This window comes from Bos javanicus, chromosome 13, assembly GCF_032452875.1.
Source record: "Bos javanicus breed banteng chromosome 13, ARS-OSU_banteng_1.0, whole genome shotgun sequence".
Lineage (NCBI taxonomy): Eukaryota > Metazoa > Chordata > Mammalia > Artiodactyla > Bovidae > Bos > Bos javanicus.
Genome location: NC_083880.1, coordinates 61,821,744 through 62,106,734, shown reverse-complemented (window position 1 = coordinate 62,106,734; position 284,991 = coordinate 61,821,744). Strand labels below are relative to the sequence as shown.

At 51.1% G+C, this 284,991-nt stretch overlaps 2 protein-coding genes and 3 long non-coding RNA genes across 12 annotated transcripts in view; 4 read left to right on the top strand and 1 right to left on the bottom strand.

Annotated features, from left to right (window-relative positions):
- LOC133259584 (uncharacterized) overlaps nt 1-4,674 on the top strand; it is a 15,805-nt gene extending 11,131 nt beyond the window's left edge. The window contains exons 2-3 of the long non-coding RNA XR_009740456.1: nt 601-739; nt 1,254-4,674. This is a non-coding gene — a long non-coding RNA (uncharacterized LOC133259584). The remainder of the gene's footprint in view (nt 1-600; nt 740-1,253) is intronic.
- Nucleotides 4,675-11,327: 6,653 nt separating this feature from the next.
- On the top strand, nt 11,328-28,361 carry LOC133259582 (uncharacterized). The gene is made up of 2 exons (XR_009740455.1): nt 11,328-13,205; nt 14,517-28,361. It is a non-coding gene; the product is annotated as an uncharacterized LOC133259582 (long non-coding RNA).
- A 39,199-nt stretch (nt 28,362-67,560) lies between these two features.
- Nucleotides 67,561-198,834, top strand: NOL4L (nucleolar protein 4 like). 6 transcript variants are annotated; one of them, XM_061437244.1, is made up of 12 exons: nt 67,561-67,980; nt 117,748-117,903; nt 124,568-124,679; nt 133,448-133,557; nt 171,013-171,154; nt 186,913-187,190; nt 189,533-189,718; nt 189,793-189,984; nt 190,156-190,278; nt 190,694-190,892; nt 191,359-191,460; nt 194,198-198,834. In XM_061437244.1, the coding sequence occupies exons 1-12, from the start codon at nt 67,660-67,662 to the stop codon at nt 194,416-194,418; spliced, it is 2,142 nt and encodes a 713-aa protein (XP_061293228.1). In that variant the 5' UTR covers nt 67,561-67,659; the 3' UTR covers nt 194,419-198,834. The 6 variants fall into 6 exon arrangements, with proteins under 6 accessions (XP_061293228.1, XP_061293229.1, XP_061293232.1 ...); XM_061437245.1 differs by lacking the exon at nt 191,359-191,460; XM_061437248.1 differs by lacking the exons at nt 67,561-67,980; nt 117,748-117,903; nt 124,568-124,679; nt 133,448-133,557 and adding an exon at nt 162,493-162,731.
- Nucleotides 198,835-201,913: 3,079 nt separating this feature from the next.
- On the bottom strand, nt 201,914-265,941 carry ASXL1 (ASXL transcriptional regulator 1). Of its 3 annotated transcripts, none has more exons than XM_061437240.1 (12): nt 265,785-265,941; nt 259,891-259,973; nt 257,273-257,381; nt 212,678-212,798; nt 212,502-212,599; nt 211,847-211,940; nt 211,231-211,383; nt 209,841-210,004; nt 209,634-209,730; nt 208,180-208,285; nt 207,250-207,880; nt 201,914-206,764 (listed from the first exon to the last, which is right to left on the bottom strand). In XM_061437240.1, exons 1-12 carry the CDS (start codon nt 265,839-265,841, stop codon nt 203,873-203,875), a joined length of 4,605 nt encoding a protein of 1,534 aa, XP_061293224.1. In that variant the 5' UTR covers nt 265,842-265,941; the 3' UTR covers nt 201,914-203,872. The 3 variants fall into 3 exon arrangements, with proteins under 3 accessions (XP_061293224.1, XP_061293225.1, XP_061293226.1); XM_061437241.1 differs by lacking the exon at nt 265,785-265,941 and adding an exon at nt 263,999-264,826; XM_061437242.1 differs by lacking the exon at nt 211,231-211,383.
- A 408-nt stretch (nt 265,942-266,349) lies between these two features.
- Nucleotides 266,350-271,863, top strand: LOC133259581 (uncharacterized). The gene is made up of 2 exons (XR_009740454.1): nt 266,350-267,393; nt 271,367-271,863. It is a non-coding gene; the product is annotated as an uncharacterized LOC133259581 (long non-coding RNA).
- The last annotated feature ends 13,128 nt before the right edge of the window (nt 271,864-284,991 follow it).

The following is a 284,991-nucleotide window of genomic DNA, read 5'->3' as shown; positions in this document are numbered from 1 at the left end:
ACACATGAATATATTAGTGTGTGTTTTAATTGTGGCCGTACTCTATAGCTGATTCCCCCTCCTCCCCCCACCCCACATTACATTATATTGTGAACACTTTTTCACAGCATTCATATTTCCTTTAAAGTTATTTAATGGCTGTATAATATTCTATTAATAATTTAGCCATTCTCCTCCTTTTTAATTCTTCTCTTTTGATGCTCTTTCTCTTTTTTTTAACCAAGGGAATTGGGCAGTTTTAAAACTTCCACTTAAAAATATAAACCCAGCTTTTCGGTCACCGAGATGGAAGGACCCTCAGCCATGCTGTCTGCCAGTCACACTGAGAAAGACCCTTGGTTTAACATCTCTGAGCAACAACAAAGGATGAGCTTTTGGAAAAAATGAACAATAAAACCTAGCAGCACCACTGGGGAGGGTGAGGAAGAGGGCTTCCCTCTGTGCCCGGAGCCAGCGTGGGTGTGCCCGTCCTCTGGGCAGCGTCCCAGGATGCCAGCTGGAGGAAAGGGTTGGGCCGTTCGCTGCTCACCCTCTGCTTGTGATGAGCTGACGTGTGGACTTGGGCAAGTCCTCTTACGGCTCCGTATCTCCTCTCCCTAGGCTGTAGCGTGGAACTGACCCTGGAGTGGCTGGAATCAAACCCCATGATGGCGCCTCTGACCCAGCACTGCCTCACTAGGGACGAAAGGAACCAGGGCTTGGTGGGGCCTGGGTGGCCTCAGCAAGGAACCTTTGCCCTGTAAGAGCCATGGACCCTCTCCCGGCTCCGATTCTCTGCCCTGTCCCCGGCCCCAGGAGTCTGTGGCTTTCCTCCAAATGGCTGGCCCTTGGCATTCCGGTTGTCCAGACTGGATGACTCCAGACCCCTTGGAATAGCTCAGGCCTCCCCACGGCCCTGATGTAGTCCCTAGCAAGGCACTTATCAGGCTTCCCTGCCTTTTCCAGATCCCTGCTCACCAGCCCAGAACCAGGCCTCGGTATGACCCATGGAGACCCATGAGGTCTGCTGCCTCCCCCAGCCCTTCCCAAGAAATCTCCTGTTGTAGTTGGAGCTCAGGAGTCACGCAAGCAGGGCATTTTTGGGATTCAAAGCTGGACATTCTGGAATGTATGCTTCAGGAGGGCAGGAGCCCTGTACCGTCAGAGCCCAGCACTAGGCCTGGCCTGCAGTAGACCCTCAGGAACTACTAGTGAATCGAGGCCAGCAGGGGCCTCAGGCTGCTTCACTTCCCCTTTCCCTCCTGCCCTGCCAGGCCATGAGCTCTGGGAGAGCGGAGATCAGCCAGGTTTACCTGTGTCCTCAGTGCCCAGCAAAGACCCTGGCATGTGAAGAGGGTCCACGGATGTGCAGAGGAACCAAGACTGGGTGGATGGATGAGTAAGTTATGTCCCACGAGAGTCAGAGCTCACGATGCCAGCCCTGCCTTCTCCCCACCTCTTCCATATGGCTCCCTTCCCTCCCACTGAAGGGTGCCTTCCTCTGTCCCTCCTTGGTTAAAACTGAAGCTTGCCGGCTGTGTCACTCAACCTCTCTGAACCTCCATTGCCTTTTCTGTAAAATGAGGCTGATATTGAAAGCATGGGGAGGCTTCGGTGGCTAGCACAGTCAGTGCCTGGCTGGCGGCCGTCACTCAGGGAGAAGGGGCCCCTCTCCTGGGTGGCGGTCTGGCCTCTCTAGTGATGTGAGCCCCATGACACCAGCTGGCTGGCTGCTGACCGATGAAGTGTACAAGATGCTCTCGGGCAGAGGTCGTGGAGGGTTCTGGATCCCATGAGACCTGGCAGCTGTCCCTGGCACTTTGCCCTTGGGTGTCCTCTCTCCTACTGGGAGTGTAGGTGTTGGGGGTGCTCAGCCAGGAGGGGGGCCTGCTCCTTTGGAGAGCAGCGGGAAGCAGACTGGCCGCACCCCTCTCCAGGATTTGGCGCCTGTCATCCCCGGGGCAGGCCAGGGACAGCAGCTGCGTGATGGAGGCTCCAGGTCCTCTTGGCCCCCTCACTCAACTGTCTGGGCTTCCAGGCTTTAAAATGGGGGGAAATACAGCCAGACTGAAGATTTATAAGCCTGTTGAAAGCAGCAAATGAGAGGGTGTCCATGAAAGTGGCCACTGTCACACATGCTCCCGAGATTATAATACAATCACTAGCTCGACTAGGAGCTGGTCCGCAGAGGTGGGCACATGGCCACCCCCTCAAGGCTGCAAGAGGCTGCCATCCTTCTCGCACAGGTGCTGTAAGGGGTGGGCAGCTGACTTCTTCCCTCAGCTTCTGTGTCCTCATCTGCAAAGTGAGGGCAGCCACCCTCCAGGGATCCTGTGAGGAGTCGCTGAAGCTGTATACACGAGGGGCCTGGCTAAGTCCAGACTCAAGGATAGTGACTGCTCCGGGGGCCTCCCCGGCCACGCACTTGAAGGATCTTCCCCGACCAGGGATTGAACCCAGGCCACCACAGCAAAAACCCAGAATCCTAACCATTAGGTCACAAGGGAAGTCCTCCCTGGCCTTCACTTTGGCCACCTGTAATATGAAGATGACAATCCCACCCACCCTTTAGGTCATCTGCTGATGGTCGTAGTAGCTAAGTCGTTTCTGACTCTTGCAACCCCATGGACTGTAGCCTCCCAGGCTCCTCTGTCCATGGGATTTCCAAGCAAGAATACTGGAGTGGGTTGCCATTTCTTTCTCCAGGGGATCTTCCCGACCCAGGGATCGAACCCATGTCTCCTGCATTGTAGGCTGATTCTTTATCATCTGAGCCACGAGGGAAGCCCCAGGTCATTTGGAGTTCTCAATAAAATGAACCACAAGACTCCCTTCCCCCAGCTCCAACCAGCATGAGTGCCTAGCATGCAGAAAGTACTCATTTATCTTTTTCCATGGGAATTTTGCTGCTGGTAGCAAAGCCAGGCAGGGTGAGCACCTGCCCCACACCTCTCCCGCCCCCACCCTCTGCCTGCAGCTCTCCTCCTTGGCCCACGATAGGAGACTTGGACAGATGGGAGCGGTGTGACATCCATCCAGCTCGCCAGGCCAAACTGCGTTCCCAGCATCTTTGGAGAAGGAAGCCAGCATGATGGCCCGGCAGCAGCTGCCACCTGCAACCTGAAGGTGGCCGAGTGTCCAGGCTGGGCCTTGGGGTTGTGGCTAGGCCTGGTCTTCTCCTGCCCAGCCCCTGGGCCGTCTGCCAGCTGCTTCAGGGCCATCCCAATCTCCCATTCTGCTCACACAGTGCCAGAGCTCCAGGGAAATATCCAAGACACAGCAAAAAGCTTTATTCTTTTTTTTTTTTTTCTGGCTGTAAAAGTAATTTCTGTTCATTGCAGGAAAAAAAATAGAAAAATATAAAAAAAAGAGCACCCCAAATTTCAAACTTCTGTTTTTCTGCATATCCACAATAGGGGTAGAGAGTTTTTACAAGAATGGAATCCTATGATACTCAATTTTTAAAAATTGGAATGAGTATATTTTTAATTAAAAAATTGAATAATTAAATACTTTTAAAAAGTATGTAATTATTTACTTAATTCTGGCTGTGCTGGGTCTTCACTGCTGCTTGGGCTTTTCTCTAGTTCCGGAGAGCGGGCGCTTCTGTCGAGTTGCGTCGCACACGCTTCTCACTGTGGCGGCTTCTCTTGCCGCAGAGCATGCGCTGTAGGGCGCACGGGCTTCAGTAGTTTTGACGTACAAGCTCAGTAATCCTGGCGCACGGGCTTTGTTGCTCTGGCATGTGGGATCTTTCCGGACCAGGGACCAAACCTATGTCTCCTGCATTGGCAGGCAGATTCTTTACCACTGAGACAGCAGGGAAGCCCTACTTTCCTTTTTAAATCTTTTTTTTTTTTTAATTATTTATTTATCTGACCGCATCAGATTTTAGTTACGGCACGCGGGACCTTTCGTCGTGGCTCTCCGCTTCTCTGGTTGTGGTGCTTGGGCTTAGTTGCCCTGCAGCCTGTGGGATCTGAGCTCTCCAATCAGGGATCAAACCTTCGTCCCCTGCACTGGACCACCAGAGAAGTCCCTTTTAAATCTTTTTATTGTAAAATATAACACATAGAAAGACTACATAAAATGCTTGCTCAGCTCGGCATATTATAAGGCAAACACCTTGGAACCTCTGCCCGGGTGAAGAACTCTTCCCTGCCCCGAGAAGTCCTCAGTGTGCCCCATCTCAGTCATGCTCCCTACCTCCCCCCAAAAAAGTTTCCACTATCCAGATTTTTAAGACGATCACTTTCTTGCTTGTTATCACTCAAGTGTGCATCCCTAGATGCTGTGCTGTGCTTAGTCGCTCAAGCGTGTCCGACTCTTTGTAACCCCATGGACTGTAGCCCGCCACGCTCCTCTGTCTATTGAATTCTCCAGTTAAGAATATTAGAGTGGGTAGTGATTCCCTTCTCCAAGAGATCTTCCTGACCCAGGAGTCAAACTGGGGTCTCCTGCATTGCAGGTGGATTCTTTACCAGCTGAGCTACGAGGAAAACCCTAGATGCTATAATTTTGCTTTTAAAAAAATCTTGTATTTTAAATCCCTTTCTTGTTTCTTATTGTTTAAAACACTTGTTTATTCATGGCAGCTCGAAGTCTGTGCTGCTGGGCCTGTGCCCTCTCTAGTTGTGGCGAGAGGGGCCACTCTTGGATGTGGCATGTGGGCTTCTCACTGCCGTGACTTCTCTTGTTGCAGAGCACAGGCTCCAGGGCGTGTGGACTTCAGCAGTTGTGGTGCACGGGCTTAGTTGCTCTGAGGCATGTGGAATCTTCCTGGACCAGGGATCGAACCCCTATCCCCCACATTGGTAGATGGATTCTTTATCACCGAGCTACCAAGAAGCCCCAAGTCCCTTTAAGCTACAGGTTTATTTTTGTAACTTGTTTTTAAAAAATTAAAAAATCTTGCAGTGTATCCTGGGCCTTGTCCTTGTGATTCTCATTTTTAATGAATCCATTGTTCCATCCTAGGAATGAACATAACCCACTCATTTCCTTACTGAGGGACACTTAGGTTATTCTCACAATTTTGCCGTTACATACAACACTGTGATGGAAAGCTTTTGGCATGTTTTTGTGAACAATTCCCTAGGAGTTTCTAGAAGTCTTATCGTGGGTCCAAAGCACAGGCTCTTTTTTCAGATATGAGGCTCATGACATATGTGTGTGTGCGCACTCTGTCGTGTCTGACTCTGTGCGACCCCATGGACTGTAGTCCACCAGGCTCCTCCATTCCTGGGATTCTCCAGGCCAGAACACTGGAGTGGGTTGCCATTTCCTTCTCCAACATACATAATTCACCCATTTAAAGCATATGATTTAGTGTTTTTTAGCACACGCTGAGCTGTGAGACCATCACCACCGTCAATTTTAGAACATTTTCATCATCCCATGAAGGACCCCACTCCCATTTCCCCCAGTCCTCTCCACTGGTCTAAGGCAGCCATTCCCATAAAACACAATCTTCTTGGAACTCCCCTGGCAGTCTAGTGTTGAGACTCCATGCTTGCAATGCAGGGGGGCACAGATTTGATTGGGAAACTAGAATCCCACATGCCATGTGCCTCCCCTAAAAAGACAATCTTCTTTGGACCTCTGTGGATTTGCCTGTTCTGGACATTTTCTATGAATGAAATCATACGATGTGTGACCCTTGTAACTGACTTTCAGTTAGCTTAATGTTTTCAAGGTTTATCCATGTCATACATGCATCAGACTTAATTCCTTTTTATTGGTGAACAGTATTCCATTGCATGGTCACCACAATTTATTTTATTCATTCATCAGTCTATGGACATTTGGGTTGTTTCTGCTTTTAGCTTTTATGAATGTGAACATTCATGTAAGTTTTTGTGTGAATGTATGTTTTCATTTCTCTTGGATATATATCTCCTAGGTGTGGAATTGTTGGGTCATATGCTAATTCTTTGTGCCAATACTTTGGCCACCTGATGCAAAGAACTGACTCATTGGAAAAGACCCTGATGCTGGGAAAGATCGAAGGCAGGAGAAGAAAGGGACGACAGAGGATGAGATGGTTGGATGGCATCACTGACTGGATGGACATGAGTTTTAGCAAGCTCCAGGAGTTGGTGATGGACAAGGAGGTCTGGCGTGCTGTAGTCCATGGGGTTGAAAAGAGCTGGACACGACTGAGCTACTGAACTGTCAACTGATGCTAATTCCATTTAACCTTTTGAAGAACTGCTAGATGATTTTCCAAAGTGGCTGCATCCTTTTAAATTCCTCCCAGTAGTATGTGAGGGTTCTGAGTTCTCCGCATCCTTGCCAACACTTGTTATTATCTGTTTTTTTTTTAATAGGCAACCAAGTGGTCATGATGTAGTATCTTATGGGTTTAATTTGCATTTCCCTGATGGCTAATGATATTTAGCACCTTTTATGAACTTTTTTGAACTTTTATGAACCTTTTATGAACTTAAGGGCCATTTATATATCTTCTTTGGATCAATGTGTGGCCATCATTTGTCCATTTTTAAATTAGCTTATTTGTCTTTTATTATTGAGCTGTAAGAGTTCTTTATATAGTCTGGTTGTGATTCCTTATCAAATACATGATTTGCAAATATTTTCTCCCATTCTATAGGTTGTCTTTTACTTTCTTAATGATATCCTTTGCAGCATAAAAATTTTATTTTGATGATGTCCAGATTTTCTATTTTTTTTCCTTTTGTTGCTATGCTTTTGATGTCATATTTAAGGAACTCTTGCCTAATACTAGGTCATGAAGATTTATGGCTATGTTTTCTTCAAAGAGTTTTACAGTTTTAACTTTTCCATTTGGGTCTAGATTCATTTTGAGTAAATTTTTGTGTAGGGTGTGAGGAAGGGGGCTTCCCTGGTGGCTCAATGGTTAAGAATCCGCCTATCAATGCAGGAGACACAAAAGATACAGGTTCAATTTCTGCATTGGGAAGATCCCCTGGAGCAGGAAATGGCAATTCACCCCAGTATTATTGCCTGGGAAACCTCATGGGTAGAGGAGCCTGGTCGGCTACAGTCCCTGGGGTTGCAGAAGAGTTTAGTTGTTTAGCAACTAAACAGCAGCAAATGACAGCCAGTTGTCCCAGCGCCATTTGCTGGAAAGACTGTGCTTTCCCCCACTGAGTTGTCTTGGTACTTTTGCTGAAAACCAATTAACTGAAAACGTGCAGCCTTATTTTTGAACTCTCAATTCTATTCCGTTCATCTCATGTGTCTGTCCTGATGCCAGGACCACTCTGTTTTGATCGCTGTGGCTTTGCAGGAAGTTTTGAAATCACAAGTGTGAGTCCTCCAACATTGTTCTTCCTTCAATATTGTTTTGGCTATTTGGGGGGTCACAAATTTTCATATGAGTTTTAAGATCAGCTTGTCAATTTCTGCAAAGGTGCAAATTGACATTTTGATGGGGATTTGGGGAGTCTTGCCATCTTAATGATATTAGATCTTCAGATCCATGAACATGGGATGTTTTTCCATTTATTTAGGTCTTCTTTAACTTCTTTTTAATACTATTTTATAGGTTTTATAGTATGAGTTTCATACTGCCTTCGTTTAGTCCTTTACATATTATTCTCTTTGATGCTAGTGTAAATGGAATTATTTTCTTAATTACATTCTTGAAGTGTTCATTGCAAATGCATAGAGATGCAATTGATTTTTGTATATTCCACTTCTATCCTTCAACCTTGCTGAAGTTGTTAATTAATTCTAGTCTTTTTGGGTGGATTCTTCAGGATTTTCTATATACGTTAGTTACCTGAAAATAGAGATAGTCTTATTTCTTCCTTTGCAATCTTAATGACTTTCTTTTCTTGCCTGAGTGCCCTGGCTGGAACTTCCAGTACAGTGCTGGACAGAAATGGTGACAGTGGATATTCTTGCCTTGTTCTTGATCTCAGGGGGAAAGCACCCAGTCTTTCACCATTAAATGCAGTACTCGCTGTAGGAAGGCTCATTTTAAGATTTCCTGGGAGGTTGGCTGGATAGAGTCTTACCACTAGTGTGTATGAGAAGGATCTCAGTCCCCTTGCCCCTTGCCAACATGGTAGCCCCAGGTTTTAAAGGTGAGGACCCCAAGGCCAGGGAGGGGAAGTGTTGCATGCCCCATGACACAATTGCTCAGCCACCTTCCGTCCAGCTGTCCACAGTCACTGGAGAGTCAAGCCTGCTGGACACTTAGCCTTCCTTCCCCTAGTAGAGATGCCTTGAGACCCACCAAGGGCAGCCACTGGTACAGAGGGAAGCCTGGGTTCTGTTCTTGGCTTGACCGCTATATTTCTATATGATCTTGGGCAAGTCGCTCCATCCTTCCTTCCCTGGGTCTCGGTGTTTCCATCTGTGCAGAGGAACAAGTGAGCCACTCAAGTCCTTCTGTTTCTGACCGCTGCTGCTGCTGCTAAGTCACTTCAGTTGTGTCCAACTCTGTGCAACCCCAGAGATGGCAGCCCACCAGACTCCTCTGTACCTGGGATTCTCTAGGCAAGAATACTGGAGTGGGTTGCCATTTCCTTCTCCAATGCATGCAGTCATGCTGAGTCGCTTCAGTTGTGTCCGACTCTGTGTGACCCCATGGATCTCAGCCCACCAGGCTCCTCTGTCCAAGAGATTCTCTAGGCAAGAATACTGGAGTAGGGTGCCATTGCCTCCTCCCCTGTTTCTGACTGCTACTGCTACTGCTAAGTCACTTCAGTCGTGTCCAACTCTGTGCGACCCCACAGACGGCAGCCCACCAGGCTCCCCCGTCCCTGGGATTCTCCAGGCAAGAACACTGGAGTGGGTTGCCATTTCCTTCTCCAATGCATGGAAGTGAAAAGTGAAAGTGAAGTCGCTCAGTCGTGTCCGACTCTTCGAGACCCCATGGACTGCAGCCTACCAGACTCCTCCATCAATGGGATTTTCCAGGCAAGAGTACTGGAGTGGGGTGCCATTACACATCCCTAAACCCACTGCTGCTTCTGCTGCTCCCCAGGAAGACCACCAGAGGGAGCCCCAGACCAGCATTTGGCCCGGCTCCGGTGCAGGTGGCCCCAGGGAGGCTGAGAGGCAGGACGTGTTTTCCTGGAGCCACTAGTGGTTATGCATCGCTCTGGCTTAGCACGGATCTCTGAGGAGGGAGGATGGAGACATTACGGCCAAAGCCAGCAACCTTGCCCTCATCTCTGTCTGCTTTGGGTTGGCCTCATTAGGCCATGTCCCATTGACAGCGCCAATAGCCTTGAGTTTCTCAACCTCAAAAGGTTTCCACTGTCTCTAGGCCTCTTATGGGTAATGCACCCTTCCCCCACCGCATTACCCAGCAGTAGGGAGCCCCTATCCTGGGGAGTGCCTGGCCACCTGGAAGGGACACCTCACAGCCCGTTTTGCATATGGATGGATTCTCAATGGGGGCCCTGGACAGTGTAATCTCAGAAACCACAGTATCTGGACCCCTGGATACCTCACATGGCAGACCCCGGAACTGTAGAAATTGGGACTATGGACCTTAGGGATCACCTGGCACTTCCGAGAGCAGAGTGTCTGACCCTGTTTGTGAAGGATTCTCCTGAGAAGGCCAGAGGGGCTCCATCAGGCCCCTTCCAGACTCTCCTAATGCTGACCGGACCCTCAAACAGAAGCAGAACCTTTGCTTTGCCACCAAGCTCCAGAGCAGCCTCTCTCAGCCCATGGCACGGAGGGACGCCACAGCCCCTCGCCTGGATGCCTGCAGCTCGCCTTGGTTCCGTTACTTCTGTGTGTGCCGGTGTTTGTTTATCGCTGGGTCTTCGTTGCCACGCATGGGTTTTTCTTTAGTTGCCGCACGTGGGGGCGCTACTCTCCGCTGCAGTGCATGGGCTCCTCATTGCGGTGGGTTCTCTTGTTGCCGAGCACGGGCTGTCAGGCATGTGGGCTTCAGTCGTTGCGGCTTTGGGGCTCTCGAGCACAGACTCAGAAGCTGTGGCACCTGGGTTTAGTTGCCCCGTGGTATGTGGGATCTCCCCGGAGCGGGGATTGAACCCATGTCCCCTGCTTTGGCAGGCAGATTCTTTACCTCTGGGCCGCCAGGGAAGCCCATTACTTGTATTTTTCTCTCCCCTTGCAGACCGGCCCCCTCGAAGGGCAAGAGTGGCTCTCTCCTTCCCCTCAGCTCCCTCCGTGGTGGCTGGTTCATGACTCGGGGTCCCCCCCAAAGGTGGGGGCTGCCCTTGCTCCTCAGCCACAGGACTCTGGGCCACTTGCTGAGCCTCCCTGAGCTTTGCTGCTCTGCTTTCCTCAGAAGGTTGTCGGGGTCAGGGAGGATGTGAGAGCCCTGTGTGAAGAGCGACACGCTCTCCCTGTGTCAAGTGTGATGGTCCTCAGAGCACGGGGCTGCCCGCGGAGGTCACGTGGAGGCGAGACGGGGGTCAGGCCACACCCGCCCGCCTGCCCCAGTTTTCCGATAACAATGGCGGGCACTTCCTGGGTCTGTTCCATGGACCGGACACCGTGCAGAGCATCTCACCCAGACTCTCTCTCTCTCTGTCTCTCTCTTTGATCCCCTCTGGGAGCCTTCGCGTAGGCAGCATGACCTCCCCCAGCTGAGGACGGGGCCACCGAGGCACATGGCAGCTAAGCTGTGTTGCCTGAGGTCACACACTTGACCGATGGTGGGGCTGGAACCTGGACCCTGGCGTCTGGCCTCCAAAGCCCAGGCTCTTAGGTACTGAGCCTCCTGGCTAAGCCAACGCAGGGCAGAGAGAGGCAGCCCTGGGGTCCTCGTATCCACTCTCTAGGAACCTTCAGGGGTCAGAGAGCATTTGCTCTGATAGGCCTTTTTCGGCACTGAAGCACTGAGGCCCAAAGAGCTTCCCTCCATCTCTTTCACGCCCACCAGGCATCTGAGGCAAAGCAGGAGCCTGGCAACATCTGCCGGAAACCTGGGTGATGCCTAAGCCTGTGAGTCTCAGCGTCTACGACTCTAAAAACTGTCCTGGGGCCTCGTTTTCAGCAGCCAGCTGCTGTCAGGGTTGGACTCCTCTGCCCAACTCTGGGGTCTTGGAGGGAGGGAGTGATAGGAGATTCAAGGGCTCAAAATGATGCCCACCCACCAGGCTCCTCCTCCCCAACGCCCAGGCCCTTATCAGGAAAGCAATTTGGGTTGGTGGGGAGGGGAAGTCCGAGGCCCCGGTCAAGGTGGGGAGGAGAGATAGGGAAGTGGGGAGGGGGTCACGGGGCTCCTGCTGAGAGGCCCAGAGCCAGCACCGTCCTTGCTGGCCTGGCCCCACGACACGGTTCCACCCTTGCCAGGCAAGACGCCCGCACCTTTAATTAGCAAGCAGCAGCCTCTCCCCGATTCATCACAGTCACTGTTTAATTAGCCGCACACAAGGCACCCCTACCCCCGGCCCTGGGCTGGCGGCCTGCCTGTCTCATGGAGGCCGCCACCACCTCACGGTGCCCCCTGTCACCCCCCACCCCCACCACCCTGTCCTTATTCAGCTCCCAGACTGGGGGATGGGGCGGGCATGCCTGGCTGAAGCCTCAAGGAGATTCTGGGCATTGACACTTGTGTTGAAGGCATCCAGCAAACATTATTAGGGCCTCGGGTCTGTGCTGGGCTGGCGCTGGGCGGAACCCAGGCTGGACTGGGGTGACTGTCCCGGCTCTGTGTGACAGCTGTGGACAGCTTTTCCCTTTGTGTTGCTCCCACCCCACATCCGGAAAGGGACGGTCACCCGTTTTCCTGTTCTCGCTGTCCCAGAGCCCAGCAGGCTCCCCAGAGAAGGCTGACCCTCCGGGATGGAGGGGGTGTCCATCCTCCCACCTACAGCAGATCCCAGAGGCCCAGGGCAGAGGCGGGTGCTGGAGGGTCTCGCCCCACTCCACATCTGCAGGGCCCTGGGCATCAGGCGCACATGAGTGAGCCCACAGTGTGTGACTGAAGCAGGCACTCTGTTTCCCGGGAGTGGGGCGGGGCTGGTGGCCCTGGCAGCGACACCCCACACCCTTCCTGAGGAGCCAGGGCAGCTGCCGCCGGGGGGCACCAGCTGGAACGTGGAGGCTCAGGTTCCAGCCCAACCCTGTGCTCCGGTCCATCTGCGGCTTCAGGCAAATCAGCCATCCTGGGGCCTCAGCATCCTGGGTGCCAACAGAAGGGTGCCAACCCCCCAGCTCTGATGCGGATGGACTAAGGGCGGGGAGGATCCACGTTTATTCTGGTTCCGGGAGGAGGTGCCCAAGCCCGCCTGCCCTGGGCTGACCATCTGTGTGGCCTCAGCCTCCACTGAACTGTGCTGGCCTCAGTTTCCCCACAAGTAGCTGCTGCCTCATGGGTTATCATGGGATGAAGGGATTTACAGCGTTTAGTGCACTTGGAACAAGAGTGAGTCCTCAGGCATCGTGGCTGTTTTTTTGTGTTTTTTTTTTTTTTACCATTATTTCCCCTCCTTTTATCAATCAGTATTAATTGCCAGGTGAGGAAATGGCAAGCCACTCCATTATTCTTGCCTGGGAAATCCTACGGACAGAGGAGCCTAGCAGGCTACAGTCCGTGGGTCGCAAAGAGTCAGGCATGACTGAGCGACTGAGCACCGTGGTGAGGGTGTTGGTGGAGAGTGAGGCAATCTCCCTGCTTTCAGTTTTCCTTCCAGTGGGGGAGGCAGCTGAAAACAAGTAGTCAATAAAGGGAAAGTAGAATTTCATCTGAATTAAATCTGCAGTTTAGTTAATGGTAATACACTGGTGTTAATTTCTTCGTTTTGACAGAGGTACCGCCATTAGGTAATGAGCTGACATTAGGAAAACTGGGTGAAGGATACACAGGAACCCTCTGTACTGTCTTTGCAACTTTCATGTGAATTTAAAACTAGTCCCTAAAAAGAACTTATTCAAAAATACAATTTGGGGGCTTCCCTGGTGTCTCGGTGATAAAGAATCCGCCTGACAATGCAGGAGACACGGGTTTGATGCCTGATCTGGGAAGATCCCACATGCCGTGGAGCAACTAAGCCTATATGCCACAACTATTGAGCCTGTGTTCTAGAGCCCAGGAACTGCAGCTACTGAGCCTGTGTGCTTCAACTGCCGAAGCCCACACCTCCAAGAGCCCAAGCTCCACAAGAGAAGACACTGCAATGAGAAGCCTGTGCACCGCAACTGGAGAGCAGCCTCCTCTTGCAGCAACTAGAGAAAAGCCCAAGCTGCCACGAAGACCCAGCACAACCAAAATTAAAAAAAGAAACAAACATTGTGGGGCAATGGTAAGTACCATGAGGAAAATAAACAGGGGCAAGAGATAGAGGAGGGGGTGGGGCCATTTCAGACACGGGGCTTCTCTCAGAGGAGGCCAGCAGTTGGGAGTAATTGCGTGATGAGAAGATCAGGGGAGGGCTGGCCAGGAGGGATGAGCAGGGGCAAAGGGCTGGAGGCAGGAATTGGCCTCGGAGGCTTGAGGTCCGCCTGCAGGTGGGAGGGGGCTTGGTGGCTAGAGATGAGCTCCAGGATCTCCGTGGCTTTCCTTCACATTTTTCCCTTCCAGAAGACAAGGAGTGGAACTCTGGGCTGGGAACTGTATCTGACCCTTTCCACGAATTAGCACCTCATTAGAGCTTCCCTGGTGTCTCAGACGGTAAAGAATCTGCCTGCAGTGCAGGAGACAGGGGTTCAACCCCTGGGTCAGGATGATCCCTTGGAGGAGGGCATTGCAATGGCACTCCAGTATTCTTGCCTGGAGAATCCTATGAACAGAGGAGCCTGGCAGGCTACAGTCATGGGGTCGCAAAGAGTCCGACACCACTAAGGGATTAACACACACTGTGATAATTATTTAGGCTTTCCTGGTGGCTCAGATGGTTAAGAATCTGCCTGCACTGCAGGAGACCCAGGTTCAATCCTTGGGTCAGGAAGATCCCCTGGAGGTGGGTATGGTAACCCACTCCAGTATCGTTGCCTGGAGAATCCCACGGACAGAGGAACCTAGAGAGCTACAGTCACACAGAGTCAGACATGTCTGAGTGACTAACACTTTCACTTTCACGCTTTAGTTCTTACAGTTAGCCCAGGAGATACCAGCATCTCACTTACAGGTGAGAACAGAGGCTCAGCCTACATCCCATGGTAAAAGGGACAAGCCTGTCTTGGAAGGAGAGACCTTATGGCCCTTGAGGCTGTGCTGGGGACTTGCTGGGAGACTGGAGTGAGCTAAAAGGCAGGGCCTGGAAGAGGCCGGGCTGTGGCTACCGAGGGGTGGGCAAAGCAGAAAGGGGGCACCGGAAGGATGGAGTCTCTGGCCTGCACAAGGCTGTGTGTCAGGGCAGGGAGCATCTTTGTACAATAGCTTTGTAATCAACTTTAGAAATAGTAATACTCCACAGTTGTACTGGCTTTGCCAAAAATTTTATTCTGATTTTCTGTACCATCTTACAGAAAAACCAGAGCAAAGTTTTTGGCCAACCCGATAATACAAAATTCTAAAGGCACAAAACAACATACAGAGAAAGTTAAGGCTCCCCCCGCCCACCTTCCCTGGCCAGAGATGCCCTCTGAGATATGTTCCTTGTGCTTCTTTGCAGAGCAGCACCTTGACCGAAACCCTAGCAAACCATCAGCAGGCCCCACGGATCTGCCAGGCACCACCTGCCAGAAAGCCCTAGATAGATGTACAGTTGTCACATTTAATCTTTATACCAACCACTGTTGTGTGTGTATCAATCGCTCTGTTTAAATTGGAGTAAACCGAGGCACAGACAGGTGAAGTCACTCACCCACACAGCTCACTCAGGCTTTGGACTCAGGGACTCTGATGGCATTGATGAAGAATCTGAGGCACAGAGAGGTCGAGTAACCAGCCCCAGGTGACCCAGCAAGGAGGTGGAGGAGCCAGAACTCTAGCCCAGCAGTCTTGATCCTGAATCTGCATCCCTGAGCCCTGCACTGTAGTAGGAGAGGGGACCCCCAACTCCAGAGTCAGCCAACCCTGGGAGAGATGCCTGGCACTGCCTGGCTGATGGCCTGGCACAAGTCCCTGTCTTCTCCGTGAACTGGCTCCCCACTCAGGATGGAGATAAGGAAGCCTGCTATCAGATGGCTTGAGGATGAGCTCGGGTGAAGGATAGGCTCTGGCACACAGTGGCACTTGGGAGGTTGCTCTCCCACAGTGTCCAATGGGCACTTCCTGTAAAGGGCAGATGGAAAGGTGTGGCCAGGTGAGGGTGGGCAGGGAACTCCAGGTGGGATGTCCCTTCCCTGCAGCTGTGCAGACAGAGCAGGTGAGGGCCCCCCCGGAGACAGATAGGTGGAGCATCCACCCTCTCCCCAGCCCACAGCCCCACTGCCGAAGGAATTCTGGGGAGTCGGGGAGGAGAGAGGGGTTTCCCAAGGTCTGTGCACAGGGCCTAACCCCCTAGGCTGTGTGCCAGGACTCTGAGAGGTGGGCGAGGCAGGAGGCAGGAAAGGAGGCTGCAGCCAAGAGCCATAGGAATGGCAAAGAGAAAAGGGGCCCAGCCCTGGTTGCCAGCTCCGGCTGGGTTCCCAGGGGGGTGGTCTTTGGGTTGGCAGGGTTACCTCCTCAGGCCGGTGGGCTGGCCTTCAGCTTAGCAGACTCAGAATACTGATTTTTTTTTTACATCTCCCAGTCCGCATACCAAGGATGATCAGGGGACTGGGGCCCAGCCAGCCAGTTCTCCAGGACATGGGCTGTGAAGTGAAATGTTAATCTCTCAGTCGTGTCCAACTCTTTGCTACCCCATGGCCTACAGTCCACCAGGCTCCTCTGTCCATGGGATTTTACAAGCAAGAATACTGGAGTGAATTGCCATTTCCTTCTCCAGGAATCTTCCAGACCCAGGAATCGAACCCAGGTCTCTTGTATTGCAAGCAGATTCTTTACCATCTGAGCCACCAGGGAAGCCCAGGACAGGGATTAACAAACCCAAATGCCAGTTTCTTCATGGGCCAGAGCATTAGGGGCCAGACTGTTTTTCTCCCCCTGATTCCCATCCTCATACCCCAGCCTGGGGAGCCTGGGTTAATAATGAGTGGGGCCTAGGGGGCGAGGTCAGAAACACAGTATGTAGCAGCTGTCAGTGGTCTCAGCCAGGCTGCCCAGAAACAGCACGATGGGGTGCAGGGTGGGGGGTGGGCATGTGCAAAATTAGGGAGTCGAAACCAGGTTTGGGTTTGAATCCAAGCTCTGCTTTGTCCCTGGTCATGTTAACTCACCACCGTGAGCCTCAGTTTCCCTGTCTGTAAAATGGGGTTATTGTCAGAATTGAGATTTCATCATAATGGCAGAGCTTCTTACACAAAGCACCCAGAATGTGGTAGGTGCTCAATAAATGGAACTCTCCTCCACTGACTCACTGATTCAGCTCATTTTTCCAAACCCCACAGGCCTGGAGATGAATTTTGGCACTTGTCCTGTGCTCACGCGGCCAGTGGGGAGATGTACTCTTGTCGCCAAATATTAGAACTGCAGAAACACTTACAGGGAGACAGGGGAGGTGACTGTATTAGGAAGTGGTGCTGACCCTCCTGATGGAGGCTGGCGGCCCCAGGGCCTCCTAAGGCATCTCCCCTGCCTGAGGCTGGGCTGGCTCAACCCACAGCCGCTCGTTTTTGGCAACTGCTTCTCTAGAAGGCTCCCAGAAGACACCGCCTACTGTCCTGACAGTGTTCTGGGCGTGCCGTCTGGTCTGGAGCCGGAGGCGGCTGCAGGGGGTGGAAGGGAGCTGGGCCAGTCCTAGGGGCTTCCTTGAGGGGGCCTTCTCCACCTGGTCCTCTCTGCCCCAGGGAGCAGGGCTGAGGGTGTATCGCGGGCGTGCAGAGCTTTTCTGTGGGCGAGTGTCAAAGTGCTGGAAAAACTGGCAGGGGCTTCTCCAATGCAGGGATGAAAAATCTTTAGAAAACCTCCTGTCTCTTCTGTGAGGCAGAAACTACAAGCTAGAAATGACCTTGACCATCAGTGTTTTTCCAGGAGGATGTTAAATTGGTATTGGGCAGAAAAGGGTGTTTATGGTCTAATAAATTCGGGAAAACACTGACTTAACCACCCGACATGGTTTCTCCTCTGCGGGGTTTCTCAGAGCCTTTCATGTGCACTGGTGAAGTTCTAGAGGCAGCGGCTCTGTCTACACAGCAGCCAGACCTCTCTGAGGGTCCTTTTCAATTATCCTGGACCACCTCGCAGGCTTAGCGGGCTCTGAAACCTACTTTGGGAGGTAACAGCATAGTAAAGGGGCTTCCCTTGTGGCTCAGCTGGTAAAGAATCCGCCTGCAATGCAGGAGACCTGGCTTCCATCCCCGGGTTGGGAAGATCCCCTGGAGAAGGAAAAAAGGCTACCCACTCCGGTATTCTGGCCTGGAGAATTCCATGGACTGTATAGTCCATGGGGTCGAAAAGAGTTGGACAAGACTGAGCCACTTTCACTTTCAACATAGTAAAGAAGTTTGTGCCACTCTACATATCAGAGCTGAAGGAATCTTAGGACTCTGGAAGAATCTTGAGGAGTGTGGGGTTCGGAGAAAAAAAATTCAGAAGATGCTCTCACCTTTATTTGTGTGCTTATTTATTTTATTTGGCCATGCTGGGTCTTTGCTACAGCACATGGGCTCTTCTTGGGGGCATGTGGACTTGCTCTAGCCATGGCCTGTGAGCCTATTGGATGCCCAGCAGCACATAGGGTTTTAGTTCCCTGACCAGAGATCAGACCTACATACCCTGCGTTGGAAGGCAGCTTCTAAACCGCTGAACTACCAGGGAAGTCCCACTCTCGGCTTTATTTTAAAGTAAGACTTTATCCGTGTGTGTGTGTGTGTGTGTGTGTGCGCACAGTCGCTCAGTCGTGAGTGACTCTTTGCGACCCCATGGACTGCAGCCCTCCAGGCTCCTCCATCCATGGGATTTTCTGGCAAGAATACTGCAGTGGGTTGCCATTTCCTTCCCCAGGGGATCTTCCCAACCCAGGGATTGAACCAGTGTCTTCCTGCATCCAGTGCCTTGGCAGACAGATTCTTCCTCACTGAGCCACCTGGGAAGACTTTATCCCTATTTTCCCTATTAACACATTTAATCTTCGTACCACCCTAGAAGATAAGGACTGTTGTCGTCTTCACTGGCTTCCTCGAGGGTAAACCAAGGCACAGAGAGACAAGTCCTGGTCCAGGTTCACAGCTGGTAAGTGGTGGTGCTGGGATCTGAAGCCAGGCTGCCTGAGTGAGGGGCTGCTCTCATAGCCACTGCACGGTCCACCTTCTGGGGTCCACAGGGCCCCAAAAGCTGCCCGGCCCTTGTAGCCCTGCATGAAGCTCCTGCCTGAGGGAGCAGCTCCCGGCAAGTGGCTGGTCTCTAAAGTTCTCAGGAGAGTCTGTGCCTGCTGTTTCCCAGGGTGAGAGTCTTCTGGTTCTGAGTGCAGGGGGTGGGGATGCCCCATGGGTGAGCTGTGCTGTCCACAGCCTGGCTCCACCAGAGGCCAAGTTAAGGCCCCGTGATGCTCTCATTTCATCCTCACCCTGATGAGCTTTGTTCCAAGCTTCATTCCACAGGAGAATCTCAGAGGGGATCCAAGGCTCAGAGAGGGAAAGTATCGTGCCCAGTTACACAGCAAGGAGGTTGTGGGATTGACATTTGAACTCAGGCAGCTGGACTCCAAAGCTGGGTGTTCAAGATACGGGTGCCCTTGGTGACAAAGCAGTGGGTCCTTGTGGCCAGGGCAGAGGCACAGCTGTGGGGTCATGCCCCCTCAGGCTCTGCTCTCCCCTGACTGGCTGCTGCCCCTGCACACCCACTACAGCCTGCTCTGGACAGACGTCATCTACAGTTCCCTGCTAATCTCCTGGGCCTCCCCTTCCCGGTCTCACGTGGGCCAACAGTCAGTAGCGTGAAAATTGGCAGAGAGGTCATCACCACCAAAGACATGAGGAGTTGTCATGGTGGCCTCTAGGCACTCAGGGCTTTATCTCTGCCTCCTGGAGCAAGACCTCGGGAGGGTCTTCCTTCTTGGGTGCAGACTTTTTGTCCTGAGTGTTTTTTCTCTCCCTTCAGCTCACCAGTTCCTGGAGATAGAGTTGTTCTTCTCTCTGTCCACCCGTGGACCTGGGCATCTGCTGTGCACCTGGCCCCCCTCCAGGCTGGGTGGCTGTGTTGGCCTTCACTTGTCCCAAGGGTGGGCAAGCCTCCAGCGTGTATCCAGAGCTCCTTGGAGGCAGAGGTGCACGCCTGCAAGTGCAGGATCTATCGGTCCAGCGGTGTGTGTACTCAGTCGCTTCAGTCGTGTCCGACTCTTTGCGACCCCATGGGCTGTAGCCTCCCAGGCTCCTCTGTCCAGGGATTCTCCAGGCGAGATTATTGGAATGGGTTGCCATGCCCTCCTCCAGGGGATCTTCCCGACCCAGAGATAGAACACACGTCTCTTACATCTCCTGCGTTGGCAGGCCAGTTCTTTACCACTAGAGCCACCTGGGAAGCCCTGGTACAGCAGGACCTGGCTCCAAATCCTACTTCCAATATCTTAATAATAAAGATACAAATAACCAAATTTTTTAAATGAGTCAAGGATCCGAGTAGAGATTTCTCCAAGGAAGACATATAAAGAGCCCACAAATTCATGAAAGACACTCAACACCATGAACCATCAGTTCAGTCACGTCCGACTCTTTGTGACCCCATGGCCTACAGCACGCCAGGCTTTCCTGTCCTTCACCATCTCCAGGAGCTTGCTCAAACTCATGTCCATTGAACCGGTAAAGCCATCCAACCATCTCATCCACTGTCGTCCCCTTCTCCTTCTGCCTTCAATCTTTCCCAGCATCAGTGTCTTTTCCAATGAGTCAGTTCTTCACATTAGGTGGACATAGATTGGAGCTTCAGCATCAGTCTTTCCAATGAATATTTAGAACTGATTTCCTTTGGGATTGACTGGTTTGATCTTGCTGTCCAAGGGACTCTCAAGAGTCTTCTCCAACACCACAGTTCAAAAGCATCAATTCTTTGGTGCTCAGCCTTCTTAATGGTACAATTCTCACATCCATACATGACTACTGGAAAACCATAGCTTTGACTAGACAGACCTTTGTCTGCAAAGTAATATCTCTGCTTTTTAGTATGCTGTCTAGGTTGGTCATAACTTTTCTTCCAAGGAGCAAGTGTCTTTTAATTTCATGGCTGCAGTCACCATCTGCAGTGATTTTGGAGCCCAAGAAGATAAAGTCTCTCACTGTTTCTACTGTTTCCGCATTTATTTGCCATGAAGTGATGGGACCGGATGCTATGATCTTCATTTTTTGAATGTTGAGTTTTAAGCCAGCTTTTTCACTCTCCTCTTTCACTTTCATCAAGAGGTTCTTTAGTTCTCCTTCGCTTTCTGCATAAGGGTGGTGTCATCTGCGTATGTAAGGTTATTGATATTTCTCCCAGCAATCTTGATTCCAGCTTGTGCTTCATCCACCCTGCCATTTTGCATGATGTACTCTGCTTATAAGTTAAATAAGCAGGGCGGCAATATACAGCCTTGACATACTCCTTTCCCAATTTGGAACCAGTGCATTGTTCCATGTCCGGTTTTAACTGTTACTTCTTGACCTGCATACAGATTTCTCAGGAGGCAGGTCAGGTGGTCTGGTATTCCCATCTCTTGAAGAATTCTCCACAGTTTGTTGTGATCCACACAGTCAAAAGCTTTGGCATAGTCAATAAAGCAGAAGTAGACATTTTTCTGGAACTCTCTTGCTTTTTCTATGATCCAACGGATGTTGGCAATTCGATCTCTGGTTCCTCTGCCTTTTCTAAATCCAGCTTGAACATCAGAGACATGCAAATCCAAACCTCATGAGATACCACCTCACACCCACTAGACGGCTAGAATCAGAAAGATAGATAACAACATATGTTGGCAAGGATGTAGTGAAACCGTGCCCTTATCTGGTGGGGATGTAAAATGGTGCAGTCTTATTGGAGAACAGTCTGAAAGTTCTTCAAAAGCTTGAACTTGAAGTTACCTATGACTCAGCAATTGCGCTCTGAGATATCTATCCAAGAGAATTAAAAACACCTGTCCACCCCCAAAAATGACACAAATGTTAATAGCAGCATTATTCACAATAGCCAAAAGGTAGAAATAATGTAAATGCCTTTGCACAAATGAATTGATAAATATAATATGGAATAGTATTTGGCCATAAAAACAAATGACTTTCTGATACACACTACCACATGGGTTGTAGACATTATACTGAGTGAAAGAAACCAGTCATGATGACCGCGTGCATTAATCTTTTTGTGTGAGTTGTCTAGAACAGGCAAATCTATGGGGAGTTTGGGGAAGTGGGGAGTGGCTGCTAACGGGTAGGGGTTTTGAGGAGAGGGATGATGCTAATATTTGAAAACAGTGTTGTGCCTTCCCTGGTGGCCCAGTGGCCAAGACTCTACACTTAATACAGGGGGCCTGGGTTCAAACCCTGGTCAGGGAACCAGATCCCACCTGCTACAACCGAGAGTCCACGTGCCACAGCTACAGATCCGGTGTACTGCAACTAAGACCACGAGTGCCCAACTAAGACCCAGCGCAGTCAAAGACATAAATACATACTTAAAAAAGAGAACCGTGGTGATGGTTGCACGACTCTAAATAAACTAAAAAGCCATTGAATGGGACACTAAATGGGTGAATTGTATGCTGTGTGAATTATAACTCCAGAAAGCTGCTATAAAAAATTAGGAAATACACATAAGCAGAAGAAAAAAGAAAAAAAGGTAGGTCCATAATCCTCTCACCTAGAGACAACCACTGTTAACATTTTAACGATGCTCTTTCAAATTATACTCTGTTGCCCTATATGCTGCTTTTTCATTTAATAATAGATTGTAAACATTTTTCCATGTCAATAAACATACCTCTACGTGAAAACAGATCCTACTTCCGCCGCCCACTGGCTGTGGGCTGTGGGAAGCAACCTCGTGGCTCAGAGCCTTGGTCTTCCCCAGTGTAAGGTGGGGTAAATGAAGGACGCCCTGCGGAGGAAGCTGTGAGGAGGAAAGGAGACTCCTTTGGGGAGTCCCACTCCCCTGGGACCTGGTGCAGCCCCCGGCCTGAGGAAGACACTGCGGAAGCAGAGGCCCTGTCACGGCGGCGGTTGTGGGCTCACGGACACCGGCGGGGAGGGGAGGCGATGGTGAGACGGATGGCGAGAGCAGCATGGAAGCATGTACACCATTACGAGTGAAAGAGGTAGCCAGTGGGAATTCACTGTATAACTCAGGGAGCTCAAACCTGGGTTCCATAACAACCTAGAGGGGCAGGAAGGGGTGGGAGGGGGGAGGAAGGTTAGAGAGGGACGGGACACGTGTATACCTGTGGCTGACTCCTACGGATGTGTGGCAGAGGCCAACACAATATTATGAAGCAATTTTCCTTCGACTAAAAGTAAATAAGTTTGGGGGGAGGGAAAGAGAGTTGTGCCAGCCTGGAGTGCTCCAACCAGGGTCAGCTCATTTCTGTGTATTCTGTAAGCTTCACATGTACCGTGATTCCAAACATCCATAGTTTGGGGGCTTTCCTGGTGGTCCAGTGGCTAAGACTCCAATGTGAGGGGCCCGGATTCTATCCCTGATCAGGGAACTAGATCCCACATGCCACAGCTGAAGATCCCACACGCTGTAACTTAATAAAAAGAAAGATCTCATGTGCCACAACTAAGACCTGGTGCAGTCAAATAAATAAATCTTTCTTTATTTAAAAAGAAAAAACTCATAGTTTAAAAGTAGGTCCAGGGCCAGGTTCGGACCCTGGGAGGGCCCTGGGGGTTGTTGTGACCCTCAGTGGAAAGCACCACTTTTCGGAGCTCCTACTGTGTGCCCAGCCCTTTCTCGTGGTGTCTCCTTAAGTCCTCACAATGACTGTTGTCCACCTCCTGTGAACAGAACAGGAAACCAAGCCTCGGGAGGTGCAGTCACTTGACCTTTTCCAACATGTGAGGGTGGACCTAGGGGTCATTTCCAGGTTTACTGGTTGAAAGCCTGTGCTCTTGCTGCTTCTCTGCCCTCCAAAGAAGGAATTTTTAAAATTTTATTTATTTTTAATTGAAAGATAATTGCTTTACAATATTGCTTTCTGCCAATACAGTAGGCTTTCTGCTTTCTGCCAATACAGCAGGCTTTCCTGGTAGCCCAGCTGGTGAAGAATCCACCTGCAATGCAGGAGACCCCGGTTCAAGATTCCTGGGTCGGGAAGATCCCCTGGAGTTGGTATAATCTCCAGCATTCTTGCCTGGAGAATCCCATGGATAGCGGAGCCTGGCAGGGTACAGTCCATGGGATCGAAAAGAGTCGGACATGACTGAGTAACCAAGCACAGCAGAGCACTGCCATACGTCAACATGAATCAGCCATCGGTATACGTATGTCCCCTCCCTCTTGAACCTCCCTCCTACCTCCCACCCGTGATGCGATGATTTTGAAAAGGCCTGCATTCTGTCCAAATGAGGGAGTGTTACTTTTCCCCAGACCTGGAGCAGGGCATCCAAATGGGGAAATGACTGCTGTATGATTTAATCACAGGCTGTGCTGGTGTGTGCCTTGTACACTGAGTCCTCTGTGGGGTCACAGTAGAGCCTTGAATGCAGTGTCTGCTGGGATGCACAGGCTGGCAGGGTGGGAGCCAGGGTAAGCTGGGGCCCCACGTATGGGCAGGTGTTAGGGGCACACAGGAGCCAGACAGTTGAAGTTGGAAACCCTACTCTGCTGGTGTCTTGGGCAGTTTCTTCTCTGTGTGAACTGGGTTTCTCTGTCTATATTAGGAGAGTGTAAGATACTAGATAGGGACATCCCTGTTGGCTCAGTGGTAAAGAATCTGCCTGCAATGCAGGAGACATAGGAGATGCGGGTTCGATCCCTGGGTTGGGAAGAGCCCCTGGAGAAGGAAATGGCAATCCACTCCAGTATATTCTTGCCTGGAGAATCCCATGGATAGCAACCCTGGCAGGCTACAGTCCATGGGGTCGCAAAGTGTCGGACACGATTGAAGTGACTGAGCACACACACACGCAAGAATTAGGTAACTTAGAGTGCCCTGAGGCACTCAGCCACCTTCTGACACAGAATAAGCTTTGGTGCCACCAAGAATAAGTTTTGGTATCACCATGGTGATGGGGGCCCAGGAGGAGTGGCAGGGAGAGGGGCTACTGCCCAGCCCGGCCTTATCACACTGCTGTGCAGGCCCACGTGAGGGCTGGGAGACGGTCGCTCATGGCTTCCATACCCACTTCCGAGAGAGGAAGAGAGGACACCTCCACTAAGAAGTCTGCCCCCATCTCCCCAGCCAAGCCTGATCCCTCTAGTCCCCGCATCCTGGGCAGCTGCTCTGCACTTCTGGCACATGGATCCCAGCCCGCCCGGTCCAGGGTCTCTGTCCTCCTCCCCTGCCTCCTGCCCGCCTCCTCTTGGTCACCCTTGGCACCACCCCAGGCCAGCCACCTAGTGGGACTCCACCTCTCTGAGCCTCCTTCCTTCTCAAGGGCACCGAGGTCAGCAGTGGGCTCTAGAGTCTGATTCTGACTCCCCACTTACTAGCTGCGGCCCCCTGAGAAAGGTGCTCAGCTTCCCCAGCCTCAGTCTCCTCATCTGCAAATTAGGGGCAACAGCACCTCTCAGAGATTTGAGAATCAAGTGAGAAAACAAAACACACATAAAAAGCCCAGAACTCTGCTTGAGCCATCATGAGTATTTAGCATATGTTGGCCTTGGTTTCTGTGATCCTGGCCTTTTAGGACTGTTGCAAAGTGCAGGGCGTCCTGCCCCAGAGACCCCATCCCCAAATGCTGGGCCTTCGGCTTCATGTACATCTGGGTGTGAGGGCTTTTGAGGCTCTTCTCCTGGCCTCTGCCCCTCCTCCACCAGGCCATCAGATGGGGCACTCTCCTTCCTGCAACCCCCTCCCCACCCATTGACACCATGCATGCTGATGTCTGTGGAGCAAGTTGCCCTGAAGACCAAATGTGTGAGAGGAAGGCCAAGAGGCTCCACCTTTTGCAGGAAAATGCAGATTCATTCATTCATTCATTCATTCATACCTGCTGACCACCTACTGTTCTAGGCACTGGGGATATGACAGTAAACGAGGCTGACGAAACTCCTGTCCTGGTAGAGCTAACACTCTAGTGGGAGAGACAGACCCCAGACAAAATGAACAGTGACATATGGGGAATGTCGCCTGGTGGTCGACACCGAGGAAGCTGGGACAGCAGGAAGTGGGGGTGGTCCTGGGGAGAGGACTTGTCATGTGAGACAGTGTGACCAGGGAAGGCCCCACAGAGAAGGTGACATTTGAGCAAAGATTCAAAGGAGAGAGTGTTATTGTTTGCTCACCTGTCCATCTATTCATTCATAGGCATTCATTCATTCGTTCCTTGAGGCGGTCAACCAGCATCAGCAAACCTTGCCTTGGGCCTGTTCGGTGGCTTTGGCGGGGCGTAGGGAAGCGGGCTCACCCCGAGTGGCTCACAGACAGTTACTCCCAGCAACGGGGTCTGATCCACCCTGTAAGAGCCACTGAGGTCTGCCAGGGGCTAAGGGGTTTTTAGGACGCGTGACTTTCAGTGCTCAACAGTAAATTCCTGGGCAAACCAGCATGAGGGATCCCCCTATAGAGGCCGAGGAAAGCCTCTGCTTCTCTGAGGACGTGGAAGGCGAGGCTGTGCGTCCACGCCAGGTAAGCAAGAAGGGCAGATGCTCCAAGACCCAAATGCCACAGAGTGTGGGGAGCGGGCTGGCGTGGAGGCAAGGCTGCCTCCCAGGGTCAGTGATGAGGAGGCCAGGAGGGACAGAGGGGCCTTGGGTGTCCAAGAAGCGTCTGCATTGACTGTGGACAGCAGGCCTCCAATCAGGTAAGTGACTCCGCTGTGTCCGCCTTTTATAAAGAGCAGTGTTTCGCCTTGCAGGGCTCTTCGCTGGGGCAGAGGGCTGAGAGCGGAGCAACACTGTATCCTTGTTCCTTCTTTGCTTCCTTCCAGTGGGTGCCGAGCACCTTCCAAGCCCCAGCCCTGGCCTGAGATATCTGCCCTGGGTCAGCAAGACCAGGTGAGGGATGGAAGAAGTGACTAGTGAAGAATCTAGTGAAGGGCATGTGGGTGTTTGTCTTACTGTGTCTCAGAGGCCTAGACATTTTCAAAATAAAGTATTAGGGGGAATAAATGCAATAAATCTGGTCCCCAGTTGAAGTGTTTGGGGGAGAAAAGGCAGGTCCTTCTCTCCAGCAACTTAGGGTCTGCTGCAGGAGCTGGGTGGGTAAACCCAGCCTTCATGGCGTGGGTGCTCCACATACACCAGATCCTCGGAGGAAGGAGACGGAGGCAGTGGGAGGCCAGGGATGTTTCACCAGAGAGGGAGGGAAAGGGGAGGGCTGGCAGAGGTATAGCCGAGGAAACGCACAGGGATGCTGGGGAATAGGTGGGTCTGTGTGGGTCAGTGGAGGGCTCTTTTGTAAAAATTACTTTTTATTTATTTGGCTGCTTTGGCTCTTAGTTGTAGCACCCAGGATCGTCCTTGCACTTTCTTTGTGGTGAACGAACTCTCTAGTGGCAGCGTGAGGGCTTACTTGCTCCATGGCATGTGGGATCTTAGTTCTCCAATCAGGGATGGAACCCGTTGTCCCTGCATTGCCAGGGAACTCCCAGTGGAGATTTCTTGGTAGGCCAGGAGGTAGAGTTCAGAGGAGGCTGGAAAAGGAAGTCCTGGCCTCACAGAGCTTGTCTCCTAGAATCAGACTCCAAAAACAAAAGTGAGACTGGTTCACTGTTGCAAAATCAGAGAACACAGGAAATTATTTGTAAAAAGGAAATACAACCTCTAGGTTAGCCCATCACCAGAGATAACCACTGTGAAGCATTGGATACATTTCTTCCTGATACGCCTGTGTATATAGATACATCCTGAGAATAATATAATAGTGTGCATCTTGCTATTTTTTTTTCTCTTAAAATCACATCAGATGCATTTTCTGGTAGCACGAAATAATCTCTGAAAACCTGACTTCTAAGCCCTTCAGAGGACTCCAGCCAGCAGTGAACTCCTGGCTAGGAGAACATTTCTCAGCGCTCGGCACTGAGGCTGTTTCCATTTGTTTGCTTTAACAAAGAACACCGTGATAAACAGCCTCCACACATACATAATTCCATGTCCACATCGCTGATTATTGTGTTTTTTTCCTGATTAATTCTTAGACATGAGATTCTTGGAAGCCCTGCTGGGTGCAGAGCTGGCTGGGCAACCAGGAGAGGAGGTGGGTTTCCCAGGGCCACGTGTCCCCGCCCGAGGATAGCCTGGCCCCAGCTGGAAGGAACACCTTGCCCTTTCTGGATACTGCACGCTCTCTGCTACGTCCCAGCTGCTTTGTCCGAGCTGTTCCAGGCCCCCACCCCCAGCTCTCTCTCCCTGATTCCCTGTCTGGCTACCTCTTCCTCGTCTTTGCAGATGCCCGACAAAACCTTCTAAAGAAAGCTTTCCCAGAGCCCCAGGGTGGGGAGCCCCCACGCCCACCCGCCTCTGCTGCTGTGCCCAGGCCACCTTCCTCAGAGCTGCTGTCTCACTGGGTTGCGAGCGCTATGTCTTTGTCTGGTTTTCTTTGTCCCCTGAGGACAAGGCCCAGGCTAGTTTCATCTTTGAATTTCCAGCACCAGGGATTGAGCTGGCTCATTTCAGTTTCAGTAAATGTTTGTTGAGCAAAGGAATGAAGAGCCAGACGAATGAATGAACCAATGAAACAAAGTCCATGGGGCAAGGCTGAAACTCAGACTCTGGGTTCCAGACAAGCCTCCAGTCCAGGGGGACAGAGGGAGGTGTGGACTGGGGAGCTGGAGGCAAGACTCCTGTGAAAGGAGGCTGGGACCAGGGGCCCGGGCAGTGCAGTGCCGTGAAAGGAAGGGGAAGTTAGTGGCAGTGATGGCCAGGGTGGGCGGGTCAGTCTGAGGAGTTGGAGGTCGGGGCACCAACAGGTAATGTGGGCAAGAACATTCCAGAAGAGGGCAAAGTTACACGGGTTCTGGAGCCTGCTGCTGCTAAGTCGCTTCAGTCGTGTCCGACTCTGTGCGACCCATAGACGGCAGCCCACCAGGCTCACCATCCCTGGGATTCTCCAGGCAAGAACACTGGAGTGGGCTGCCATTTCCTTCTCCAATGCATGAAAGTGAAAAGTGAAAGCGAAGTCGCTCAGTTGTGTCCGACTCCAGCGACCCCATAGACTGCAGCCCACCAGGCTCCTCTGTCCATGGGATTTTCTAGGCAAAAGTACTGGAGTGGGGTGCCATTACTTGGGTTCAAATCCTGACCCTGCTGCTTTGAGCTGTGTGACTTCAAGCCAGTGACTTAACTTCTCTGTGCCTCAGTTTTTCCATCTATAAAACGAGAATAATAAATGTTAGTGCTTCATTTATTCATTCGCCTTTTTTGTTCTGGGTCCAGGGCTGGAGGCTGAGAGGGAGATGACCCTGCAGCTGGACGCAGACTGGGTTTGCCGCCCACGGGTCCTGTGCAAAGTGCCCTGCCGTCTAGCTCTCGGGGCCGTTGTGAGGACCGGGTGAAGCACTGGCACTGGGGAATCACTTACTAAGCACGCGCTGCTGTCATGGCCTTCCTATGGTGTCATCGATGCCAAGGGGACAGTTGCAATGTCAGGCCTGCACTGACCACTCACAAAGTCTTTCCTCCCCTTCCCAGCCTCGCTTTCCTTTAGGGCAACTAACCACCCTAGTTTGCCTGGGAATGAGGGTTTTCCTGGGAGGCGGGACTCTCAGAACTAAAACCGGGACAGTCCCCAGGCAAACGAGGTGGTCACCCTTGCTTCTTCATCTCTAACATGGGGAACTCTACGCCTCCCGGGAGTGTTGTGCAGAACAGAAGTTAGTACGGGGCAGGCACAAAACCATGAGGCCAGAATTCCAGATCTGATTACAGGTGAAGGCTGGAGTGGTTGAGAATTCACCTTCCAATGCAGGGGATGTGGATTTGATCCTTGGTGGGGGAACTAAGATCCCACACACCGTGGGACAACTAAGCCTGCGCACCACAACCACTGAGCCTGTGAGCTCTGCAGCCCGTGTGCCACTTAAAGAGGACCTCGCTCACCACAACGAAAGATGCTGCGTGCTGCAACTAAGCCAGACTAATGAATTAGTTTTTTGTTTTTTTTTTTTTAATTCTGTATGTCATGGAAGTCCAGGCATGAAAAAGAATGAGTTGGCTCAGATGGACTGCTATGAAAAAGCTCTAAAACAATGCATATTTTTGGTGAAAAAGGCAAAGGACAAAACAGTTTTTGCAGTGTGCTTCTGCTAGTATGGGAAGGGCGGGTTCTGAACACACCCACCTGCTTCTGCATCCAGTGGATCCTCCTAGAAAGGAACTGATGGGCTGGGAGCAAAGTAGGGGCATGACTTGTCACTGTATAACCTTTGCATTATTTGAATTATTTTAACCCTTTGTTTTCATTATCTGACCGAAAAAACTCCCCAACTCTGCCAAAAAAACCAAAAACTTAAACCACCTCCCCCTGCTCCCAAACGAAATTACAAGGTCACAGTTAGAGAGTAAGGAAAGTGCCTAGCTCAGGGCTCAGAACCAGGAATTGTTCCACCATCGGCCTTCTCCCCGCTCCCACCCCTGGAGCGCATCCACCCCGGGGCCAGGTGCCCAGGGGCACAGGTGGGCCACTGGCTCCTCTGGTGCTGTGTTTCCCAGGTTCAGCAGCGAGCGCCATCTGGGAAGACAGCCTCAGGGTCCACACAGCACCCTACATGTGGGTCTGGGGGCTAGTGGCGTCCCCCGTGCACTGCTCTGCCCTCCTGTCTGAGGTCACCCCCTCTGCCAGGTTGTGGGGGCCGCCCAGCCTCACAGGGCAAAAGTAGGCCCATCTGGCAGAGAAAGTGGGCCGAATTCCTCTACCTCCAGACCAGGGAGTCTGCTATGCTGCCGCTGCCAAAGCCAGTTCTTTCTGCCTCTGGAAGGAGCCACAGCTGGTTTAGGAAGAGGCTCCAGGTGCGGCCTCAGGAACCCAGCAGGCCTGACCCTACAGACTTGCCCCCCACGAGCCCCTGGCCCAGCCCTCACTCAGGCTCCCAGCCACATGGCCAGGCTCCTTCTAAAATTTAGCATCACATACATATTTTAGGAAAATATTCTCATTGTAATATCTCAAACGTTAATAAAAATGTAGCCAATAAAAACGCAAGTAAGAACTTCCCTGCCCGTCCAATGGGTAAGACTGTGCTCCCAACGCAGGGGGGCCGTGGTCAGGGGACTAGATCCCACATGCTAAGAATTCACACACCATAGCTGAAAGATCCCTCATGTCACAAGTAAGAACCGGTGCAGCCAAGCCAATGATTATTCTTAAAAAGGCCTGAATGATTTCCCTGAGCTTCTCGAATTCCATTTCTGTCAGTCAGTTGGCATCCTTTCGAAAGTTTTACTCTTTGTATATATCTATACCTTTATATCTATATCTCAATTTTTATCTATACCTATATCTATGGGGCTTCCCTGGTGACTCAGTGGTCAAGAATCTGCCTGCCAATGCAGGAGACTGCCAGGAGATAGGGGTTCGATCCCTGGGTCGGGAAGATCCCCTGGAGAAGGAAATGGTAACCCACTCCAGTCTCCTTGTCCACGGGAAATCCCATGGACCAGGGGAGCCTGGTGAGCTCCAGTCCATGGGGTTGCAAGAGCCAGACACGACTAAACAATTAAACAATAACATGCCTGTGTCTATATCCATATCTGTATCATCTGTAACTACAGATTTTGGTGTGTCTGTAGAGATGGTGTGCTTCTCACATAAATGGTAAATGGTAACAGTCTGTGTGTCTTCTTCTGCAGGATGCATTATTTTCACGGAACGTGTTATGGACAGTTTTTGTGCCTGTACAGGTATAATCACCTCTGTCTTTTTAACAGGTACCCATGTGGTATTCTGTGATGTGAGTTGGCCCATCATTTCTTTGTAGTCCCCACTTGGTGGACACTGACATTGTTTCCGTTGCTTTCTTTCCACAAACAGCCCCGGCCTCATTGTGCACTCGAGCAATTTCTCAGGGAGAGGTACCTGGCTAGCCCCTGGAAGCGCTGAAGGGCTGGGGAGAACGTGGGCTAGCTACTCACAAACCACGCTCCAGGAAGCCTTAGTCATGCTCCCACCCAAGGGTGTAGACCGCCTGCGTCTGTCCATGCTCATCACCAGCACTGAGCTGTCTCGCCGGTCACACCTTTGCATCAGGCCTCCTTTCCTGGCATAATCCTTCCTCATTGAGCCTCCAATCACTCCCCTGGCTTGGCTTTGAAGCCTGGGTCACGGGGAACTTCCCCGCCATCATGGCTTGCCCTTCTGGTGAGTAGCCTGCTGCCTGTGGTGATTTCAGAGAGAAGGCAGAAATCCCACATCCCCAGACTTCTCCCTCTTCTGAAGGCCACCCCTCCTGAAATTCCTCCATGAAGGTGAGAGGTTTGGTGAAGGCCCTACCCCCTTCAGGATACCTTTTACCTGAGGCTTCCGGCTACATGGGCAGCGTGGGGCAAAGAAGGGTGGAAAGGTGGAACACGCAGGGGCACCAAAGAAACAGAACCATCCTAAGGGCCTCTTCCTTATAAAGTGCCTCCTGCACGCCTGGAGCCACCCCAGCCTGAAGCACTCACTCTGCGGTGGGTTCTATAATCCTGCAAGTGAGGAGGCAGAGGACGGCGAAGGAGCCAGGGATTGAGCTCAGGCCTCCGTAGCCCCAGAACCTGGGCCCTGCACCCATAGGATCTCAGACGTGTGTAGGAGGTGGTGCTGGCTCCCCGGAACACCCGAGATCAATGAACGATAGAAAAGTGTGTCTGTGCATGCGTGCATGCGGGTATATGTGCATGTGTGTATACATGCATGCGTGCGCGCCCGTGTGTGTGTTGTAAGGAGGGAGCATCTGGAGAGACGGGTAGGATTTGGGGACAAAGGGAAGGGCCTTCCAGGTGAGTGGAAGAGCCTGAACAAAAGCCTGAGTTGGGAATGAACCTGGAATGTTTTCTGTTTGTTTGGTTTTTGTTTCTAGTTTCATTTTATAATTTTTATTTTGACCACACCACAGGGCTTGCAGGATCTTAGTGCCCTAACCCGGGATCAAACCGGAGCCTTGGGCAGTGAGAGTGCTAAGTCCTAACTACTGAACCACCAGAGAATTCCCTACCTGGCGTGTTCATGGTGGAAAAGCCTGGTCTGGGTCATGGTGCCGAGGGCAGAGCTGGAAGCTGTGGGAGACCAGGCCTGCCCTGTGGGCCATGGAGGCTGGGGATTGGCTGGCAGTTCATTACTACCCTCGTTTTCACCTGTAGCCAATGACACCTGCCTTACTAATACTGATGCCCGTGCTCTGGCCTTCCATACATGCAAACTCACTCTCCCAACAGCTCCAGGAGATGGACACCGTAATGTCCATTTAACAGATTAGAAAATTGTCTAGACTGGAAGCCCCATGAAGGCAGGGTCAAAGCCACTGACTCACCCCTGTATGCCTGTACCCAGCACTGGGTCTCTGCTATAGGATGAATGGATTGGACTGGATGGATGGATGGCTAATGGGTGGATGGATGGATGGGTGGGTGGGTGGGTAGATGGATATCTTTGAGCCTCCATTTCTAGTCTCTAAAATGCAGATAACACTAGTGCCTCCCTTTAGAGTCACACTGAGGATGAAGTGAGAAAAGCCAGGGCAGAGACCTGGTGAGGAGGGGCAGGGATAATGATAACAATCGTGGCAGGCGCGTCCTGTAGCCTCGTCGGGGGCCAGGTGCTCTTTCAAGGGCCTTGCTTTCATTTTCTCACTCACGGCATCGGAAGACACGCACCGTCACTGTTGCTTGCACTGATGGGATTCCTGCAGGTGGCTGGGGCTGGCCCTCCTCAGCCCTCCTGCTCCAAGTCATTTTGACCCAGTGACCTGTGAGTCCCCAGGGCTGACATGAGCTGCAGGGCTGGCTCGGGACCCTCTTTCCTGAAGCCGCATCTGGAGTTCTTTCTCCCACGTTCCAAGTGAAAACCCCACGTGTCCCGTGGACAGCTGGACCCAAGAGGACTCTGGGGATAATTGGCTACTCCAAGATCTGGAAAAGAGCAGGTTCTTTGGGTCTGGGCCTGGCAGAACCTCAGTTTCTCCATCAGTAAGATAGACATGGTCGTGTGTGCTGTGCTTATTCGCTCAGTCATGTCCAACTCTTTGTGACCCCATGAACTGTAGCCCACCAGGCTCCTCAGTCCATGGGGATTCTCTAGACAAGAATACTGAAGTGGATTTCCATGCCCTTCTCCATGGGATCTTCCTAACCCAGGGATCAAACCCAGGTCTCCCACATTGCAGGCAGATTCTTTACCATCTGAGCCACCAGGGAAGCCCAGACATGGTCATATTCAGATTGAATGATTTCTAAGGGCGTTTTTGTCTGTCTTGGACTCCTGCTTTTTGACCACTAGTCTCAGGAAATGTGCTGCTAGAGGTAGTAGATCCTGGCCTGGCCTCTGACTCCTGCCAGCCTGTCTCAGGAGGCTACTGAGGGGACCTCTGGACCAGGGCATCAGCTGTGAGTTCAGGTTCTGTTCCCAGCACCTTCTAGCTGCCGATCGATGTGTGCTAGGATCCCACCACCTAGTAGGTGCTGGACGTCATGACCCCTCTCTCCCTTTCCCTGCTATTTCTCTGAGTTTCAGTCTCCTCGTGTGTACGATGCTGATCCTCATTGCAGCCAAGCACCAGGACTGTTAGAAGATAGTGTAAGAGGCTGGATGGGAAAGAGCTTCCCATATGAAAAAGTTTGATCCATTGGGAAGATTTACTGACAATCTTTATTGATGGCTCATGTGACGTTAAGTGTGAGGTCCAGAAGCCGTCAGGACCGGGTGGTCCTCACCCCGAAGGCTTTGAGGAAATCTGGGCTGCTCTCCTTCCATCAGCGACGGAAGGACAAACCGCCTTCTCCCCAGGGCTCTGCTGTCTGGGGGCATGTCAGGGCTGGGATCTCTGTCAGCAAACATTTTCCCTTTTATTTTTGCATGTTCATGCCATGCAGAGCCCTGGTCGGCATTTAAGTGACCAGGGTCTGGGGCGGTGGGCCGAGGCAGCCGGAAGGGCAGCCCACGCCTTCCCTGCCTCTCAGCCCCACATCCTATCACTTCTTCCCTTTCCCCTGTGACCCATTACCCCAGGGGCCTTGCCTCACCCATGGCCCTTGCCCCTGCCATCTTCTCCTCCCTCCCTCATGCCCCTGCCATTTCCACCTTGGCCCCCAGGGATCTTTGGAAAACAAGGACCCTAGCAGGGATCTTGGCTGAATGCCTTTCAGATGGCCTCAGCCAAGGCCTGTGCAGAGCCCCAAGGAGCGACAGGGGCCAAAGGAGAGGAAAGGATGTCCCTGTGGCCTGTGGCCTGCTGACCCCTGGCCTGCAGCGTCCCACTGCTCCTGGCCCCATGTCTTGTGGAGGGCGGGGGTGCACCCCACACTCCTACCCACAGGAGGCTGTCCCGGGCCTGCTCCCTCTCCCCTCTGCTGGGCCCGCTTCTCCCCTTAGGCCCGCGATTTCCTCACCGACATCACCCACCCCTTCCCATGTCCCCCCGTGGAGTGAGCGCCTCGTGTCACTGCTGTGCGTCTCTCTAAGGGGATCCTGAGCCCCAGAAGGTGGAGGTAGGCCTGCTTCATGGCTGGGGCTCTGGACCCTACGTGGTGTCCAGTGAAGGCCCCTGAGAATGCTTGTCAGACACCCGGACAAGTGGAAGCTACTCACTGGCCCCGGTGCAGCCACCCCAGCCAGTTGGGAGCATGTGTGACCTCGAGCTCAGCCAGGCTGAGCTATATTTAGACACTGGGGCCAGAATGATCTCCTGGGGCTGAGGAGGTGGTGGGGCCCACAGTAGGGCCCCAGGGGGACCTTCTTGTCCCGGGCGACAGTTCCCGTGTGGCAGGCCCAAGCCCAGACCAGGCCCCCACTGTCCCACAAGGGCTGAGGGAAGACTCTGAACAAAGGAGCTGCTCTGGTGGGGTTTTGTGTGTGTGTGTGTATGTTGATAACTAGAAAAAATAAGTTCCGGCCTGGCTGGTCAGCTCCAAGAGTGAACCGTGGGGGGGCGGGGGGCGGGTGGAAGTGGGGTTGGGGGCCCGTAGGAGCTGCCTGCCCGCCGCCTTAGCTGCCTGAATGGCTCTCCTCCGCCCTGCACCTCGGGTGGGCATCGTGCCAGGCCAGGGTGCGGCCACCCGCCGGCAGGCGAGGAGGGGCTGCCCTGGCCCTGGCTGTTCACTACCCCGCTCTTCGGGGCAGGCAGGAGGCAGGATGGATGTTCGCAATAATTACCCAGCTGCAGCTTCCCCAGAGCTGCCGCCATAGCAACGGTGCCGGGCGCCCCAGCCAAGCGGCCAAGTGGCAGGAGGGGGTGCGGGCGCTCTGGGCAGGTCGGGGAGGGGTGGCACGAGCCCCGGGCGCAGCCCCACCGGCTCCCTTTGTCAGCTCCCCAACTCGGCTGCCCCCTCCCCAGAGGCTAGAGGGAAAGGGGCTTTGTCTGGGCACCAGGAGGCTGGCACGGCCCAGGGGAGGCCCCAGCAGACGCCTGTTCCGGCTGCTGGGCCCGTGGGGCGAGGGGGAGCAGGTGTCAGGAGGGCTAGGGGTGCTCGGGGTCCCTGTGGCTCAGGGCTCAACTCAGGACTGGTGTTGCCACCTGGGTGCCCATGGCACACCCCAGGATCCCTAGGTCTCACCACCCACAATGGCATCTCTGGGCCTTCTCAGGAAGGGTGTTTATGACCCACTCACCTGTCTGCCCTGCCCGGGTCCTGGTGGAGCCAGGTGGGGAGCAAGGCTGGCTTTGTGGGGAGTTGGCTGTGGGAGAGGCCTTGGGCCTGGAGAAGTGTTTGGGGACTCCCAGAATTCTGCCTTCATAGCACCCATTCCCCTGGGGGCCTCCCTTCTGTGAACATCATCTTATGAAGGGGACTGTGCTTATTTCCATTTTACAGATGAGGAAACTGAGGCCAGAGAGGTTATGTGACCTGGCTAAGGTCACACACTAAAAAGGTGTCGCCTCAACCCACTTCAGTCTGTCGTTGTCCTGCCATTGCTGCGGTGTTCACTATGGCTGTTCCCTGTCCCCCTGTCATCTGGAAGTGTGGCCCGGGGGTTAGCTAAGAGTAAGTAGAGGTTCTGTGGGCTGGGGATGTGAGTCCCCCTCTCTCAGCCTCAGTTTTCTCCTCTGTAAAATGGGGATATACTGGAAACGCCCCTGGTGGGCTGTTGTTCAGATTATGGGAAACAGTGGGTAGAAAAGAACAGAGCCTAGCACGTGGGCAGTGTTAGCTGTTGTTATTGTTGGAAATATGATTATTTTTATTATTGTTGTTATAACATGAGGAGGCGGACTTACATGCTACCAAGGCCCCTTTTGGCTCCAGCCTCCCCAGGCTCCCCAGGCAGCTCTCCAAAGGCGTGGCCTCTCTGGAAGGCACCAGTCAGGATCGTGAGCTGGGACGTGGGGAGTTCACAGCCTGGCGAGGAGGCGGTGTTAATTGTTTAATCCCACAAGTGTGTCTGGGGTGTGGGCTGTGAGGGTGAGAAAGGAGACAGACCTGGGCTGAGAAGGAGCCGGTGCCAGGCGGACTGAGCCTCCATTTACACAGAAGTGTTTGGGGAAGGCCTCTCCAGAGGGCCGGCCTGGAAAGGTCAGGAGAAGGACATTCTAGAATGTGGCTTTGCCTGAGGAACCAAAGGGAGTCAGTTATCTCAGGAGCACAGAGGGACAGGGAGACTGAGGTGGTCTGGGGTTGGATCTCAGGGCCTTGTGGGCCATGGAGGGGAGTTTGGGGATGTGATTCTAAAAGCTGTGGAAAGTTAGCAAGTGACTTTAGGTAGAAAAGGAGGGCAAAGACATTTGTTGGATGAATGAATGAATGATTGAAAGAATGGAAGTTTTGTTTTGCACTGGCCAACCACAGAGCCCTGCCCCCCAACCTTTCCCTCCTTCCTCTCTAGAACCCCCTCCCCCATCACTCTAGCCTTCCCCGGCTGGTTTGGTTCAGTCATTTGTCAGCTGCTGCCTTGGGAACCCCCAGTCATATAGTGGAGGATCAAGTAAATAGAAAAATTCCGTATCAGCCGTTTGTCCAGTACGGGGGAGTGTTCTGAGGAAAGAGAGCTGATATAGGTCAGGGCACTGCCTGAGAGGGGTACTGAAGGATCAATAGGAGTTCACCAAGCTGTCAAAGCTGAGGACATAGCAAAGTCTCAGAGACAGGAAACAGAATGCAATGGCGGGGAATTATTTTTTGTTTGTTTGTTTCTTAGGGCCAGTGGATAAATAAAGATAGCTCCCTTTATTGAGCTCTGACAGTATGCCCAGCCCAGCGCTGCAGGCATGAGCTCACTGAAATCACACAATTTAAACTCTGCTCTCTTTGCAGCAAGGGCCTAGTTCACTTTTATGAATGAGGAATTGAGATTCAGATAAATTAAGTCACTTGCCCAAGGTCACACGGCAACCACAGAGCCCGTGCTCTCAAATACCCAGAGGTGGCATTAGACAAACAGTGCGACTTGGGCCACAAAAGCCCCTGAAGTCCAAGCTAAGGCGTCAGGACCCACTCCTGGGGTTTCTGGAAAACCGTAGTAGGGTTCTGAGTGGGGGAGGAGTGGGTCAGAGCTGCGTTTGAGAGAGATGTTTCCATGGCCTCTGAGGAGGGTAAACAGAGTGGCTGTGATCAGTGGCAAGGCTACTGCAACAGTCTGCGAGAGGGGTGAGGAGGGACGGACTCTGCAGGAGTGCCTGGAGAAGCAGAGGAAGCGATGCCTTTGAGGGGGACCCAGAGAGGATATGAGGCCGGAGGAGCAGAGAGGCCTCTGGTGTGAAGGCGTGGGTCACAGCTTGAGTTCAAGTACGATGAGTCTAACAGAAATTCGTTGCTCTCTCCTCCTTGCAAGCCGGCTTTATTTATTTTTAATTTTTCTTGATCACGCCGCACAACTTGTGGGAACTTCGTTCCCCAATCAGCGTTCGAATCTGGGCCCTTGGCAATGAAAGCACGGAATCTTAACCACTGGACCGTGGGAATTCCCTATTTCACTGATTTGTTAAAGACTTATCATTGTCTCCCTCATGAGATTATAGGCATTTTCTTTCTTTTTTTTAAGATGTTTTGAGGTGGACCATTTTTAAAGTCTTCTGCATTGGAGGGTGAAGTCTTAACCACTAGACCACCAGGCCTCCACCTGGGCCTGGAGGCCCCCGCCATCGCCCATCCCGATGCAGTCCGGGCTCTGGCTCTGGAGACTGGCCTCCTGTGCTCCATACTGGCCTCCCCGTAGTAAAAAATTTTTTAAGGAAAAAATTTGTAAAAAGCAATTCTTAACCCAAAATGATGCTGGCTGAGGGTGGATTTCAGGATGGCGGCACCTCGGTGAGTTTTCCCTGGAATCTCCAAAGCCCCTCACAAGCCAAGGGCAGAAAGCATCATCCTTGGTGATAATGTGTGTCCATGTGGGAGCTGGCACTTGTGAGAGGATCTGGGCCGGGGTCAGGCTGCCAGGGATCCACTGGGGTCATTGGGGGTCCAACAAGAATTTGGGGTCCATTCCAGAAGTGGCTAGGGCTGCCGAAATTGAAGAAGCTTCTGGAAGCCTGGCAGCAGCATTCCTGACCTCCCTTTTTGGGCTTCCCCAGGCCGGGCCAGTGGACAGAGGCCCGCAGCCTGCCTGCCCGCTGCCCCGGGGTGTTGTAGCTGGCCGGCCAGGCAGGTGGTGACTCAAACTGCAGGCGCTGTGTCACCTGTGCCCGGGGCACAGCTGCCCCACGGGGAGGAGGGAGCCGTGTTCACACAGCCCGCTGGCCGGCTCGCCTCCTCACGGTTATGGAGGAACCGTGGCCTTCCCTTGAACCTGGGAATGAAGATGTTGCGCTGTCATCCCCAACCCCCACCCCACCCCGCCTGCTGGCAGCGGGAATTGGGATTTGGTAGAAAGTGATGATTTAAATCCTGGCTTGGTTTTTAAACACTTGGCTGCCATTTTCTCTGAGCCTCAGTTTATACACCTGTAAATGGTGGGGAGGCGGGGGGTGGGTCGTGGGTGTCGGTCAAGGCCCACACGGCTCCTGCATGGAGGAGGAGACAGGCAGTGGGAGCTCTGTCTGCCCCTGCTTTCCCTATCAGCTCAACAGGGAGAGGAGATGGGCCGAAAAACAAAACCAGACCCCTGGAAGCCTGATGAACCTGTGGCTGATCACTGGGAGATGCCCTGCTTGAGCCGGATGTGCTGTCAGCTTGGTGTCCAGATGGGCACCCCAGAGTCGGGCACGCCTGGCCAGCCGTGATGCACAGATGGTGGAAGCACAGGAGGCCAGTCTCCAGAGCCAGAGCCCGGACTGCAGCGGGACGGGCGATGGCAGGGGCCTCCAAGCTCAAGTCAGTCTCTATCAGGCACTGCTGATATTCGCGAGTAGAGTGTGGCCAGCCTTGGGGAGCTCTTCTCCATCTGTGACCCTGTCCCCCTGTGACAGTGGGAAAGGACATCAGCTTCTGTCTACATGGCCAGATCCTCTTCAGCACACCTCAGGAGGCTCAGAGGATGGGACAGTCCTTTCTGGCCTCCCCACTCTGGGGTTTTCTGCCTGGCTGCCTCCCCCTCCAGCGCTCAGCTCCACCCTGTGCACTTACTGTTCCCTCTGCCTGCCAGGCTCTCCCTCGGAGCCCCACAGGGCAAACTCCTGCACTTCCTCGAAGCCTCTGCTCTAACGCCCCCTCCTCAGAGCAGCCCTTGCTGATCATCTAAAGGCACCTCCCCTCTCGCTTGTTACATCTCTGCTTTGCTTTTTCTTCCTGGTGCTGATATTAGATATATTTGAGGTCTAATTGTCTGCAGCTCCACATCCTCCCCCGACCCCACCCTGGGAATGTGAGCTCCAGGAAGGAAGGGGGGCTTTGTTTTGTTCATGGTTGAATCCTGGGGCCTGGCCCAGAGAAGGTACCCAATACCACCACTGAATGAATGAATGGGTGAACAAATTCATCACTCAGCAAATATTTATGAGCGCTTTCTGAGGGCAAGATCTGCTGTTGGTACAGGGCCTGGGAACCAAACCCCTCACATCGGGGCCTGGGGGGAGGACACCTCCAGGATCCAAGGACGCAGAGCAGAGAATGGAAGGAATGGAGGAACCTAACAGACCTGCCTTCCCCACCAAGCCCGTCCTCCACGTCCAAGCTGTGTGGTTTGGAGTTTGGCACTTGCCCTCTCTGAGTCCCACAGTCCTCACCTGTAAAGTGGTGCTGAATATACCGACCAAGGGGCCTTAGCATTCCCCCCCATCTCCCTCCTTGCTGCCACCCTGGCACATCTATAATCCATTATCCACACGGTAGCCAGAGAGGCCTTTTTTTCCCCCTTTCTTCCTTTTGCTTCCAAAAATGTATTTATTTATTTTTTGAATAGGTAACAAATTTGCATGACTCAACATTCAAAAGGTGCAAGAGAGAATAAAGAAAATATCCCTCCCACCCAGTCCCAGCCCGGCAGAACTCCCCAGAGGCAAACACTGTTTCCTCCTATTTTCATCTATCATGCCAGAGATAATTTTATGCATATACAAATCAGTGCATACCTTTATCTCCTTTTTTTTTTTTTTTTTAAAAAAAAGGCAGACAGTAGCATACAAGCACGTGGTTTTATCCCGTGCTTTTTTCACTTGGCACAAAAGAATTTTGGGGGGCTGTTTTATTTTTTAATTTTTATTTATTGACTGATTTTTGGCTACACTGAGACATGAGAGATCTTAGATCCCTGATCAAGGATCAAACCTGTGCCCCCTGCAGTGTAAGCTCAGAATCCTAACCACTGGACCACTGGAGAGAATTCCCCAGGGGGTCATTTTAAAACATACACTATAACTGGTCCTTCTCCTGCAAACCAGCCCTCTGGTGGGTCCCCAGAATTCTCAGAATGACCCCCAAATTTCTGTGGGGTCCTCTGTGATCTGGCCCCTGCCGGCATCTCTGACCTTACCTCCCTCCTCTCTTCAGCTGACTCCCTCCACTCCAGCTGCGATGGCCCTCTCTCTGCTCCTCTAGTACAGCCCCAAAGCCACCCACCCCAGGGCCTTTGCACTTGCTGTCCCCTCTGTCTTGTTCTTACAGAAATCCTCTCAGTTCCCTCTTTTTCAGGTCTCTCTCCAACTATCATCTGATCCTAACTCAGGTGTCTACCCTCCCACCCAGCCTGTCCCTTTACTCGCCTTTATTTTTCTTGAGAATATTGATTACCACTTGTGATGGGCTGTATTTGTTCATCGCCTGACTTCCATCAGACAGAGCCCCATGGAAGCGAGCACCGGATCTGTCTTGCTCACACTCCATCCCAATACCTAGATTTTAACAAGTACCCCATAAATACTTGTTGTTGAAGCAAATAAACAGATCTCCTGTTTACAGATGAGAAACTGAACCACAGAGGAGGGGAATCCATGGCTCAAAGTCAGGGTGAGGTTGTTGCCATTCAACCACCAAAACCTGGTTTCTCATCTCAACCCCGCCCGCCGTTTCCTAGCTGTGTGGTCTGGAGCTGTGCTCTTGCCCTCCCTGAGTCCCACAGTCCCTACCTTCCATCCTGGGGACTGCGAGGAGAATGGGATGCATGTCTGTGGTCCTCTTCTGGTCCTTCACTCACACGCCACAGTGGGTCACTGCGTCACTGTCCTTTGCCTTCCACCAGAAGCCCCACCCATGGCTGGCATTACTGCCATCTAATGTGATGAGAAGGTGCCCACCATTAACAGTATTTTTAAACAACAATCCCAAGGAAATATTTTTAAAATCCCATGTCATGCTGGGGAACAGCTCTGAATTATTAACTATCCGGCAGCCCTGCTATATTTCTTGACAGAGTTTATTCCGACACATACAATTTTCCTCCTGGTAATTTATGAAAAGCGTATTCTCTTCTTCAGGAAATCATACCCCTTTCTCCTGAGCACCGCCTCTCCCGACCCCAGCTGAAAGGTTTACTGGGTAAATTCACTGAACTTTTATCTTAAAGAGCGTCTGCTTGCTTGCCTGATATCGAAGCACATTTCCTGGGGAGACGCTGCAATCGTGTTTTTCGAAATGCCCAACCCGAGTCTTTTAAAAATTCAATAAAACCCTGTTCATTAGTATGGATTAATCATTGGGAGACTTTTGCTCACATCCCCCAGGGATACCCCCTCTCCCTCAGCCCCACACTGTGACCAGCATGTATCTGCTTCACATTCAGGTGGTCGTGGGTTTGAGCCCCAGTGGAATCCTGTTTCCTGGACTCTGGCTACTCTGTATTGCCCACCCCATCCCAGGCCTTGGCTGTTGAGGGCACAGATGGAGTTAACTGAACCCAGATGGATTGATTTACTTTTAAATATTTATTTTTATTTATTTATTTGGTTGCACTGGGTCCTAGGTGCGGCACGTGAGATCTTCGATCTTGGTTGCGGCATGTGGGATCTTTCAGTAGGATCTAGTTCCCTGACCAGGGATGGAACCCGGGCCCCCTGCATTGGGAGAGCAGAGTCTTAGCCACTGAACCACCAGGGAAGTCCCTATATGAACCCAGATTTAGAGTCAGAGGCCCTGGTTCTAGTCTTACTGGTGTCATAGACTCAGCTGGGTGACCTTGGGTAAGTCACCAAACCTCTCTGATCTAGTTTTGTCCTCTCCCGATCGAGTTTTCTCATCCATAAAACAGGGAGTCATGACCCACATTCAGGCATCCACTCATCACGCACAGAGTGCCCTGTGCTGGGCACTGGGGATCCAAGCTGGTGCCCACCCTCATGGAATTCATGGCAAGTGGGGAATCAGACCAGCTAAACACACAAAGGAACTGCAGAAATGTCAGATGCTGCTAAGATCTATGGCAGAAATTAAGCTGGGGCAGGCTGGGGGGCTATTTTCAGCAGGAGGTCCAGGACAGAGGTGGGATGGGGGGACAGCACAGATCTGGTAGGGCAGTGGTTTTTACTCCCCCCCTCTGCCCCTCCCTGCCAGGGAAGATTTTGTCCCCAGAGACAGACATTTGGCAGTGTCCCCAGAGTTCTGTCTGTCACAGCTGAGGGGTGGGATGCTACTGGTGTGTAGCAGGTGGAGCCCAGGTTGGCTGCAGCCACCATCCTGCGGTGCTCGGGACCGCCTGGAGAAGACCTGCTGAGGGGCCCGAAGGCTGGCGCTTTTACTCCAAGTGATCTGGAAGCCACGGGAGGGTCCTCCCACCGGACGCACCAGAGAGAGGATGGCAGACGTTCCCTCGGATCCCTGTGCAAGGACCACTCAGCTACCTTCCTGAAACCGTACTTACTACTGTGATTCAACCGGATGGAGCAGAGTCTGCCCTCGCTGAGCGAATATTCCGCCCCCGGGGGAGAAAGGGACGCAGCTAGGGGGAGAAAGGGACGCAGCTACTGCTCTTTTGTTCAGAGTCCTCAAAAGGCTCCCTGCACTGCCCCGCTCCGCCACCGCCCACCTCCCTTTGGACTAGCTCCAGGGTTCACAGGCCTGCCAGACGCCCTCTGCCTTCTCTGACTCCACTCTCTCCCGTGTCCTTGGGACATGCATGCTGGCCTCCGGGGGGGCCTTTGCAGTGCTCTTTCCTCTGCCTAGATGCCCCCCACCTGCCCCCCACCATCTCCGTGACTCTTCCCAAAAGTTACCTCTTTATCGAGACTTCAGGTCCCCAACCCCCCAGTCTAAACAGTCATCACCTTAACCTTTACCCTCTACTCTGCTTCCTTCTGTCTGCCCATCTCCTTTCCATCCACCCTTCCTTCCATCTGTTCATTTGTTTATTCATTCACTCAACAAATACTTGGTAAGTCCTGACTGTGTGCCAGACCCTGTCCTGGGTGCAGGGGACCCAGTGAGGAAGGACTCGTGAAGGTCCACATCGCTAGGAAAAGGGATGCTATTAGTTAGATAAGCACACATTTCCAGTGACAAGAAGAGCTAGAAATGAAAAGGTCTGGGAGTGGCTGGTACAAGCTGGGAGTCAAGGGGGGCTTCCTGGAGGAAGTGACCACTGAACTGAGATCTGAAGGGGAGGGAAGGTGAGTGAGTACAGGGTGCGTGTACTGGTTATGAGGTGTCGGGGTGGTCGTTCCCAGCCTATGAGGCAGGCACGAGCAGGGTGCACCTGAGGAGACCAGTCATTGTGAAGGAGCACAGACAGATGGGATGGGGTGGGGCTGTGAGTGGCAGGAGATGAGGCCCAGTGGTAACTGGGGGTGCAGTTATGTGAGGCCTGTGGACCAGGGTAAGGAGGGTGGGAGTGGGGCAGAGTTGAGGCAGGAGGAAGTAGTGGCTAATCTCCACTCTCACTCCTCCAGTTCTTAGAGAATAATCTGAGGTGGGGTGAGGGTGTCCAGTGAGAATGGTGCTACAGTCGTCCAGGCTTAAGAGGGCAGTGGCCTCAGCCAGAAGGTACCAGAATGGAGAGGAAATTAGAGGTTAAATCGATGGCCCTGACGGGGCTGTGGATGTGAGGCTAAGAGCTGGGAGGAATCCAGGACTCCTTCACCCACTGGTCGTCCCTTACCCAAGCAGAGCCAGGCAGTCCCCTCACTGGGCACTGAGGAGTCCACTGGCTCAGAGGTCTCGCTCTCTCTCCATCCATCCATAGATCCATTTTCCCAACCAATCTCCTATCATCCAGCCAGCCAGCCAGCCATCAGCACTGTGTATCAGGCTGAATGTTGTGACCTCGGGACACGAAAGCCCAGGCAGGATTCAGCTGATGTCATTGGAAATCTGGAAGTTTGGTTTCAGTTTGAGAATCTCAGGAAGACTGGATGGGGCCAGAGAGGTCACAGACGTCAGATGCCATTGCTTAGGGATACTGAGGCCTGGAGAAGCTCAGGTCCCCACGCAAGTTTACATGGCCAGGAAGCAGGAGAGCCAGGCTTGGTACCAGGGTCCCCCGCGCCTGGCCCCCACGCCTCTCACGAAGACCCTCTCTGCAGGTCTCCTGGAAGCCCTGGCTGGGGCCTGTCAGACTCCAAGGAGGCCCTGCAGCCGGGAGGGGAGCAGCCTTCTGGGCCCACAGGCCCCTCCTAGCAGACCTCCTTGCCATCCCCTTCCCCGCCCCACCCCAATGGCTGCAAGAGGGGCCTGGCTGGGAAAGTGCTTCTGGTGTTGCCCAGAAGGCTGCTGATTCATGCCTCGCAGGAGTTGCCTGTTAAATAGGAGCTTGACTGTGGCCTGCGCCTGTCTCTTTAAGGCCGGCTTGGGCCTCCCTGCTCGGCCTGTGTGCCCTGAGGAACAGGAACTAGGCAGGCCTGGTGTCTCCCAAGACAGAATTACTGACTCTAACCTGTTACAGTAGCCTGGGGCGGGGCCCACAGGTCCGAGCAGGGCAGGGAGGACCCGGCCCAGAAGGGCCCTCCCCTTTCCAGGACCACACCCTCAGGAAGAGAGGGAGCTTGGAGCTCAGATGGGGCAGCCTGACTCTGAATCTTGGGCCTGCGGCACCTGGGCTGGGGTCTGTGAAGGTCCTGTCCAGGTTGCCTGGGTTTGGGGGATGCAAACCAGGACCTGCTGGTAGCTCTACTGTGAGCACTCCAAGACCAAGGCCACCCCACCCTGACAGCTCCCTGGGGTGCAACATTCTGGGTCCCAGGGGCTGCCTCACTTGGGACATAGCTGTGTTCCTTGGGCAGGGCACCTAGTCTCCGTGAACTTCTTTTAACAGAGAAAGCCAGTGGCAGCATCCAGACTGCCAGAGTGACTCCGAGCCTTCATTTGAATCCACCTGTGTGCACTGGGGTCAGTTGTCTTCAGAGACCTCCGGATCCGCAGATCATTGCTCCATCCAGGCCAGGGCCTGGTCCGTAAAGTGTGGTCCGCGCTTGATGAATTGAACAGAAAGTTAACTGCGTGTCTGCTCCTCCTGTGTGGTCAGGACTGATGACAAAGAACTGGACCCTCCTCTTCTGACACCAAAGAGGTCATCCTCAGAGGGAAGGGAGACAGAAGAGGAATTGGTGCCTAGAGTGGCCCCTGTTTTTTGTATGTTTGGCCGAATCATGTGGCCTGTGGGACCTTAGTCCCCCCGACCAGGGATCAAACCTGTACCCCCTGCAATGGAAGGTGAAGACTTAACCACTGGACCACCAGGGAAGAGCTCTTTAGAAACTTCAAGAGTGGAGCTGAAGGACTGGGAGTGGGCTCTGCTTGAGCTTCGGGGTGATGCTACCTACCAGGGTAATTTGGGATGATCTCCTTACTGCTCTGTGCCTTGATATTCCTCATCTGAAAACAGCATTAGAAACATCTTAACCATAGATTGTTGACAGAAGTAAATAAGCTGATACATGCGGTGCTGGGCACCTGCATGATATCAGTTATTATTATTGCAATTCTTATATGAGGGAAGCAGATGGGGGGACAGAAGAGAAGTTGCCGGAGGAGGGGGTTGTGGTGTGGGGAGAACCAGGAACCTGTAAGGGTTGCCCTGGGTAGGGGTGCCAGCCTTCATCTCCTGCCCTCTGCCTGCCATGCCAGAGGGAGTCTCAGGCCTTAAGGTCTGCCTGTGGGTCTGCTTGGGAGTCTGTACAGAGCTTTCTGGAAACTGAGAGGGGAGGGTGGGGTGGGGATTGACCCTCCCCAATGCCCACAGCTCAGCGGGCAGTGGTTGGATCCAAAGACGAACTGTGTGGTTGGCTGCAGCGCTGAGCCGCCTCCAGCCCTTCCAGGGGACCTCACTTCACGGGTTAGAATTCATATCCGTGGCTGCTTGAGTGAGGTTCACAAGTGGCCTGGTGAGCCAGAGCGGGGCAGCCACCTTTGTCCTGCCCCAGTCCCAGTGCTTCAGCTCCACCACCACGAGCAGATGAGGGCCCTGAGGCTCAGGGGGCTGGTGGGCCGCCTGCGTTGCCCAGAGAGTGTGCAGAGCAGAGAGGCCTGGGCCGAGGCAGCCAGTCCCCACCTGCCACCTCCTGGGCTCCATGGGACCTGCAGAGAAGGGACAGATGACAGGGCATCTCCCCTAGAGGGAGGACACAGAGGCACTGGGACACGATCAGAGCCCACCCCCTGTCCCAGCCAGCCCACTGCCCTCAGGTTCCAGTGCCAAGGCTGCCAGTGAGTGTTCTGCTCCCGGCTTCCCAGGAGCCCCGTGGCCAGGCCCATTCATTGTGCAAAGGTCAAGATGGCTCTGGCTGACCCCCCTCCACCTGGCCTGGGAGCCAAAGGCTGCAGACAGGGCCTACAGTGAACCGGCCAGGCAAGGGGCTTGTGCCCTCCACTGCACTGGGCGGGCAGGGGTCCTGAGCCGCTTCTGGGCACCCGCTCACTTGCTCAGCAGCATTTGCCATAATTATCCAGCCATCCCCTTCAAGTGTACGGCAACCATAGCAACAGACAGATGTTCTGTCCCAGCCACGGTCCACAGCGAGCCAGGAGCCAAGCACAAAATTTAACCCCTTCCAGCTCAGGAAGCAAGGGCAAGACTGGCCTGGGGCCCCGGGCCAGGTGCCCAACCTCGCTGGGCCTGGTCAGGTGGGACGAGGTGACTCCTGAGGACCCATTTGTCTCTGACACTCAGTCTCCCTTGTTTGCTGTCTTCTGGGTTTTCTACCCACTGCTTCCTTCTTCCCAGAGCTAAGACACCGTGGTGAGGGTAGAGGTCCTATAAGGGAGACTGGAGTGGGCCTGGCTGAGCCCTCAGCGCTAGTTACGATGCAGGTGGAAGAGAACGGACACAGAGTCAGGTGAGCTGAGCTGGGCCCTTGTTTTGGATCTGCTTCTGGTTTGCTGTGTGACCTTGGGCAAGTGACTCACCTTCTCTGAGCCTCAATTACTGCCTCTGTACAACGAGGAGGGTAGGCTCTCCTGCCCTCATCCCACAAACGTTTATCGATCATCTAACGTGCGCCAGGCGCTGGGATAGGCCCTAAGGAGACTCCTGAGGAAAGCTATCACACCCCAGGCTGGGAATGAGGACATTGACAATAACACGTAGGATGACTGTCATTTCTGTTGTGTCCTGAAAGGCCTCGGGGTGCCCTCTGATGGAGAGTAAGAGGGGGTGGGGGCTGACCTGCTTTGGACAGGTGGTCAGGGAAGGCCTCTGAGAAGGGGATGTTTGGGCAGAGGCTGAGCAGGAACCAGCCAGGCAGCACCGGGTGAGGAGAGTCCCTGGCAGAGGGAAGGACAGGGGCAGAAGCATGGCCGCCACAGCTTGGGAGCAGTGGGGAAGCCCAGCAGCCGTAGGGCAGGAGCCCAGGGCTGCGGAGAGGGCGCAGTTTCGAGTCCCAGGTGCAGGCAGCCCGCGGCTCATCTCAGGTCCGCCTGCGCCGGGAAGGTTCTGGGTGGGGGCCACCTGGCCTGACTTTCGCGTAGTTTCTATGCACTAGCACTTGGCTGTGATGTCTCCTGCCCTAGCCAGTCAGCTTCGACTCTAGCAAACTGAGCCTCCCCTGAGTGGCGATGGCTCGGCAGTGGGGTGGGGTGGGGCAGGGGACAACAGCTCCTGCCCAGCAGGCCCCTTGCTCATTCGCTCATGCCCCGAGTTTTGCCCCAGAGGCTGCTGGGCGGAGCCAATACCTGGAGGCTCCTGAGCCAGCGGGGTCGGGTTAGTTATTACTGAGCAGAGCCTGGGTGAGCCCCAGAGAGCCACGGGGAGGGGCCCCCACTGGGGAGGGGGACCCCAGATCCCACCAGCAGGCCCACCTCTGCCCCTTCCTTGTTTTGTGGCCTCGGACAAGTCACTTAGTTTCCCTGGGCCTCAGTGGACCCTCCTGGAAAAGAGCTCAGGAAGCCTCCCCCTGCCCGCCAGCCCTCCTCTGGTTCACTCAACTCCAGCCTCCCTTGCTGCTCTGTAACACCCTATCTCTGTGCTGTGCTTAGTCGCTCAATCGGGTCTGACTCTGTGACCCCATAATCCCAGGCTCCCCTGGTGTCCATGGGGATTCTCCAGGCAAGAATACTGGAGTGGATTGCCATGCCATGCTCCAGGGGATCTTCCCAATCCAGGGATCGAACCCAGGTCTCCTGCATTGCAGGCGGATTCTTTACCATCTGAGCCACCAGGGAAGCCTATCTCGGGGCCCTGCAATTTACTGCTTCCTCAGGCTCAGGATTCACAGCCTTGAGTCTCTCTGCTCAATGCCATCGCCTGGGAGAGGCCTCCTGGACCAATCTCAATCAGAACAGAGCCATCTCACTCCCCCATACCCCTGTCCTGGGCTTTACGTGTTCATGGACTTTCTAGACTGCATTCTTTTACTCACCACATGGCTCCCCTGTGCCTGGCACTGTCCTAGGTGCTGGGGATGAGCAGAGAACAGAGCAGACATCCCCTCCTGGCTTTTCCCAGGGGGCACATTCTAGCATGCGAGTCGCACTAAGACAAAGAAAGCAGGAGAGGGCTGGGGGCTGCTCACAAAGACAGTCACAGTAGAGCAGGAGGCTCTGATGAAGCAGAGGCAGAGCCCAGGGCTCTGCGGGGAAGGTGTCGGGGCCAGAGGCCCTGAGGGGGCACTTTTGCTCTCCTCTCTAGAATGTGTCTCCAGCAGGTGAGGACAAGGCGCATCTTCACTACTGCTGCGTTCTTGGCACCCTGCACGTAGTAAGTGCTTAGCAAAAGCTGGCACAGCTGGCACGGTGGGTGGTTGGAGGGTTATAGGCTATGCAGGGCCTCTGGCCTAGGGCTGTGCACCGAGGCACTCAGGAAGCATGTCCACAGTCACCAGGGGCCAGTGGTGGGAGGCAGCCTGCTGGGGGATGCTCCGTGGAAGGAACCTTCCAAGGGCACAGCAGGGGAGGAGGAGGTGGCTCCAGGGGGCTGGGCTGACCCTCAGGGCCCTCCTATGTCAGGTAGGGAATTGGGTCATTAGCCTTGGGGCCAAGGGCAGCCATCCAAGAGCTTGGGAAAGCGGATGACATGATTAGATCCAAGCTTTTAACAACCCTTCTGGCGTCCATTGTGGAGAAGGGAGTGGATCTCAGTGGGCCCAGGGATGGATGGGAGGCAGATGCAGTGGAAGACGGAAAGGCCCTGGGAGACCAAGACACCTGGTAGACCTGCGTGGCTGGGGGTGGGAGGGGGCCGCGCTCATCCCAGGCTCAGGGAGCACTCACCCAGCATCCCTACAGCGCTGCCCCCAGGAGTCCCCACTGCCCACCAGACCCTGTTCTAGGCGGGGAGACGACAGGCACACAGGTCGCAGGGCAGAAAATTCCTGCCCTCCTGGAAGAGCCCCATGCTAAACAAGATAAGTAAGTGAAGCATATGGTGCGTGGTAAAGCTACCCCAGTAGCTCAGTGGTAAAAAGATCTGCCTGCAGGGCAGGAGCCACAGGAGGCATGGGTTCCATCCCTGGGTCAGGAAGATCCCCTGGAGGAGGGCATGGCAACCCACTCCAGTATTCTTGCCTGGAGAATCCCATGGACAGAAGAGCCTGGCGGGCTACAGTTCATAGGGTCGCAAAGAGTGGGACACGACTGAAGCGACTTAGCACACATGATGCGTGAGATCTGTGAAAGTGCTACCGGGAAAGAAAGAAGTGGGGAGCAGGCCGAGGGGGTGGCAGTGGCAGGTTGAAATGGTGGAGAGGGCACCGGAAAGGCCATCCCAGGAGGAGCCTTCTGCCCACATGCTGCTGGTGGAACATTCCGGGCAGCCAGCACCCTGCGGCAGAAGCTGGGGTGGGGGTGGACCGGGGGAGGGGCAGGAGGGCAGAGGGAGCCGTAGGATGGGGAACAGGCAGGGCTTTGGGGGACTTCGTAAGGACTGGGGCTTCTCCGAGTGAGGGGCCACTGGAGGGTGGAGCCCTGCAGGCTGCGTCTGACTCTGCCCAGAGCAGGGTCCCTCTGGCTGCTGTATGGAGGACAGAGCAGAGGGCGCAGGAAGCAGGACAGGAGGCAGCTGTGCTGAAGGTTCGAGAGCGAGATGATGGGGGCTGACCTGCGGAGGCTGTGGAATGCTGGAAACTGAGATGGATTTAGGAGTTCGAGCAGCGGGACTCACAGATGCATCTCATGTGGGATGTGAGAGACAGAGTCAGAGAGAGGAATCTCAGGATGGCAGCCAGGGTGTTGGCCTGGACCATGGGGCGAATGGAGTTTCCCTTCACTGGAACGATGAAGGTTGTGGGTGAAACAGGTCGACGTGCAAGTATCGGGAGAGGAGACTGAAACAGGGTGAAGCGGGAAAGCAAGAGGTGCTGCAGAGGAGCAGGGTGGGTGCTGAGCTTGGAGCTCAGGGCAGAGTCCAGGTTGGCCACGTCCGGGTGGGGAACTCACAGAGAAACCGTCTTGAAAGTCGGCCAAGGAGGAAGGCAGATGGAGAGAACCAGAGAACCAGGGACTGAGCCCGACTTTAAGAGGTGGGGGTGAAATGGAGGAAGAAGCAGAAAAGGGGCTGAGAAGGGCAGGCGGGAAGTTGGAGGAAACCAGAGCATTCTGACAGCCAGCAAGGAAGGCATCAAAGAGGCAGGGAGGGTTGGTGTATCCATGCTGTGTGGGGCCAGAAGGACAAGGTGATGGTGCTGTGATGGTGCTGGTTTAGCCCCTCCGCAGTCCTTGTTGTCCTGGGAGGAGGCAGATGGAAACCCGAGGGCAGAGGATTCAAGGCAGGAGTGGGTGGGAACTGTGACAACAGACTCCCTTTCAGGGAGCTCCCATGTGGGGCAGAGGAGAAGTGAGGCAGCAGGGGTGGGGTGTGGGCTCAGAGAAACGCATCAGCCATTTGTACGTTGCTCAGGTTGATTCAGTCGAGAGGGAAAGGCTGAGGACCTCTCAGCGAAGGGGATAGTTGCTGGAGCAATGTCTCAGGAGGATGGAGGGAAGGAGCCCCTGAATCATCCCTAAGACCCCAGGAGTAGGCCATGTTATCATTTCCACTTCATTTATATGGAAGCTGCGGCTCAGAGAGGTTGGTCCTCCAGCCACAGGTCACCCAGCTGGGCAGAGATGGCCCATCTCCGCGACTCTGCCATGCCTTTCACAGGCCTGGGCTGTTATCCTGCTTGACAGATAAGACCCAGAGAGCTTCAGCTCCTTGGCTCAGTTCCAGTGCCCAGCTAAGGAGGTTGACTTGATGGGATATTGCGGGGAGAGGCAGCATGGGGATCAGCAGTGATGCCTGTTCTCAGCGTGGTTCCTGGGGGCTTCAGAAGCCACTTCCTGGGCTGGGAACTGGGAGAGGAGCAGCTTTGCAGATGCTGAGCGCAGTCTGGGAGGTGCATGAGTTTTCCTCTGTGTAAAATGGGGCCAGTCGTGGAGTTGACCTCACTGAGTTCTGAGACTCAAGCAAGTTGATGCAGTAAAACCCTTAGAATGGGGCACCCAGGAAATGCCATGTGGGCCTCATTGCTCTGAGTCTGCCTGGTGGGGTGCATAGTGGCAACTCCCAAACATGCACTGTAGCTGACCCAGAGGTGAACCTGGCAGGACAAGAGGGCTGATGGGAAACTCGGCCACACAGACCCTTCGAGGTCCTTCCTGGTGGAGCCTCAGTTCTACATTCAGTCCCTGGGTTTCGAGATCCAGCCCTCAAGGGACCCCCAAGAGCTCTTTAGAAACTTCAAGAGTGGAGCCTCTGGGTGGTGGTCCTGGGAAAGACCCTTCCCCTCTCAAAGTCTGAGGTCTTCATCTGTAGAATGGGTGTCTTGAGCCTTACTCTGTGGAGAGGTGCCGAGTGAGCCCCAGGACTGAGTCTTATGAAGGCTGGACACCCTACTTTCTGTGCCCTAATTTGCTGTGTCATCTTGAACAAGTAACCTGACCTCTCTGGGCTTTATCTGTAAAACCTGGGTGATGTGAGGGCCTCTACAGACTGTTGACTCTGTTGTCATTTAGAGCCTCCTGATTTCACTAGGTGGCGAGTCCTCAGTTATACCTGGGGTGTTGTTCAGCTTCAAAGTCCTGCTTCTCACCAGAGTAGGATGGAGGCAGGAGCAAGCAGCTTGCAGGGTCCCTTGGGTCTGAATGGTCTTCCCTTCCCCCAGGGTAGCCCTGTCCCAGGCCCATTCTGAGGTGCCTGTGGTGGCATCTTGGGTGACCCACGTTTCACTCTGATTCAGGACAAAGAAACCATGACTCCTCTTTTCCAATTGTCCCCATTTTACAAGATGAGCACACTGAGACTCAGAGGAATCCTAACTCATCTACTTACCTCCTGCCTCCACTCCAGGCCAGCCAGAGCTAGCTTTCAGGACACAGACACCAGAGCCCTGAGGGCACACATCAGCATCTGCCCTTGGTTCCCCCATTCAGCCCCACTGTGTGGCATCTCCCATCGCTCCTGTCCCGGGCACAGGAGACACGGAGAGGACTCAGATGAGGGCCTGGCCTCCTCTAGTGGAAAAGACACATATGAACAGAAGCAAATAGAAGTTAGGAGGGGCTGGGACACCAGGGAGAAGAGATTCGTTTATTCATTCTGACCAAAGGACCTGGGGAGGCTTCCTGGAGGAGGATGCACCAGAGACGGATCTGGAATACCAGTAGTGACTGTTACCACCTCTTGAGCAACAGCCTCAGGTTTCAGGGTGTGGTCTCATCACACTTTCCCAGTCCCCAGTGAGGTGGGTACTTTCCTTAGTCCCATTTTACAGATGAAAAAACTGAGGGTCAGAAAATGAGAATGACACTTCCAGAGTCACCTGGCTTGTGAGAGGGGCCTGAACCCAAGTCCTAAGACCCAACCCCCAGGCAGAGGAGGGAGGGGAAGACCCCCGACCCCAGCCTGACAACTTCAACCCAGGAGGCCTGGGTCTTCCTCTAGCCAAGTGTCCCCAGCACCGGTTTCACTTCCCAAAACACAGACCTATTTTGGATCCTGCTGACTTCCTTTCTCAGCCATGGCCGTTCAGGCTCTGAGGCATGGGCAACCGTAGAATGGACCGGGGCCTTTCCCAATGCCCCTCTTACACCACCGCCCTGGATCCTTCTCCCTGCTTGGCTGCTGGCTGCTGTGGCCCTCTTGGGGAGGGCACTGACCGCAGGGGGCTGGCAGGAGCCACTGCCCTGTGGCCGCCTCCCCAAGAGCCAGTTCAGCAGCTCTGCTCCAGGCCCACACTCGGCCTGCACTGGCCGGGATGGGGTTGGGGGAGGCTTGGCCAGGGTCCAGATCCCAGCCCCACTGTGTCCTGGCTTGGTGACCCCCAAGAAATGGTTTCCCTCCCTGGACCTCCGTTGCCTTGTCTGTGATCGGAGGCTAAGGTGGCCTTCCACCCTGAGTTTGAACCACGCAAGAGTGAATCAAATGTAACAGCTGTGCACAGATGCCGTTCTCAGTACTGGTGAGCCAAAGAGTCTTGCCCTCAGGAAGCAGAAATCCTACAGTGGGGTGAGAGGAGTACCAAGGGAACCAAGAAAACACAATACAAACAGATTGATTAAGCAGTATGTTAGAAAATGATGGAGAAAATAAAGCTGACAAACGACGTTATGTGTGTGTGTGATGGGATGAGGGGTCTGCCGTTTTAAGCTGGTGGTCACAGGAGGCCTCCTGGAAAAGTGACCTCTGATGACATGAAGGAGGTGAGAGAGCCCCAGTGCAGACATCGGGGAAGGGCACTGCAGGCAGAGGGCACAGCAGGTACAAATGCCTGGAGGTCAGGAGAGGAACACGGAGTTGCTGCCGCAGAGACTGGGGCTGAGGGACTGGGGAGAGAGGGCCAGACAGGGACAGGGAGGCTGGAGCTTGAGAGCCGTGAGGGCCAAGGTCAAGACTTCACTCTGAGAGAGGTGAGGCTCCACAGGGCGCTTTGGAGCAGCGAAGGGACGTGATCCGACTTGTGTTGGAGCCGAGGGATCTGGCAGCCTGATGGAAGGGGTACCGCGGGGCTGGGAGAAGCTGGCGCTTTCATCCTGCTGATGAGCAGGGGCAGCAGCACGGTGGTGAGAAGTGGTCAGATTCTGGTCATATTGTGAAGGTGGAGCCAAAGGGATTTGCTGACGGATCAGGTGGAGGGGGCGAGAGCATGGCGGGGTGGGGCTGACTCCAGGGGTTTTGGCCTGAGCAACAGGAAGAACAGAGTTTGTGTTCACCGAGATGGGAAGGCGGCGGAGCGGCCGATCTGGGGTGGAACTCAGGAACTTGGGCTTGGACACGTGCTGCTAGGATGCCCTCAGTCCTCTGAGTGTGAGGCCGAGTTGGCAGCCCCACAGGCGGGTCTAGAGGGTAAGGGAGAACAGCGGGCTGGGATCAGTGTCAGCTCGGTTCCCGGGTCTCCTGTTCCCATCCCGCCCTCCTGCAGGCCCGTCAGTCCCCGGCCGCCAGCTGGGTCTCTTAAGCACCAAACCAGGTGGTGGACAGACCTTTCCAATTCAATGACTTCCCACTGTTCTGCCCTGGAGACCAGACTTCTTGCCTGGCCTGGTCCCAGCACACCTCCGCTCACCTCTCTTCAGCCTGCCAGCCTTAGTTCTCACTTTGTGCCAACTTCAGGGCCTTTTGGAATTGCCCTGCTGGGCTCTGGTCAGTTCCTCAGCTGCTTGATGGCCCTGAATGTGGCTCATCCTTTTTTCTGAACCTCAGGTTCTCCAACTGTAAAAGGGGAAGCTTGGACTCTTTGAGCCCTAAAGACGGTCTTTACTTTTCCATGTTTTGGGGATTTGGGAAGGCATGGAGAAGCTGCCCTTCTCTACTCTCCCACCTGCTGAGACCTTAGAGAGATGCTTCATGCTCCCCACCCCTTCAGGATTACCTGCTTTCCAGGGTCTGTTGCAGGCTCTAACTGCTGGAGGCAGGGAGACGTGGTCCCTGGGCTCACGTCCCCTAGGAGAGTGAAGATTTAGACAGACCTGTGTGACCCAGGGCATGCCCCTTTCCCACTCTGAGCCTCAGTTTCCTCACCTGGATAAAGGGGCTGGTGATGGTCAAGAGGCTTGGCCTCAGTGGATAGGGTGTCTGCTGTACTGCTAACCTAACAAGCACTCACGGTATCTGGGCAGGGCTGGGCTGGGGGCCCTGATGGTGGGGGTAAGAGGCTTAGCCCTGCCCTTACAGAGCTTGGCCAGGGTGGGGGCTCGACATGCTGTGATTCCCAAGCAAGGCTCACCCACAATCCTTCCCCAGGGGAGATGGGGGCTCTAGCTGCATCTTCTGTCGGTGCCACCACTGGCCAGGCTTCCTCAGTTTTCGAGGTCCAGGACTCTGCTCCCCTGGCCAACACATCTCTCTTCTTCCTTTGTCCTCTGGACCCTTCATCCTTGGAACTCTGGGCATGAGTCTTGTTTCTGCCCATCACCAACTGTGAGACTTGAGCAGGTGACGGGCCTGGGCCTTGGTTTTCACATCTGTAAAATGGGATAATGACAGATCCTGTTTCCCCGGGTGGCTTTGAGGATTCAGTGGGTTGTAAAGTACCAGAGGGCTCAGAAAACTTTGCTGCAATCATTGAAGCCCTTCTTGTGTATCCTCTCCAGCGGACCTAGGGGTGAGAAGCAGGTGGCTGATACTTCTTGGCCCCAGTTCCCCGGCGCACAGAGAATGAATCACTTCCTCTTGCTTCTGGCCAGGTCAGCTCTGCCGTTCACATGTGTTAGCAGTCGTCCCAGACCACTTCCTGCTCTCAGTGCTTCATTTTGTTTACATGTTAAACCCAGGTCTCCTCCATTTTACAGATGAGGAAACTGAGGCACGGAGAGGTAAAGTGACCCAAACAAGCTCACATGGTTGTTGAGTGGCAGAGCTGGCATTCAAACCCAGGCAGCCTGGTTCTGTGCAGACACCCAAACCCTTAGGGTGCTTCTCCTCAGTGGTGTCCACTCCCAGAGGCCACAGGGTGGTGTAATCAGTTATCTGAAGCCTTCTGGTCATCCTGGGGTCAAGCCCATGGATCCTTCTCCTCAGCCCAGCAGGAGAAAGGCCTCTGAGTTCAAGAACCACAGATTCCTCTCCCCACCTTGCCATTGCCTGGCCAGGAAAACCTTGATCCCATCCCTTCCCCTTTCGTGCCTCAGTTTCCACCTCTGTCAAATGGAGGCTGGAAACCCTTCCAGCTTCGTCACCCCTGGGATCCCACCCCAAGCCTGTCATGCGTTTGTTATGTGACCTTGCTCCAGCCAGCATGCCTTTGAGGCTGCTTTCCTTATCTGAAAAAACGGAGCCGATACTTCATATCTGCCTGTCCTGAGGTCTCAGGACTGCTGGGAGAGCCTCACAGGACAGTCCGGGTGTGGGTGTGAGGGGCTTTCGGTATACCCCCAGCCCATCTTCTGCAGGTAGGGCCTGTCAGCCGCTCAGCCCCTGACCAAGAATGGAGGAGGTCACCCATCCATTCATTCAGTTCCATTCATACTTCGAGCATCTATTCGGTGCTGAGGCACCCAGACACGGTGGTGACTGAGACCCAGCCAGTTCCTGTCTTCATAGAATTCACAGTCTTGGGCGGGGGGAACAGATACCAATAAAGAAACCGCATAAACGTGAGAGGTACAGGCGGTTAAGTGTTATAAAGAAGGGGTGCAGAGGGGTCCCCCAGGAGAGTGAGTCATGGAGGAGAATCTTAGGGACAGCAGGGTCATCAGGACATGATGATTGAGCTGAGAGCTGTAAGGATGAGTTGGAGGTGAATTTGTGGCAAGAGAGGAAGGGTTTGGGCAGAGACCCTTGGGTGAAACATCCAGAGTCACAGAACTTGTGAGAGGGGCCTAAGGCTGTTCCCAAGGTCCTGACAAATTCAAGGAAGCAAAGGAACGTCAGTGCATCCGAACCCCCGAGGGATGGCTGGTGGGGAAGATGAGGGGGCAGGAGTCAGACCTCCCTGGGTCAGTCATGAGTTTCATGGTTTCAGGAGAGAAGGGGTCTTGGAAACCATCCGAAGTCCTCCTGGTACAAATGGGGAGATGGAGAGTCAGTTGGGTAAGGGACATGGCCAAGGTCAAAGCAACCAGGGTTAGAATTTGGGCTTCCTGACATCTCCCCAGGGCTCTTTCTGTATCTGGAGACCGGCCCATGACAAGTGAGAGAAAACCAAACGTTTACTCAGCACCTACTACGTGACCGAGAGTCCTGTTCATGTGTGTGTGCGCGCGTGCACACACACACACACACACACACTTCACCACCTGGTCCCTGGGCCTAAGGCCAGGGCCGCAGCCTTGGGAATTCCTTCCCAAAAAGAAAGGAAAAGGAACCTATGGAGGTCATTTGATCCAACCCCCTGCCACTGCCCTCAAGGCCTCATTCCACTGTCTCATTAGAAGACGTGGAGGCAGGGTGAACAGAAATTCTAATCCCCATTCTATCGATGAGCAAACCAAGGGAAGGAGAAATTTAGGCACTGACCTAAAGTTCCACAGTAACAAAGCTGTCTTGCCTTCTAATTAAGTGCTCTTTCCAAGGTCGTGCATAGCTCAAGTTTGAGCCATCTGGCAGGGAGGAAGTCCTTCTTGCTGTCTAACTGAAATCTCTCCTGCTTTACTGTGTCAGTCGCCCCTTGTTTGGTGGCTGAAGATATGTAGAAACACTGTGACTTGGAGAAACACTTGACTGTCAACTTGGGAGACCTGATCTGGGGTAGGACACTCGGGGACAGCCCCTGGCCACCATAAATCTGAATCCAGGCGGTACAGGCTGGCTGGAGGACAAAGGGAGCCAGCTCCCTATGCCAGAGGGGCCTTTCCTCTAAGGGCAGTTTGTGGGAAACCTCTGGAAAGAATTCCCTGGGGAAGAAGTCCTTCTGGATCTCCCCCAAGGACACACACACCCTCCCCAGGATGCAGCTGCCCAGGGCCTGAGCTCGTGGCCAGCGAGCAGCCGAACTCAAGGCCTTGGATCCACCCCCGTGGCCAGAAGCAACCTTGCATTTCCTCCGTTCACGTGCCTGGTCGACTTGCTTGTCAGAAACTACCCAACAAAATCCAGCTTATAGAGCCAATATGAAATGGGGGGCGGGGGGCGGAATTCCTCTAAATAAAAAGCGCCTCTTTTCAAATCAGGGAGGAGGAAGGCCTGACACCTGGGCATCCAGATGAGCAGACCCCGTGCTGAGACCCAGATTTGAACCCTGTGGAGGTGAGCCCAGCCGAGACCTAGCATTGTGTTGGCATCTTTCTCTAGAGAGACCCACAACTCCCCAAAGATGTCAGGGCTCGGGGTACCCAGTATTTCCTGAGGAAGCTGAAGCCACTGAGGTGCTGGTCGCAATTTACTGAGGGCCTACTATGCGCTGTGCTAAGTGTTCCTGAGTGGACTTGAACCTTCACAGGAACCTCATGAGGTAGGCACTTTCTCACTGATGGATGAGAAAACTGAAACTCAGAGAGGTTAAGTCATTTGGCCAAGGCCACACAACTGGCAAGAGGAGGAGCCCTTGCTCCTGACATTCCACTATAGAGGTGACTTGTTTCTAGAAGGGGCCTGAGGTGTAGACGGGAGAATACTGGGTCGGGGTGGGGGCAGGGGCCGGGACCCTGGGCTCGGTTCTGCTGTCAACTGCCTGAATGAGTCCTTGTCCTTCTCTGGGTCTCAGTTTCCTCACTCCTGAAATGGAGCAAGCTGGCGTATAGGCTCATAGTGCCCAATAGCAAATAAAAGGGTCTGAGAAGTCTTGCATGCTCAGTTGCTCAACTGTGTCCAACTCTTTGCGATCCTATGGACTTGCCAGGATCCTCTGTTCATGGGATTCTCCATGCAAGAATACTGGAGTGGGTTGCCATTTCCTTCTTCAGGAGTTCTTTCCAACCCAGGGATTGAACCCTGGGTTCACTCTGACAAGGATCTTTGGCTGGTTGCAATCCAGCCCAAAGAGACCTAAGTGAAAAATACAAAGGGCCTTCAGGCATGACTGAATCAAGGGGCTCAAATAAGATCAGAAACCTGGCCACCATCACAGTGGTCAAGGTGAGGGGATGTTTTTGATGGCCAGGGTTCAGGCCTGTCCTGCTCTAGCTACTGCTCTAAAGAAGGGGAAGGGGCAGTTTCTCAAAGGCATTTCGGATTACCAGGGGAAGAATGATGCTAGGCAGATGAAGGCACCAGCCGAGCACTATGGTTGGTGACTGTTTATGGCTTTTAGCAGAGGATGGGCCCTTGCCCAGCCCAGGTCTCTGTGGCTGAGGCATATCACCAAGGGTTGGTGTGGTCAGGGCAGGCTTCCTGGAGGAAGCAGACGTAGGTGTGAGGCCTGACCAGTGGGTAGGATGCGGGAGTTGGGATCTGGGAGAACACAGGTATGGAGGTGAGAGCTAACAAGATGTGTTCTGGAGTCGGTGAGTGTGCCGGACCCAAGGGCTGGTACGGGGGGAAGGCAAGTGAGGCTGAACCAGGTGTTACAGGTCCTTGAAGGCCAGGCCTCTTAGCATACACAGGTCAACAGGAAATGGTGGCTTTATCACTGTACAACTCCCAGGTTCTGCGTGGCCCACCGAGGGAGGCCAGAGGCGGCCAGGCATTCAAAGCACTGCACACCCACTGCCCCTAATAGGCCCTCTGCTCTCACAAGTGGGCCTGCCCACCACACACACTCCAAACCCGTCAGTCCCTTTTCCACCTTCAAACTTTTGCTCTGACTGTCTCCCTACCCTAAGATACATCCTCCTCTGGTATTTTCACTCAGCTTCTAAAGGGCTTCCCTTGTGGCTCAGCTGGTAAAGAAACCACCTGCAGTGAAGGAGACCTGGGTTCAATCCCTGGTTTGGGAAGATCCCCTGGAGAAGGGAAAGGCTACCCACTCCAGTGTTCCGGCCTGGAGAATTCCATGAACTGTATGGTACATGAGGTTACAAACAGTTGGGCTGGACTGAGTGACTTTCACTTTCACTTTTCACTTTCTGAAGGCCAGTTAAAAGAAGGGATCTCCAGGGAGCTTAGTGGGATGGACCTTTGCTCACCTTGACCTCCTAGAGCTCCTTATTTAGGGTTTTTGTTTATATGCCTCTTAGTCCAGCCAGCCCGAGGTGGGCAGAATGGTGGTAACATATGTGTGGGCTTTGGAGCCAATCATATCTGGGTTCAGACTGCCACCACTAGCTAGCCATGTGAGCTTGAGTTCATCATCCTACCTCCCCTTGGTGACATTTTCTGACCTGTAGAATCTGTTCAAGGTCTATTCATATGAGGCTTAAATGTGCTCATGTGTATAAAGTTCCTGGCATATGGTAGGCCCTCATCAGCTGTCACTATTTTTGTAGGTGTTCAAATTATGAATTATGTCTCTCTTGCCCTCTATCAAGGTGAGGACCCTAATGCTGGGAAAGATTGAAGGGAAAAGAAGAGGGTGGCAGAGGATGATATGGTTAGATAGCATCATCAACTCAATGGACATGAACTTGAACAAACTCTGGGAGACAGGGGACAGAGAAGCCTGGCGTGCTGCCATCCATGGGATCGCAAAGAGTCGGATACGACTTAGTGACTGAACAACAACAACACCCTCTATCAGCTCTGGTCAGGCAGGGAACACACTTGGGTTTTTTCCCTAGTCCCCCAGTGCCTAGCACATAGTAAGGGATTTATAAGGACTGAGCTATCAGTTTTCCTGGGCAGATGCACTCTTCCCACCCTGCTGTTCCTGGGTGAGGCTGAGTGTAGGTCCTGATGTCTCCACACCTGCTCCCTGAGGCTGACCCGGCAAGCTGCTAGGTGCCAGCATCCAGCATCAATAAATTACCGACGAGTTCAGGTGACGGGACAGATCCAGTGTCAGCTTCTTCTGCGTCCTATGGGAAGGCTCAGGCCTTGGGGATCCCCCTTCAGGAGCCTCCTCCACTAAGGGCTCCATCAGAATAACAGACGCCCTACGGGCACGTACTGTGTGCCTGGTCCCATCTGGGGACTTGGCACCACATTTGATTGACATCCCACAATGATGTTGTGAAGTAGGTACTAGCTCCATTTCATGGATGAGAAGACTGAGGCTCAATGAAGGAAGGTAACTTGCAATAGACAAAATTAGCAACAGAAAGAAAAGCCTCCTTCCTTTTCAATTCAACATAACTCTTCCTGGCTCTCATTATGCATTTTATTTATGATGCATGTGAATACAAATACACACACACACATTTAGGGTTTCTTCATTCACTCATTTATTCAATAAACATGTGTTGAACACCTACTATCTGCCAGGCTGTTCTGAGAATTAGAGATACTACGGTCACAAGACAAAATTCCCGCCTTTTTGATACATACATTGCAGTGTACGAGAAACAGATAAACACACGTTATAATAAATACACATTATAATAGAAGAAACAGATTAATACACATTATAATAGAAGATGGTGCCAAGGCTATGAAGTTGAATAAAGCAGCGCAGGGGATAGAGAGACACTGGAAACTATTTTTGAAAGGGTGGTCAAGGAGGGCTCTACTGAGGCAGTGGCATTTGAATGAAATCCTTATCTCTTTATGCTTTATTTTGCAGAATAGGAGATGCTGGGCTCAAGGGTTCCTTACCTCTGCGAGGTGAGTCAATGTTTCCCACTCGGGTGTGGTTCCACAGCCAAGGCCACTGTAGGCGTGGAGACATTTTCCTCCTTCCCCCGTCTTTGCTCTGAGCACCTCCATCCAAGGAACCCTTAGGCAGGGTTTCTCAGAAGATGCTCATCTGAGCCCCCTTCATGTGTTACGGCAGCTTTTTGTTCTCTAGTTCTCAACCCATTTGTCCTGATCTTTTCAAAGGCAGCTGGTCCCTGAACATCATGAGGGCTGGGGCCAGGTCCATCTTGTTTACGGCTGTGATCCCGAGGCCAGGCATGGCATCTGACACACAGAGGCCACTCAAACAAACATCCGAATGAAGGACAGATGGACGTGGTGATAAATGGAGCTAACATTCACTGAGGGCTTATTCTCACAACAGCCCCGTGAGTTAGGTATGATCATTATCCCCACTTTACTGGTTTTGCAAACCAAGGCTTAGAGAAATCAAGGCACCTACATCAGGTCACTCAACAAAAGAGCCTTCTAGGAGGAGCACACTAAATGCTAATAGACTGATTGATTATAGGGGAGGCAGAGTAGAGTGGTGGGAAATGCTGTAGTTGTCCATCTGAGATGCACATTTCGAGAACTAACCCACTCATTCATTTCTTCATTCTCTCATTTATTTCATCATTATTAAACTTTGGCCCCCATGCTGGGCACTGGTGGGTACAGGTACCCAGGCTTTCATGATCAAAGCCAGGATGGAGAAAGCCCAGGGGTTTATAAGCAGACATGGAAGCCCCTGAACCAAACTGAGGGGTCAGGAAGCCTTTCTGGGTGGAGTAGACCTGAGGCAGCAGGTCACCGTGGCCAAGCAGACCACAGGGGGAGACGCTTGGGAGTCGGGGTTTGAGTGGCGGCATAGTCCTTGATGCAAGTGGCACCAGGGCCTGACAGTGGAAGCCACCCCACACCACATGCCAAGGACCCAGGACCTCCTGCTCCTCCTAGCCTCTGGTGGTCAGGCCTCTGTGGGGGCCTGAGTCATTCTGCCCTACCCAGGCCTGGAACTCTGCCCTACTCCTGGCTGGGTGGGGGCCACCTCACCTCTGAGTTACAGGCATTCCCATTCATCTGGGCCCAGAGTCAGAGCTCAGTGAAAAGTAGGTGATCTGGGCCAAACCAGGCAAAAGCCAGATGCCCTGCTCTGCCGGTAGCCCTGAACCTCTTCCCTTCTGCGGGACTCAGTTTACCCATCTGTAAAAGGCAGGGTTGAGACTGTATACTCTCTGCAGACCCTTTCTCACTTAACCTCCTGTGACCCAGTACATTACTGTCAGTATTGGAAGTGGACATGAACCCTGGGGGTCTGGACTCCTTCAGTCCTACCCTCCACTGGACATCTGGATTAAGGGTTTAAAAAAAAAAAAAAACCCAGGGATCCAATAACCTACAAATAATGGGGCAGCCTACTTTGTCCTTTTGGCAGCTATCTGGAATGGGAAGAAAGGAGGAACAGTTTTCCCCCTAGGACCATGACTGCCCATTCACTGCCCTGTTCTTCCCCAAGAGAAACTTACCTTCCACCCAGTATGCTATGGGGCAGGATCCCTGCTAACAGATGCTACTGACACGATCAGGGACCTACTTCTGCACAAGTGGGGATGGGCTGCAGGAGGCCATTCTCATCCTTGGCTCAGCCATCTCCAATCTTTTCCCAGCACCCTTTGGGGCAAGAGGCTGAGAAGTGCTTGCTGTAAAGTGAGCTGACACATGGGAGGAGAAACCAAGGCCTCTGACCTCCAAGCTCCCAGAAAACAGATCCCTGGGTCCCCATAGCGGCCCTCCACTCCGCTCGAGTACTCCTCAGTCTCTCTCCTGTTTAAAACTCACCAGTGACTTCCCATCACATCTAGACTGCAATCCAATGTTTATCCCATGGTCTCCTGCCTTCCAGCCCCTCCTCACTCACTTCACGGTACCACACTGGCCTCCTTTCAACTTCTGGAAAAGAGCAATCTCTTTCCCACCTCAGGCCCTTTGCATATGCTGTTCCCTCTCCCTGGAATGTTCTTCCCTCGGAACATAACATAGCTGGCTCCTTGCCATTTATGTCACTGCTCAAATCTACCTTCCCAAAGGAGACTTTCCTGGCCCCCAAGAATAGCAGTCCCTCTTGTCTCTTATTTGCTATCACGACTTGCTATTTCCATCATGGCCCTTAAGCTACATATGTGCTAGGTTGCTTCAGTCGTGCCCAACTCTTTGCAACCTTATGGACTATAGCCCACCAGGGATTCTCCAGGGCAAGAATACTGGAGTGGGCCATGCCCTCCTCCAGGGGATCTTCCCAACCCAGGGATTAAACCTGCATCTCCTGTGACTCCTGCATTGCAGGCAGATTCTTTATCACTGAGCCACAGAGGAAGGCCCGGCCCTTACCCTAAGCTATAATAATTGATAGTTCAGTGACCCTCCTCCCCGCCCATCAGTAAGCTCTGAGAGGACAAGGACCTTGGAGATCCCTTGGCTACATCCCCAGCATCTGGTTTATAGTGGCTGCTCAAGAAAAGTTTGTTGACTGAATGAAACACAAAATGTATTAACAAAGTTTGCCTTCCTCTTTGAATACTTCACAACCTCCATGGAGGTGAAAACGGCATTTATTGGGCACCTGTTATATATATCAGGCTCTCTCATATACTTTATTCTGCTGAACCTTTACAGTCTATTATACAGATGATGAAGTTGGGGTTCAGTGACCTGCCAGAGGTCACCCAGCAAAGGGTCAACTGATGGGCTAATTCAGGTGGGAAGCAGTCAACTGGGATCTGTGGGCACGAAGAATGCCACAGCAAATGGCAGTCAGGATTCAACCTCAAGTCTGTTTGACTCCCTGAAACCTATATTCTTTTCATCATACTACACTGCCACCCTAGAATGCAGCCCAAGGTTAACAATCAGGTTTTCAGGTTCTGGAAGGCAGGCAGACCCAGGCTGCATAGAGAGGTGGTCTGGCTTACTGGTTATTGGTGTGTCTTGGAATAGACACAGACAAGGCGCAAACAGGGCGCCCCACTACCTCGGCACCAGGGCACCACTGCTGAAAGTGAGCATTGGCGTAGCTAGGCTAAAGCACCATTGTTCTTAGGAAGGGAGTCAACGGTGGGGGTATGCGCCAAGGGATGTACTGGAAAAGTCAGGGCATGGGCTTCCAAATCATGCAGAAGCCCCTCCCCACTGAGGGGGGAGGGGGCTGCATGGCTTTTGCCTGGTGTGTTGCCCTCTCTGAGCCCCAGTGGTCATCTCTGAAAAATGGGCATGCCAGTATGGAACCAAATAGAGTTCTTAGGAAGATAAAGAGGAAAAATGAGTGGAGTTGTTGGTATATATAAAGTAACACAGAAATGTAAATTATCTAAAAATACATCTATGTGAAATACTGAGAGAGGTTGGGACTAGGAAGACCTCTTGGGTTCTTTCAGCAGTTATTGGCACCTACTGTGTGCCAGGGGCTGTGCTAAGGCCTGGGGTCTACCGATGAGACAGACATGAACCCTGAGCACCTGGAGCTCCCAGTCTACTGGGGAGCAAGAGGCAGCCACATACAGTGTGGGGATCCCTCCCAGGGGGACGTCAGGAGGAGACTTCATGTGTCATGTGGCAGCAGGAGCCACACAGACCTGAGTCAGAACCCTCCTCTCCTCCCTGCATGACCTTGACCAGGTCAGGCCACCTCTCCAAGTCCCAGGCCTTCATCTGTGAAATGAGCCAGTCGCCTTTGCCTCTCAGAGTTGCCTGGACCTGGCAATCTGTAGATACCAGGGCAGGGAACCTTGGGATGAGGGTAGCCAGTAGTTCCTAGGCAGAAAATGGTCCTGCACTGGGTAAAATTGGGGACTCAGGCTTGGTGGTGACTTGCCTGCAGGAGTGGCCTGGGGACACGGGAGGTGGACCCCAGGAAGAACAGGAAAAGAAGCTCAGTAATTTCTCATGCCTGTTAAGAAAGGAGGGCTGAAAGCCCAGGAGTTGACCTGTGCCTTTATTTATGTTATTATCTCGTGAAGGGGGAGGGGGCTGGCCCTACCCAAGGTCAGTCCTGCCCAGGGAGGAGGCGGCTGGCAGATCCACCTGAGTTTACTCAGCCAGTGATTCTAGGCCACTGTGCTCCCGGGAAGGCCGGGTGTCTCGAGATGAATTTGTGGGTGTGTTGAGCGTTGCCCCAACCTTGGTGAGAGGCCAGCCTAAGTGAGGCCACTGGTCAATGTTGATGACTTCTCTGGGGCCTAAGGCAGTCCCAGAGCGGTGGGGTTAGCAGGAGCAAGGCTGGCCAAACTTCGGGGAATTCGGGTGAGGCGAGAGGGGAGGAAGTTTGGGGGCCCCCTGAAGGCTGGCGGTTTGGGGTTCCCCAGGGGAACACTGATCCTCTGGCGCCGAGCTCGCACCGGAGAGGTCAGGCCAGTTGCTGGGAGAAGGGATAGGGGCCCTGCCCGGTCCCACCCGCGCCGGGCTAAAATCGGGCAGGGCCGACTGGAGAGGCAGGGACGCCGGTGGCCGGGCGGGGTCTGCGCCCTTCTCCCCGCCGGGCGGAGCGCGGCCTGCGAGGCTCGGGGCCAGGCCCGACAGGAGGGAACTCGGTCCTTGGGCTGGGCACTGTGCGCCTGCGGCTCCTGCCCTCCCGGCGGCTGCGGGCGCGCCGGCCCCCGCGCCCCCAGGGGCCGGGCCGGGGCGGGGGCTGGGCCCCGCGGGCGGGCGGGCGGGCGCGCGGGGGGTGGGGGGCGGCGGCGAAGGCTGCGCCGCTCTAACAGGTGGGATCCCGCGGCGTGGTGGAGGCGGGCGCGGGAGGAAGAGGAGGAGGAGGAAGAGCAGCGGCAGCGGGAGCCCGAGCAGGAGCAGGATGAGCCGCGCGAGCTGACAGCCGCCGCCGCCGCCGCCCGCGCCCGAGCTCGGTCTCGCTCCCCGCGCCCGGGGCCGCTCCCCGCCTCCCGCCTCCCCCGGCCGCCCGCGGGGCGGCCCGCCCCCTCTGCACCTCCGGGCCCGGAGCTGCCTCCATCGCTCCTGCATCCCGGCCGGGGGGGAGGAGGAGGCGGAGCAGGAGGCGAGCCGGAGCCGCCGCCGCCAACGCCGCCGCCGCCGCCGCCCGAGCAGGACAGAGCGCGCCGCAGCCCCGCGCGTCCGGCCGCCGCCCGTGCCCATCAAGCCTCCGCGCCGGAGCCACACCGCGGGACAGCCGGGGCCGCGGCGCGCCCCGGCTCGGCTCGGCCCAGCCCAGCCCAGTCCCGGCACCGGGCGGCCCGGCGGCCGGCCCGCCCCCGAGGGCGCCGGGCGCGGCGGGAGGATGCCGAAGCCGACGCTGCTGCTGCGCGGGGGCTGGGAGCGCGAGCGCAGCCCCGGGGACTCGGAGCTGGGCCGCCAGTTCCGGGACTGGTGCCTGCGCACCTACGGCGACTCGGCCAAAACCAAGACGGTGACACGCAGTAAATACCAGCGGATCGCCGAGGTCCTGCAGGGCGGCGGCGGGACCGCCGCGGGTAGCGGCCCGGCAGCCGGCGAGAAAGGCAAGTTCCAGTTCTGGGTGCGCTCCAAGGGCTTCCGCCTGGGCAGCGGCCGGGAACCCAAGATGGGCCAAGTGGTGTATGTGCCGGTCAAGACGGGCTCGGTGAGTGCGCGCGAGGCGGCCGCGGGCCGGTCCCGCCGCGGGGCTCGGGGCGGGCGGGCGGGGGCGGGGTGGGGGTGTGGATGTGTGTCCGAACGTGTATCCCCGAGGTGGTCCGCGGGTCTGGCCCGCCCGGGGCGCCCGCGTCCCTGCTCGCCCGCTCGCCCCAGCCCGCCCGGGGCAGCGCTCCGGGTTCGGGGCGTCCCTGCCCCCTCTGCGCTGCTGCCCGGGCCGTGGCCGTGCCGAGCGGGCTGTCCCGGGCTGCTCACCCCAGCATGTTCCGTCCTCCCGTCCCCTCCCCCCGCCAGCAGGCGGCTGCTCCGAAGCCCAAGCCTCCCCCCGCCCGCCCCGGGGCTGCCTGTCCCGGGCGCCCCGCGCTCCCGCCCCCGGGCCGGCTGGGTGGTGTGGGGGGTGTGTGTGTGTGTGTGTCTCTGTGTGTGTGTGTGTGTGTGGAGGGTGGTGCCGCGGGAGAGGGGGGCAGGGGAGCCACGGGACGGGGAGTCCGCTCGGCTTCCCAGCGCCAGGGGAGGGGGCCCGCCCGGGCACCGTCTCCCCGACCCCACCCGGGGCTGGCCCGGGGAGGGGCAGCCCGAGCCGCAGCCTGGCGCAGCAGCCGCCTCCCGCGGGTGGGTGGGGCGCCCCCTCCGCCCCCCGGGCCCCTAGCTCCCCCCCTCCCTGGGACGGGGGCGGCCTGACCTATCCCTCCCCTCCCCTCCCCCGTCCCCGGGGCCGGCCCGGGTCCGGGCGGGGTGGCGTGGGGGAGGGGGCGGGGAACCGCAGCCGCCGAGAGGGAGGAGGCGGGCGGCCGGGCGGGGGCGTCCCCTCCGGCCCGGGGCGCCCTGGAGAGGGCGTGCGGCGCGGGCCCCGCGGCTCCCCCGCCGGGACCTCATTGTTCTGCAGCGGGTGGGGGCTGGGGGGGCCGGCTGCTGCCCGGGCGCTGCTGAGCTTTGAACTTTCCGTGGCGGAGACCCTCCGTTAGTGCGTTCAGCCCCCGGCCCGGCCGGGCCAGGCCGGCCTCCCTCCCTGCCCCCCTCGCTCCCTCTCCGGCCTCGCCCGGCCCGAGCGAGCGAGCGGGGCGGCCCCGCGCCGGCCTCCCTCCCTCCCTCCCTCGCTCCCCCGCTCCCCCGCTCCCCCCTCCGCGCTCCTCCCCCGTCCGGCCCGCCCGCCCCGCGCTCAGCCCCGTCCCCGGCCGGAGCGGGCTCTTCACACACAATTGATTCGGTCGTTACGAAAAGTGCACTTGTCCCCTCCCCCTCCCCCTCCGGCGGCCGCCCGGGCCGGGCCCGCGGGGTGAGGGGGCCGCGAGGGAGGGAGGCGGGGGCCGGGGAGCGGATCCAGAGGCGCCTCCCCGCCACCCGCCCCGCGCCCAGGGGACGGGGCTGCAGGCCGCGGGGAGTGGGGAGCCGCGAGCGCGGAGGGCGGGCGGCCCATCTGCGAGGAGCGCTGATAACCGCGCCGCCGCCACTGCGGCCGCCGGCCGCCCATCTGCGCCCGCTGCCGCCTCCGGCCGGACCCGAGCCTGGGGGCCGGGCCGAGGGGGGCGCGCCGGGGCCGGATTCCCGGAGGGGGAGTCTAGGTCAGGGTCCCACCCCGCCAGAGTCGGGACCTCCCCGCCTAAATCAGTGCTCTCTGCCAAACCCCGGGAGCCTGGGTCATTGTCTCCTACCCGATCGGGTCAGGGCGCCCAAACTGATGCCCACTTGTCCATACCAGGGAGTAGGGGTCCTTGCCTCTCCCCTGCCTAGGTCAGCTCTCTCTCTGCCAGTTGCGTACCCCGCCTCGGTTCGCCTCCATCTTGGGCTAGTGTCCCCAGCCTAAGTGTGGTTTTTTCGAGGTCAGTGACCCACCAGATGGTTGGCTGGGTCTGCGCTCCCTACCCTGGGTCATTGCCCTGAGCCATCCAGGCTTCCCAGGTCAGTTGGTGCCCCTCACCCCCACCCCATCCCTGTTATCCCTCCCCAGGGAGCTGGGCATCTTGGCCCGACCTCCTTCTGTCTGAGGCAGGAGCCCCCACTCCACCCACTCCTGGAGTTTGGGAGCAGGTGGCCCTCAGGCCTGGCAGCTAGCTCACTGGTTCTCTGAGCTGGTCGACCTCTCCCCTAGGGAATGAGCACAGTCCCCCTGCCCCTATAGCCCCACAGCTGTCAAGGGGGAGCAAGTGGGACACGCACCTGCCCAGGCCACATACAGAAATTGGGTGCTCCGCCTGGACCCCAGGTCCTGCCAGCCTTCAGATCCTCCGCAAAGCCCACCCTGACCCGCCTTGCCTGGCAGCAGGAGCCTGGAAAGACTCCACCCGGACTCCCAGACCAATAATAAGCCCTCCCGAGGGACCACCTGCCTGGGAGGCAGAGAAAGGGAACCCAGGCCTCCCAGCCCGGGCTACCAGGGGGACGACGAACACAACAGACGTGCCCTCAAGCTACCCACACCCACCTGCCTGGCCCAGGGGTCCCCAGAGAGCCTGTTAGTTACCTGCCACTCACTCAACCATCCGGAGCCAGCCACAGGAGATGCCCTTAGTCCTGCCACCCCCAGCTCCAAGTGCCTTCCTGGGGCTCAGTTATTATTTTTACAGTTCCATTTTCCTTTTCATTGATCTAAGAGGAACAAGTCCTGCTGGGAATTCTGGGGCAGCCATGGCCTCTTCCTGGGAGGAACTGAATGGGCCCATCTTTGAAAGGTGCAGAGGACATCCCCTACCTTCACTGGCTTACACACACCACACACACATACACACACACGCACACACATGACACACACAGTTAAAGTTATCATTGCTTCTGATGTCAGTTGGAAGAGATCCTGTTGTTTGTCCTGGGTGGGTTTTTGTGAAGGTCATTGGGCCACAAACCTTTGTGTGAGACATTTGTCTAGCATCCACAGGCCTTGTGGGGGCCCTGGGGCATTGGAGCGGGTTGGACTCTGAGCCTGCTCCCTGGGCACCAGCTGGTGGGGGAGGTGGGGATAGCCCAGGATCTGGTCAAGAAGCCCACGGAAGCTTCAGGGGAGGGCCAGCAGGCAGGCAGAACAATTTTAGCAAAGAGGGGGTGTGGGAGTTGTGTCACCCAGCCGTGGAACAAGGGTCCCCTGCGCTTCTGTGTGGGCTTGGGTCCCCAGGGTGGCCATGGTGTTTCATCTCGCGTCCTTGTTGCTCTCTGGCCGTCCCCCGCGGGGGGCCCCCTTTCCTCCTCTCACAGCCATATGTGGTGCTGCGGTCAGGGCCCTTCCTAGTCCTGGCCGTGGAGGGTCGATGATCTGACACCGCTTGTCCCGTCCCATCTGGCCCTGAGCTTTTCTGGGTGTGTGTGACAAAGGCTTAATCTGTCCGGACGGGCCCAGGGTGGAGAGGAGGGTGCGGGGAATTACACTCGGCCCGGCCTCTTGCAGCTGGGGCCCCGCTTGCAGGGTGGGGTGGGGTGGGGTGGGGCGGGGGTCAAGCAGAAGCCTGGGCGTGGAGAGTGGGGGGAGAGACAGACAAGTTGGACTTCAGTTTGCAGGTTGTCACAGGAAATAGAAGTGGAGGCGGAGGCTGAAGGCTGAGGGGAGGAGGGCGGAGTTCTCTACTGGGCAGCAGCACGGGGCGCTCCTGGGGACAAGATTTTTCTGTGACAAGAGCCAGCCGGGCCTCCAGACTGGGCAAAGCCTGGTTTGGATTTATAATTTCTTGCATTTGGGCTGCTCTGGTCTCAGTGGGCTGCCAAGAGAGGGAAGCAAGCCCCTTGGAGGCGAGACCCCCGACTCCGTTCCAGCCTCGGCCGCAGAGTGAACCAACCCTTTTCCTCTGGTCTCTAGGAATGGGGCTGTCCTAGGGGCCTGCGAGGCCCACAGGTTATGTGTGGGGTGGGGCCCCAGGCCGTCTGTCAGCTCCCAGGACTGGAGAACCCCCAGATTCCTTACAGATAGAGGTTCTCTGCCCAGTTCTACCATCTTCCGGATGGGAAAACTGATGCCCCGAGCGAGGCAGTCTCTGTTGGTGGGGAGCCAGGCCTGGACCGCAGATCTCTGCACTGCCCTGAGGCTTCTCTAGGGGTCCGTCACATGCCAGGAATCCCCCCATTAGAGCCCCCTCCCCCGAGGGAAGCACCAGATTGCCAAACTCCACTCTCAGCACCCGGCTTCTGTGAGCCAGACCCCAGGTGTTCCGCGGGCCAAATTGACTAATGGTGGTCTTTTCCCAGTTTGCAGACAACGTTCATTTAGTGGAGAGCGTTTTCACAGTCTTCAGCCTTTCTCCCCAGAGCTTTCGTGTAAACCTTTGGCACCTGCGGCCACTGGTCTAGGCGGGAAATGGCCTCTGACTTAGCACAGCGTAACGTGCGACCTTCCATCGAACACCTCAGTATTTCCTACTTTTCTCTGAAGTGTCACCACAGTGACCTTTCTGAGTCACCTACTGTGTGCCTGTCTCTGTGTGTCAGGCTCTCACCGCGGCCCAGAGGTCGATGGTGCTGTCACTGCCATCCCTCGGATGAGTGAACTCAGGTTTAGGGAGGTTCAGAACTTCCCTAAGGCCACACCACCGGCACGGCAGGCAGAGTTCGGGTACTGCCTGTACACCCCTCCACTCTGACCCTCTGTGAGATGTCTTACAGCCTGATGTGCTTTGAAAGCATAGGACTTTTCATGACAAGCTTTCAGTCCATTACACTTTAGTCTGAATTAGTGTAGAAGACTCTCATCAAGATGTCTATAATAACAAGGCTGGCGCTTCAGGCAGGACTGGCTCAGTGTCTGCTGTCTGGGACTTTCTCCGGGGCACGACAGGATGGATATGGGGTGAGGAGAAGAGGAGGAAGGCCTCTGTGGTCCTGGGTCCTGGGGCACTTTCAGGGAGAAGGTTGACAATGACACAGGCCCTCTTTGGATTTCTCACGAATGGCAGAGTGGGCTATTTCGTTTATGAAGCCACGGTGATTCGGGTGAATGTGGTCTTGGGATCTCTGGGGGAGGGGCTTCAGTTTGGAGCCTGTTGGACCAGGCTCTACCCTCCCTTGGCCTCTCTTCTGGATCCTGGGTCACCTTCTGCTGGTGGGGGGTTGTCCTTGGGCGAGGCCTGGCATGAGCATCCTCTCTTTCATGGTCCCTACAGGCTGCCTTCCCATCTTTGAGTGCCTGGGAGTCAGGAGGCCCAACTGGGACCCCAGAAATACTGCTGGGGAGGACTGGGAGGTGGGGGGGAGCTGTGGCTGGGGCTGCCAAGGGACAAAGGTCAAGGGTCCAACCCAGCCTCAGGTAAACCTGGGCTTCTCCAAGCCAGCTTTTACCTGGGAGGTTGTGGACAGATTGAATATGGTGAGCATGCGTGAGCACTCCTGGGCTAGAGCATGTGTGTGCGTGTGGGTATGTGTGCAGGAGTGTGGCTGTGTGGATGTGAGTGTGCGTGTGCCTGTCCTGTGCAGGCTGGGGATGCTTGTGTGCCCGGGGCAGTGTTTGTGTATGTGTGTGTGTGTGCACACGCGCGTGCGTGCGTACAGGTGGAGGAGAGACTGCATGTGAGTGTGTGTGACTGTGAGTGTCTGAGTCGGCAGATGTGCAAGCACCTGGGGTGTGGGCATTGGCAGACCACAAGTGTGACTGTGTGCATGCCACATGTTCAGGATCCTACTGAAAAACACTCTGTCCTTTGGCAGTGTGGAGCTGCCGGGGCGTTTTCATTATAACCAAGTCAGCTGGCGCTGTGCTCCTGGCCCCTGCTGCCCCTGGGGTCTCAGCAGCTGCTGAAGCCAAGTGTGAGGGATGGAGTGGACACAAGGGGTGGGACCATGTCCCGGTCCCCACGACAGTGGCCAGAGCACTTCCTTGTTTCCAGCAGCCTTCCTCCTCTTCCTCTTCCCCTACCCCCTGCCCCACAAGGGCGACAGGGAAAGTTTGTGACCTTGGCCATGGTGGCACTTCCGGCACCGAAAGCCAAGCACCATGGGGGGCAGGGTGGGAGAGAGAGGGTTCCGAACTTGAAGTGAGGGGGCCAGGACTGGTGGAATCCTAAAGCACCCGCTTCCTTGCCATGTGATCTCAGGCAAATAGCCTGCTTGACCTCTTCAAGCCTCAGTTTACTTATCTGGAAGATGGGTTCCAAAGTCCCACTTCCAGGAGACTTGGAAAACTGGAAATGGCTCTGTTTGTCATTTCAGGAGGTCACTCTGCTAACCTCAGTCAAAGCCAGGTGTGGGCCCTGGGTACCAAAGCCAGAGAGGGAGCTGAAGAAAGCTGGGAGAGAGCCCACCCAGGTGGGTGGCTTGTTAGAACAAGGACTCCTGAGTCCACTTTCTGCCCCTGGCCCACCCTGACATAGAGGGGAAGTGAAGGGCTTGGCGTGTCAAGCCACAGGGTCCTGGATTCAAATCCCAGCTCTGCCCTTCCACCAATTTGGCCTTAGTTTTCTCATCTGTAAAATGGAGCTGATAATCCTATCTTCCTCATAGGACTGTAACAAAGATGAATGCATTAATGCATATAGAGCTTAAAGAGTATAGCAAGTCTTAGGAAATGTCAGCTGCTGTGTGATCTCCCTGAGCCTCAGTTTCCTCATCTGAAATATGGGGATGGTAATAAAATGTCACGGATATTAAACTGGATCATGGAAATAACATACCAAGCCAAATCCCTGGCATGTAGTTGGTGGAAGGCAGCTATTGGTTCCCTAGAGATTGTGTCTGGGTTATTTCTGTGTCTCCAGTGCCACTGGGGCCTGGTTCATGTTGTACTGAATTGCACAAAACACCAGCAGTAGAGGGGTGGGATGGGGAGGAGATGGGAGGGAGGTTCAAAAGGGAGGGGATGTATGTACACCTATGGCTGATTCACGTTGAGGTTTGACAGAAAAACAAATTTTACAGAAAATGCTGTAAAGCAATTATCCTTCAGTTAAATAAATTTTAAAAAGTCAGCAAGGTCTTGGCAAGGGCCATAGGTGTGGCATGAGCCCCTAGGGCTGGGGTTTTGAAGGCTTAGGGTCCTTCTCTGCCCTGACTGGCTCCTGCCCTGCTCTGAGCCTCAGTTTCCCTAGTTGTTGCACAGGGAAGCCTCCTGTGGTCCCTCCTGCCTTTGAATTCCTTCCTGGTGCTGGGGGTGTCCAATCCCAGAGCTCAAGGAGAGGTGCTAGAGAGGTGAGAGTGGGGGCTTTACCCAGGCCTTGAGGTACCTGCCAGGTAGAAAGGCAGAAGGATGTGCTTCCCAGAGGCTTCTCAGTGACCGCCCCCGCCCCGGCCCCGCTGCCCCCGGCCACACACTCCCCCGAGCCCTGCCTTAGTCCTTGGCTAGGAACCTGAGCTCTGGGCTCTTACAGAGAAAACAGTGAGGCTGGTGTCGTGACTGTCCCCGTGGGGCAGTGGTCTGAGCACCTCTCTCGTGTTCTCGAGCCCCTGCCATGTGCCAGACACTCTATTTCATCTCCCCTGGATTCCATGAAGTGGACAAGACCTTGGCAGCAGAGAGGCCCAGGAGCCTCCCTGAGCTCTGCAGTGAGAAAGTGGCAGGGCCTGGGTTCTGTGGCTGTCTGACCCTCTCAGACCACAGGTGCCCTGCCTCTCCCCACCTCCTCACCCCAAGCTCACCATGGTCCTACAAAAGCTGTCCAGAGCTTGAGGCAGCCCTCCTCCCTGTCTGGACCCTGGAGACAGATGCCGCCCCGCCCTGTTGCCCACACCTTCACCCTCTCACCTTTGGTAGGGTGCCCCCAGATGAGGGGTCACCATGGGGAGGGGAGAGCCAGGGCACCCGTTGGCTCAGAGGGTCAGACAGCTACTCCCCTGGCCCGGCCTGGGCAGGTTGCCGGGGGCAGAGAGAGAACAATTGTCCTGTTCCCACAAGGTCAATGACTCCCTCAGCATCCAGACTCTGACTGGACTCAGGGCTCCTGAGCTGCTGGGAAGACTTAAGGCGGAGGCGGGGAGCTCCAGTTCCCACAGAGCACCAGGCTGAGTGTGACCCCATCGGGTTCCGAAGCAGGGGGTCATTCATTGATTCACTCACTCATTCATTCACTCACTCACTCGTTTGCTCCTCCCACCGCCCTCCCCATCACAGGGCTCCACCCTTCCCAGGCTCAGGGCACACTCAGGCGTCAATTTTGACTCTTTTCTCTTACCACCCCTCCCTCCCCATCCAAATCGCACATTCTGTTGGTTCTGCCTTCAAAATGCATCTCAAGTTGGTTCTGCCTTCAAAATGCATCTCAAGTTGTACCCTCTCACCACCTCCACAGCCTCCAGCTTGTCCAAGCCTGGCGATGCATCAGCCTTCCCACTGGGCTCCCTGGGTCCTCTCCAGCCCCCTTGTATTCCCTCTGGCTCACACAGCCAGCAAAATCAGCAAAAGCAAAACGCAAATCAGATGCTCTCCCTCCTCTGCTCTGAACCCTTTCAGATTCCCATCTCACTCAAAGCAAAAGCCAAAGTCTTTTCTGAAGCCTAAGTGATCTGGCCCCGCTGCCCCACCCTTGCTCATTCAGTGTCAGCCACACTGACCTCCTTGCGATTCTAAAAACCACCAACTGCAAACCTGCCCCAGGGCCGTTGCACTGGCTGTTTCCCCAGCCTGGCACACTCTTCCCCTAGTTCTCTGCATGGCTGCTCCCCCTCCTCTTTCAGATCTTTGCTCAAACGTCACCTCCTCAGAAAAGCCCTCCCTGGTCACCCAGCCAGGGCCGCCTTAGGTTCCTTGGACTGTCTTTCTGCTTCATTCTTCTCTCTAGCCCTTACCACCTCTGACATTGCATATGTATTTTACGAGTTTACACGTTGAATATCTTTCTTCCCATAAGGCTATGAGCTCTGACCAGTTGGCTTGGTTCACTGCCGTATCCCCAGGGCCCCTGCCACTAAGGGGCTTCCCCACTGTGGGGGCAGCAGGTGCCTTAGAGCGGGCGTCTGTGAACCACCCAGGCCTTCCGCACTCAGGGCCTCAGGAGCCCCAAGGCTCAGACCATCCGCCTTCTTGTGGGCATCCAAGGAGTCCTGGGGGAGGCGACATTTAAGCTGGACCTCGAGGGGCAAACCAAATTATTCAGCAAGAACAGAGCATGGGAAGGCTCCCTCCAGGGGGTAAGAACATGAGCAAGGGCTAGAGTGGGACAGGTTTTGGAGGGTCAGCGCAGACTGGGTGTGAGGACCAGGGACACTCTCCCAGAGAAGCGTGTTCTACAGAGCATTTCAGATGGGTGGTGGGTGGAGGAGGGCGGTGAATGGTCAGATCCACTGGAGAACCACTTGGGGATCCTGAGGGGGATTAGCTGGTGAAATCAATTGGGGTCACATGGAAGAGAAGGATCTGGAAAGCCACTCAGAGGAGCTAATGCGTCACCGTCAAGGAGACCTAGGGGTTTGCAGGATTTTCAAGCAGAGGGGAGATGAGGTCAGCTTCAGGTTTTAGAAGGAGCCTCAGGAAACTGTGGCAAGAGGGAGATGTGTTACAGAGAAGGTAAAATAGGAGGCTGGGATATAGTGAGACATGGAGAGAGAAGGCTGGCCTGGGGCAAAGAGGAGGGGCTGGTTCCCTTGGGACAAGAGGTTGAGTGTCTGGGACTGGGTGACATGGGGCTGTGGGGAGGGAAGCTTGATGGTCTATGGTCATGGTTGACACAGTATTCTTGGGTAGAGAGAGAGGCGTTTAGGAAGCCAGGAATGTAGGCAGACCCACAGATCCGGGGTGATGACCCAGAGGCAGGGTCTAGTGGGCAGAACCCAAGAACTGTCCCCAAGGTTGGTAGCAAATGGCAGTGGGAGGCTGCGGAGGAGACCTGGTGACTCAGGTCTCAGTGGGGACAGTTTGGGAGTAATCCTGTTCATGGGGCCCCTTCCCAGCTTGGAACTTTCCCTGCCCCGGCTGGGACCAGAGGCCGGCTCCTGGGAGGCTGGTGCTTGGTGGATGACTCATCGTTTTCTCAGCATCCCCAGGCTCAGGAAATGTTCAAGGAGACACGCGGCCCTTCCTTTGGCAGGCCAGGCCCTCGCTGGATGCTGGCAGGTCGAGAATAACACACTCGGGCCTCCGGCCTTGTCTAAGAGCATCCCGAGGGCATGTCTCCATGAGCCCCAGGCTTCCACAATCTCACACATCCCCAATCACCTTAGGAAGCTGTCATGACCCCATTCTACAGGTCAGTGAACCAAGGCACAGCCTGTGCTGGGCACCCAGCTAAGTAACTGCCTGGTGGTGCTTCAGTTTCTTCATCTGAGAGATGGGTCTGATGATTGTCCCTCCCCTATGGGTTGTTGGGAAAATGGAAGGAGAGAGTTATGAGAAATGTCATTTGCATGAGGATGTGAAGAGGGCTCCATCCAGTCAACAAGGGCTCTCCGCTGGATGGAGCAGCCCTAGGAAAGGCCAGAGGGTGAGGTGGCCAATTGACCTGCATTCAGGTCCCAGCTCTGCCACCAGCTTCTGGTTCAGGGCAAATGGTTTGCCTACTCTGATCTCCTGCCCACTTAGGCATCAGTGGGTGATGACCCACACCCTGGAGGGTACTGGGAAGATGGCATAACACCAGGCCTGACAAACAGTCCAGTGAGTAGGGGCTGCAGCTCCTTCTCAGGGTCCCTTGGAGAACCGCCCCCCTCCCCCAACTCCAGTGCAAAGATCTTCAAACCAGACAGCTGTTAACCTCTCAAGGGGAGGGGAGGCGGCTCAGAGAGTTCAGGCGGGAAGCTCCCTGGGGAGCAGGGCCTCTCGGGGAGATCTAGGGGCTGGGATAGGAGTAGACTGAGGGGCAACGGGTTTTGTGCTGAATGGGAGGCCCCTGCCGGTCAGCAGAGGAATGGAGAGTGTGAAGGCAGAGGCTGGGTCCAGGCTCTGCCATACACTGCTGTGCAGGTTGGGCAGGTCCCTTACCTTCTCTGAGCCTCAGTTTCCTCATCTGTAAAATGGGATGATGATAGCCATGGCTTCACTTATATCCTTCTACACCGTGTTCTATACCATGTGTATACACTACATATACTGCATACTATATTCTATAATCTAGAAGCATCTGTACAGGGGGTGGCCATAATCAAGCCCTCAATAAAAAGGAGCTATAATTAGGATTATGATTGTGAGCCAATCAATAACCCTCAAATCCGTGACAAGGCCATTCAAGCCATGCTGCTGAGCTGGGCTTTGAAGCTCAGGCTGGCCCCAGGTTTGCACTGAGCTGTGACTCACTAGCTAGATGACCTTGAAACAAGTCACTCTCAACCTCAGTTTCCTCTTCTCTGAGACTGACCCATCTCACAGGGTCGCTGTGGGGAGGCGAAGAGAGACTCCATGTCAAGTGCTCAGCACAGGAAACGGGAGCGTTTCTGTGCTTGCATCTGTGGCATGGCCAGGGGCAGGTGGAGTAGGGATTGGAGCCTAGGGTAGGGCCAGTGGCTGCTGGAGCAGAGAGGAACAGAACTGGCAGAGGACAGAGGTGGAAAGGAGTGTGTGCAAGGAAACTGGAGGGGAGGACTTCCAGGACGAGGGCTGCTCAGCCGGGTTTGCCCTTGAGGGCTGGGGAACCCCACCCCCAGATCTGATGAGAGGTCAGAGAGAAGGCACTAGCCACAGCAGGCGGGAAGGAGAGGCCAGAAGTCTTGCTGGTCCAGTCAGCAGCTGGCTGTCAGGAGAGGTGGGTGAGAGGAGTATGGGCTTCCCTGAGTCCAGGTATGGTACCAAGAGTGCGCATGCTCCCCACGGTAGAGAGCCCTGGGTTCAGATCCTGCCTCACCAGCCAGCTGTGCAAACTTGGATGCATCTCCACTTCTCCGAGCCTCCATTTCCACATCTGTAAAACGGGGATAGTGATGTTAACCACCTTTTAGGGTTGTTACAGGGATCACTTGAGATGCGTAAAGTACTCAGTCAATGCCTGCTGCTGAGCAGAAACAATGACAATCAAGGCACAGCTAGTGCTTGTTTTGAAATACCAGGCGCTCTGCTGAATAGGTTATACCCCAGCCTCTTGTGTGATTGTTGGAACATGGCTACTGTTAGGATCCCCATCTTCCTGATGCAGCTGTTGAAGATCAGAGAGGTTAAGTCACATGCCTGAGGCCACACAGCTAGTGAAAGGCAGAGCAGGGGCTTGAGCCCACACAGTGGGGAAGTGTCGTGTCCTCCGCTCCCTGAATCACCCATCCTGCTGACAGTGAAGCTCAGAGCCTAGGGTCCCCTTTGGTATTACCTGGGCTTGGATGATGGCTCTTCTCCGGTGGGGAGGCAGGGGTGAGTCTGTCTGTCCGAGTTTGCCTGACTCTGGAACACACTGCCTGGGCGCAAATGGGATCTGGTCAGCTTGACCCTCGGATCACTGAAGGATGCTGTGATTCAGGGAGGGCCGGGTTGCAGCATGGAGCCCCATGGCCAGCCAGCCAGCCAGCGCGCTTCATCCAACTCAGGCCGGGGAGCGTTGTGCCCACCAGCATGAGACAAGGCATGGCTTGGCCACCAGATCACAGGCAGCTGCCAATGGGCCCCAGAGGATACAGGTGGCCAGTGCCTGGTCTGGGCAGCACCCATGGAAGAGAGGGAGGAACTTGGGAGGGCTCTTAGAGGAGGTGTGAGTCATGAAGAGGAAGGGACAGGGCCTCCCAGGACGAGGAAGGGGTGCTATGGACCGAGGAGCACAAGACAGGCTTGTTTTCAAGGTGATGCAGACACCTGACAACGCAACCACAGCAACCAAACAGCAGCCCCCTAGGAGGGCGAGAAGTGCCCAGCACACCCCCTCCGCCTTGTTCCCCTGCCCAGAGGAGGCCAGTCCCTTATGTATCCTTCCTGTATGCTTGGCTCTGGAGCTGGGCTGCCTGGGTTTGAATCCCGAACCTGCTTTATACTTGCTGTGTGATTTGGGCAACTTACTCCACCTCTCTGTGCTTCTGTGTCTATGTCTAAAAAGCAGAGGATAGTAACAGGACCTGCTTCTCTGGACTGTTACAAGGACCAGGGCTCCTAAAGCCTAGCAGAGGGCAGGGCTGGTGGCTGAGTGCCCCTACAGCACTGGCTGTCGCTGCTGCTGTTGCTGTTACTGCCACTGCCATGATTGCTGTGCACGCGCAGCTATGCACACTGGGTGTGCAGTTTAAGTGCCCAGCTCTCCCGGCAGGTCCTGAAGCTCAGTTTTCATTGCTTCTGCCCACTGAGGAAGAAGCAGAGGTGAGAGGTCCACCCAGAGGTCATCCTGGTGTACCTGCATCTTGAGACAGGCCTGTGATGGGGAGGGACCTAACGTCATTGGCTGGGCCACCCACCTATTGGTTGGGCTTCCCTGGTGGCTCAGATGGTAAAGAATCTGCCCACAATGCAGGAGACCTGGGTTCGATCTCTGGGTCAGGAAGATCCCCTGGAGAAGGGAATGGCAACCCACTTCAGTATTCTTGTCTGGAGAATCCCATGGACAGAGGAGCCTGGCGGGCTACAGTCCATGAGGTTGCAAAGAGTTGGACACGACTGAGCGACTAACACTATTCACTACCTACCCATTCAGGGCTTGTGGTGTGGGGACTCCATCTCCTGCCCCTGCGCTGGGGACATGAGGTGGTGGTGGGCACAGTAAGGATGAAGGGGCTGTGCAGAGAGCCCTTGGCCAGGCCCCAGAAGATGAGGTTTCTGCCACAATTCACCCCTAAGCTTCTTGAAAGAGTTCCCGGCTCTAGACCTTGGTTTCCTTATCAGGAAGGTGGTACCAGGCTGCAGTGAGGAGCCAGGGCCACGCCTCAGATGTGATGGAGTCTTGAGCTGTTTATTAGGACCCCACCTTCAGGTTTCTGCCCCCAGGGGATTTACAAGTGCATTGATGGTGTTTTTGATAAGATCCTAGTTTGGAAGGTCTAAAAGTGCTGCTTAGAAGCTGAGTGACCTTGGGGAAATTTAAGAGGAAGGGGATTAATTAACTCTCTGGGTCTCAGTTTCCTCCTCTGTAAAATGGGCATAGAAATCGAACCTGCTCTGTGGCGTTGTTGGACGCAGGTAAGAAACAGAGCCAGGGGTCTGCCTCAGAGTAAGGCTCTGTGATTGGCAGCAGTTGCAATTATTTTAAGGAACTGAGATGAATGAACTGGAGAAACCACCAGCAAACAATACAGGGCTGCAGGCAATCCATTCATTCACTGATTCATTCAGCAAGCTTTGATTGGCACCTGCTGTGTACCAGTTCCTGTTCATTCATTCCACCAAGACTTACACCTACTATGTGTCAGGAGTAGGGCAGACTTGATCTCTGCCCTCCTAGATCTGAGAGTTCCAAGGCACCTCCACTAGCTGGTGGTCGGGGGGCACCTAGGGCCTGGTGTGCCATCCAGCAGGTTGGCTCAGATGGCTGGGCCCCTGTCCCCACTGAAACGGCCTTGCTGAGCTCAAGGGGCCACTTCTGCCTGGTGTCCCCAAGCTAGCCCTGCTGGTCCCTCTGACTCCCGCTTTCCCAGAAGTAGAACTCAGGAGGGAATGGGGGCGGGGGTGCAGTGCAAGCGCTTTCTCATCAGCCCCTCCTGCTCCAGTCTTATCACCTCCTCCCCAGCAACAGAGCTCATTGTCCTTCCTATTTTCTCCTCTTCACACAGAGGCCAAAGTGTGATGTTAAAAATGTATACCTGACCATGTTCATTCTCTGCTCAAACCCTTCTGTGGGTCCCCATCACTGTCTGAGCAAAAGCCACCGAGCCCACACGGCCCAGCTCTGCCCCTCTTTCCACCTTCTGGGCTTCTGCTCACTGCCCTTCATCTCCCCTAGCCTCTAGGCTGTCCCCCAGCCCTCACTGGGCCCTGCTAACATATCACCTCCTCAGGGAGGCCTTCCCTGACTGCATTTCCAAAATGCCCTAAATTCCCCATCACTCTCAAGCCCTTTACTTCAACTCCAAAGCCCTTATTGATACAGACTAATGCTGCATTTTGTGTGTTCCCCTGGGCTTCTAGGAAAGTGAAAGTGAAGTCGCTCAGTCATGTCTGACTCTTTGCGACCCCATGGACTGCAGCCTACCAGGCTCCTCCCTCCATGGGATTCTCTAGGCAAGAGTACTGGAGTGGGTTGCCATTTCCTTCTCCATGGGATCTTCCCAACCCAGGGATCGAACCTCGGGTCTCTTGCATTCTAGGCAGACACTTTAACCCCTGAGCCACCAGGGAAGCCCCTGGGCTCCCAGAGGACAGGGATCTTTTCTGTCTTCCTCACTGCTGTGTTCCCAGCACCGGTTGCATTCATTCACTGATTCACTCAGCAAACTTTGATTGGCACCTGCTCTGTACCAGGTCCTGTTCATTCATTCCACAAAGATTTTATGAGTCCCTACTATGTGCCTGGAGTGGAGAGTAGGGTAGACTTGATCTCTGTCCACCCAGAGCTGTGAGCCCCAGAGACCCCCTGCATGGCATGCCCTCAGGAAGTATTTGTTAAATGATGCCTCTAGCCTTTCCATTCTCTTCATGCCTCGGTTTCCTCCTCTGTAGAATGATGAACCAGAGCTGTTACGGCCTACCTGAGGGTTGGTGTGCAGGCCAGGGTCCCATCAAAGGCCACCTGACCTACCCAACAAGCAGGGTCCTCTGGTCTCAGAGCTGAGAGAGCCAGAAGAGGGTGACAGGGTCAGCAGGTGATCAGGGAGGGCTCCAAGCCCCACGTGGAGGCATCTGGACTCATCCTGGTCACATTGGGAAGCCCAAGCAGGACAGGGACACAACTGTGGGAAGATGGGAGGGGAAACAGGCCTGAAGGGAGGTCTGGGATTGAGGAGATGTGGCTGGTGGTCCCTTAATGGGGCCCCAGAAAGCCGGCTTGCAGGCAGTAGGAGATACTGATCACAGAGCAGGGGAACTTGGGGAAGGAGGGTTTTAGGGAGCTGAGTCTGGTCCAGTATGTGCGCAGACTGGCGTCTGAGACCCAGAGAAGCTCTGGGTTCTTGGGCACAGTAGCCCAACTGGGAGCAGAAGCTACAGAAATAAAGTGGAGGAGGCTGGGGAGGGGCTAGAAGAATGGATCTAACAATGTCTTCCTTGTATTAGGTGCTTTTTTCTGGATAAAAACCTCTTCATCATTCATTCATCCGTTCACTCATGTACTCATCAACAACTTGGAGAGAGCTTCCTGGGGTGCAGTGGTGAGCCTCACAGATGTGGCTCTTGCCCTGGCAGAGCTCAGGATGCATTGTGGGAAAGATGCCATGGGGCATGGTGATGGTGGTGGTGACGGCGATGGTGGTGGTAGCAGGGTGGTGATGATGGTGGTAGTGATCATGGTGATGGTGGTGATGGTGGTAGTGATCATGGTGGTGACGGTGATGATGATGGTGATGGTGATGATGATGGTGATGGTGGTGATGATGGTGATGGTGATGGTGATGATGCGATGCTGAGGTTGGTGGTGTGTTGGTTCCCACGTTACTGAGTGCTCGCTGAACGCTGGCCTGCTCTAACTGCTTCCTGTGTGTTTGCACTCTGGGCTCCTGCAAGGCCCTGAGATCTTACGCAACTTGCCTGAGGCCCCTGTGAGTCAAGGGGTGGAACCCAGATGTAAACCCAGGAAAGGCGGGCTGACCAGCAAGCTGCTCCTAGCCATGGCCACCTGCCACTTCCAGCAGGCAGCTCCCCCTCACTGTCATGACTGTCAGGCCCCTTCCTTGCCTTCTGGACCCAGCATCTAGCACAGCGCCCAGCGCCGGGGAGAATGCACGAGTCTGACTTGCCTGAACAGGGTTTGAGGTCAGGCTTTGCCCCAGCAAGCTTGAGCAAATGGCTCCTCTGCCCTCAGCACCTCATCTGTGAAAGAGGAGAACCATCCTCCAGGGAAGCCACCAGAAAGTCAAGGAAACACCACCCTCACTGTAGCAATTGACGTTTCCAGGGAGAGAGCCCATTCCCTAATTAGGAGGCAACTGAGAAAGACTCAGCTCCACCTGCGATGGAGAGGGGCACATGAGAGCCAGGGGCCCCGAGATGGCCGGACACACTGTGCACACCCCGGCTTGTTGCTTCCCCAACACAGGCCCCAGGGAAGGGACTGTTCCCCTTGGACTCACCGCTGACTGCCGTGCCTCTGGGACCCAGGCCCCAGCCACCCCCACCCAGTTCTAGCAGACCTAAGTGATCCCATGCCAATAAAAAGACGGGACAGAGGTGGGGGCTGGGAGCAGAAGGCCTGGACACAGATGCTGCCTCTGTTTTTCCTGTGTGGACAGGGTTCCCCCACTGTCCCTCTCTGGACCTTAGTTTTATCCTTTTGTTCAAATACATACAGAGCAGGTGCTCTGTGCCAGGCTCTGGAGACACAAATGAAGACCTCTGCCCTCTGCCCTCAGAGAGCTGACATTCTGGTGGAGACTGATACTATGTAGTAAATGAGGAAAGCTCCCAGCTTGTCACATGCTGGCAAAGCTGTGCAGAAAAACCAAGCAGAGCGAGGAGAATCCGAGGTGCTGGAGTGGGAGATACTGGAATTTTAATCAGAGTGTCACAGAGGGCCTCTCTGAGAAGGTGACATTTTGTGCAAAACCCTGAAGGAGGTGCAGGAGGGAGTTATGAGGGTATCTGATGGAAAAGGGTTCCAGGTAGAGGGAACTGTGAGTGCAAAGGCCCTGAGGCAGAGTGTGCATGGAGGATTTGAGGAACAGTGAGGAGACCAGTGTCCCCAGCACTCCCACTTCACCCCCAGCCTGTATTTGGGAATCAAAACACCACATTTTACCTCTCAGGACCTCAGACCCCAGGACACAATGATTTCTGAGCCCTATCTGGGGGAGAGTGGGTGATGCTGCCTCCTGGATGGGGCCAGGGCAGAGGCCTTGCTGCTTGCTTCTTCAACCCAAAGGGTGAATTTTAAGACCTGTGAGAGCTTATAAAAGAGAACACCATGGTTCTCCTCACTCCGCATGACTGCTAGTCACGGCCCTGGGTTCAAACCCTGGGCCCACTGCTTTCTGAATATGTGGCCTTTGGTAAATCCTCCTCTGAGCCCCAGTGTCTTCATCTGCAGAATGAGGCTCCAGTGCCTGTGTATCAGGGTTGATGGGATGGGACTTGGCGGGAAACACACCTCGAAGCACGTGTATAAGTGTCCAACCTTGGGTCTTCCTGGAGGAGGTGCTCAGTATATGTTAAAAGCTAGAACCTAACATTTATATGACCTCAAACTGTTTTCACAGCTGTTGGGAATTTGTCGTATCACTTGAGTCTTCTAAAAAGGAAGTGAGGGGGAGGGAGGAAGTATCAGCCCCAACTCATAGTGGGTAAACTGAGGACCCAAAGTCACAGTGAGGCAGGGCCGATAGAGGGCTAAGAGGTGGGTCTCCTGGCTCAGGGAAGTAGGGGAGCGAGGGGAGTGGAGATTGTCCAGAGCCCGACCCCACCCGCACCCCCTCACGAGTGTGTGTGTGTGTCCACATGCACACACATCGCCCGCACCAAGCAGCAATAGCGACTTTCAGATTTGTGGTCCCTGAGCAGGTTTTGTAAGGCATGGCTTGGCTGGTCCGGAGGTCTGTTGTAAGGATGTTGAAAGGCTCAGAGCGTGGGGAAGCTCAGGCCGCAGGCAGGCAAAGGCGGGCAGGTCCCTGCGAAGAGGAAGAGATCTGGGCTCATGTGATTGTTCACTGGGCCTGTCTGGCCATCCGGTGTCTGGCCTTTGTGGCCAGAGCCAGCCGGGTCTCCGGGTTGGTCTCCGAGCAGCCTGGCCCCCTGTGCCTTGTCATCCAGACGCCTGACCTGATCAGACCCTGAGCCTCGGCACAGCCTGGGGAAGGGGTGCATTACAAATGAGGAAGCCAAGCTTCAGAGAAGGGTGTGCCCAGCTGGCCTGCGGGGAGCCAGGATTCGGACCCAGGACTGCCTGGCCAAGCCCCAGCGCTGGCCCTTCCTGGTCATGGCTCAGCCAGGGGCCAGCAGGCAAGCTTTGTGCAGAAGGCTCCCTTCCTCCCTTGGCCTGCCTTCGTGGCCACAGTCTGGCCTCCTCACCCTTGACAGAAGGCCCTGCAGACCAGTCTCTGCTCATTAGTTGCCACACCTCAATCTTCGTGGGATTTTAGCTGTACCCTGTATCAGCTGCTTGTGGGCACTGGGCTCACCTTTGGCCCCTTTGAAGGAGATGTCAGGGACCCCATCCGTAGTGCATTTAAGGCCCCAGACAGCTTTTGCCCCATCCCCACCCAATGCAGGGGTTTCTAGGCCCATTTTCTTTTTTTAACATTTATTTATGTGGCTGCATTGGGTCTTAGTCACGGCATGCGGGGTCTTCCTTGCATCACGTGGGGTCTTGCATTGCGCTCTGCAGCCCTAGTTGTATCACACAGGCTTAGTTGCTCCGCACCACCTGGGATCTTAGTTTCCCAACCAGGGATCGAACTCGTGTCCCCTGCAGTGCAGGGAGGATTCTTAACCACTGGACCACCAAGGCGGTGTTCCCTCGGCCCATTTTCTAGATGAAGAAACTGAGGCTCAAAGAGGAAAGGTTAACGTCCTAACATGAATGGGCCGTGAGAGCAGTGCTAGGCCTCCAGAGCTTGTGCTTTTTCCATAATGTAGCCCTCCTGCCCTCAGTTTCTTCAGCAGCAAAATGGGAGACTGGAACTGGGTGATCTCACTTTAAAGCAGAAACTCTGGAGACAGACAAGCTGAATATGAATCCCAGCCCCGTCATGTCCTAGCGGGGGAATGGGGCCTTAGAGAGTCACTTCCTCTCCCCGTGCCTCAGTCTTCCTACCTGTAAATGGGGCTGAGAGGCATATCACCCCTCGAGCTGCTGTGAGGTCCGGGGAGCAGCCACGCAGAATGCCCCGGGAGTGAGGACGTGCACAGGGGTGGCAGGTTTTGAAACTTCCGAGCTTCCCGTCCAGCCCTCCCTGCGGTGCTTGAAAGGATGGCAGGGGCCACGTGAATGCTCACTTGTGCTCTTCCTGGGGCATGACCCGGTGACCCAAACTGGATCGGGACTGTGCATGGATGTGTCTGCCAACAGCAGATGTTCAGGGAGCCTGCTGTGATGGTGACGAGCAGTGGGTAGTCCCAGATGTAGCCACGAGGCCGGCTCAGGCTGCCCTGGGCAGCCAGTGACACCTTTGTCCCCATTTGTTCCCTTTGTCGCCTCTTGTGCAGATTACGAGTACCTTGCCTGCTCCTGCAAGCTCGACCTTTCCTGGGAGAATTGCTCTGAAGCAGCCACAGAGCACGCAGAAGCTGCCTGGCTAATTAGCGGGTGGCTGCTGGGGACAGGCTTGGGACCTGGTGGCTGGAATTGGGACTCCGGTGCCTGAGGCCAGTGCCAGCTCGGCTGGGAGGCCAGGCAGTGTCCTGGGCTCCAGGACATCACGGCCTTTCCATCATGGGGTTCAGATCCTGGCTCTGTGGCTTTTTGGCTGGGTGACCTGCGAAGGCGCTTTGCCCCTCTGGGTGGCAGTTTCCTCACCTTGGACTTTAGATTGTGTGGGTTGGGAGCCCAGCACTGAAATGGGGTCCATGATCAGCAAATAGTGTCGCTGCTGCCATCGCCTTGGGCCTGTGCCGGCCCACGTGGAGAACACAAGAAGTTCAAGCCCAGTGACAACCCTTGGGGACCATGCAGCACCATCTCCGAGTCATAGGCAGCAGGAGAAGCCCAGCTAGGCCTCAGGCCCTTAGCAAGAGACAAGCTGAATCTCTCAGAGCCTGAGCCTCTTTTGTTCCCCCAAGCAATGGAATAATTGAGACACTGTGTGGTCAGGTGCCTAGAACAGGGCCTAACGAAGATGGAGCTCCTTCCCGGTCCCGCCTCCCTCCCCCTTCCACTCCTCCTCCCGCCCCCCTCCCACTTTCTCCCCCTCTCCCTCACCCTCCATCCCCAGGCCTCAGGAACACGCTGGAGGGAGGCAGCTGCAACTCCTGTGGGAAAATCAGGCCAGAGGACTGCCTGTGGCCTGGGGTGGTCAGAGGAGGGAGGGTCTCGACTGGACTCAGCAGGCAGCACGGTGGGGGTTCTATGTGAGCCAAGAAGTGGAGCGCAAATGGGTAGATAGTCTGCTCAGGGGCCACGAGGCTCTCAGGCTAGTAGCCCAGGACACAGGCTGCCGCCGGACCCTGGGGCAGGTCCAGGTGGGGGGTGTGCAGAGATTTGGAAGATAGATAGGGTCTGACTGTGCGGCCTTGGATGTCAGGCCAGGGGCGTTCTCCCCTCTGGCCCCAGATTCCAGGGAGGAGAGCTTCCAGGCCCACGGAGCAGAGGGGTGTTGGTGAACAGAGCACTGGAGCACAGGAAGAGGCGTCCCTGGCTTGGCCTGGGGACTGCTGGGCTGGAAAGCCTTTCTGGAAGGGTCTGCCTTAGGGCCAGGACTCCTCAGCAAGGAGTCGAGTAGAGAGTGGCCATCCCAGCAGAGGAGACAGCCTCGCAGAGGCACCAAGCATGCTTCAAAGCCAGGGTGAGTAGGGCCACATCACAGAGCTCTCAACTGCCCGGCAGAGGAGCCTGGATTTTATCCGGGCTGGGAGCCATGGAAGGTTTGAGGCAGGCGGCCTTGAGATCTGATTTTCAAAGTCAAGGTGCGGCCCCATTCGTCAGGGAGGTTGAGACAGTGGTTGTACAAACTAGAAACCTGATGGGGTAGAAGTCAGCCTGGCCTCTTACCTTCCTGGGTGTCCAACCTGAGAAAAATGCCATCCCTCCAGAAACTTCCGGAAACCTCAGCTTTTGCATGTGTCCAAGTAGCCTGTGGACTTTCTGCCTCCCTGAGTGCCTGGGGTGAGAATGAAATCGATCTTATGTTGTGCCTGCAGCTGGGCACCCCGACATTTCGGCAAAAAGTTCCCTGGAATCTTCCATGGACTGCTCGCCATGTGCGAGGTTATTTTGTGGAGGTTATGTCATTGCATTCTTGTGCTGTGCTGTGCTCAGTCGCTCAGTCGTGTCTGACTCTCTGCGACCCCATGGACTGCAGCCCGCCAGGCTCCTCTGTCCTTGGGGATTCTCCAGGCAAGAATACTGGAGTGGGTTGCCATGCCCTCCTCCACTGCCCTTTTAGGCAGCCCTTCCCCGATCACTGAGGAGGAAACTGAGGCGCAGAGAAGAGAAATGATCTGCTCAATGGGGAGGGCTGGGATTGAGCCCAGGCTGGTCTGGCCCCAGAGTCCTTGCTTGCAGCTCCTCCACACCCCTGTCCCCAGGCGGGGCCCTGGCTGGGGCGTGGCCCTGTCCCCAGCCGGTTCCCCAGGGCGCAGTCAATCCCCTGTCAGGGCCCACCAGTACGGGAGCCAATTAGTAGCTGCTGCTCGGGGGCACCACACCTGTCCCCCTGCCCTGGGCCCCCCAGAGGCCCAGCCCTGCCCGGGTCTCTCAGGCACCACCCTCAGCTCTAGAAGCCGATGCTTCCAGCACTGCACCGTTTAGAAGAAGGACAGAGGCTCGTTTTTGTCAGGGAAGCTGGGAGAAATCAAGCCAGTGAGAGAAGCGCCCCACCATCAGGATATTTCCACGCCTTGTCTGGGCCGCCGCAGAGCTCGGTTCCCCCGCACCACCCCCCCGGCCTGTGCCCCCCACCGCAGGCTCCCCTGACTCTCCCGCATCTGCCTCCTTCTCCCCAGCCTGGGGCCGTTCCCCACCTCCACCCCCTGCCCTCTCCCTGGGTCCCCGTGACAGGGGCTGCTGGCGGCATCGGCTGCAGCTTCTCACCTGCGTGCTGGGTCTGGCTCCAGCGAGAAAGGAGGAGGAGGAAAAAAAGGTCCTTGAGATGGTGACAAAGGTCTGAGTGTGGGCCGCCAGAGCAGCCTGTTTCCAGGCAACTGCTCTACCCCGGGCTCCCCGCGGCGGCGGGCACATCCGTCAAGCCGCAGCTCGGCTCAGCGAGGGAGCTGGGGCGGCCCTAGCAGCCTGGGCACACGGCCATGGCCCCCAAGCTCCAGCCCTGCTGGGGACACGAGGCCCCTCTGGCAGGGGCTGCAGGGGAAAGTACAGTGTTGTCATGGCTACTGCTGGCCAAGCACCTACTGGGTGCCCAGCCGCAGGCTTGGTGCACACGGGGCAGGGCTCCTACTCATGAGTCAGTCCGTCCCGTCATCCATCCACCCATCCTTCTATGCCCATCCCGGATAGAACGCTGGTGTATTGTGCAGGCTCTGGATGGCTGGGTTGAAATCCTCCTTGCTGCTTGATCTTGGTCACGTTATTCTATTTTGCCAAGCCTCAGTTTTTTCATCTGTAAAATGGTCACAATAATAGTTCTTCCTTCATAGCATTGCCGTGAGGATTAAATGACTTAATACAGGCAATGCCTAAGCACAGAGCCTGGCACATATTAAATGCTCAGTAAGGACTAGTTGTTGTTTCTATGTTTGTTAGTAATTAATTATGTGTAAAGAGACCATCGGGGCAGTGGGAAGCATGTGGCCCACAGCAATCAGATAGAATCTGGGTAGGTAGGGTTCATATTTGTTCCACTTTCAACGGTACGACCTTAGGCAAGTCATTTTGCCTCTTGGAACCCCAGGTTCCTCTTGGCTGCATTGGAGAGATAATTAATAGCTGTCTCCATACCTGTTCTCTTCCGGGCAAGTTCGAAGCACTCTCTCTTGTTGGGAGGATCAGTGATGCATGTGCCCAGGGCCCCACCCTGACAGCACTCAGTACGGAGAGTGGTCATTATTCAACAGACCTGGATTGGCGCCTGCTGGGTGCCAGTGTGGGGGCAGGGAGAGGAGTCAGACCTGCCCAGCCGTGCCCTCGCCATCCCCCCACCCACCTGATTTCTGGGCTGCTCGGCCCTGCAGGACGGCCCTGCTTCCCGCCCGACGTTCTAATTGCTCCAGCTTCTGCCCTTGGGGTTGCTCAGCCCTGTTCTTTATCCTTCCTTCCACCTCCCTTTTTGAAAACAACCTCTGCCAGTGCCCCCAGCCCCGGCCCTGGAGGGAGAGGAGGAGGAGGCAGCCCAAGTGCCAGGGGAGCGGGCACGCTGCCGGCCTTTGTCTGAGCTGCCCGGCGGCCGAGGCTCCATCCCCTGGGGCAGGCCACGTTGCCCGCCTGCTGGTGGCTCAGGGAAGGCCGCGTGGGCGGCGGGGCCTGGGCAGGCCTGGGCTGGCCGCAGCCCCCTGGGATGGCCTGGCCCATTCAGGCGGGAGGGAGACCCAGGCTTGGGAGGAGAGTGGTATCAGGCTGGTGCTCCCCATGGCAGCTGGGTCGGGGTGACTGTGTCCTTTGGGGGACCCATTGCAGACAGGTCTCAGCACCTCCTATGGATCAGGAGCTGTGGTGGTAGCAGCTGGGCCTCAGCACAAGGCCACACAGTCTGAGTTCAAATCCCTGTTGCTGTTTGATAGCTGGGTGGCCCAGGCAAACTCCCACACCTGTCTAGGCCTCCATTAACCGGTTTGCAAAATAAACACGACAGCAGTCTTACCTTAAGCTCTTAACACGGTCGAGAAAAGCACCCAGTGGGGGTTGCTGCAGTGGTGTTAACTGTACTTGTGAGAAGTAGGGGCTGAACATTTGCCCAACTCCTACTATGTGTTAGAGCCACCGGAGAGATGATCCATTTCAAGAAATAGCTCAGTTTTTCAATTCAGTCGCTCAGTCGTGTCCGACTCCTTGCGACCCCATGCAGCACGCCAGGCTTCCCCATCCATCACCAACTCACAGAGCTTGCTCAAACTCATGTCCATTGAGTCAGTGATGTCATCCAACCGTCTCATCCTCTGTCGTCCCCTTCTCCTCCTGCCTTTGATCTTTCCCAGCATCAGGGTCTTTTCCAAGGAGTCAGTTTCTGTAATATGGCCAAACCTGAACAAACTATTTGGCCAGCCCAATATTTACTAAGCACCTACTCTGTACCAAAATCTGGGCTGGGCATTGAGGATACCCAGATGAAAGACCTAGGAGAAGCGGGTGTTGAGGAAAGAAGCATAAGGAAAGGAGGGGAAGTTATATATGAGGTCCTGCTGTGAGCCGGACACTTTGCTGAGCACTAGGAGTCCAGGAGTCCAGATAAAGAATCTGCCTGCAATGCAGACCCTTTGATCCCCAGGTCAGGAAGATCCCCTGGAGAAGGGAATGGCAACCCACTCCAGTATTCTTGTCTGGAGAATTCCATGGACAGAAGAGCCTGGCGGGCTACAGTCTGTGGGGTCGCAAAGAGTCGGACACGACTGAGCAACTAATACTTCCACTTTCAGGAGTCCAGAGAGGAGCGGAGGGGTCTCTGCCCTTGTAACGGGAAAGGGCACAAAAATGTGGAAACTGATGATTATGATGCAGGGTAATCAGTGCTGTGATGTGAAGTGCCCTGGGGGCTGCCAACCCAGGCTTGGGAGTCAGGGAGGGCTTCCTGGAGGAGGTGACCTAGACTCTTGGCCTTATGATCCACCTTAAGTCCTCTCAGTAACAGTTCTATCATGTTGTGGTCTAGGCTCGGTTTAAACATGTCCAGGGGTGGGGTACTCACTATCCAGGGAGGAATATACTTTTTCCATTTGCAGTCAGCTGGCCTTCCCTTGGACCTACTCACAGCTCTCCCACCGCTCCCTCTTCAGTCTAGGCTGCAGCAGCTTCTGCGTCAGTCTCCAGCTCCCCCTCTCGCCCCTCCGGTCTATTCTCCACCCAGGGTTCCAGCCAGAGCAATCTTCTGAGACATAAATCAGACAACATCAGCTTCTGGCCTAAAACCCTTCAGTGGCTCCCCAGGGGCTCTTAGGACAAAGACCAGACTCCATACCGCAGCCTGAAAAAAGGCCCAGCCAGACCGGTTGCAGCTGACCCTCCGGCTTCCCCAGGCTGTGGATAGGGCCACGTCCAGGCCAAAGCCTCCACCTGCCCATGCAGCCTCTTAAGGGTGCAGGGGTGAAATTAATGCAAACGGAGCCCCCTGATTGTGGCAGTCAGGTGCAGGCCAGTGGGTAGTGATGTTATCCAGCCTGGTCAGCTTGGCACATAGTCCCTTTCCAGCTCCATGCCTCAGTTTCCCCATGAGCGAAACACAGGGACTGTCTGAGTGGTGCCTGGAGAATCTCATGCGGAGTACAGGGCCCCTGGAGCTCTCACAGGCTCGCCCCCACCCCTCACCCAGTGGCTTCCATGATGGACTATTTCCTGCCCTCTCCAGATCTAGTCCAAAGAGAAGACTAGCAAGTCAGGACTAGGTTAGGATGTAGATTTCAACAGCTCTCTTGATCCTGAGGAGACCCTGAGGCCCATAAGGTGAAATGACCTGCATTTAGCTCCCTCTGTAGTAGCCACGGGCTTCTCAGGTGGCTCAGTGGGTAAAGAACCCACCTGCCAATGCAGGAGACAAGAAACGTGGGTTCCGATCCCTGGGTCAGGAAGATCCTCTGGAGGAGGGCATGGCAACCCACTCTAGTATTCTTGTCTGGAGAATCCCCATGGACAGAGGAGCCTGGCGGGCTACAACCATAGTGGCACAAAGAGTGGGAGATGACTGAAGCCACGTAGCACGCACGTAGTAGCCAAACCTCTCTGGCCAGTGTCAGTTATCTGCCGTTATGGCAGAAGGGTCAGGCTAGCTCGGGAAGCTGGGGGTTTTAATCTTTCCATCCAGAATCCTAGGTTCTGTTATTATTACTTTAATTTTGTTTAAAGACACAGTGCAGGGACTTCTGTGGCGGTCTAGTGGGTTAAGACCTCACCTTCCAATGCCTGGGGTGTGAGTTCGATCCCTGCTTGGGGAGCCAAGATCCCATATGCCTCAGGCCAAAAAAAACCAAACAAACAATAAAGCAGAAACAACAATATTGTAACAAATTTAATAAAAGACTTAAAAAAATAAATACGCAGTGCATTTGTATGATTCTAAATTTGAGTTTAAAAAAGACTTGGTTAAAAAAAAAAAAAAAAGACTTGGTAAATATCCTGCATTCTTTCCTCCTGCTGCTCAGCCCCCCTGCCCACCCCCTCCTTCAAAGGCACCGCTTAGATCAGCATCTTGTCTGTCCTTCCAGGGATGCCTGAGGTACAGAACCTGTTTTCAGACCTCGAAAGAGTTGGTTAGTGTGAGTGTTTGCCCCCTGACCATTAAGCGATTCCCAGAGGCCGCAGAGCTTGGTAGGAGGTAGAGTCTCCAGCAGTCTCCCCCTGCCCAAGCACTGGGCATGTCCACGTGGGCAGATTTAGGAACCTGGCTGTGTTGTTCCTGACTCCCCCGCAGAGAGGCTCCTGCGTTCAGAGCATGACTCTGTACCCACAGTAAGTAGAGACCAAGGAACTGTTGAGAGCATCCTAAGTAGCCGTGAACCTTCGGCACCATCCACAATGCAAATGATGGGGGGAGAGGGTGCCATGACTCAGCAGACAGGACCCCAGTGCAGAGTAGCAGCAAGGGGGCCCCTCAACGGGGGTGGGATGGGGAGGGTAGACCCCGATTTGTGGAATGGGCTGAGCAGACGGACCTGCTTTATGCTGTAGACGGCTCTGTGTTGATGGCTTCATCCCCTTAACATGAACATTAATGAATAGACATTAACCTTGTTTCACTGAAGCTGCACCATATCCCCACCAGGTGGACTCCATTACAGTGGAGGGAACAACCTTAGTCACTTGTCTAAGGTTACATGGTGATTTGACTTGAACTCAGGTCTGTCTGGGGGCTTCCCTGGCGGTTCCACGGTAAAGAATCTGCCTGCAATGAAGGAGTCGCAGGAGATGCAGGTTCAATCCCTGGGTTGGGAAGATTCCCTGGAGGAGGGCGTGGCAACCCACTCCAGTATTGCCTGGAGAATCCCATGGACAGAGGAGCCTGGCGGGCTACAGTCTATGGGGTCACAAAGAGTCAGACATGACTGAGCGACTAGCACAGACACGCGGGTCTGTCTGATTCCTGAGGTTCCCCAGCCTGCAGCGCTCCATCAGTATCACATGACCCAGTTCCTGTAGCCCACATGTAAGGGTAGGGTAGTCTAATGGTTGGCAGCTTGGGCTCCGGGACTTCCAGCTCTGGCTCCACTGTTTCCCGGCTGTGTGACCGTGGGCAGGTCACACCCTGTCTGTGCCCCATGACCTCTGCTGCACCTGAGGTCAGAAAAGTAGTGCATCCTTGGGGCTGATGGCATTATGTGGGCAGATGCCATAGCTGATGCCCCAAGGGATGGGATTGGGTCCGGAGCTGAAGTTCACAGATGCACCAGTTTTTGCTTGGTTGTGTGACTTTGGGCCACTTCCTTGCCCTTTCTGAGCCTCCACTCTATGTCTCTAGGGTCCCTCATCTCTGGGATGAGCTCTTTGGGAGGGAGCCTTTTGGATGTAGCCCTGGGCAGTCGACAGGATTTGGGCGGAGCTGGAGCTGGGGAGCCGGGAGAACAGGGTTCAGGGAGGCAGGGCACAGGTAGTCAAGGGCGTGGCCCTTTTTTCTTTTGTTGACTCCAGAAATGAATTTTACATTTTTTAGCAAGGATCTGATTCCGGGTTGTTGGGCAAAATTGAGCCTAACCGACCTAAAGCCTACCCACACCCCCCACCCCGCAATGAAATATTTGCTTCAGGAGAGGAATGAAGTTTAAGAGTTCCAGAAGCCTTAAAATTGCTGTTTGTGGTCAGGGACCCAGGTACAAAGGGAGACAAGACCAAGTCCTTTACTCCATGGCATCGCGTCGTGCCTGTTTATGCAGCACCTACTGTGCTCGGCCCTGGTGGAGACCATGGCAGACCCCTCTGTACCCTCACAGTGCTCACCGTCTGCTGATGGTAATAGCTATGAACCAAACGGACACACAAATAAACAGAATATCGTCACTGAGAGGCCCCGTGAAGGAAGGGGGTTCCCAAGGTCGTGCCCTGGGGATGGGGGTCAGGAGAACTGCTCTGAGGCAGTCTATTCATTTGCTGGGGCCGCCAAAACCAAGTACCACAGACCGGGGGTCTTACGCAGCAGAAATCAGTTTTCTCACAATTCTGGAGGCTTCAAGTCCGAGGTCAGGCACCGGGGCTTTGGCTTCTTCTGAGGCCGCTTCCTGGGTTGCAGGCGGCCGTCTTCTCCCCGTGTCGCACACGGCCTCTCTTCCGTGCGTCTCGTGTCCTAATTTCCTCTTCTTCTAAGGACACCAGTCGTATTGGATTAGGGCCCACCCTAATGACCTCATTTGACTTAATTACTTCTTTTAAGACCCTGTCTCCCAATACAGTCACAGTCTGAGGTACAGAAGTGCAGACGTCAACACAGGAAACTGCAGTGAGAGGAGAGGGGATGGGGGGTACACAGAACGGCCCGTAACAGGCAGTAATACTGGAGCCGAGGCCTGAAGGTCAAGTAGAAGTTAGCTTAGTCATAGGGAAGAAGGGCTGTTTCAGGCAGAGGGTGCAGTGTGGGCGAAGGCCAGGTGCAGATATGGTTCTGAGAGAAGCCGGTGTCGCTAGAGGGCAAGAAGGACGTGGAGAGGGGATCAAGATGCAGCCCAAGAGATCAAACCCCATTGTGGCTGCTTCATCGCCCCGTAGCTGCTGTCTTTTCTAGTCGTCAGGTTCCTCATCAGTGAAACAGGAATGACCCAACCAACCCTGTGGGTCTGGGAGCCTGGAATCAGGTCACATAGACCTAAAAGCCACACCTGGCTTACCAGGCGTGGTAGTGGTAGTGGTACCAGGTGGTAGTGGTAAAGAACCCACCTGCCAATGCAGGAGATGTACGAGATGTGGGTTCGATCCCTGGGTTAGGAAGATCCCCTGGAGGAGGGCATGGCAACCCACTCCAATAGTCTTGCCTGGAGAATCCCATGGACAGAGGAGTCTGGCGGGCTACAGTCCATAGGGACTCAAAGAGTCGGACACGACTGAAGCAACTTAGCACGCACATACACTTCAAATGTCTTGGCCTGTACCGGCTTCTTGGAAGTGCTCAAGAAGACTTGTCCTTTCTCTCTTCCCTTCCTAGGCCACCCTTTGTCTCCCTCAGGCCCCCCACCTTGTCCCCTAACCTGATTTGTATGACCTGGCTTGACATCTTGAGTTCCAGGGCCAAGAACTCTTGGCAAACAGTATTGTGACTTGGAGAGGCCATTTGGGCTTCCTGGGAACCAAGGAGAAAAGGACTGTCTCCCAGGCAGTTGCTGGGAGAGTGTGCCTGTCTTTGAGCTCCACAGGGCCAGAGTGGATTCTCAGTAAAATGTCTCAGTCTCCTATGATGCTTGGAAAGAAAGCCTCCATCTTCCCCCAACACATTGCTTTTCGTTGAAACATAAATGTGTCTCCAGTAACAGGGGCCTCCTTCTCTTGCGGGATGTTCACTAATCTCTGCCCACGAGCCACAGCTTCTCATTGGCTATGTAGCCTGTGGCAAATGCCTTCACCTTAAAAAAATTTTTTTTAATTAATTTTGGCTGTGCTAGTTCTTCGTTGCAGCACTGTGCACGGACTTCCTCTAGTTGTGACAAGTGGGGGCTATTCTCTTGTTGCAGAACATGGACTCTAGAGTGTGAGCTTCAGTAATTCAGCACACGTGGGCTTAGTTGCCCTGAGGCACGTGGGCTCTTCGTTCCCTGACCACGGATTGAACCCGTGTCCCCTGCATTGGCAGGTGGATCCTTAACCACTGGACCAGCAGGGAAGTCCTTGCCTTCACCTTTGAGCCTCAGTTTGTACACGTATGCTTTCATTTAACACATCTTAAAAATTTAAATAAATGGTTTATTTTAGAATAATTTTAGACTTACAGAAAAGCGGCAAAGATAGTCCGCAAAAGTCCCATGTACCTTTCACCCAGGTTCCCCTACTGTCAACATTTGACACTATTATGGTATGTTTGTTACAGCTGAGGAACCAACACGGATACATCACTATTAACTGAGCTCACACTTTTTTTCTTTTTGGATTTCACTAGTTTTCCCCTAAGGTTTGTTTTCTGTTTCAGGATCCCAATTGAGAGACCACGTTACATTTAGTCTTCATATCTCCTTGAGCTCCTCTGGTCTGTGATGGTTTCTTAGGACCCAGTTTTATTTTGACAAATATTTCGGAACTCCTACAGTGTGAGTGGTTCTTGGTGCTGGGGAAAGAAACAGAAGCCTGCCTTTCATGGAGCCTACATTTAGAGGTGGGAGGGACAGATCACAGATAAGTAAGTGTAAATATTAAATATGTCAGTACTATACAGAAAAGTAAAGCAGGGGAAGATGGAGAGGTCTGGGAAGGCTTCTTTATGAGGAAACACTGGACAGTGAACTGTTGGAGGTGAGGGAGCCTCCAGGTGGATATCTGGTGGGAAAGTACTTGAGGTAGCAAGCAGAGCAAGTGCAAAGGCCCTGAGGCAGGAAGTGCCTGTAAGTCTGAGGAACCATGGGGAGGCCAGTGGGCAGAAGCCCAGGCTGTAGAGGGGACTGGTGGGAGGAAAGGGAGCTCTGTGTGGAGTATAGCCTGGAGAGAGTGGAAGCTGGGAGAAGGCTGGTGTCATGATCCAGGGCAGCCAGGTGGAAGGGGCTCATGGCCTGAGCCACAGTGGTGCCTGTGGAGGGTGAGAAGTGGGTGGATTCTAGCCCTTTTTTGAAGGAGGACCCACAGTATTTGCTGGTGGAAACAGGGCTTGTGCTGAAACCCTCCAACAGGCCTTGCATGAGGAATAAAAACAGTGATGGATGTTAGCAAGGCTTGGAAAACTGTGAAGGTGGGTTTCTCTAGCTTCTGTGTTTCAGAGCTGTCTTGCCTAACCCATCCTCTGGCTGAGGGCCAGTAATAAACCACTGGTTTGGTTTTTTTCAAGTATAACATTTTGAAATGGTAACAGAATCTCATTATTTAAAAAAAAATTCATCAGGTACCAATGTAAAAAAAATTCTTCCTCCTAGCCACCCAGTTCCCCTCCCCAGGGGCAGCCTCTATTATTTCTTGGGTTTCCTTCCAGAGATGTTTTATACATATGTATAAGCACATATGCACAGGCATTTCTGGGGTTTGTTTCTATTTTTACACAAAATATGTTGTACACTGTTCTGTAGGTTGCTTTTTGTTCTTATAATAGCTTTATTGAGATATAATTCACATACCATAAAATTTACCCATCTAAAATACAACTTAATGGGTTTTATTTTTTGGTATATTCAGAATTATATGTTTCCACAATCAATTTTAGAAAATTTGCGGTACCTGCGAAAGAAACCCCATATCCCAGTGTCCTTCCCCAGCTTCGGGAAACTACTTTTTTCTCTGTAGATTTGCCTACCTTCCCTGGACATTGTCTGTGAATGGAATCATACGATCCGTAGATTTTTGTGCCTGACTTCTTTCACTTACTACAGTTTTTTCAAGGTTTGTCCATGCTGTAGCGTATACTTCTTTCTTTTTTTCTTCCTGAATAATATTCCACTGGATGGATGTGCCGCATTTCATTTATCTGTTCAACAGTTGATGGGCATTTAGGTTGTCTCCAGATTTTAGCTGTGATGAATAATGCTGCTGTGACCTGTCCTGTACAGTTTTTGTGTGGACATGTTTTCAGTTTTTTTCTACCTAGGAGTGGAATTGCCGGGTCATAGGGTAATCCTACGTTTAACCTTTTGAGTGACTGCTAGACTGTTTTCCAAAATCATTGCATCATTTTGCAGTCTTATCCACAGTGTAGGAGGCTTCCAGTTTTCCCACGTTCTCGTCAACACTTACTACTGTCCTTTTGATTAGAGCCATCACAGTGTGAGTGGAATTGTATCTGATTGTGGTTTTGATTTGCCTTTCTCTGATGGCTAATGATACTGAGCATCTTTTCATGTACTTATTGGATGTTTGTGTATCTTCTAAGGAGAAATGTCCATTCAGATCTTTTGACTATTTTTAAATTGCATTATTCATTTTATTATTGAGTTATGAGTTCTTTATATAGTCTAGATACAAATTCCTTATCAGATATATGAGTTGCAAATATTTGCTTCCAGCCTATGGGCTGTGTTTCACTTTCTGGGTGGTATCCATTGAAAGACAAAAGGTTTTAGTTTTAATGAGGTCCAGTTTGTCTAACTTTTCTTCTGTTGCACTCACACTCTTCCTTAGCCCCACTTTTGTCCCGCCAGGATGAGAGGATAACGGGAGTCAAATGACCTACTGTGCCCACACTTCCTTGGCTCCCCACGTAGTGCTAGTGGTAAAGAACCTACCTGCCAGTGCAGGAGACATAAGAGATGTGCGTTCAAACCCTGGGTCGGGAAGAACTCCTGGTGGAGGGTATGGCAACTCACTCCAATATTCTTGCCTGGAGAATCCCACAGACAGAGGAGCCTGAAGGGCTACAGTCCATGGGGTCCCCAAGAGTCGACACGACTGAAGTGACTTAGCATGCACCCACTCTACAGGTGAGGAGACTGAGACCCAGAGGAGAGGGACCAAGGGCTTTCCAGTGCTAGCTCGTGCCTTTCCTCAAAACCCCACAAGTCCCAGGAGGGGAGCTCAGGGGCAGGGGAAATGGTGGAAAGCAGGTGGATTCTGGACTCAGTTTAAGGTGGAGTCAGCAGGATTTGCTGATGGGTGGGATGGGCATGGGGGGATGTGAGATAAAGAGGGAGGAATCAAGGATGACTCCTGGGTGCTTGGCCTGAGAAAGTGAATGTGGAGAAGGCTTCCTTCCGGTGGAGGAAGAGTTGGTGGTGAAGGCCAGGCAGTGTAGGGGGTGGCAGTGGTCCAGATGCTTATTGAATGAATAGATGGATGCCTTTCCCTGGCCCTCTATAGCTGTAGTCCCCAACCTTTTTGACATCAGGGTTTCGTGGAAAACAATTTTTCCATGGGGGTCAGGGTGGGTGCAGGTGATACTGCGAGTGATGAGGAATAGCAGATGAAGATTAGAAAACTTCGTTCACTTGCCTGCTGCTTACCTTCTGCTGTGCAGCCCAGGGATTGGGGACTCCTGCTCTACAGGGGCCCTAAACACGCACTTGCTTTCAGATATGTCCAATGGGCTGAATGGATGCAGAGGATAGGCCCGGGCTGGACGTGTAAACCTGGGGCCACTAGATGGACGTGGTTCAAAGATTGGGTCTGGGAGCTGCCAACATCAGGAGGTTCTGTGCAAAGTTCAGGTTTTCTTCATGAAATTTCCCAACCTTTAAGTGTAGGTTAGTCACTCAGTCGTGTCTGACTCCTTGCAATCCCATGGACTGTAGCCCGCCAGGCTCCTCTGTCCATGGGATTCTCCATGAGGATACTGGAGTCGAGTATTCCCAACCCAGGGATCGAACCTGGGTCTCCTGCATTACAGATTGTTTACTATCTGAGCCACCAGGGATTAGCAATAAATTCAAAGGACCTCTGCTGTAAAGGTCTGGAGTCAGACTGCCTGGTTCTGACCCTGGATCTCTATTCCCAGCTCTGAGTCCTTAGATGAGTGACTCAGCCTCTCGGAGCCTTGATTTCCTCATCTGCAGAATGGGAATAATAATACCCACCTCCCAGGTTTGTAGTAACGGTTCTACAGCTGACAGTTACCATGAAACACTATTTATAATGTATTAGCAATCAAGGCAGATGATGCCAAAAGGGAACAGAACACTGGCCTTTGAGTTTGCCCTGGGGTTGGATCTCAACCCTGCCAGTGACCACTCTGTGACCCAGGACTGGATTTTAGACCTCACTGAAGAGGAAATTTGTTGCTCTTGGAGTAGGGGGATGGCTAGGATGCCTATTGAGGCCTCTGAGCCCCCAGCAGCCACTCTCCCTCCCCACATCCTTCCCTCCAGCCTCGCCCACCTGCCACCTCCCACCCACCCACCCTACAGCAGAATGATCTTTCCAAGCACAAGTCCCAGCATGGTCTTTCTCTGCCTGGAGAAAAAAGAAAAAAACTGGATTGGCTCCCCTGCTGCCTTCAGGAAAAAGCCCCAGAGCCTTAGCCTGATGAGGGGAGGTGGGAGGCGGCCCTCATCTCTTCTCTCATCTCTTCTCACCAACCGCAGTATGTGCCAGCTGCACCCAGCCCCGCATCGTGCTCTACTTGCCCATCCTCCAGACAACAGTTACTGAGCGCCTGCTGTTTCTCGGATCCAACCACTTCCCTCCCCTCAGTGACCTGACCACTTCTCCAGGGTCTCCCTCTTACCCCTTCCACTCTGCAGCCCATCGCCCACAAGTAGCCAGAGGGATCCTTTAAAAATATAGCGTGCATGGTGTCACTCACTTGCTTAAAATCCCTCTGTGGCCGCCTACTTCACTGTAAGTAAAACCACGGCCCCTATCCACTCCCTCCAGCCATGTTTTGCAGTTTCCCCTGCTGTCCACTCACCAGGGCCCATGATGCCTTCCCACTGTGGGCCTTTGCACAGGCTGTTTCCCTTCCTAGATGCTCTCAGCCTTGCTTCTTCAGGACAGCCTCCCTGCAGGCCTGCCCTCATCCCCCATCCCACCTCGACTCCTCCCACAGGTAGGAAGCAGTTCAGGAGGGTCTGCCTGTGACGCTATAGCCACGGTGCCTGGCACTGGGATCTGCCCTATGTCGGCAGAAACCTGTCACTCATCCTTCAAGGCCCAGCCCAAATGTCACCTCCTCTGTGAAGCCTTCCTTCCTTAACACTGCCCACAGCCCTACCCTGTTCCCGAGGCCCCTCCAGATCATTCCCTTCCCCTGCATCCCCTGCCGGGACCAACAGCTCTGTCCTGGCTTCCTGTGAGCTTTTCTCTTCTTCCCTTTCTGTCTCCCAACACTCAACAGTATAATTATCACTGAATGGCAAGCTTCTCAAGGCCAAAAAGCGTCCTGTAAGTGAGAGCTAGTGTTTACTGAGCCCAGCATTTCCTGCATCCTCTCCTTAAATCCCCACCACCCCGTGGGGTTGGCTCTCCTAAAAGCCCCACCTTAAAGAGAAGCTTAGAATTCTCCAAGCATGAATACTGGAGTGGCTTGCCATTCCCTTCTCCAGGGGATCTTCCCAACCCAGGGATCGAACCCAGGTCTCCTGCATTACAAGTGGATTCTTTACCATCTGAACCACCAGGATAGCCCCAAAGAGAGGCCAGTGGAGGTTTAAAGAGGTTAAGTCACAAGCACAAGCACACAGTCACCGCTAGCAAGTCTGACACCAGAGCTGGGGTTTTAACAAACAATGGCAGTAACTTACCGACAGCACCGTCCACATGCCAGGCCCTGTACTGAGCCCTAGTCAGGGGTTTCGTCCTCACAGTAACTGACTGCAGCTCTGTTTTATGGCCGGCCAGCCAGAGGCACAGAGAGGTTAAGTAACTTGCTGAAGCCCAGAAAGCTAGTCAGGAGCTTGGTAGAATCTGAACCCGGCCATCTGGCTCTGGGTCAGGCTGGCTGTCCTTGCCACTGTTCGCTCGCACCTCTGACCTGCCCGGGAGGGTCCTCTGTCTCTTGGCACCCCCAACAGCTGGAATAGGAGCCAGCCCACAGGCAGCACTGGTTGGTGGTTGTATGGTGAATGACGGAGCAGGTGAGCCAGGGGACCTGGGGCCCTGCCCTGGCCGCCCCAGAGCCCTTAGGTCTGGAATGGCCCCTCTCCCGGCTCGGTGCCCCCCACCCCGCTGGTTGCCCAGACTGCCCAAGGGAAGGACCAGATCCATAAACATGAGGCTCCACTTGGGCCCAGGAGGGGCTCTGGGTACTGTACAAGTCCTCAATATTATTGCTTTATTGTCATTTAAATGGAGCCTGCCTCAAACAGGCCACCCAGTTCTAGCCACCAGCACTGGACAAAACCCCCATTGAAAAGCCAATTACAATCACTCCATCTAAATTGTCATGGATTTGTATAGAAAATTACATCTCCATTTAGTCCTGAAGCGACATCGTGGGCCCGGACAGAGGGGAGGCTGGCCCATTTACCCCGCTGGCTCAGCGCGGGTGCCGCAGGCAGAGAGAAAGCCCAGGCTCCTGGGTCTTGGCTGGCCTGGGGAACAAAGGCCAGTTTGTGGGGGCCTGGAGAGAAGCTGGGCCTCTCAGGGCGGCTCAGATTCCAGGCCTGGGCCGATGGACCCTGCACCGCCAGCTGGTCTCCCCTGCTGGCGGCTGTGGCCAGACGAGCTCCTGACAGCCGGCTTCAGGCGGCCCGTCAGCCCCGCCACCATCCGAGGCGGCTGGAGCTTGGCTCCTGTCCACGCTGCCAGGAAGTGAAGGAGGTTTAGCCCAGAGAGCCCTGGACTGGGATCCCAAAATCCTGATTTCATTCATTCATTCATTCACACGCTATGCAGTGCCTATTGGAGGTGTGAGAAGCAGGCTAGCCTGGGAGTTGGGCTCCAGCTTAGGGGTGTCCTGGTGTGGTTCCAGACTCTGGCCTCAGTAGCTAGGTGTGAGGAGCAGGCTGTTTATTCATTTACATTCCAAAGTTGTTGAACCCCTATTATGTGCCAGCAGACAGGACAAAATGATCCAGTGGGGGGTCTGGTGCGCCACGGGTGATGAGTGTCCTGAGGAAAGTGAACAGGGCTCTGGGGAGGAGCCAGGGCAGTGGACAGCTCAAAAGGAGCTGGTCACACCAAGAGCAAGTGGCCAGGGCACTCCAGACAGAGGCCACCGTGTGTGTGTATGTGTGTGTGTGTGTGTGTGTGGTGCGGTGGGTCGTGAGGCAGCCGGGGGCAGCAGAGTAGGAGGAGAGGAGAGAGGAGTCGTGGTGGTACCCTGAGGACCTGTGGGCCTCCTCCCTGAGCTTCTGTCTCCTCATCTGTGGAAATGGGAGTGTGGACCTGAGCCTCCAGGGGCTTGGGTCAGGACTCAGGATGATAAGTGTGTAAGGTCTCAGCAGAGCTGGGCACAGGATGCTCCTGGCTAACTAAGATAGCCTAACTTAGCACTGTCTATGGGCCAGTTGGGGACAGGGGCCTTGCATGTATTAGCTCATTAATCCTCCCAACAGCCTTGTGGGGCAGGGCTGTTATCCCCATTTCACAGATAAGGAAACTGAAGGAACAGCACAGGTCAGCTAGTTACTATTCCAGTAGTTTTTACTATGGGTTAGACCAAGACCTGGCACAGAGCAGGCCCTTCAGAGAGTGTCTGCTGAATTAGTGAAACACCTGGAAGGGGGATGGACGCTGGGCAAGTGTGGGGGAGCTCTGTGTGCCTGTGTGTGAGTGACTCTGAGACTGGGTGTCCACGTCGACCTGTGTGTGACTCTGAAAGTGTGTGCAACTGTTGTCTGACGGGGTCTCACACTTGTCTCCCAGAGTCCTCGCCTGGTGGCTCTGGGGGCTGTCAGACTGGCTGGTTGGTGTGTGGCCGTGACAGACTGTGTATCACTGCCTACACGCGTCTGTCTGGGCCCAAAGGGGCCACTTGGCACCCTTCCTGGGCAGGCTGGCAGGCCCAGAGGCTATGGTGGGGCAGGATGGGCAGGTTCAGAGGTGAAGAGAGCAGGGTCCCCATCCTCCCCGCCCAGCCCCACCAGGCAGACCAGCAAATGGAAAAAAATGTTCACACCCAGGGCAGGCCGGTGGCCGCCCGGCGGCGGGACTGCTCTGTGCACAGAAAACAAGTTCTTCTGGTATCAGCTCGAGTTTGGCAGGAAGTGGCTTTTGGGTGGCAGGAAGTTGGATTCAGCACGTATCAGCCCCGGCCGAGGGGCAGGAGAGCAGTTATCTGGGGTTAAACAGAGTTACCGAGAAGAGGGGCCCCAACACCCCATACCTGATAGAGCTGGAGGGCACAGCCCACCCCTCCTGGACATTTGGGATATAAATGGGCCTTGTAAAGGGCTGCCACCCATCAAATGCCTCCTGGGCCCTAGACTCCAGACAGCATCCATCTCCCATTACCCCATGGAGCAGATAGACGTGCAGACTGAGGCTCGGAGAGGTAGTGACTTCCCTGAGATCACCAAGAACAATGGAGAGAACAAGAGGAGGGAGAAACCCAAGGGAGAGGGGAGATGGGACTGGGACAGAGAATGCAATTGTATGAAGGCAGACATCAGTGAGACCGCACTGGTGGGAAGAATTCTGGACTATCCACTGAATGCCAGGCCCCCACACGGACATCATAGTCGAACTTGAGCTCCTGAACCCATTTCCCAGAGGAGGGGCGTGACACCTGCAGAGCCTCACTGGCTACGCCAGACCTAGAATCCAGGTCTGATTCCAAAACCGGTGTTCTTTTGGGCCCTGCCCCTGTGCCCACCTTCTAGGGAAGGGAAGTCCTAAAAGGGATGCCAATCACATGAGTTGTTTGCCCAGGTATACCATTGAGGAATTCACCGAGTTGGCCAGTGGAGACCCAGGGTTCAATCCTGGACAGGATGACTACAACCTCATGTGCTTAATCATAGAACGGTGTGCCAAGCACTATGCCAGAGAAAGCCATGGTCCTGCCCTTAGGCTGTGAGGCAGAGAGTCCAGCCGCTGATTTAAAGCCCCCAAACTCCACCTGGCAAGAAACGGAGGCTCCCAACTCCCAGCCCTGGCCACCCTGCATTCACCCCCAGCTCCCACTGGAGCCCCGGGGAGTGGGCCACTGGTTCTTCTGTTCTTATCCCAAAAGCAGCACCCAAGCTGTTCCCTGGCTGAGATGCTGATTTGAAGCTTGGTTTGCATGTCGTTTGCACATTACTCAGTGCATGTCAGAAGGTACGAACATCTCCCTTTCCTGGAGAGGGCTGGTGGGCCCCCCTGCCCTCCTCCAGACAGCAAAAATGCCAGCCGGCTAGACAGGGAGCTGCGCCCTGGCCTCTGACAGCACCCGCCTGCTGCCACCTCCCCCATTCCCTCCTGGAGCCAAATTTAGGCAGCTCTGCTAGTGAGAGATGGGAAGAGCGGAGGCAGGAAATGGTGAGGTTGGAGACAGCCCGGCCTTGGCCCAAGCTGGGTGGGGCAGCCCCAGGGGTGCCCCTGTCCCTATAGCCCTTGGCCCAACTCCCCCCCACCACCCCACCGACCCCTCCTCCCATAGGAATGTGGGCCGGGTCGGGGGAACGCTGGGTTCTCAGCTGCAGTCCAGGGTGCTGGCTACCCTGGCCACGAGGGAGGGAGAGATGGAGGGAGGGAGGGAGGGAGGAGGTCATGGCCGGGGCAATGGGGAAGGGATCAGATAGCCTCCTCCTGCCCCAGACACCCGCCGCCACTGGGGACAGGAGCCCGCTCTGCTTCTCAGCACTTCCTGCCCCTCCTTGGTGTGCCCACCCACAGGTCCAACTGTGGGGTGGGGGGCAGGAGACATAGCTGGGCCTGTGGGGACTGGACTCCCCACTGGACTCCCCACAAAAAGCTCCATAGGCCATCTCCTCCTTGGTCTAGCCTTTCACCTTGAGGGTCTTGGTTCCCCTACCTGGGAAACGGGGAGGCTCCCAATGATTTCCAAGTGGCTATCCTCGCTGAGGGGGGCTTCCCCAGTAGCTCAGTGGTAAAGAATCCGCCTACAGTGTGGGAACAGCAGTAGATGTGGGTTCGATCCCTGGGTTGGGAAGAGCCCTTGGTGGAGGGTACAGCAACCCACGCCAGTATTCTTGCCTGGAGAACTGCATGGACAGAGGAGCCTGGTGGGCTACAGTCCATAGAGTCACACTGAAGCAACTCATCACAGGACAGCGTCCTCACTGAGAGTCAGGGTTGGGGAGATCTGCAGAAATCAGTGACGTGACAGTGGCTTTAGACCTAGGAACTTCTTCGATTTCTTAGGTATGGCTAGGAGAGGCAGCTTCTCACTGATGCTGGGACAGGATGTGGGCGCGCTGAACGGTGAAAGGAGAAGGCCTGGGCTGGATTACAGCCACCAGGAACCTGGGGGTGGAGTTAATAGTGCCCGTGGCTGAGAGCATGGATACTAGGGTCTAGCTGCCTGGGTTTGAATCCCAGTTCTTCCTCTATTCTCCATGCCTGTGGGCAAGTCGCTTCAGCTTTCTGTCCCTCAGTTTCCTCACCTGTAAGATGGGGGTAGCAATCCTCCCACGGCTACTGGGAAAGTGAAATGAGGCAGCAAATGCTTGGCACGCAGTAAGCGCACCACGATGCCAGCCACCGGTGTTGATTGTCTCCCTGGGCGGTTGGGAGGCCCTTGGAGCTATAACGGATGTGGACGCGAGAGGGAGGCGCTGTAGTCTGGTGGTTCAATGGGCATCGGGATGGGGGTTCAAGTCTGAGTGACCCTGGGCAAATGGCCACACCCCGCTGCGCCCTGGGCGGGGAACAGCAGAGGCGCCTACCGCAGAGGGTCTGGGAGGATTACACAGATCAGGCTTGGCACGGCGCCTGGCACATAGCGGGCGCTCCCTGAAGGAGAGCTGGCCAGATCGAATGGTACCGCCCCGCACAAAGGACAGGTGGGCAGCGTCCCAGGAGGGCGGAGAGCGGAGCAGGTGCGCGGAGAGTGGGGAGGCGGGGCCTGGAGAGGGGGAGCGCTCTGGCCGGCGGACGGGCGCGCGCGCGCAGCAGGTGCGTGTCCAGTGGGCGGGGTCCCGCGCGGGCGGGGTCTCCAGGTGAGCGGGCGCGCGCCTAGAGGCCGGAGACCGGGCTGAGGCGCGCCGCCCCGGCCCACCCGCCGGAAAGCGTCCCTGTGTCTTTAATGCCCTTCTCCTCGCGTTCCCCCCCAACCCCCTTTGTGCGCCCCCCCAGCCGGGCTGCAGCCGCGGAGCCGTCCCCCCTGCACTGACAGCTGGTATCTAATTACTGTGTGAGAATGGAAAGTCAGGCTGTCCCAGCTCCGGGGAGAGGGGATTAACGTCTCCTGCAGAATACACTTCCTCTGGTGGGTTGCCATGGTTACTCTCATTACCTGCCTGCCCGCGAGGAGCCCGCGCGAACCGCTCCAGCAGGCCCTCCGAACCCGGGCCCGGCGCGCGCGCGCCTCCCGGCCCCTCCCCGCCGAGGCGCACGCGCGTGCGCCGTGGGGGGAGCGCGAGCGCGTCCCCCGCCCCCCGCCCCAGCAGCTGTCAGTGGCGCGCGCGGCCCGGCCAGCCCCAGCGCGCGCTGTCAACAGTCATTAGCGCGGGCCTCTCCCCTCCCCCTCCAGCCCCTCCTCTTCCCCCCGCCCCCCAGCCCGGGGTGGGGCCCGCACCTGGGGCCCGCTCGTTAGCGCGCCCGGGCGGCCCGCTGCAGCCCCGAAGGGACCCACCCGCGGGGCCCCGCTTGGCTCAGGACCGCCCCCTTCCGCCTAGAAACCCCCGCTCAGGGACCCCATTCCCTGCCCTTGGCCGCAATGCCCGAGGGAGGCGGGTCCCCAGAATCCTGGAGCGCGCCTCTCCATAGTAGTGGTGACCGGGTCATTTATGGAAGTTCTGCCCGGGGCAGGGGCTGTTTGTGCATCCTTTGGGTTCCCATAAGCGTCCTGTGAGGTGGCGAAAGGCATTGTACATACCGTGTCCCCTCTACACAGGAGGAAACTGAGGCCCAGGGTCCGGGCTGGATTGTCCTCAGACCTCTGACTTTTGGAGCCCCTGCACCCTCCTGGCACCCCCAGGCCAGAATCCCTGTCCCCCAGGCCCTACTCTATCTGGCCTGAGAGTGCCCCAGCTACCTCCTCCCTCCATCCCTTAAACCGGGGTCATTGCTCCTCTGCGGCCAAGAGGGGAGCGCTTTGGACCACTGCTCCCCTCTTTCTCTCTCCCCCGCCCCTCACTTTCCAGACATCCCAAGAGTTAACAAAAGGAAAAAAAAAAGAAATATTCAGAGCTGAAGGATATGGCTGTTGTTTGGGGCCCCATCGCAGGCACCTTGCCCTGTGGCCTGGGGTGTGCCTTTTGGTCCCTGGCGTGATTTGATAGAAGATGGAGGTTCAGCGAAGCAGAAAGGAGGTCTTGGAATATATGAGGCCTGCTCCAGATGGCAGGTGCACCGCGGCGGCCGCTCCGCACTAGCAGTTGGAGATTGTGCACGGGGTGAAGAGGCAGGTGCTACAATGAGTCTTCCACGCCTTGTTTTTGTGTTATTTATTTATGGGGTGGGGGGTGGTCTCATCCCTCAGTCCTGTCCAGGGCTAGTGCAACCATGGGTCCAGAAATTCTGGCTACAGTATAACTGTGGGTCCTGAAATTCTGGCATGAATCTTTATCTTGGAGTTTTTTTGGTTTGGGTTTCCAGTCTGAAGGTAGATAGTATTGTACAGGAAAGAAATTCAAATACTGTCCTTGTCCCACTAAAACAGTAACCCCTGTCAGTCATCTGATCGTTTTTATAAACTATGACTGGCTTCTCTGGGAGGTTCTGAGGAGAAAATTTCTGGATATTTGGATGAAGGTCTTCATTCTACTTTCCTGTTCTTTTCATTCTCTTAGTTTAGTTTGCTTTTAAAATTTCGTCTCCTATCCATTTCTCTCTGAGGACCCTTTGCAGGAAGCTGACTCCTCCCCCTTGGTCTTCTTTCAGCCCTACCAGGAGTTGAAAGGAGAACTTTTTTTTTGTGGAAAGGAGAACTTTTGTGGGAACTCCCCAAAACTGTTACCCCCATTTCCAAAACCTTGGTCCTGCCTGAACTTATTAAAATGTGGTTTGGGGCATGAGAGGGACAGTTCCAGAAGTTGGGAGGTTGTTGCTGTTCAGTCACTCAGTCGTGTCTGACTTTTTGCAACCCCATAGCCTGCAGCACACCAGGCTTCCCTGTCCTTCACCATCTCTCGGAGCTTGCTCAAACTCATGTCCATTGAATCAGTGATGGCATCCAACCATCTCATCCTCTGTTACCCACTTCTAAGTTGGGAGGAGCAGGCAGCTAATACTTGCTGTAGCTTTTGCCTGTCATCCTGGCTGGCCTACGTGGGATGGAGCAGTATCCTCACACTTGCCCATACAATCTACCCCCTGAAGTCCTGGGCTCCCAAACAACTGGTCGCCAAAGATGTGTTTCACTAGGGGTGGATTCTCCTCGTGGACTTTATCCTGTAACGGCAATCTTGTTGATTTTTGCTCTTTGTTGAGCGCTGCACCGAAAGGGCTCATCCTACGGACTGTTTCTGTGGTTTCTTCCTCTTGAAGAAGGAACCCAGTTGAGAAATGTCCCCACTGTTTAGCCACATTCTCTTAATCATAGACACTTGGCTGCTGGAAGGTACCTGCCTCTAATATACTGGTGGTGGCACACTAGATGGCACCCTGGTGGCCTGAAAGGGTGTACCACCTTGATAGGTATGTAACTTATTACCAGCCAGTGACTTTGAGGTTCCAGTGGAGATGACAGAACTGCAATCCCTTAGCAGTTGAACCTCAGCTGCCATCAAGGTGAGGAGTCCATTTAATTGGCTTAGTGAGGAGACAGGCAAGATTCAATCAGACTCAGGAGCTCACCTGAGGATGACTCCTCACAACAGTCCATAAGGCTACCTGGGCAGGGGCCTGGGAAGATATACTCATCTTCCTTGTAGGTTTGCAGCCCTGGACGCAGCAGTCCTCCTTATATTGAGCATTCAGATTGTTTGAGGAAACTGAGGAAGCCAGAAAAGACTTGTCAAGGGATGACCTGCTTAAGAATTAATTTCACCAGGAAGGACTTTAAAACTCCAATGTCAGGATGCTGGGCACTCCTTCTCTTTCTACCCATAATCCCCAGCAAGTCTCTGGGTAGGTGTTTCAAATTCATACTCAAGTTGCCCAATAAGAATCTTTTGTCCCCACCGTTAGGAAAATGGGCCCTCACTAGAGAAGAAAGTATTAATATATTAGGCCCAGCAGCACAGAAAATATTTATATTCATTATCCAATGCCAGTTGCCTTACTAGCCACCTCCCTGTCTCAATCACAGAGACATTCTAATCAGCAGTTCTCAAACTCTGTCCTGCCTTAGAATCATCTGGGGGCCTATTAAAACCCTCAACGTGTCAAATTTGGTAGGTCTGAGGTGGGACCTGAGAATCACATTTCTAACACGTTCTCAGGTGATGCCTAGGGACCACACTTTGCAAACCGTTCCTGTGCATGCGTGCATGCTAAGTTGCTGCAGTCTGTCTGACTCTTTGTGACCCCCAAGGACTGTAACCCGCCAGGCTCCTCTGTCCATAGGGATTCTGCAGACAAGAATACTGGAGTGGGTTGCCATGTCCTCCTCTTCTGAGTCTCTGAAAGTCTCCAGACTTAAGAGGCTCAAACCCGAGTCTCTTAAGTCTCCTGTATTGGCAGGTGGGTTCTTTACCACTAGCACCGCCTGGGAAGCCCAACCATTGTTATAAATATTCTGAAATACCAGCCTTACTGAAGTAGACATTTGGTGATTTCTTCAATGACTCGCGATCTGGCCTTTAGAACTCAAATAGGGTGGTTTTAAGGAAGATGGTAATATCCAAGAAAGTTTGCAGCCCTATGTATTTTGGGGGGGGGCGGGGCACTGTGCTGCATGTCATACAGGATCTTAGCTCCCCAATCAGGGATTGAATCCTGGCCCGCTGCAGTGAGAGCACAGAGTCTTAGCCACTGGACCAACAGAAAAGCCCCTCCCTGAATTTTTAAAATTTATTCATTTATTTATGGCTGTGCTGGGTCTTTGGTGCCTGCAGGCTTTTCTCTAGTTGTTGTGCATAGGCTTCTCACTGCATCGGCTTCTCTTGTATAGCACAGGCTCTAGGGCACATGGGCTTCAGTAGTTGCAGCTCCTTAGGCTCTGGGCACTGGCTCAGTAGTTGTGACACCCGGGCTTCGTTGCTCTGAGGCATATGGGATCTTCCTGGATCAGGGATCGAATCCAGGTCTCCTGCATTGACATGCAGATTCTTTACCACCGAGCCACCAGGGAACCCCCGTCCTTGAATTTTTAAAAGCTATTGCCATGTCTGGTTTTGTTGGCCCAAGTCTGACGGGCTGTTTTGGAATTAGCTGTTTCAAAAAGATGTAGTATGTTACCATGGCAATATTCTCCCCCACGCAGGAAGGCCCCAGAGGTTGGTCCTGCACAACTGACCATGTGTGTTTCATGGCTTTTCCCAGGGGGTGCTGCAGGGCTCCATGCCATCACTCCTGGTTGGCATTCCCAGGAAGCGGGGAATAGTCAAGAAGCTCCATCCAGCCCCACTCTTTATCCAGCCTGTAAATGAAGTGAGCTTCCTTTGTCAACCCAGGGCCCAGGTTGCTTAGGGCTATGGATCAGACTAAGCTAACTCAAGGACTAAGCAGAGGCGGTTGGCAGGGGCGTCCCAAGGCTAAGGAGAAGGTGCTGTCCGATCCCTTAATTAGCAGCCTTTGCCTTGTAGTACTGCGTCTGGATTCTCAGCTAGGAAAAGCATGCCTCTCCTGCAGCATTTAGCATGAAGGTTATTACCTCTGTGAACGTAGGGCATGGCAGAGTTGTCTGCAGCACGTGACTGCCGTGGGATCCCTTTGTTCTCTTCCCAGGGTTCTCCTTGAAGGCCACACAGATATCCTGATGTTCCTCCCTCAGGGTGTAGTACGCATGGTGTCCAGGTGGCCGCAGCTCACCAGAGGACAGTTCATGGTGTGGCTCTGCAGACACTGTGTGGTTTGAATTCTGGTTGCTAAGGGCCCTCTTCTTTCCTGTGTGCATCTCTGCAGTTGAGATAGACCGATTACAGGACTCAGGGTTGAACAGGAGGGAAGAGCACAGCCCTTGGTGTTTTGTTTTGTTTTTTATAAGCTGTGCTGGGTCTTCGCTGCAGCATGCTGACTTTCTCTCCTTGCTGCTTGAGGGGCTTAGTTGACCCACAGCAGGTAGGATCTTAGTTCCCTGACCAGGGATCGAACCCACATCCCCTGCATGGGAACTGCTGGACCACCAGGGAAGTGGTCCTCATAACCCATTTTTAAAGAGGGAGCAACCCTGAAGAGTTTCTCTGAGATAATTTTATGGTCACGTTGGGCCAGGTTGATTACCCACGTCTGCCTGTGAATGGAGGTGGAGGACTGGGACAGAGGCAGGCCAGGCGCTGGGAGTGTGTTTTGCTTTTAATCTGGGTTAGTTAATTATACTTGGACTTTAGGAAAGCTTATCCAAGTTTGTGTGACATTCTTAGCAGGTTATTTTGCATAAGACTTTGTATCTCTTCTGCTGGTGGGTATTACCTTGGGGGACCCCTTCTGTAACCTGAATGGATTAGAGGGACAGGAGATGAGAATGGATCCCTAAACACAGAATGTCCATGCTCGGTGGGTCTGAAGGGGAAAGATGAATGTTTCAAGCCTGTATGTGGCAGATGCCTGACATATTCTTACTTAGCCTTGGAACCACATCCAACTAGGACTTTGTAAGCTCATTTTACAGGTGTGAGGAAAATGAGTTTTAAGAGGTCAAGAAGTGACCTGCGCAAGGTCACCAAGTTGGTTAGGGGACACTTTTCCATCCCACCTAATCTAAAATATTATCTTTCATCAGATTGTTTTCTTTCTCCACTCCTTCTCATCCAATTTTGTAAACTTTTTCCATAAGTGTCTGTGTTCTGGCCTCAAGCAGTTTTATGACCAGAGAGGTCTATTCACTTGTAGGCATCTAAACCCATCATTATGCCTCTGGATTCAAATTATCAAAGTTTAGAACTACCTACCCCATTATACCTTTTAAAAAATATAACTTTTAAAATTAGCAGACACTTTTGGTGTTAAGAAAAATAAATAAATTAACAAAGCAAAACACAAATTAATAGGCACACAGTGAACTGAAAGTCGCTTAGTCGTGTCTGAGTCTCTGTGACCCCATGAACTATACAGTCCATGGAATTCTCCAGGCCAGAAAACTGGAGTGGGTAGCCTTTCCCTTCTCCAGGGGATCTTCCCAACCCAGGGATCGAACCCAGGTCTCCCGCATTGCAGGCGGATTCTTTAATAGCTGAGCCTCAAGGGAAGCCCCAGACACACAGAAAAGTATACAAATTGTAAGTGTTCAGATCAATGGCCTTTTATAAACTGAACCCATCCTGATCAAGAAATAGAAACCCAGTTATACCTTCATTCTTAGAGGTTCTGTTGTTTGTTTTTGCCAACATGAACCTCTGGTTAGACGTGTGTTATAACTGATCTCTCATATTTGTCCCATTCAGCTCTACCATGGCAGTATTTGAAGATCTCTAAAGTGCTGGTAGTTACACGTCAGCTAATAAATGAGTTAATCACTGATGAGCCCAGGAATTCAGAGGGGGACTTCAGATACCCTCAAGAAAGAGATAACAGTAACTTCTGAGGGGGTTTAAGAAGAGAAAAGTATGGAATTTTATACCTCATAAGTGAAGCTCAGGGAAGTTGAAGAGTTTGCCTACAATCTCCCAGCAGGCAAGCAGGACCAGCAGGCAACTCTTTCTACACAGGTGGGCACACATACACCCCCCCAGATATTTGCTGAGAAGTCCCCATTGCCATGGATGCTAACTTGGGAGAAAGCCATTGGCTCGAAGGCCTGTGCAAGGCCAGTGAGGGCACCAGCCAGCGCCATCACTCATGGGCACTGCCCACTAGGCCTGGGGTTTGGTCCCTCCACCCCAGAGGCCTTTCCTCTCCCATCTGCTCTCAAGTGGGCCACTGGCAAAGAGACAGCCCCGCTATCCTACCAGGGCAGGTTGAGAAAGTTGCAGGATAAAAGCAAACCCTGACTGTGGCTGGAATGTGCTGTGAGTGAGCGTCGCATTCAGTGTGGCCTCGATTCCCCTCTGACGACAAAGACCAACGTCCTGAGCCAGCCCTTCCACTTACCAGCCACCGTCCCACAGGCAGGTCCTGACCCTCACAGTCTCCCAGGCTGGTTGCGATGTTCAGCCCCGTCCTGGCTAGGGGAAACTTGGCAGTCGGCAAAACACTTCTTAATGACAATATTTATCCAGGAGTTCCCGTGGTTGGGCTTGATGCTAAGAGTTGGATGCATATTTCATTTACTCCTCTCCATAGCTCATGGGAAGGGGCCTTCTGTTTTCCCCATTTTCTCGATAAAGGACCCGAGGCTCAGAGAAGCAAGATACCTGCTCAGAGTCACACAGCCACTTAAATGATGGGGCCCAACTGACACTGAAGAAGCATGTGGCTAAACTACCCCTCCTGGCAGCTGCCTATAACCAGGCCGTCATTCAGCAGTTATTTATTGAGCCTACTATGTGTCAGGCATCGTTCTAGGTGATAGGGAGACAGCTGTGAGCCGACAGAAGAACCCCCGCCCCACACACTTCCACTCCCTCCTCCAAAGAGCTGACATTCTTGAGTGGGGGGTCCTTTGGGGAAGAATCCTCTGGGAGATTTGTGTTCCAAGCACTTTTACAGAAAAGCCCGCCTCCTTTTTCCCCACCCCTCTGCTTACTCTTCCTCTTTGACGCCCCCCAGAGCCCTCCAGGTCTCCCCTTACGGAGAGGGTGGCAGAGAGCCCAGTACCCCTGAGATCCTGGCACACCTTTTTGGGGCCAGCTGACAACACTCGTGCCAGCCCAGTAAGAGGCTCAGGGGGGCCCCACGGCCACCCCACTCACACAGCCTGCCACCTCCACATGGCCTTGTGTGTGTTATTTCTGTGTCTCCACACACAAAGAGCCCTGGTGCTGTTGCTGGCGCTCAGCTGCTGGAGTAGGGAGGCGGGCAGCGGTGAAAAGCTTTTCTGAAAGGCCAGGGCGAGGCAGGAGTCACCCAGGTGATGTGAGCCGTTCCCCTGGGCCCCCAGCCCGGGACCACAGTGAAAGGTTACTGCTAATTGGCGAGCTCCTGATGGGGACGCATCTATTTAGCACCCCCCTCCCCACCTCCCCAGAGACTTCCAGGATGGTCTTGGCACAGCGTGCAATTCGAAAGCTCCCCGCCTGAGTCTGGCACAATCTGTCTGAAATTGTGAACATGGAGGCTCTTGGGTTTTTAATTTGTATTTTTCCTTGTTGTTTCTCTCTGCCCATTGTTTCTGGTAGATTTCGTAGCAGCAGCCACCCTTGACTCTGGTTGCCCCCTCCCTGTGGCCCTCTGAGCAGGCTCCTGTCACCCCCGGGTCCCCCCAGACCTACCCTTGGAAGGCCTGGCGGGGGTCAGCGAGCAGCAGCGTGCCTGCCCCCGCCCTGCTGCCCGGCCGCAGGGCCCAGCTCTCACCCCGCCGTCATCCCTGACACTAACACAGCTTGTCCACCCTGTCGCAGGGGGCAGATGGCCTGTCGGAGCCGGAGGGCATCTCTCTGAAGCGGGTCGCTGTGGTGGAAGATTTCTTTGACATCATCTACTCGATGCATGTGGAGAGCTCAGCGGAGCCCGGCAAAGCCCCCAAGCACGCTGGGCAGAAGAAAACCTACCGAGCGGTGAGATTTCTGTCTCTTGGCCTCTGCTGGCAGCCCCAGGCCTTGGCAGGAGGCCATGGGCTCCGCACATGTTGGGCAGGGGGCGGGGCAGGGAGCTGAGGCGTGATGAAACGGCCTTTGGGGATCCAGGGGGGCACGGGGCAAGGGCATGGCAGCCAGAGATGGCTCACAGGGCGAGGGGGCGGGCTCTGTGGTCAGAGCACAAAGGAGAAGCAGGTTGAAGGGGGTGAGAGGGAGGGAAGGAGAGGGACGAGGAGGGCAGGAGGAAAGCTGTCCTCTTCCTGGTTTCTGCTTTGCTCCATTCCCCACCCCCCAGCTTGGGGCTGCGGTTGGAGGAGGGGGAGGCCAGATAATAGTAATCGGCAGAGCAAACGCTTCCATGGCCTTCGCTGTGTGCCAGACCTGTCCGAATACTCCCTGTGTGTGAGTGCATTCAAGCCCCTACAACGCAAGTCAGTGCCAGAAGTTCCCCAGGGGACTTCTGAGGACCTGGGCCCCGCCCTCAAGGACAGCACAGCTTGACTGGGGCTGGGGAGGCTGAGAGAAACAGAAATGTTTCCAAGACTAGCTTCAGGGGAACAAGAACCCAGGCACCTGGGCGTTCAGCCACGGTCCCTCCAGACACCAACGTTCAGTCCGTGAAGCGGTCTTCACGGAGCGGGTGGCGGGTCAGCCAGCAGTCTAAGCTTTGGGTAGGCAGAAGGGAGCAGAGGTGGCCACCTAGGATGGGAGACATCACACGGAAGACTGTCGAGGGCACGGTGGCCACAGCCTGTCTGGGTTCTGGTCGCATCCCCGCATTGGCCCCCATTGCCATGGCTTATGCCCAGTTCTGAACCGCTTGTCCAGCACCCACCACTAAACCAGGAAGCCAAGCACTTCATGTTCACTCAAGCCTCTCAGCAGTCCTGTGATGGAGGCGCCGTGGCCCATTTCACAGTTAAGGCAACTGCGGCCCAGGAAGTTAAACTACCACTCTAAGGCCACACAGCCCGGAGGCAGCGGTTAGCCGGGGTCTCACTCCCCGCTCTGTGTTGACTTTCTCTTTGGCTTCCTAGAGGCCTACCCCTCTGTGATGGGCCTTCCTTACCCAAAGTAGATGCCAACCCCTCCAAGTTCTTTTCTAAATAGCCTTGGAGTATGGCAGAGGTGGCCTGTGTAAGTCTATAATTTCCCCATATGACCTGATTAAAAAAAAAAAATCCAACCATCTGGTTTGTTCTTGATCTCAGAAGATGACCTTTGTTAAATGTGTCTTAAGGATGGACCCACATGCCAAAGCCCTCAGAGAGAGGAGGGGTCAGGCTGAGGGAAGCAGGAGATGACTGTACCACCTGCCCCACCCTGCAGCTCAGGACTTGTGTGATGGGGAGTGACTTGTGGGAAGGGAGTTCTGAGGGTATTTCCACTGGAGGATCATAAATGGAGGGAAGGACTCCTGAGCTGGGGCCCATGTGGGCCCCTTGGTGCTGATGATACCCCGTGCACTTTCTCAGCATTGAAGTTGCCATGCTGGGAGCCGGCTCATGCCAGGCTGTGTGCTCAGCACGTCCCCTGCGCCGGCTCTCAGAGCCATCACGCGGATGAAGGGTATAAGGATGAAGCAGGCGCTACCATTACAGAGGAGGAAAGCGAGGCTCAGAGAGATGATTAAGCCTGCCTTGAGGTCACCCAGCTGATGTTCAGAGTCAGGCACCTGGCTCAGAGCCTGTGCCCTGACCACTAGACACGCTGCCTTGCTGCAGACGTCTTGTGGCCAGTTCGCAAGCCCACTGACTTGCTTGTCAAAGTAGATAGGCTTAGGCTGACTGGACTGTGTGATTTCTCTGGTCCCATGGGTACCCAGCCCCAAACCTTACCCTCAGGCACTTCCTGGGTGTTCATTAAGGCTGGGGTCGGTGACCTCCGTGCTGCAGAAAGGGCGAGGCTGGCTGCGCCCACCAGGCTCTGTGTCTCTGGGCCAAGTGGACATCCAGCCCTTGGCTCTGCGCTTCCTGGCTTCTCGTCCATATGCCCGCCGCGTGCCCCACTTCCCGCTGCCCAGCCTGGAGCTGGCACATGACTGGCAACGAGCCAGCTGGGCTGCGCTCAGAGCTGGAATTTCAGCAGCAGGGCCAAGGCAGAGGGAGCAGGCCAGGCCCTCCTGCTGTGGGTGTGCGGCCAAGGGGACCACTGCACCCCCTTCCTCCCCCGTGCACCTCCTCTCCCTTCCCCCACTTCCCCATCTGTCATCCTTTACCTTCTGGGGGGGCAGGGTGATGGGGACTCTTTTGTCGTCCTCTTTTTACCTGCTCCCATTTGCCTCAACCCAAGCCTAGCTCTTCAGCCCCATCCATGCCTGCTAGGAGACTCGGTGCTGATGGCTGCAGAGGGGTACAGCCTGGCACCTCAGGGTTTGCATCAGGCCCTTTGGAGGGTTTTTTGGACCTATCTGTGTATGCTTTGCCAAACCTGAATTCTGGGACTGCCTTGCTGTCTCTGGGGGCACCTGGGACTTTATGAAGTCTTATAGGCCTGGGGTGCCCAAGGGAGCAGGGGACTGCAGGAGAGATGGGCAGTCTTGTTCAAAGCATTAAAGGAGGCACACTCTTCAATAGGAAAAGAACTTTTTAGCACCTACCACTGTCCAGCAGTGGATCGGGGAGGGCAGGTAAGGAGCTTTCTGAAACTAGGTCTATGAGCCAGGGGTTGATGACCATTGACAATGGACACTACAGGGAGTCCCCATCTTGGGCAGGAAGCCCTGCTTTAACTTTGCCTCTGATGCCACATGGCCTAAGGTCCAGAGGACCCCAGGGAGTCTTGCCAAGGCAGAGCTATGTGTTCTACAAAGTTCTCTGAGCCCACATAGAGGACTGGTCCTTTTTCAAGGAGTGTTTCTAATGTCTGTGCTTAGTCGCTCAGTTGTGTCTGACTCTTTGAGACCCCATGGATTGTAGCCCACCAGGCTCCTCTGTCCATGGGGATTCTCCAGGCAAGAATACTGGAGTGGGTTGCCATGCCCTCCTCCAGGGGATCTTTCCAACCCAGGGATCTATCCCAGGTCTCCCACATTGCAGGCGGATTCTTTTCCACCAGGGAAGCTGAAGAATACTGAAGCGGGTAGTCTATCCCGTCTCCAGGGGATCTTCTCGACCCAGGAATCGAACCGGGGTCTCCTGCATTGCAGGTGGATTCTTTACCAGGGAAGCTTGTTTCTGATGTCTCATGAAAGTGAAAGTCGCTCAGTTGTGTCCAACTGTTTGGACCCAGGCCAGAATTCTCCAAACCAGAATACTGGAGTGGGTAGCCGTTCTCTTCTCTAGGGGATCTTCCCAACCCAGGGATCGAACCCAGGTCTCCCTCATTGCAGGTAGATCTTTACCAGCTGAGCCGCCAGGGAAGTCCTGATGTCTGCACCCACCTGAATCAGAGTGAGTGTTGTTGCTTCCTTCCTCTCTCCTGGGGTGCTGGAAGGCGAGGTCGGGCTTTGGAGCCCTGATCTGACTGCCCAGACCACTTTGGAGTTGGGGCCAGATGTGGTCAGCAGCTGCTCCAGGCCCACCACGTGCTAATCCGCCCTCAGGGCAGAAGGAGGATCTTGTAGAGTGGTGCAAATCCCCCCAATTGGCCTCATCTGTCTTTGTCGGCCTCTGAGTTGGGGAGTGAAAATGGGGCCTTGCAAGTCAGCGACTCTGCAAATAGCTTCTGCACTCCCTCCCAATGAAATCTCACTCAGCTTTTCCCAGTAAGAAAAAACATAAAAGGCAGATTCAGGTATCGGTCTCAACATCCAGGCTGGAGGCCTGAGAGCAAGGCAACAGACAGTCCAGGGCCGCCGAGAGCTGCTGGGCGGGGATGGGCCCCTTCTTAAATGCAGCAGCTCTGTCTTTATCTGTGTCACGTTTTGGGCTTCAGGATAAGAGTCTATTTCCAGAACAGTGTCTGTAGCTCTAAAACTATCAGAAAACCACCATCCTGCTGACTAGGGCATCAGCTGGGATGATCCTCCACGTCTCAGCTCACCCTGTGGTCCTGTGGCCTCGGGCATCTGTGCAGCCAAACAGAAAGGGAGGTCCCATTTCTCACGTGGATGAGGCAGGAGCATGAACCAAAAGATGCCCACAGGAGGTTGAAGGCCTTGGTAGGGGAGGCATCCTCCTCCATTCAGGTCCTACAGCAGCGCAGAGCTGGACATTTTACTGACGCCCCACGGGAGCTCTTAGTGAGACTGCAGACCATCCAGCCGCATAGGGCCCTCGGACAGCTCCAAGGGCTTCTCACCCACCTGCCTTGGGTTTGCCCGTCTGCCCTTCCGTGGGATCCAGAGCCAGAAGTTGTGCACCCAGTGCACCAGCGCCCTGTGGCACTCCAGCCAGCCTTTGCATCTGCTGGGTCTCTGCTAAGGCCCGGCCCCTGGGCACTTTCTGGTAACTGCCCCTGTATCCTCAGTGGGCCAGGCGGCAAGCAGGGCCTCTGGCCACGCCACGGGCAGCCCTAAGCAGAGCAGCCCAGCCAGGCAGGCCCTCCCTAAGCCCTGTAGAATCTGTCTCTGCCCAGCGGTCAAAGAGCTCCATGCGTTGAAGTCAGGCTTTCCCCATGGTATCAACCTTTCTTCCTCTCCCAACAGACTGCAACCCTCCTCCTCCACGTGCTCAGCTCAGCTCTTCTGAGGCCTGACCTGGATGCCCCAGCTCAGTTCCTTAGGAGGTCATCTATTGGCCCAACTCAGCCTCAGCCCTCTGCCTGACCCAGAGGGCGTCCCTCCCTCTTCCCTTTACTCCTATAGCTGTCAGCCCCTCAAGAGGACCCGTCCCTCCCAACCCCCTGGGCCCGAGAGGGACCTGCTGCCCTGAGACTTCCAGGCGGCCCCAGGCTAGGGATAAAGATGTCCCCGTGTGTGGCAGGAGAGCCCAGCCCCGTGTCTTCGCCCTCAGACCTTCCCATCCACTGGTTCTAATTGGAGAGCAGGGGTTTGCCCTTGTTCCTGACCTCCAGAGGAAGGCAATCAGACAAAGAATTTGGAAGGGAGATAACTCATCAAGGAGCCTGCCTGCTCCGCAGAGCATCAAATCAGCTGAGAAATAACAATTGTGTCACCAAAATTAACTCTGCATTTGCAGCCAGCCACCAGGCAGGACTGGCCCATGGAGCTCCACAGGCAGCAGAGCCCAAGCCTGTCCTCCAAGGGCCTGGCCGCAGGGCGGGGGGCATGGGGAAGGAGAGCCTGGCAACCCTCTTGAGTCCCCTCCTCTCTGCCCCACCCTGCCCCCCTTCCTGGCCACCACAGAGATGGAGCAGGGTGCGTGTGCATCCCGAAGGAACAGACCAGGTGTGTCCTGGAGAGCAGCTCACCCCCCACCAATACCCTGCTGTGGGCTGACCAGAGCCCTCGGCCAACTTTCCCGGCTGGGCTGCGGCGAGGACGGAGGAACGCTGGGGTGATGCTGCCCCTTAGTGGAGAGAGTGAGACGGCCCAGGCTCTGGGAAATGTGTGAAACCCGCAACCGGGCAGCTGCCGGCTTCAGCCAGAGAACCTGGGCCCAAGAGGTCCCTCCGGCCCCCTCAGGCAGCCAAACCAGGACCAACCTGGTTTTTCCCAAAACCCAGAGCAAGAGGAGAGGACTGAGCTGCTGGGACTACACCCCGCTTCTTCCCCACTCCCCCACCCAGCCGCTTTCTTGTGTTCCCTGACATCGCTTTCACCTTCCCTCCCACACTGCTGACTCTTTCTCCATAGCTAGGGGAGGCCCTCTGGAGGCAGCTCTGAGGGTGACCTGGAGCTTCGGCTCTAGTCTGGCACTATTATAAAGAGCTGTGTGACCTTAAGTGAATTGGTTCACTTCTCTGGGCCTTGTGACCTTGCCTGGAACACGGGGCTTCCTGAAAGCCTGTCCAATTTGAGGCATTTCACAGCTCTCTTGGGTCTGTGACTAGGTCAAGGAATAGCCTGTAGAGCGTTGGGCTCTGTTTATAGGCCCGCAGCTGGTAGATTTATAAGTGGGGCTCACTTTATCCTTCTCTAAAAGTGGGAGTTGTTTCCTCCTACCCTGGAGCTGCTGCTGCTGCTGCTGCTAAGTCGCTTCAGTCGTGTCCGACTCTGCGCGACCCCATAGATGGCAGCCCACCAGGCTCCCCCGTCCCTGGGATTCTCCTGGCAAGAACACTGGAGTGGGTTGCCATTTCCTTCTCCAATGCATGAAAGTGAAAAGTGAAAGTGAAGTCGCTCAGTCGTGTCCAACCCCCAGCGACCCCATGGACTGCAGCTCACCAGGCTCCTCTGTCCATGGGATTTTCCAGGCAAGAGTACTGGAGTGGGGTGCCATTGCCTTCTCCCTGGAGCAGTGTTTCTCAACTCATTCTTCAGTAGCAGTGATGAAATGACCTGAGAGGAATATTCCCAATTTATGAGAACACAGGTTATAGACTAGATGATGTTTCAGTGTTTTGCTTTTATAATTTTTAAGCTTCCTTCATTTAAAATTTTAAAACTACTGGTATTCTGCGAAAGTACTGACTCATTTCTATGGCTGAGACTCGTAAGACATTTGCCTCTTGCTCCTCAAATCCCTGCCCTTCCTGGCAAGGGCCAAATGCCTGCCACCAAAGCAGATCCCTTGGTGACCCGGTGAGCAAGCTGCCTCCGCACGGATCCGCGTAACAGCCAGCCTCCTCTCTCCCCCAGATCGCGGAGACCTACGCCTTCCTTCCACGGGAAGCCGTGACCCGGTTCCTGATGAGCTGCACGGAGTGTCAGAAGAGGATGCACTTTAATTCCAACGGCCTGGAGCCCAAAGGTAGGGGAGCAGGTGGACGGGCTGGAGGCCTGGGGGAGGCTGTGCAGGGGAGGGGCTCTTCCCCAGCAGGGCCTGCCCTTTGCTGGCAGGGACAGAAAAGTGCATGACCAGCAGCTGTCATAATTCCCAGGGGCCAGCATGGGTCCATGGAGCTGCCCAGAGAGCCTCATTTTAGGTTTGGTTTGTTATGGTTGTTTTTTTTAATGTCAAGTTTCACTTAAAAACCAACAGTACATTCCTACTGCCCTTCAACACTCTCTTCTCCCACCGAGGTTGCAGACGGAAATGGCCACCTCACCCCATTTCCTAAACTCTGCAGTCCTCGCCACCCAGGTCCTCCCCCCAACCCCCGGCAGTATCCACGTGGATCTGGTCTCACTGACCTGACTGTGCCCTCCCTAGGGACAGGAGCACAGTCCTCGCTGCACGCGCCTTTCTACCCTACAGCCGCCTTCCTGCCGTTAGTAGTAGGCCTCCCTAAGTCTTTGTCCCCTGCCCTTTACCCCCAGTGCACACCCAGATCTGTGGGGATTGGTTAGAATTGAAAATGCCCAGAGGGACTTTCTTGGTGGTTCCATGGTAAGACACTGCACTTGCACGGCACGGGGCACAAGTTCGATCCTTAGTCAGGGAACTAAGATCCCGCATGCCACACAGTGAAGCCAAAAAATAGGGAAAAAAGAGAAGATGCCCAGAGCATGTGTGATCAGTCCAAGCTGGTCCCTTAGACAGACATCCATGCTCTCTAGCTCTTCCCTGCAAGGACCCCCACCTCAGTCCCCCCAAAGCTTCACCCTGAACGTCCCAGAGGCCTCCCTCCAGTAAGTCTGGGCCATCTGTTCGAAGGTGGCTTTGGCACAGCAAGAAGGGCCATTACATTTGGCTGGTGTGACCGTAACTCAAGCCTGAGGAATGGTGCCCAGATGGGCGGCTTATCAGGGCTGCTAGGCATCAGGCCTGCAAAGGGTGCTGAAGTCGGTGGGTGTTGGGGTGTTTGCCTGAGGATGGGAACAGAAGGGTGAGCCACTTCCTCAGGCGGTGCCCCAGTGGCGTCCACCAAATGTGGTGAAAACCAACAGCACCGCCCAGCGACCGCAGGGCATTGGAATGTAGACGCCAGTGGGGTTTTCTTCCTGGCTGGTAGTTCAGCCGCTCAGTCGTGCCTGACTCTTTGCAACCCCATGGAGTGCAGCACGCCAGGCTTCCCTGTCCTTCACTATCTCCCAGAATTTGCTCAAACTCATGTCCATTGAGTCCGTGATGCCATCCAACCATCTCATCCTCTGTTGTCCCCTTCTCCTCTTGCCTTCGATCTTTCCCAGCATCAGAGTCATTTTCCTGGCTGGTAGTCGGGCCCTGATGCGACTTTGGACAGCAGCCACTTCACAAACCCAGAGGCTTTCCTGTCCTTGGGGGCCATTAGGCCATGGCCACTTCACTGACTTCATCGGATAGCTGCTGATGTATGAGGGACAGGAGTTAACATAGTTCATCCCTCGTAAGTGCTGGGTTCCTGGTTTAAGAGCCAGGCGCGCCAGGACCGCACTGAGTGCGTTCAAATCTGAGCTCTGCCGCTCAGTAACCGTGTGTCCTGAACAAGTGACTTCACCTCTCTGAGCCTAAGTTTCCTCATGTGTGAAATGGAGTTAATAATGGCACTACCTGGTAGTGGGAGAGAGGGGCAGGGTCCTGATGAAATTTGAGAGTTAAACCCTGTGCCTAGGGCAGGGCTGCCGCACAGGACGAGGGAACCGAGGCTGTGGCAGTTATTGTGATAACGCCTGAGGCCTGAGGGAGGGCCCCTGCCCCACAGGGCCTGGCCCTGGCTCGGCAGCTGCAACCCCTGTGCGAAGACAGCCCCCTTAGCACCTGCCGCTGGGCTAGGAGACTTTCCCTGCTCCTCCCCACCCTGCCCGGGTCCTCGTCCCAGGGGCACAGGCCTGGTGGTAGCTGCATCGTCCCTGCCCACCCATGCGCCTGTCCTCTCCTGTGCTGCCCTTATCGTTTCCATAGCGACTGGCGAAGTCAGACACAGAACCTGGGGGAACAGAGGCAGGCAGGAGGGGCTGTGTTTGTGGACTGCTCTGGGGTGTCTGCAGGCTCCGTCTGTTGTGTTCCCCTCTCCCCGCTGGTGTGGAGGACGGTCCTCATGTCCAGCTTCGTGGGTTCTGTGCGGGAGCCTCCGTGTCCAGGGGCTCCAGCAGGAAGACGGCAGGGCGGAGTAAGTCTGTGCCCTGCCCATCCTCGCCTGTCCTCAGGCCGAATGCCACTTCCCTGTCCCCAGGAGTGGAGCTGCCCACACGCAGGGAGAGGAGGAGATCTCTAGGGAGCCAGAGGCGGCGTGGCCTCAGTGTCTCAGAAGGTGGGCTTGGGGTCAGGCAGGCCTGGGTGTGCTGCCCTGCTCCCTGCTGTGTGTCCCTCAGCAGGTTAGAGAACCTCTCTGGACATCAGCTGCTCATGACAGCTGCTGCGATCCTGGGAGGTGTCTGACCTGGTTCACAGCTGAGGAGAGGAGGCACAGAGGTGGTGCAGTGATGTGACTTGTCCAAGGTCCCCCAGAAAGCAGGAGAACTTAGCTTCCCATCAGCAAATGGGAGCAACATTTCTCTCTTGGGGTTTTCAGGAGGATGAAGTTGAATTAAACGAGCCCGTCTGTAGGGCGGTTGGTGCAACTGGTGCCTGGGAAACATCAGCTTGTCCCCCACTCCACCCAGTATTGTTGTCCCAGCCAAACGCAAGGCTGCCAGCTTCCAGGTGTCCCACGAAGAGACACACGGTCACCCTCCCAAGCAAGCACCTACAGCCTGGCCGCTGGGCTGAAGGGTTTCTGGAGGCTGCTAGTGGAGAGCCTTAGAGGCTGAAAGACTCTGCTGTCTTCTCAATGGTCAGAGGCATTTGTGCCTGGACCCCTGTCGTCAGCTGGCAGGTCCTCCCATCTCCTGCCCCAGCTGAGAGCGTGGAGACGCTGTCTCTGCCCACCAGGCTGGCCTCTCTGGATGTGGTCAGCTGCACCGACTGCCCTTTCACAGGCACCCCTGCTCTGCTCTGCTCTGCCAGCCTTCCCTCCTCCTTCGCCTGCCCTCCGGGAAATCAGAGCCTGCGCCTGGCCCCAGAGGCAGGCCCCAGGTTCCTGTCCCAGGAAGGTGGGGCGGGAGGGGGCCACAGAGCAGGATGGAGAGTTCTCTAGGGGCGGCTGGGAGGGCGCCTTGCTTCCTGGCCTCGTGTTAGAAAGAAAGAAAGGAAGCAGAGCAGCCTCCCCTGCTCAGTGGTGGTTTGTCCCGGGAGGGGGCAAGAAGGGGGCGGAGGTGATGGTGGGAGAGTATGCTGGACAGCCCCATGCCCTCCCCCAGCGCCAGGAGCACAAACAAAGGAGGCTGCAAGGATCAGGAAGTCCAAGGATGGGAAATTCCAGGGCCTCCCAGCTCCACCGGCCCCTGAGCGAGTCTGGGCGGAGAGGAGGCAAAGATGAGAGCTGGGTGTGCCCTGGTCCCAGCCCTGGGCCGCTGTGGAGAGGGGCTTCGGGAGAGGGCACATCTTAATTTTCTTTGATGTGACAAAATGCTGTTTACGTGGCAGACGAGTTAGCAGCGGGCAGCGCCGGTTACCCCCCAAAGGGTCCCTCCTCAGCCAGAGCCGTCCACTCAGGTGGTGGCGTCCCTGCAGTGGTTTTCAACCCCCTCCCTGCCTGGCCGCTCCAGAGCCCCCCACTTCCTGTCCTGCCCCACGTGACCCCATTCCGGTTCGTTCCTCTGCCCCTGCAGCCTCTCCTGCGCTGGCCTGCCCTCTATCCCTTCTCACGCTCACCGCCTGTGTAATCTGGGGAGGTTGCCTCATCTGTAAACTGGGGAGTCCTTGGGAGCCTCATGCAGGAGGGTCTGCATGGAGCCCTGGCAGGGCTCAGTAGCTGTCGTCCCAGTGACTGAACAGAATTCCTGTTGAAATACCCACTCCACAAAGCTGCCTGGACCTACGCCAGCGGCCCTGGAGCTCTTCCTCCTTGGAGCGCTAATGGACTGGCCATCAGTCCCGCCCTGCTGGGCCCAGGGGCCGGCCCTGTGCCCTTCCCCCCACCATCCCCGCCATGAATGCACACCCTTCGGTGCTCCTTGAAGACTTGCTGACCTATTGATTCGCTTCCCTGGAAGAGAGGGGTTTTTTTTTTCATCACCTTCTAAGCCAACCCCAAGCCTGGGATCTCTAGTTCCAAATCTGAACCCCGTGGCCGGTTGGCCAGTCCCACGTTTCCTCTGCGCCAGGCCTTTATTGCGCACACATCCTTCACCCACCCAGCCCTGACCCTGAGAGCTCTTGCCCTGGTACCCAGAAACTCTCTGGGTGTCTCTGGATTGAGGAGTTCCTCCATTCCCGTGGGTGGAAACTCAAGAGAATTTGCCACCCTGTGCTCCACCTGGACGATCTGGGCCACCTCCTCAGCTGGAGTTTGCGTGGATTGGCCTGGTCACTGAGGCCCGGCTGTGGTCAGCGCTCGGCTTGGCCTGGGGAGAGCCTCTGCGTCATGGACTCTTCAACAGCCTGTAAAGCTGGGTCTAGTGCTGGGGCTGGTTTCAGGTTTCCTTGGCAAAAAAGGTGTTGAAACATTTCTTCGGGTGATTCCTCTGTCTCTCTCACCAGCCACCTAAGGGGTTATTTCAGCTCCGTGACCCTTACTAGCTCTGAACTCACTGGTGGTCTCAGGTTCCTTGCAGTGGCTCAGGCATGGCCCCTGTGTTTATTGACCACGGCAGGGACCTGGCCCATCCAGCAGAACCCGGGGAAGCTGCTTCTTCCTCATTCGTGGGTTCATCTTCGCTCATCCCCTACCTCCCTACGTGAGCACGTGACTCCAGGGAGCCCCCACTGGCCCTGTTCCTTAGCTCCTTCTTATAAGTCTATGTGTGTGGTGCTTATCACTCCCAGAACCATGCAGCTCCCTTGCTGCCAAAAACCTGCCTGCCTGTCTCTTGGCTGCGGTGTGGCCCGAGCCCTGACCTCCCACAGCCAGCTCCCTGGCGCGTTCCCTCCCCGGGAATGTCTCCCGCCTGCCAAGGTCCTGCCTCCCTGACAGAGCCCTCACTTCTGGAACTGCGGACGCAAGCATTTCACAGCACACGGATCTCTGATGGATTCGTCTGTGTGCCCAGGGTGTCCCGCTCAACTCCACCCCCCTGTCCCCTCCCCGCAGCCAATGAGGGCATTCAACCTCCTCTTCCTGAGCTCTCCTGGCTCACCTCTGGGCACCAGAAGCAGTTTCTGAACTGTGGACGTGCTGCGGAGGGAACAGGCCAAGGAAGACGCCTTCTCCCACTTCCCAAGAGCACCTTCCCAGCCATTGTGGGTTTTTCCCTGCCCTAAACTAAGCTGAACCTTGGCTTTAAATTTTTTCTTTTTATTTATTTATTTTTATATTTTTCATATTACTTTTTTTTTTCCTGACTGTGCCGCCAGGCACAAAGGATCTTACTTCCCAGACCAGGAATGGAACCCTCACCTGCTGCAGTAGAAGTGTGGAGTCTTAACCACTGGACTGCCAGGGAAGGTCCTGTTTGTTTTTTTTCTTAAGTTACCTCTTTGTAAGGATTCACGGCATTTCAGGCAGGACACGGGTGACCATTGGTAAAGGAATACAGTGTCCGGCCTCCTAGGACAACGAAATGCAGAGGACGTCTCCACGTCACCTGATGAAGTCTTCATCTGAGGCTCTGACCGGGGACCCTTAGGGTGGGGGGCCCTTCTCACGTACCACGTTGTCCAGCAACTTCTCAGCAGACAGCTTTGTCTCTGAGGAAACAAGACGCAAACGGCCGTCTTCTCCATCTGAAGACGCTCACTCCAAAACAGGAACCATGGCTCTTTCGAATGACATCATCTCAGTGTGGCTGCGGGGTCTGCCTCACACAGTGCGTCCGGCCTCGTGGAGTTGTGGGGGTGGGGGGGTGAGGGGGTGGGCAGGTCCCAGCGTGCCCCCTGCCCCGGGTTGAAGAGGTCAGGTCTGGGTAGATGGTGGGGCAGCAAGAAGAAGAGAACCCACAATCACAAAAACGAATTCTAGTTTCCCCACAGCACTGGGCGTCTGTGCTGGTGGGGCCAGTGTGCGCTGTGTCAGAAAAGCCCTCTGCCGCAGAACCAGGAGGGGCTCCCTTAATAGAAGGAAAAGTTTGGCCCATTTTTCAAGCCAGTTCCTAAGACTCCCTGTTAGTGAGTCCTGGAAGAACGAATATTTCTGCATATGACCACATGGCTTTCAAAAACTCAACAACGGCTTCCTTTGCTGGTCCAGCGGTTAGGACTCAGCGCTTCCACTGCAGGGGACTGGGTTCGATCCCTGGTCTGGGAACTAAACTCCTTCCACAAGCCGCACAGCACGGCCACATTTTTTTTTTTTTCCTTAAGGAAAAAAAATAGCAAAACGAAGCTCTGCGTTTTTAAAAAACTTGATAGAAAATGTTATTCAAACAGTACAGTCACCAGAGGGGCACCACCTCAAGATGCGTGGACCCTGTTCTCTGCGGGGCTGTTCTATCCTCGCCAAGTAGGAATGGCCCTGGTGCCCCCTGGCTAGTTTTGCTTTCTTGTTTGCGGGAGCCATTTTTCTTTATTGTGGTAAAACATAACGCAAAACTTGTAATTTTAATACATTTTAAGTGTACAACTCAGTGGCATTATAGTTATACTCACTGCCCAGCAGTCATCACCACCATCTATTTTCCAAAACTCTTCGTCCTGCCAAACAGAACCTGCAGCCCCATGAAGCAGTAACTTCCCATCCCCAGATGCCCTGGCCCTGGTAGCCCCTCTTCTACTTTCTGTCTGTGTGAACATGCCTGTTCCAGCTGCCGCATCCACATGGAATCCCCCAGTGTTTGTCCCGTGGCGTCTGGCTTCTTTCACTCAGCAGTGTTTTCAAGGTTGTGGGGGCCTGCCGGCCTGGGCTCTGGCTCTGAGTGGCAGCTTCAGCAGATCCCTGCCTTCCTCCAACCCACCGGTCACCGACTTCCCTCCAGCCCGTCCTTCTGGGCGTGTTGCCAGTGGCGGCAGGCAGGCTTCAGCTCATCGGAAAGTCGCCCCTACTTCTCATGCCACTCCAACCCCAGCCCACAGATAGAACTAGGCGCCAAGGAGGACTTGGGTCAAAGCCCGGTGCCCTTGGAGGCTGGGGGAGGAGGCAGCCAGAAAACAGGTAAACATGATGACTCCCCAGACAGAGGGTGAAGCCAGGTCAAATGACTAAATGACGAAATGAGGCCCTGCTTTGTGTGACGGGTCCCAGCAGGTGGCTTCAGGGTTTCCAGCTTGGTCACAGCAGCAGACATCTGAAGGGGAGGCTGGACTGGAAAGAGTGGCAATGGGCTTCCCTTGAATCATGCTTCCAGTCTAGTTGACTTACTCCTGCGCCATTGCAGTCGCTCCTAAATGGCACCCACAGAGGTACCTAAGATGCACAGCAAAGTGGCAAGCTGGGCCCACTGCAGGAGCCTTTGCAGAAGGCAGCGTGACCAGACATTTTCAAGAGTCATTGAGTAGGGACTTGCCAGTGGTTAAGACTCTGCGCTTCCAGTGCAGGAGACGTGGGTTTGACCCTTGTCCTATAAGTAACTTGTTCTAACTAAGATCCCTTGTTCTAACTAAGATGCCACATGCCTCTGGGTGAGGTTAAGGAAAAACAAAAAAGTTGTTAAATATTCCTACCATTTGACCCATGAATTCCATGTTTTGGAATCTGGTTTAAAAAGGAAATGATCGCAAATACAGACCAGTATTCACGTACAGAGATGTTCCCAGCAGTGTTTATAAGTAGCCCCTGATAGCAGATAGCCTAAGTAGCCACTCATAAGGGAGTAACTAACAGAACATATGATAAAACAATACAGGGATATAAAAATTATATTTGCAAAGCAAAACAAGATTTTTGATGGTAGGGGAAATGCCTATGACAAAATGTTAAGCAAAAAAAAAAAGGTTTCAAAGCAGACTGTTATTCTCGGTATGCATTATGATATCAAGTATGTAAAAAAGAAATCACAGAGGAAAAAATAAACAGAAGCATATGCCAAGCTGCTTGGTGTAATTATGGACTTTTTTTTTTCTTTACATCTTTCCACACTTTGCAAATGCTCTACAAAAGGAATATGCGTTACTTTGATCTTCAGGACAAGAAAGCAATAAAAGGGAGGAACAATGCTCCTCTCCATGTGATTAAAGAGGAACTAGAATTTGGGTGGACTGGAGGCCTGGCCCAGACCCGTGAGCCAGGTGGTCCATGGCGGCTTTAGGGAGGATGCTGTGGGGGGTGAGGGTCAGCGTGGGGGAGTGTGGCATATGACCAGCGTAGGAAACTTACATATTTGACTTCAAGGGCCTGGCAAGCATCATCGTTTGCAAGTGTGCAGGGCAATAGGAACAGGTGGACACTGCAGCAGAACAGAGCCCTCGAGCCCTGTCTAAAAGGAGAGGCTCAGCAGCAGTGGGTGTTTGCCATGTGAGAGTGAGGGCCCTGTGTATCCAGACCTTCCATTTTTCAAAGAAGCCAGAAATCCCCAATTTTCAACTGTGACCTCTCTTACTAAACACGGTTACTTAGTTGAGAAACACTCTCAGCACCATGCAGTCCACATCCACGGGCCAGATACTGTGGGTGCTCCATGAGTCAGAGACCGCCTGCCCGCCTGGCCTCCTCCCCGGGCCCCGTGTTGGGTTCCCCCCATGGGTGCCATGTTGCTGGTGGCCCCCCACACAGGCTGAAAGGGACTTCCTTTTCTTCTATCCACCAGAAAACGAGCCTCCGTCTCCTCTGGTCTCCGGGATCATCGATTACAACATGCCCCTCACCTCCACGTACCTGAAACAGATGAAGTTGCGCGTGATGAATTCCCAGGAGCAGGTAAGGCATCCGTCCCCCTCGCCCCACCGGAGGCGTCCTAACTTGCCTGGATGTGGTTGAGCCTTTCCGAGATGTGGGGCCACAGCCTGTGTAAACACACTGGAAACCAAAGAGGCCCTTATCTGCTTATCTGGGCCGGGCAGTCCTGGCTGAGAGGAGGGAAGGAACGTGTTCCTAGTGAGAAGGTCTGCTGAGTAGACCGCCCTGCCAGGTCTTCGGGGAAGCCTTCCTCAAGGGCAGGGGTAAGGGGGTGGAAGTGGGAGGGGTGAGAGCTGCTGGTCTTGGCTCTCGGCTTGCCCTTGCCCTGCTCTGCCCTCTACTGCGCCACTCGTCTCCTTGCCCTGGGGAGGCAAGAGGGAGGCCACGCCTGCCTGTAGCCTCTGTCACTCTTGGGGACCCGGCGGGCCTGGAGGGTGAGCCAGGGAAGGTGGCCCAGCGTGAGATAAGGCCCTGCCCGCACCCCCCACCTCCCCGGGCTGCCCAGGACTCCCCAGCTGTGGATTGCCCAGGGCTGTCAGGCACCATGGAAACAGGCTGTGAAAAGAAAACCGCTCCTGCCCACCTCCCTCCACAGCCCACCTTCTAGCCCTTTGCAAGGCGCGTAGCCTGACTGTCTTTCAGAGAAAGACTGGGTGAGTGCCACCCCTCTCCCCGACCACTGCTCCAACCCAGAGTCAGAGTGTCTCACCTCCTGCTTCAAGCTTTCTCATCAGCTGTGACGTTTGAACCTGCCGTATCTTTGAGGCGCGACTAGGGAAATGGGTTGTTCTCTCCTCCGTTGGAAGTCTGACTTCCAGCCCTGGGTGCATTCCATCCAGCATGTGGCTGGTCTCCTTGACAACCTGGGTGTGTGTCCGCCGAGGAGGGTGACAGCTCTGCTGTCAGCTCTGAGGGGATGTAGCTGGAGGTGCTCAGGTAGCATCTGGGGCTGGGGTCTAAGGATCTGAGCCATTTGGTTTGAGTTCTGCATTGCCCTGAGGAGGAGGTGTGGTGGCCCTCCCATCCCCACAGCCTCAAGAGGGCGGATGAAGTAAGCTGGGCTCTGGGTGGTGGAGTTGTTTGCCTCTCTCCCGTCTTTTCATCCCGACCCAGGGATGGAACCCGCGCCTCTTACCTCTCCAGCACTGGGAGGCAGGTTCAGTACCGCTAGCACCACCTGGGGAACCCCTTAGTGCCCCAGAGACAGCAGGAGTTTGTATAACCGAAGGAAACATACCAAGATCCGTTCACGAGGGATCCCAGTGTGGTGCACTGACCACTGCCGGTTCTGGCGGTGAACTGGGCTCAAGCGCCGTTTTGTGGGGAAAAGAAAAGTTTTGTGGGGAAAAGAAAAGCCGTGGGGCTGAACTCCTGCTGTCTGGCTGTTTGAGTGCCTTTGTGCTTCACCCCATGTAGTGGTGCTTAGATTTTATAACTGTTGCTTCTGTTAGAGCAACACCCTTATAACTGGCATTTTCTGCACAAAACAACTTTGCGGTTTTGAGTGGAAAACCGACACCATTATCCCCGCTGTTTTTGAAGTTTCTTAGGGATGCGACCGTCATAGAAAAGAGGAGCCTGGCGGGTCCACAAAGAGTTGGACATGACTAAAGTGACTTAACATGCATGAACCCAAGAGGAATTAAGACTGGTGTGTGTGTGTGTGTGTGTGTGTGTGTGTGTGTGTTAGTTGCTCAGTCGTGTCCAACTCTTTGTGACCCCATGAACCGTAGCCTGCCAGGTTCCTCCATCCATGGGATTCTCCAGGCAAGAATACTGGAGTGGGTTGCCATTCCCTTCTCCAGGGGATCTTCCCAACCCAGGGATCAAACCTGGGTCTACTGCATTGAAGGCAGATTCATTACTGTCTGAGCCACCAGGGAAGCTGGTTAGGTGCATTGACAAGGATTCAGTCATTTAACAAATATTTATGGAGCCCTACTCCAAGAGCCAGGCCCTAGGGATGACCAAAGACAGCACCATTCCCAGCTCTTCTTATGATCTGAGGGGAGACAGACACTAATGAAAAAGTCATACACAAGTGCTAAGGTCATAGCAGGCAGCAGAGTTGGGGGAGAGATTAACCAGCCATCATGGGTACAGCTGTGACAAGTGCCAGGCAGGAGGCACGTGGTGCCATGAGTAGTTAGATGGGCACGATGGGGGGACCAACGCAGGCGTCAGGAAGGTTTGCTTCAGAAGAGGAGGCTTGAGGAGGCTTGAGCTGAGTTAGATCTTCAGGGTAGAGAGCACCAGTCTGAGGAAACAGCTTGTGCAAAGGCCCTGTGGCTTGAGGGAGGACAATTTGAGAGGCTGGTATGGCTGGTGCAGAGAGTGTGAGCAGTTCTGAAGCTAAAGAAAACTGGGAGAAACACAGCATTGGGCATGTAAACACTTTTAACACTTTTCATTTATTTATTTCTGGCTGCTCTAGGTCTTTGTTGCTCCACATGGGCTTTCTCTAGTTGTGACATGGGGGCTTCTTATTGTGGTGGATTCTCTTGCTGCAGAGCACGGGCTCAGTAGTTGGGGCACACAGGCTTGTGGAATCTTCCCCAACCAGGGATGAAACCTGTGTCCCCTGCATTGGCAGGCAGAGTCTTTTTTTTTTTTAATTTAATTATTATTTTTTTTTAACACTAAGAACATTTTGTATTGGGGTATAGCTGATTAACAATGTGATAGTTTCAGGTGAACAGCAGAAGGGCTCAGCCATACATATGTATCCACTCGCCCCCAAACCCCACTCCCATCCAGGCTGACACATAACACTGAGCAGAATTCCCTGTGCTGTACAGTAGGTCTTTGTTGTCCATTTTAAATATAGCAGGCAGTGTGTACAGGACATTCCCAAGTTCCTAACCATCCCTTCCGACCCGCCACCCCCAGCAACCGTGAGTTCGTTTCCTAAGTCTGTGAGTCTCTTTCTGTTTTGTAAGTAAGTTTGTTTATATCATTTTCGATTCCACATATAAGGGACGTCGTGTGATGTTTTTCCTTCGCCGTCTGGCTTGCTTCACTCATTTTGACATTCTCTAGGTCCATTCATGTTGCCGCAAATGGCCTTGTCTCGTTCTTTGTAATGGCTGAGTAATATTCCATTGTGCACATGTACATCTTCTTTATCCACTCCTCTGTTGATGGACATTTAGGTTGCTTCCATGTCTTGGCTGTTGTAAACAGCGCTGCAGTGAACACTGGGGTGCATGGATCTTTTCGGGCCGTGTTTTTCTCTGAACATATGACAGGTGGATTCTTAACCACTGGTCCACCAAGCAAGTCCAGCACGTAAGCGCTTGATGGTCATCTGTGAATGAACGGAAGTTCATGGATAAGTCGCCCTGGTGAGGTTCAGGCTACTCTGATAGAGAGGGAGTGTGGGAGGTGTTTGTCCCCAGCGGGGTGGGGCTGAAGCTGAGATTGAGGTGGCTTGAGTTGACAGTGGAGTTGACTGTTCTTCACCTCCATCCCTGGTTTCCCAAACTGGGGCCCTCTGAATGTCCCCGACCTTCTCCAGTGTGCGGTAGAAGGTAAAAATGCAGACCCTCCTTGCACACGCCTGGCAGGAGAGGCAGTGTGTGTGAGGAGGCCCTTCCACTTGGGGCCCTCCAGCTGTCAGCCTCCCGCCCTGCACGCACCGCAGTGAGTGCTCAAGGCCTCAGCCTTTCAACCAGCGCTGTGATCCTGGCTCAATAGCCAGGCACGTGGTAAAACAAGAAGTCACACTGCTCGTCAGGTTATTTATCTGCAGCAGCAAGGAAGGGCCAAGGACCCAGGTGTCTTTGATTTTTCAGCTTGAGTTGAAAACTAAAAATACACTTACTTGAATTGGTAGCTTCTTTCCTGTAGCGCAAATGTAGCTTCCCTAATGGCTTAGACGACTCAGACCGTAAGGAATCTGCCTGCAATGCAGGAGACCCAGGTTTGATCCTTGAGTCGGGAAGATCCCCTGGAGAAGGGAATGGCAACCCACTCCAGTATTCTTGCCTGGAGAACCCCATGGACAGAGGAGCCTAGCAGGCTACAGCCCGTGGGTTTGCAAAGAGTCGGACATGACTAGGCGTTTAGCACTTCCTGTAGTGATGTCAGAGCAGGGCTCCCCTTTGAGTGGGTGAATGGCTCCCCGTCCCAGTGCAGCATGGGTCTGGCTCTGCTGCCGTCAAACACCATGTCCCGAGACAAGGCTTTGGGAGTCGTTTCATTCGCTGCAGCATCCCTCTGACCCCGAACGGTCTGCCAACAGAAGACACCTGTAGTGTCTGCACATCATTCATGAAGGCTGGAATGGAAGATAAACCCAATTGTAAATAACAGCAGCTGGGATGAATGATATTTTATGAATGCTGAACAAAGCTCTACATCTAAAATCTCTGAGTGAGAAGAACCTAAGAATTCGTTTTTTTCCCAGCATTAGGTATCCAGGAGACACTACAACAGTAAGGCAAGGAGGACATTTTCCCCTCCCTCAGCTTTGAGCAGACAATGAACAGGTGGTGGGGTTTGTTTGTGAAGTGGACGGAATTGTGTTACCTTTGTCCAGTTGTGTTGGATTAATGTGCTGAGAAATGGGTCTTTCTCTGCAGAGGATATTAGGTAATGTGAAAATCTAATAATGTTCATGCGTACGTGCTGAAGTCACTTCAGTCGTGTCCAACTCTTTGCCACCCCATGGGCTGTAGCCTGCGAGGCTCCTCTGTCCATAGGATTCTCCAAGCAAGAATAATAGAGCGGGTTGCCATTGCCTCCTCCAGGGGATCATCCCAACCTAAAGATCAAACCCATGTCTCTTACGTCTCCTGCATTGGCAGGGGCGTTCTTTACCACTAGCGTCACCTGGGAATTCCAATAATAATGTTCACAGGAACCAAACAGAATATTGACATCTGATCCAATGCAGTGAATATTTATTATGGCGTCTCAACATGTGGGACATTTAGGTCCACCCTCCCGGGACCTCCATCCTAAGACACAAGATCCCCCACAAGCTGTCATTTCGGTGGCCACAAAGAGCTGAAAATAGGCGAGGGGCACCCGATAAAGTCAGGTTTTTTTCCCCCTTATTTGGGAAAGCATCATGAAGATATACAACTGAAACCACATTTAGTTTTACCGATGACGAATGTGTTTTCTTGTAGGGGGCTGGGTGTGAAGATCTCATGAGATGTGGACTGTCATGAAGAATGTTCCAAAGCATTCTTCTGATAAGATGGGGTCCCAGGGAGGGTGCAGGCCACACTCATAAGGGTCCCAGGGAGGGCTGCAGGCCACACTCATAAGGCCAAAGATGGGGTCCCAGGGAGGGTGCAGGCCACACTCATAAGGGTCCCAGGGAGGCTGCAGGCCACACTCATAAGGCCAAAGATGGGGTCCCAGGGAGGATGCAGGCCACACTCATAAGGCCAGAGGTGGGGTCCCAGGGAGGGCTGCAGGCCACACTCATAAGGCCAGAGGTGGCCAGCAAGCGCACCCCCAGCCGCTGACCTTTCAAATTCCCTTTCAGCGCTGTGTGCAAGATGAAGGGCAGTGTTAGGATCTCTTCATGTAGACACTGGTTTTGTTTTCTGTCTCATTTTATTCTATTTTTCATACTGAAAAAAAAATTACACAAATACATCTGGCCTCCGTCACCAAAAAACAAAAGCATGGTGATAAAAATCACCATCCTCCCACCACCTGGATCACTGAATATTTTGGTGTTCAACCTTCCAGACTACTGAATAGAAAACGGAATTATCCTGTGCGTACCATTTTACAACCCGCTTTGTTTTCCTGTATTATTCAGTCTCTTTACTCTCCAACCCTTGATGTTTCCACCTACCAGATAAGCTGATCTTATAATTCTCTTGTCACTCACTCATTCCTCACTCGTATCCCCCCCATCCGTCTATCCATCCATCCATCATGCACCTGAGCTGGCAGGTGCTAAGGAGACCATGGTGAACAGTCTCTCTGCCCTGCTGCCTCTCACAGTCCAGTGAAAGAGACGAGGAAAATCAAAATCAACATTCTGGGGTCTGTAGAAGCGCTTAGAGGTGGGACAGGGAAGCAGAGTGGATGCCGTTTCAGGCACCTGTTCTGTGTCCAGCCCTTTACAAACATCGCCCCTCACCCTCCCAGCTCAACAGGGTCACGTTATCATCCTCATCTTGCTGGTTTTGTAGCTGAGGCTCAAGAAGTTTCTGTATTTGCTCAAGGTCATACAACCGCTAACATGAACTGCAACTCAGATCTTTTCCATCCAAACCTGTGCCCCTGCCACAGCCATGTGCCCTGCTTCTCCATGGACTTCTTGGGTGAAGGTGTTCTCCTTAGAATCCGAGGTGGTGGGTCACCTGGGCCCTGAGCGCCGGGTCGCTGGCGGGGCTAGTGGAGAGAAAAAACGTCCTTGGCAGAGATGCTGGCAGAGCAGGCAGAGAGCTTTGTTTGGCTTGGGAACTGGGAGCCGCCTGACATAGATGAAGCTTAAGGAAATGTGGGAAGGAGGGGTTTGGTAGGGGGCCTGGGTGGGGTGGAGGTCTCCCCCTGCCTTGTGAATGCCCAATTACCTGCTGGGGTACATATAGAATTTGATATCCATGTTATAGGGGATATGAACCTGATCTTTCCTGAGATCACAGTGTTTGAATCAAGACCCCATTGTAGAAATCAGATCCAGATCCCAAGGAGAAAGACAAATCATGTGCTCCTTCCCCGACACACACTTTCATTTTATAGAAGCAGAGACTGGGACCCCGGGAGGCTTAGCAACTTCCCCAGGGCAACCCCTGGCCACCCTCCCTCCCCAACTCCTTGCTCCTTTCTGAGTGGGAAGCCTGTCAGCACCTTCCTTCGCTTCCCGCCTCCCTCGCTTCAATTCTTGGAGCAGCACTAATGTCCCGCTAATGGTTTTAATGGTTCTCGCAGCAGTGTGTGAAGCGGCGCAGCGCTCCATTGTTTAAACCGCGTGATGGAGGCTCTTATTTGTCTCCATTAACCTCTGCCTCCCTCTCCTCTGCAGCTCTCCCCTGGCCCAGAGTTTTCCCTGGGTCTTGGAGGTTGGGGGAGGAAGGGCAGACTTCCCTCCCCCACCCCCTAGATGTGGGGCCTGCAGGGTAGTCCCTGCCCAGAGAGCCGGGGGTCCCCTAGAGTACTGGCCCTCCTGCTCCTTTCAGGAGGCAGTGTGGAGCAGCACTGCTCTCAGCCAAGATTCCAGCCCACCCACCAAAGACCCTGGAGTGACAGTCCCAGTTCTGCCTACCGGCTGTGTAACTTGGAGCTAGTCACTTCACCTCTCCGGGCTCCTTGTGTAACTTGGAGCTAATCACTTCACCTCTCTGGGCTCCTTTTTCCTCCTCCTGTTGTTTAGTTGCTCAGTCGCGTCCCAACCTCAAGGACTGTAGCCCGCTGGGTCCTCTGTCCTTGGTATTTCCCAGGCAAGAATATTGGAGTGGGTTGCCATTTCCTCCTCCAGGGGATCTTCCCGACCCAGGGATCGAACTCAAGTCTCCTGCTTGGCAGGTGGATTCTTTACCATCTAAGCAACCAGGGAAGCCCTTTTCTCCTGTTACTTGAGAGTAATAACAGTATAATATCAGTACACCTCACAGATTTAGCCCAAGAGTTAAATGACACAAAGCAGGCGCAGTGCGCAGCACAGCGCTGGGACACCTTCGAAGCACAGAGGAATCCTCAGTGACCTCTGGTGCTGTTGATGGTAATCTTATTATGCCAACTTGGTTCAGTAGACACAGTGAAGGACCTTGTCCAAGATTGTTCTTGGGCCACAAAGATGAATAAGACAGCATAGCTGGTCTCCAGGAGCTCTTCTTAGTAGAGAGGACAAGACAGTGGCCGTGGAACTGTAATCCAAGATAAGAAAACAGAAACAGGAAGAGACCAGGAACCTGCCAGGCGGTTCAGGGGACACTCGCTTATTTTAAAATGAGATTTGGACCAGCCCAGAAGGTCCAGGTGAGGGATGCTGAGGGATAACAGCTCTAGGAGGACCTAGGCTGGGGAAGGCCAGAGCCAATTTGGGAAAAGGGGGAGAAGGAAGAAGAAAGAGGAGGCGAAGGGACTCAGCACATGTGCCTCTTAGAAGGGAAGTCACGAGAGAGCCCTTTCCCCAGCCAGCACCGGGGAGCCAGGCGAGGATTGGGGGCAGGAAAGGAGCACATTCCACGTGTGAAACTTTCTTAGGTTCCCATCTTCCTTAGTGGAGAGGGAAACAAGCCCACTCTGAAAAGCTCTCGACATTCACTTTCTTAATTGTGGCAAAATGTGAAATGTGCCACTTTAATCATTTTAAGTGTATAGTTCAGTGACATCAAGTACATTCATGATGTTATGCAATCATTACCCCTATTTCCAAAATTTTTCATCACCCCAGACAGAAACTCTGTAACAGTTAAGCAATAATTCCTCCCACCCCCAGCCGCTGGTAACCACTGTTTCACTTTCTAAATTTGACTGTCCAAGTACCTCTTTTAAGTGGAATCACATTATTTGTCCTTCTGTGTCTGGCTTATTTCACTTAGCATGTTGTTTCCAAGGCTCATCCATGTGGCAGCATGTATCAAAACCTCATTCCTTTTAATGGCTGCATGCTATTCCATTGTATAAATAGACCACATTGTTGATTTCCGTTCATCCGTTGGCAGCCATTTGGGTGGTTTCCACTTTGGGGCTAGGCACATTTACTTTTTTAATCTTTTAGACCAGGCTGTGGGACAGGGAGGGATTAAAACAGGGATCTGCTCGTTCTCTCTCTGAGTCCTCATCCCTCTTTATGGCTTGCTTTTCTCATGGACATACTCAGGCTTCTTCCTGCTCAGAAGGGCCCCCCTAAATGGGCAGACCCAAAGAAGAAGCACAGCTGATGGGTCACAGTGAGATCCTGTCACTTGCTTAAACAGTGCTTGACTCGTAGGACTTTCACCTGTGGAGAACCTGCAAATGCCGACTCCGCACCCAGATTTATTTATTTATTTTATTTTATTTTTAAACTTTACAAATTGTATTAGTTTTGCCAAATATCAAAATGAATCCGCCACAGGTATACATGTGTTCCCCATCCTGAACCCTCCTCCCTCCTCCCTCCCCATACCATCCCTCTGGGTCATCCCAGTGCACTAGCCTCAAGCATCCAGTATCGTGCATTGAACCTGGACTGGCAACTCGTTTCATACATGATATTATACATGTTTCAATGCCATTCTCCAAATCTTCCCACCCTCTCCCTCTGCAACAGAGTCCATAAGACTGTTCTATACATCAGTGTCTCTTTTGCTGTCTCGTACACAGGGTTATTGTTAGCATCTTTCTAAATTCCATATATATGCATTAGTATACTGTTTTGGTGTTTTTCTTTCTGGCTTACTTCACTCTGTATAATAGGCTCCAGTTTCATCCACCTCATTAGAACTGATTCAAATGTATTCTTTTTAATGGCTGAGTAATACTCCATTGTGTATATGTACCACAGCTTTCTTATCCATTCATCTGCTGATGGACATCTAGGTTGCTTCCATGTCCTGGCTATTATAAACAGTGCTGCGATGAACATTGGGGTACACGTGTCTCTTTCCCTTGCACCCAGATTTAATAGCTTGATGACAGCCTCCCCTAGTGGCTCAGTGGTAAAGAATGTGCCTGCCAATGCAGGAGACGTGGGTTCAACCCCTGGGCCTCAAAGATCCCACATACCACAGAGCAACTACTGAGCCCAGCCCATGCACCGAAACTAGAGTAGCCCCAGCTCTCTACAACTATAGAAAAGCCCATGCAGCAGTGAAGACCCAGCACAGCCAAAAATAAATAAATAAGATTATATGTAAACTTGATGGCAACAATGATCTCCTTCTTCCCCATCCTCAGGCTGCCCCGAAGCCCAGGCAAGGTGTGAGCTCAAGAGAGAAATAGCAGAATGGAAACTTTGCCATGTCTGAGGATTTAATAGTCTTTTTAGGAAGCAGCGGTTCTAATGTGTTTCTTTTGTTCTTCTTATTTTACTAGTAAAAACAGCCAGCTAGACTCAGTTTAGGTAATCCCAATTTTGTTGGCAGCATCCAAACCATCCTAGTCAGGGGCCAGCTGTACAGAAGCCCTCTTCCCTCCATTAGGCCTGATCAGGGTGTTGATCTTGGCCATGCCAGTGTCATGGAGCTTCTTCACGGCCTGGTGCTTGTTTTTGGCCTTGGCATCTGCAGTGAACCTGGTGTGTTGTTATCCCCTGCCTTATTCATGGCTGACTTGGTGTGAGGGGAAACTCGATGATGGCATAGTGCTCAAGCTTGTTTCCCCTAGGGGTGCTCTTCTGAGGAAATTTGGCTGTCTTCTGAGCTGCAGTGTTTTGGGCTGTCAGAAGTTGGGTGATGTCCAGATCTTTTTTGTATGGCTGTGGACACCTTTCATCGCTACTTTCTTGGCCTTTAAAGTCTTTCCTTTGGCTTCAGCTTCAGGAGGGGCAGGGGCTTCCTTTACCTTCGACACCATCTTCATGAAAAAGCTGATGTATTTCTTGAAAATTAAGCAACAATCTTCATAAAATAAAAACAGAATGTAGAACTTCTAAATAGCTAGAGAAAAATAACAGAACCAAAGAAAGTAATTAAAGCAACCAAAGCAAGAGTAATTAAGTGAAAGAATAAAAGAAAAAGCAATCAAAAAGATTTGTAATGAATGGAAAACATAGATAAACTAACAGGAACAAGATCGAACACTAGTAAATCACAATAAATGTAAATGGGTTAAGTTCCACTAGAAAGAGTCAAAAATGCACAAATGAGGTTTTTTAATGGTAAAATCCTCTTGGTGTTTATAAAAGACTTTTTTTAATGACAAAAAAAGATGAAAACATAGGGAAGAAAGGGAAGTACTATTAATGTCAAACAAGTTCAAGGCAAAAAAAAAAAATTTAAATAGGGCAAAGTGAGATATTTTATGCTGATTGAAAGCACAGTTTCCCAGTAAGATTTCAGAGCCTCTTGACTTTGGAGGTCTGCCCTTGGGGAGGTTGAGACCTCTTAACCTCAGACATCTGCCTTGTGCAGAGGTGAAGGAAGACAGTAGGTCCTATGAGTAACTTGGGCTTCACTGTGAGAGGCTGCATGTTTCTTTCCCAGCCATCAGCATCTTCTCATCATCACTCTCTTCACTTCACCTTTGCATTTTTAATTTTTTAACCTATTTTTTATTTGGAGGATAATTGCTTTATAGCACCTTTGCATTTTTTTGCTGCTATCTTGCTGTAGCCACTTCTCTAGACCAGTATTTTCATACTTTGAGCATCAGTGTCTACTCTGTATAAGTCTGCTGCTGCTGCTAAGTCGCTTCAGTCGTGTCCGACTCTGTGCGACCCCAGAGACGGCAGCCCACCAGGTTCCCCCGTCCCTGGGATTCTCCAGGCAAGGACAGTGGAGTGGGTCGCCATTTCCTTCTCCAATGCATGAAAGTGAAAAGTGAAAGTGAAGTCGCTCAGTCATGTCTGACTCCTAGCGACCCCATGGACTGCAGCCCACCAGGCTCCTCCGTCCATGGGATTTTCCAGGCAAGAGTACTGGAGTGGGGTGCCATTGCCTTCTCTGCTCTATAAGTCTACATAGAATAATATGAGGGGTGGACCCTGTGGGACTTTGAGAATGTTGAATCTGCTGCCTTCACTGCCTGAATTTAGTCCCTCTCCTCTCCTCACTGAGCTCACCCACTGAGATATGCTGGGGCCACTCTCTCAGCCCCCACTGTTACTTTTATGGAGCTGAGTCAAGGGGGCCGGGCTTGCCCCATGAGAACCCAAGAAAGGCCTGGAATGCCACTGGCACCATTTTCAAAATCTGAGAAGCTGCAGCACAAACCTTTTCCCATCTCCAAAAGTCCCTGGCACTGCAGAAGGTTTGTACTGCGGCGAGAAAAACACAAAGCCACTGAAATACTGACCTTGACCAAGGCTGCTGTTTGGATTTCTGCGGGCAAAGAATGATCCTTGGCACATTGCTGCTGTGAGAAGATGTGCGAGGGTAGTGGCTGTTCTCAGGTTCTGTCCTGTGCCCCTTGGTCCCCCCAGGGCAGCTAACCCTCAGAAACAGCTTAGCAAGTGTTCATCTTTTTTATTTACTTGTAATCATTTTTATGTTTATCAATAAAATATATATCTTAAAAATCATATAGAAAAATGGCAGATCCTGTCCCAGCCTCCCCACTTCAATTTCTACCCATCAGAGACAACTTCTTTTCTTCCTTATTTTTTAGCTATCTCTTCTAGTATTCATCTCCTATTTCTAAAAAATGTGTTCACACTGCTAGTTCTTGATTTTTTAGTTTGGACTATTTTGGTTACTGTTGTTTAATTTCTTGCTGGAGGAGATAAATATGTACACAATCATACCCTCTCATAAACACATGTATTATTTCTCCTTTTTCCATCCCTCAATATTATCCATACTTCCCTATTTAGATAAATTATTGTATTTATATTATTATGACTGTATAGATTTTTCATAAATGAGTTCATTAGCACACTATCATTACATTTCCTTTCCTTTTTTATTTTTATTATTTTTTAAAATTATTTATTTATTTGGCCATGCTGGGTCTTGGTTGCGGCATGTGGGATCCAGCTCCCTGATCGGGGATTGAACCTAGGCGCCCTGCATTGGGAGCCCAGAGTCTCAGCCACCAGACCACCAGGGAAGTCCCTCCTTTTGTAAAATAATTTAACTAATTCGTGTTTGGCTGTGCTGGGTCTTCGTTGCTTGCACAGGCTGTCTCTAGTTGCCGTGAGCAGGCCCTCTCTTCACTGCGGTGCGCCCGCTTCTCATTGTGCTGGCTTCTCCTGTTGCCGAGCGTGGACTCTGGGCACATGGGCTCCAGAGCACAGGCTCAGTAGTTGTGGTGCATGGGCTTAGTTGACCCTTGGCATGTGGAATCCTCCCGAACCAGGGTTTGAACCTGTGTCCCCTGCATTGGCAGGCAGACGCTGAACCACTGGATCATTAAGAAAGGCCACATTGTCTTTCTTTGATTCCACAGAGTTAGCCATTGCCTCTTTTTTCCCAGCCGCAGCCCTCTATCTTTGATCTTGCTCCTGGTGAGCATGTTTTGTCATGTTTATTTTTATGTACTCACACTTATCAGTTTTTTCTCTAGTAGCTTCTGCATTTGAGTCTTAAAAAGGCTAACTCCACTCTACCTCTGTGTCCTCAGTATTTTAGTTTTTTAATTTTTTAGAACAGTTTTAGAGAAAAACTGAGAGGATAGAGCAGAACTCCCACCTCATCCCTACCAGTTTCCCCTCATTAATACCTTACATTAGTATGATACATTTGTTACAATTAGTAAACCAATTGTTGTTGTTCAGTTGCTCAGTGGTGTCAGACTCTTTGTGACCCCATGGACTGCAGCACGCCAGGCTTTCCTGTCCTTCACCATCTCCTGAAGTTTGCCCAAACTCATGTCCACTGAGTCGATGATGCCATCCAACCATCTTATCCTCTATTGTCCTCTTCTTCTCCTGCCTTCAATCTTTCCCAGCATCAGGGTCTTTTCCAACGAGTTGGCTGTTTGAATCAGGTGCCCAAAGTATTGGAGCTCCAACTTTAGTATCAGTCCTTCCAATGAATATTCAGGACTGATTTCCTTTAAGATTGAGTAGTTTGATCTCCTTGCTGTCCAAGGGACCCTCAGAGTCTTCTCCAGCACCACAGTTGAAGGCATCAATTCTTCGGCGCTTTGTCGACTAAAGTTTATAGTTTATTTCCTTAGTTTTTACCTCCTGTCCTTTTTCTGTTCCACAGTCCTTCCTGGGATACAGTATTACGTTTACCTGTCACATCTCCTTAGGCTCCTCCTGTCTGTAACAGTTTCTCAACCTTTCCTTGATTTTCATGACCTTGACAGTTTTAAAGCATACTGGTCAAATATTTTGTAGAATTTCGGAATTTGTCTGATGTTTTTCTCAATGTAAAACTGTGGTTGTGGTTTATTAGGAGAAAGACCACAGACAGAGGGTCGTTTAAAAAAAAAATTTATTGAAGTATGGTTGATTCACAATGTTGTGTTTAATTTCAACAAAGTGACTCAGTTACACGCCCACACACGTATTATTCTTTTCGTATTCTTTTCCACTATGGTTTATCACAAGGTATTGACTATAATTCCCTGTACTATACTGTAGGGCCTTTTTGTTTATCCACCCTATATATAATAGTTTGTCTTTGCTAATCCCAAACTCAGAGTGCTGTTTTTACCACGTTTTTCTTTTCTGTTTCATCAGGTCTTAGTCACAGCACCCAGACTCTTCACTGCAGAACTCAGGCTTCTTTGTAGTTGTGGTGCCCGGGCTCCAGAAGGCTCAGGCCCAGTAGTTGTGAAGTGCAGGCTTAGCTGTGCTGGGGCATGTGGGCTCTTAGCTTCCCAGAGATAGAACTTGCGTCCCCTGCATTGAAAGGCGCGTTCTTAGCCACTGGACTGCCAGGGAAGTCCCATACCACATCGTATTAAGCGTACATACCGTCTCTGTGATTCATGACTATTGGTGTTGCCTTGATCGCACCTGGCTGACCTAATGTGTGTCCGGTCTGATCAATGTAAGGTTATTCTTTTACCCCCTTCCATACTGTACTCTTCGGAAGGAAGTCAACCATATACAGCCCACAGCTAAGGAAGGGGGTTTATAATTTCCCTCCTTGGGAGTGAAGTATCTACATACATTATTTCAAATTCTTTTGCATGGGAGGTTTGTCTCTCCTTCCTCATTTATAAATATACTCAATCATTTATGTATATGGCTGTTTATTCTTGGCTTTGTGTTATAATCCAGTACTACTGTATCTATTTTGATGCTCAAACTGTTCCAGCTTCGCCACTGGGAACTCTTTCAGTTGGTTCTCGTGCTCTTTTGACACACCCCCATCGATGGTTTTTGTTGGTTAATTTTTCATAGGATATTTTTTATTTTTTAGTGTTTTTTACCTTCCACTACTACAAGATGCTCCAGGCTCATCTTGTATATTTTCTACCCCAATCCTAGAATCAGTTGTATCTTCCTTTCATTATAGAATCATATTTAAAAAAACCAAGATCTGGGTGCCAAGTATGCTTATTGCTACTGGGGTGTCCTTTCTTTTAGACCCTCTCCGCTGACACAGCAAAAAATACACGTTTTCATATTTGATCTTTGATCCATTTGGAGCTTATATGTATTGAGATACATATCCTCCTTTACCCTTTTGTGTCAACATCATTTATTAAAGAATCTATTTGCTTCCCACTGATTTGAAACGCCGCCTTTATAATTTACTGAATTTCCATCTGAAACAGAATCTACTTCTATCCAGTCCATCGGTTTCTTTGTCTATTCATGTGCCAGCTCCACACTGCTTTAAATGTCGAGACTAATATGTCTTAATATCCGACACATCTCATGACTAATACGTCTTACTATGTAGCAGGAATGGTTCCCTTCCTTGTTGTCTTTCTTTTTAGATATTTTCTTGGCTTGAAAAAGAGTTACTTGGAAAAAAAAATGTCTAATGCCTAAAAAACTTCATACACCATTCTTGATGAGGGAAAGACACTGTAGAGGCACCGTTGATGCGGCCACATAAGCATGAAGCTGGGACACAGACCACAGGTCTTTCTGTTCACCCAGAAAACAAGCTGGGCTGGGGGCCAGGAGGATCATGGTCCCTTGAAGGAAACTGGGAGCTAAAAACATCAGTAGCCCAGCGTTCCCAGCTGCCTGAAGATGGTGACAGGGAAGACAGGACATGTCTATTATTTATTTATTTATTATTTTTGGTTGCGCTGGGCTTCCCTGCTGCGAGAGGGCCTTCTCTGGTTGTGACAAGTGTGGGCTGCTCTCTAGTTGCCGTGCGAGGGTGTCTCACTGGAGTGGCTTCTCTCGTTTGTGGAGCATGGGCTCTAAGGCACGTGGGCTCAGTAGCTGCGGCACCCGGGCTAAGTTGCTCCGTAGCACGTGGGATCTTCCCAGACCAGGGATCGAACCCGTATCCTCTGCATTGCAAGGCGATTCTCAACCACTGGGCCACCAAGGAAGCCCCCAGTGGGCATTGTTTTAGTGAACATTAAGTCACTATTTCACTGACAGTCCTTGAGCGCTTTCAAGAAACTTGCTGCAGTCTCCACATACTCTAAGCAAATGAGCACTATGGCTGTTGTGCCAGGGCAGCCTGGGTTCAGAGACATCTGTGTCTGTCTTCTTTCCTCCTGCTTCCCTGAAGGAATGTGGGAAAGCAGCAGAAAACAGCCAGCACCCTGTCTCGAAAGCCAGTGAGTTGCCTGACGCAGTTAGTAGATACCCCAGACCCCAACAGCTCATTGTCCCCATCTGCTCCTAAAGTCTCACTCCCCTTCCAGGCTACTGAATCCAGCCCCGTGCACACGAGGATGCCGACGCAGCCTTTCAACCTCATTATCTGGGGGAAAAATGCATGCAGTGGCCATAATTTACTGGTGTAGGCAGGAGAGCTGCCTGGTGCCTGGAGCAGAGTCCTGCATGCCGGGTCAGCCCTGGGATGCTTTTATCTGTGTCAAGGGAAAAGGTGGGGCAAGGTAGAGGCGTCTCTCCCCGGCTGGGCCAGGAAGAAGCGAGTCAAAACATCCGTGTAGTCACTGAACCAACTGCCCACCTCGACTGCCCCTGTCCATTCTGGATCTGGCCTGCCTGAGACCCAGAGGGGCCTTGTCTCGTGGCTGAGTCCCGTTATTGTTGTTGTGTTTAACAACGGCACTCGTGACTGCAGTTCTTAGAGATCATCTAGGACAAGGGAGATATCTTGGGCAGGGCGGTTTCTCCATTTCTATTTTTTAGTCACATGTTTTTGAGAGCGAGACCCCTGGTGGCTTTTGGAGCCTTCTGCTTAAGGCACCGCAATGCAGGCTGCTCGGCTCGGGTGGGTTGTGGCTCTTACCCAGCATCTTGACCTCCTTGACCCTGCCAGCCTGATGGCTTCTTCTCAGGTGGGGCCCAGACAGGTCCCAGCCCCCAGCAAAGAGCTGCTCCAGGAGACCTGACCCCTCCACCCCTTGGTGGGTGCGTGGGTGGACAGCCTGGGCTTTGTAACCAGACCTAGAAAATGCAGGAGGGTTCCCGATGCTTCAGCAGCTGATGTCTGGAGATCAATTAGAGATAATGGCTCTGGGTGGACTCGAAGAAGCATGGCCAAGATTTTTCCAGGTTGTGATTATGTTTATCTCATTACCGGGTGGCACAGCAGTGTCACACTGTGAGTTTGTGCTGGCTGCCTCGTTTTTGCTCATAGGGTGACCAGCCGCTGACCCCTGCTGGGCTGGGAGCTCCCCCTCCTCCACCTAGACAGAGGAGGCAAGGGCCCACAGCTTCTGCTCACAGCCCTCCAGACCCTTGCCCTCCCTGTAACCCTGTGTTTGTATAGTTTTTTTTGTTGTTGTTGTTAGAAAAGCTTTTAAATGACATTTATTTTTATATATCAGTAATGTTAAAAAGTATATATATGCTTATATACTAGCAATAAAAATTCGAGCTATAATTTTTAAAAATCTCTCTCTATAAAATGTATTTTAAAATTAAATAGTGTATTCAACAAATTGCACTATGACACTATGATCAAATGTAGTCCTGAAACTATATGTCACTAAGTTTAACTTTCTAAATACTGTCTCTTTGAAATGAAGGAATTAGATAAGCAAATTAACTTTCTTTGGTATGTTTTTAAAAAATCTTCTCCTTCATTGATTCAGACATCATTCAGATTCCTTCAACATCCCAGACACTGTCCTGAGCACTGAGGCTACAGTAGTGAATGAGACAGACAAGGAGCCCACTCTCAGGGAGTTCATAGGCCATAAAGATGATAAGTCAAGAAGAAAGAAAAGAAAAAAAAACAGATATGCAAAAGTGAGAGATTTGGGGCAGAGAATTAAAACTGAGACCACTGATAGTCTGTCCCTCTGTGTGAGAAGGCCTCTCTGAAAAGATGGCATCCAAGCCCAGACCCAAATGGGAAGAGGCGGCCGGTCCCGTGGAGGAAGGGCTTTCCAGGTGGAGCAGACAGCGAGTGCAAAGGCCCTGGGGAGGGGACAGCAAGGGGCCAGGACAGGGGAGCACGGGGCCCGCGTGCCTGGGAGAAGCCGAGGAGCCTGCAGAGGACAGCAGCCTCTGGCCCGCCTGTCACATGCGTGGAGAGCCTCAGTGTGAAGGGCAGAGGCTTCACTGGAGGTGACAGCCAGGAGGGATGAGCAGCTAGGAGAGCCGCCACTCTGACCCTAGGTGTGGCCCTGCCCCAGCCAGCCGTCTGACTTTCACTTCTCCCTGCTGCACCTTCCCTGTTTCTGGAACAGCAGGTTGGGCCAGACTTTAGTGGTTTTCAAAGTTTGCTTTGTGACAGAGGAACTCCTTTCTTCAAGAAAACTCTTCTAGGAAGGAAGTTAACATGTTGAGGGTCAGCAGGAAGCAGGTGTGCCACTGGCAGAGATGGGAAGGGACCCCCGGAGTGCTGCCCAACCTGCCCTCCTGCTCCCCGCCAGCCTGCCTTCAGCAGTCGGTCACAGGGCCTGGACAGCCCTGAGCTGTGGGCTGGGGCGCTGCACACAGGCAGGAGAGAGGCCCAGCCCAGCATGACCACAGGCAGCCCGGCCCCAGGCTGGCCGCTCCTATCTCTCCGGCAGCTTCCTCCTCAGTAGCCATGAGTGACAGAGCCCATGCCGTGCCAGCCCCATGGTCGCTTTAAGGCTTGGATGTTTGGAATGGCTCCAAGTGCCTCGAGAAAACACAGAGACAGAAGATCTGCTTTAACTGGAACACTGCTGTGGCTTGGGGAGTGCCTGGCACACCTGTGCAAAGCCTGGCACCTTTCCCCCTGCTGAGTGCCCCCGCCACACCACAGTAGCCACAGCAGTTGCCTCAACACAGCCCTGGTCATCTGTCTCTTTGAGTTTACACTAGAGGAGAGGCCACGTGGGAGGGAGGCCTTGCTGTCTAGTCCATCCACAAACAGGAGCCCTACGAATCAGACAATGATGCTTTTGACTACTGGGCCAGAAGCTCAGCTGGCCGTGAAACAAAACATGAAGGTTTTTTTAACACCTGAAACAGAAAGAGTGCAGGAGCAGCTGTTAGTAGTAACGTCAGTCAGGTTGGGTTGGTGTCTCTGTGACGCTGTTGACCTTTTCCTCATGCTTGCAAGTTGGTGGCTATTGCTCCAGCCGTCTTGTCCACATTCAGGGTGAGAGGAAGGTGTGAAGGGGTGGCATAAGCTTAGCTCAGCAAAGTAAAAGGTTATAACATCTCATTGGCCAGGGTCACATGGCCACCTTCAGCTGCATGGGGGTACTGGGAAAGAAAGAATCTCACTTCCTCCCCACTCTGTAGTTGAGACGAGAAGGGAGAAGTACTGAGTCTGGGTGTCAAGTAAGTTAGTCCACAGTACCTGCCGTGGCCTTTGCGCCATCAATTGAGCTTGACAATGCCTTTGGGTGTTAAGTTCCCAAAGGTTCGGACAAGGAGAAGAATAGTAAGAGAAGGAAACAGAGGGGAAGCAGGGAGAAAGGAGAGGAGGAGGGGGTAGCGAGGAGGGGAGCAGGAACTGTTGTCTGAGGCCGTCTATGTACCAGGTCCCCCACAAACAACATGGGGGAACTGAGGCTCGGTGTCAGGGAGCTCAGGAAGCTCGTAGGAAGTCACAGTGAGTGGGAGGGAGAGCCGTGTTCCCTCCCAGGTTAATGCTGTTATTTCCCAAGGGATGGGCGGGGAGGTAGTGGGGAGAAGGGAAGGGAGAAAGGAAGTGATGGTGAGGGTAGGGCCAGGCTGAGGGCCCTGCAGCAGCAGCTCCATGAGTGCTGGCCCAGGTCTGCTTATCTCACCACCACAGTCGTTCACCAGGGTTAGGCCCTGGCGCACAGTAGGGTCTCAGTAAATGTTTGCTGACCAATATCTGTATCATTAATTACTTATCTTTCCTATCAACATCATTATTAACAATAGCTAGGCTTTGGGCAGGTGTTCTACACCAGGCATCAGTCCGCACCCTGCAGGCTTCCCTGCGGTTAAGCCGCACAGCAGGCAGCCTTCAGAAACAAGCTTCTGTTACTGTGCCCCCATTTCAGAGATGGAAAAACTGAGACATGGAGAACTTGCCTGCCTGAAATCACACTGAGGAAGGGCCCGAATGCAAACAAAGCCCATCGCCTACTCTCCTGCTCTACCCCTACCCTAGAAGCTGACTCAGCCACCAGAAAGGCCTCTGTGCACCAGCTCTGGCCCCAAAGCCTTGGTTGCCACATACCCCCCCCAACACACCCACAGCTCCATCATGGAGGGATTCAGGGCTGAAATGGGAAGTGCCACCTGTGCCAGTTTCAGAGGGACCCCACTGCTCCTCCGGTCACCTGCTGAGGAGCAGCCAGAGCTGCAACCCAGCAGACCCCAAGGCTCAGCTGCCTTCAGGGGCTGCACGGAGAAGCCCACCGTGGAGCAGCCCCAGCCCATTCCCAGCTCCCAGCCCAGGGAAGCCTCCACTCACCCAGCTCCAGACTTTTCCTGGAGGGCTCCTCTCTCTGCTCTACTGGAGATGGGTGAAGCACAGCACTCCGTAGTCAGGCTCAGGGGTCCCACCTGGGGTCCACCACCTGCTCTGGAAATCGGTGCACCCTGTTTCAAACCCCAGCATGGCCACTAACTTTTGGTTCTGTGACTGTGAGCATGTCCCCTCGTCTCTGAGCTGTTGGTGACTGGATGTGTCATTTAATCTTCCTCCAAGAGTCCCTACTCTCCATGTGCAAAGTGGCAATTAATATCACCCTTGTTTGGTGAAATAAGGTCACATAGCCGAGCACCCAGCACAGCGCCCAGTGTTGTGTGGGTCGTGGTAATTGATTACACTGACCTCGGTCATAGTAACTGGCCTTAGCTTCTTTCCCCCTTTTTCAAATTTAATGGAAGTTTAACACACGTACAGAAAAGAGCACATATCATTAAGTGGATGGCTTAGTAAATTTTTACAAACAGAATCCACCTGTTGTGACCAGTACTCACATTAAGAAACAGAACTTGGTCAGCACCCCAAAGGCTCTTTATGTCCCCCTCTGGTCACTAGTCCCCAGCAAGGGTGACCACTCTCCTGACCTCTGATAGCGCAGATTGCTTTTCTTTTTTTATTCATTTGGCTGCTTCAAGTCTCAGCTGCGGCATGTGGGATTTTCTTTATGTCATGCGGGATCTTTCACTGTGGTGCCTGAACTCTCTAGTTGCCATGTGCAGGCTTAGTTGCTCTGTGGCATGTGGGATCTTAGTTCCCCAACCAGGGATTGAACCCAAATCCCCTGCGTTGCAAGGTGGATTTTTAACCACTGGACCACCAGGGTAGTCCCTTTTGCCCACAGCATGAGTTTGAGAGGGTCCTCATGTCCTGAACCGCTAGTCTGTTCTTCCCATTGCTGAGCAGTACTCCACAGCACATGGACCACCCTCGTCCGTTCTGCATGGACACGTGGTGGTTCCCGGGGCAGAGCTGCTGTGAGTGGTGCTGCTATGACCATTCCAGTGTGTGTTCTTCGAGGACCATCTGAGCTCGTTTTTGTCCCTTGCACATGTAGGAGGAGTATTGCCACTGGGGCTGGCCTTGGCTTTTTGGCTGAGCCTCTCCAGACGTGCTGCGACAGAAAGGAGGGGAGGTAGGTTGCCCTTCTCTGGGGAGCTGTGAAGTGGGGTCTGCGTTAAGGGGGGAGTGCACTTAACTCGGAGCTCTGTTGTAGACCTCAGGGCTGTGCTGGACAGAGGGCAGGGCGGAGTCCTGAGCAATGCATTGGTGAGTCCCTACAGGACCCGACAGGGCCCAGTGCTGCCTGGGACTCTGCCATCTAAAAGCCTGTCCCAACCCCTGAGAGCTCACGGTCCAGTTGGGGAAGATGTATAATGCAGGAAATGGGAAGGACCACAGTGCATTGTGACATCAGACTGACAGAGACCTGTCACCAGAGCCAGCTGGGCTGTCTGTGAGACTGCCACTCTGAGTTCAGAGAGGCCTACATCTGGCAGGGGTGGAGGATGTCTTTGTTGATTGCCCAAAGTATTTTTCTACCTAGTGAACACCCATGCATCCTTCAGTGCCCAACTTAAATGTCACCTCCTCAGTGGACCCTCCAGGATCCACTGTGTCCTCACCTACTAGGTACTTCCTTCCTAGCGGGCCCTGCACCTATCAAGTGCAAACTGAATACTTATCCTGTGACTAGAAACTTTGTGGTCCTTTGTTTAATTCCTCTCTCCGACTGGCCCGCAGGCTCCGAGTAGGCTGACCTGTGTTGTTATCATATGGTGCCTGGCATGGGGAGGGGCACTGTACATATTTGTGGGGGAAAAAAACATGTCTGGAAGCATGCTTGATCAAAGGCTTGCAGGGGATCACACGTGGGTGATTGAGGGACAGAAGACGTGAGTCTGTTGGACGTGTAGAGTTCACAGTTTGAAACAAAAGGCTCTCAGGCCAGCCGGGCCGTGGAAGCCCTTAAAACACGAGGCCAGAGAGCTCTGACCTGAGTCTGCCAGCAGCGGGAAGCCATTGAAGGTGTGGAGTAGGGGAGCGTCACGAACAGGGGTTAATTGACGGCATTTTAAAACAACATATTTCTGAAAATGCGGTTGATGAAACTGTCGTTTTTACCTTTGTCGTGGTTGTTAGGAAACCGCATTTTGACAAGTCAGGCTCTCAGTTCTGTGCATCATGGGAAATTTATCTGAATAGGGAAGGTGTGCGGGAACAGTGTGGGACAGCTTCTCCTGGATTTCCACAAAGGTGTCAAACTGACTGTGAGCTGGCAGCCAGCTGGGCAAAAATCAGTGCGTGTGAGGAATAAACGGACAAGCTGAGTTACTGCCCAGCCTGAAGACCAGGTATTCTGAATCCAGGCATGGGTAAAGCCTGGAGCTTCTAGCCGCGCTCCTCTTCCTGCTGGAAAGCCCTCTCCACTGGCCACCTGTCACATTCCTCCAGCCTTCTTTGGTTCAGAGTAGATGTCACTTCCTCCAGGTGTTAGTCGCTCAGTTGTATCCGATTCCTTTGCAGCCCCATGGACTACAGCCCATCAGGCTCCTCTGTCCATGGGATTCTCCAGGCAAGAATATTGGAGTGGGTTGCCATGCTCTTCTCCAGGGGATCTTCCTGACCCAGGGATTGAATCCAGGTCTCCCACATTGCAGGCAGATTCTTTACCGTTTGAGCTACCCAGGAACCACCCGCTAACAGCCCCTTAATCAGAAACACCTCCCCCATGTCATAACTGTGCTGCACCTAGAGCACTGTCTGCTGTGGGAAGGGATTAACTGTCTCTATTATGCTGGGGGAGGGACAGTTCATGGTGGGCATAGAGGTGAGTGCTGGTTCTACCAGATATTAAAATATATTCCAGAGCTATGCTGTCGAGACAGGAATAGACAGATCAATAGAATAGGCAATTCCCAAAATAATGGGAAATTAGTATTCTATAAACATGGTGCTTCCAGTCAGTGGGTGAAGATGAGTTATTTAAAAGATGGTATTGGGACAGTTTGGATAGCCATTAAAAAAAAACAGAATAAGCTAGAGCTTTGCCACACTTCTTTATTTTTAAATTGGAGTATAATTGCTTTACGATGTTGTGTCAGTTTCTGCTGTACAACAACCAGCAACAACATCAGCTATGTGTATACTCATATCCCCTCCCTCCTAAGCCTCTCCCCTCCCCTTCCCCACTCCTCTGGGTCATCAGAGAGCGCTGAGCTGAGCTCCCTGTGCTACATAGCAGCTTCCCACTAGCTATTTTACAGGTGGTAGTGTGCGCATGTCAATACTGTCTCAATTCGCCTCACCCTCCTTTTCCCCTGCTGTGTCCACAAGTCCATTCCCCACGTTTGTGTCTCTACTTCTGCCCTGCAAGTAGATTCACCTGTACCACTTTTCTAGATTGCATGTATATGCATTAATATATGATATTTTCCTCTTTCTGACTTACTTCACTCTATGTGACAGACTCTAGGTTCATCCACATCACTACATACTACTTAATTTTTTTCCTTTTTATGGTTGAGTAATATTCTGTTGTGTATATGTACTATATCTTCTTTATCCATTCATCTGTCAATGGACATCAAGGTTTCTTTCATATCCTGGCTACTATAAATAGTGCTGCAATGAACACTGGGGTACATGTGCCTTTTTGAATTATGATTTTCTCAATTTCCCTCACTTCTTATATGGAGATAAATTACATATAGAATAAAGATTTAACTCTAACGAAGCTATAAATGCTCTGGAAGAAAATATGGGTGAATTACATTTATAATCTTAGAGTGGAAAAAAAAAAACCTTTGTTTTGACCTGAAATCCTAAAGCCCTAAGGGAAAAAAACTAACTGGATGATATAAAAATGTAAAATTTTCATGGCAAAAAATCGCATTGTAAACAAAATAAGAATAACAAAAAGAAAACATATTTGCAAATTTTATAACAAAAGACTAATATCCTCCCTTTCTAAACAGTTCTTACAAAAAATAAAAGACCATAACCCAGTAAAGGGCAAAGAATATGAATAATTGTTTAAAAAAAAATTACATGTGACCAGTAAACACATGATATGCATAAATATAGGCTCCCATTCCCAAATGAAGAGGGCAAAGAGAGACACCATTTTTCACTTCTCAGATTGGCAAAGATGAAAGAGGTTGCTGATACCAAGCGCTGACAAGCGTGTAGTCAAATGGGAGCTGTCGGGCGCGACTGGCCGCTGAGGAAACGGGTGCAGCGGCATCTGTGGAGAGGCTGCCGGCCAGCACTGTGAGGAGCAGCCTCCTGCTGCTGACGACAAAGCTGCTGCTGAAACCAGCACCCCTCTGGGGGAAGGAGCAAGCTTGTGTTTTATGACCTGACCTCAGAAGTCACAGACCCTCAATTCCACTGCCCTGTCCATTGTGCCGGGGGACCCAGGGTGTGATACTTGGAGGGGAGGCTCATCTGGGGACAGCTGGGAGGCGGGCAGTTTCTAATGCCAAAGGGGAAATTTTGGTGTCAAACACATTAAAAACACTATTTTATTATTCACTTCGTAGATGAGGAAACCGGTGCCCCAAGACCTTGTTTGGTGTCACAGCCAGAACTGGAACCAGTCCCATTTGGCTAAACTCTTTCTAGTCTACCTCCTTCATGGTCACCCCCAAACCACTCCTGATGTATAATAAGATAGAATCTAACCTCCTCTGATCTCATAATTTAGACTGCATGACTTCCTCGCTCTTAGAATAAAAGTCCCATACCTCGCGGTAGTGTCCAAGGCTCTGAGTGCTGGGCCCTACATGCCCTCTCCCCCTCCCCTCTTCCCAACCTCCCCCTCTCTCTTACCAAGTCTCTTCCCGACTCAGGGCCTATACACTAGCTGTTTTCCTCTACCTGCAAGACCGTGCCCCCAAGTCTTCACCCAGGTTTCAACTTCCACCATCCCAGGGTCAGGGCCCATGTGGGCTTTCTCAAACTAAGAGGGGCTTCCTTGACTACTCAGCCCAGAGCCCACCTTGTCTCCCCTGTGTGCCCTCCACCCCTCACCCCCTCATCCTCCGCTTCTCCTTCACCCCATCACTACCTCATCCCATGTCTGCAGGATCCAACCAGGAGTCAAACTTCGCATTCCGTTATTAGTCTCGTGATTGAGAACTGTCAGACTGATGACAATGAATCTTTGAGGAATCCAGGACACTTGTGGCGAGTCTCTGTCTTTCAGTATTTCTTGTCTGGTTGTCTCTTCATGATCAGATTCAGGTTAAGCATTTTGCGCAGGAGGACTTGACATGGGGAGAACTCAACACAGGTGATGCTATGTTCTCACTGCATCCCTTCAGGAGGTGAGCACACCATTTCAGGTGGGCTCCACGTTTGATTGCTTAGTTGGGGAGTGTCTGCCAGCCTTGCCTTGGTGCAGGTACATGTGTCTTTTATAAGTAATTTGCAGGGAAAAACATTTTTGAATGCACTGAGATGCTTGAATAGTATCTATTCTGGTCACGATAAGATCCTGTTATTCCAAATCACGAACTACTGGTTCCCATGGTCGGGTCCCTGCTCCTGGAGCATGCTCATTTCATATGGGAATCTGCCCGGAGTGGTTTGCTGCTTAAGAAGCTCCACAGAGCAAATGCCACCATTTACAAAGGCACCCACTGTACGTAGAGCCTGGAGGGGACCTGAAGGCAGCACTGCACCCTTAAGCAGACCAGAGTAGCCTTTCTCTGTTGTGGTCTCTCACCAGACTGGGGCTGGAAGAAGAGACATATCACCAGGAGAATTAGTGATCAAGAAACTAGGTCATGCCATTCCTCGTTGGGACCCATGCTGTGGCCACTTTAAGGAGATGCGCAAAGACGCTGAAAACAACCTACACAAGGTTACTCAAGGAGTAGGCAGCTCCTGCAGGAATTAAAGAGCCAGGAGGTTTCTGCAGGCTTCAGCACACAGGAAAACTCCCCTAATTCGCAGTGCTGCTAAACAGCCAGGCTTCTCCAGGGCCCCCAGCCACTTCCTGTGGGTCGAGTGGGGCTGGGGCTGTTTTATCTCAGGGATGGTAAATGAGTTCACATTTCAAGCTTAGAGAAAATCACTGCTCTGCCCTTCTGGGCGGCACTAGCTCTCTTATTTGTGAGAAGAGGTAGGTTATCTGGGTTCAATTCCGCCTTTGAACACCAGTTGGATCTGGGTTTATATTTCAAGCCCAGATGTCCACCATTGCTGTGAAATCATGACTCAGGCCAGAAGTCAAAGGTCTCCAGAAATGTGGGGGGAAGAGATGGGAAATCCTGGGCTTGAATTATGTCATTTGCAGAGTGAGGAAGGGCAGTTCCCGTGTTGAAAACAGCCACATTTCCCTGTATGAATTCAAGAGTCATGGCCACTAGTTAATTCTAAAAATCATTATCTGTGTGTGGACGTTCAGGCAGTGAAGTTTCCAAACTGTCTACCACCACAGAGGAGGGGACGTTAAGATCTCATGGAGAAAAGAGGGAAGAGAACTGGTTTGAAAACACATTTGGTTTTAGGGATGAAAGGTGCTAATGAGTAACATGCTTAGAGCCTCTTTTAAAAATAAAGTGTGGGTCTTATATTGACAGTGAAATCTTAAGCGTGTGCAGAAGGAAGTCTGTGCTCTGTTAATTCGATGTGTTGTCATCTTTTTATTTTTCTAATGGGTGAATACTGAGCCCTGAACCTGTGATACTGTATTTCCAACTCGTACCTGTAGAGGGAGCCTTGTTTACCTCGGATTGTTCACAATGCAAAGCTTTCAGTGGAAGAAAGAAAAAGGCTTTTTACAGAGAAAAAAAAAAAAAGTTGGAGGGTTAAAGGCAGTCTGTTTCAAAATTGCAAACAATCCCGCTGGCTGTCTCGTTTTCTCTTCTTCGCTGGTTTCCCTGTGAATGAATTGTAGCGTTAAGTCAGTAGAAATTGCCCTTCCTCTTTGGATGCGACCAGAGGAATCAGGAGATGGGATCGTTACTGGTGTTTGTTTGTTTTTTGCTATTTCCTCACAGAATTCCACGAGGGCAGTTCTCCAACCCCGTTAAAACACAGGGTTTTTCTGAAGGCTGACCTGTTGGAGGGTGTGGATTTGGGGAGGGGGAGTCTGCCCCTGACCCGTCTTCTCTGTTGGGATCTAATCCTGCTTTGGGGTGGGGGGCGTCTAATTCTGCTGTTGGGGTACGAGCGCTCTATGTTCCAGGCTGAGTCTAAGGCTGCTCAGAGGTCCGGGGTCCCCCACCCCCGCGACGACCGGTGCGGTCTTCTCCTGCACCCAAGGTGGACGAGGACAGTCTGCGCGCGGCGCCGCATCTCTGATCCGCGCAGGTCTTCCCCTTACTGCGATGCTGTGTCTGGACCGCGCGCTCCCGGGTCTGGGATGGAGCAGCATTCTTGATGTTATCCTGTTACTTTACAACTGTATCCTGCGCGTCTTCAGGAGCCCGCGCAGGGTGGTTTAGGGGAGCACAATGACCGGCGGGAGGGGGAGCGGGGACGGATCCGGGAGCAGGCTGGCGGCGGGCGCTGGAGATGGTGGAAATGTTTGGGTCGCACAGGTGAGCGCAGCCGGACTCCAAGGCGCCCGCCAGTAGGGAAGGGGAGCAGGGGAGGGTGGAAACTAAGTGGTGGGAAAGAGACAAAGGAAGAGTGAAGAAGCGAGATGGTGCAGAATAGAGGAGGGGGATGGGAGGGGGCAGCGAGTGGGCAGCAACGCCGAGGAGCCCGAGCTTGAACTTGAACGAGAAAAGGTGGGGGCCCAGAGGCTGGGGGGCGGGCAGCACAGAGCCGACCACATGCCTGTCTTTCCCAGACCCGGGGCTCGCTCTGAACGCCGGGGGGCCCAGCCCTCTGGCCCAGCAGCCCCGCCCAGCGAGTACCCGCGTCCCCTGGGAATCAGGGGACGCGTAGGGGTCGAGGGCTGCCTTAGGCCCAGGGTGCCGAGAGTTCCTAAAGGTGCCTGAGTCACTTTCTTTGGGTCAAGCCTCTCCTCTTCTGGCCTGAACACGGATAGCCGACCGCGCGCCGCTCCCCCAACCCTCACCCCGGACTCAAAGACTGGGTCCTCCGGGAGCAAGGGGCGGGCACAGACCCCATCGCCTTCTTTCCCGGGCTCCGTCCCCCGCAAGAATCTTCCTCCAAGCGCTTCCCCCTTAAGGGCGCTCACCCCCGGGAGCGCTCGGCGGCGCGTCCAGCGCGCCCTCATCCCTCCCCCTACCTGGCCCAGCACCCTCTCCTTCTTCCTCCCCACTCCCCTCCCTCCTTTCTCCGCTCTCCCCCTCCCCCCGCCCGGGCCCACTCCTCCCGCCTGCCCGCCCGCCCCTCCACCTCCTCGGGCTGCTCCTCCTACTCCCCCAGCGTAAGCCCTCCGTGCGTTCCCCTCCCCCCGGCCCCCGCCCCGTGCCGGGTCCCGCCCCCCTCCCCCGCCTCCCCGTGCCCGGTGCCCCCCTCCCCCTTCCTCCCTCCCGGCCGCGGCGCCGCCGCCGCCGCCGCCGCTCGCCTGGGCCCTCCCCCCGGCCACCCCCGCCCCCGGGCCGGGCAGTGACGCGCCGCGGCGGTGCCAGCCCCTCTCCCCGGGCGGCCGCGGCGGCAGCAGCAGCAGCAGCAGCTGGAGCTGGAGGGCTGTCACCGCCGCCCGCCCCGCTCACTCGCCGAGCCCGACCGTGCGTCTCCGCCTCGCCTCCCGCCCAGGTACGGAGTCCGGCCCGGATCCCCGCGATCCGGCCGTTTCCGGGCCCCCGGGCCGCCGCCCCCCTTCTCCCGCCGCTGCGGCCGGCCGTTGAGCTGCGGTTAGGGGGGCGGGAGACTGGGGGGGTTCCGGGGAGGGGGACGTGGGGGAGCTTCCTGCGCCGCGGCTGAGGAGGGGGGCGCGCGGAAGCGGCTGCGCCCTGGGCGGAGTGGGGTGGGGGCAGTGAAGCTTGCACTCCGGGGGCCGCGGGGCTCTCGAGAGGGGCGCCCGGCCCCGAGTGCGGGGGGCTGCCGGGCGCACCCCACTCCCGCGCCGTGCGCGCCGCCGGTCCTGGGGGGCGGTGATTGTGTGCGCCGCGCCGCGGTATTGTGCGGCGGCCGTAAGGTTTGCGGCGGGCTCGGCACCGCGTCCCGTGGAGGCAGGCATTCGCAGGCGGCGGGGTGGGGGCCGGGCTCGAGTGGCCGCCGCCGAGGCCGTAGCGAGAAGGGAAGTGGACTGTTTGGAGATGTGAGGACGGGAAGCGTTGAGTGGCAGGGAGGGGCTCCCTGCCTCGGCGCGGGGAGTTGAGACGGGATTTGCAGAGTTGAGCCCACTTCAGCAGACCCCCGCACCTCTCTGGACCAGACCTGGTGCCCATGTCAAGTGAATGATCGGAGCAGAAGCTTGGGGTATCGGCGGCCCCTGTCTTAGGGGCATTCCTTACGAACCGGGGCGCATGGGTCGGGGGCAGCTGGCCAGAGCCTGGGCGCGCGCCCGGGTTAAGTTGGATTTACACCTCCGTCCGCCGCTCTCGCTTCTCCGAGGCTGGACACTTTTTCGGGCGGCGGGGGTTGGGGGAGTGCAGTTCGCGTTTTTATTCCAGCCGCTTGGGTTCAGAAGTGACCCCCACCTCCCTACTCCCACCTGGAGCCGCGTTTGCCGGAGTCCAGTCGCCCCTAGCGGGCCGCGCTTCCTGGGGGAAGTTCTCATTAAGCCTCGCTAATTAGCATTATTCCTGGAGAAAGGTTAAGGTTAGACCGTCCTTTTCCTTATCGGGAGGCCCATCCCCTTCCTCCCGATTCCCTTCTTCCTCCCTCCTCCCCAAGAGCACAAAAGCACAGAAAGAAAGTGTGAAGAGGCGCAGATCAATGGAGAAGCCACAAACCCATTAATTCAAATGGAACCTTTTTCCCCCCTCTAAAACATTGATTTTTCTTTCTGTCTGCTCTGAGGGGAGATTAATAACCTCCTGATTTCACCTGAAATGGTGTTTGGACTCTGTGATTTCCTCCTCTTTCTGAGAAGGATTGTGGCTTGAAATAGATTCTCCCTTGAGATAAAGCCCTACTTATCCCAGAATGAGCTGGAAACCCCAGCCTGGGCCCCTGTCCTACCAGGTGGGGGGTGTGGGGAGAGGGTTGTGGGGCTCTCACAATTGCTCCAGAGAGAGTCATGACCAGGGGCCCCTTCTTGCCTGCCCCTTGCTTCTGGTCTTCGGGTGTTCTGAGGGAAGGACCCATATAGGGCCCAAGCCCCAGTGATGGTTTAGCCAGGAGGTAGTGAATTACTCCTACATTGGAAACCCATTACAGCCTGAATTCTTAGGTAAATACTATCAAGCTTAGTTTAACCCCATCTCAAGGTGGGCTTCTTTTGGAGAGTGGGGGTTGGAGACAGCACCACCCCCCTCCCACATCCACTGCACCATGGCTGGGCGCCAACACCCCATTCAGCACCGTCCTGAGGAACAGCAGGAAACCCAGCATCCAGGGCCTTCCTCCCAGCTGGAAAGGCTGATCTGGGAGAACTTATGTGGCCTGAGTCACCCTGGGGCCGTGTGGAGCCGCGCTGGCCCTGAGTTGCTCAAGAACTTTTTTTTTTTTTTGTCTTGTCTGGGTCCTTTTCTTGGAAGGAAACTCCTGCAGGGGATTAGTGCAGAGTGGTTTCTCTCAAGCCCACTTTTCTGCTGGAAGAACCTTGTCTGCTGAAGCTCATCTTTCCAGCCTCCCTTTTAAAGAGACCCCTGTTCATGGCAGGGTCTGGGGTATCAATGAGGCCCTCGTGGTTAGGAGTGCTGGGAAAACAGCCAGTTGCCTTTGCTTGGGAAACAAAAGCCTGTTTTACACTCAATACACTAGTAGGAAGGTGTTGAAAATGCTCACCCCAGCATCCAGGCACCCATGACAGCAGAGACAACAGAGCATCCCTGTGTCGATGCAGACGTCTCTGACAGACCCTGTGCATGTGTGTGTGTGTGTGAGAGAGAGAACCTAAAATGTGGTAGGTGATTGGCTATGTCAGCCCTCCCCACTTCATGTTTCCCAGAAGAGCTTGTATGGCTAGGAAGCAGAGGAGGTATGCTGGCAGGAAAGCGTGGAATTGAGTGGAGTGTCTGTCCCCAGGAGCCTGGCGTCTGCCCCTGGTGGCCAGGTGAGCTTGGAACGAGGGCATGAGCTGCAGTCTGGGGACTCCCTAGCCCCCAGGAGCTGTGGCTCAGACCACCCTAAGATGTCATTTGTGCTGTTCCTTCCCAACCAGGATTTTGAACCCTTGTTGCTTTGGATCCTGGGGGAAGGAGGGGGTTCGTCTTCCATTAATAAGCCATCTGATGAGCTGAAGTGGTTAAGTTGGGGTCAAATGTGGTTCAGTACCTCCTTGGCATGCTCAGAAGGCTGTGTGTGTAATGCTTGCTGACATGGAGACAGGCAGGGGAATTGCCTTGCGCTGAAGAATTTCCAGGGCCTGGGAGGGGCCTACAGGTGTTCCAGAAGGAGGTGCTCACTTTGTCCACCCTGGTGTCCGCCGGTTTGGGGTAGAGCTGGTGCCAGGGCAGCTGCCTTGAGCCTGGTGGTCTTCCTGGCAAGAGCTTCAGCCTCTCATCAAACCCACCCCAAGGGGATGGACAGAGAAGGGGTCTGTTTCCTGCCTGGCCCATTCCTGCCTCCCACCCCTCCTCTGAAACACACACACACAAGGCTCCTGATCAGGGCTTACTGCTCACAACGGCACTGAATTCACAGCAAATCCTTCTCCCTTTCTCTCTCAAAGCAAGCAGTAGAGATAGAGTTACAGCTCTGAGGAGAGGCCTGGAAAATGTTGTGTGAGGCACACCCCAGGATCCCTGTCCTGGAGGATGCAAATGGCTCAACTTCAGAGGCACCAGGAACCCAGTTCCCGAGAAATTGACCCCAGTCGTAAAATAATCAGGTTACTGATAGCACCTGCCCCTGGTTACACGCCATGGATACAGGCACGTTTCCACCATTTCCCCTCTGGTCTCCCATTTTCTCCTCCTCCTGGGCTGGGCAGCGGTTGGTGCTAGTTTGCCTGCAGAGGAGGAAGGGCCTCAGAGCCTGGGTGGAGAGAAACTGAACCTGCCCGTGAATTCTGGACTGCAGATAAGAGTAGGGAGGGTCTGGTCGGCTCCTCTCCTCCTGCCCAGAGTCAGGGCTCCCTGACTGGGGTGTGTCCCAGGAGCAGCCTTGGGTGGTGTCTTCCTGCCGCCCCCCCCCACCCCAGCTCTTGAGTTCCCTTTCCAGAAGGGCAGTTGACCCAATCGCCCTGTGACCCCGCAAGTGGCTCAGGTCCTTTGGCGCCGAATAAATGATGACCTTTTGTCAACAGGTGGGCAAGGCTGCAGCCTGCAGGGTGTCTGAAGCCAGAGCCAGGAGTCACGTGGGGTCTAGGAAGAGGGGCCCCAGAAGTAATGGATTGTACACACTCCTTTATTTTTTAATGAACGTTTCAATGAAGTTTGTTTACAGAAAGAGAAATTAGTAAACCAGGTTTCCTTGAGATTCCAGAGTGCCCGACTTGTGACCTCTGGGCCTGCTCTCCGTAACCCTCACCATCACCTCTTACAGGTCCCTCAGGCCCAGCTATGTCCCACTCTGCTCATCGCTGATAGGCTCTGAATTATGTGCTGGTAATTGCCTGTGTCACTGGCCTGCTCCTGGAGCCTGGGCCTGGGGTGAGCCGGTGAGGTGACAGTCTGCAGGGGGCTCTGCCGTAGCAGATGGATGGCAAAGGGGGCTTGGGCAGCCTTCTCTTGGTAGGTCCACCTGGAAGTGAGGATGTGGGAGTTGATTTGGATTGGAACTTATAGTTTGGTGTATTTTTTTAAGTTAGGCCTCATAAATTTGATTTCTTACTTAAAAATTTACTGTATCAGGGACTTCCCTGGTGGCCCAGTGGCTAAGGCACTGCGTTCCCAGTGCAGGGGGCCAGGGTTTGATTCCTGGTGGAAGAACTAGATCCCACATGGCACAGCTAAAGATCCAGCAGGCCACAGCTCAGACCACAGCTAAGGCCAAATAAAAATAAATAAAGTTTTAAAAGTTTATGTATCAGTGGTATCAAAAGCTTAATAGAACCATCACCCACAGAACAGGGATTCATGTGGCAAAACACTGGGGGCTGTGGCACACTCACTGGGGATAGCTTGATAGTGAATAAGTGGAGACGGGGTTCCCCAGCCTCCTTCTCCTTCAGTGCCTACACGTGGGTCAAAAGTCGTGTCTCTCCTTCCCTAAATAACAGGGCCCTGGAGGGAAGGAGTTCTGCTGTGGTCTCAGCGCTCCTAACACAGCACCAGCACATAGTAGGTGGTCCATCAGTGCACATCTATTCACTGATAAGAGTGGTCCAGGTGTGGGTGTAAATATAGCTTCATCTCCCGTGAATTTCCTTTGGGTCTCATCCTGAGACGCTTTGTTGTTAAGGCATCTGGTTCTTTCCACTGAAGGGAGGAAGTGTGGTGAGGCGGCCCCTCGGAGTGGTGGACTGTGATGTGGGTGCTGAGCAGACTGCTTGGGTTCCGATCTCACGAGCCCTGGGGCAGCTGAGGCAGGTCCAAGGTGGGGAGGGCGAGTACCAGATCTGGAGAGAGGCCTGACATGGGTGCCTGCTGTTCCTATTGGACAAGGAAAGCTCAGACAACCCTCGTCTCAGAGCCCCTCATGGATGGGCACTGGGTGCTCTTCCTTATTGGGTGGTCACAATTCAGTGTAAAATGTAGCCCACCTCTGCCCAGTTTGGCCTGTCTGGGCAGGGAGATGTGGAGAGGGGCCATTTGGGCGAACAGTTAAGTGAGCTGAGCCAGAGAAACCCGAGGCTCTGCATGGGGGCGCCTGGCAGCTGCAGGCAGGGAATGCCACACGGCAGCATGCTGCCACCCGCCTGCCAGCCAGGGTCCAGGTTTCATATGGTCTCCATTCAGGAACCATGTGTAACAGGACCAAGCCCCTGCTCGTCAGACTGATGCCGCATCCTCGTTAAACCCCAGTGTCATGCCAGGCAACTCAGCCAATTTGACTGGTCTCACTGGCTTTGTCCAGAGAACACAGAGCCCGCTCCCCACTCTTGGAAGGACTTAAGGCTGTCTCGGGGGAGAAAGGGCAGAGAGCCACCGTGCTGGCCGCTGCAGCTGAGTTCTCTGCTGCCCAACTGCCAGGCTGATGGTACAGACAAGCAGGCCATGTGAGGCGAGGTGCGGTGGACCCTAAGCTGGACTTGATGGAGAAGGGGGACGTGCGTTTGGAGTTTGGGTTCTGAGGTGCCGCAGCACTGTGAGCATTCCAGGTGATGGGCTGGGAAGGAAGCTAGCGTCCGGGCCTTCAGGACTGCACGCTTCTGGCTCTGCTCATGACCTTGGGCGAGTGCCTTCACCCCTTGGAGCCTCAGCTTCCTCATCTGTAGAATGGGGCTGATAACTGCATGCACCCAATGGGCCTATGGTGCACTTGGCAACTGATAAACCATGGCTTCTGTCGTCGTTAAACTGTGGCCGAGGGGCTAGAGTGAGGTTCAGCACTGCACCAGCGGTTCTGAATTTTCCTTGCTCATTGATGAAGAAAACCTGTGTGTTTGATGGAACTCCTTTCTCTGAGTGGAAGATGCCCACCCGGGATTATGTGCCCCTTAGGAGGAGACACCCCCGAATGGCTTCACTGCCCACGCAGCTCACGCATCCCCTAGTTCCAGTGGCCTCCTGACTGCCTGCTGGAACCCACCAGCCCCCCCACACACACCGCCTGTCACAACCTCCCTCACTTCTGCAAGCCTCTGCTCTGTCGTCTGACGGCAAGGCCCTTCTTGGCCACTCTGGGAAACGCAGTCCTGCAGGTCCCTCGCCCCTCTTGTCCTGCTTTATTCTTTATCGTGTTGCCCTAACACTCCTGATATTATGAGTTTTTCTGCTGATGGTCCCTCTCCCCCGGTGTCCCTCTCCACAGTGAGCACCAGGAAAGCCATGACTTGTCCACAGGTAAATTTTCCAGCATCTAAATGCAGTAGACCTGGGTTTGATCCCTGAGTTGAGAAGGTCCTTTGGAGAAGGGAATGGCTACCCACTTCAGTATTCTGGCCTGGAGAATTCTATGGACTGTATAGTCCGTGGGGTCACAAAGAGTTGGACGCAACTGAGCGAGTTTCACATAGATGTTCATTAAATAACTTGTTGAATGGATGGAGAATTTTGAGTGAGTGGTGCTTCCAGATGTTAATAGATTACTTGGTCCTTTAAGTCACAAGTGTTTCCACAAGAGCCAGGAGAAGGCCTTCCTACTTCAGCCGGGACTTCAGGGTCCAGTGACCCCAGGACAGCCAGGAAGGAGCCAACAGCCCACTCGAGGATGGCCTCGTTCCTGGCTCCCAGAACCCAGATGGCCCTACCCCTCTGAGGGTCCTTCTCCCCACCTGCTCACCGCCCCTTACCCTCCTGTCCCTGCCCAGTTAGCACAGGGAGAGTCATGTTGCCCTTTTTGAAGAGAGAACCCTTTGAACGTGCGTGTATCCCTCCAGGTATGAGAATCCAGTCTGAGTAAGCGGGCTTTCACCCAGGGACGGCTATGGGGGCGCATTCTTGTGTATGAGGAGCAGAGAGCCTGTGGGAGGGAGGCAGGGCAGCTGTGTGTGTGTGGGGGTGGGTGGTGGGCCCCTAGGGCATACGTGGTCCCTGTGCCCCGAGGCTCTGTGCGAGCAGCGTGGGGACCCCTGAGCTGGGCAGAGCTGTCATCCTCCTGATTCAGCGGCAGAGGGTACCCACTCCTCTGTGCTGCCCAGAAGCTGTAAATCCCAGGAAACTCCCTGCCAGCCAGGCTGGTGGGGGAGGGCGTGGGGGAGCACCCACTGGTTCCCTAATAGCACTTGCAGAGCAGATGTGTCTGCCTCGGACAGCAGCCGAAGAAAGTTCAAACCGAAGTGTGTTTGCTTGCTGTAAAAGAGACCTCTGTGAGGGGCCCCTGGAGGGAGGTTTTGGGGGGGATGGTGCTCTGCCAGAGGTCCTTACTGGGGGCCCACAGAGGCCATTGTATCTTGCCGGATGGGGGAGGGGAGGGGGCAAAGCCAGAGCTCCAGGGTGTGGGAGCTGCTGGGTCATCTTTCTTGCGTTTTACAGCCAGCTCCCAAAGACAGTTGCTAGCTGCTGCTCCTGAAAGAGGCAGGGCCTGAAGGAGGTGGGGTCCCTTCCCACTGGAGGGCTGGGTGGAAGGGGCCCCGCCCCGGGGGTTCCCGGATGCCTGGCCCAGGGCTGGCTGAAGCCAGCAAGGGGAGAGGAGGCAGGCGTGGTCCTCGCCTGCAGGCCCTCCGGCTGTTTGGAAGGCCCTGGCGGCCCCCCAGGCCCTTGAGCCGAACCCCCTTTGCGGTCTGATCCAAACCCTCGCCTGCCCCACCCCCTTCCTTCGCTATACTTCTGGGGCTGGCCTTTTCAGCTCTGGAAGCCGCCCAAGAGCATATCTTTGAAGCACAGCAAAGGTTAGGAAGGAGGAAGACAGAAATGTCCTCTGGGCTGGGGGAGTGGGAGAAAGGAATTCCATGCATGCTCCACGGGAGTTGGGCGGCTGGCGTGGTGGGGGCCATCAGCCTGGCCTCAGCAGTGCCCGACGTGTCCTGCTGCCCACGTCTGCCCGCCTGGCCCTACGTGGAGTGAACCCTCCTCCCAAGGCTATTGGCAGGGAATGGGGAGCAGTGGCCCTTGTTTACGGCGCTGCTTCAACCTTGGCTCACAGGGGGTAAGAGCCAGGCCCTGCCACCCGCCCCTACAGGATGCGAGACCTCATAATTGTCTTCAATTACAGCCAGCACCGGCCCTCAGCCCCAGCTTCCTACAGGAACCAGAGCCCCAGCCACTTCCATGGGTGGAGGGGTAAGGGGAGAAGCCTATCCCCACTGCAAGGTTTGGGGGTGCCCTATGGCCTATGGGGCAGTCCCAAACACCCTCGGGCCCTTGGGTTCATCCTGTATGCTGCCGAGGGCCTGCAGAGAGCCTGTCCCTGTTGAACGCCCACCTTCTTTGTCCCTGATCAGGATGAAACTTCTGTGAGCAGTGAAGATTTTGATATGAACGACTCCACATGGATGTCAGCTGACCCACACCTGGCCTCCAGCCTGAGTCCCAGCCAGGACGAGAGGATGCGGAGCCCACAAAACCTCCACAGCCAAGAGGACGGTGAGTGTTCCTTCGTGGCCAGCAGGGGAAGGGTTGTGTCTGCGCCAGGAGCCTAGGAATCTCCAGGGGGTAGACTCTGGGTTGGAGCCTCCAGGGGTGGCCGAGGCTCAGGCTGGCAGCGGCCCCCAGCGTTCTCAGTATCTCCACAGGCCCTGCTGCCCCAGCCCTTAGTTCCAGGAAGAGCAGTTGTTCCTCCCAAAGGTGAATGGCTCAGAGCTCTTTTGGGGATTGGCAGCCTGACCACATCCCGCCACTTTGTCTGTTTTGATGCTCACGGGATGGTGGGATGTGGATTTCAAAGTTATCATGATTCAGGTCTGGGAAGGTTAACAGTGTGCCTGACCCAGAACAGTCCACCACCCAATCATGAAAACGGGAGTTGGGCTTTGTGGCCGGATGTGAGGCTCTGAGACAGGGTCCCTGCCTGTCCCTGGTGAGCAAGCAGACACTGTGCTTGTCTGTTGTGTGCCCCCGGCCCCTCACGATAGGAGGTGGGCCGGCTGAGGCTCTGTCCAGATCTGCCCTGGCCCCCCCATCCCCCCCACCCTCCAGGGCCAGCCCGGCAGCCTCCTCCAGCCTCCCTTGGAACAGAAGCATCTTCTTGGGGTGGGAGAGTTGGGGTCAGGGTCAGACCCCAGAGGTCTCCTCCGGCACTCTTGCGTCGAGCCCCCCAAACTGGGCCCACCTCAGTTAGACGTGGCTGTGGGTGTGCGGTGGCACCTGTGGGCAGAGTGTCCTGGGCTGGGCTCTGATTTTCCGGGCGGACACAAGGTGGGTGGGGGAAGAGCTGGAGAGAACTGGGGTGTAGAGCTGCAATTAGGAGGGGTCGAAGGTCAGGGCCTGGAATGTGGGAGGGAAGGTGCAGGGTTAAAAAGGGGTGTAGTGTTAACTCTGCGAAATAGGTTAGCCTTAAAGAGTAAATAAGGAGTAGGAGCCTTGCAGTTTGGGTCAAAGTTCGTCTCCATGGCGGAACCTGTGTGCCTGGCTCCCCGCAGCCTTCAGAGGCCTGAAATCTGGCTTTGTCTGGGAGGAGGCCCAGCACAGACACAGCCAGGGTGGCCCATCCACCGGCTGGGGAGCCCTGGGTGTGGTTCTGTGAGGAACGGGGTGCGAGGCTGCTGGGAAAGAAAAGGCTTTTGTCCCTTGACGCCTCAGGAGGTCAGTGCGACCCCCTCGTGCTGCCTCCCAGACCAGCACCTCCTTCTGGCGTTCCCACGGGTGGGGGCTGGGTGGGGGCACCACGTGCTGGGGATGGGGGGGCCCTGGGGTGAGATGTGCCCAGCAGCTGGCCTCCCGCCTCATCTGAGCTGATTGAGGGCCACACCCAAGGGCCACACCAGCGAAGCTCAGCCCGAAGCTGTGGACAGTACCTTCCCAAGAAGGATCCGGAGCATTTATTTATAACCCCCCGCCCGGAGAAGTAGGACTGAATGGGGGCCGTGGTCCCCAGCTCATCCTCAACAATTCTTATGCTGTTATTGCTTACAGCCACCTTTTGGGGGGCTCATGTCTGGCAGAGACACTTTCCAGAGAGATCTGGTGATCTGGGGGCCTCCAGCATCAGGTCTGGGGCTGGGCGGGAAGGGTCACAGGACTTCCTCGGTTACAGGGCTAATGGGGTCAGTGTGTCCCCGCAGCTGGCCCCAGAGGAGCCAGGTGGGAGAGCCAAGCCGGGTGTCTTCACACATGTCCTCCCCTGCCCCACCCACCACCTCCCCTCCCCAGCTGCCCAGGTCCCCCCTGGCTGTGGGTGCTGGGGCCCAGGTCGGCTGGCCTGCTGACAGGACGAGGGTGTTCATCAGGGCGGGCAGCCAGAGCTGGAGACAGGGAGGATGGTGTTGACCATGATACCATCAATTTAATCATTTCATCAGAGCCTGTGTCTGGAGGCTGTGGGTTGACGTGCTGGCCAGAGGCCGACCCACACCCCGCGCAGAAGGTCGCAGGCCCAGAGAGACCAGTTGACCTGATCATCCTACTGCCCTTCTAGTCCTAGTTCTGGTGGTGACCACCATGTCTGTCCAGACCGGTGGGCTCCCAAGGGGTTTGGGCTGGGCACAGACCCAGCCTGGAGTCCTTCTTCAGCCCCCAAGCCCCCACGGAGGCACGCAAACAGCCCCCTCTTTGAAGGTGCCTGCAGTGCAGATGTGAACTGGAAACCCACTCTCATCAGTGAAAGTTGGAAGGAAACTGTCAGGGTCTTCAGGGTGTTCTCCTGTCCCCTGTTGTTAAGGAAGGACTGGGCAGGGGCAGGTCAGGCGGGGGCTCTGTCTGAATCCAGCCACAACCCTCCATGGTCTCCACGTCTCCACTCCCTGCTCCTGTGCCTTGATCCAGAGGCTTCTCCAGCACACACCAACCCCCAGGGCGGCTTGGTGCTCAGCCTCTGGCCCTCGGCACTCCATGTCTGAGGCCCCCATTGTGAGCTCTGTAAGGGGTGGACCACGTGGATCCTGCTCTCTGCTGTGTCCCTGGTGACTCTGGTTCTTTGCCTGGTGCATTATAGGGGCCTGCTGAATATCTGTTGCCCAAATGAGTAAAGGAACGAGCATTTATTGAGTCCCTCCCTCCCCGACCCCGAACACACCAGCCAGAGAGGATAGAGGTTGGCTCCTTGTTGCGGCCAAGTCAGGTTCTTTGTTCGTGGGATTTCTGCCCTCCCCCCCAGCCTGAGTACCTGGGTCTTTTTCTTTTAGCCAGAAAATGTGGGGGCTCCCAGGGCTGTGTCAGGGAGCATCTCACCTCTGCTGACCAGGAGTGCAGCCCAGAGCATTTCAAAAAACCAGGCAGTTTGCACAGGTTCACACCTGTTGGTGGATGTGTTGGGGCCCTTCTCCTCTTCCACCACCTCCTCCACCTCTTCCTCTTTCAAATTTTAACCAAGGCAGATGGAAGCTGGGCCTCGGCAGGGCAGATCCTGTGGCCCAGGCCAGGAATGAAGCAGGCCAGTTCTCACTCCCGGGAGCTTGTCTGCGCTTCACCGGGAGTGGGAGCATGCTTGCTGGTGCTTTCATCCCCAAGCCTGCCACCACCTGGGAGGCCTCACATCAGAGAGCGCCTCTATGGACCCCATTCCCAGCTTATTGACATCACAGCAGGGGTGCTTGGCTGGGGAGCCCCGAAGTGCTTCCTCATCAGGGTGGAGCTGCTGTGGGTGAGCACATGGCTCTCACCCGGGCTCAGGAGGGAACTGCTGATCAGTGAGCGAACTGGGGCCATCTGGCCAGAGTTGGGGGATGCCAAGGCTGCTCCCCTCCTCTTTTCTCTTTGGCAGGCATTGAGGCCATGTGTGAGGTTCCCCAGAAGATGGGCATGGGAGTCTGGGGACCAGAAGAGGCTGCCCCCCTGGAAAATCAGAGCACTGCCTTCTTAGGCCGAGTGATCCAGGCTGTTCCCACCACTGCCTCCAGTCCACGTATAGCCAGGTCCCCCCAGACCGGCACTAAGCACCAGCTGAGGGTTTGGACTTTCTTTGGAGTCCGAACAGAACCCTGGTCTCATCATAGGTGCCTGGAAAACACTCTGGCCCAGGGCTGCATTTCAGGACGTGGAGAGGAGGACAGTTGGAAAAAGCCAACTGTTGAGCCCGTGTCCAGAGACGCTATGGTCGGGCGTTACTTAGGACTGAACAGCACATCTGTGTGTAGTTACGCCCCGTCAGTGGGATGATGTGTTTGATGGCCATCTCTTCCTCAGATCCTGAGTAAGCACTCTGAGAGCCAGTTCTCTGGTGCCCAGCACAGAGCAGGTGGAGGAGTGTCTGTTAAATGAGTAAGTGAACGGGGGTGCAGGCTGGGCAGGTGAGTCAGCGTCCCTGGACGTCAGAGGCGTGGCCAGGCTAGGGCCCTCTCCGTCTTCCATTTCCCCTTGATGTGCTTCATCAGGCCTCTTGCTCTGCCCCTTCCTGAGCGGAAAATGTGAAGCCTGGCCCCCAGAAGGGATGCAGGGGGTGGGGAGCGGACATTACTCACCTCCCGGGCAGACAGGAAGTCAGCTCCAGGGCAGAACCCAGGGTCCTGCTTCTTTCTTCCTGCAGGGTCGTGGCGGGGGGTGGGGGATGATGGTGCTGGGTAGGAGCTGGGGGGCTGCTGGGGGGCTCTTGTTAGTGCCTGTCAGATGAGAGGCGCCTCCAGTCTCAGGCCTCTGGGACCCACTGGAGCTCAGCTTGCCTCCCCCTGGGGACATGGTGCCAAAACTTCCTGCCTGGACGCCTGGAGCCTCCCCTCCAGGACCCGTCACCACGTCAGGACCGAGGCACTGAGGGTCCTGGCTTAAGCCCTTGGTTCTTTCAGGACTCTCCACTGGGTCTGTCACATGAATACTGAGCCCTGTGGCCCAGGAGGCTGATAAACCCTTCCTGGCTTTGTCCCTTCCAAGAGCCTGCAGGAGAGGGGCAGGTGCTCAGAACCGGGGACCCCTGCCAGGTTGTAAGCTGTCTGAGGGCAGGAGATGTGTCTCTGAAAAAACGTCGTTTCACATCTATTACATTCATTGTAGATAATAGAAAATAAACAGAGGAGCAAAAAAAAAGCAATCAAAATTATCAGTGTTTGGGACATGTTTTTCTTTGTCTTTTCTGTGTATGTAATCAGTCTTGTTTTCTTTATTTAAAAAAAAAAAAAAAGGAGGAGGGATCATGTAGTGTTGGAGTCACCTTTTTTTCCTAGAAGTTGTCTCGCCTCTCCCCTGCACTGATACTGCATTTTTAAAGGTGGTCCAATTATCCTGGTGATTGGAAGCCCCAGTCCTGACCCCACTTTTTGCTGAACTCTGTGCTGTTATCCTGGTGATTGGAAGCCCCAGTCCTGACCCCACTTTCTGCTGAACTCTGTGCTGATGGCAGTTGGCTGTGGGCTCAGAGCTGTGACTAGGCCTTTCCTACAAGGTGACTTGGCCAGATCCTATGTGACCACAAGGGTGTCTGTGACCCCAGAGCCTGAGTCTGGACCACTCATGGGGAAGGGCGTTCCAGCCCCTCTTTCTCGTTATCACAAACCGTGCAGCATGGAGTAGCCTCAGGGCCAAGCGTCCTCTTCTGGGCTTTATCCCCAGCCCTCGACTCAGGGCAGGTGCCCAGCGAACAGCTGTTCAGAAGCCCGTGGCGGAGCTGGGGGACCAGCAGAGGCACCTTGGAGGAGGCCACAGTGTGCTGTTCAGGCAAGTGTATAGCAGCCCAGGAAGCTTGGGCGGTACGGCAGGAGGAGGCTGGGAGGAGAGGAAGATGCTGGATGGCAGGATAGGGGGCTTCTTGGGTCACTTGTCTCCAGAAACTCCTGGTGACCCCAAGCTTCAGCCAGGAGAGAGGGCCCCGGCCAGTTGAGGGGCTGGCATTCGAGGGTTCCAGGAGGAACGAGAGAGATGAGGCTGCCTCTTGGACCTGGGGTCTCAACCGGACATGGCTCCCTGCTGGTGGCCTTTGGCACCCTGCCAGGGCTCCCCTGAGCAGGTCCTGGCCTGCCCTGGTCCTGCAGTGCAGTCTGAAGCAAGTTGCTCACCTCTGATCCCTGGCTTGGGTCTGTAGTGTGCCCTGGGTGACTGCAGCCATTAATCCTGGTGTGTCTCAGGAGCCCTTTGTGAGGCCCAAGGCTTCCTGCTTCCTGCTCTTGCTGCCCTTGGATGGGGCCCTCCATTACCCAGAAATGCAAACTGGACAGCGGGGGCAATCACTGGGGGGCAGGCGTGTGACTTGCTTGCCCAGGGCTCCGTATTTACGGCAGTGCTGCCTCTCCTGCCCTTGCCTCTCTCCCCGTCGTGGGCTCCTCCCTGGTGTCCACAGGGCAGGTCTGAGCGGGAGTGTGCCCCAACCCAGACACGCTGCCCCAGCCCAGACTCGGATCTGCCTCTGCTCCCACCTTGTTGTGTGGCCAGTCACTCCCCCTCACTGGATGGCTGGTGAGGACCGGACGATGTGTGGACGAGGAAGGCTGGGTTGGATGGGGATGGGATTATTTCTCTCAGGTGGTCAGGTTGGTGCAGGGGGTCCTGACGAAGAGCTGGAGGTGGAAGGCCATGGCTAGCTGGCACTCACAGGCTGAGGGGCTGGAGGTGGGTCAGGGGCCTCCTTTGAAAGACTGAGCGGTCCTCCTCATTTCCTCATCCCCTGGACCCTTCGCTGGTCCAGTCTGTCTCCTCATCCTTCCAGGTCTTTCTCGATCCCGTCTGCCCACTGAGCCCTGTGGGCTTTGGACCACAGCTCTCTTTACAAGCTCACTACCTGGGTGCTCACAGCTTGCTCTAGCATCTCCTGAAGTCCCAGCCCACTCCCCACCCACATGTACCAGGACTTGTGGGGGCACCTTACATCTCCCAGGACCCTGCAGATCTCCTGGAATCTGCACACCTAGACCCATCCCAAGCTCCCACGCTGCTGGCTGCAAGTTAACACTGCCGTCCAAGGAGAAGGCACCTGGGCAGCCGCTTACCCACTGGGTGCTGGCCACTGTGGGCACTCAGGCTGCTCAGGAGTGTTCCCAGCTAGGGGTGGAAGCTGCTCATTTGAGGGAACAGGCAAGAGGCCGTCCTGCAAGTGGGGTCGGGACCCGGCCACCAGGCTCAGAGGCAGTCACCCACATTTGCGCCTGGGCTTCGTCCATTTCACGTGTCATCTGCCCATGATGGCCACCCCAGCAGGGGCCCCAAGCTTCATGGCCTGCTGCAGCCTGCGGCCAGTGGCCCTGACAGTCGTGGTTGGACATCCTCCCTGATCACTGTTGACACGTAGGGAAGGCTGTGACTGCTTCGCTTCGGCCTCCCTGGGATGGCTTCCTGCAGTGGGCTTTTAAACTGAGCCTCCCCTCCCCGACGCCTGCTGGTCTTGGTCCTGACACCACCTGTCTCAGGTGAGGCTGGAAGCTATGTCTGGGCCTCATTCTCTGGCTACTGGTCACTTCCTCGCTCCTTCTAGATTAGTGGCTCTTAGCTCCTATTCAAGGCTCTGAATGTCCACACCGGATGGAGAGGTGGTAGCAGTGGCCTCTTGCCGTTTATCCTCCCCGGCCAGGAGCGGAGAACTAGGACCCAAGCCCTTCTGGGGATTGGCTGTGGGCTGCCCCGCCAGTCCCGGGTCACAGGAAAGTGTCCATCATCAGCTGGGCTGCAGGCAGCTCAGACAATGCTGAGCTGTTCTGGCCTCTGGCCGCCACGGGGTAAGGGAGGCCAGGAGACAGCACCGAGAGATCCCTTTATCCCTGGAGCAGGCTGGCCCCACACAGCCCCGGCCTTGTGCAGCCTGCCAGGGTCTTAGGCCCTCACAGGCCCCCAGATGCCCATAGAGGTGAAGTTCACCTGCTAAGAAAGAGAAAGGGAGATCCCTTGCACACCTGGAAGATTCACCTAGGCCTGCTCAGCCATTGGGGTGTCAGAGCCCTGCCCCCCTCCCCAGCCCAGGACCTATGGAGACCCAGCTGCCCACTGACCCTCTACGGAGGCAGGCCGGCCGTACAGGAGAGGAGGCCGGGGAAGGGGTGTGCCCCAGAGGCATCACCACCCGAGCCTGTCCAAGGGTGGCGTTCCTGGGAACCAGGAAGTAACCAGGGCCACGTCGGCGTCATCACTCTGACCTAAGGACTGGGATGCACCGAAGCGAGACCGGCTTCTGGGCAGACTGGCGGAAGGCCTGCACACAAGCGTACAGGCTCCGGGGCCAGGGCCCTGCCCCGTGACTCCTTCACACACGGTTGTCCGAAGTCATTCTGTTTGCTCTGAACACATCATTTGTTGTGGGGTTGGGGCAAGGGATGCAGGGGAGCTGCTCTCTTAGCTAGAGCTTAGCACACTGAGTCAGCATTGAGTTCTCACTGTGCGTGCTTGTCCTTGAGGGTGGGGCCAAGGAAACTTGGGCCTGGGAAGACATAGACCTCGGCAGTCCGTACAGAGAGTGGTTCCCCTGGGGCGCATTTGGCCAGTATTTACTGGGGAGGGGGCTGTGGAGAGTAGGGCAGTGGCAGGGGTGGAGGGCTGTCCTGTAGTACAGTTGGGCAAGCCAAGGCCAGAGAAGAAAGCACTGGGTGGGGGTGCTCTGGGGCCTCAGGCCACACTGGGGCCTGTCTGTCTTTCTGTTCACACTGTGATGGTGAGGACCTCCCCCTGGGGGCCTTTGGTTCCTTCCTGCTGTCTGTTCTGGGGGAGGTGGGGTGCAAAGCAGGCACAGTGAGTCTGCCCGGCGCCTGCCACATACTTGGTGCCCACCCCCACTGAAGACGGCCCCCAACCCTGTCCCCACTGCAAGCCCTGCTCAGGCCACCTGCCCAAGACCCCAGCTCTCATCTGCAACTTGGGACTGAGACCCCAGGGTCCCTGCACTGAGAGAAGTGATTTCAGGTTAGGGGGAACATCACAAAAATCTGGGTGTGCCCTAATGTGGGAGCCACAGACCGCTATTGAAAAGGGCTCATGCAAACTCAGGCGTACCATGGGTGTAAAATACACACAGAGTTTCCAAGGCTTTCTATGAAAAAGGATGTATAAAGTAGCTTGAGTTTAACACAGTATTACGTGTTGAAAAGATAATATTTTGGCTATATTGGGTTAAATAAAATAGATTATTAAAATTTACCCCACCTGTTTTATTTTCTTTTTACATTTTTTAATGTGGCTACTAGAAAATTAACAATTCCTTACGTGGCTCACATTAAGTGTCTGTTGGACAGCGCCACTCTGGACTCTGAGGGCCCTCAGGTGTTGACACCAGCTTAAGGAATGAGTCATAAAAGGTTGATCAGGACGATGGATGCTGTGGAATAGAGGTGTTGGGGGTGGTTCGGGGGCAAGAATGCAGGCCAGATGGAGAGCTGGACTGGGCCAGGCCTTTGGAACCACAGGGATGGAGCAGGGTGGCATTCATGAGGGGCAGCTAGGGGGCCGTGGGGGTCTGAAGGCCAAGCTGTGGGGCAGGTGCCCAGTGTGTCCCCACCACCCAGGATGGGGGAGTCCTAGTGACACCACCTCACCCAGCTCCTCAGTGTCCCCCATTTGACCCCGGGGCCCTCCCCCTTCCTTCCGGGAGGAAGAGCAGGGTAGCCTGCCAGGAGCCTGGCGCTCCAGGGAACTATGCATCATGTAAACACAGCCCAGCCGCTGGCCTTTGTCAGAGCAGGCGGAGGCCAGGCCTGGCCTGACGCACCCCAAATTCAGAGCAGAGTCGGTGCCCCCAGACTGCAGCCCGAAGCCACGTGGGTGAGGGGGCAGGGACTGGCTCTTCCAGATCCAGCCCCAGCCCCCTCCGCCCCTGGCTGGCTCCAGCTCTCTTGCTTCCCCACCTCCTCCCCAGCTCGTCTCTGGTGTGTGTGAATTATTGATGCTCCCTTCTCTCCCCTGCCTGGAAGCTGGCAGAGAAGGGAGACGCTGCCTGCCTTGCCACACCTCTGGCCATAGCAGGCCGCCAGCACCCAGAACCCGTGAGGCCATATGTATGTACGCCCTGGGACCGTGGGCCAGCAGACCTTTGCACCCTTGCCCAGCCCTCCTTGGGAGCCAGTGAGGGTCGCCCCTGGGAGAGGGTGCCACTGGCTGTGGCCCCAGGGCCCGGTGTGGCAATTGGCTGCTCGCACAGAGCTGGGCTTGTGCGGGCTGCGGGGCGCTGGCGCCCACATAAGGGCATTGTTTGCCGAGGTAAAAGGGGTTTTTGTCTCCTTCTGGAGACTGGACAGAAGGAGGAACAATTTCCCCCATTCATCACTAATTCCCCCATTTGAATAGCAGCACATTGCCCCACGTTACATAGATGGGCACACAGTCCTTCCCTGCCCGGAGGCATTCCGGGCCCAGGTGGTGGGCCCTGTGTCCCTGCCCAGTCTGGGGAGCTGCTCTTCGCCGGAGCCCGGGAGGCCTGGTTTTGTGAAAATGCTCAGAAGGGGTGCATTCCCTCTGCTTCCCTGTGGTTCCGCACCGCACTTGTCCCTGTCACTGAAGCCACAGGTTGGGGGCTGTCTTGTCCTGCTGGCGTGATTCTGGGCTCTGGCAGGCTGGCCGTGGGTGGGGTGCCCACCCTGGAGGGGCCCCCTGCACAGCCACGCAGGTCAGGACCAGGTGGAGACAAGAGGGTCACTTCCAGCTCCGCGTCACATGCCTGGAGGCCTGCACCCCGGAAGGTCCGACTCCAGCACTCCAGGTGCCCGTGGGGCCAGCTGGGTTCTTTCACAGGGTCATAAAGTGTCAGAGCCCAAGAGGGCGTCAGCGGCAACTCCCTAGGCTGCAGATAAGAGGAGCCAGGGAGGCGGGCTGTGCCCAAGGTCAGGAGGCAGCAAGGCCCTGCACCTGTTCCCCCGGCACCGCTCCTTTGGGCACGGGTTTGGGTCCATGACCGTGTCTCCCTTAAATCACATTGTTTTTGGAGAGGGTGGTGGGCGAGGCAAGAGTTGCGAGTGGATCAGAACCCCGCTTGCCCTGGCCTGCGATGCTGATGTTTCTCCCTGTTCCTTCTTTCCCCAGACAGTGACAGGCAGGTCTCTGGGCCGGGGCTGTGCTAGGGTGCTGGCGGTGGGCCCTGCTGCTGGCCCCTCCTGGGGTTAGGGAGGGCCACGATGAGGAGAGAGCCCCGGGGTGGTGGTGGGGGGAGGCTCCATTCCCTTGGGCCCTCCTAGGGCTAGAACCGTGGACTACTCAGAGTCCAGACCAGGCCCACATGATGCGACCTGCCTCCAGCCAGCTTTTGCAGTTAAGGAAATCATTGGGTCCTGTAACCAGAAGTCTATGGCTTTCTTTGGCTTTAGGCACGGATGGATTTTGGGGGGACTGGTCTGTGCTGGACTGTCAGCCCTGCTGGGGCTCCCTGCTGAGTGAGCTCTGCAACCCCTGGGCTGATGGCAGAGTATTTCTTCGTTTCTGCAGACGCCCCTGGACTGACTTCCGTGGGCCCATCGCGGATCGCTGTGATGGACTGTGCTGACCGGCTGGGCTTGGGGCATAGGCTCACCCTTGGGAGACACGGGGTGCCCTTGCCAAAGGGAGAGGGCTGTGGTTTCTGGAGAGACAGGAACCACCTGGGGCAGCTGACAAGGGGGCTGGGCACAGACCACAGACAGAACATGTGAGAAGGTGATAAATGCTCTGGAAAACTGGGTAAAGGAGTCAGTGTCAGAGTGGGGGCAGCGAGGTCGTGCTGAGAAGGTGACCTTTCAGCAAAGCCCTGGAGTGGGAGGGGACACGGAGTGTCCTGAGATGAGGGGACAGTAAGTGCCAAGGCCAGGGCACAGCTGGATGGGGCAACATCTGGGGATGGGGTGGGGGTGGGGTGCTGCCAGGAGGGCCCAGCAGGAGGCCTGGGGAGGGTTTGGCTTCAGTTTGGGGGTTTGAACTCAGTCCAAGGGCTGCGGCTGGATCATAGCCACTGCCAGGGTTGGTGGGTGGGCATTGACAGGTAACACTTCACCCCCAGCAGCTCCTTTAACCTGCTGGCCTTAGAGGGCTTCTGCACTTGCCCCTGACCTTCTCAGCGCTGTTCTTAGAGGCTTCTTCCATGGGCTACTTCCTCCAGAAACCCTACCCTGCCTCCCTCCTGCACAGCGCCCACTCTAGACTCCCCCTCCCCGGGGGGAGCGCCACAGAGGGCTGGTCTGGAACTCGGGCCTTGAGCTCGCCGCAGAGGAGGAGGGGTTGCAGGGACAGGGATCAAGGACACAAAGCACACAAGGCTCTCCCCAGAGCCGAGTCCTGTGGACCCCGTTTGGTTTCTTGCTCCTTAGAGGGCAGCAAGCACCCCCGTCTTCCCCTGCTGTGTCCCCAGTGCCTCACACAGGCCTGACGCCCAGCAGGTGTTCGAGGCAGGGAGGGACGAGCACAGGGGTTCGTGGCCCTGTCCCTCCCCCACCTCCCCTCACCTGCCCACCTCAGATCTGGCACCAAGCTGGTCTCTGAGGGGCCCCCGGAAACCCACAGTCCAGTCTGGGAGAGTATGTGTTACAAAGTGAGAAAGCCTGCGGTCAGGGAACCAGTTGTTTGTCTTTTTCTTCAGCACCGATTTGCTGTGTTGGGTACTGTCTACACCTTATAAATCCTATTTTACTGACATGGCACCCATTTTGAAAGGAGGCGAAGGGGCATCTGCAGGGACACACAGCCCCTGCCTTCTGCCTAAAGCCCGTGGCCTCCCGGTCAACAGAGTTGCAGGCAGTCTGTAAGCAGGTTGAGGGCGGCGTGATGGGTTGAGGCGGGGGGTGCTTGTGACTCGCCTGTGCCCCCTGAGGTGGGCTCTGTGTGTGTGGCTGGCTTTCCCGGCCCCCAGGTGCAGAGTGGAGGTGGGAGAGGCTTGACCTGCGGGTCCATGGGGTGGCAGCAGATGGAGCTTGTAAACTGGGGCCCACTGGCCTCCTCCAGGATTTTTGTTTTGTTTTGCTTTGGGGGAATTTTTTGTGGTGATAAATTGTGTAAAACAGAATTTGCCACTTTGTAACCATTTTTAAGTGTACAGTTCAGCAGCATTAAGTACACTGACCATGTCGTGTAACCAGCGCACATTATTTCCAAGATAGAGTTCGCATTACTGTAAATAGAAACTCTGCAACCATTAAGCAGTAACTCTCTGTTCCACCCAAACCCAAGCCCCTTGAGACCCTCAGATATTCTCATTCTCTGTGGATGTGATGATTCTCGATATTGATATTGCACGTGTGTCCTCTTTCAATATCTGTCCGGCTGTGTCTGACTCATTTCACTTGATGCTATCATTTCCAGAGTTCATCCATGTTGTAGCATGTATCAGAATTTCATTCCTTTTTATGACCGAATATCTCATTGCATAATTAGGCCACGTTTGGTTTGTCTGTTTGTCCAGCAAGTTTCTTCAAAATGTAAACAATGTGAGTCAGTCACCAATATTTAAAAACCTGGATATTTACACATGGGTGCCTATTTCCAGTTTTCTTCTAAAAACTTGGAATACATAGCTGCACAAGGTCCAGACTCCTGGCCTTGTGGGTCTCATCTGCCCAGCCATTTCCCTGCCAGACTGGGGTGGCATCTACCTCGGAGGAGGGGCTGTGCTACCATTGGAGCCACTGCCTGTGACTCCCTGGGTGGGCAGGTGAGGTGCACAGCCCTGGGGTAAGGGTGTTGGGAGCTCGAGTCTAGGCCAGCACCCTGGGCTCCTGAGCTGGAGGGCCTGGGAAAACACACACGCACACATTCACACGCACACACGTGCATCCTTAGAGCATCCAAGCCTCCTTCATGCTCATGCCTGGAGATGCACAGGGCAAGAGGGGCCTTCCTCCCTGGAGAGAATCTGGTTGGGAGGTAGGCAGTTGGGGTGCCACCTCTTGGGCCTGTGCCCACTGTGATGTGTCAAGAGGCCTTGGGCCTGATGCCCAGGCTGAGCATTGTGACATTGGCTCCCTTTGTGCCTGGTGTGGTACCCACTGACCTCCAAGCAACCCCTCCTTCCAGAGGAGGAAGGCTAGGCCCTCTGAGGTCAAGCAAGTGGCTGGTTATAGAGTGGTACAGGGTGTGAAGTCACGCCTGCCAGGTGGGCTAAGAATAGGCACTGGCCAGAGCTCAGGGGAGCTCAGACGGTCAGCCAGGATGGACGTGATCCTTGCTCTCCCATCTCCTGGGCCCTGGCAGAGACTCCCAAAACCCCAGATGTTGGGGCTTCTCCGGCAGCTAGGCCGAGCCCTGGTGGGGAGGTGGGCAGCTCTCAGGTCTGCACCTGAGCTGGTTGAGGAGGCATGACATATCCCTTGGAGGGCTGGGCACAGGCTGTGGTCGGGTCTGTGAGTACCTCTTTCCCAGGGACCGTGGAGGGAGGAGGTCTGCTCTGAGAAGGCAGCGTTGGGCCAGCCAGTAAAGGCGGACTCATATTTACTGAGCTGGACACAACAAGGCAGGCAGATTAACAGAGGCCTGGAGCTGTGAGGTTCAGCAGTGGCCAGTACAGTGGGACCTGGGCTGGGGGAGGCTGCAGAGGTCACACCGGCAAGAGTGCAGACTCTCCTTGGGCAGGCTGTGGGCAACAGGAAGGTGGGGACTAGGGCAGTGATAATTGGGCTGGTGCTGGGAAAGGGAAGGGTGGAGACAGGTGCAAGGGTGTGACCAAGGGAAGCTGGAGTGCTGAAGAGGGAACTCAGCCAAGAAGACTAGATGGAAGGTGGGGGGTGGGTGTGGCTTGGCAGTTTGGCAGCCCATTCACTTCCCATGTGTTTCAGCAGTGAGCATCTTGTGCCCTCAGGAGGACTGGCCTCTTGGCCATAGTCTCTGCTATGCTTCTCAGCTTGGGACCGGGCCAGCATGCAGTAGGTGCTCAATAAATACTGCTGGCAAGTTTGTTTATCCCACAAATGTCTAGATTGGTCACTGGAGACACTGTCAGAAGAAAACCAGACCCATCTGTGATTGAGGAGGAGGGGATGGGCGGTGAACTTCCAGAGGGTAGCAGGGCGGCTGGCCTGGGGACTCGGGGATGTAGCTGAGCAAGGTGGGGATCTGTGGGGCAGCCTTGAGTAGAGCCTGGAGCGACCCTGCAGGAGGATGGAGAGAGCAGTGACTGCCCAGAGGAAGAGGAGAAGGAGGGGCAGCCTGGCCCAGGGGACCTGCGGCAGCTGAGGGGGAGGGGTGCCGCTGCGCGGAGGCCTTCCCATCCCCCTCCGCCCTGGGCCTTGGCTGCTTGATGGGCAGCCTGGCCCCGCCCCTGGGCAACCGGCAGGCCAGCGATTGGTTGGCGCACTAGAGCCGCTCGGTCGCCATGGGGACGCTCGGGAGGTGCGCGTGCCCAGTGCCCAGCACCAAGGACTAAATCTTCATAATCTGCTGGCTGGGAGGGGTGGGGGTGGGGTCGTGCACGACCCTGCCCGGGGGGAAGGGGTGTCCTGGGATGCGGTCAGGGCTCCCTGCGGCCGCCCCTCCCCCACCCACCGTGGTGGCAGGTGCAGAGCCGCTTGGGCACCTGGGCTTCACCAGGAACCACGCGGTACTCACCTGACGGTAACCCCGGGAGCTAGACTGTAGCTTGGGCCTCTGCCTTCTCAGCTGACCAAGCAGGAGGCCGGGGGCAGGGTCGGGGAAAGGAGCCTGAAACTCATCGGATAGCCCCCGAGTTCTAAGTTTGTCGTCCTGGATTCCCTGGCAATGCTGTGCTCTCTGCAGCAGGGGGCGCCCTCCACAGGGCTTTGTAGGGCTGTCGCCGCAGGAAAGGCGGGATGGCCCACTGAGGGGCCACGGACAGAGCCCCTGCAGCCCTGGCTCTGGGTGTCCAGTGTCGTGTGGCCATGCGGGGAGGCAGGTCTGTGTCTACACGGGCTGGCCAGGGTTGGGCCCAGGCCTGCTTTGCCAGGAGCAGGGGTGTCACAGTGGAGCCATCCTTCAAGTCAGGGGGTGGAGAAATTCCAGGGTCTGTGGTGGGGACTTGTCCTGTGGGGAAGAGGGTGTGAAGGGGTTAGGCAGTGGTGAGCCAGGGGTGTCAGAGGACCTCTGGGCCAGTACCGGGTGGATCAGACTGGAGGCTGCAGCCGCTCATCCCAGACCCTCGAAGCTGAATGTGGCGTTTGTGGGGGTGGACCGCAGGAAGCCACCATGCCCTGCACACTTCCCTGGCTGCTCTGTTCCTGGTGGCACCGGTTTCTGGCAGCAGGACCCTGCCCCCCACCTCGGGGCTGGGGTAAGGCTTGGAGCCTCCAGCAGGGACAGCAATGCTCTCCTGCCCAGGGATGCCTGTGAGGACTACACAGGGCAAGTATCACTTCCCTGAGCTGCCCTGCCACATACCTGGGGGTGTCTCGGGGGTTGGTGGGTGCTGGGGTGGGGCCTCACATCCAGGCCTCTCATTCCAGACGACTCCTCCTCTGAGAGCGGCAGCGGTAATGGCTCCTCCACCCTGAACCCCTCGACCTCCAGCAGCACGCAGGGAGACCCGGCCTTCCCCGAGATGAACGGCAACGGCACCGTGGCCCCCATGGACTTCACCGCCAGCGCCGAGGATCAGCCCATCAACCTGTGTGACAAGCTCCCGCAGGGCTCCACTCTGGGCACGCCCTCCTACCCCTCCGATGGCTGTGGCGCCGATGGACTGCGGAGCCGTGTCAAGTACGGGGTGAAGACCACCCCCGAGGTGTGTGGGGCTGTGGGCTCCCCACAGCTGTGAGCTTTGGCCACTCCTGCATACACGGCAGGGTTGTGTGAGGCTGATGTGAAATCGCATGTTACCCGGGGCTGTGGCCACCACCAGCGGAGGCAGGGTGGTGGCCGTGGCCACTGTGCCATCATTTGCCTGGGGAGGGCCTGAAACGGGAGCAAGCCCCTCACTTCTCCGCCTGCGTCCCCATCTGTGAAGTGAGGTTGTTGGCCTGGGCCCTAGTGGAGGTGGGGAGGGACCTGTGGCCTGGCCCCTCTGCCTCCAGAGCAGGGTCCGCTGTTAAGAGCAGCTGCAGGCAGGCTTCATTCAGCAGAGGCCCCAGGCTTCCCATTTGCTGACTGGTCTGCACGCTTGTCCCCATTTTACAGATGGTGCAGATTGAGGTCTTGGTGGCCTCAGGGACGTGGAGGTATAAAATCCAGTAGACCAGTCTGAGGGGGGCAGATAGATGCCCCCCATTGGGCCTCCCCCACCTTCTCCTGTTACTTCTGCAGGTCACCTCCAGACCACTAAGATCTGCAGCGTGGCCTTGGGTGTGGGAGCTACCCCGAGGAGAGGGCATTTTCTCCTGCCAGAGCTGGGGGGCCAGAGGTGCCTTCTCAGACCCCTACTCTCCTGGGCTCCAGCCGAGGCCCCTGTCCAGGTTCCTTCTCCTCCCGGGGCTGTTTCCTTTTCTGCAGAGGGTGTAGGGTGGGTACCAATGCTGGCCTGCAGTGGAATCTCTCATGGGACGTTTCTATACAAGAGTCTCTATACATTCGTCATACGGTCAGTGTACCCAAGCCCAGGCCACAGAGCCAGGACTGGCAGCGCATCGTCCTCCCCCTCCACTTTTATTTTTCTAATTTATTTTTTGGCTGAGCTCTGTGGCATGTAGGATCTTAGTTCCCCGACCAGAGATCGAACCTGTGCCCCCTGCATTGGAAGTGTGGAGTCCTAACCACTGGACCACCAGGGAAGTCCCCGTCCTCCCCTCTTTGGGTCCCAGTGGCAGGCACAGCCTCTGCACGGCAGGCAGAGAGCTGGCACGTGTGAGGTGGCCACTGTGAGATGGGAGGGTGAGTGTCTCCTACAGTCTGTCTCCTCTCACCCTGGCGGAGGATCTGTCAAGGAGCGCCTGGGAATGTGACTGACCCATGGCACCTTTGACCCTCCTGTGCGAGTCTGACACAGCCTGGCGGGAGGCCAGAGGACCTGGCTGTCCCTGGCCCTTCAGAGACTAGGTGTGGTGGGTACTAGGTGTGATCGAGAGATGGGCACAAGGCCAGGGACCCTGGGAAGGCTGGCCCTGCTGGGTGTGGTTGGTTACATGGAGGCTGGTGGTGGCAGCTGCTGCCGGACAGGGCAGCAGTCAGTGTCCGTCTTTATCTGCTTGTTCATCAGCAAGAGCTGGGTACCACCTGGGCCACTGTATAGCCATGTGGCAGGGTCTGATCTGTTTCCTGGGGCTGGCTACCTACTAGAAGCTATCCTCCATGAGGGCAGAGACCGTGTCTCCAGGACACTGCCGGTCAGGACGCGCCGAAGCCACAAACTTTCTAAAAGTTTGGCCTTCCCAGAGCATGTGTGGCAGGGGGCAGGAGACAGGATGGGAGCTGAGCCATAAAGGATGAAAAAGAGGGGAAAAGCAGGGAGCTAGGGAAGGGCTCCTTATTCTGGAGGGCAGGGGAGGGGTCCCGTCTCTGCTCCTGCTGCAGGACAGGGTGGTTGCCCCGTGGGCTGGGCCTGGTTCCCTCTCTTCTTTCTACACACGGGCTCTACATCAGGCTCCCGGTGACTTCCGGGGGTGGCGGCAGACGGGAGAAGCCCAGCCTGGGAACTGCGGGGATGCTCTGGCTGATGGCCGTCTCCTTGGCTGGTTCTCTCCCAGCCCATCTGTTCCCCATCCCCGACAGACAGCACATTCGCTGCTTTTGTGACAGCTCGGTTGTCAGCTCGGGGTTGCAGCCCCTTGGGGACGAGGGAGGAAAACCCTGAAGCCAGAATGGATCTTGGCACAAACAGAAGAGGCTGGCTGGTGGCGGGAACCCTTTCTGTGTCTGCCTTTCCCTTGCATGAGGAGGCAAGTCGTGGTGTGGGTGCTGCAACCCCCTCCAGTGAGCTTCTCCAGGGCATCAGTTCTGGGGGTCCTGCCTACAGCCGCCCAGAGAGGGGCGGCCGCATCGCTGTCCCCGCTTCAGAGGTGAAGGGAGCAGGAAGGAAAGTGACCCGGCCCACAGTCAGGACCTCGGAGCATGGCTCACAGGGCAGCTGGGTGTGCCCAAACCCCCCAGTCCCCACGTTCGCCGTGACCTGACCCCCTGCCCTGGCCTCTTCAGTCCCCCCCTTACAGCTCGGGGAGTTATGACTCCATCAAAACCGAGGTCAGTGGCTGCCCCGAGGACCTGACCGTGGGCCGGGCCCCCACGGCAGATGACGACGACGACGACCACGATGACCATGAGGACAATGACAAGATGAACGACTCGGAGGGCATGGACCCTGAGCGCCTCAAGGCCTTCAACGTGAGTGCTCGCCTGGGGTGGACGGGGTGGGGGCGCAGTGGGCCAGCCCTGCCCACCGCCCGTGTCCTCCGCAGATGTTCGTGCGTCTCTTCGTGGATGAGAACCTGGACCGCATGGTGCCCATCTCCAAGCAGCCCAAGGAGAAGATCCAGGCCATCATCGAGTCGTGCAGCCGGCAGTTCCCTGAGTTCCAGGAACGGGCCCGCAAGCGCATCCGCACGTACCTCAAGTCCTGCCGGCGCATGAAGAAGAATGGCATGGAGATGGTGAGCCTCCAGCGTCCCCCACCCACCCCCAGCCCCGCTCCAGCACCTCTGGAAGCAGACACGGTGGCCTCCGGTTCACAGAGGAGCTCAAACCCCAGCCCTGCCCTGCCCACCTCTTCGCCAGGGGTCTCTGCACCCGAACTCTGGCTCCATCCCCATTTCTGTCTGCAGACCAGACCCACACCTCCCCACCTGACCTCGGCCATGGCAGAAAACATCCTGGCAGCTGCCTGCGAGAGCGAGACGAGAAAAGCAGCCAAAAGGATGCGCCTGGAGATCTACCAGTCCTCTCAGGTGCCTGCTTGCTGCCAGCTGCTGGGGGGCGTCCGCGGCCACCCCGCAGGTCCCAGGCCCCGGGTGCAGTGGGAGTAGGGAGGGCATCCTCAGACGGGGAGGTGCTGGGGCGGGCGGGGAGGCCGAGGAGCCCAGACACAAAGCCCTTGCAGACTTCGGAAGGGCCTCTGGACTTCATCTCGAGCCCCAAGAGGGTCTTCAGCCAGGCAGGAACAGATCAAATCTGCCTGGAACACAGATGAGAGATGGGGGTCTGGGGGAAGCCCTGGGCAAGGCAGCCAGGGAGAGAGGCAGAGCTCTGCAGGTCCCCACACTGAGTCCCAGCAGATCTGGGGCGACTGTCTACCCCCCGTCCAGGAAGCTTGGTCAGGGCTGGCTGCCTGAGGTTCCCCAGCACCTCCCTTCCGCCCCGCAGGACGAGCCCGTAGCCCTGGACAAGCAGCACTCCCGGGACCCCACAGCCATCACCCACTCCACCTACTCACTGCCAGCCTCCTACTCCCAGGACCCCGTGTACGTCAACGGTGGCCTCAACTACAGTTACCGTGGTTACGGGGCCTTGGGCAGCAACCTGCAGCCTCCTGCCTCCCTCCAAACAGGAAATCACAGTAATGGTGAGTGTGGGACACCAGGCTCTGCGCCCCCTGACCAGCAGCCTGGTGGGGGCGGAGGGGAGGGTGGGGACAGAGGGTGCCGGGAAAGTGACTCCTCTGTGTTACAGGGACTTAGCCGTCCTCAGATCGGAAGGCAAGGTTAAAATAAACCGCTACCTACCACTCCTCTCGCCTCCCAGGAGGCTTGCTGGGCCTTTCCCTGGTTCCCTGCCCCCGCCCGCCACTGCAAGCAGAGTCCCAGCGCTTTACCTGGCACTCATCTTACTGAAAATAACCAGGTCTTGTGCCCAAGTCTCCAGCATTGATGGCAGAGCCAGGATTCAGCCCCAGGCAGGTCACCTCCCCCACCAGGCCACAGGTCACGACCTCAGGTGTGAGATGAAGGTTCAGGGGAGCACAGTGGGGCCCCGTCTGGGTCACCTGGGGGAAGCGAGTGGGTTGCCATCTGTCCCCTCTCCACCCCCAGGTGCTCTCTGTAACTCTTCCCAGGTGACTGATGCAGACCGGACACAGATCAGTGTCGGAGAGAAACAGCCCCCCAAAGATACAAACCTCCCCATGGAGCCAGGTGCTGCCCTGAGTGGGGGCCTCGGGCCCTTTCATACGGAGGCCTGGGGTGGGAGCGACTGGGGAAGAACAATGCCCCCGTGGAGAGCAGCCTGGGAGCTGGCAAGGACGGCTGGGGGCGATCCTGGGGCTTCTTGGGTCAGGCATTTGGGTTTTGTTCTATGTGTGGTGGGAGCCACAGATAGGCTCAAAGCAAAGGAGACTGTGAGTTGTGCTGTCCACCCTTGTGGTGAGATTTTAATGTGGAGGCCAGGAGGCCGAAGCAGCGTGCTTTGGGGGCATTCAGAGGTGAGGAAGAGCCGATGGTGACAGCAAGCTGCTGCTTGAGGAGTAGGTTAGAGGAAGGTGCCGCCCGGAGGCCAGGGAACTCTGGTTCTAGGTCTTGGCCGAATGTGCCTGAGATTTCCTCTCAAGCCTTATCCTTGGCCGCAGGAGGGAGACCCCTCGCGGGTCCCTTCCCATGGCAGAGAGCTCAGGCACCCGCCATTCCCCTGGCTCCCCACCACTGGGAAATATGTGAGGGTCCCTGAAGGATTCCTGCCTGGGCTTAACTTCTCATCCTTCCTAATGCCTCTTAACCTAAAATAAGAGGCTGCCTGGCCCTAATCCCTGAGGCTGAGGCCAGAGTGGCCGGCTGCAGGCAGGGTAGGGAGGGCTGTCCCAGGCGGGCTGCTTTCCTTCCAGGAAGAAGCACTGTCCAACAGCCCTGCTGCGTGGGGACCCGGTTAGAGTGGGTCTAGAGAAGGAGCTGCGGCAGGGAAGTTAAGAGTCCCTGTCATGCCCGGGGAGAGCCCTTCTCAGGCGGCAGGCGATGGTGGTAAGCCCCCACCTGGTGCCACACAGCAGGGCCGGTCTCAGGGCACAGCTGCCAGGACTCTCCACCTCTCTACTTGCTTGTTCACACTTGCCAGACAGGCTTCAAGGCGGGCCACTAGCTCAGTCTCCCCTGGTTCCTTAGGCGTGGGCAGTGAGGTCACGGAAGCCAAGTTCTGCTTGCTGACCTCCTGCCTGGGGCAGCCACATCCTGTTTGGGTCCGGGACTTGGAAGAACACTGCACGCAGCCCCAGTTCCACTGCCCTCCCAGCAACAGCCCTTAACGTGGGGTCAGTCAGTCTGGCGTCTTGGTTGGGTAGTCCTGTCAGTGGGTTAGAGCCCCTCACTTAGCTCATGAGTGGATCAGGGAACCCAGATCAGCCCAGATAAGACTGAGGCTCGCCTGTCTTCCCTGGGGTGCTGGGCAGCTTGCCCTCTAGCAACACCCTGAGTAACCAGAGCCCCCAGGGAAAGACAGAAGGACGGCTCTGAGCCCAGGAGTAAACAGGACCATGCTTGGGGGTGGAGGGAGGAAAGAGAGGAAGCCCAGGGCCAGCTCACGCCGATGTGGCAGGTGCCTCTGGCCTTCCACTGCCATCCCCAGGCAGTGTCCTGAGGGCACCTAACCCTGCAACAGCCAGGACCCAGTGCAGAGTCCCCGCCTGCTTCCAGCCTGTCCCAGCAGCCACCACTGTAGGCACCAGCCACCTGCTTGGCTGCTCTTCCCAGCAGTTCACACCTCCAGTCCTCCTTCCTGCATTTTAATAGACTTCCCTCGACCCTCAATTCCAAGCATGTTCCTTAGCAAGCCAGTTCCTAGGACCTCCTACTTACGGCATCCCTATTCTCTGGTTAGAGAAGAAATAGCCCCATGTGACAAACCATCCCATCCTAGACTCCAACTTCCTTCCCCATATGGGGGCTGAAGCAGGTTCCCACTACCGATAGTCGTTTCCAAAATTGCTCCCAAGATGTTACTTCCAGTCTGTCTCCAGTGCCAAGTTTATCTATCTCTATAGCAACATAAAAATTGCCACTGTAGGGAGCTCCCGGTGGTCTAGTGGTTAGGATTCCAGGCTCTCCTTGCCATGGCGTGGATTCAGTCTCTGGTCATGAACTGAGATCTCACAAGACTTGTGGTGTAGCAAAAAACAAAAAAAAAAACTGCCACTGTAGATGCAATGATGAGTGAAACCAGCTGTCAGAACCAATGGGGTAGTGAGGAGCTGGCTTATCAGGGAGAACAGCCTCAAACACCCATGTGAACCTCAGCGCCGGGCAGGGCACAGGGACCTAGTTGGGTGAGAAAAGGCCTCCCAGGGAAGCTCCAACTCCTACACTGAGCTCCAGACCCTCTCCTTTGGCTTTCTTCTTGCTGAATGCCTGGAAAGAACGCTCTTCAAATTTCAGGCATTTTTGTGTTTCCTGGAAGCCCTTTCCCAGTGGCCCTCCCATAGGCTGAGCAGCCCTGGCCTCACTGCTCGTGAGCCATGGTTCACCAGCATGGCTCAGCCCCATAACAGCCTCTTGGTGGTGCAGCTGAGGGCCGGGGGCCCAGGTCAGTTAGGAGTTGCCTAGAGTGGCCAAACAGGCCTCTGGTCCGGGTTTCTGACTCCAAACCCACAGCCCACCCCATAGAGCTATTTGGGAAAGACAGAGAGAAACCCCCGCCTCCCCGCCACCCGCACACCTCCCCTGTATGTTTCAGTTAGATTGCAGGCTCCCTCTTGGCTGCCATTGTTCACAAGCAAAGGGGAGGTGATTTCTCTGGAGGGTACCTCTGGGTCCCATCTTACCTTTCAACCCTCACACGCCCACCCTTTTGAAGCACTCGGGGCACAACCATGGAGACAGATGAGGGTCTCGGGGCCCCCGGAGAGAGGAAAGGATTCCCCTCACCTCACCCTGGCTCCCCTCTCTGCAGGGCCCACGGACCTCAGCATGAAAGGCGGGGCCTCCACCACCTCCACCACGCCCACGCCCACCCCCTCCAACAACAGCACCAGCCGGACCATGCCCACTGCCCAGCTCAGCCCCACCGAGATCAGCGCCGTGCGGCAGCTCATCGCCGGCTACCGAGAGTCCGCCGCCTTCCTGCTGCGCTCGGCAGATGAACTGGAAAACCTCATTTTGCAGCAGAACTGACCCTGCGGCTGGTGGAGTGCACTACCCTAGGGAAGGAGGCTCTCCCAGCCCTGGACCGGCTTCCCGCCTCACCAGTTTGGTACCTTCTGTTTTTTGAAAGAGGTGGATCCAAAAGAGCTGTTTCTAAGCCACACTCCAAGCGCCTGAGACTCTGGGCACAAGGACACTTTTTTTTTTTTTTTGGAATCTCACCACACGGGTGCTCTGACCTGCTTGGAAGAGGCCAACGGGGCAGCTTCGGAAGGGCTGGGCTCCTCCTCCCCGACGAGGCTCTGGGGCCACAGCTCTATGTAGAATCATCTTCGTGGGCCCTGATGTTAGACCCCCCAACCCCCAGATAATTACCTTTCAAGTCTTAGGTGAGCAGAATCGCATATTTATTGAGAAAAACAAAGTGGACCCTTTCTTCCTCTCCCCTTAGTAATTTATTTTTCTGAAAATGGATTCTTTTGTGTTTGTACAGATTGCCAGTCTGTGTGTGTCTGATCAGAAGGCTGTGTCCCTGTGACCTAATGTTCCATATCACTACACTGGCGCGGGCTGGGGGCCGGCAGGGCGGGCCGGCGGGGGCACCGGGCCGGCCGGCCCTGAGTGCCTAGCACCGCCAAGCAGCAGGGCCTCACCCACACCCACTGCAGAGCAAAGACAGAAAAAAGTGGCTCCCACCCCCCCACCCCACAGACGCCCCAGGCACACGGTCACACACCCCCCCGCCCCACAGACGCCCCAGGCACACGGCCACCCGCATTCTACCTCACACTCCAGCGTGGGCTTTTCCAGGGTGTGCCCCGAGCCCGTTCTGAACGGCTGTCTCCCACCTCCCCTTCAAGGGTATCTGCCCGGGAGCTAAGTCCAGAGGGGGAGGCCAGGAGCTGGAGCCCTGGGAGGACCTTGGCCTACGAGAGTCACCACTGGCTGTCCCCTGGCCTCGGCGCTTGACGGGACAGAGAGCTGGGAGATGGCAGCTGGTCAGCAGGGCCCTTGCCCTCAGCCTGCCCCAGGGACCAGGTCTGCACACTTCTCTGTACAGGCTCTGGCCCCTCGGACACCTGCAGCCTTGAAGGGCCCCCGGTTTCTTCAGGGACCCTGGCTGTCAGAAAAGGCAGCTGTGAGCTACCAGGCGGACTGCAGCTCCCTCCCCGCTGCCCCCGTGGTTGGAGTAAAGGGACCATCAGAGAAATGGAGAAGCCACTGGGGTTCTCCAAGGATCAGCCCTTCTGAAGGGGCCAGTCCTAGAAGAAACCCATAATCCCTGGAGTGTGAGAAAGGGCAAACAAAAGGCTGGCCTGGTTTCCTTCCTCCCCAATAGGCACTTCCTCTTGCTCAGTGCAATACCTACCAGTGCTGCTAAAACCAGGGATTTGCCCAGACCTCACAAGGCCCGCAGGGCCTCTCCGTGCAACACTCCGTAGCCATGACAGCAGCTCTCTGCTGCGCGCCCCTGCCCAGATGGCAGAAGCCCTCTGTTGCCTTTCCTCCCTCAGAGCAAAGAGGTCCCAGGGGAGCCCGGGCCAAGGGGACCCTAGGATCGAGCCACTCGACCCCAAAGCAGGCACCCCCTCCCAAACCAGCTTTTCTGCAGCCAGCCGCCTGCCGGCACTGTGGCAGACCGCCCTCAGGAGGGGTAGGGAGAGGGCTTCAGCGAGGTTGCCTCCCCCTCCTCAGATCCAGGACTTGAGCTGTGGGCCCCGGATTCCAGAAAGTCGGAAGGGCAGGGGGGTCCTGCCCCCCTGCTTGCTTCCAGCCCCTGGAGGTTGAGGGTGGCCTTTTCTCTCTCAAGTGGCCTCCAGCACCCCACGTGGCCACACCACCTCTGCCTTCCATCTGACCAGTTCCCAGACTCCGGTCAGGACACCGAGACCTGCCGCCCTCAGCACAGCACAAGCTCCGGTGCCCGAGGCCACCCCCACACCCCAGCGTCCACACGTCCAGCCCCCACCTGCTCAGTACTACTCCCGGACGTTTGAATTTATGTAAATATTTATTTTTGTGTGTGAACGATACTACGAATCAGTAGATCTTTTGCAAAATGTTACCCCAGGCAATTTGTGAAAATCTTAATGTTGAAAACTGGCAGAGACAATCGCCGCCTTACTTAAGAGTTCTTGATATCAACTGCTTAACATGTCGTTTCTCCTCCCGGAGGCAGTACCCGGGCCAGGCACTAATGGTTCGCTTCTCTTTAAGAGACAGGAGTGAGAAAGATTGGGGAAGGGGCTCCCGCCACCCCCGACACAAGGGATTCAATGTGAAGATGGGTGTAGGCTACAGTGTGGAGCCGTGATTTTGAGTCAGGCTTGTCCTAACTGACCACCTTCAGCAGCCTGAGCGCTGCTGTAAACAGCGTAGGTTCAGTGTGTGTCAGAGGAAATGAGTGCTAGTGGTCGGGGTCCACTGGGGCTTCCAGAGCCCCTCCAGGACAGTGGGCCCGTCACGCTGACCCCACCTCTGGTGGGCTCCTTCCTGGTGAAGCTCTCGTGATGGCAGGATCAGGAGCAAGTTACTGTGTGGAAACAGGATATTCCATTAGCTAGTCCAGTCAGGGAACTTGTTCAGTTTCGTTTTTGTTTTAAAAGACACAGCGTCAGCCCCGTCCCTCTCCTCCTGGCTTGGGAGAGCACCAAAGGCTGGCTCTGCTGAACCTCACTTGCTGCTGTTCCCCCACCCCGGGGACTGCCTGCTCCCCGCGGGAGCGCCCACAGCCAGTTCTTAAGGAGGGCCTCAGGGCACAGATTGATGATTTGGGATCCTAAGTTTAAAAGGAAACGCTAGAGTAGTACACCAGTTCCAGAGTCTTCGCAGGGGGCTCATCCCACGAGGTTGGAATCAGAGGAGAAGTGGGGACTTGGTCTTAGTGGTGGATCATCTTAGTAGACCAGGAAGAGTATAACCCATCTACAGTTCATTTTGTCGTCACCACTCAGCTTATACCCGAGGACAGTGTTGAGGGGGAGGGGGACCGGCAGGGGGTTAGAAAGGTTTTAGAGGATTTTAAACAGGAGGAACCCAGCCATCCCGATCCCCAAGGGCCACTTTCCACTACAGGGGTGGTTATAGGATTAACTACCAGTTCATTTTCAAAATGCTGCTTTGAACTCAGAGGGTTGATACTTTTAATTTGTAATTTTTTGTAAAACTTTTTACAAGATAGTAAAGTATTTCACCAGAATACCAGTTTCAATCCGTCCATGGTCTGATTTTTATATAATTTAGTGGTGCTTTAGAAACTTTGTTTTTGTTGTTTATGAGCTAAACAGCTCAGTCCTTTTTCGCCTGTATCTACCTAAGACCAATGTGAACCTTTGTATTTTTGCTCCTAATTTTGGACTCAGTGAAAGTGTACTGTTTACATGTACAGATGCCCCAGTCCCTGTGTGTCCTGCAAGACTCGCTCCCGAGGAGGAAGGTGCACCTCACTGAGCTCATCTGCTTAGCAAAGCCACAAAACAAAAACCTCTCACGTTTTACCTACGTTTCCACCTAAAAACAAAAACAAAAACCCTATACCACACAGAACTCAGATTTGCTGAAAAATACTTTTCTAAGCTCAGAAAAATCTCTGTGCGGCAGATGGCCATATGCCTGTGTCATGTGGTCCATTGAAAAGCAAGGCTCAGAAGGGAGACTTCTGGTCGGCTGCGGGTGGGTAACCACGTGTGCTTGTGAGGTGGGACAGCAGGACTTGGCCACAGAGCTGGGGAGGAAAGAGCTCTTCTCCTGGCAGCCTGGGAATGGGGAGGTCATGCTCACTCACAGGACCTTTAGGATCAAGCCACCCAAGGTTCAGGGACAACCCAAGAGGGTTGCCAATCCCTAGACATATTTGGGAAGAGGCCAAGTTCTCTACCTGAGATGAGTTTTAAGACTTTCCGATGCAGATGGTAGAAGCATTTCTTCAGGGTCCCCTGGAGGCATGACCTCTGGGGAGGGGCAGGGGGCTCCAGACAGGAAGCATATGGCACTTAAGGCAAACAGCAGATGGCACCAACTTCTAAAGGTGACTCAATTACTTCGTCAGTGGCTTCACCTCTAAATTATATTTTTACAGATATGCACCTATGCAACTTAACGTGGCTCTTCTAAGCAGGTGAGGACTTCCTCCTCAACGCTCTATAAAAATGATTTGTGTTCTCTATAGTGAGTTTTTCCAGTAAATGTGGCTTAATATTTTAATTCTTAGAATGTGTCTTCTTTATGTGATGCAACTCAATTCTGTTTCGTTTGTGGAATGACTAGCACAGGCCAACTCCCTCTCCCCTCACTTAACAAAAGACCAATGAGCTGTTAATCGAGCTGTTATCTCCATGGTATTACTTGCTAAATGCACTGATTTCATAAGTATGTGGAATCCTTTTTCTTTTGAATCTGTATATCATATATAAGACTGAATCTACTTAATAAACACTGAATAACAAACCGAATGCTTTATTTCTATGGTGTCCTGTCCACAAGATGGCCAGCCAGTTCTGTTCCCTCCAACTTGTTTGGCCCCCAAAAAACCCTTCAACCAGTAGCCAATAAACTAGCACACAGAAGATCCTTGCTAGATTTTGAACAAATGAACTTTTTTTGGCACCTCACCCATCAGAAAGGGAAAGAAATGGACCTTTCCTGGTCCTTGTCACGTGCGCAGCACAGGCACATACCAAATTGAAATCTTGTGTCTCATGGCCGCCTGCCCAGGGAGGTGCTCTAGCCCCGCTTGCAGGTGAGGAAGAGGGCACGGCAAATGCACGCCTCACCTGAACGCGGCCAGTGCTCAAGCAAGGTCTTAGATGCGGCCGTTTCCCCCAAACCATCCTTTCCCTACTCCCATCCCCAGCAAGGGCGCAGTTCTTCAATGGGCTGAAACCAGACTCAGGCGGCAGTTTCTAAGTGCAGGCTGGGGAAACCGAGGAAACACTGTCCCTGGTCCTGAACCATTGGGACTTGACACTCCATTTGACCAAAACCTGGGATCTCATCTTAAAGGAAGCAAAAGAGCTGCTTTTTCTTTCAAAGACGTTGACTTGTGTGCAGCCTTTTTTTTTTCATCCTACATATAATTGAGGTTAAACTTTAAGGAAAACTTGCAGCAAATGACTGGGGCCAAATCTGACTGTCACAAGTTTAAAAGCAATTCTGCATGAGTTAAAAGCATAAATACAACTGTTACTATTGCATGCATGCACACACACTATATGGCAGTTGTTCTGAAAACATTTTTTTGTAATGACAAAAGAATCTTTTTAAAAAAAAGTGAAACTGTGCAGTAGCCAAATATATCAAATAGATAAAAGGAGAGGAGTCCACAGTTCTAGTCTAGACCCTGGGACTACAAATCCCACACCCCCTCCTGGGACAACACAGTGGGCCACACGCACGGAATCTGCACTGGCCCAGTGGGAAGCACTTACCTCCAGATGACGTCACAGCAGTACGGACCCTGGGATCCGAGGAGACGCTTGTGGACAGAGAAGGGCTGGTTCCAGTCTGGCTCCTTGAAACGGGGCTCCAGAGCACTGGTATGGCGTGGAGAGTGCAACATCAAACAGGTGCCCCTGGCGTCAACAATGAGCTCAAGGCCACTCAGTGACTGAGCAGGCGAAGCTCAGCGTACTCGACCAGGGGGGTGGGAGACTGTGCCTGTAACGCAGTTTTAAAGTAATTTAAATGCATTGAGGAAGCTCAGTAGTTACAGGAAACTGAAGGAGAATCCCTTGCAAAGGGATGCAAAGTCCTCTCTCCCCTCTTCTGTATAAACCCAGCTCTTACTAGGTTTAGTGTCAGTCAGCGAGGTTCTTCATTCTTCAGTGAGGAGCTCCAGCTGCCAGGGCAGGGTGCAGGGTGCTCGTAACCCATCTGAAATAATACAGGACACTTTGTGCGTGCGTGTGTGTGTGTGTGTGTGTGCACGCGCGCATGTGCACTCCTGGGGGAAGAAGGTCCAGAGCTCCCACTTGGCTCTCAAAGGAGTCTGTGTTCCCGAGAAAGTTAAGAACCACTGCACTGACAGCTGTCACTGTTTTCCTTACAGAACTTCCATCCACCCCTTCTGGTTCTCAAGAGATGTTCATTCCAGGCTCTAAAAATGATGTGCAAAGACATGAGGACGCACAGATCACTGACACTGTTTGGTTCCAAATATTAACCTCCAGGGTCACAGAGCCTATCTGCTCCATCAATTTAAATGACACCCACCCACACATACAGCCTGGGCCGCCTCCTCTCAGGGCCCAGGGCAGGCAGATGCTTCAGTCCCTGAGGCCCAAGGGACTGAGTGTACACACACACACACACACACGAACACATGTACATGCAAGCACCCCTCTCAAGCAGGGTCTGACTTTCACATGAGCAGACTGAACATGAAACCAACAGATGACCCTGTGCCAGGCCAGCAAGACAGCACTCCTTCCAAATTCTGAAAGTCTGTTTTCTCGTCCTTTGGACCATGAGTTAAGCAAGCATCTCCTCCCAAGGACCCACCTCTAAACCCAGGACTACACACTCAACCATAGAGAGATGTCTGCTCTGCCTGCACCAGCACTCAGCACACCACATGGGTCCCCTCTCCACAGCTCCTCTGGCGTGCAGGTCAAACAGGCACCAGGAGCTGTACTGTGCTCTCCCATGCATGCAGAGAGCTAGGGTCTTGGCCTTGGGCAAGTGAACAGGCTGGAGCACCCCCTAGGCACCGCACACTACAGTTTTATGAAGTGGCAACTAGTAACCCAAATCAGAGATGAGAGAGTTACCAGAGGTTGAGTGACTTGCCCCTACCACGGTACTGGCAGGCAGCCAGGCCCTCTGGAAACCATTCCACCCTCCTGATGAGATGCAAGTCTTTGCGTTCTAAGCAGCTGCAGAAGTGAGCCAATTCCGAGACGTGAAGGCACAAGCACGTCACCACCAGTCATCTGACACCGACCTTGACTTCTCCACCCACACCTTGATCAGATAGCAGCACCACAGAATTACAGCTTGTTACTGCCCCACACGCAAGATCTACTTTCTCCAATTCATGGGAAATGAATGGATAGGTACTTGAATTAACCTTTAAAGTCAAAGGTCTTCTATCCACTCAGGCTCATCAATCAGCACCAGACCCCGTATCTCAGGCCAGCCCCACCCTCACCGCTGCTTGTCACCCTCCCCACAGATACCCAGGAATCTCAGGCAACCTCGGGTTCAGCGAGGCAGTCAGGATGAACAGCTGTAGAGGGATGCCACAGTTCATAATTGGATTCTCAAGAGGAAAGGAACCTCACTGCTCACGTGGGATTTCTGCTTTCCGGTCCACACAGTGGATAACGGATATGTTCACCACCTCACGCACAGGGTGTGAAGACCTGCAGCACTGACAAGTCATGCCTTAGGAACTCACCTCACAAAAGAACTCCACACACAAAAACGTCAGCTCCAACGCCGAGGCGAGGCGAGCGTTTCTTCCTCCTCGGCCTGACCTTCCTCCCAGCCCAGTGAGACGGCCGCAGAAGACAACAGAGACCACCAGTGCGCGTTGTACAGGTTTATTTTTCCAAGACCACAGAGACATACAAGAGCAGTGCTTTCCCTGGCGGACCAGTTTCCAACTGTCCCCTCAAATAGCCCCAAAGGTCACAGCAGAAGGAAGAAGAGGATCAAACACGCTTGGGCCTCTGCTCCCTGTCTTTGGTAAACAAGACTCTGGAAGTTGACAACCGGGACTTGACCAATACTGCACTTCAATCATGTCTTTGCCAACTTCCCACTCGTGCTGCAGATGACACAAATGCCACACTGGAGGAAAAGTGGGGGAAAGACAAGACCTTCCAGATGAAATGAGGCTTGCTGAAGTCATACCAATTTCACAGCTCACACAGACGCACTCGCACAGGGAGACCTAAGTTCAACAAGGAGGATGCTCAACTCACAACTCGAGGTACAAGATAAGGCAGGAAGCAGGGAGGTGAGACAGCTCTGGAGACATCTACTTGCTGGGAACATGTTGGGAGAGAGGCCGGAGGCTGGCACGGCTGTTTCTTCCTTAACCTGCTGTCACAGGTGTGTCCAGTGGAGCCCTGTGGCCCCAGGAGAGTGTGGTCCCAGGTTACTGCTGACAGGTGGCACGCCTGGGGCTGGGAACGGAAGGAAGGCCCACGTGGGGGCTGCCCAGGGCGCTCACCCTAGAATCCAGAAGCACTTAACACTGGTGGTGGCGATTTGTCACACACGGCAGCGACCTGCCAGTGAAGGCTGGAGAAGAGATGAGGAGCAAGACACGTGTGCCCAGCAACGAGTGGCCAGGGTGCCAGTGGCTCTGCAGCTGCAGCAGGTCCACTGGCTGACCGGTGACCAACCACTGGGACAACTGGCAGGTCATTAGGTCAATCGCTCCACCCCTCACGTTGGGCGGCACAGCACGCAGTGGCTCTGACACGGGTGGAGAGAAGTCAATTACACCACTTTAATGCAACGATGCTGAAGACGTGGAATAAGGGAGAGTCGTTCGTGTTTTCTGTACAATACATCCATTTACAGAATCAGCCAGTACTGTGTACAACATATAAATATATGGTAAAACATCAGAGGTGCATAGAGCATACTTACAGAAGCCAAAAGTTCACTTTATACATCCAAGGATAAAGAGTTAAAAATATAAAAATAAGAAAAACACACTGCTTTGAAATGTAAAATGACTTTCACATACACAGGTGTGTTGGAGATGCCCACTCCCACAGAGTCCAAAGTGATGCCCGAGGTGTTGTGCAGGTGAATTCACCTGCCAAACGTCTGGACACCTGACTTACAAGGAGGAAAGACAATCCTAGCCCTGACCTGTTGTCCAAGCAGGTCTGTTCGAGGTTCTGAAAGCTCCTGCAGGCCAGTGGGTTATTCAGAGACAGGTAAGTCCCAAATCGGCCTCGGTAACAGAACCGAAGATCACACTGGCTCCATCAACTGGCAAATGACTGGCTGTGACCTTGAGGTCAGCAGGTGCTTAAGCCCCCTGCTGGGCACTGCTGGGAGCTGCTTTAACCCTGTGCTGGCTTCTTCCCCACCAACTCCCCAAAGGAGCAGCCGCAGGAGAGACGGAGGGGGCAGTGGAAGACTGACATTTCTACTCAGTTCGGGCACGTTAGTCCCCTGGCTGGAGAACACAACCTTCTCGCTTCAGTTTTGAGGCCCTCCGAGTCTCAGGGAGGCTCCCCCACATCGCACCAAGCTCTGTCTCTGTGACGAGAGCTTGGGCTAGCCAGCCGGCCTTGGGCAGCCCAGCGAGCTGCCCTGCAGGAAACCCTTCCAGCAAGACCCAAAGGGCCAACAAGTGGCCAAGGGGCTTTAGCACTATAGATTTCAGGGAGCAGCAAGAGAACCCTTGCCTAGAGAGAGAGAGTCTGTTTTATCAATGATATTCTGTATACAGATTTAAGATCCATCATTATCAAAATACACACACTAAATATACAACTTTTCCCATGGCCATAATTTATTATCTCACCACAAGGCACAATACACAGAGCTTTGAGGGTCCAATACAGTCATCGTGACAGAATGCACCGCAGCCCTGGCACATGATCATGGCTTTCAGGCTGCACGCACACTGGAGAGAGATGCTTTCCACTGTGCTGCTGTCGGTGAACATTTGCAAGGAGAGGGACGCACTGTGGCTCGCACCAAAGTTTGCTTTGTGGCTCAGCTGCACCACACTTCCGGCCAGGCCTTTGGGAAAAGGGGGGGAGCCGGAGGAATAATTAAAGCTGGTGGAACTTAGCTGGAGTTTGGAAAGCTTCCCATAAAATGCCTGCTTGATGTTGAGTTGGGAGGGGATGGAAGAAGGCTCCAGAGGCTGACTGAGTCCCTTCCCGGGCTCCCGGGGTAATTTCCAGAAGGGCAAATCAAGGACAAAGGGCATCCCTTGCAAGTGATCCACCAGCTCCCGGGGACCAGGCCCCACTGCCTTTCTGTTCTCTGCATCCACCTTGAGAGGCCCTCCATCAAGAGTCTTTTCGCTCTTGATGCTGCCAACAGAGGCAGGCGGTGGCTTTGGGGCCCAGTCTTCCCTGGCAGTCTGTATCCCACCAGACAGAGAGGTTTTGCCTGGCCCTGACTTCCTATTGGGAAAAGCGGGAGGGGCCTCCGCAGGCAGTGGCGTCGGCTCCACCAGCCGGGGGCACTGAAGGGCTGCAGCTGCGTTCTTGGAGCCAAAGAGCTTCTTCCCTTGGCCTCCCACACTGTTCTGATCCCCCAGGGCCCGACCTGCCTGATCAGGACCCGAGGAGACCGCATTTGGAGATGAGAAAAGAGGGGCTCTCGAGGTAGTGAGATTTCCCAGACTCACACCTGGGGCAGCAGTTGAAATACTGCACTGGGACAGGTTACGGGCTTCCTTCTGATCTTCAAAACTGAAGGGAGATAGCTGTTCTTTGAAATCCACTTCTGCTTTCCCAGAGGCAGCCACTGGATTGGTCACTGGATATAGGGAGTCTAAACTCGGGGCGTTCTTGGACATCTTTAGGGGCGCCCCAGGAGCCTGGCTAGCCTCCAGCCGGGCAAAGCCGGTACTTGCTTCACAGCTCTCAGGTAGCAGAGACTCTGGACTGCTCTTGCCAACTTCACATCTGTTCTCCCCAGGACCTTGCAATGACCCCATCCCCAGGGAGCCACCAGGGCTCTGTTCTGCTGTAAGTGCGAGTCGTGGGGGTTCGGGTTTGCTGCCGCCATGGGCTGGAGGGAGAACCTTCTTGAGGGGCAAGTGACCCTGCAGCAACTGCATCACAAGGGGGTTAGCAGCCTCCACTGAGGATGCAGGCCTGCCCAGGGACATGGGTCTCGGCTGGTACTCGGGACTGGCCAGCAGCAGGGAGTCTGGGATCTTTGGGGGAACTGCACATACCCGAGACACCCAGCTCTGAGGAGCAACCATCCCATCTGTCCTGGTGACCAGACTCAGGTCACCATTCACCTTGGAGAGCGAGGCACAGTGGTTCCAACTGTGTTTCTCACCCTGCTCAGCCACCAAGGACCTCTTCGGCCCCAAGGTTTCACCAGGCTCGGCCTCACTGCTGTCCTCGGAGAAGTGGCCTTCGAAGTCAGAGGCAGTGTCTGTGGACTCGCTGTGAGGACTCAGAGCTTCCGAGTCTCCATTGATTCTGGGCTTGTCACCTTCCAGCTGTCTGCAGTCACCGCTGCTGTCAACACAGCCAGAGTGCACTGTCCAGAGTGAACCCAAGTGGACGGGGGGATCCAGACCCTCCTCCGCTGTCAAGCCCACAGGCGATGCTGGGATGAGGGGGGCCGCTTTCTCCCACTTCTCTCTGACCTGGGACTTAATGGACGGGACCTCTTCTCTGGAGTCGGGTTCAGGTTGTCCCCCTGCCTCATCATTTGACATGCCAGGCCTCCAAGGAGCAGCACCAGGGGAGACAGGAGCCTCGGTTTTCAAGTTTTCCTGTCTAGAAGAACTTTCCCTTGTGGGTGGGCCCGAGTCATCAAGTTCTGATTCATCATCAAATGGTCTGTCTTGCAGGCAACTGGCCAAGGATGATTCGGAGATGGAACTGGGGGTCACGTTCACAGGATCCTTCATGGTGGGATTACTGCCACTGTCTGGAGCCTGGCCAGTTCCTTCTTCTAATCCAGTAGGCCCGGCCAGAGCCCGAACAGGACTGTTCTCTGAGGGGATGGTAGGTGCTAGCTTCTCATCACCCCTTTCCCAGGCAGTGGTACCAGACCCACATTCAGTTCTACCTTCTGGATGCGACACAAGCTGCTCAACTAACCTCTCAGGTTCTGGGATTCTAGAGGGCAGTGGGGGCAGAGCCTGGCATGGCGGGTCCCGAGTGGATGCAACGGGGAGTCGGGAGGCATCTTCCAGCCCGCCGCTAGGGCCATCTGGGACCCTCTGCAGTGGGCAGCTCTGCCCCTTTCTGAGAGAAGCCAGGTCCTCTCTCCTGGCTCTGGACGCAGCAGTTTCGGCCTGGGCGTGATCCCCATTTAGAGGACAAGGCGGCAGTAGTTGTGTTCGCTGTAGATCTGACGCACACTCTCCAGGGGCACTCGGGGCCCCCCGGGGCTCAGGGTGGCCACAGGCCTCACCACCATCACCACTGCCGCCGCCTCTGCCACCTCCCTCATCGGTGGCCCCGCCGCCACCTCCACCCGGGCCACCCCCACCTCCGATGGCAGTGGTGGCCGCCTCTCGATGGCAGTGGTGGCCTCTCGCCCCTCGGACCTGCAGAGCACGGGCTTTAATGTCTGCAAGGGTCCTGGCACCAGTCCAGCCCCGGCAGGAGGACTCCGTGATGGGGACGATGCGGGGACATATCTGGTAAGTGGGCTGACCTTTAACCACCCAGGGTGGTTTGATACGTGAAAGTTGAATCTGCAAGAGAAGAACAGAACAGTTCTAATTGACTGAGTGCTCTGACCTAGAAACTGTTAAGCTAAACTGGGATCCTAGTAGCTTAAAAGTCATGGCCTAGAGAATCAAATCGTTTCATAGCTGTCTAAGATATTACACCATTCTCAAGACCCTGCTCAAGGGCTGTTAAGTTCCATACTCCTAAATTTAAGTTCTGGTGGGACAGTGTGAGTCACTACACAAAGAATCTACCACCACCTAGATTTTAAAACCCGTCAGGGTTCTGACCTGTACAGATAATGGTGAACAACCAAGTGAGGAAGAGAAGAACCTTAGCCCCGGGCTATTCAAGTTAAGTCTCAAGAACAGCTCTCTGTAGAGAGCTCTACACTCTCACATAATTAGCACAAGGGCCCAGGGCCTTCTTTCCCTATAAAGGAGCCCCACAAATCTCCTGTCCCTCAAAGGCCCAGGCTCAGGGCAGCCAGGATCACACAGCCACCTACCCGGATGGGCGGGACTTTGGGCTCCTCTTTGGTGGGCTGTGGCTTTTCGGGGTGAACACTTTCAATTGTGTTACGAAAGGACTGACGATCTTCAAGCCGGGGCTTCTTTTCGGGAAAGGAGGCAGAGGTCGCCTGCTCAAAGGATTTCCTCTTCTGATCCTTGGGTTCCTGATCCACGGTCTCCTGCAGCAAGCTGGGAATTCTGTCTGGAGACGCGGAGACACGTGCCTGGTCATTGGGACTGGGCTGGAGCCGGGAGGCCACAGTTTCCACTGGGAATTCGGGACTCTCTGGGTTGGATGCTGCGGAGGACGTGCCAGGTGGGTGGGGGCTGCCCACCCCTGCTGCGTCGGTCTTAGCCTCCCCGTCCTTGTGGAGGGGGATGTCTAGTGTCACAGACTGTGCGTCTTTAGCGATCTCTGCTTGTTCTGGCTCCTGTCTTTTGTACAGATTCCTTCGGGCTCTGGTTCGAAGATCTGGCCGAGAGCGTTTCTTGAAATGCCCATCTCGCTGCCGGGTGGCCGGGCCACGCTGTGGCCGTGTTGATTCTGAGACACGCAGGTCACTCTTGATTTCAGCCTCCTCCTGGCCCACATTCTGCTGCAATGACTCTTCTTTGGTTAAACCCAGCCTGCAAACCAAAGTCAGACTGTCAGCTACAGAGCAGAGAGAGCACATCCTCTACGTATGACACACACTCAGACACTAGACTTCTCAGAACAAAACCAATCTGCATGGTAATCATACGAAATCCTACGTCAGCTTCCTCACGAATGGCATCAAGTCAAATGAGAGTCCCGGCGACCTCCAGTTCTCAAGAAACATAGCAACACGCACAGCTTTGAGAATCCCTGCTTCTGCCCACTGCACCCCACCCCCACCCACCATCCCCAGAAGCCACACCACAACTCATAGCTCCCAGGGCCTTACTTCTGTCCATAGTAGTCTTCGAAAAACTTTTCTTTCCATTGTTCCACTTTCTTTTCCTTCTCCATTTCTTGTCGTATCCTGACCTGCATCTCATGAGTGAATTCACCTAGAGAGAAACAAAACTTTTCGAGTGGCATATTAAGATTAATATGCCTCAGGAAAAGCCGAATCCTGCTGTTCTACCATGTCAGGAGTTTACAAAACAACACGTGGCTTTGGGGAGCTTGGAAATCCTTTCCTACCCCTTACTATCTTCATGCTGGCTCCTGGTTCCCTCCCAGGCCCTCTCACGTCCTGCCCTTACTCAGGACAGAACTAACATGTCTATTATAAGGGAAATTGACTCCTCTCTAGGGTCCTCAGTCCTTGGAAAGCAAGCAACACACTGATCAAAAAAGCAGAACAAAACCAATCAACAAGAGAACCGTTCTTACCCCACACACAGGGAGAAGTTAACAGAGCAGGCTGAGACAGGCCTGCTGACGAGGTGGGCCCTTGGCTGACATCTGGGAAATTGGATTTCAGGAGGGTTCCCAGCCCCTAGCTGACAAGAACGGCTCACTGTGCCTAAACAGTTTATGCAAACCAGATGGTTTAATGGTGAGCACCTGCTTTCCTTTGGGGACTCTCGAATTCAGGTATGCACCAGGCAGAAGCTTCCTACATGATCAGCTCCCAATAAAAACACGAGGCACCAAGTTCTGGACGAGCCTCCCGGTAGACTACCCTTCACTTACATGCTCACATCTCCTTGTTAAGGGAGCTGAGCACATCCGGTGGGACTTCTCTGGGAGAGGACCTGGGAAGCATGTGCCTGGTTTCCCTCGTTTCCCTTTGCTGATTTTGGTCTATATTCTTTGCTGAAGTAAATTACAGCTGTGAGAATAACTACGGGCCGAGTCCTCCGAGCAAATCATCAAGCCTGGAGAGAGGTCCTGGGGACCTCCCAGCGCAGTTTCCATGTAGCCTCCCCGCAAAAGGCCCTGTGGTTAGGACTCTGCGTTTCCACTGCAGGGGGAATGGGTTCAATCCCTGGTCAGGAAACTAAGATCCCACATACTGTGCAGCCAAAAAATATTACAGAGAAGCTAATACTCACTCCAACTGACAATGTCTAAAAAGACAAGAGTACCTGGTGGAACTTAAAAAGCAGGTCAATGCCATGGTTACTGGAAAGAATAGGAGTTTACAGTTTTAATGATGAAGAGGCAACATAGATGAATATATATACACACAAAACAGTGAAAGCTAAAACACTCTTGTAGCTTCTTCAGAGCTATGGGGTATTATATCTACATCAATTAGAGGAAAGCCTGCCTTATAGTCAATACTCCTTGGGGGGAAAAAAAAAAGACCATTGAAAAATGAGTGTTTGGATTTTAAACACCAGGAGACAAGTGACACCACACATGGCAGGCACCTCTCAAGCCATTGGGATGAGAACGTCTACTCACCATCAGCCAGGCGTTCCCGCCAGCTCTGAGCTGCGTGGGTGAAAAACTCATTGTTCAGCGCACTACTGCTGAGACGTAACAGGCCATCAGTTCCCACCTAGAAGGAATGAGGCCAAAAAAAAAGGCACATGAATGAAAACAAACAATAAAGAATCTTAGGAAGAACAGAAGCTGGTGCAGAGAGCACAGGAAGCCTCCCATCCACACCTGTCTGTCTACTTCGGGCAGGAGGAAGAGGAGCTGCTGCTGGAAGTGGGACGGCAGGGCATGGAAGGTCCGCGAGTTGATCAGGGCCCGGAGGTTGGTGTTGACGAGAATGGACCCAGGCGTCTCAAAATCGATCTCTTCCCCTCTGTTGCGCTTCATTTGACCTGTAATTTTTTAAGCCATAAGAAACAAAATGTAGATTTTCAGCTTCTTAAAGCAAAAAAGCCAATGCCAAATGAGGGAAAACTTTGGTGGCAGCAATCAAACTACCCAGAACTTATCTGCACACATTCTGCTCAATCGTCTAATCTAGTCTAACCTATTGGTACCATCGAACTTGAGACTCTTAACACTTGGGCTGGCATCACCTCAGACAAGGCTCTTGTAGCACATTGTGTCACAGCCTGAAGGGATACTCTTCCCAGAGAAACTCAGGCCAGGGGCAGATTCGGAGCTTCCCTCCCAAATTTGGAGAACAGGCTCCACGAAGTCAATGGGAGAAATTATGAAGTTGTCGAAAAGCAAACCTAGTGAGTGTCCTACAGAAAAATCTGCAGAAGTCTTCTGTGAAGGGAGTGGAGAGGTCTGACCTCCAAGCAGAAAGGTAGTAAGAGGTGTTTAAAGCCCACTGAAATGTCAATGCCTCTCACAAAAGCCTCGGCCAATGGGATACAGACCTGTGTGAGTCTGAAATGGAGCACTGCTGAGGAGCTGGAGAAGCTGCAGGACAGCAAACCCTGCTGCCACGGGGGCAATGGCTTATTCTCATCCTCGGAAGCCAAAGTTAGTCTTCCTAATGGCTTCATGGAACCCTTCTACAAAAATCCAGCATGTGGGCTTTGAGACATAAAGCCAGAAGTAGCAAATGGCATACTAGCCTTGCTAAGAGCCCCACTCCGGGTAGGGGGTGCATACTACTGAGTTTATTTGCATGCCCCAAATGGATGGCTCCCACCCCACATACTAACTAGGTTATAAAAAAGGGCGTCTGATGGAGACTACAGATGTGGAGAACAAACTTGGCAGGATGCTACCAAAGAAAGAAAACAAATGCTGGAATACTCCACTGAGAAGTTCAGAAGCCATTCTCACTCAACTTGAGCACTTTCTGAGCCATATCAAGGCCGGCAGAGGCTAGGCCCTTACAGGGACAACAAGAAGCACTGTGAACCATCTGTGCCCACACAGAGTCCTCTCAGGCTAGCAGAGAAAACTCTGTGAAATAACCAAACTACAAGCTGAAAGCCAAAGGGAATAAAAAAAATAGAAGGCCACCCAAGAAGTAATAACACACCATAGAAACTACAAAGGAAGTGGAGCAAAAGACATCATCATCTCTAGGCCTGCAGGGGCCCCTTACAGGCAGGGAAATGAGTGCCAAGCCACTCACCTGTGGCCGGCTTCCGGAAGCCTCTCAGGAGCGGGGCAGGGTCCCGGGCGAGCTCGGCCTGGCCACGGATAGCAGCGCTGCCCAGGGCCGGAGAGCCGCCGCTGCTGCTGGACGGGCTGCCGCTCTCGCCATCGGCGTGGCGGCCCGAGAACCCTGAAGGCACAGCATTCCACGGGTCAAGAGCATCACGCGCCGCGCCCACGGCTCTCAGACAAGCTTACTTCTCCCAGCTCTCCCTGAGATGCTGCCAGCAATACCGGTGCTTCCATGGCCCAGCCTGGGGCTGTCAGAGATCACCACCTCCTGGTCTGGCTTTAAAATATCACGTAAGAATGCCAAACCGCTGTCTTTAGTTTGCACAGCACTGCACCTTTTACCAAGCACCTGCACACGCCTTCACCGGACCCTCACGACCGCCCCGTGAGGCCAAAGGGAGGGTGCGCAGCGGAGCCCGCGCCAGAACCTAGGTTGGGTCTCACCACCACGGTGCGCCGCCTGTCAGAGGAGGGCTCCTGACTGTACTGGCTTGGCACTACCTGGGCCAGAAACTGCTGCCAGAGGGAGGCAGGCCCCAGGACCTGAGGAAGGAGCATCACAACCACGAGGTGGCACGTACCTGATGCTGATTCCACGTGGGCCCCGTTTACCTTCAGAGGAGTCAGGACAACTCGAGGCAGCATCACCCCTGTCTTTTTCTTCTGCTTGTTTGCCTGTTTCCCCAGAGAGAATACAAAAGGAGACTGTGTCACCTGCAAGTCACACCAGCTGTCCCTCTCGGACCACTGTCTCCCCTGCTGTCTTGTAAAAGAGAATTAGTGTCAACCAGTAGGGGCAGATAATGCCGACAGCAGCAATGACTCAGGCTATGGAGCCACCGTGCCAAGCATCATCCCATACTGAAAAGAATGCACTGTTATACCCAATTTCCAGATGAAGAATCTACCCAAAGCTAGTGAGTGGTGGGCCACAATTCAAACTACTGACTCCCAAGCTCATGTTCTTTCTCCCCATTGTTCTACTTCTCCCTGCATGTTCCTAGGTTTTTCATAAATACAAATGAAATCATCCATCCACAGTAAAAAGAAAAAACAAACCACTCTGTTCTCAGATCTACTGCCCACTTTCCCTAAGGCCCACTTTCAAATGATACTAACAGGTAGAGACCAAAGTGATTTTCTGCACACTTCCACACGCTCACTGAACACAGCAGGAGGAGTTCTGTCTTGTACCTGCCTCTTTATCTACCCAGCCCAGTCACGAAGCACCCCCACCTGTGAGGAAGCTCTGCAGCTGTCCCTGGGGTTGGAAAGAGGCCGACTCTGAGATTCCGTAGAACAGGAAGCATTAGAAGATGTTTCATCGAGAGAAACTGGAAGAGAGGGAAGTAAAGGCTAGTCCCCAGTTCAACTGTTTGTGGCTCTTCACCCATCTTGTCAAAGGCACTTACCATCATTTTCACCACTCACAGTGCTGGCTTCATTAGACCCACAGCTCTCCACATCAGCTGTGTCCTCTGGCTCCTCTCCCTCCACCACAGCTGGACTGCGAGACCACTGCAGGGCATCCTTCTATGACAACAAGACATGACTCAGGTGAGCAAAACCCTACAAATCCTACAAGCACAGCAGTCATTCCTAAACACGTATTGCTTGTGGAGAAGCGAGATTTAGAATACCGATTAAATTCCCATCCCTTTCTAACTGCTTTCTTCAAAAATTCTTTTCATACATACATCAGGAAATTTAGATATAACTTTGCATCTAATCATTCATAAAACATTTATGAGGTGCCTCCTATAAGCTACATCATGCTAGTTTTCGGGTGGGGGGTGAGGTGGGACTAAGGAGAGGAATCAGAGCCTTGCCCCCAAATGAGTAGAGGAGAAAGTCCAAACTGTAACAATACAAAGCATGCGGATAGAAGAGAGCAGGGGCAGCCCAGAGCGGGGAGTATCTACTCACTGAGCTGGAGCAGAGAGGGCTTGGAGGTATAGAAAGGGGATTAGGACCAGGGAGGTATGTTTTCCCAGGAGATGGGTTGCTTGAGCTGAGTTTTAAACAGCAGACATGTGAGAAACTGGATGTGTGCACAGGACAGAGACAGCAAGAGGGCTGATGACTGTCGTGACACTGTGCTGAGGGATTAAGACTGATCTATTTTACAGTCTCTAAAGGACAGTAATCAGGAGAATGATCTGAGTTTTAGAAATTTCATTCCATTAACCATGGGAAGCCTGGAGGCAGGAAGAAGAGTTAAGACTATGACAGAAAGCCCTTGAAAAGGATAAAGATCTAAAGTAAGACAGCAGGAGAAAGGTTAGAGTGTAGAGGAGAGCGCCACTCCAAATTTCATCTCCTAACAGACATTTCTTCCAACAGTCTGTTGAAGAGTCTCAAATCAATATCCATTTCCAAGGAAAACTTAGGAGCTATCTTGAAACCAGGAAGGAGTATGAATGAATACTTGGGGATGGGGACGAGGGGGAGCAGAGACAGACTGGGGTGGGGATGCCTTCTTTGAATAAAAGTATGTGAAAAAGAATAGGCAAGGCTTCTTGGGGGGCCCAGGCAGTGTTGTTCAACGCCTGACTGTTGACAGCCATGGCCGGTCCCGGGGCTGCTTTCCGCCGCCTGGATGCCTTGTCCGGAGCTGGGGCCTTAGGCTTGGCCTCCTACGGAGCGCACAGAGCCCAGTTTCCAAATGCCTACGGGAAGGAGCTCTTTGACAAGTCCAACAAACACCACTTCTTACACAGCCTGGCCTTGTAGTGGTATCCCTGTGCAGAAAGCCCCTCTGGGCTCAATCCACAGTTTGAGGCATCCACGTGGGGGGTCTTGGAATGTACTCCCCACCAGACAATGGGGGACTACTATAGTAAGTCTTCATCAATTTATTTTCATGAATTTAAGCCAGTATCATTCTGACCTAAATTAATTAACACAAAATGGCTTTTTATATCTTTATCTCTTTTCCCTACCAACCATAAATGTGCCTCAAGGATCAAAAGCTAAAGAGTACTTTTAGTATTAATCTTGCAATTATGCTTATTGGCTGCCATGTTCTTAGAATGATGCAATAAATTTATTCCCTCAATCATACAGGCAAACTAACATAAAATACTCAATTTAATGAAGAAAAGAGGTTTATTAATCGTCAAAAAGGACCCCAAAACTCCAGTTCTGGCAAAAGTGTGGGGAAATCACAAATACTGTTGGTGAGAGTGAAAACGGTATACACAAGTTTATATATAGCCAGTGAGTTAAGAAATCTACGAGCAAAAATCTAAAAATGATATACTTTTTAACCCAACATCTCTAAGATTCATACAGGACACTATTTTAAAAAGGAAAAAAAATCAGTCAACTGAACATTAAAATTAATATTCTCTGTTCAGCAAATAATTCCATTAATAGAGTAAAAAGGGCAGGCTACTCTACAGAGTTGAGGAAGAGAGCTTCAACTCATATAACCAATGAAGAACTTGTATCTAAACTGCCTAAGTCAAAAAAAAAAGGCAACCCAAGGACTTGCCTGGCAGTCTGGTGGTTAGCACTCTGCACTTCCACTAAGGGGGCTCAGGCTTGTTCCCTGGTTGGGGAACTAAGATCCCACATGCCATGAGGTGCAGTCAAAAAGAAAGAGAAAGAAAGAAGGAAACGAAAGAAAGAAAAAGACAATCAGGAAGAAAAATAGGCAGACATGAATTAGGCACTATACCAAAGAGGACATCTAAATGGCCAACGTTCACATGAAGATACTGAACCTCACCAAGTAAGGAAGACACACCAAAAAAAAGCAAATTAAAACCATAATGAGATGCTATCACATCCACAAGAATGGCTAAAATTAAAGTTTAACAATACCAAGTAGTGCTAATGAGGATGTCAACAAGGACACTGAAAATGGATTCAAGCATTTGAGGATGCAGTTTGGCATTATCTGACACAGTTGAAGATATAAACGTCCTATAACCCAGCAAGTCAGTCCTAGGTTTCAATTCCCTGGAGAAAGACATGCATATCCACATCAGGAAGCATACCCAGATGTTCATGACAGCATCATCCGTAACTTCGTCTATAAACAAAGTGCCCGTCAACAGAATCACTACATGGACTGATCAATGACTGTACTGACCAATACTCAATAAATGGATATTACACAATAATAAGATCAGTGAACTACAGTTACTTACAACATGGATGAACTGTACTGTGCTCATGTAGGAGAATGCCCTTGAATCAATGTACACCCCTTGTGTCCTTTCCCTTTTTTAAAGAAAACTGAGGGATAATTTACAAAGAGTGAAATGTATACCACCTGATTAGTTCTGACAAATGCGTATCAAGATACAGGCCATACCCAGAACCCCTAAAAGTTCCTTTTGTGCCCCCTCCTAGTCAATCCGGACAAACATTGCCCCTCTCACCCAAGAGATAATGGTTGTTTCAATTTCTACCACTAAATACCAGTTTTGCCTGTTTTGGTTGTATGTGTAAATGGCATGTGGGATCTTAGACTCCTGACCAGAGACCGAACCCCTGCCCACTGCACTGGAAGCACAGAGTGCTTCAGCGCTGGGCCGCCAAGGAAGTCCCTCAGGCTCACGTCTGTGAGTCATCCGCGCTGCTGCACACATCGGCAGTTCATTACAACTTCACGTTTAAAGAAAAGCTGTAAGAATAAAAGCAGTACAAAGAGCACCTGCCATGTAATTTTTACCCATGTTCACCCGGTACCACAAACAAATGTTTTTAAAATACACATTTATTAGTTCGGAAGGCAACTGGCAAAGAGGCTAGTGATGAGGGTGAGGGGAACAATCAGCATTAATAAATAAAACCAGATAAAATATTTTCCCATAAGTCAAATTAAAAAAAAAAATCTATACTGTCTCTTAGTGAAGGCTGATTGATTGAAGGGTTGTTTAACGTGTATTATTAAAAGCTAAGAACATACCAACCATTCAAGAGTATATTAGAATTCCTCACCAATGCATAGCAAAAAAAAACAAGAAGACATTAGAAGAAATCAGACTATCATAATTTCTAAATAAGTATAATTAGCTACATTGAAGATCCAAGAGACTCCAAACTAGTATTCAGCAAGGATGTAAGATTTGAAATCACATCAAAAGAAAAAAAAAAGCCAGTGATCCTAACATCAGCAATAATACCAATGATTAGAAAATGTAATTTATAACAAAGAACATAAGTTACTCTGAGATAAAGCTCACAACAGAAACATAACCATTTTATGAAGAAAACAAAACTATCATGAAAGGTTTAAAAGCAAAATAAATGAAGAGCTCTATCATGTTCTTGAATTAAGACTCAACACTGTAAAGAAGTCAATTCTCTTCAAACTGACTAGCAGATTCAATGAAATTCAATAAAACTCTCAGCTGAATTTTTTTTTAGTAGTACTTGATTGTACAGAGACAAGCAATGGGCCACAAATAAGCAAAAGATATTTTCAAAAAGGAACAAGATGAGAGGCTCTGCTTTTTAAAAAAATAAAAATAAAGCTCTAATAAATGAAAGGAGTGGGGTCCCTGGTGGCTCAGACAGTAAAGAATCTGCCTACAATGCGGGAGACCCAGGTTTGATCCCTGGGGTCTGGAAGATCCTCTGGAGAAGGGAATGGCAACTCCCTCCAGTATTCTTGCCTGGAGAATTCCACAGACAGAGGAGCCTGGCAGGCTACAGTCCATGAGGTTCCAAAGAGTCAGACACAACTTAATGACTAACTACACACCCAAGTTAAAGGAGTAGATTAGCAGTGCTAGGGGGTGGGGAAGGGGAGAATAGGAAATGATTGCTAAAGGGTGTGGGGTTTCTTTACAGGGAATGGAAATGTTTTGGAATTAGATAATGGTGATGGTTGCACACAGTTATGAATATACTAAAAGCCACTGAATTGTACACTTTAAACGGGTAAACTATATGGTCTGTGAGTTATATCCCAATAAACCTGGATAAAAAATTGCTTACTAAATTCAATACCTTTGAAAACATGAACGAATCTAATAAAAATTTGTAAAAACCAAATAAAGAACATTAATGTATATAAAAAGCTTATAGATCCAAAGTAAAACATCATTAGACAATGGTCTATTACTATGTTCTAACTTTTTTATATGAACCCTAAAGGAAAATTAAAACTAGTAAAAAGCAACCTCTGTGTATGCTTGAGAAAAGGCTTTATCCTTTTTTAAAATACCTAATGTAAAATAAGTTCTTTGAATTTGAAATCCATTTGCATTATCACAAGCAATTTCAATATTACAGCTGTCAAAGAGAAAAGGAAGAGCTATTCTTTTGAAAATGAACACACTCTTTCAATTTAAAGAGAAGAAATTGTCTGAGATTTCACTAATGACAAAAAAGTAGTTTTCATCAACCAGAAATAAATTCCATCAACCAAAATAAATTGGTTGATGTGCCACTGATGGCTGCAAACAAACTTTCTAGTTGACAGGCCCATGAGCCTTCCTCTGAAACCCCTGGGTCTAGATGTACTTTAGAAGTTAGGACTTCCTGAATTTCAGAATGGCAAAATATCATATTAACACCATCAGCAATCCATAATCGTAAGATGTTAATGGTTTTTGAATTAACATATATGTACATACCAAGTGAAATAGGTTTAAAGTGTCCCTGTCAGTCTAGAGCAGAGATTTGCCACCAAATGAGTTTAGACAAGCCAGGTTTTTACTACCAAATGAGTTAGGAATAAGTTTTTTCAATTCTCAAAATATTTCGTATTTCAGTACTGTTAATAAGGGATTTATTTAGTTGGTGAGTCGTGTCAGTCTCTTTTGCTACTCCATGGACTATTATATGGCCCACCAACATCCTCTGTCCATGGGATTTCCCAGACAATACTGGAATGAGTTGCCATTTTCTTCTTCAGGGGATCTTCCCCACCCAGGAATCAAACCAGAATCTCCTACATTGGCAGGATTCTTTACCACTGAGCCACCTGGGAAGACCAAAGAAGGGATCACTAGACCACGGGGATTCCCGCGTAGCTCAGTCGGTAAAGCATCTGCCTGCAATGTTGGAGACCTGGATTCAATTCCTGAGTTGGGAAGATCCGCTGGAGAAGGAAATGGCAACCCACTCCAATATTCTTGCCTGGGAAATCCCATGGACAGAGGAGCCTAGAGGGCTTTAGTTCATGGGATCGCAACAGTTGGACACGACTTAGCAATAATCTCTTTCTTCTTTCTAGACCATTAAAAAGCACTTTTCTCGATAAAAATTTTAAAACATTTAGAAGTTTTATAATTCTACTTTTCTCACCAATAGATATAACATATAAAGAAAATGTAATGAAAGATTTTTGAGCCCCCCACAGACCAGCTCCATTTTACCCATTAAAAGATAGGGAAGTCATCTCCTAGAAAAATGTCACACATTTGCATATGAAGAGAACAAAAGTAAAAGGACAATCATTACAGCAGTTTTACTATTACAGTGTGTAACTGGGCAAAACTGGAAAAAATGTGAAAACCTAAATGTCTATCATTGGGTACTGGATAGATAATATTGATATGATATACTACTAAACGGTAGATAAGAGGGATAAGAAATACATCTATATAAACAAAGCACACATTTTTCATGGATACATATGAATAAGAAGGATGCACTTTAAACTGATGACAATCTTTGGTTGCTACTGGGAAGGAACAAGGGCCACAGGCCTGGATGGCATGAATAAGGATAGGGTTTGGTATGGAAGTCAAAGGCATTTCCCACTTTCTCTGCACAAAAGCTGCAGCTCCCATTTAAACAGGGTGAAATGAACACACACACAGCTCTCTGCAAACTCCTGCAGCCTCATTTGGAATGGCTGTATTTTAAAAAGCATAAACACACAAAGAGAAAGAAGGAAGAAAAGGCAGCACATGAGAACTATCAACAGAATTCTAGAAGATGAATAGCAGGAAGACAAGAAGTGACCGAATACTCAGCAAGGAAAGACAACTGAAGTCTAAGACCGCAGAAGGAAAAGTCACAATGAGCAAGCCAGCTGTACTGTAAAGTCCCCACAGGGACAGGAATTAAGAGGTACCACTTTCATACATTGGAGAAAGAAATGGCCACCTACTCCAGTGTTCTTGCCTGGAGAACCTCTGGGACGGGGGAGCCTGGTGGGCTGCCGTCCATGGGGTCGCACAGAGTCGGATGCGACTGAAGCGACTTGGCAGCAGCAGCAGGAGCCACTGCAGACAGGTGAGGCATGGGAATGAAAACAAGAGAACTGGTTGGAATTCTAAGAAGTTAGACCTCTCAGATCTCCTCTCTGTCCCCAGTCAGGCAATACCCTCCTCCGGATCCAGAAGGAAACAGGAGATTTATATTCTGAATGGACTAAATCAGAGAGGTTCTGGAATAGAGGGCTTCCCACATGGCGCAGTGGTAAAGAACTTGCCTGCATTGGAGGAGACAAGGGTTCGATCCCTGGGTTGGGAAGGTCCCTTGGAGAAGGGAATGACTACCCACTCCAGTATTCTTGCCTGGAGAATTACATGGACAGAGGAGTCTGGCAGGCTACAGTCCCTGGGGTCCCAGAGTCAGACACAACTGAGCGACTAATGCTTTTCTGGAACAGAAGACACTAGCTCAAGGAGTACGGAGAGAGTGAGGTGCCACACTCTGTAAGCCAAAGCATTAAGTCAAAGACCTGTACAAAATGGTGACACCACTAGCTCTCTCCTTCAACTTGACTCCCAAAGCTCTCCCAAGTGGCAGCCCTACAACTCCAACCCCAGCCTGCTCTCTGCTACCTGGCAAACAGCGACCAGCTGAAGAAAAAACACCTTCAAGGTACAGATAATTGGGAGAATTTCAAAAACACAACATCCAGGTCCCCACTCGACGAGAGTCGACAAGTAGTGCCCGCAACACAGAATGTGTCAGTTCTCACCGTGAATGATCTATCAAGGACCACCAGATAAGTAAGCACGAATGCTACATGAAGGCTAGCAACCAAAATAAACAAAAGGGGGAACTGAAAGAAAACAGAGATAATGAAGCTCCCACAACAAGTACTCTGAGAGACAAAGACAAGTACAAAATGCTATTTTAAAAAATAAAATGAAGAAACATCTGAGAACATGAGCAATGTGCTAGTAATTTAAAATAATACCAAAAAAAAACACACCAGCAACCAATAGGTTATTTCCCAGAGAAGTGACTCAAAAGAAAAAGAGAATAGGCTGCATCAAGAAAAGTCCCACATACAACAAACAGAAGTTCCAAAAAGAAAAAACAGAAAAGGACAGTAAGAGGATAGTAAGTTTTCCCAAAATTAAAAGACCTGAGTCTTCAGGTTTAATAAGGCAAAATGCCCAGCACAATGAATTGAAAAAGACCCATTCCACAGCATGACCCCACACTTCCAATGCAGGGGCACAGGTTCCATCTCTGGTCGGGGAACTAAGATGCAGTGTGATGCACCCCAAAACAAAACCAAACAAAACAGAAGAACCACAAAGTATCCTGGAAATCACTCTTTCATTTTATAGATATTCCTCATTCTCTTCTCAGCTGTATAATGCTCCACGATGCAAACATACCAAAGTTTGTTTATGCAACTACTTTCCCACATGAAGGCATTTAGATGGCTTTTAAATATTTTACAAATAGAAACCCCACCGCCTTGAATAACCTTGTGAATCTGTGCTTTTATATTATTGAAGGTGTATCTTCAGGGTAAATTCTTGAAGTAGAAACGATGAATCAGAAGGTAGATATAAAAGTAATTTTGTTAACAGCCAAGTTGCCCTGAAAAAAAGTTGTACTGATTCGTGTTCCTATAGCGAAGTATGACAATGCCTGTTTTCCCACAGCCTTAAAAGGAGAAAACATTGTGATACTTTAAATTTTGTTGCTTTATGTGTTTCAAGTAACACAACCACACTGAAGGAGGGCAAGGGTGGATCTAAAGCAAGTAGCAACTCCTGAAGATAATATTTTAACTACATACACATAGGCTGGCAATTCTGGAAGCATTAAATGTTTATTCTAGAACTTAGCAAATAAGTAGATACAAAGTAGATAAGTAGGGAGCCAAACCTAAATTTAAGAGCCAAAAAATAACAAAGCTTCTGTAGAAGAAACTATAGTAAATATTCACTGGCCAAGAAAGATTTCTAAAACACACCAACTTTATCCTTTAAAAATGTTGATAAAATGATAAAAATTTGCAATTTCTCAAAATTGCAGATTTCTAATCAAAGACAGCTTAATAAAAATGAAAAGGCAGGGACTTCCCTGGTGGTTCAGAGGTTGGACACGGTGTTTTCACTGCCATGGCCCTAGGTTTGATCCCTGATCAGGGAACTAAAACCCCACATACTGTGAGGGGACGGGGGGAAGATCTTAAAAAAAAAAAGAAAAGGCAGCCAGCAGACTGGGGAAAATATATGCAATATGTATATCTGACAAAGGATCTGTATCCATAGCATATTGTTTTTTTAAATCTATGTATCCATACCATATTGTTTTTTTAAATCTACAAATGAAAACCAAAATGACTATACTTTGACTTAGAAATAAAAAGGAAAGGGCTGCTATTTTCTTCCTTCCATTATGTGTGTGTGTATGAGAAAGGTGGAGAGAGGAGCCCCAGTGGCCAAGAGTAGGATGTCAGAGTCTGAGTGGGGGACAGAAGGTATTCACATCTGAGGGTAGCATGCACCGTGTGGGAGTGAGCTCAAGAAGGGTGAAACTCCCAGACAAGGAATGACAAGAGACAGTGTATCAAAGCTCAAACTGGGTGAGGAGAGTGTTTACATAAGAAGGCAGCCTAGTGTGTGTTTGTGCGTGTGTGTGTGTGTGTGTGTGTGTGCGTGGGGCAGGGAGCTCAGAGTTTGTGCAGGTGGGTCCGTCACCCATGGGGGCCAAGCCAGGAGACGGGGTTGGAGTCTAAGATGGGTCAAGAGGTCATGTTCATGACAGAAGGGCAGCAACAGTGATAGGAGAGATTAATTATCTAAGGGCCTGGGAAGATTAAACAAGTAAATATATTAAGGGAGATATATTAGAGATATGTATGTAAATATACACAAATATTCCTTAGCCTCTTCTCACTGAGAGGAACTGGGATCAACAATACCCCAATAACAGCAAGCACATTTAGAACCTAGGTTTTGGCTTCTAAATACCACTACACAATAAAAGAACGTGTGTCAAGGCAGGCAAAGTACACAATGAGCCTAAATCATCTTTCGCCAGAAAGATGACATCACTCCAAGAATGACGGGAATATGTCAAAGGGACACACAAGCCAGAATGACAAAACTCCCACCAACCAAATCAGGGACAACATGAACATCAGCCACTAGAGTAGCCCCCACTCCCCGCAACTAGAGAAAGCCCATACACAGCAGTAGAGGACCCAGTGCAGTCATAAATAAATAAGTTGTAACACACTGAATGAAACAGTAAACTAGGGTATCACATCCATATAAACAACCCAAAATTTAGAATCGTGTATCACAGTTTCAAAGCCCCTCCCACAAAATAGTTATTCAAAGCGGGGGCGGTGGCAGAGAGGAACTTTACAGCTATGAAATCTGGCAGATGCTCCTTAACCAAGTGACATCCTTAGTAAAAGGACAAGTTGAAATAATGAGCAAACTGAGAAGACGCACTAAGAAGCGTCACTTCTCTGACGTGCCTGATACAGATGCATAACTTGACTCATGAGTAAACCTAAGAAAACCCAAAATGGACCACATTTTATGAAGTAAGTATGAAATAATCTTCGAAAGAGTCAAGGTCATGAAAGTCAAAGAAAGATAAAGGAAGTTTTCTAGACTGAAGGAGACCAAAGATTTATAGCAACTACATACAACATGTAAATTCTGAACTAGACTCTTTAGGCATAAAGGACATTACAGGGACAATTCAGAAAAGCTTAAACAGAATCCAAAGAATAGATAGCAAAAATGCCACAATGTAATTTTTTGAATTTGATACATGTACTAAGAACATGTAGTACATGTCCTTAATTGTAAAGTTATACATTTAAGTATTATAACAAGGCTCCAATATGGTTCTGGAAAAGCGATAATTTTTGCATCGTACTTAAAATTTTTTTGAAAGCTTATCATTGTTAAAAAATAAAAATAAATTCTTTTTTAAATGGGAAAAACTTTAATAGACAACTTTTATGACATGAATGATCAGTAAGAACATGAAGAAAAGGTACTCAACAACATTTATCATGAAAAATATCAATTAAAATGAGGTATGTGTAAAAAAAATCATATATTCATCAACACAGTATAATTTTCACAAAATTCAATATACATTCATGACAAAAACTTTCTGCAAACTAGGAACAGAATAGAAAATAGAACCTTCTCAACTCGATAAAGAGCACCTACTAGTACCTATAGGCTAACAAACACACTAATGATAAAAGACTGACTATGCTCAGTCACTCAGTGGTGCCCAGCTTTTTGCGACATGGACTGCAGTCTGCCAGGCTCATCTGTCCATTAGACTTTCCAGGCAAGGATACTGGAGTGGGTTGCCATTTCCTTCTCTAGGATATCTTCCCAACCAGGGGTCAAACCAGCATCTGCTACATTGCTTTCCCACTAAGACTGAGAAGAAGGCAAGGATGTCCACACTCACCACTCCTATTTAACGTACACCTGAAATCCTAGCCAGTGAAATCAAACAAGAAAAGGAAATAAAAGGCACACACATCAAAAAGAATATATACATAACTGGCCCTATTCACAGATAACGTGACAATCTACACAGAAAATCCCAAGGAATCTAAAGGAAAAACTCCTAGAATAGGTGAATTTATCACATTCACAGGATATAGGCCAACATTAAAAAAAAAAAAAAAACAAACCAATCCTGTCTATATGCTAGCAATCAACCATTAGAAACCAAAATTAAAAGCACCATACTATTTACAAATTAAGGTATGTATCTAACAAGTCATATATAGACTCTGGATGCTAAAACCCAAAACTGTTGATGAAAATATCAAAAACAATTTTAAGTAAATGAAAAGTCATACCATCCATAAAATGGAAGAGTCAACATAGCTGCCATTTCTCCCCAAAGTGATCTATTAGTTTAATATATTTACTACTAAAATCTCAAAATATTTTATAGATGTAGTTAAGACAGTTCTATATGGAAAAGCAAAGATACCATAATAGGTAAAACAGTTCTGAAGAAGAATAAAATTGGAGAAATCACATCACCTAATTTTAAAAACTTATCATATGGCTATACAACAGTAATCAGCCAGAGGAAAAGGCATACAGGTATAAATGGAACAGAGACCAAAAGCAGAACCATATACAAAATACAGCCAACTGATTTTTACAGAGGTATAAAACAACTTAAGGGCCTCCAAGGTGGCTCAGTGGTAAAGAATCCACATGCCAATGCAAAAGACACAGGTTCAGTCTCCTGGTCAGGAAGATCCCCTGGAGAAGAAGATGGTAAGCCATTCCAGTATTCTTGCCTGGGAAATCCCACGGACAGAGGGGCCTGGCAAGCTACAGTCCATGGGGTTGCAAACAGTCAGACACGACTTAGCAACTAAACAACAACAACAAACATTATCAGAGTTGTATTTTAGAATCGTTCTGAGAGGAATCTGAACACTGCATTACAGATGGCAAAGAGTCTGAATACCAGAGAGCACTAATTAAAAAACTAATGCAATTGTTAGGCCAAGGGTAATTACTTCCTGAGTAAGAATGTTAGAACTGTAAGGGAAAAGACTGTTATGAGCATTAAGGAAGAATGAATGAAAGAACACATATAGGCCATTTCTGTAAAAGAAAGAAAAGGAAATAAGAAAACATATATCTGTGTTATCTTTCTAAAAATAAACACAGGAACGATAAACTCCACCTCCAAATCACTGCAGATGGTGACTGCAGCCAGGAAATTAAAAGACACTTGCTCCTTGGAAGAAAAGCTATGACCAACCTAGACAGCATATTCAAAAGCAGAGACATTACTTTGCCAACAAAGTTCAGTCTAGTCAAAGCTGTGGTTTTTCCAGTAGTCATGTATGAATGTGACAGTTGGACTATAAAGAAAGCTGAGCACCAAAGAATTGATGCTTTTGAACTGTGGTGCTGGAGAAGACTCTTCAGAGTCCCTTGGACTGCAAGGAGATCCAACCAGTCCATCCTCAAGGAAATCAGTCCTAAATATTTACTGGAAGGACTGATGCTGAAGCTGAAACTCCAGTTCTTTGGCCACGTGATGCAAAGAATTGACTCACTGGAAAAGACCCAGATGCTGGGAAAGATTAAAGGTGGAAGGAGAAGGGGACAACAGAGGATGAACCATGAGATGGTTGGATGGTATCACCAACATGATGGACATGAGTTTGAATAGGCTCCAGGAGTTGGTGATGGACAGGGAAGCCTGGCGTGCTGCAGTCCATGGGGTTGCAAAGAGTGGGACATGACTGACCAACTGAACTGAACAACTTAAAAGCAAGACTCAAAAGGATACATTTCTAAGTAACTTTATCTGCATTTCAGAACAAAGTTCAAAAATATTAATATGAATACAAAAATATCCAGAATCCAAGGTTCAACTCACAATGTCTGTCATCCAATAAAAAATTATTAGGAATGCAAACCAGAGGAATTTAACCTATAATGACAAGAAAAATAAATAGAAACAGACCCCAAAATGACACATGGCTGGACTATTGAAGAGTCTACAGAAAGTTATTACAAGCAAACCTTGAAGACACTGTGAGTGTGGGTTCAGTTCCAGACCACTGCAATAAAGTGATTACCACAATAAAGCAAGTCACCAGGTTTTTGGTTTCCCAACGCATATGTTGTTTATGCTACACTGTAGTCTATTAACTGTGTGATAGCATTACGTCTAAAAAAATAATGTACATATCTTAATTAAAAAAAACTTTACTGTTTAAAAAATGCTACCCATCACCTAAGACTTCATCAAGTCATCATCTTTTTTGCTGGTGGAGGGTCTCACCTTGATGTTTATAGCTAGACTGGTCAGGATGGTGGTTAAAGCCTAGAGTGGCCACTGCAATTTCTTAAAATAAGACAATAAAATATGCCAAATCAAAAGATTCTTTCATGAAAAATTTATCCATAGCAGGTAATGCTATTGGATAGCATTTTACCCACAGCGGAACTTCTTTCAAAACTGGAGTCAATCCTCTCAAACCCTCCCACTGCTTTACCAACTAAGTTTATGTAATATTCTAAATCCTTTGCTGTCATTTCAACAGTCTTCACAGTATCTTTTCCAGGAAAAGAAACCACCTCAAGAAATCACTTTCTCTGCTCATCCATAAGAATCAACTCTTCATTTGTTCAAGTTTTATCATGAGATTAAAGCAATTCAGTTCCATCTTCAAGCTGCACTTCTAATTCTAGTTCTCTTGCTATTTCCATCACATCTGCATTTATTTCCTCCACTAATGTCTTGAATCATTCAAAGTCATTCATGAGTGTTGGAATCAACTTCTTCTTTTAAACTCCTGCTTATTTAATGGCAGTATTTTGACCTCTTCACATGAATCATGAATGTTCTGAATGGCATCTAGAATGGTTCATCCTTTCCAGTTTACTTTGCTAATCCTTTACAATTTACTTTGCCAGGACCCATCAGAGTGATAACTATCTATGGCAGCTTTATCCTTACAAAATCTATTTCTTAAACAGCAAGATTTGAAAGTTGAAATAACTCCTTCATCCACGGCTATAGAACAGATGTTGTGTTAATGAGCATGAAAACACTAATCGTGTTGTTCATCTCCATCAAAGCTCTTGGGTGACCAGGTGCGTTGTCAATAAGCTGTAATATTCTGAGTTTTCTTTTCCTGAGCAGTAGTGGATTTAAAGTATTCAGCAAACTGTGTTATAAATAGATCTACTCTCACCCAGGCTTTGTTGTTCTATTTCTAGAACACAAATAGATTTACCATTAATTCTTCAGGGCCTCATGATTTTCAGAATGGTAAATGAGCACTGACTTCAACTTAAAGTCACTAGCTGCATTAGCCCCTAATAAGAGTCAGCCTATCCTTTTAAAGCTGAGCTTTGACTTCTCCTCTCTAGCTATGGAAGTCCTAGATGGCATCTTCTTCCAACAGAAGGCCACAGTGTATAGCCACCTTCTTACTTATCTCAGCGAGATCTTCTGGATAACTTGCTGCAGCTTCTATATCAGCACTTGTGGCTTCACCTTGCATTTTTATCTTACAAAGATCGGCTTCTCTTCTCTAACTTAATAAACCAACCTCTGCTAGCTTCAGACTTCTCTTCTGCAGCTTCCTCATCTCTCTGTCTTCAGAGAACTAAAGAGAGCTGGGCCACATCCTGGATGAGGCTTTGACTTAAGGGAATGTTGTGGCTGGTTTGTTCTTCTATCCAGACCACTTAAGACTTTCTCCACATCAGCAATAAGGCTGCTTTGTTTTCTTATCATTTCTGTGTTCACTGGAGTAGAACTTTTAATTCCTTCAAGAACTATTCTTTTGCATTCATAACCTTGCTAATTATTTGGCACAAGAGGTCTAGTTTTTAGCTTATCTTGGGTTTTAACATGCCTTCTTCACTAAGCTTAATCATTTCAAGTTTTTGACTTAAAGTGAGAAACACAGAAGAGGCCATTGTAGGATTATTAATTGGCCTAATTTCAATACTGTTATGTCTCAGGAACAAGGAGTCCCAAGGAGGAGGAAAAGAGATGGGGGAACAGCTAGTCAGTGGAACAGTCAGAACACACAGAAAACTTACTAAGTTTGCAGTTTTATCTGGGCACAGTTCATGGCACCCGACAACAATGATAACAGTAACATCAAAGATCACTGATCACCATAACAAATAATAGTAATGAGAAAGTTTAAAATATTGCTAAAATTAGCAAAATGTGACACAGAGATATGATGGGAGCAAACGCTGTTGGAAAAACGATGCCAACAGACTTGCTCAAGAAGAGTTGCCATAAACTTTCAAGTAAAACAAAACAAAACACATTCCACGCAAAGCACAAGGTATGTCTATATACTTCATGTGATGAAAATTAAGCACATTAGGCAGAGACATGTAAAATATAAACACCACCCAAACAGATCTAACACTACAGAAAAAAAAAGATTGGTGACAACGAGGACGTAGAAGCAGAAACTATCCAAAACGAAACCAGAAAAAAACAGAAACAGCACATCAGTAAGTTTTGAAACAATCTCAAGTGATCAAACTATAAATTATAGGCCCCAAAGGGGGAGGGTAGAAGTCAGAGAAAAATATTTGAAGAAATAATGGCTGAATATTTATCAAATTTGACCCAAGAAATGTAACAAAACCCAGGCAACAGGAAACATGAATCGAATCGTGTTAAGGCACATTGTAATGAAACTGCTGAAAAGCAGAAACGGAAAGAAAATCTTAGGAAACTGCTGACAATCTAGGACTCCACACTTTGACTGCTGTGGGTCCGGGTTTGCTCTCTGCTCAGGACACTCTAAAGATCCCAAGTGACGTGACTAAAAGATCATGCCTGCTACAACTAAGACCTAGCACAGCAATAAACAATACGATAAATTATAAACAATAAGATAAATAATTTATAAATTATTTTATAAGAAATAAATAATACGAAAAAAAATTTTAAGAAAATCTTAAAAAGGAGAAGAAAAAGATACTTAGGAACAAAGATTAAAATAAGAGTACACATCTCATCAGAAATAATGGAAGCCAGAAACAGAGGAGTAAATCCTCAAAGTACAGAAAGAAAAAATTTATCAATGAAGAATTCTGTAACAAGTGAAAAATACCCTTCAAGAAAGAAGGAGAAATAATTTTTCAGACGCACAAATGCTTTAAAATACCATCACCAGCAGACTTGTACTACAAGAAACATTAAAGAAAGTCCTTCTATCAGAATGAAAATTTCACATAGGCGATAAAGAACACCAGACATTTCTTAAATCTCTTAAAAAGACTCTTAAAAGGACTGTTTAAACGAAAAATAATAACAATGTAGTGTGGCGTTTATAACATCTGTGGAAGAAGAGCGTATGACCACAGCAGTACAGAAACTTGGGGGGTGGGGAGTGGAAGGAGACTGCTATAAGGTTCCTAAACTACAGGTAAAGTGGTATAGTATTACTTGAAGGCAAACTGTGATGTTAAATATCTAAACAATAAATACTAAAGTAACCACTAAAACTAAGAGACAGAAGAAGAAAAATTATATTTTTTTCAAATCCATAATGCAAAAGAAGGCAGAATAAGAAAAAAGGAACAAAGAATTTGATGACACAAATAGAAAACACCTAACAAGATAGTAGATTTAAACTCTATAACATCAGTAATCATACTAAATGTAAACGGTCTACACACGCAACAAAAAGGCAGACATTAACAGACGGCATAAAAGCAAGATCCAACTATAAACAAACCTACCAAGATACTCACATAATACAAAGACACAGGCTAAAAGAAAAAGGAAAAAATACATACCACGCAAACACTAATCAAAAGAAAGGAGTGGTTATATTATTATGAGATAGAGCAGATTCTGGAGCAAAGAATATTACCTTTGCTCCATAAATGATAAAGATGATCATTTCAAAATGACAGAGGAATCACTTCATCAAGAGGAACCTAAATGTTTTTGTGCCTTTTAAAGTGAATTTTAAAATACCTAAAGTAAAAACTGGTAAAACTAAAAGAAATACATAAATCCACAATTAGAGATTTCAATATCCCCTCCCTATATACAATTATAATGCTAGCGTAAGTGGATAGAAAATCAGTAAGATGAGTAAGAAAATACATAGATCTGAAAAAAGCACTATCCACCAACAAGCTAATCAACATTTACAGAACACACCACTCCACAGCAGAACACACGCTGTTTTCAAGTACACGTGGAACACTTATCCAGACCAATTGTATCCTGGGCCACAATACAAGCCTCAGTAAAAGGATTCAAATCATACAAGGTGTGTTCTCTTACCACAACAATAATTACATTAAAAATCAGTAACAGAAAGATCGCTAGATATTTCCCAAATATACTGAAACTAAGTATCAACCTCCAAATAACCAGTAATTTAAAGAAGCAATAGAAAAATTATAAAGGTATTTTGAACAGAATAAAAACACATCAAATTTTGCTGTACACATTAAATGCTTACGTTAGGAAAGAGGGACATCTCAAATAAATACCTCAGCTTCCATCATGAGAAAAATGGGGAGAAGGGAGCAAATTAAACCAAAATCAAGCGTAAGAAAGAAAATAATAAAAAACAAGCAGAAATCAACAAAACAGAAAAACCATAGAGAAGAGCTAAAGAAACTAAAAGCTGATTTTTCAGGTAATTATTAAAACTGATGAACCACTAGGCACATTAATAAAGACAGAGACACAAATTACCAGTATCAGGAGGACAGCAATGACATTATTACAGATCCTACAAATGTTAAAAAGATAAGGAAATAAACATTATAAAGCCTTATGACAATAATTTTGACAATCTGGATGAAAAGGACACAAACTACTAAAACTCACCCAGGAAGAAAGAGATAACCTAAACAGCTCTATATCTATAAAAGAAATTGAATTTATAATTAAAAATCTCCAACTTCAGATGGCTCCTCAGGTGAACTCTATTTAAGGAAGAAATAATAGCAATTCTATAAAAACTCTTTCAGAAAATCTAAAAGGAATAGTTTTCAATTGCTGTAATCTGAATGTGTCCCCCACATCCTCTTCCAAATTCAAATACTGGAATCCTTATGTCCAATGTGACAGTATTCAAAGGTGGGACCTTTGAGCTGTGATTAAGGCATGAGGTAGATTATTAGTGCCCTCACGAATGGAATCAGCACTCTTACAACCATGTGATGGTATAATAAGTCCGCAACTTAGGGGACTTCTCTGGCAGTCCAGTGGTTAAGACTCTGTACTTCCAGTGCAGGGGACACAAGCTCAATCTCTGGTTGGGGAACTAAGATCCCACATGATATGCGGCAAAGCCAAGGTGGGGAAAAAAAGTCTGCAACTCAGAAGAGGGCCCTCATCCTACCATGGGGGACCCTTGGATCTTCTAGCTTCCAAAATGGTGAGAAATAAATTTCTGCTGTTTATAAGCTACACCATCTGTGGTTATTTTGCTATAGCAACCCAAAGACACTAACTCATCCTGTAAGAACAGCATTATTCTCACGTGAAAAGAAAACGGCCGTCCAACACACCTCATAAACTTAAATGCATGTATTTTCATTGCTAACAAATGTTAACAACAGTTGAATCTGGGTAAATGATACAAGGGTATTTTTGTAGTATTTATTTTCTCCTTGCAACTTTTCTGTGAGTTGAGAATTATTTCCAAAGTTTTTTTTTTTTTAAACAAATAACAATACATGAAAATACTATTAGCCCAGTTCCTGGAACAAATTAAGAGCTCAATAAATGCTAACTATAATATAATCACCTAATTCAACTCCTCATCTTATAGATGATGAAACTGAGGCTCAGAGAATAAGTAATTTATCCAAAGCCATTCTATTAGTTAATGACTAAAAGTCCAGTCTCTAGGTTCAGCCTTTCCCCTGCTCCCTGACCACCACAGACACAATTTCATAATGACTCACTAACTTGTTTAAAACAGAACAAAAATGGGAAATACATTTCTGGTTCTTTTTCTAGTTATGTCGTAATATGCCTAAAGGAAAAATATCTCCACCATACAAACAAGCCATTTTGTGGAACTTCACCAAACGTTTAGGATAAGAAAGGAGAAGAAGAAGGTGAGACCTTGGTCTGAGTTAAATGGATAAGATAAACAGACTGATCAGAGAGGAAAATTAGGAGAGATAATGAGAGACTGTGAACTAGAATATATACCCTGATTCTGTCAGGGTAAGAGAAAAGACAGGATTACTATGAAAAAGTGGTAACGTGATCTAGCAGCTGACTGCATGTAAAAGAAGAAAAAGAAGTCAGGAGTAACTCAGCTTCTGAGTCTGGGTTACTGAGAAGACGGTGAGGGCACAGACAGAAGCAGGAAGCCTAAGAGGAAGGCTGATCTGTGATGCCAGAAAGAGGACGCTAGATAAAGACACAGGCGAAGCTGTGTTAACAGTGGAATCTTTACATGGAAATGTCCTTTTAGGCATGCGATCTGGAGTTCTTGAATTACAGACAAAACTTTGGCATGTGCCCACTTGGCTGTGATAGCTGAAGATTAGATCACTAGCGACTTCGCTGGCAGTCCAGTGTTAAGACTGTGCTTTGAATCAGGGGGCGTGGGTCCAATCCCTGATCCCCAGGCATGTGGGAACTAAGATCCCACGTGCAAAGGGGCACAGATTAGACCACTTAAAAAAAAAAGAAGAAGAAAATCTTGGGAATTCCCCGGAAGTCCAGTGGTCAAGACTTGGCTCTGTCACTGCCCAGGTTCAATCCCTGGTTGGGGAACGAAGACCCCCATAAGCCATGTGGTGTGGCAGAATTAAAAAGAAAAAAAAAGGAAAAGATGAGGAATCTTTTCTCTATCCCAAGACATGTTTAAACTCAGAAAACAACACTGGGCCACTGCAGTGATTCTTTCCCATAAGAACGAGTGATGAGGAAGAACTGTGCTGGAGCACAAGGCAATCAAAACACTGGTCAATCAAACTGCAAAGGGCCATTAATGATGTCAACTGATATATCCCTGATGTATATCTGACACAGTGCTTTGTGAGTGAGGTGAAAAATCCCGACGACACCACAGCTGCATCATCAGTAATATGATTCCGACAGAACTCAGAAACGTCTATGTTTTAGTGAGTTACACTTGTTTTACAGGATGTAACAAGTGAGCAAATGTGTCGTGGATCTTCCAGCGAACACGGCAGACAGGCCTGACACAGCAGCACTTATCTCCCAATCCAAATACGTAGAAAAACTGTGCAAAATACAACACATACAAATTGGCAAGTCCCAAAGCAAGACAGGAAATTCCCTGAGGCTAGATACAAGCTACTGGGCCAAAGAACTCACAGGGCTACTAAAACCAGATACAGGACTCAGGGTTTGGAGCTGGTGTTCCTGAAAGAGACTAAGAGACAAGAAATTGAAAATGAGTCAAATGCATAATATACCAAAGCCACCAAAAAACTACACAGGAATAACATGAACTCTCATTTCCAGTCCCTGAAATAGAAGTCTCCCATTCGCCAGAAGTCAAGAGGTGAAAAATAAACTCTGAGAAAATGAAACCCCATCATCTCAAGTATGAGTTCCAAAAATCACTGTACCCAAACAGTCCAGGAGCCCCATGCCAAGAAATTCGCCTAACCACAGGAATCATGCTACAGAAACCTGCCAGGTTCAGGAGAGGCTCAAAACTTCCTTACACGGACACCTCCACCAAAAAAAAAGAAAATTCCACAAATGATAAGCTTATAAGTCAAAATTTAAAACTATACAAAGAAATGAGCCATCCAAGACAGGAAGGATCTTCAGTAGACACAAGTAGGCAAATTCAGGCCTCCAGATCAAAGTACAGAAATAAAGTTAAAAAGAACAGGGCAGAATGAGCATTACACGAATTTCAAAAAGAATCAGATAGAAAATCTAGAAATGAAAATGTGATTATAAAGCAGAATGCTCAGTCAAAACTAAATTAGTAAACTTTATCTGAAATTAGTATTCTTGATCTGAAACAACCTCACAGAATGTAGCACGAAAAAATAGAGATGGAAAATATGAAAGCATTGAAGGCATAATGAGAAGTTTTAACACACTGAAATATCAGTTAAGTATCAATCTCCGAAGAGGAAGCAAGAAAGATGATATTCAAAGATGTACTGGGGACTTCCTAGTGGTCCAGCAGTTAAGAATGCACCTTCCAGGGCAGGGGTCGTGGGTTCAATTCCTGGTTGGAGAACTGAGATCCCACATGCCACGGGGCAACTATTAAGCCTGCGCTCCCGTGAGCGACAAGGGCCCACACCCAGCAATGAAGACCCCGTGTGCTGCAACTAAGACCCCCAACACGGACAAAAACAGATAAATAAAATTAGAGAAAGAGAAAAAAAGGACACTGAACAAAATTGAACACTTAAGTTTTCAGATTGCCAGGGTAATTTACTCATAGTATACACTATAGCAAGACTGCAAAATAAAGGCAAGCAAAAAGTAGTAAGATGCAACCAGAAGGAAAGAACTATTACAAGCAGCAGTAGATCCCAGACTTCTCAAATGCAACAACGGATGCCAGAAAACAAGCGAATGACCTCTTCCTACAGGGAAAAATAACAGTCAACTACAAAATCACACAGGTAAAATGCCATCTAAGAGTAAGGACAAAAGCGGCCTTAAGATATACAAAGGTAGTTTATTACTTACAGATCCAAACTGAAAGTGCTATATAAACAGTGTACATTAATACGAAAGGAATGAAACATAGAACTGAAGGGACAGGATGCCAGGAGCCATGGTAAGCCAATAAATTTGTAATAGCTCAACATAAATATTAACTTTTAAACATTTTTTTAATGCCTGTCTTCAAGAGAGCTGAAGTAAGGTGGAATTAGAGAAGAGCATGGGAGAGATGAAACATTCAGAATTAAAACATTGTAAAATGCAATTATTGTTCATGAGGAGGGACACATACTCAGTTTAGGCTGTTAAGTGTTCATGTGGAAAACTGTAAAAGCAATCTGTATGATAGAATAAATAACTTAAAAGTCAACAAGAGTAAAAAAAGAGGAACTATAAAAGTGAGTCCATGCTACAACATGGATGAACCCTGAAGATATTATACTAAGTGAAATAACGCAGTCACAAACATAAATACTGTATGATTTGACTTACTTAACTACTAGGGTAATCAGGTTCACAGAGACAGAAAGCAGGATTCGGAGGAGGAAGAAACAGAGTGAGCGGTTGATGGGCAGAGTTTTAGCTGCGGAGGGTCTGGAGGTGGGCAGTGGTGACACACCACAGCATACGCACAGCGTGAGTGCCCTTACCAACGCCACAGAACTGTACGTTCTCAAATGGTTAAAATGGTAAACTTTGTTATGTATATTTTACCACAGTAAGAGAGGGGAAAAAAAGAGGAATTATTTAAATCAGTTGAATAAAAGCCAGAAAAGGAGCAACAAGAAAAAGCATGCTAAAGGTGTTTCTAAAAAAAGATCAAAAATATATTAGTAATCACAATAAATGTAAATAGATTTAATTCACTTATTAAAGTGTAGAAACTTTAAATATTAAAAAACAATCCAGCTATAAACTATTCATAAGCAACAGCAAAAACACTAACAGAAAGGTTCAAAGTAAAAGACTTGAAGAGAATACAGCAACCATATCCCACCCAAAAGACAAAAGAATCCAAAGCAAAAAGCATTTATACAGATAAAGAGGGACATGAAAGAGGCCATCTAGGCAGTCTGAAGGTTCTAACAATCAGAAACCTGAACGCACACTGCAATTTCCAGCCAGTCTCTAAAGCTGGCCCAGATGAGTGAAGCCGCCTGGTATTCTATCCTTGTACAGTTCCCTCCCACTGAATCTGGCCTCATCTCTTGACTTGCTTTGCACAACACAGTGTGGAAGAGGTGGCCCTGTGCCAGTCCTGAGCCTTAAGAATGCCTGGCAAGTCCCACGTTTGCACTTCTTAGAGCCCTGAGCTGGATAGCCTTGCCAGAGAAACAGCATAGGAACAACTGTGAAAAGGGGAAAACCCCAAGACCACATGAAAAGAAAGCTAGTCATTCCAGCACCATCCAAGCTAAGCCCTGCCTTTCAGCCATCCCTGCCACACTGCCAAAACTGTCATCTTGGACCTTTCAGTCTAACAGAGGCCCCACATGTCTGCAACCTCAGCTCAAGTACAGCTGAAGAACCACTCTACTAAGCCCAATCAACCCAGAGATTCATGAGACATGATTGAAGTGGTTGCTGTTTTAAAACGATAAGCTTTGCAGTGCTTTCTTACACCACCATAATATGTAACTAAAAACACAAATACCAGAGAATCAAACTACATAAAGGAAGAACTGTCTGATCTCAAGGAGAAATGGAGAAATCTAGAGTTAAATGAGAATATTTCTCAAACTGATACATAAAGTTTGACTTAAAAATTAAAGATATACCTTTTAAAACTTAATTTAAAATTTGACAGGTAATATATAAACACTAATATAGTAAACATAAACAGACAAGTAAAAAATATACAGTCAAAGCACACCGTAAACATTAAAAAAAACTGCCCATAATATTAAACCAGAAAAGAAGTCTCAACAGGATCCAAAATACACATTATCACTTCTTTGACACTGATTTAATACAACGAATAAAATGGAAGGAGGGGAACACAATACATATATTTGGAAACTTTAAAAAAAAAACACTTCAATTCATTGATTAAATAAAATTTCATAACAGAACTCCCAAAATATTTAGAACTAAAGAAATAATTTAAAAGTATGCATGTCAAAAAAAAAAGTATACATGTCAAAACTTATGAGGCCATGTACACCAAAAGGGTACACAAATTAAAATACTCTATCTGGGTTAAAGAACCAGTTTTGTTGTTTTTCCCTCAACCCATCGAAGACCAGTATGTGGTCCTACTGCACACGACTAGTACACGTTACTCCCTGTGCAAGCCTGAAGACACGCAAGCTGATCTACACTCTGCTCTAGAGTGGGGATGAGTCCACCAATCACGCTCAGATGTTGTGGCAATGCCAAGCTGCAGTAAGTTTCTAAACATTCCTAATTTCTGTACTTATCACAGACAAGAACAGTAGTTCACAAACTGACAACAATCTGTGGATCACACTTTGATTAGTACTGACAATGGTAAATCCACAAAATACAGTGCTAAACAGCTGTAAAGAGGAACAAACAATCTCCATAACATAGCTACAAGATCTCATGGCCATATTGCTAAGTAAAAAAAAAAATAAGGTGGCAAAGAGTATGGTGCCATTCTAAGACAGGAGGAAGACATAAATCCAAATATGTTATTTGTTTATATTTCTGAGAAGAAAGGAAAATAACAAAAATAAAATAAAATGCTTACCCATAGGGAAAAGAAGGAGCAGATAAAGGATATCAGAAAGGAGATAAAATTCACTAAATATTGTGCTGTATATTTAACCATACATATTTTTATTAATATGAAAGTGAAAGTGAAGTCACTCAGTCGTGTCCAACTCTTTGCAACTCCGTGGACTGTAGCCTACCAGGCTTCTCCATCCATGGGACTTTCCAGACAAGAGTACAGGAGTGGGTTGCCATTTCCTTTTCCAGGGCATCTTCCCAACCCAGGGATCGAACCCAGGTCTCCTACACTGCAGGCAGACGCTTTACCCTCTGAGCCACCAGAGAAGCCCTTATATTATTATAAAGCAAAGTTAAAATTTACACATGCAATCTATTTTTAAAATGTGAATAAAATTAATACACTGAACTGTGTATCAAGTTAATGAAATGGCCACAAACAAATTATTTCAAGTGATTTTTAAATTGCAATGATGTGTTAAATCCCTAGTAAGATACACCCTAAGGCCAACAACAACAACAAAATCCCTTTAGAGGGCTTCCCTGGTGGCTCAGCTGGTAAGGACTCCACCTGCAATGTGGGAGACCTGGGTTTGATCCCTGGGTTGGGAAGATCCCCTAGAGAAAGGAAAAGGTTACCCACTCCAGTATTCTGGCCTGGAGAATTCCATGGACTCGCAAAGAGTTGGACACGACTGAGTGACTTTCACTTGACTTTTATTGGTGATGGTGCCGTTGCTATTGTTATTCTGAGAAGACTATTAATAGGGAAAAGCAAATGAATAATTATGTGGTTTTAATGAGAGTCAAAATTTCCACAAAGAAGGCATATATGCAAAATTAGAAAAGATCAGGCCAAAAACCTAAAGTCTTGAATTTGAATTACCAAAGAGAACTCAGGAAATAGTTTATCTTTAAAAACACATACACACACAGGGCATCCCAAGCAGTTTCCTGAGCTGAGACAGAGATCAAAGTTCTGGCTGGCAGAGATGGCTAGAGGTTGTACAACAGAATTCCAAAAAGAAGGAAGCTTTGCAGAAAAATCTGCATGGGGTCTCTGCACATGTATGGGGTGAAACTCCATTAGGCTGGGCAATGAATGGCTGAGTAATTCCCAGAGGAAACTCCCCCAAACATAAGGACTGGGGACTTAGGAGTTACAACCAGCCAGAGAGGAGGGGAGGGACACAGTTAATCATTTGAGGCATTTGGTAGAGACCTCAGAAGGGAAGAAACTTAGTAGGAGAATTAAATTCATTCTTAGAGAAAAGGCTACTCTGACCTGCCCTGTTGCTGCTGCTAAGTCACTTCACTCGTGTCAGACTCTGTGCGACCCCATAGACGGCAGCCCACCAGGCTCCCCCGTCCCTGGGATTCTCCAGGCAAGAACACTGGAGTGAGTTGCCATTTCCTTCTCCAATGCATGAAAGTGAAAAGTGAAAGTTAAGTTGCTCAGTCATGTCCGACTCTTGGCGACCCCATGGACTGCAGCCCATCAGGCTCCTCCATCCATAAGATTTTCCAGGCAAGAGTACTGGAGTGGGTGGCCATTGCCTTCTCCAGCCCTAACAAAGCTTAAAAACTAGCCTCAAAGGGAGTAAACTAATCCAAAGGGAGTAACCCAATGACTTGCCAAAATAAAGCCCAACACTATTGAAAGGGAGATAAACTGTAGCACCCAACAACGTGAAATTCACATTGTCAGCATCCAAACAGAACTACTAGATACGCCAAGAAGCAGGAAAATGTGACTCATAAGCAGAAGAGTCAAGAGCAAAAGACTCAGAAATGACAGAGATGGAATTAGTAGATAAAGACTTAAAACAGCTACTTTTAATGCATGCACTATGATCAAGGATTAAAAGCATGAACACAGTAAGACAAATGAAGGTATAAAATTGAGGAATTTCTAAAGATGAAAAGTACATTATTTGCAATGAAAAATTAACTTAATCAGATTAAAAACAGATAGTGCAGGAAAAAAGACCAGTGACAACAGAATATATTCAAAATGAAGCACAGAAAAAAAAAAAAAAGGACTGGCAAAAATTAACAGAGCATCAGTAATCTGTGGTATAATATAAAGTGGCCAAATACATATGTCATCCCAGAAGAAATAGGATAACAAGAAAAAGATTAAATAATGGCTGAAAATATTTCAAATTTGACCCACAGACTTGAGAAGTTCACCACTGCAGTCCATAATCAAACTGTCAAAACCTATACTACAGAAAAAATTCTTCAAACCTGCAACAGAAAAAAACAGAGGAACACATGTAAGAATTATCACAAACTTTTCATCAGAAACTACGGAAAACAAAGGATGGGCATCTTTAAAATGCTGAGAGGGGTGAAAAAAAAAAACCTTTCAATGTGTCTAGATAAAATAGTCTTTAAGGCAAAATAAAGACTGTGAGCTGAGAGAATGTGTAATAGCAGATCTGTACCACAGAACTGTTAAAAGTCCTTCAGAAGGAAGGAGAATAGTAACAAATGGAAACCTGGACTTCCACAAAGAAATGAAGAACACTAGAAATAGTAAATATGTGGGTAAAATAAGACTTCCCCTCATTTCTCTAAAAGAATTGTTTAAAGCAAAAGTAACAATGCTCTGTGAAGTGTATAACCTATGGAGAAGTAGAATGTATGAAAAGAAGAGCATAGGGCTTCCCTGTTGGCTCAGCAGTAAACAATGTGGTGCCAATAGAGGAGACAGAGATTTGACCCCTGGTCCAGAAAGACCCCACATGCCTGGGAGCAACTAAACCTGTGCCCTAGAGCCAGTGAGCCACGACCACTGTGCCCATGTACCGCAACTACTTAAGCCTGCACACCTGGAGCCCACTCTCTCCAAAGAGAGAAGCCACTGCAATGAGCAGCCCGCATATAACTAAAGAAAAAGCCTGCACAGCAACGAGGACCCAGCACAGCCAAAAATAAATAAATAAAATTCTACACATACACACACACACACACACACACACACACATATATATATATATATAAAAAGAATAAACATGGCTGTTTCATGCTGATGTTTGGTAGAAACCAATGCAACACTGTAAAGCAATTATCCTTCAATTAAAAAAAAAGACTAGCACAAGGGCTAGGAGGAAGTAAATGGAAGCATCATGAGGAGCCTACAGTTCATGTGAAACGTGTCATACTATTCAAGGTAGTCAACGTAAAATCAAAGGTGCACTTTGCTAACAATAAAGCAACCTCTGAAGAAAAAAAAACAGGTTTAGTTAACAAGCTGTGATGATAAAAGGAATATTAAAAACACTCAATCCAGGGTTAAGCGGGGGTGGGGGGGATAAATTAGGAACCTGGAGTTAACAAATACACACTGCTATATATAAAATGAACAAGGATCTACTGCATAGCACAAGGAAATATATTCAGTATCTTGTAATAACCAGTAATGGAAAAGAATCTGAAAAGGAATAGATACATATATGTATATGTATACCTGAATCACTTTACTATAAACCTGAAACACTATAAATCAACTATTCTTCATAAAAAAAATTTAATAAATAAATGTCTTAAATAAACGTAAAACTAACAATACTTTTTCAAAAGAAGGCAGGAAAAGAAAAATAGAAATTCAACAGAAAAAGAGAAAATGAAGAACTAGATGGAAGACTTAATCCAACCTTATCAGTAATTACACTAAATGTACATGGTTCAAGCATCCTAATTAAAATGTAGGAATTATTAGCCTGGTTAAAAATAAATAAGAGCCCAACTAGAAATATAAAGAAACTTTAAAGAGAAAAGATATAGATAGGTTAACAGCAAAAAGATGGAAAAAACATGCCACGCAAAAACTAATGATAAGAGAGCTGGATGCGCTGTATCCAGTAACAAAATAATTTCAGGGAAAAAATAATATTGCTAGGGCATAGGGAAGAAAAAATTTTACTAAGAAATAATAAACTTGAATGTAAGGTTATACAGTCACTTTGGAAAACAGGGGCTGTTTCTTAGTAAACAGGAATTATAACTCAGCAACTCTACTGCTCGGTATCTACCCAAAAGGAATTAAAACGTTTATCCACAAAGACTTGTATACAAATATTCATAGCACTACTCTTAATAGTCCAAACAAGAAAATAATCCAAATGTCCCGGGGAAGTGGGAGAGAGGGAGACCAAGAAGGAGGGGAGACAGAGATATATATAAAAAAATATATAATTATGACTTATTGGCATTGATGTATGGCAAAGACCACCACAACACTGTAAAGCAATTATCCTCCAATTTTAAAAAAAGTACAAACTATTGAGTTGGCCAAAAAATTCATTCAGGTTTTTCATATGATATTACAGAGGAACCTGAACAAACTTTTTGGCCAATTCAGTATTATGTGTAAAATAAGCTACAAGGATATATTGTGCAACACAGGGAATACAGCCAGAATTTTGTAACATCTACAAATGGAGTATAACCTTCAAAAATTGTGAATTACTATACTGTATACCTTCAACATATAATATTATATAGCAACTACACTAGTGTCAGACTATTTTTTGGGCTCCAAAATCACTGCAGATGGTGACTTCAGCCATGAAATTAAAAGACGCTTACTCCTTGGAAGGAAAGTTATGTCCGACGTAGATAGCATATTCAAAAGCAGAGATATTACTTTGCCAACAAAGATCCGGCTAGTCAAGGCTATGGTTTTTCCAGTGGTCATGTATGGATGTGAGAGTTGGACTGTGAAGAAGGCTGAGTGCCGAAGAATTGATGCTTTTGAACTGTGGTGTTGGAGAAGACTCTTGAGAGTCCCTTGGACTGCAAGGAGACCCAACCAGTCCATTCTGAAGAAGATCAGCCCTGGGATTTCTTTGGAAGGAATGATGCTCAAGTTGAAACTCCAGTACTTTGGCCACCTCATGCGAAGAGTTGACTCGTTGGAAAAGACTCTGATGCTGGGAGGGATTGGGGGCAGGAGGAGAAGGGGACGACAGAGGATGAGATGGCTGGATGGCATCACTGACTCAATAGACGTGAGTCTGAGTGAATTCCAGGAGTTGGTGATGGACAGGGAGGCCTGGCGCGCTGCGATTCATGGGGTCGCAAAGAGTCGGACACGACTGAGTGACTGAACTGAACTGATACGTCAATAAAAAGTCTTAAATTGTTTAAATAAAAATAAAATATTGGTTATCAAAAGAAAATAATCCAAATGTCTATCAGCTAAGGAATGGATAAGTAAAACATGGTAGATCCATACAACAAGATATTATTCAGCAATAAAAAGGAACAAACTATTGCTGTAGTGTCAAACTCTATGTATACTATGTTTTTTCTTGCACATACACACCAGTGATAGTTGTGTTTAATTTACTAATTAGGCACAGTGATTAACAACAATAATAAAGAGAACTGTAACAAAAGTTATGTAGATGTAGTCTCTATCTCAAAATCACCTTATTAGACAGCACTCACCCTTCCTGTGACAATGTGAGATGAAGGGAGGCGAATGACACAGGCACTGTGACGTAGTGGTAGGCTACCAGAGGAAGATCATCTGCTTCGGGTGACCCTACGTCACTGAGCCATGACAGCATCAACGGTTGGATGCCAGGAGCACACAATGTCAATGGCTGGGGATCCGGGTGGGAGGGCACAGGATGGCTCAAGATTTCACACTATTCAGATGAGTGTGTAATTCAACATTTATGAATTGTTGACTTCTGGAATTTTTCATTTAATATTTTCAGACTGCAGTTGACCAACAGTTACTGAAACCCCAGAAAGTGAAACCTTGGATAAGGGGGGACTATACTATACATTACAAGATGGCTAAGTCTCAAACACCTCACACAAAGCGAAGGAAGCCAGACTTGAAGGGCTACATAATGATAAGCCCATTTATATGACATTCCGGAAAAGGCAGAACTTCAAGGATAGAAAACAAATCAATGGCTGGGCAGGAGCTGAGGTGGGAAGAAGTGACTACCAAAAAGCATGGGGAGGAAAAAAAGCCTGGGAGAATTCTAGGGTGATGAAATCGCTCTATAGCTTAATGGTGGTGGCAAATACACATCTCTCTCTGTCTGCCAAAACTCAAAGGACTGTAACCTGAAAAGGGTGAATTTTACTGTCTATAAATGTAAAAGCGAATTTTCAGGGGAGGGAGAAGCAAGTTAGCACCAACATTTACTGGAGCAACCGCATTCAAGCCACGTAAGGCATACTTTTAAATAGCACTATTAAAATGCCAAAGAAAATGTCAAAACAAATGTGAACTAAAAAAAAAATTCAAATGAATTTTTTCTGAAACTCACAGAACTGTACAGTAGTACATCAAAATGAGTCAATTCTACTGTATGTAAATCATAATTTAAAAACGGGGGGAAATAAACTATTTTACCTCCACAAGGTGTGGGGCAACAGGAATTCTCATATACTATGACAGGAATGTAAATTCATACAATTACTTTGAAAATCAGCTGTACTGCCTAGTAATGATGCTCAGGTGTAAGACTGACTAGCCAGCCCCATCCCAGCAATGTACACACCCTGCAGGAGCTACCACACACAGGCGCCAGGAGAGGCACAGGAGGGATCAGTGCTGCGGTGTTTGCTACAGCGAGAACCAGCAACAACCCAAGTGCACATCGAAAGCAGGATGGATAAAGAAATCACGGACTATTCAAACCCTAAGACAGCACACAGCAGAAAACATGATGTATTTCAATTAAATGCACCAACACAGATCAAGCTCAGAAATAGTAAGCGCAAAAACAGCAGGTCTGAGAAAGACACATACAGTTTGATTCCATTCACATAAAGGTATTTTTAAAAGGCATGTTCTACAATATATACACATGTGGATAAACCTGGAAATAAAGGAAGGCAATGATTAATATGAAAATGAGAACAGTGGTTATCTTACAGGGATAGAGACGCATCTGAGCAGAGGCTTCAAAGAGTACAGAGGATGTTCTGTTCCTGAGCTGGCTAGTGGATACAGAAGTGTGCAGTTTATTTCTTAGTTATTATTACTTAAAATAACACTCAACTTGCATATATTCTCTTTTGCATAATTTATATATTTCACAATCTTAAAAGTAAAGACATGTTCTCAAAGAAAGATACATCATGTCCGGTAGGTTTCATGGCAAATTTTACAAAAAAAGAAAACTGTCTTAAAGACACTACTGCAAAGAATCAAGACAGGGAAAACAGCACAGCTTGTTTTGATGCCAAAACAGGGCAAGGTTTAAACCAAAATATCAAATGTAGATAGGTCACTCATGAACACAGATGTAAATCCTAAATACTCTAAACCAACTATGTGGTTATTTAAAAGGAAACCAGGTCAAAGTGATGTTTATCCTAGGAATACAAGGATGCTTGAACACTGGAAAAAAAATATATTGACATAATTCACTGTATTACCAAATTAAAAGAAATGAACTAAAAAAAAAAAACAAAAAAGTAAATAAATAAATATATGAACTATGATTCATTTACTCACACAAATACTTACTGAGTACCTACCTTTTTCCTAGGGGCTGAAGAAACAACATTAACTAAAATTAAAATTCTTCCCTAGTGGACTGCTGCTGCTAAGTCGCTTCAGTCGTGTCAGACTCTGTGCGACCCCATAGATGGCAGCCCACCAGGCTCCCCTGTCCCTCAGATTCTCCAGGCAAGAACACTGGAGTGGGCTGCCATCTCCTCCAATGCATGAAAGTGAAAAGTGAAAGTGAAGTCGCTTAGTCACGTCTGACCCCCAGCGACCCCATGGACTGCGGCCCTCCAGGCTCCTCCATCCATGGGATCCTCCAGGCAAGAGTACTGGAGTGGGGTGCCACTGCCTTCTCCCTAGTGGACTAGTTCCAGTCAAAGGAGACAGAAAATAACAACAATGTATATATAATGTAGTATATCAGACAGTGATAAATACCAAGAAAAAAATCTAAGGCAACAGGGAGTATTAGGAGAGCTATGCAGTGTGAGGAGGTCAGGGTCCAATCTGAGCAGAGTGGAAGGAAGTGTGGAAGCAAGCCATGAAGGTGTTTGGGGAGAGAAGCATTTCAGACAGCTGAAGCAAAGGGGCAAAATCCCTGAGACGAACACTGGCAGCACATTTAAGGGTCACCAAGGAAGCCACTGTGTCATCAACCAGAATGAGTGAGAGGGGCCAGAGCAAGAGGAAGAGAGATGGGAGTGAGGCAGGCAGATGGTGAAAGGGCACACTGCAAGCAACTCAAAGGACTTCGGCCTTTACCCTGAGTGAAGGGGGTCTGGGGGGCTGAGCACTGAGGAATGACACAATCTGACACGACCTTTTGAATAAAATTTCCTGGCTCCAGTGCTAAGGAGGGTGGTAAAAGTGAGGTATGGAGACCAGTTAGGAAGCTACTACAACAATCTAGGAGAAAGATGATGGTGACTTAAACCAGAATGGTGGTGGGGGAATGGTAAGATAGGGTGTATCCTGAAACTTAAGCCAATAGGATTTATTGATGATTAGATGTGCCGTGAAGGAAAAAGAAAGCTCAAAGAGAACGCCAAAGTTTCTACCTAAGCAACTAAAAAGATGGAATTCTCACTAATTGACGTATCCAAGGTAAGGGTGAAACGGGTTTGAGGTGGGAAAATCATGACTGTTCAGTCTGCATCAGGAGATAAGACACCCCTACTCCAACAGCAAGCATCTAAGTGACCACCACCACCACTGCAGAAGACGAGTGAAGCCACAGAACCACAGTGCACTGAAATCTGCCGCCAGCACTTAAAAGCCTGGCTCTCAGAATAGGTCCTCAACAAAAACCATCAGACATCTGAACAAGGCATGTGGAGCAAAAAAAAAGACCGACACTAAAGTATGTAATCGTGGCAATAAGACCTTAAACACTTTCAGAGAAAGGCAGAAGAAAAAAAGAAGAGGGGCACACACACAATGTTAGGGATCAGTATGTCACTGGAGCTCAACAGTAACACTGGACGTTATCACTTTTTTTCTTTTTTGAGAAAACAAAGCTTATACTTTGGAGGTTTTCAAACACTCCATTCCATGAAAAAAAGATCCTGATAAACATTCTGTACCACATATTTCAGTTTTAATACTGACAATTACTATTCTGAATCAATTTAACCGTCTGGCAAAGAGAGCTGCTACCAATCAAATCAGAACAACCTCTTTCTATGTGTTTTCCCACTGCATTTGTCTAACAAACCTACTATGATAGGCACTGAGGATATAACCCAGAACAAAATAAAAGATTCTCTGACCCTAGGGCCTAGTCAGGAGAAAACACACCAATCACCCAAATAATAATAATTACAAACTTACAAGTGAAAAGAAGTTCAGGGCACAACAGGAAAACCCAACTTAGAGAAGGCTCCTCTGAGGGCCTGACAATTAAGTTGAGACCCACTTAGTTGAGCCAGGCAAGAAGTGGAGAGAAGATACTTCCAAATAGAAGACCCTAAAACTGAAAAGAGCTTATGGAATTACAACAACTGAAAGAAGGGCAGTGTGGCTGAGCAAAGTTTGAATTTTTTGGTAAACACCAAGGGAAACTATTCAGTTCAGTTGCTCACTCGTGTCTGACTCTTTGCGACCCCACGGACCACAACACGCTAGGGTTCCCTGTCCATCACCAACTCCCGGAACTTGCTCAAATTCATGTCCATTGAGTTGGTGATGCCATCCAACCATCTCATCCTCTGGTGTCCCCTTCTCCTACATTCAATCCTTCCCAGCATCAGGGTCTTTTCCAGTGAGTCAATTCTCCCCATCAGGTAGTCAAAGTATTAAGACATCAGTACTTCCAATGAGTATTCAGGACTGATTTCCTTTAGGATGGACTGGTTGGATCTCCTTGCATCCAAGGGACTCAAGAGTCTTCTCCAACACCACAGTTCAAAAGCATCAATTCTTTGGTGCTCAGCTTTCTTTATAGTCCAACTCTCACTTTCATACATGACCACTGGAAAAACCACAGCTTTGACTAGACAGACCTTTGTTGGCAAAGTAACGTCTCTGCTTTTGAATATGCTGTCTAGGTTGGTCATAGCTTTTCTTCCAAGGAGCAAGCGGATCACATGGACTACAACCTAATCAAACAGATCACATGGACCACAGCCTTGTCTAACTCAGTGAAACTATGAGCCATGCAGTGTAGGGCCACCCAAGACAGATGGGTCATAGTGGAGAGTTCTGACAAAACATGGTCCACTGGAGAAGGGAATGGCAAACCACTTCAGTATTCTTGCCTTGAGAACCCCATGAACAGTATAAAAAAAGAAACTATTGCCAGGAGTCAAACAGAAATGTGTCGTGATCAAATGATGTTTTTTAAAATAATCTCTCTAGCTGCTTTACGGATCACACAAGAGGAAACTGGATTCTAAGGAAGCACAAGGGAAAGCAAGTAGACCAGGCAGGAGCTGTTTCAGCAGCTCGCATATGAGGACAACTTAAAGGCGGCAGTGGAAATGCAGACCAAAAAAAACCAATTCTAAAAGAAATGTCAGGAGCTAATTTACTAAAGAAAAGCTGGCATAAAGAGAAGACTAAAATAAAAGGATTACCTGACTGAAAGATGCACACTTCAAAGCCCATCTACTACACGTGAATCAAAGACAACAGCATCTTCCAGAAGAAAATGGACACCTTTGTGACTTCCTATTCATCTCCTGCCTCATGCTGCACAAAGAATTTGAAGCTATTCTTTCAGAACCATGAGAATGCATTGCAAACATTTGAGAACCAACTCATTTGGCAGAATATTCTAACCTGTCCTCCATGTGTTAAATACCAGTCTCAAATAACCCAAAATGTGACTTCATATCATTTACATTAAGTCCCCTACATACGAGCAAGTTCTGTTCTAAGAGTGCATTCCTATATCCAATTTGTACATAAGTCCAACAAAGTTAGCCTAGGTACAACTAACACTAGTAGAATTTAGTACTGTAATAGATTTATAATACTTTTCATACAAATAATACATAAAAAACAAAAAAAAAACAATTTTAACTTTACAGTGCCTTGAAAATTATAGTAGCACTGTACAACAGCTGGCACACAGGGGCTGGCATCGAGTGAACAGGCAAAATGAGTTACTGACTGGAAGAGAGAAGGTGGAAGGTGGTAGAGATGAAAGACTCAGCAGTAGGAGATGGAGGGCAAGCTGCAGTTTCATTCATTCACGCCTGACATTGATGGGATGCACATTGCATCTTTGAAAGTTCACAACTTGAAGATTCATACCAAGGAGACTTCAGTTCAGTTCAGTCACTCATTCCTCTCCGACTCTTTGCAACCCCATGAACCGCAGCACGCCAGGCCTCCCTGTCCATCACTAACTTCTGGAGTTTACCCAAACTCATGTCCATTGAGTTCGTGATGCCATCCAACCATCTCATCCTCTCATCCTCGGCCCCTTCTCCTCCTGCCCCCAATCCCTCCCAGCATCAGGGTCATTTCAAATGAATCAGCTCTTCATATGAGGTGGCCAAAGTATTGGAGTTTGAGCTTCAACATCAGTCCTTCCAATGAACACCCAGGACTGATCTCCTTTAGGATGGACTGGTTGGATCTCCTTGCAGTCCATGGGATTCTCAACAGTCTTCTCCAATACCACAGTTCAAAGCATCAATTCTTCGGCATTCAGCTTTCTTTATTGTCCAACTCTCACATCCATATGTGACTACTGGAAAAACCATAGTCTTGACTAGACTGACCTTTGTTGACAAAGTAATGTCTCTGCTTTTGAATATGCTATCTAGGTTGGTCATAATTTTCCTTCCAAGGAATAAGCGTCTTTTAATTTCATGGCTGCAATCACCATCTGCAGTGATTTTGGAGCCCAAAAAATAAAGTCTGACACTGTTTCCCCATCTGTTTCCCATGAAGTGATGGGACCAGATGCCATGATCTTAGTTTTCTGAATGTTGAGCTTTAAGCCAACTTTTTTACTCTCCTCTTTCACTTTTTATCAAGAGGCTCTTTAGTTCCTCTTCACCTTCTGCCATAAGGGTGGTGTCATCTGCATATCTGAGGTTATTGATATTTCTCCCAGCAATCTTGATTCCAGCTTGTGCTTCTTCCAGCCCAGCCTTTCTCATGATGTACTCTGCATAGAAGTTAAATAAGCAGGGTGACAATATACAGCCTTGATGTACTGTACTTAAACTCTCTCAGGCTGTTTCCCCCATTAGTACAGGAATAGGAAAACATATTTGTTTTCAAAAGACCAATGTGAGCAGTATGATGTCTGTCTGGAATATAGTCAGCACTCAAGCATCAGTTTCCATCTTTTCTACCAGATTTAACTAAACTAGAAGAAGAAACTTCCTTAGACTAAACAAGTTCCTCAAACAATCCCAAATAGTCTGATGTGTAGGACTGAGAAGAGATCAAATGTAGTTTTCATACTGGCTGACCTAAAAAGTTTAAGCATTTTTTCACACACAGTCCCAAGGAAGGCTAAAGCCTGGACAAGGTCTTCATTTTCCTACAATGCTGGTGCTTTAAAAATCACCCTTAAAAAAATTATCATCCTGCCCACCCCTCTGAACTGCACAAAATCATTTCAGTGGTGGTGCTTTCCAAACCTCTGTTCCCTGACCTTTACCATTTACTACTTCATTCTTACACGGCTTGGAACTTCAGGAGGTAGCAGGACAAAAGGCCGCTTGTCATCTTTTAGGCATCAAACCAGAGTCAGACCAGGGCTCCACTGACAAGCAAGTTCTCTTTTCTCCCTGAGCGAGTTGAACCTTCTGTCAGACAATAGAATACCCCAGTTTTCAAAGGTGGATCCAGGCAGCCCTTGAGAATTACTCCAATAAGAAAACTTTTACCAACTGAGCGGTCAAAACCTCCATCAAAACCAAACTATTACTACCATTAACCACAGCAAATGGTACCACTCTACCAAGAGATCTTCTATGCAGTACAGAGTGGAGAAGGTTTACAATAAAACAGTCAGCCTCTAGTAAATTCCAAATGCACCACAAAAGAAAAATATCCAGAGCTGACTTAACTGTTCACACAACGTAGTCTAGATGCTAGAATGTGAGCACAGAAAGGACCTTCACTGAATTCTGACTCCAGGAGGTTTTCAACAGAGCTTCAGGGTCTGGGAAAGATGTCCTGGATGCCTGGGGCATAGGATGGGGATAGTAGAGTCGACCAGAGATGCTTGTTTCTACCAGAGCAGTTTCACAATCATCTATACCATGCAGCTCCGTTTCACGAGAAAAAAGGTTTTACACCTGAAGTTTTTTAAACAACCAACCTATTTCAACTTCTCAGTGTGGGAGACAAAGCAGTGTAAGTGGAGACACTCCATAGGACCTGCGGCACTGTGTGAAACCCAGAGCTCCATTCCAGTCCAGTGCTCTCACTGCCACCATCTACCACTCACTCTGGTACAGAAAAGGACCACCACCATCAGAAATGTTGATGCAATTAATGCAGAGTGCAGAAAAGGAAACCAACTGTCCATAACTAAAGACTGCACTTTTAAGGATGTGAAAAGTCACTTGTGCTTAACAATTATAAGAACTTTCATTAAAGAGAATAAAACTAACATTTTGAGAAATATCAAGGAACTCTTAAGACGCTTCAAAAAGATGAAGTAACCAAAGGTCTTAAAACCTGAAGAAAAACTATTTTAAATTGGCATAATGAAAAGTGAAAATCACTCAGTCGTGTCCAACTCTTTGTGACTCCATGGATTAAACAGTCCATGGAATTCTCCAGGCCAGAATACTGGAGTGGGTAGCCTTTCCCTTCTCCAGGGGATCTTCCCAAACCAGGGATCAAACCCAGGTCTCCTGCATTGCAGGCGGATTCTTTACCAGCTGAGCCACCAGGGAAGCCCAAGAATACTGGAGTGGGTAGCCTATCCCTTCTCCAGCGGATCTTCCCAACACAGTAATCAAACTGGGGTCTCCTGCATTGCAGGCAGATTCTTTACCAACTGAACTGTAAGAACTCAAACTCAAAACGTGGATTCTAGTCTCAACTAGGCCATATGCATTTGTCACAAGGATACATGGTCTTGAATAGGATACATGGTCATGCAGGATACATGGTCACTTAAACTGTTAGAAGCTCGATTTTCTGTTTGCAAAATACAAATAAACTAGATGATTCAGAGGCTCTTCCACACTGAAATTCTAGGATTCTACACATTAAAAAATCATATATTTGATAAAGCTAACACAAATTATAAAAGATATCTAAAAACATCATTACCATTTTATATAAAAGAAATTCTTTCTAAGAAAGATGATCAAAGTTCAAAACTCTAAAAAGATCAACATGATATCTAAAACATACCTAAAATATTTAAACTGTAATGTCAGTTTCTGCCTTCAGCAATTGGAGGAAGCAGATTATGGCCATAGCCTGGGAAAGATTTATTTCTAGTGTCAGCAGATTCTTTCACAGATTAATGCAGAACTGCACTAAAGAGGGCAAGAAAAAAACAGGATTCTAAGAAGTCAACTTGCTGAGAAGGAAAAATAACCCAGAATATGTGTATTCTGTAATAAAACATATAAAACAAGACTAGATTACCAGGAGAACTATCTGGCTTAAGATTTTAATGATGCTATCCTCTACTTTTCATTCAGCCACTACTTATTACATATGTATTATTTGCCAGACAGAGGAGATACAGTGAAAACAAGCCCCTGCACTGATATTCTAGTGGAGGGAGGCTAGTGATAACCAAGTAACCAAACAGACAAGGCAGGACTTTGAAACAACCAAAACCCTGTCAACGCTGTGTAACTAGAATCGGTATTTAGAGAAAGCCTCACTGGGAAGATACTCTTGGACTAACAACCAAACGACAAGAAGTTACTCCAGAGTTTTCCGGACAGAGTGGCTAGCAAGTCTAAGAGCCCTAAAGTGGACACAAGTTTGGGGCTTTTGAGAAACTGAGTGAAGGCCAAGGTGGCTGAAGTATAATAACCACGGAGAAGGTATCAGGAGAGCAAATCAGAGAGGTAGGCAAGGACCAGGCAGGATAGTGGTATGATATGCTTTGTGTTTTTAAAAGACCACTTTGCTTGATATACACCTATCAAAAATCAAAATGGATTCTGGTACTGCCTTTCAAATGACTCTATAATTTATTGTATCAAAGTCTCCCTGATATTTAATGGTAATGTAAATAGCTCTAGAATTGATGTAATTGTGGAGTTGTACAAGAAAAATTTAATTGTTGTTCTATAAATAACATTGTGAAACTGTAAAACTTACCTCCCTCTCTTCCTCCATTTGCTTTTATTTGCAAACTGTAAATTTTAATGGATGAATATTTCAAGTGCAGACATCTATTTCTTTTACCAGGAAGATTTTTTTAGTGCTTTAAATTTATATATTCTACATATTAAAAAGATTCAGCTAGACTTGAATTAAAGGACCCCTAAGGCTGAGCCCTGCATCACCACGTGAGGTATAATAAGGTGCAAAAAGCCATGACATCTTCACTTGAGCATCATTTCACAATAAAACTTTACAATGTTCAGATGACTGCAGTCATGCCTCACAGTGAGTGCCGGAATGGCCACTCACCAAACCAGATTAACCTCACCAATGACACAGAAGCACCTTGTCACAGAAGCAAAGCTGTCCAGCATGAAACTCTTAAAAACACGGAGCACTACAAAGGTGCTCTCACTGGTTTACAAGGATGGGAAATCCCAAGTGTAAAAGACAATATAAATCCCATCTCTAACCAGGCAATGATGGACACTGATAGCCAACTTCAGAGAAAGCTTAAGGAAAGCAACTCAAATCAAGAATTCAAAGCATGGACAGATTTCATCTGCCCCACCCATCCCTGAGGACTAGCTCTAAGGCCTGATGCAAGCATTTATGTATGAAGTGTCAAATGTACCATCACATTACCTAGAACAAATTTCATCCGAGAAGGAATCCTTTGGCAAGCCCCAGAAGACTCTGGCTTATCAGTAAAGCTTTGGTAATCATAGATAAAGCTACACAAACGTATTTAGAACTGAAAAAAACTCCTATTTTCGACTAAGTAGCAAAATCCCATGCTTTCTGACCTTTATGGTCCTCTAGAAGAGAGTTTCAAGCAGCAGGGAGAAAGAAACCAAACCTTTCTGCACGTGCTTGTCCTCAACAATATGAAAAACACTTAGGCAGGAAAAACACCACAGGCTTTCACAGGTGTCACTACACCCTCAAAATGAAAAACAAGTGTATGAGTTAAATAACTTGTGCCTTCCTGTCCCTTATTACAAGCAAGACTTGGAGGAAACTACCCTTAGACAGACACCATACAAAACATCCCGTCACTTCCATCTTTCACTGCTGAGTGGCTCTGGGTGACAACCTGGAACAGGAGACATGATGTAGCAGTACAAACGTAAAGGCATCTGGAAATAACCAAGATTTCTACATGCTTATTAGTCCCTGAAAAATGTACTTAATTCTATAAGGTAACCGACCTGGAGTGTTCAAAAATACCAATGCCATGAAAAACAAAATAAGGTAAAGGAACTGTCCCACACTAAAGGAGATCATAGAGATACGATCTCCAACCAAACGGAATGTATGATTCTCGACTGAATGACTGACTTAAAAAATAAGCCATAAAGAATATTTTTAAAACCAGAAAAGATGTGAATATAAACTTATATTACATACTGCTGCTGCTGCTGCTGCTAAGTCACTTCAGTCGTATCCGACTCTGTGCGACCCCATAGACCGCAGCCCACCAGGCTCCCCGTCCCTGGGATTCTCCAGGCAAGAACACTGGAGTGGGTTGCCATTTCCTTCTCCAATGCATGAAAGTGAAAAGTGAAAGTGAAGTCGCTCAGTCATGTCCGACTCCTAGCAACCCCACGGACTGCAGCCCACCAGGCCCCTCCGTCCATGGGATTTTCCAGGCAAGAGTACTGGAGTGGGTTGCCAGTGCCTTCTCCGATATTACATACTACTATATTACTATATACATATGTATGCGTTTTTCCCCAGAACCATTTAAAAGTGTTAAACTAGTACTGGTATTTCACCACTACGTATCTCAGAATGTATGTCTTAAGAACAAGGACATTATGTTAGATAACTATAGAATCATTATTATAGTCAAGAAAATTAATGATATTACATACTAATGATACTATAGTTATCTAACATAATGTCCTTGTTCTTAAGAATACATTCTGAGATACGTAGTGGTGAAATACCAGTACTAGTTTAACACTTTTAAATGGTTCTGGGGAAAAACGCATACATATGTATAGAGAGATAAAGCAAATGAAGCAAACTTATAGCAATCAGGAAGAAAGCAACCTGGCTGCAGTACTCCCATTTTTCTGTAGGTCTGAAATTTTTTCCAAAAAAAAAAAAATTTTTTTGAGATAAGAAAGGGAAAAAATGCACCACCGTGGACTTTAGTCAGCAGACCTAGGTCCTCAGGTGATCGGGATGGTAATCAGCTGGTTCAGATTTTTGGTATCCTTTCTTATCCATTCCCAAATAACAATAAAGTAAATGTCTGCACAACTTCTAGAAGACAGCGTGGTGACAATGAGGCAACTAGTAAGACTAATCAATGATTCACTCTCAAGAAGCCCAAGGGGGTAGAGGTCGGGGGGAGAAGAAGGTGTGTCCCTATGTACCAAGACAGCAAACATATTAACTAAACAAGCACCAAAGCCATAAAGAAATTACAATCTAGTTTTTTCAAATATTATTTATATAAATTATTATCAGGTTACAAGTAGCAGAATTTGCAGGCTACCTTCACTTTCTCTGTTGCATTTTACTTTCTGTTACATTTCCATGTATCACTTTATGATAGGTCAAAATGTTAAGAGACAGCATGGATAATCAACCAAGCTACAAGTCTACCAAAGCCACAGGAATAAGCATCTTTCATTTTGGCTGTGAGTGAGATGCCAGAGGCAGGTCTATTGATAGTTTCATCAAGATTATAAGTAGTATCTACTACCAAATGTCAAAAGCAAAGGATAATAATGAAGTACCAGAATCCAGCCATTATTCACTAATTCATTCATTAAATATGCACTTATTGACAGTCTCTTTGTACATTATCCAAGTGGATAATGAAATGAATAAGACCCACTCTCCACCCTCAAGTATACAGTCTCACTGGGGGAACCAGACAAGCAAACCATGAACTCAAAAATATTAGGGAGGTGATGTACAACTCCAATGAGCAAGCTGCTAGGAAGACTGGGCAACATAAAGGCACATGCAGGTCAGAGAACGTGCCGAGCACAACAATCAATGCATGAAGGACATGGGCTGCAGACTAACAGAACAGCCCCAAGCTCACAGCAAATCCATACAACGGAGTTCACTCAGAAAATTAAGATACTGAACTCAGTTCAAATATTTATTAAGCATGGACTATGCCAAGAATTCTGCCGAGTCAAATTACAAAGACAAATGAAACTCAATTCCTTTCCCTTAGGTGTCCATAGAAATAGGTATTTCTCCTTCTACTTAAAAGAGAAACATTCCATTAACAAGCACATTTGTAATACATACAATTGTAACTATACAAAATTACATATAATTATAATACATAATATATAATAGAAAAATGCCATTAACAAGCAATTAAGATTAAGGAACCTAAAGGACTATCCTTTAAGGGCTACCACTTATTAAGGAGTGTCAGGTATGCATACACAACCATAAAGAAGGGTTATATATGTCCCAGATTACAGAGTTAGGTATTGAACTCAGGGCTATCTCTTTCAAGGCTCAGTTTCTGACATTACATTATGCTGCCTTTTAAAGTCTGAAATATTACAAATAAAAATATAGAAAATAGCACAGACACAGGAACATAAGATACACATGTGTATCTACAGATCAAGATTTATGACCACAGGTTATACAGCTGTTGTTTGTTCAAATCTTCATTTTTAATAAACAAGTCTATCAAAACAAAACTAAAACAGAAAATTTTATGCACTACTGCAGTTTATAACTACATTATGGATGATTAGAAGGATTAGCATCAGATTTTCAGTTTCATCCTTCACCATCAACACGTCTGCTGCTGCCAAGTCGCTTCAGTCGTGTCCAACTCTGCGAGACCGCATAGACGGCAGCCCGCCAGGCTCCCCCGTCCCTGGGATTCTCCAGGCAAGAACACTGGAGTGGGTTGCCATCAACAGGTCAACTATGTCTAAATTAGGAGTCAGCAAACACCACCACCAAGCCAAATCTAGCACACTGTCTGTTTTCATAAATAAAGTTTTATTGAAACGCACCTATGCCCATTCATTTGTGCATTACCTGTGGCTGCTTTCCCGCTTCAACAGTAAAGTTGAATAGTTATGATAGAGACAGTGTGGCCCAAAAAACCTAAAATATTATTATCTGGTCCTTCACAGAAAAAAATCTGCCTACTCCTGGTTTAAATGATACATATCACAAACAGTAGAAAGGCACTTAGCCTGTTCAATTCACTCTACTTAAGCTTTATTGTGAATTCTACCTGATTTCTCTCCGATAGTAATTAGTGTCACTTGGTAAATGCTAATGAGTTTTTGAATTTCCACAAGTATTTTCAAATTTCAGTTATTTTCCATAGAGTAGGTCTTACTCAGCTGTCCGGTAATTTATCCTTCACAACATTACAAACAAATTCATAATTAAGCACACTTGCAATTACCCACACATATACTTATCCCGCTACTGCATATAATCTGCAAAGATACAGACAAGGAAAAACATTATAGACACAATAGCTGATATGACTAAATATTTAATAATTCCTAATACCCTGTTCACACTAGATCATCTCTCAATGTGCCATTTCAGAACAACAGCAGCATCCCTTGCCTGCCTATGAGAAATGCAAATTCGTGGGCCTCATTCCAGACCTACCAGGTAATCCTTATAAACACTAAAATTTTAAGAACCACTGCACTAAAGGAGAATTTACATGACTTACCTTGAGTGTAAAAAGGCTGATTCGGCCAGGTAGTTTATAAAATAACCCCTCTCCTCCTCTGGAATTGGAATGTAGCATGGCATTAAGACATGCGAGAGGGGATGTCCCACTGTAAAAACATACAAGGATGGAAAAAGGTCATACAAACCAAGATATCTACTTACTCAAAGATCTCTTACCCTTCAACTCATTCTTAAATCAAGAACAGGAAGAAATATAAAACATCCCATGACAAGAATTCTGTTCTGAAAGTGGCAAAGGAGTAGCACATGAAATTCACATAAATCCACCCAGAGAGCTCTGGGATAACAGGTTACGCGATGTCTCTACTCCACACCTGATGATTCTTAAGTGCCTTTTGACAATATGAACCAAACTCTTAAGAAATTTAGAAACACTGCACATATTTTTCAGGTACACTCAGGAGTTTTGAAAAAAAAAAATTACCCAATATTTTTATCTACTCAAAATTTTAAAATTAAATTTTAGTGCTAATTAGAAACAAAACCAGGATTCCCTAGCCCCTATCTTTCAACCTGCACATCACGCCCAGAAACTACCACATAACATTTTTAACACAAAGACCAAGCATCAGTGATGCTGTCCCGAGAAAATAAGCATACTTTTTTTTTCCAGTTACATTATTTTTTAATACACACACAAAAGGAATAGTATGTCATTTGCTTTTTCTCAGTTGGGAAGGCGGAAAGATGCGTTTTATTTTATATCTACCCAGGAGCAATTCTTTAAATTTGAATATAAAAAGTCAAACGAATTTAGTATGCAATAATGCTCAACCATTAAACCAAAAAAAAAGAGACAGCATCTTAAATTGTTTCACTGTCCATGCCACAACAGAAGGTTGCAAAACAATGACAACTCGAGTGAGTTAGAGACTACTTATTTAATCTCAAAAAGCAAAACTGGCAAAAATACAGACAGATGCCCGTTATTAATATTAACTGAGTCTGCCATGCGGTCGCTAAGAGTTGGACACGACTGAGCGACTTCACTTTCACTTTTCACTTTCATGCACTGGAGAAGGAAATGGCAACCCACTCCAGTGTTCTTGCCTGGAGAATCCCAGGGACCGGGGAGCCTGGTGGGCTGCCGTCTATGGGGTCGCACAGAGTTGGACACGACTGAAGTGACTTAGCAGCAGAGTTTGCCACTAGCATGCTAGCACCTTCTTGTCCCTCTCCCCAGCACGATATATAAATATCAATATCTTAAGTAATACCCCTCAGCATTTTTCAAAATTAGAGGCCCTAATTTATGTCACGTTAAAAATAAATTTTGACTCTAAAAAAGTCATCAAAAAAAAACAACTATTACTTATTCGGCTTTGGAACACCCCGGATGCTTAAGAAAAAAAAAATTTCACCAAGGACCAATCTCTGTAAGAAACCTTGTGCAGAATCTGGAGTGTCAAGTGGGTGTGCTAACATCTCCGCTACAGGGGAAAGCATGCTGGCAGTCTTTCTTCCAACAGCGTGACTCCTACACACTATCCCTCTGTCTACAAATTATAGAGCTGCTCACTCATCACGAGCCACCATGACCACTTCATAATTCCTGTAAGAGCCAGAAGCAGAAACAAGTTAGGTTCTCGATTCCATCTGTCCCAAAAGGACTAATTTACCTTCTATAGGCATAGTGGTCCAACAGCAGTGCAGACAGCAGCACGACGGGAAATAGCCCATAAAAACAAAAGAAAACAAAAGATGCAGTTACAACACTACACCGTGCATAGGTAGTATTTAAATGAAGCACCAGAACATGATCCAGACAACCCCGACCTTCCCTTCCCACAAAATGTCAGTTTGAGAATGTGTGAACTGACAACTGGAAAGTGAGGATCTTTTGATTCTAAAAGATCAATTTAAGTAGCTAAAGCTTAACCAGCAAAATATATGCGGACTGTTCTGAATCCCAAGAAGGAACTGTGTTGTGCTCTCCTCTCCCACTTAAATTTTGAAAAAAAGGTTGGGGTGAGCAGAGAAAGGATTCAGGACAGTCCCTGGTTTTTATTTGTGCCTGTAATTCTTTTTGTGTTTCCAATTTGTTGCTTCTCTAGGAAAAATATAGGATAAGAAAATCAAGGTCATCGCCAAATTTAGCATGCTCATAGCAGGAATGGCTAGAATCAGTAGGGGAAAAAAAATTAGTGAGTTTTATGATGACTGGATCACCCTTCTCTGAGCCTAAAACAAAGAACTTCAGAGACATGGTACAGAGAGAAGGATAGTTTTAGACATGATGGAGCAGATCAGTCTGTTCCTTCTCTACTACTGAAACCTGCAAAACGGAATACAAGAGAAAATGTGCTGACTCCTTATGCAAAAGAGAAGCTCCACGTTGAAATGTATAGTAGAGCAAGAATGGGGAACCTGCTGCACCTCTGACGAAAACCAACGGAATTGGAGCCACTCCCGCCCTCCAGCCAGAGGACAAACGACACGGAGACAGCTCCACACTACCATCAAACACGAGTGTGTATGTGTGTGTGTGTGTGCGCACACATATATGCATTTGTGGACTTTCTCATTCACTACCCAACTGCAGGAAGACACATGTTCTCTAAAACCCTCACATTAAGCAACAAGAGCCATACAAACCTCATTTCCTTTAGTCCTTCTGCCTCTATGACCTGCAGAATCTGTTTGGGTGTCATTGGAGCATCTGAATAGTTTTCCAGTACCTGAAGAAATATAAATGTTCTGATTTCAGTGTGCAGTTCCCATTTATATTCATCACTATATAACATGGGCTACAATTCTGCTATGAGGTACCACTGCTGACATCTTAGTTTTTCCACAGTCAAAATTACTTCTGAAACCAAATTACACATATATCTAACTAGGTGCTGAAAGTGACTGCAATTAGAAGAAATACTCTAATTTTCAATTCTGAAAATACACATCCTTTTAGCATCCATGTTATGGTATGTGGGGCCTTCCCAACTTTTAACTGCCACTTAACCTGATGCTCTTAATACAGCTAAACTAGAGAATACATAGCACTATAAATTGTAAGACAGAACTGCATTCAGGCTTTCCTTCCCAAGTAAGTTTGATTAGTTACAATATTTTTATCTTTTGGGGGGTGGGCGCGGCTTGGCTTGCAGGATTAGTTTCCCAACCAGGGATTGAATCTGGACACTCAGCAGTGAAATGATGGAGCCCTAACCACTGGACCGCCAGAGAAGTCCAGGTACCTGTATTTTTTCAATGATGACTTTTGCCACTGGGTTGTGGAATTCTGGTGTTAATTAGTACAGGACAATTTGCCTTTCAGCAATACAATGCTACGATTCTTTATGACTGGTGCAACCAAAACAAGGAGAAATGGAACATCCCATTTATATTAGTGACATCTATAATTAAGCCCCAGCAACAATGTCTTAGTGAGCAACCAGAGCTCTCTCACTTGAACAAGCTGAGTTGTTTTAGAAATGTTATCCTTTTCAGGGAGGAAAAAAGACAGGCTGTCAGTATCTCTGTACCATCTCTAGCAATGCAGCTGCTGAGGTTACACCAAACCACACCAACATCTTACAGTCATTTAACGGCCCTAACAAAGTACTGCATGGCTGTGTCACAGATAAAATGCAAAGCAAGAAGCCTAACAGGACTGCTGCGAAGGTTCTCTCTGTGGAAGAACACGAGTTCGACGTGATAAAGAAGCCAAGTTTTGGAGAAGCAGGTGCTGATATAAAACCCCTATTTCCTCTGGTCCCATTCTTAATCTCTCTGTTCAGTGTTTACATTCTCCTTGGGTATCATTATCATCTCTCACAGTTTCAACACTACCAAAATACTGAATTAACTCCCAAATCTCGACCTCTTGCCTGGATTTCTCCCTAAGCTTCAGGCCCCAGATATTCAGTTCGGAACTGGACATCCCTCATGATCATCTCCTCTCTTCTGATATTCCTCTCCTTGGTTGGCAGTCTGTCTCATCATCTAATTTGGAAACCAAGGCATCATCCTTCACGCTCACCTGTCCCCCAGTTCTCCCAGCCAGTTTCTTTCCTTTAAAAAAAAAAAATTTTTTTTTACTTTATTTATTTGGCTTCACCAAGTCTTAGTAGCAGCACTCTAGATCTTGAGTTGCAGCATGCAAACTCTTAACTGCAGCATGTGTGATCAAGTTCCCTGACCAGGAGCCGAAACTGGGCCACCTGCATTGTGAGTGCGAGGTCTTGGAGCCACTGGACCACCAGGGAAGTACCCCCCACAGCCAGTTTCTGACCCGACTTGACACAACAGCCTCTTCTCTAACATCCCTGCTTTCCTCAAATTCATTCTTACTCCGCTGCCATCCTTCATTCAACAAATACATGAACTACTCTGTGCTAGGAACAGTTTTAGACATTCATCAGTAAAAAAAGACCACAGCTCTGCAGAACTTAACCTGCTATATAGCCTGAGGTCAGTCCAACAAAATAAACAGGCCCTCATCACTTTCCGCATTCAAGTCCTTCGACAGCAACCTATTTCCATACAGCGAAAGCTGAAGCTCCAGAGAGGCCACTGGCCCACTAGAAAAGCATGGGTTTTAAAAGCAAACAGACATGGTTTTAAAAATTCAAATTCTGGTCTTCTAAACCTGGGCAAAGAGTTGTGTGGCAAAGAGTTGGACACAACTTGGCGACTGAACAACAAAAAAACCTGGTCAAGTTACCTACCCGCCCTGAGTCTAGGTTTCCTCACTTGTGAAGGAAGGATACTGAGGCCTTCTTCTCAGAGTTGTTGCAGAGATAACAGAGTAAGTGCCTACAGTGCCAGACACAAAGGAAGTGTGTGCTGGCCAGACCCTCACAATCTGGTCTCTGCCTGGCTCTCTGATACTCCACAAACTTTGTTCCAGTAACTACGTGCAGCTCTACCCAATTCCCACACTCTCCACCCTGCAGATAAACACACACACACACTCTCCTATTTTTTGTTTCCAGCTCCTGCTTATGTCCTCTGTGAGGAGTCTAACTCCTACTCACCCTTCAAGATTCAGTTCGGAAAGCACCTTCCTCCAGGAAGGCTTCTCTACCCTCTGCCAGATAGTTAAGCATCTTGTTTCAGTGCCCCATAGTTGCACAACACATATAATTCATCTTCCAAAGCAGGACACTTGAGAGTAAAAGGAGGAACAACTCATAATTATGCCTAGACAGTAAGCAGAAATCAGGATGTCTATTACCATTTATACATCTATGCTGGCACTTACCATGCTTGTAATGAAATTCTACCCACCTGTTAGAGAAGGGTTGGACCTTCTCTAACCCAAGAAAAACCATAAGCTCCTCAAGGGCAGACCTTATCCATCTCTTTAATTCCAAGAACCTAACTGCCAAGTTAAGCAGCACTGATGAACAAACCCACAATACAAGCTACTAATGTTCACTGCCACAGATAGGACTTCTTTGATACGAATTGTGAGATGAGCTAGTAAATTTTTTCACAGTATTAAGAAGCATGACTCAAAAATTAGTTAACAATTATTTAAACAGCAGTCAGGAAGAGCCTGAGACTCTTAAGACAGAGGAAACAGAATCTCTATAGGGAAGTTACATCAAAAGATACAGGGTATTCACTTTTATTAAAACTATATGCCTTCAGCTTTTAGTGTAAGAACAATTCAGCAGTGTTCTATCCCCACCCTGTCTTTCTAGAGCATACAAAAAGTATCTCTTCTCCAACTTCAAAGGGGGAAAAAATGTTTGATGTAAGAATGGTCAGTCATGAATCAAAGTGAAAGATAAAGCATGCAATGAAGTTTCTCAAAGCCAGGGAGAATCCATTTAAAGGCATTCAATCTAAAGGGAAATCCACTCAGCTATTTCTCCCAAACAAATTGTTTCTAACAAGCAGGAGAATTTAGACCCACCCAACCACCTAAAGTCTACTCCCTACATCTAGGAAAAACAATACTAGCAAGTGTTAGAAAGAATATCTACTTCTCAACAACATAATTAACAGCTGCAAAAATCAATCTCCTGGGATTTACTACACTACTGAAATAGTCCAGAAGTCTCTTCTTTCCTACCACTATAGCTTAAAAACGGTTCCTGGTATCATTTTAACCACCAAACTGAGCAAGGTCGGGAGCAATATGTAACCGCCCCCAAGCGAGTGCATCTTGATTGCCACAGCAAGCACTCCAAATTCACCTGTCCAAAGAGTACTTAGAACTAATCTACCCTCCTACCATTACAGCTCACTCTTCTCTCTATCCAGTGTAAGCACTCACAAACTCTCCAGCACGTGGTTTGTTAAAGCAAATTTTTTTTTTCCAAATGAGCAGAGAAATCTTAAGAGCTCCCCCTCACCCACCAACTGGTCCATCCAAAGGGACAGAAAATCCTAAACAAAAAACAATAAAAGATATATAAAACTACACACCATATTCCCACAAGTCATCTTGCAAGAGTTTTAGAGCATAAGTAATTCCCAGTAGGAAATACTATTTTTTAACGAAGAATCATAAAAGAAAAAGAACTTACTGGGGACAAACTGGCATGAACTGAGCCAATGATAAAACAGAAATAGCAACCTGGAACTGGACTGTAGATCACAGTAAACTCAAGACTATAAAGAGGCATAATAGTGGACCCCTGAATTCCCAGAGTCCTTCAACTAGGAAGAGCCAACGGAGCTTTAAGACAGGCAGATTTTAGAATTCTGTCAGGACATAAATAACACAGGATTTAAAGGTACTTTCACCTACCTCTAACAAGTAAAAACTCTGGCAAGCAAATTTCCTTTTGGTGCCCAGAGTCATAAACACCTGCAGAACAGAAACTCAGAGGAGAATTTCAATGAACAGCCAGCCTCAACCTCCAGGAGAAAGCGAGCACGTCCCACTACTCTCCTCTAGGCCTAAATCTGTTTCCGGGTGAAGCAATGCTGGAGAAATCCTCAAACTTCGAAGAGATCCTGAAAGCTAACCAAAGGTTCCAAATTTGACTGCATCTGAAAAACATACTTAAGTACTTCAAAATATGCCAAACCCAAACAAAGTAACTGAAGCACAAAACTTCAACATACAAACTAATTGCTACTTCCATTTCTTTGGCAAAAAAGGTCTGAGAAAGACGATCAGGTACACCAGTGAAATTTCTCCTACACACCAAACAGCATTCCCTCTTTTAAGTCAATAACTGAGTTTTAAGGCTCCAAGAAAGGAGAGTGTACCACAGATTTGTAAAAACCTCCAACACATATTCATCTTTTTTGCTCAACACCTCTGAGGCAGGAACCTCACTTCCCAATAAAATTAAAGATTAGAAGGCTGAGCTTCATTCATCATTAAAAGTGAATTACAGCAATTACATATAAACTACAGGGTGTCAAGACACAAGGATGCTATCTGCACTATAACCCTGCTTTGTGACAGTTCTAAGAAGTGACATCTCTGAGACAAGTTTAACTTGTTACTACTGTCACCAGCAAGATTTTATAAGAACATGTCTCGAAGTGTCTTCACTTTTTGGGTGCAAATCCAGAGGAATATATTTCACTTGCAAGTCCTCTGACATTTTGGGACAACAGAAGATTCACAACAACGGCATTACCAGGCAGCTTCAAATACTCAAATTACTCTCTCCTTTGCTAAATCCTCAGTGAGCAGTATCTTCAAACAGAGACACCTGGTCTTTGTCCAACACTTCATGTATACATGCAAGAGGACACTAAAGAATAGAGAACACACACAAACATTCTTTACAAAGTGTAGTTAGCTGTCTGCAGACTGCCTATCTTCGAGCTAGCTTGTGGACTCGGGTCAGCAGATCTCAAAGTGTGGTCCGTGGGTCACCTGCATTACAACCAACTTGAGAAGCTGGTCAAAATGAAGATACTCAGGTTCTACTCCAGAATTTCATCAGACTCAGTAGGTCTTTAAGTAGGGCCCTAGGATGAACATTCTTAACAACCCCCCCAGGTGCCCCCACAGGACACTGAAGTTTGAGAACCAAGGCTCAGGGTTCAGGCTGGGAGTGAGCCTTTGCTTCCCTCCACACACCGGTTTAGATTGCGAAAGCTCAAAATGCCACTCGCGTCCTTCAGACTGAGGGGGCTCTTTCCCATCCCTAGTCAAACGCACCACCCCATTGCCCACCAGGAAGCGAGGGAGGAGCTTCCGACCCTTCCCGGAAACCTAACTCCCCCGAGTGCACAAACGAAGCTTCCCCAGACCCCCTAGACGCTGCCAAATAGTGGGGGAGGGGAGGCTGGGGCCCCGCCGCCCAGAGGAGGAGGAGCCGGCCCGCCGGCTCGCCCCTCCGCAGGAATTTGGGGGGGTGGGGGGGGCGTGCAGAAAAAGGCGCCACATCCGACCCGGCGGGGGACCTCTCCCCACCAAATGCCTTAGGGGGTTGTCCCGTTCCGGGAGGAAGGTGGCCCGCCCCCTCCTGCAGTGGGCAGGGCTTCGCCCCTCCCCCTCCCTGTGGGGGGTGCTCGGCGAGCCCACCCCTCACAACCCCCACCGAGCCCCCCTCGGCGGCTAGCCTCACCAGGCGCGCGGCCTCGGCCCACGTGCGCTCCTTCTTCCTCTTCTGTTTGTCCTTCATCCTCTTCCTCCCCGGCGGCGGCGGCAGCTCCACGCGGGACCTCCGGGCGGGGCGGGCGGCGGCGCGGGGCTGGGGCGGCGGCAGCGGCGGGGGGCGCGTGGCGGCGGCGACGCGCGAGGACTCGGGTGCGGCCGGGGAGAGGGGGCGGGCGCGCGGGTACCGGCTGGCGCGAGACCCGGCGCGAGGGCGGCGGTGGGGGAGGGGTGGCTGCTCCACGCGCCCGCGCTGCGTCAGTCGCCCGCGGCGGCGGCGGCGGCGACGAAGGCAGTAGCCCCGCGATCGCTAAGGAATGCGGCGGCTCCGCATAACCACGGGGTCAGAGGTCACGGCTCCGGCCTCCGCTTTCCCGCTCTGCTAAGAGGACAAGACCCGACTGGCGGCGGGGCGGGAAGGCGAGAATCGGCTTTCCCCTCGGCGCCCGGGTGTATGCGTGTCTGCCGTGGGTGTGTGTGAGTGTGTGTGAAGAGTGAGGAGGGGGAGTGTGGGGTTTTTTTTTTTTTTTTTTTTTGAACAAAAACAAACCGAAAGGGCGGCTGGGAGTCGTAGTCCCGGCTGCCTCTCTGGCCTCCCCCGCTCCGGAAGAATATGGCTGCAGGAAACTCTTGGACCACACTTCCCGACGTGCCCCGCGTCCCGTCTTTTCCGCCCTCCCCTCCTTTCCTCCTCCCCGCGCAGAGCTCGGTAGGGAATGGGGGACGGGCAGTCGTTCGGGGAAGGGGCTGGGCGAGTCTCGCGAGGTGCGGGAACTGGTTGGGGGCCCGAGGCATTGTGGGAGGTGATGCTGGGAAGGGGCGGTGGCCGGCTGCCCTCCTACCCCGAGCTACGTTTAACCCCTTCGGCGCGTCTCGTCTTCGGGCCGACGCGCGGCTAAGGGTGGGAATAGAGAACTGGTAGCTCGACTCCCAGCGCCCACTTTTCCCCCTCTCCGCCTAAGCTGTTCTCACTGACACTTCTTGTAGGTGACTAGACACAGGACTTTCCCTTTTGGTCCTCCCCTAAATGACTCACCGCCGCATAATAATGAGACAGAAGACTTATACCAGTAAAACGGTTATTGCACGATTGATGGACTTAAACAGTTCCCCATTTCCTCCTGTGCTTTCATGCCGCTCTACGTTTGCAGAAGCTGCACCCGCAGCCTACAGCATTCTTACCACCTGGTGAACTTGATGATAAGATTACTGGTAGTGTAAAGAACTTGGACTTTGGGGCCATACTTACCAGAATGCACCTGAGACCTTTTTAGAAGCACTATCCCAGAGGGAACACAGAACATGGAGTCAAAAGAACCTTGAGCCGAATCCTGGCTGAACCATTCCGTGGCTATCACAGTATTTTTGAGATGAGAATCAGCGCAAAACACCTGGCAGGTTGGAAGAGGGCGTGCAGGGGGAACCCTGACATTCAGTTCAGTTCAGTTCAGTCGCTCAGTCGTGTCCGACTCTGCGACCCCATGAATCACAGCACGCCAGGCCTCCCTGTCCATCACCAACTCCCGGAGTTCACCCAGACTCAAGTCCATCGAGTCAGTGATGCCATCCAGCCATCTTAGGTACGTATAATTTGGCTCCTGGCACAGAGTGTTTAATAATTGGTACAGGCTAAGAGACAATGAGCAACATACTTACCCTCTCCAAGCTTTGGTTGCAGAAGCATGAAATGAAATGAGGTTCAGAGTACCCAACACATAGGTTCTCTGTGCCTATTTATTGAATCAGTCAACTGTCCAGAAACGTCACTAAAATCAGTCCTAAACTGGATAATGACCAATTCTTTAAAATTAGAGAGGATGTGTCACTGGTCACATTTGAAAGGATTCCCGCAGTGAGGAAGCACACCTTCCACTCCCTGGTGTTAGCACATGGGAGAGCCAGTGATGAGGGAAGATAAACAGGGTGCTGCCCACGTGGAACACCATGGAGTTCAGTGCTCCTCCTTCAAATTCTCATCACACAGGAGGCTTTCAGGTCCAGTCGACACGACTGAGAGACTTCACTTTCACTTTTCACTTTCATGCATTGGAGAAGGAAATGGCAACCCACTCCAGTGTTCTTGCCTGGAGAATCCCAGGGACGGGGAGCCTGGTGGGCTTCCGTCTATGGGGTCGCACAGAGTCGGACATGACTGAAGCGACTTAGCAGCAGCAGCAGCAAACAAAATCCTGCAAGGTAAAATAAGGCATGGTTTTGTTGGGGGTGTTTTGGCTGCACCACATGGCATGTGGGATCTTAGTTCCCTGACTATGGAACCTGTGCACCTTGAAGTGGAAGCACAGAGTCCTAATCACTAGACTGCCAGGGAATTCCTAAGCGTGTTTTCTAATCTTCTGTCCCCTTCTAACTTCACCCCAATGGGGGGAAAGAAGAACCCCACTTCCATGATGAAAAAAAGTGTTTGACCCAACTTTTCACAAAAGGGTGATGGTGGTGGTAGTGGTTTAATGTATAACCTTTGACAGGTCATTTGGCGTGTTTAAAATCTTTTCTTGAGTAGCTTCATCCCACTACCACCCCTGCGCCCCTGATCTCCAGGGAGTCGCTGCTGCTGCTGCTGCTGCTGCTGCTGCTAAGTCGCTTCAGTCGTGTCCGACTCTGTGCAACCCCAAAGATGGCAGCCCACCAGGCTCTGCTGTCCCTGGGATTCTCCAGGCAAGAACACTGGAGTGGGTTGCCATTTCCTTCTCCAATGCATGAAAGTGAAAGTGAAATCACTCAGTCGTGCCTGACCCTCAGCGACCCCATGGACTGCAGCCCACCATGCTCCTCCGTCCATGGGATTTTCCAGGCAAGAGTACTGGAGTGGGGTGCCATTGCCTTCTCCGAGGGAGCCACTAGAGAAGATTTATTCTAAAATGTACATGTTTAGTATACGCACTGTGGTTGGCAGAATGATGCTCTTGTTGCCTGCCTCCGAAAAAAAGAAAAACTATGCTCAGTCCCTGGAACCTGTGAATATGTTATATTCCATGGTAAACAGGACGTTGCGGATGGAATTAAGGACCGTAAAATAGGGAGATTATCCTGGATTATATTGGTGAACCCAGTGTAATCACATGGACCCTTGTAGGCAAAACAGATGCCTTGGAGAGAAATGGCAGAAAAGAATCAGATTGGAAGCTTGAGAGGAAGTCAACCCACTGTTGCTGAAGGGGTCATGAGCCAGGGAATGTCAGAAGCCTTTAGAAGCAGAGAACAAAGCTCTGTCCACAAGTAATGGGACCTCAGTTCAACAGTCGTGGGGGACTGAGATTTCATAACCTGAATGAGCCTGGAAACATGTTTTCCCCACCTCCCATCTCTCATCCTGCAGAGAGAAGTCCAGTCCTGCTAACAGGCTGATTTTAGCCAGATCAGAGAACCAGCTGACCCACACAGTCCAGACTTGTGACCCATAGAAAGTGTAAGACAGAATGTTGTTTTAAACCACTAAACCTAGTAGCTTTTTAGAAAGCTAATGCAGGGACTGTGGAGATACCTAATTTTTTTCCTGGCTCAGTTGAGTCAAGCCACAGGGGAATCCAGATGTGAATGTTTCAAGGTCTCTGCCCTTGCAGAATCAAACAGAAACTAATGACAACATCATAGTTAAATGTGAAAGGAGTATGTTCAGAGGACTGCAAGATGTGTGTTAGAGAATTGGCTTTAGTCATTAAACCTTAAGTAGCTGTCATTTTTTTAAAAGTTAATGAGACTCATGAGTATATTCTGTTGTCAGAAACACCAAAAACAAGCCTATATATTTTTTTTTGGGGGGGGGGGGTGTTTTTCTGTTTTATCACAGTACTTTTATTACAAAGTTTCTTTGAAGTCAACACAGGTGCCACAGGGCAGTATAAGATAAACAGGTCTGATATTCAGCCCTGCCCTGTTTGGGGATGAGTCAGTGTTTTCAAACTGCACAGTTATGAGCGAAGCACACATTCAGGAATCCGAATAGCAAACATACCACCAGCAAACCTAAGCATTCTCAAGAGGACACATATACCCTAGGAACCTCACTAAGAGATAATGCATTGCCACTGACTTTGGATTTTGGCAGGCCTGGGTTTGAATCTTCTTGTAGTCATTCTCCACAGCTGTGTGGTCTTGGTCAAGCTGTGAAACCTCTCAATGACTCAAGAGTCATCATTTGGATAATGGGGTACATAAACTCAAATGGGTAGAATTGGGATTAAGTGGGATCTTTGTAGAGAGATCACAACAGACTCACTGGAACACAGCAGACTCACTAAAGGCCATCAAGAAGGTTTGAGTCAGAAGTGTAAAAAGTGCCTCATTTTTATACTTCAGTGAACCAAGCCCTGGAACAGAGTTTGCCACACTGACACATGTTCTCTCCTAGTGATTCTATCCCCATTTTCAAATCAAGTTCAGAGAGGTCATATTATCTCCTTCAAGTCCCAGGGAGATAACACTGGCTAAACTTCCAACACAGCAGATGATTCACAAACGTGCACTCCTCCTGGTTTCCCCCCAGCCAGTTCATTTCTTTGTATGATTTTTGGTTTAGTGTCTCTGCTTTTGTTAGCATCTTCTTGGGTTCATCATCACACTTTCAACACCTGGCACAGTCTTGGCATGTGGTAGGCACTTAATCTGTAGAATTAATGACCTTACTCAATAATTACTGTATTGGACAAAATCCCTAAGTACTATTTATGAGCCCTGTACAGTATTTGGAATCTGCCCAAGCAGAACTGGTAAACAGGCAGGATTCACCCAAACATATCTATGCAAGCTGTAAAGATGCTTAGAGATGGGGACTTCATCACCACACCAATTCAGCTTACCTGCCTTTCACCATCATTTAAATCCATTCCTGTTTTTCAGTCTCCCATGAAGCTGAAAAAGGTGTTTAAATCCCAATTGTTAATATTGGTTACTTCTGGTTTGTAAGACTACATTCAACTGGGGGGAGAGTGGGTTTTACAAAGTATTACATTTTTTTTACTTGAAAAAAAAATTTTTTTTAATGTATTTGGCTGTGTTGAGTCTTAGTTGCGGCATGTGGGATCTTTATTGCTGCTGGCAGGCTCTCTATTTGCCAAACTTGGGCTCCAGAGTGCCTGGGCTCAGTTGCTCTGAGGCATTTGGGATCTTAGTTCCCCATCTAGGGATTGAACCTGCGGCCTGCATTGGAAGGCAGAGTCTTAATCACTAGACCACCAGGGGAACTCCCGAAAAAAACTATTTCTCATCTAAACCACAAAACAGAGCATTTAGATTAAGGTGGCAGATCTCATGTTTTTCACTTCCTTACAGTTGTCTGTAGTTTCCAAATCTTCTAGAATGAGTATGTGGTACTCATACTCATTTGAGTATGATGAAAAAGTAAAGTTTTTCATGCTTAACAATGTAAGAACACCTTTTTTTTTTTTTTTTTGGCTGAGCTGTGCAACTTATAGGATTTGGGATCTCGGTTTCCTGACCAGGGATTGGACCCAGGCCCCTGCAGTGGAAACACAGAGTCCTAACCAGTGAACTGACAGGGAACTCCCAATAATACATCTTTCCATTTTACTTTAGGGACTTTCCTGATGGCTCAGTTGGTAAAGAATTCACCTGCAATGCAAGAGACCTGGGTTCGATCCCTGAGTCGGGAAGATCCCCTGAAGAAGGAAATGGCAACCCAGTCCAGTATCCTTGCCTGGAAAATCCTGTGGACAGAGGAGCCTGGTGGGTTACAGTCCGCGTGGTCATAAGAGTCTGACACAATTGAGCAGCTAAACCACCATTACTTTGCTTTAAAAGATCTTTGGGATCCCCTCCTAAAATGGCTTCAAAGGATGACCTGAGTGATTTTTTACCAAAATTGTAGATAAGAACAGCATACTGCCTAATTCTTTAAAATTTTCAGGTGGAGATTTCAGGACCCCACGAAGGAACCCATCCCAGTTTTCAGTCTCTTTAATGCCAGAGAGTTGTACCCATATCTACCATAAATCTTTTTCATCTTAATTTAAGCCATTTCCTCCATTCTTTCCTCTGTGAAAAAGGAAAATAAACTTTAAAGTGCATTTTGACACCAAAATTGTCAGAGTGGTGCTAATTTGTTGAGACTGGTAGATGAGCTGGTTAGTTCTTCATTTGCTATTATTTTGTACTGAAAACATTAACTTACACACTGCACCAAATGGCTTTTCTTCCTCCTCCTCTTTATTGATTGCTAATAATCGAATGTGAAGTCCAGGGCTTGGATAAATGGCTTTCACAGGCCTTAACTCTTGAGTAGCACAATTACCATGTGAGCTGAGTGAGAAAACTGGCAGGGCCAGTAAAGTGAAGGAACCTTCCCAAGATCACACAGTTGTCAGTGGAGTCAAGATTTAAACCGACAGCTCCTCATTCCAAATTCCTTCTAAGGCACTGTGGTAGCCAGCCTCCAAAATGGCCCCCAGTGATTCCCAGCCCTGACATTCACATCTGTTTTAGTCCCTCCTATTCTGAATAGGGCTGAACTGTGAAACCAACTAGGTGCTTTGGAAACGGCCGTGTGTGGCTTCTGGGGTTCGGTCATAAAAGACACTGCAGCTTCTGCCTTGTTCGCTCAGATCATAAGCTCTAGGGGAGGCCAGGCACCGTGTCATGAGGACACTCAGGCAGCCATACGGAGAGGTGACGTCTACACCACAGGTAGCCCCAGACAAGCTTTCAAATGACTTCAGCCCTGACTAACATCTCGAGAGATCAATCTCATAAAAGATCCACAGCCAGGATAACCCAAACAAGCTTCTCCTGGATTCCTGACCCACAGAAACAGTCAGATAATGTACATTGTTTTGGTCAGATAATGTTCATTGTCTTAACTCCCTAAATTCTGAGGTCATCTGATACACAGCAATACATAGCAATAGACAACTCAGAAAATGTCTTCCTCCTGCTTAGCTTGTACATTTTGTGAAATTTAAAAATCAAGGAACCATCCTTTCAGAAAAACTTATACCTATTTAAACAAAATTCTTTTTTTAAACAAAATTCTTTATAGAATTTTAACATGTGTCCAGACCCTCTGAAGCCAACATGGTGATACTAATCACAGTATTCACCTTTCCCTGAAGGCTCAGAGAAATAAAACACTTGTCCCACCTCTGGAGCTGCTAACATGCCAGAGCCAGGATTGAAACCCAAGTAACCCAGCTTTCCCTGGAGAAGGAAATGGCAACCCACTCCATTATTCTTGCCTGGAAAATTCCATGGACAGAGGAGCCTGGCGGGCTACAGTTCATGGGGTCGCAGAGTCCAACATGACTGAGCGACTGAGCACAGCCCAGCTTTGCACATGGCTCACACTCTGCCAGCTTGCTCCTCTGCTCTCAGAGCCCTAGGTTCAGAACCACTGCTCTAAGCTAACTAACCCCACCCCTTCTCTTCTTTCTGTACTCTGCCCTTTTATTTATAGAAGTTGCCTTTCTCTGACCCCATTTTAATTGCAGTTCCTAAGTGATCCATTGTATATTAGTTCCCACCAGAGAGACAAGAGTCAAGGTCACTGACTCTGAGGGCCCCCTGGTCTGATGGGATCATACACATGGAAACATAACTATACACGACCATCAATTTTGGAAAAGGATTCAGTAACAAACTCTGGGAGGGCAGACTTCACAGAGGTGGTGATACTCTGGTTCTTGAATGCCGAGAGAAAAAAGGAGAGGCTCAAGGGAATTCTTTGTAGAAGTGACAGTGAATATGATGGGCGCAGGGGATGGCAGCCTCCACATGTGTGAAAGTGCAAGTGTGTTCAGTTGGCGAGGGGGCCTAGCAGTTCAGTGGGGCAGGAGAAGACGAGGTCAAAGAGGTGGGCTGGGACCTAGTAGGGGGCAGGAGGGAGAGACAGGAGATAGATGCCCATGCTGAGGAGTTCTAATTGTCTCCTGTAACTCCCAAGAATCAACAGAGCTCTGATTAGAGCTCAGATACTGGCTCTTACCCAACCCTGTGGCCCCAGACCCAACAGCATAGGACCTGACACAGAGCAGATGCTCTTTGCTGAATGGATTTATTCAAGGAGGCCTGGGTGCTAACACTAGTCTGCCCTGGAGAGGGAACATGTTGGGTGCAGAGTCATCCTGGGCTGCTCCTGGAATATTTCTTCAGCAAGGCTTTTCCTGCTGCTCTGTACTCAACTAAGTCCTTTACACTCCTATAGCACCCAAAACTCCCTTCAAAATGTAATGAGGAAAAATATTTAATGTAATTCACTCTTGACCCTAATGATGACTTCCTCAATGTCTGCTCCCAAATTAGACTGTCAACCAGATGAGGTCAGGGACTGCTGGACTATTTGCTGCCCTGCCCTGTGTCCTAGAAGAGAGGCTCTTCTATTCCAGAAAAGAGTAATACAGCATGGGGCACCTTCTTTAAGTGGCATTGGTAAGTCTGTACTGATACAAGCCCTGTGCTGAGCCCTGGGGACTAACAGCCCAATTAGACACAGTTTCTGCATCAGAGAGATGGATTTCAAGTGACAGAAAACCAAGGGATGGAAACCTGGGGTGCTCCCAGAGCTGAGAGAAGGGAATGTCTCAAAGCTGATACTGTGCAGGGAGAAATTATTCCCCACATCAACAATTATAGCTACTTTGGGTGCAACATAAACATTTAAAAATGAATGACCAGATATAGAAAACAGACCAGTGGTTGCCAGAGGCAGGGTAGACAAAATGGGTAAAAGTGATCAAAAAGTACAAAGTTCCAATAAAGTAAGTCCTGGGGATATAAGGCACAGCATGGCGACGATAGTTAATAATACTGTATTGTATATTTGGAAGTTGCTAAGAGAATAGGTCTTAAAAGTTCTCATCACAAGAAAAAAGATGAATCATATAGTGAGAGATGTTAACTAGACCCTCATATGGTGAGAGATGTTATATGTCAATTACCTCTCAATTTAAAAAGGGAATAACTTTCTTATGTACTAAAGAATTCACGTTCACCAAAATGACAACAAAACTTATATCACCTGGAAATAAAGTTAACATAAAATCGCACCTCTTATATGAAGAAAACTATAAACTCTTCCAAGGAGCATAAAGTCTCGTACCCATAAAGAGCACAACTTGCCTCGGACTGGAAAACGCTATAACATGTCGACATTCGTTATCTGAAAATTAGCATATCAAGTAAATGTCATCCCAATCAAGATCCCGGGAAGATTTTATTGTTAAAGTGATCCTAAAATTCAACTGGAAAAACAGATGCGTCTTTTTCATAACAAAAAGACTGAACATTTACTGACCATTTACCATGTGCCAGACTTGCTATGCATCATTTCATCTTATCCTCACAAAAACACAGTAGATACTGTTAGAATTAACTTTGGACAGATGAAGAAGCAGAGTTTCAGAGAGAAAAAAAAAATTGCCTGAGATTACACAGCTTGTGGGTGATTGACCTGGGATTAAAGCTCTGGCTGGGTTGTCCCTGGTGGCTCAGTGGTAAAGAATCCACCTGCCAATGCAGGAGACACAAGTTCAATCCCTGTTCCCTAGAAGATCCCACGTGATGGTGCGCCACAACTACTGAGCCTGTGTGCTAGAGCCTGGGAGCCTCAATTACTGAGCCCACGTGCTGAAACCACTGAAGCCCGAGCACCCTAGAGCCTGTGCTCTGCAACAAAAGAAGCCACTGCAAGGAGAAGCCCACATACTGCAACTGGAGAGTAGCCCCTGCTCGCCACAACTAGAGAAAAGCATGTGCAGCAACAAAGACCCAGCTCAGCCATAAATAAATAAATGAGTAAATTATAAAGCTCAGGCTGGCTGAATGAACACAAACTCCGTGAATTTAACCACCCCACTCCACTGCCCTATTGCCAAGAAAGGTTTGAGGATGAGTTGGGACTTGTTCTACCAAATATTAAAATGTACCTACACCAACTAGAGAAGGAAATGGCAACCCACTCCAGTATTCTTGCCTGGAGAATCCCATGGACAGAGGAACCTTGCGGGCTACAGTCCATGGGGTCGCAAGAGTCAGACATGACTGAGTGACTTTCACTACTACTACGACACCAACTAAAACAGTGCCATTTTGAAAAATGAATTGACAGACCCATTAAACTGAACAGAGTATAGGAATAGAGCCAAATGTATAAGGAATTGCAGTGCACAGTAAAAGTAACATGTCATATTGGTGGAGAAAAGATGGAAGTCAATAAACAGAACAGGACGTTTGGGTAGCCATTTGGAGAAAAATTAAGTTGGAGCTCCATCTCTCTCCTTAAATCTAAATTTCACCTCTTAGATCAAAGAGGTGTATGTAAACAATGAAATTTATTTCTTTTTTGGGTAGAAATAAACAAGTGACTATTTTTATAATCTGGAAATGGAAGTATTTCTCAACATGTTTAAAACTTTTTTTTTTTAATCCATCAAGTAAAATCAAGTCAAGATTTGACTTAAAAAAAAGATTTGACTTCATAAAATTAAAAATTTGTATTCAGCAATAATACACCACAGACAAGGTTAAAGACAACCAATGCAATGGAGGAAAATATCTGTCATATTCATGACAAAGAGTTCTTAAAAAGTCAATAGGAAACACCTGAATAGAAAAATCGTCAAATAACAATGGCCTAAACAGGCAATTAACAAAAGGAGAATCACAAATGGAAATGAATACTTGAAAATATATTCCACTTCATTAGTAACCACAGATAGAAACAAAATTGAGACACCGTTTTTCAACAGGTCAGACTGGCAAAAATCAAAAAGATTGGCAGAACCTAGTGTTAACAAGGCTGTATGGAAGTGGGCACAATTTATGCTGGTGGAAGCACAAATTCATATAGTCTACTTTGGGAGGCAGTTTACTAAAATGGAACAAAATTATAATGGGAAAATTCTTGGCTAGTCATTCATTTACAGTGATTTATCCCAGGAAGGACATTAAACAAGTGAACAACCATCTACGTATGAGGTTGCTTACCACAGTATTGTATCAGGACTTCCCTGGCAGTCCAGTGCTTCGGACTCCTTGCTTCTACTGTAGGGTTTGATCCCTGGTTGGAGAACTAAGATCCCATGTGCTGCATGGTGCAGCCAAAAAAAAAATACAGTGTTATATAAAACAGAAAATAATCCGGAAATTACTTCAATAATCATCTATGCTGCTACTGCTAAGTCACTTCAGTCGTGTCCGACTCTGCGACCCCATAGACAGAAGCCCACCAGGCTCCCCCGTCCCTGGGATTCTCCAGGCAAGAACACTGGAGTGGGTTGCCATTTCCTTCTCCAATGCATGAAAGTGAAAAGTGAAAGTGAAGTCGCTCAGTCGTGTCCAACTCTTAGCGACCCCATGGACTGCAGCCTTCCAGGCTCCTCCGTCCATGGGATTTTCCAGGCAAGAGTACTGGAGTGGGGTGCCATTGCCTTCTCCGATGATCATCTATAGTATTAAATAAATTCTGGTGATTCACACAATAGATTACTAGGAAGCGATTAAAAATGAAAATAGAAATCTATATTTACCAACTGAACATATGTGTACAACATATTATTGAGTGAAAACAGGACAGGTGTGTACTGTGGACCCATGTATATTATAAAGGTCAAACTAAGAGTTGGCATAAAGAGATACCTAAAAAATTCGCCATCAGCTATAGGAAATGGAATTTCCAGTGATATGTAAGTATTTTCTTAAATGTTTTTGTATTGTTTCAATGTTTTATCATCAGAATATATGGTTTTTATAATCAGAATATTCAATAAAGCTTTCTGTATTTTGATTTTAAAATGGCACTTAGCACTTATTATACAACCTAGGAACTTATTATCACATTTATGTCAATCCTACAAGGAAGGTATTATTCATTTTACAGAAAAGGGAGACAATCCAGTGCTCAGAAAGTTTAAGCAACTTGAAATGGGAATGTCAGAATCTGAACACAAGTCTCTTGCGTTGACACAAGAGCTTGGCTGACACAAGAGCTCTTTCCATAATGCTATACTGTTACTAATAATTAATAGTTATTAATATTTTAATTATACACGACTCTTGAATCTGCCTGCAATGCAGGAGACTGGGGTTTGGTTCCTGGGTCAGAAAGATGCCCTGGAGAAGGAAATGGCCTGTCCATGGAATTTTCCAGGCAAGAATAATGGAGTGGGTTGCCATTTCCTGCTCCAGGGGATCTTCCTGTCACAGGGTTCAAACCCACATCTCTTGCATTTCCTACATTGGCCAGTAGATTCTTTATCCCTGCGTTGCCTGGGAAGCCCAGCTCCAAAACTTCTCTGTTCCAATTTGCCACATTTCCTGCTTATCTGGTAGAATAAATACTGTCTACACCTTGAGAAATCTTTGGCCCTGAAGTCTCTGCTCCTCCACAGGTCCTTACATCTCTATCTTGTAGCTCTTTGGTTAGATCATCATGCCTAAATGGGGCTTCACTGGTGGCTCAGATGGTAAAGAATATGCCTGCAATTCAGGAGACCCTTCGATCCCCAGGTCAGGAAGATCCCCTGGAGAAGGGAATAGCTACCCACTCCAGTATTCTTGCCTGGAGAATCCCATGGACAGAGGAACCTAGTGGGTTACAGGGATCACAAAGACTGGGACACGATTTAGCAACTAACACTTTCACACTTGGTGCTTAAATAGAGATTATGCATTTGACCATAATGCAGGTGTTTACTTTTACAATGAAGTATTTAAACAAGAATGTTGAGAAGTCTGAATTTATCTGCTAATCTGATCACTGAGTTCAGAAGCCTTGGGCTCTCCCCTGGCGGATGAAAACCAAGGCGCCAGGCTTCAACATGGTGTAGCACAGAGTGCTGTGGGCCTTTCCTTCCACGCTGCTGCCCACACCTCTCCCAGGGTTTTCATCACAAAAGCCTGAGCATCGGGACTGGCCCAAAGTGGCATTCAGTTAATGCCAGCTGAAGGGAGGGAAAAAGAACGCTCTGCCATGAGAGACATTTCAACCAGGCAACTCGAAAGGGGCCTTGGAGGCTGAGCGAAATTTAATTGAGCAGAGATGAGGGTAGGCTTGGATGAAGGCAACATGCTTGCAGTCACCTGGAGAACCACCTCTATAAAGCGCTGCCACGGTTTCAAAGTGCTTTCCTATAATAATGACAACAGCTTCCGTGGACAGAAGGCTTGCCTCATGCCCGGCGCCAGGTGCGTTACATCTCTGCTTTCTTATTCATGTATTTTTAATGTATTATGATTACTATTGTCTTTATTATTAATATTTACTTGCTGTCTCTCTCTACTAGCTCCACACAAGCTCTAGGGAAGCATGCTTTTTTTCCCTGTTGTGTTCAAAACAGTGCTTAGTACTGAACAGGTTACTGAATCCTCCACAGAGACCCACGAGGTAAGATCTTTCACCCCCATTTTACAGATGGGCAACCTGAGGCTCAGAGGGGACAAGTGACTTTTCCAAAAGTAGAGATCCATCCCACATGAGGACAAGACTAAAAATAAATCTATGGTCTCTCTCCATTACCACTGCAACTGCCTGGACTCAGAAATGTCCAGTTGGCCTCAATGTTGGGAGCTGCCACCTGCCTGCTCCTCACTTAATAATGATAACAGCCTCGCAACACTGACCCCTCCCTGAGCACTTGCTGCTACACACCAGGCGCTCTTCCCAGTGCTTCGCGTGGTTTGACTCCGAGCAACTTAGGAAGTACTTGCTATGATGCCTTTATGGCAGTTGAGGAATCTGAAGCCCCAGGGAGGTTAAAAACCTTGCAATAATCATACAACCTGTCAGTGGTGGGTTCAGAATTCAGAATCCAGCAGTCTGGGCCCAGCGCCCATGCTTTTCACCCCTGGCCACGATGCCTCAGCAAGATGGCGAGCAGTGGGGGAGAGCTGGGACTTCCAGAGCACTTATGAAGGCCAAGGCCACTCTGCCTGGTAACTATTAGGCATGCTGTCCTGTTTCTCTTCATGCTCTCTTTTCAACCTCACAATCACCCTGTGAAGTTACAGAGGAGGAAACTGGAGCTTTGAGCACCGGACAGATGAGACAGAGTCAATTAGTGGTTGCCTACGGCTTGTGTGGTGGGGAGGAAACGGGGAGTGGCAGTTAATGGGTATTTTGGGGGTGATGAAAATGTTTTAAAATTGATAGGGGTTGATGATTACACAACTGTGAATATACTAAAAACCAATGAATTATATGCACTTTAATGGGTAAAATGCACGGTAGGGGGATTATATCTTAATATCGCCTTTTATCTTAAAGTGGGGGAGCATGGAAGGAAGTGGCAGGGGTGGAATTTCCACCGGCTTCAGATCAAAAACTTTGGAAAACTTTGGAACCGCTGTTGCCTCTTCTTTGTCTCTCACTTCTCACATACAATTATCAGCAATCAGCATGTATCCTAAGGCGTGTTCCCACTTCTCCCCACTGGCTCCCACTGCCTGGTCCAAGCCACCCCCTCTTCTCTAAACCACCACACCCCTTCTACGCAGTCTCTTTCCTCTCCCCTTGCTCTCGCTCCTCTGTTCTCCACAGAGCAGCCAGAGGGATCCTATTAAAGCATTCCTGTCAGATTTCCCTCTTTTGCTTAAAAGCCGCCAGTGATCTAAAAATAAAATTCATTTACAATTCGGCATTGCCCCCCCACCCCCACCCCCACCACCTGTCCCTGCCTGCCAGCCACACTTGTCCTCAAACACACCCCAGCCTCCAGGCCTCTGCACCTTGGTTCCTCTTCCTTGGAATACTCTTGGTCCTGGTGCCGGAAACCCATGCTTGTTCCCCAGTTTCATTCGGGGCTCTGCTCAAATGGAAAACATGCTGCACAGAAGCCCTGGCTGGCCTCCCAGCCTGAGCCAGCCACCAACCCCTGCTCGTCTCTCTCTCACTCCTGCCCTGCCTTGTCCTGCGGGGCCATCCCTGGGAGCAGGAGCTTCATCCTGCGTCCCTGCGACTAGAAAATTGCCCCCACATAGTAGACACTCAAAAAATGAGAAAGGATCTGACACCAAAGTGCTGGCTCCTCTCACTGCCCCAGATCAAGCAAGACGACTCATCACCACGTTTAACACACTGCGCACTGAAAAGTCTACAACCCCGTGAGTGCTGTGTCTGAACCACTGATCACTTTGAAATGTATGCATTTGTGTGGGATGATAATTCCCTACCAGACTGGGAGCTCCAGAAGGGCAGGGCCCTGAGTCATATGTAGCCCTTGACATCTGGCATAGAGTGTTGAACAGCATTTGGTAAATCTTTTGGTCACTGGCCAAAGAAGACAAATTTGAAAACCAATGGCAGAAGTTTAATTTCTGTTCCTAAACGTAGCAAAGGCACCATCTTCCATTCTACTGCTTTGAAAAATGCCTCAGCCCCATTTCCAAGGGAACTGAGTCACAGTCAACCCTTGAAATTCCCTGGGTTCTGAGCTGTGCCAGGGAAAGCTCCTTGCAGAACGGAGTTTGCCGACTGAGCCCAGAAAACCTGTGTGAACAGCAGGCACACTTAAAGCAGCGCTTGGTGAAACTGCTTCCTGTTATCTTGGGGAGAAACAGGAGCAGGAGAGGCTGGCTTAAGGAGAAAACGCCTGGAGTGTAGGTAGGACTGGGCGTCACCCCCTCACACACAGACAACACCCACCAAAAAAGCCTCCAAGGGCCGGCCCTCTGTCTTCAGGCTGTGCCATGGAGTTGGCCCCTTCCCGCGGTCTGCTCCCTCACTCCAGCACACCCTCCCTGTGCTGTCCATGTTGTTGTCTTTGTCTGCCACACCCTTCCCTCCTCCTCGGAGCGGGGTGCTACCCTGCCCGTTCTGCAGGAGCGTCCCTCCTCTGTGAAGTCTTTCCACCCCTCCTGTCCCACCACCCTTTCCTCTGACAGAAAACACTCTTGAGCTGCGGGTGTCAGCACTGACCCTACCACTTGATCCATCAGAGTGTCAAGCTGGAGACGACAACACAACATGCCCTCAGGGAACTTACAGTCTAGTGGGGGGAGACCAAGGCAAACAAATACAGTGCAAGTTGGGCAAAGGGCTTAGAAGGAAACACGTTTCAGTGAGAGACACTGCACAGCCAGGTTGAGACGGGGGGAAACCAGAATGAGTGGTTGGGGAAGGCTTCTTAGAAGAGATGGCATTAAATGAGTATCTGAAAGATGAGTATGAGTGAACCAAGCAGGAGTGGGGAGAAATTACCAGAAACAGAGCACAGCACACGCAAAGGTGTCATGGCCTGTGAGCGCTTGGCGTTACCGAGCACCAAGAGGAGGTCTGGGAGAGCGGCATGAGGGGAGGAGACTGGCCTTCTAGAAGGTCCTAACCACTCTGAATCACTGTTCTGAAACTTGTTTCTCTCATCCTGTTTCTCTCTCTCCCCGCCTCAGAAGGGCTGGAGTACATGTTACTCCTCTCTGTCTCCAGGGCAGAGCAAGACACCTGGCGCTCGCGAGCATTCCACAAGTTCCTGTGGGTGGCACCGTCCCTAGCCATGCGGGTGAGCCACCTCTCTTTCTGCCTGTTCCCCACCCCCAAAGCCATCCCCAGTCAGCTCGCCCAACTGAAGCACCGGGGGACGGTTAACCACAGACTGCTGATAGAAACAGAGGATGAAACAGGAGCAGCTGTGACAGCTACGGTTACATCCTTGATAAACGCCACTGACAACCCTGTTGGCAGATGTGACCACCGCATGGTCCTCGGAGACCAGATCCTCAAGGTGAACTTCAATCCGATGGCAACTCCAGTGAAAGAGGACCTGCCAAAATCACGCACCCTGAGACAGACTGTCAGCGTGAAGTTCAAAACAGTTTCCAAGGTCAACTGTTTTTAGTCACAGTACTTCTGACAATGAAATGCATGGATTTTTTTTTTTTCCCTGCACCCAATGTCTCTGATTCTCCAGACACCAAAAGGGTGTCCTGCAAATCAATTTTCAATACTGACACTAACTCCTAGTATTTAAGGACTTGGTCCCACAAGACTGCCCCCCGCTTCAGAGGCTAGTCCAATGTTCCAGGTTGCCACTTGGACCTATGACCAGCTGTAACTGCCGAGGGTTTCCACAATCCTTTCCTCAGGTTAAATAATTACTAGAATGAATGGCTCACAGAAACGCAGGAACGCACTTTTAACTACCATTACTGTTTTACTGATGCAACTCAGGAACATCCAAATGGAAGAACTGCACAGTGTCAGGTCAGGGGAGGGCATGGAGCCTCCTGGCCCTCTTCGGGCACGCTGTCCTTCCGGCACCTTCATGAGTTTACCAGCCTGGAAGCGCTCCAAACCCCCATCATTCAGGTGCTTTTATGGATGGGTTCCATTAGGCAGGCCGGAATGACTGAATCATTGACTATTGGTGATTAACTCAATCTCCAGCTCCTCTCCCCTACCGGAGGTCAGGAGGGGTGCTGAAAGTTCCAACACTAATCAATCACATGATCGGTTCCCCTGGCAACCAACCTCCACCCCGAAGCTATCCATAGGTCACTTTGTTAGCCTAAGCTCTGGTGTGGCTGAAAGGGGCTTGTTAGAAATACCGGAAGTTACTCTTATCATTAAGGAAATTTCAGGGGTTGTAGAAGTTTTTGGGGGGACGAAGACCAACTATATACTTCTTAATCTGTCACACAAGGTTTGAGTAGTTCCTTGGTTGTTTTTTTTTTCCTTAAAACAATCCAGAAGATGAGAAGACAACCTGGGGAGTCAGCAGGAATTTCTAAGTTGCCCAGCAACCCTGCCCTGCACCTCCCCTGATAGGTTAGCCCCTGACCCACCTAGAGCTCTGTCACTTTCAAGAACACACTCATAATTCTTCAGATCACACTTTGAACCCTTGCTTTCTGGCTAATGAGTTTTGATTTTATTCTAAAATAGTTAACTATGTAGGCTAGGCTAACCTATGATTTTTAACTCTTTTGGGAAAGAAAGGGGACTATAGGGACGTTACATGTAGTTTGAGGGCATCTTCTGAAGAGTTAAGGGTCATTTGTCTAATCACATAAACCACTGTCCTCTCTGTTCTTTCCATTTCTTGTTGGTATACTTATTTTTAAAGTCCTATACTATAATCTTTTTTACGGTAGCTTTGCATGCTTCCCCCTAGTGAGGGTAGAAAAGGACTGCAGATACCTTCCCATGAAATCCTAGCTGTTACATGAGGCTTTCACAGGTGCTGTCCCCTCTTTGAACAAATCTCTTTCTTTATTCCTGTCCCAATAACTCTTTGTCCTCTGGATCTCACTTTATGCCATTTCTTCAGAAAGCCCTTCCCTTCTTTACTCACCTAATCCAATCAGGCTCCTATTACTCTCTTATAATATCACTTCATGACATTTGTCATGATTGGTTATTACACGTTCAGGTGCGTTTGGTTAGCATTACCCCACCTCCCTCTCCCATGCAAGCACAAGCTGTGTGTGGGCAGGGACTGTGTTGCTCACGTCTCTATATCCAGTTCCTGGAACAGCATGGCACAGAGGAAATACTCAACATGTATTTGTTAAGTGATTAGCCGCTTTTCTATAGAGGCCTAGGGGTTTCTGAACATAATATACCCAGTACTAGCCTCTAGTTTCTTAGGATACAAATTGCTCATGATGTCTTCTGAACCCAGGGCCCTGTCATAGCAATAACCAAATAATTTTATTATTTAGTGGTGGTGGGGGTGGGGTGGGGGCTTTGGGGGTACGAGGGAATGGCATCACTCAGTTTGTATGATCTTAGTTCTCCAACTAGGGATTGAACTCAGGCCCTCAGCAGTGAAAGTGCAGAGTCCTAACCACTGGACCACCAGGGAACTCCCAATAACCACATTTGAAAATGTCTGCTTTCATCCACATACTTGTGTACTTGTTGCTTTAAATGCAATGCTAATCCTTACAGTGGCCCTTCCAGGTGTGATTATGACCCTGTTTTACAGACAAGACCCCCCCCCCTCCACCACCACACACACACACACCAAGGTTTAGAGAGAAAAACTAAAATCCTCATAGTTGCACAGCTAGTAAGCATAGGCACAAGCAGGATTCAAGCCGAGCTCAGAGTCCAGGGTCTGAGCTCCTTCTATGGAGTCTCCACTCCTCACACAGGGTACATGACCCCCCCTCCATCCTGGGGCAGGGGACACTCCAGCAGGCCTGAGCACATAAGAAACCATAAGACCAATGAGTTGCTCATTTCTAGTAATTTTTTCTTGATAGTAAATAACAAA

What these genes read in the sequence shown, in the direction of transcription:
- NOL4L (XM_061437244.1), top strand. Translation starts at nt 67,660, where the DNA reads ATGCCGAAGCCGACGCTGCTGCTGCGCGGGGGCTGGGAGCGCGAGCGC. An exon ending in AGATCTACCAGTCCTCTCAG is followed by an intron (nt 190,279 to 190,693) that starts GTGCCTGCTTGC and finishes TCCGCCCCGCAG; the next exon opens with GACGAGCCCGTAGCCCTGGA. An exon ending in AAACCTCCCCATGGAGCCAG is followed by an intron (nt 191,461 to 194,197) that starts GTGCTGCCCTGA and finishes CCCTCTCTGCAG; the next exon opens with GGCCCACGGACCTCAGCATG.
- ASXL1 (XM_061437240.1), bottom strand. Translation starts at nt 265,841, where the DNA reads ATGAAGGACAAACAGAAGAGGAAGAAGGAGCGCACGTGGGCCGAGGCC. An exon ending in GGGCCGAGGCCGCGCGCCTG is followed by an intron (nt 259,974 to 265,784) that starts GTGAGGCTAGCC and finishes ATATTTCTTCAG; the next exon opens with GTACTGGAAAACTATTCAGA. An exon ending in GCTGCAGAGCTTCCTCACAG is followed by an intron (nt 211,941 to 212,501) that starts GTGGGGGTGCTT and finishes CTGGGGAAACAG; the next exon opens with GCAAACAAGCAGAAGAAAAA.